Source organism: Triplophysa dalaica, chromosome 2 (assembly GCF_015846415.1).
Source record: "Triplophysa dalaica isolate WHDGS20190420 chromosome 2, ASM1584641v1, whole genome shotgun sequence".
Taxonomy (NCBI): domain Eukaryota; kingdom Metazoa; phylum Chordata; class Actinopteri; order Cypriniformes; family Nemacheilidae; genus Triplophysa; species Triplophysa dalaica.
This window is the reverse complement of record NC_079543.1, coordinates 26,280,311-26,559,515: the sequence shown is the minus strand read 5'-3', so window position 1 is coordinate 26,559,515 and position 279,205 is coordinate 26,280,311. Positions and strand designations below refer to the sequence as shown.

At 37.4% G+C, this 279,205-nt stretch overlaps 3 protein-coding genes across 8 annotated transcripts; all 3 read left to right on the top strand.

The window, feature by feature from the left end:
* Positions 1-63,928: 63,928 nt before the first annotated feature.
* si:ch211-93g23.2 (uncharacterized protein LOC100005086 homolog) lies at positions 63,929-66,372 on the top strand. Of its 3 annotated transcripts, none has more exons than XM_056735143.1 (6): positions 63,929-64,166; positions 64,861-64,912; positions 65,228-65,376; positions 65,534-65,637; positions 65,816-65,950; positions 66,181-66,372. In XM_056735143.1, exons 3-6 carry the CDS (start codon positions 65,317-65,319, stop codon positions 66,275-66,277), a joined length of 396 nt encoding a protein of 131 aa, XP_056591121.1. In that variant the 5' UTR covers positions 63,929-64,166; positions 64,861-64,912; positions 65,228-65,316; the 3' UTR covers positions 66,278-66,372. The 3 variants fall into 3 exon arrangements, with proteins under 3 accessions (XP_056591121.1, XP_056591103.1, XP_056591111.1); XM_056735125.1 differs by having other exon boundaries at positions 64,861-65,021; positions 65,163-65,376; XM_056735133.1 differs by lacking the exon at positions 63,929-64,166 and having other exon boundaries at positions 64,188-65,021; positions 65,163-65,376.
* Positions 66,373-66,602: 230 nt separating this feature from the next.
* ube2f (ubiquitin-conjugating enzyme E2F (putative)) lies at positions 66,603-74,198 on the top strand. The gene is made up of 10 exons (XM_056735111.1): positions 66,603-67,050; positions 68,600-68,751; positions 69,971-70,000; positions 70,146-70,211; positions 70,913-70,980; positions 71,393-71,463; positions 71,625-71,682; positions 72,325-72,357; positions 72,446-72,508; positions 72,803-74,198. Exons 2-10 carry the CDS (start codon positions 68,634-68,636, stop codon positions 72,851-72,853), a joined length of 558 nt encoding a protein of 185 aa, XP_056591089.1. The 5' UTR covers positions 66,603-67,050; positions 68,600-68,633; the 3' UTR covers positions 72,854-74,198.
* Positions 74,199-75,320: 1,122 nt separating this feature from the next.
* Positions 75,321-217,794, top strand: LOC130439543 (receptor tyrosine-protein kinase erbB-4-like). 4 transcript variants are annotated; one of them, XM_056772224.1, is made up of 27 exons: positions 75,321-75,611; positions 150,589-150,740; positions 162,689-162,875; positions 173,653-173,787; positions 174,048-174,113; positions 175,647-175,765; positions 176,423-176,564; positions 176,657-176,770; positions 177,721-177,847; positions 178,698-178,771; positions 179,315-179,405; positions 180,798-180,997; positions 183,077-183,209; positions 184,572-184,665; positions 185,581-185,735; positions 186,088-186,132; positions 186,679-186,811; positions 189,149-189,271; positions 189,359-189,457; positions 190,296-190,481; positions 207,258-207,413; positions 207,665-207,740; positions 208,794-208,940; positions 211,259-211,356; positions 211,476-211,646; positions 212,991-213,285; positions 215,115-217,794. In XM_056772224.1, exons 1-27 carry the CDS (start codon positions 75,512-75,514, stop codon positions 215,972-215,974), a joined length of 4,278 nt encoding a protein of 1,425 aa, XP_056628202.1. In that variant the 5' UTR covers positions 75,321-75,511; the 3' UTR covers positions 215,975-217,794. The 4 variants fall into 4 exon arrangements, with proteins under 4 accessions (XP_056628202.1, XP_056628201.1, XP_056628199.1 ...); XM_056772223.1 differs by having other exon boundaries at positions 190,293-190,481; XM_056772221.1 differs by having other exon boundaries at positions 189,146-189,271.
* The last annotated feature ends 61,411 nt before the right edge of the window (positions 217,795-279,205 follow it).

The following is a 279,205-nucleotide window of genomic DNA, read 5'->3' as shown; positions in this document are numbered from 1 at the left end:
TTATGCACAATATATTAATATAGAGCATTTTAATATAACAAAATTTGAAATATGTAATTGATAATTTAATTAATCACATTGAATGTGTGGTGTACGTGTATGTAAAATATGAACCTCAAAACATTTTTGTTCGCAGTAAAGTTTATAAAGACATTTGTCTCCCCGGGTATCAAATCCTCTGCTTCATTAGATGTTCATTTAAATGGCATGGTCCGGAAAGAGAGTTTTGAAGACATTTTGAACGACATAGACTTGAGTGATAATAAGCCTTTTAAAGTGACAGACCAGGCTAGAGAGAGTCGGAGAGTGTGAAAGAGAGGTAATTGTAATCTGCTTCAGTGTAAAGCTTACTTTTTCCTGTGAAATGTAGCTGATTTGCCGTCTTTGTGTAAGCCAGGTTTATGTGCGCCTCGCCGGCCCACCCCGATGCGTCCACAGTGGCAGCGAGTGCTGTAATCTCATTATTCTGCTCGGGGAGGCTGGCTGTCGGCCCTGGAACTACGATTTACACATGGCATTTCAACAGGGAGGGGAGGGCCTTCTGTCGATGAAGCGCCCACTGACATTTATCCATTTGACACATTCGCCTTCTCTCTCTCCTGTATCCAGCTTACACACACAAACACCAAATGTGTTTGCCATACCCTTAAATCTGTAGCATAATCATAGATGCCTATAAATTATATTTAGTGGCGCTTCCTATAAGGCAAGTACTATTATATACCTTGGGTTTAAGAAATTTCAAAACCTCTGTCTATTAAACTCAACATGACCTTTTTATTTTTATTATCACGTATATAAATGACTTTCTATTTCGGCTGACATCACAAGGATCTCATACTTTTCAATCTCTTTGTAAGTATATGGCTTTTTTAATAGTATATAACAGTTTTCGTGATGAAATCGATAGAGAAGTCCTGCCCATTTGTTTGATCAGACTTCCGAAAAAAAACCCGAAAAATATAAGCAAAGCAACTATGTCTTTGCATCACATCCTAGAAACTGCATCCATAGCAACCCTGACTTTTGCATGACCAAGCACCCCTCAGATTTTTTTTTAATCTTTATTCTTTTTACATCAAATCCGACTTGATTTGTGACTTATATACCAAGTAATAAAAAGCGAACTCAAACTGCCCTCACATAAATTCAGCTTTTAGCCTCAAAGGCACACAGCACATCAATGCATGCGTTTCCTTTTCTGATAGACCAAAACTGCAGTTGGTTTTGCATTAATATTAAAGTGGTGCTTTGACTTAAAAGGATATTTCAACCGAAGAGCCAATTACCGTCACCACGTTGCTTGGGAAAACCTGCCATCTGACTTATCTTTACAATAAGTACAGTCATTTTAGCCCGAGTTTATGGTAAAGGCCGTAATGTGTCCATAGCCACAGCGAGGTACAGTAGAATACATTAATCTCCACTCTCCTCCATTTCGTTTCACTGCTGACATAGCCATTTACTGACAGTTAGCGGTATTACGGCATTAATAATGGAGAAGATGCCAGCTACCACACCACCATGAAAAGGCTAATGGCAGCGCACTTCAAATTTGTGTGTCATGTGATGCCAAAGCACCAGGAATGAAAATCAAAACAATTTATGTAATTAAACTCATTGCTGTAGCTGCAAGCGACTTGGAGCTTGTTTCACTCCAGAATCCATCCATCCATCCATTTTCTTCCGCTTATCCGAACTACCTCGGGTCACGGGGAGCCTGCGCCTATCTCAGGAGTCATCGGGCATCAAGGCAGGATACACCCTGGATGGAGTGTCACTCCAGAATGTTTCATCCTTTTAAATACACTGTGATAAGCATTTATTACAGAATGTATATCATGTTTGTCGTCATTAAAGCTTATATAGAATTTAAAATAACAAACCAGAAAGGCTGTCTGAAAAATGATTGTTTATCATCTGTGACGAAGATATTTTGAAGAATGTTGGTAGCTCAACGAAGGCGGTATCCATTCAGTTCTACTGCATGGACACAAAACCAATGAAAGTCAATAGGTACCGCCGTTGTTCTGTTACCAACATTCTTTAAAATATATTTGTTTGTATTCTGCAAAAGATAGAAGGTTTAAAATGACAAGAGGGTGAGTAGATGATGACAGGGGTTTCAGTTTTGGGTGAACTGTCCCTTTAACCTAATTCGCATTGGTGAGCTTGTAATAATGATTTATAATTTAAGCTGTCGGGTACGTTTTTGCGGGACATGGCAGTTCGACACCATTTGACTTCAACCCACATAAAGATAAGTAAAGTAACCTGCAATTTTAGGTCTTAAATATGCACAGATTGCAGCTTTAAATATCGTAGAATGTTTTTTTTTATTCATGACACAATATTGTGTTATTTGTATATCATTTAAGAAATACGTTTATATTTTCCTTTGTGCTTTCTGGTTGAACTTATTTTTGACAGTGTGTTTTATGTAAATGTCAAGTTGAGGTTAAGAGCAGCATTTAATTTAGTCCATTACTGGCCTAACTGGAACTCAGATTTTGATCTCACAAATACAAACTTTATTTCTGCTCTCAAGGGAATTTATCTTCTTTTAAAAAAGTTCTCAATCAAAATAACATTTTTATAGTGAAGAGTAATCATAAGCAACATAAACCAACATTGGTCTTTCTTTGAGAATAAAACTCTTTACTTGAAAGAACAACTTTGTTGTTTCTTCTTATTATTTTCAATCGGTTACTCAATGTGAAGAGTGTAAATGTCATTACGGTCGACTCAAACCGTCCAGGTGCCCGTTGCTCGAGAGAAGCAAACAAGGGCTACAAAATGCACTCTCAGCTCGCTCTCTCTGCTAATGCTGCGCTGGTGCATCTCACGCCAAACGCGGGGAATAAACAGCAGAAAGCAAACAAGAGGAATTTCAGATACGGCCAGAAAGGGCAGAACCTCTCGAGCCAATTAAACAGGAGAGAATGGCAGGCAGGAAATTTGCTCCGACCTGCCTGCCGTCCTTTGAAAGGTTACGGGGATGCAAATCCAGCCTCTGTGGAGAATGTTGATAATCACGCTTGCCTTGTGTTGCTCTGCGTGGATTTTAGTAATGGGCCCAGGAGACGCTGGACTCTTAGATGTCGTTTCATGAATACAGGTCAGGTAATTAAAGCGATTCCGCAGGAGCGAATGAAGGTTTGATTGTTTGGGTTACACCTGAGGGACAGAAAGATCAGGATTGCTCCTTAGTTTATCAATTGTTTCTCCTAGAATGGACGCCAAAGTGAGAATTAAGTTAAAATAAATCCTTTTAAGTTATATTTGTCTCCCCTAAAGTGTCAGAACACACTGACTTTTGACTGCAGACGTTGATATGTTCAGATCTGAGCATGCTTTAAGATAAACTAATTTATTAGTCTCGATCGGGAACATTCACACAGAGCGTGTTTTTTCCATTCCAGCGCTCTACTTTTCCATTGTTTTTCTATGCAAACACTCGTTTGATGGACATGCATGATCGTTACGTTCGCATCTCATGTCTTTTGCAGCGCCTCGCACATGAGCGCCTGTGTGTCAAATGAAAAGATATTCAACTTTTAACTGCAGCACCGCTCATCAATGTCAGTTCCAAAGCAGTGGACCAATCAGAAGAATTTGGAGGTGGGGCAAGCGTTGCGAGCTTCCGTTTACAGTAGCGAGTTGGCATGACAGTTTATTACAAAAAAGGCGTCTTGAGACCCTGCGTTTTCTTTAAAGACCGTTCCTTTGCGTTTTTAGTCGCAAAGACGCATTCTGTGTGAATGGCCCCTAAGGCTATCCACAAAAATGTAATATTAAAAAATTCTGAAAAGTGTTAGGAGATAAATGATATTATATGTAAAAATTATATCTCCATTACGTCTCCTGAGCGAAAGGGGAGCAGCTCAGAGCAATAAAATGTTGTTTTGGAAGCAAATAAACATATTCACATGCGGTTTTATGATCACTTTGCCAGTGATTTCTGTGGTAATGTATGCAAATCAGCTGTTTGCATAAAGAAAAAAGACATTTTCACTAGCGAGCGTCATTTTCTTTGACGTAGTCCTGCTTTGGATCTTTGCGTTATCGCTTTTCGCTAAACGACTTTACAAAGAGTCTAAAAGAGTCTTTAGAGCTATAAAAGCGTAGCCTAGTGGAAATCCACATAAAGTTGAATCTCCATTGATCAGAACTCACTGTAATTCAGTCTTTTGTTAATGTTTTTTTAAAGAAAAGTAGGAAATTATGGCGCAGCTTCGTGCCGGATAATATTGACATAACGTAGAGATTAATTAAAAAGTGCGTATATGCTTGGGATGGAGAGCGAACAGTTCCTGTGTGTGTGGTGTTTGCATGGTGATGGAGTACAAAAGAGAAGTCAGAGGTCACAGATTTGAGCCATTCACCAGGAAACCATGGCAACGGTCACAGCATAGCAGCTGTCAGGTAATGACATTCACTGTGTGTGTGAAGGGGGAGGTGGTATCTTTACACAAATCATTTATCAACTGAAGAGTGACATATGCCATTTTAAGCGCTTTTATTGAGTACACAAAGCACATTCATCTCACCATCTGAAAAGCTACAAATAATAACCATAGTCTACTTAAATAATGTAATTTTAGTTCTCTTCACTAAAATGAAATTGCAGTTCGGTATAAGAAATACACTGATTTTTTAAATGTCAGCACTTTGTATTTGAAGATCTGTGAACACAGTTTTTTTCCTGTATTTACAATAATTTACGAAATGATAAATGCTGTCTCGCTTTGGATAGAAGTGTCTGCTGAATATATACATGTAAAATGTGAAATACTTAAAATGAATCTTATTTTGACTATACCTATGGACAATATTTTCACCACAAAAATACATTTCTTAAGCAATTCTGCCTTCTTTTATAGTGAGAATGTCTACAAATTCTTATATCAAGATACTTATGTTTTAAACAAGTGAATAAAACTGCCAATGGTGTAAAAATGATATGGAATTAGGAAATCAAGAAAAAACTAAAACCAAAATCTAGATTATTTTTGGCAGATTTTTTTCTTGGTTTAAACATAAATTTACTTAATTTTTACAATTATTTCCCTTCCCTTGTCAAGTAAATGTAACTCGATTTAAGATTTTTTTTAATAATTTTACTAAAGCAAGACACTAATGCTTTTTTATAGAAATTATGGAAATTAAAACGAAATAAATTAAATATAAATAAATTAAAATTAGGTATACAGTATGAGATGGGCCTATAAACCCAATTAGACATCTAATAGAAGTCAATTAGACTCCATACTTCGCCAAAAAAGGAAATTGTTTCATAATTTATGTACATTAATTTCATTCCAAACCCGAATGACTTTCTTGTTATATGCAGAACACAAAAGAAGAGTCTGGAGGAATGCTTGTGTCCAAAGAACACTGACTTTCAATGTATCGCCCCCTAAAATATTTTTTTCTTTTGGGTTAACTTTCATTTTAATTCGTCATTATTTAAACAACCAATAAAATTCGTAGACACAGATAAAAAACAAACGACAACATCGCTTGTGAAAAGTGCAGCTTTGCTACAATCCCTCGCATTTCTTTCCAGCAAATTAAATGTGCCATCTCGGTTGATTGAAGTCTACACTTCACCAAGAAGAGAAAATGGTCTGTTCATCCGTCTATCCAACAGCTCAAACCACGTCCACCCCTCTCGACTCCAGACAGGCTTTATCACGAGCCCTCAGATACCTCAGTTCAAGTGGGACTACTGATAACAGGTTTCTCTAATCGATACACAACATGCCCCAGCAGACCAATGCTATGAGCGAAATGATTTCGTGAAATAACTTCTTTTTTTAATTATGTCTGTAACCTCAAGCTTTGCTGAAAATCATGACTTTCCAAACCGAGGTCAACAAAGATGGAGAGTCTAGCTACTCTTTGGATTGAGCGATTCATTTTGTCTTCAGGTGTACCTTGCTATATCAGTTTTAATAAAATGCTTATTTTAGAAACATTTAATAATGATATGAGCAATTCAACGTTACATTATTTAAATTCAGATGGTGATTTTAGTGTTGGAGCTAGAATGGTTTTGTTCAGTTGTTGACCAACTCTGCGGAGAGTTGAGATCACATGTTTAGTGTGTGATCTCGGTCTCCTGACCTTCACATGTCTTCAGCTTAACATGGTTCCTAGAATTGTGTGAATGATACACCAACAGTACAATGCAAGATCTTTTTAAAGATGTTTTTATGATGCTGAGAATCTTAAAGCTACGTGTTCACATCAAAGTCATGATGTTTTTAAAGGAAAAACATTGTGCGTGTCATGTGACTTTGCTTTCCAGTGATGTATGACTTTTTGTATGAAACTGGCTTTATTTTAATATTGTCGATACTTATACAATATAGAAGCAAAGCATGAACCAAAGGGGTGTTTCACATCCGATCGCCTGTAAAATGCCAATTTTTTTTGCTTAATCTCTCAAGTATATCCTCCAGTTAACCAGATAACCTCTTGAAGCTGCTCAGTTCCAAGACTGTCTCAGCCATGGAATTCTATTAAGATTTCAGATTAGAGAGAATTGTGCCGGTGAACATGGATGTAATCCTTTTGGGACCCAGAAGAGCTTCAGAATCCATGACCTCTAGAAATGAGAGAGAGCGAGATGACTTTGTCATAGAACTCTTTTTTTTGATTGAAACCGCAATATAGCTGTGAACGTACAGAACTGTCTCCAGTTAAATTTTACCAGACAGAAAATCACGGCAGTAGATGACAGTGCAAGAATACAGAGGAAGTGTTTCTCTCCAGCCATCAATCGGAGCTGTAATTTCCCCCCTCGTATAAACTTTATGCTTGCGCTGTTAAAAACAAAGGCTACTTGTATTGATTCCTTTAAAAGCATAAAATTAGTCTGGGAATATTTTTATAGGGTACCTGTGGTTTTAAAGTTCTGCTGATACAAAGGGTTTTTTCTGAACCAGTCATCAAGGTACAGCTTTTTAGTGCATATATTTCCGGCACAGTGCATTGTTTGTTTTTCATCTTCTATCTTAAGTGACATGTTTTTATGGCTTATCACACAAGAATATGTAAAGAAACGGTCTTAATTGAGTTCCTCAGAGATGACGTATTTTTGTATGCGAACCCTGGAAGTGAGTTAGCATTTTAGCACTTCCGGTTCAATCTCCCCAAAGTCTTGAATGGGTCTTTGGTAAATTGCCTGAAATACGATCTGGGGTAAACAAAACCTTTAAATATTTTCACGTTTTATTCCAAGATATTAAAACACACGTTTTAACCCACTCGTTATTTTTTAAAGCTTTATTGTGTCTTAAAAATAGCGGTTGCTAACAAGTTGCTAAAAGCGACCACATCCTTGGTAGACATCAGCGTGCATATAAATCTCTCAAAACTCATAAAACGTTCATTTACTGAGAAATACTTACCAGGGAACATGCTTTTGATAAAGTTTGAAAGAGTTGACGGAGGTTTGGTGTTGGTGACGTTGATATTGCGCGACCGTAGTATAGTCTGTTTGATGGCTTTTCACTCTTGCGATTGTATTAAGGCTTCAAAAGTAACAAATGTTGTGTTCATTTGTAAAGATTATATTGTTGGAAAAAACTTGTAAACCTTTGTTAATCACAAAACGTACTTTTTGCGATCTTCCAAACGTCTTTGGGGTAAAAGCATTGGCTTTTAGTCGACGGAACCAGTGCGGCGCTAACATCGTGTCTACACCGGAAGAGACCGGCGTGACACAACAAAAGACATTAGAAACGCATTAGAACCCATTAAAATTTTTACTTTTGTCCACACTGGATAAAGCCAGGCCCGGGTTGGCATACAAAATTTCGTCATCTCTCCCTGAGATGACATGTCTTGTTTTAAGATTCACACTCTTCATACACACCCAGCTTGATTTTACAGGAATACGTAACTATATTACGAGGTGGCATTTTAATGAATTTGTACTGAATTGATCTGAGTAACACGAAAATTTAGTTATAAGAAAAGAACAGTAAAAACCTAACCATTACTGGTGACAAAGCAGATAAGCAGATACTCAAACGTTTGACTGAGATCGCACAAACTAATACACTTTTCAAATTAGTTATAAATTGCAGTGACATTGTGTTGACTTTACACTGAATTATAGATTATTCAGGTTTCTGGGATTTACACTGTACATTTGTAAACGACACTATAACAGTGAATATAATATTAGCATATCTTTTCTTATTGAGTCGGTTATTATATTTAATTTAACTGCAAACATGCGCACCAGATTTCTGCTTTCAACCCACCCAGAATGCCTTGCCCCACAGACTCCATTATAAGCCCATTACTGTAAATGCATATTTTGTTTGTTTGCTTCCTTTGCACGCCGAGGAACTATTCGAAATCATTCTCCGCGGTAAATGATATCATACAACAGATGTTGTAAATAGAGCGTGATCTGTATTTAACTCATAACACTCCTTTAAAATTAAAAGAGTTTATTTTTCTGTTTAAGTTTACAGTCGTTCTGCAGGAAGCCTCCTACCGGGGTAGCCAAATCTAAGTGCGAAGGGCGAAATGGTGATTAGGAAGGAAATGGTTCATGGCAGAACTTCAGCGTTCTTCATCTGGCCTGCAGCTATCGTGTTAGATTCCAAACTATAAGACTTCCATCATGACAGACGATTTAATGCAGACGGGGTGGGAATGAGCAAAATCATATAGCTCGACCAGCCGGCTCACCAGGAATCTTTATTCACGCTAGGAAGACATTGTTCTGCTCATTTGCAGTAATTAGACCCATCCTGAGAGTTCATCAGGGATCGTCTCGCATCCAATCAGCCGATAGAAACGGCACAGCTGGAACCCAGCATCCGCTTCCATATGTCCTGTCTACATGGATTTTTGAAAATGAATATTAGGTAAGTGCGTTAAACATACTTTAAACCTATGGTAGTTTGAGATGGTAGGAACCCAAGTCCTACCAAGACCAATTTACTGGTCTAGAGCGTATTTTTTTCAGAAGGGCAGTGAATCATCTTTACCCATCCGTGGTCTACCGGAATCTCCAGATAGCTGTCAAAAGCACCATACGAGCTTTTCACACCGTGTACTTTCTCACCCTCGTTTGGTATCGTTCCTTTTTCACTGATGGGAGCGCCATAGTTCTCGCTGCCCCGGGGCCCATATCATCTCTGTCACGGGGGCCGTACCTTCCCCCACGAGCTCATGTAGTATTGATAGAGCAGTAGTGCTTTACGGGGACGCTGTAATTACGTGCCTTCATAAGGCCAATTTTGGCTGGGTGGGCTCATAACCTTTCTTGGCTGTATGTGCATCAGGGGGCCCATGAGACAGAGTTCATTAGGGCCTGACACTGCACTAGACAGGGAGTAATGGGCCGAGGCGAAGCGTGCTGTTTATCTTAGGCCATAGAGGCTAATGACGGGGCGGACCGTGTGTGTGTGCGTGCTATTGAGCTGGCCTCGGAGGTGGAGATATTCCATTAATAGGCAAAAAGAGTGGGACACCACTTTCCTTATTGGAGCTTTTGAAGCTGGCTGACTGCTCACAGCTTCGCTCACAGCTGGGCAGAGGGAGGGGGGGTGTTCATTTATTTATGCCCCATCCGGAGAGGCTAGTGTTTTGCGGGCATGAAACAAATATGTCATATGTGATGGGTGATGACAATGGTAATGAAACTTTACATGGCTGTTATTGTTGGTAGATAGATTATATTGAACTGGAAGAATGCTAGAATAAGAAAAGTTAAAGGTTCACCAAAAATGCTTGCAGAATACAAAAGAAGATAATTTGAGTAAAGTTTGAAACCGAACAACGGTGGTACACATTGACTTTCATCGGTTGTGACAACCATAGAAGTCAATGGGATCCGCCGCTATTCTTCAAAATATCTTCTTTTGTGCTGTGCAAAAGAAAGAAAGTCATACAGATTTCAAACGGCAATAGGATGAGTAAATGATGAAAGAATATATTTTGGGCGGGGCGAGCATTCCCTTTAACAAGATCTCATATAGATGCTTTTTCCTTAGTGGACTGTAATAAATCATATCTACAGCCATGGAACCTGTTAAATAGCACTTAATGACAATAATGTATTCGCAAAGGAACACAAAAAAGGCTGTGAGAGCAAAACAATGACCCCACTAAGTCAATAAAATCACATGATCAAAGTATCAATAGTCTTGACAGACGCACCGCAGCTGTTGTCCAGGACACAGCCTGACCGAGTGCAGAGGCACCCGTGCAAATGCGCCGATCTCATGCGTGGAGGCGAACGTAACGGAAGAAAGCTCGGGACAATTAATAAACCTGGTGCTCAAATGGACTCGGATATTGCCAAGGGACCAGCTGAGACCCAGTAGTGCAAGCCGCTCGTTTAGTGGATGCAAATTTTTCATGCCACGCTCTCTGTTGCACTCCACGGGTGCGTGCGATTTGCCGGAGAGGTTGTCAAAACCTTGCTTTGATCAAACAGCAATGGGCCCCAATGGTAACACAGAGAGCCAGCAAACCAGGCGGTTAGGGGAGTGGGTGATATTATGCTTTGCCGGGGAGCGCTGTGTATGTGTTGCTGTGCTGTCCTGGCTGTCAGAGTTTACGCCAGATTGCCTGACCGGCGAAGAAACATCTTAAAGTAGATTAGATCAAAGATGGACATGTTCCCCCTGGAAAATCCCTTCAGTAAATGCGTTATGAAAGGCTGCTAATCTCAGCCAGGACCTTTGACTGATGTCTGATGCCCTCAGCAAACCCTGGACAAACAACACCAGCGGCCTTTGACCTCCACAAAAGCGAACAGATGCAGTTTAAGGTCACATCTTAGTGTATTGTTGGATTTGACATTAAATCTTTTTTGGTAAACAATGAAGTTATTGTGCAACTACATAAAATAAATCAGTGCTCGGAAATTGACTCCTTACTATGATCCGCAACAGTGAGCTTAAAATAATCATTTAGAATGTGAGTCGGAATGTGTTTGATGACAGTTTCATGTCATTGAAAGATAAGCATGTGCTGTAAGTAACCTGCAATTTCATGTTTCAGACAGAGGTGGCGATAGAGAGGCAAACGTTTTGGATGACAGCTTCAAGATGGTCGGTACAGTTTATTTGAAGGCTCGAGAAATGTCAGCACAAAATTAAAGTCCATAACTATGATACGAAAAAATCATCAAAGGAAAAATGTGATACGAAAGTGTCATAAACATCACTGTTGTCTCGCTATAGGTATGCGAGAATGCAAACAATTTCAAGGTTTTCTGGAATCTTTCACAGCGTTTGAACAACACATCGTTTTAAAAAAGACAGAAAAAAAGAGTTTCACGCTGCAGGGTCGGACTAGGTCAGACTGAACACAACATCTTATGAAAGAGGATGAAAGATAATGAGTGAAAGCAATGAAACAACCATCCACATCATTAAGAAATGTAAAGCACATGACTCACAATGTCTACACTGCATGAAAATAAATTAAGCTGTTCACACTGCTGAACAACAACAACCACAACGAAAGGTGTTTTCCAGGTCCAATAAGTGCTCTTAAATACGTGTAAATACTTAAATGTACTTAATGCACTTTAATGTATTGAAGTGCTCTATTTTCACACACTAAATGTGTAATTCACATAAAAAATTGAACTTTATAAGATAAAATAGCACTGTTGAGTACACTTACATCTTTTAGAAGATCAAGTTCACCTCAAAATCAAAATTGTTTTATTTTTTACCCACATTATGTTCAACATATTTGAAGACCTCATGGGGTAATCGGAACACAAATAAAGATATTTTACGTGACATCCGAGAGATTTTAAAACCTCCTCATTGACATCATGGTTATAGCTGTAGACAAGGTCCAGAAAAGTACTTAAGACATTGTTAAATTGCTCCGTCCGCTCATAGTGGCTCAATTGAATTATTTTTCAGCGACGACAATACTTTATGTGCAAAAAACAAACCAAGATAACCAGTTTAATCTCTAATCTCGTCTGTCATGTACCACACGGCGTTCAGCGCACAAACCGAATGAGCAAGCCTCAAAGTACTCGCGTGAACGTGTACTAGAATGACAAGACAGAGGAGAATATCGATTCCTATGCCACAAAGTGCCTTTCGCCAAACTGCCACGACTGATTTTGCAGGTACAATGCCAATTTGACGTCATTTAACTTCAACCCACTTCAAGAAAAGTACATGAAGTTGTCATGATCCTGTCCTCCTAGTAGCTGTTTCTCTTGTTCTGACGGTATCATGACAGTCCCATGTCTTGTGTCTGTGTTGGAAGCACATGGCCATTGTTTGTGTCCTTGTGCCATGTGCTCTCTATGTCTTTGCCCGCCCATTTGTTTCCATATTCATTATCCCGTCAATGGTTTACGCCCTACACCTGTCTCCCTCATTACCTCTTATTAGTTGCTCCGTATTTAAAGCCGTTGTGTTTGCTTTTTAAAGTTTGGTCTTGTCTGCCCCGTGAGTTTATTTCGTTAAAGTTGAGTTTTGCATTTGACCTTGATATGTTTCCGGTTCTGTTTCTCCCTCGAGGGACTTTCAGTTTTCAAGTTGTTTTAAAAAATACTTAATGGATAAGAGCTGTTTGCATCTGGGCTCTGTCCATGTGAATCATGACATGAAGTAACCTTAATTTTATGTTTTAGATTGAGATGGCGGAGCAGTTACAGATTAGCTTTAATCGCAATATAACATATTTGTATGATATAAAGCGTATTATTGTAAATCAGAGGGATGTATTCTTTTAAAATAGTCCTCAGAGTAATGTGGCATGCATCTGTGCTGCTCTAAAAGACATTATCATGTCTCATTTGTCATCATGATCCAATGTTATGAGCACACAGCAGGTCCTGCCATTTGTTTTGCATTAACCAGAACTGTTTTGTTTAAGTGCTCGAATCTGATTTTAGTAAACGATGAAGTGCCTTCAAGCTACCATTTTTCTCAATTGCCCCAGATTTGGCTGATTCATTTAACATTTCATCAGACGCTGATTTTCAAACAATTACCTCCATGATACTGCCATGACAATACACAGATGCTATTACAAAACCGCTTGTTTGTTTTGTAGAAAGCTTCAATCAGATGGAAACCATAAGACGGCGTGACATGAAGTTGGCGGAAGTTGTTACGAATGTCAAAAGTCAATACGATAGTCTTTTTAATCAGCCTGGAGAGTTTGTGTTGCTCATTGTCAGGATGTAATTGTATAGCATTTGCTTCTGTCGTAGACCTATCAAGTTTGACAAAATTAAAGAAAAAAACGCAATTCATTTCCTATCTCACGGCTATCGTTGTTGAACACGGTAAATTGAAAAACTCGAATGTATCAATGGTTGTCATGTGTGTCTATTCCCTCTAGCAGAGATGGAGCGGGCCCTCGTGATGGTCTTATGATTGCATCGCCTACTGACGGCTGCTGGGAAAGTGGTCGGCAATAGTGGTGATTATTTCTACTCGGACCAATGGGGAGCGGGTTTAAAGCTGAAGTAATTAATATCTGTCTTTTTTCAACTCCGTATTGCTGCTCTCGGGACCTCTGCTGTGAGAAATCGAGAGCGTGAGGGTTTTTCTTCGCCTGCGGGAACTCTCTACACTAACCCAAGTTGAGGACGCACACGTGCAAAAAAACACACGCAGCTATCGCCCCGTACGCCCGACTGTCAATTTCTGCTGTGGGCTGAGAGCGCGTACCTTGCTAATCCCTTTAGTCTCCTTTAGCTCAGCAATTGTTGTTGTGTGTTTGCATTTTCAGTGATACACAACTTGCTTTCTTCAGCCAGTGAGAGAATGGTAGGGAATGGGCTTCAACTGTTTCACAATGTGCTCGACTGAACTGGAGTTCACACCGGCAATCATTGTGCGGCGACAGATAGAGACTGGGAGTCATTTGTTTTTCAATCAGAGTTGGCAAATTGATGTGATATAAGCAGCAATGGGGCAATTCCGTCAAAATGTCAACCTTACCACGAAAAGTTTTAACCAGCGGTTAACAGTACAGATTTTTACAATTGGTGGATATAAAAACCCATGTGACCTCTCTCTTCAAATTTTAAAGCGTTTATTTTATTTTTATGTAATTTGAGAATTGTCACATCCATAACGCTACATATTCCTCATAAATGAACACATGAAAATTAAAACAAAATAACTATTTTATGTTCTATAAAGAGGCAACCCTTCTCCATTCTTTTGGGTATTATTGCTTCAGGATTGTGCATATTATTTTACAGAAATCCTACAAAGTTTGTCATCTCCCAAAAACCGCAACCTTTTTTTGTCACATCCATAACGCATGTTTATTTCCCTTTTTTTATGTTTAGACTCTATCAAAAAGGGTTCAGTAAAATATAAACAGATGGTTCAATATAATCGTAACATGCATTCTCTGAGTTTTTTATTGTCACGTCCATAACGCAGAATGTCACGTCTATAACGCTGGAATTGCCCAATGATTATAGATAAAAATGTTAGTAAGAGATAAGTCTGTAAAGAACCTTTGACTGAATGGTTCTTTGTGGAACCAAAAAAGGTTCTTCATCGCTGTGAAGAACCTTTTAAGCCCCTTTATTTAGAGTGTGGTTACCAGCAGCAAAATCAAAATATCTTCTTTTGTGTCCTGCAGAATATGAACGCCATACAGGTTTGAAATAACATGAGGTTGAGTAAATGAACTGTACCTTTAATTTTGAGTTATGCATTTTAAAGTGATAATCCAACCAAAAATGAAAATTGTGGCGAACTTCCCAAATTGTTCTGAATCTGTTTAAATGTCCTTGTTCTTGCGAACACAAAGAAAGATATTTGCAAATAATGTAAGCAACTGACATTCCTGGGACTGCATTGACAACCATAGGACAAAATGCAATGGTTAAAAGTGCCCCAAAACGGTTTGTTTCCTACATTTTTCAAAATATCGTGTGTTCAACTGAACAAAAAATGATACAATAATTTCCTACAAGGGTAGTAAAAGTAGTCCCAGAAATGTGAGTTGCTTACATTGTTTCAAATATCTTTCTTAGTGTTTATTATAACAAACTAATCTATACATTTTCATATCAACTTGAGGGAGGATAAATTATGCCAGAATTTACATTTTCAGGTGCAGTATCCCTTTAAAATATTGTGGCAGTGTTCAACATGCATTGTACAAGTAAAAAACTTTCTATTTCCACGGATTAGCCTAAAAACTATTCACACTTCCAGTCCACCAGAAATAGTACACCATCTGGACACCTTCGGGATAGTATTTTCAACAAATTTTGATTTGAGATGTACTAATCTTTCACAATATTTAAGTGGATGTTATGCAAATTGGGCTAAAGCCTTGGCCGGAGGAATACTGACAAACTTTCAGTCAGTTCGTCCAGTCCGACCCCATCGCGGCATGTGTTTACTTAATTGGAAGGCAGTGGAGGATGAAAGCGCACTTCTGGTGGTGAACCAGACACAGCGTGTCTGGGAGACATACAAGCTACTATTTGATGCTGAAGAAAAGATGATGGTGATGAAATCGTTCATGAGAAGACAGAAGATTTGTAACGCTGCAAGGACTCATTTAGCAAAACTATAATCTTACAATATTTAACATCATAGAGGCTGATGTCATTATGGGAATATCAAAAGTTTGTGGCAAAGAAGAGTTCAACCAAAAATGAAAACTCATTTTCATCTACTCATCCGCATAACTTCTCTTCAGTGGGATACTGAATGTGAATTTTAAAAGAATGTTCTGGCTATTCTTTCTTATATCTTACGACGAGGAAATGGGACATGTTACAGTAATTTATTATTTGGATTAACTGTTTCTTTAAAACGTAGGTATTTAATAATATTATCGAAATGGTGTCGTTGCAATAGCAAAATTGTGTCAATATTATCGTAGTCACATGACTGTATGAAACGATAGGTCTTCCGGGCCTAACATAAAGAGTGTTTGAAAAAATTATAGATGTTACCTTTGGCAAGGTCCATCTGGTGCAATTATTTTATTTTATTAAAGGGATTTTTAGGTAATCTCATACTATAACTCGTACCTCTAAGCAACAGATTATGATTAGAGGATAAAGAAAAGAGGATGCTTACGGCATGTTTCAAAGTCCTCATTTGTCATTTTAAATACTGCAATAAATACCTTACAATGGACTTTATACCAAGGTATTAGTGCACACCAAAAATCCCTATTTTATATCCCTATTAGTTCACATAAAAATGAAAGATTTAGTCATTATTTCCACACTTACTGTCCTGATAGCACACATACATCTCAGAGATGTCTATTTTGATGTCATGTCTTCGAAACATCTCTTGTCAGACATTTAAAAGATGTCTGTAAGATGTTTATGATTTAGGATGTATTTAAAAATGCCCCTTCTAAGACGTTTATCAGACGTTTTCATACAGGAGATGTTTTCCAGATCTTTAGTAGACATCTTACAGACGTACCTGCTATCTGGGTAATGGGAGTGGATTGCGACGCCCTATTTCAAGCTTCATACGGAGACAAAAGCATAATTTCAGGCACATTTACTTGTAAATAATGTGGGTTTCTTAAGACATTCTTAAAAGAACTGAGTAATTTTTTTTTACCAAAACCATTTATATGCCTTTAAGACATGTGGAGAGGTTTTATAACACTTTCGATTCTTTTTTATGCTTAAGAAGAGGCGTTCACAATCTCCTACCATTGAAAACAGAAAATCCAATACAACTTTTTAAGAAAAAAAATCTATTTAAAATGTCTCTATTTTGGTTCTAAAGAAAGCAATAAGTAGTCTAAACAACATGGGTGAGTAAAAAATGACTTGACTTTTATTTTGATGAACTGAGTGTTTTCAAAATGCCACAACGTTGTTGTTCTTTTTAATTTATTTTTTCTAAATGAATAGACTCATCACCTGTCACTATATTTACGGCTGTTGCTCATCGTGATGCTGCGGAGATTTAGTGATGTTTTTCCACCCAGACAATAAGAGCAATATGACCGGCCGGCCTAACTGCGCTGATCTAATCAGCATCACGATCTGTTTGCTTCCGGTACTCTTGTTCACCAGCGGCATCGGTTTACTCAAATAAGCTCCAAACACCTCGGCTAAGATATTAATCCATCCACATGTTCAAACAGAAGGAGGACGAAAATAAAGGAGGGAGAGACGGTGATTTAGATGAAGGTAAACAGAGAAGGAAAAGAGGAAGAGCGAGAAAATGAGAGGGCGATACACATCAGATGAGAGAGAGATGGGGTGATTATATGCTTACTGTTAAATCAAACAAAAATGTCTACAGCAGTGGTTCTCAAATATTTTTGTTGTTAGGGCCCCTTTGTGTAGAGTGCATTGCTTTGTGGGTCCCCAAATCAAGACTTAACTTAAATTTTTTATTTTATTTCAACCAAAAACATATTCAGTTATACAATGCTGATACATCAATTCTTTTGGATGTTGGTCTTATTTTTTATGTTTGATTGCACAAGATGAATAATACATTTCTACATTTCTACATTTCATAAAATGCCAAAAAATCTATAGCCCCCAGAACCATCTTGGGGCCCCCAGTTTGAGAACCACCGGTCTACAGAATCCCTAGAGTTTACATTTAAAGGGATAGTTCTCTTCATAATTTCTCTCATTATAAGCTCATCCTCATTTCCAAACGTGTTTTTTTATAAATTAATAAAAAATATTGGCAAAGAAAAGGCTGAATATTAGCTGACGACACCATCAGTCACCATTCACTTCCATTGCATCTTCTTCATACAATGAAAGTGAATGGTGACTAAGGCGTAGGTTCTTACCACTCTGCATTTAGGGTTTCACGGAAGAAATATATGAAATATGAAAACGAGTCATACAAGTTATATATATATATATATATATATATATATATACAGTATATATATATATATATAGAGAGAGAGAGAGAGAGAGAGATAACAGGTGTACGGTTGCTTGTCACTCAAGCCACGTGATGATGTTCGTCTCAACCCCAGCAGTTCTAATTGATGATGCGGTTCTTCAGTCATGCTCCATAGCCAATCTGCTGCCTCACAGATGGCTCTGTTTGGACCACATGTGAGCAGTGCTCGCTCAATATTTGCTTCTTAAGAAGGTTCTGGTTTATTGTAACAACACTGTGTTTGGTCTGCATGAATTAGATATGCATAAGATGTACATAGTGTACAGATGCTTGCTTTGCCCGAGTGCTTTTTCATCACCCCGTCACATCAGTTTTATTGAGAAATGTCCAGAATCTGATATTATACAGCATGTGGGAGTCTTTGGTGGTTTAAGTTATCAGCCTGTGGATTGTAAAGCTTCAGGTACGAAAGTGAATATTGCATGGATGGATGGATTGATATGCTGTGGTTTAATTGTATAATGTTATTTGCATGAGCCATGTTTGAAGGATTTGGGGCATAAGCAATATACGAACATCAGTATCTACAAAACGCTGTGAAAATTACTTGCTCCTTTTATGGCCAATATAGATCATATATTTCTGTTGGTTATTAGATTTTATTGTGCTATGAAAATACCATAGTATTAGCAATATACTGTGGTAGACTCTCACAGATTTGTTTCATGTATCAACTTTGATAGTTCATAAACAATCTGTTTTTAGATACATTTTTACTGTTGTCTTAATAAATTCTTTAATATTCAGTATTGACTTTTGATTGCAAACTTGGCAAATCCGAGCTTTGTGACGCTGTTGAGATCTCTTCTGAAATTTAATGGAGACTGTGTTGCGATATGTGAGAGATTTTTTGTTTCAGAAAAACATCTGAGATGCAGAAGACTTAAAGGACTAGTCATCAGTTGCTCACCTTCATGTTAATGCAATCCTGTATGACTTTTTATTCATCTGCAGAACACAAAAGCAGATATTTTAAAGAACGCTGGTAATCAAACAATATCGTACCCCATTGACTTCCATTATATGGACACAAAACCACTGAGCCATTTCTCAAAATATCTACTTTTGTGTTCCACAGAAGAAAGAGTCTTACAGGTTTTAAATGACCTGAGGATGAGTAAATGATGACATCTTTTTTGTGTGAACTATTTTGAAAGCAGATGTTTCCATTCGCTCTCTTGTCTAGAAACAACAGAGATATTAAACCGATCTAATCTGTGATATTTCTTCTTAAAGGTCCAACCCACAATGTGGTGGTCAGAGCAGAAAAAAGACTAAGCAAGCCACATTATATAAAACACAGGTAAATGATAATGGAACATGATTTGACTAACCGGATGTAGCAAACAGATTCACATTCAAGTCACCGTTCTGTCTTACCCTTCTCTACTCATCTCCTATCTCTCTCTCTCTCATTGAGCAGAGCAGCGGTCTGATTGTATCTGATGTGTCTTTAATAGAGAATGATCTGAGCACAGTCAGACAGCAATCTCCGCTTATCTGAGAGTAAACAGCATGTGAAAGGTATTACTTTGTGTCTGTGGAGCCGCTGAACCTGCGTTCACCTTGTGTTCACCTGCTTGTCGTAATCAGAAGAAGGTTTGTATGTTTTGTTTACCTTGTAAACACTGTGGGATTATTTTGAGATGCTGTAGACCAACCTCAACTGAACCACAGACCTTTTAAGATGGCAAGAATGTTGTTTAATCTTTCTTTTGTGTTTGGTACAGGGTTTACATTGCCCTTAATTTTCTCAGAGGTTTTTTCTGGGCGTATTACAGCTGACAAAGTTTTTTAATCATAGAGCAGAATGTTAAGGAGCGAGTGAAACCAACAAGCATTTGGACTTTTTAACCTTGAAGATGATAAAACACACTAAAAAAATCGGAATGTAGAATATCATTGATACAAGACTTTTTTTGTATAATAGTTATTAAAAGTTTGCCCACTACACTTGCACTTTTAGGGCCCAATCGTACCCCCGGCGTAGCACATGTGTGTTTGCCAGTTTCAGCCAGACGAAGTTCTCATTTTCCCATCCTGCGCCGCGTTTTTTTAATAGCGAATCCATTTGTGCGCCCATGGGCGTTCTAGTCTAAACAATAGGTGTGTTCAGGCACATTGTTGGCGCATTACTATTTTGAGCAACTGCACTGTGCTTTTGGTTATTTAAAGAGCACGTCAGTAAACGCGACTGTAGGCCGGTGCACAACGTGCGTACATTCTGTTTATTACGCAAAGAAGGATGCACAGCAGCAACAAACATGGCCAAATATTCAAAATAAATGGATTACAGGTGCATCGCACAAAACTAAAAAACTGTAATTCGTCAATATTTTTTATAAGGTGTTTATTTCGTACACTGCATCGTACAAAAACATTCAAAAAATGAAACCGGTAATTCGTAGCTTTTTTATGAGTTGGCTATTTCTTACGGATTCGAAGGATGTGGATCATAAAAACATACAAAAACAACCAATTTTTTACAAGGTGGCTATTTCGTATGAATTAATACGAAATGGATCGTACAAAAACATACAAAAAAATTATAATTCATAACTGTTTTTTATTAGGGGGCTATTTTGTATGAATTCGTAAGAAGTATGATTTCAAAGCATTTGATTAATAGAAAAAGCAATAACGAAGCCACACCCCTAACCCCGCCCCTAAACCTAACCATTTCTGGTGCAAAAGCAGATCGTACAAAAATGTACAGTATGTATGAGAATGTAGCCAGGTTGCCAAGTTATAAAATAGCTACGAATTGCCATGAGTTTGTTTTTGAATTCATATTCATATTTCATATTTAGCATCCCAACTGTGACTTTTCAATGATCAGGAATCACATTTTCCCCACAAATACATAATCAATCTTCAAGGTCTTTACAAGAAAATTGTAAGGCTATTTTAGTGCCATCATTCTGCAGGCTCTTTTATCCAAAGTGACAAATAAGAACCATCACAAGAAATTTATCAAACGAGAGCCAAGAATAATAAAATGACGTAACAAAATTAATGATGGAGCATAGAACAATTAAAGGGCTTTATATACAGACAGTACACGCTGGCTGCTTCTGTTTTCCGGTAGCTTCAGGACATGTAAAATGTCATTTTAATCAAGTTTGTGAGCATCTACAGTGTTTATTTCTCATACCGGATTTCACAGAATATTTAATCAGAGCGGCGAGGCAATTTGGCGAGACTCGAGTCTGTCGTCCGTGTAAAAGACAAGTCTGCTGATTTTTGCTTTAGGGGACATTTTACACCAAAAACAGCTCAGTCTCTCCGGTGGGTGAAGATCACTGGAGACAGACAGCAGGGGGGGGGGATTTGGGTGGGGCGTGGAGATGGAGAGAAATAAAGAAAGGTAGGAAGAAATGACAACCATCTGTCTAAATAAGAGTAAAAACAAGAAAAATGAATTTCCTGAAGGCATCTTTAAACAAGTTCACGTGTAAGAGTACAAGAGAAAACATTTTATGGTTACATTTTGCATAAAAAATCGCAAACTAGGTGGTTGCTAGGGTGTTGCTATGCATATGCAAGTTGTCTTAAGGGCTTTTTAGTGGGTTGCTATGTGTGTAGTATGTTTTTTTATGATTTTGGTTGTTGCTAGGTTGTTTCTACAGTATGGTATTCTGGATGGAGGAGTCCGAGTGTACAGTTGTTCCATTAAAGCATAGCTTTCCTGTAGCTCAGTGGTAAGAGCATTGTGTTAACAACGCAAGGTTGTGGGTTTGATCCCAGGGGATTGCAAATACCTATGTAAAATGTATAGGTTAAGCCAATGTAAGTCGCTTTGGATAAAAGCGTCTGCTAAATGTAAATGTAAATGTAGTTTACCCAAATAGAAACATCATTTTATGCACCATCATGTCATTTCATACCTGTATATGACTCTTTCTTCTATGGAAAACAGATATTTTGAGAAACATGTCAGTGGTTTTGTCTCCACACAATTGAAGTCAATGGGCGGGAATGTAGTTTGATTGCCAACATTCTTCAAAATCTCTTCTTTTATGTTCCGCAGAAAAAAGAAAGTCATGCAGGTTTGGAATGAAGTTATTTTTGATGGCGCAAACTAATGTTTTCGAATTAATTCAATCATAATAAATAATGTTTTAAATATATAGGTAAAATAAAAAAAATGTGTACATATTGAATCTATATTTTGATTACCTGATAAAATCTTTCTAGGTGGCATGCATGAGGTTCCCTGTCTCTCCAGGATTTGTGAATTATTTATTAGCCTACATATAGCCTAGCTATTTGCACTTCTGGTTATAGGTGCAAACTGCATTTTACTTGCTATTAATTTCTACTCTGAAAAACGATTCAAACGTATTTAATAGTTTGTCCAAGTCAAATTAGCAGACCCCAAGGGTGTATATAATGATTTTTGATCTCTGATATTCTGGAATATGGCTTTATCTCTACTTTAATAAAAGTCTATAGAAATGTTGAATTATTGACTTAAACAGAAGTATCATTTACAGCAGGTTTACAATGTATCTTAGTACAAACACACAGATTGAGTAACATGCCAAAGTGTAATATTTAGGGTTGTAGTTTGCTGTAGTCTATTATCTTAAAGGTAATAAAGCGGTGAGGTGTATGAATTTTTAGCGGCATCTAGCGGTGAGGTTGTGAATTGCAACCAACGGCTCACTCCACCCCTCCCTTTTCGAAGCACTACGGTGGATGAAACAGGCCAAAGAAGTCATCACGTTTTCACTTGTTTACCGAAGGAGATAACGGATATCAACTACTTGGCACAAGCAGGAGAGCCACCGCAGAAACAACATGGTGAATTCCATGTAAGGGGACCTGCGATGTATGTATATAGAAATAGCTCATTCTAAGATAATAAAAACATAACGCTTCATTATGTAAGATCTTTATACACCTCTGAAGACATAGTTGGGTATAGTATATTACATTTCTGTCATTAGATCCTCCAAAAAAAAGGCTTGCCGTAGAATGCACACTGATATTGAAGCTGCTTGGTCTCTCACTCAGACACAGGAAATACTGTAGACATGGGGGCAGGGGTGATAAGGGATCGTGGGATAGCTGGAGGACTGGAGAAATCTTGTGTCTGGCTCCCATCTCCTACACACCAGAGAGAGGGCCTAACCTCCCGCTGTGCCATACCGCCTCACATAATACACACCAAACTTCCACCCACATACACTGACAAACATCATCTGTAACCTCAACACACGCTCAAACCCCCCTCCCACTCGTTCCTTCCTAAACGCTGCACGCTAACACGCGAACACGCTCGCCGTCCCACCAGGAAGAGTGGAGACGCTTGAATTATTTATTTCCTCTCCCCTAGTTATTCAGAGTAGATCGTGACAGAAGGTGCCCTGAACCAGGCAGACCTTTAAACCCGCACCGCTGAGACAGGTGGATTAAACCAGCTGTGAGTCAAAACTGACAGCTGCCAGTCACTGCTTACACCAACACGCGGCACGCTCATTTAAATGTGCTACACTTCAAAACAGATCCATATGCACGGGCTTTACGCTCGGCCTTTGAGATGAACAGCGGTGCCAAAGGCCAAGAGGCTAGCCATGATCCACACCTTCATTATTTCAGTTTTTTAATTTAATTACCATTTTTATTCTTGTTTGGCGCTATTGATAGCATTCATACAGTGCAGATATATGGAGCATTTAGAATTTCATATTTGTCATCTGTCACTGTATGTGTTTTGAACGCAGAAAGAAAGAAAGAAAGAAAGAAAGAAAGAATGAAAGGAATATTCAACTCACTCTATCATGTTGACATGTAATGCTGTGTAGCATATGCAAATTTCAACTTTAATGATAGACAAATGCAAGTGGAATTTCAAAGGAACTTTAAAATACCGTAAATCATTGCATGTAAATATAGGCAATTGTTAATTGAATAAGTCTCTAGAATACATTGGTAGTAAAGGTGTCTGCATGATGATTGTGAAAGTGTAAATGTCCTGTTCAGGTTTTCTGTCTTAACAGTTTTCTTTGATCAGATTTAAGAAGGAAGATTGCATGATCATTCACTTTTTAGGGTTATTAACGGGGTCATGTGACACATTATCGTTTGTTTTAGATGTATTGCGGTGTGTCTACACGATTTAAGGTTAAAAAACGCTGTATTTTCCACATACTGTGCAAGTTTGTATCTCCTCTTTACCACCCCTCTCTGAAACTTGAAAAGCTCGTCGCTCTGTAAAACGAGGTGTGCTATGATTGGCCAATTAAACAGTGCGTGATGATTGGTCGAATACTGCAAGCGTGTGATGGAAATGTAACGCCTCTTTTCATATTTGGAACATCAGGTTCCAAGCCAATTGTACTGACATGTACGCCCACCTTACTTGCGTATACATTTGGGCGGTCTTAGTCAAATCATTCCATGAACTGAAGTAGATTGATGGGGGTTTAGATAGAATGCATATTATGTTCCGACACATTAATATTAGCAATTTTACGTCTAATATGTGCATTGGCAACTTATAACACACGAAAGACATAGGACAACACGTATTCGCACCATATTACTCCTTTAAGAGATGTAAGCTGTTCCTTGTAAACACTTGATAATCACATCACAGCTGATGTTTTCATCATTAACAATCTTTTTCACTTACAGTAATAGAATATCAAATGTTAGTAATGATGTGATGGTAGCTGATATCAGTGTGTAGAGCAGAAAAACTGCAATTTTGATGCGTGGGAGTGCGGCGTCCCTCTCTCACTTTCTTCAACTGATTGCCCCTGCTCACCAAGCCCCCGATACATCTATCTAAAGTCTTCTGCGCTGTCACAAAGCACGCAGACACACACTGCACACAGCAAACCAATACACACACAAGCTTTGTTCCAAAACCTTTGAGCTGCCTAATGCTTACATAGACGACTGCCTTCTGTTCTGAAGCAGCATCCAAACTAAATGGTCGATTTGGATCATGGGTAGCTAACGTAGATGACATTTTAACCATGCCGGCACCATCCATAGTGCATACAAATATTGGGAAACATAGCCGATTAAATTATTCTATTATGCTATTTATTATCTTTTTGTGTATATTTTTGAAATGTGTATTTAAAAGGAGCAATGTTGAGATCTTAGTGGCAGCTAGTGGTGAGGTTGTGAATTGCAACCAATGGCTCACTCCACCACTCCCTTTCGAAGCACAACGGCGGCTTCACAGGATAAAGATGTTGTCGCGTTTTCACTTCTTTGCCGAAGGAATATTCTTTACGAAACATGTACTATAGAGCAGATTGTCCGTTTAGGGCTACTGAAGAAATACCATGGTGAATTCCATGCAAGGGGATCCGCGGTGTATGTAGATAGAAATAGCTCATTATAAGGTAATAAAAACATAATGCTCTGTTATGTTAGGTCTATACAACTCTGAACACATAGTTATGTATATTATATTGCATTTCTGTCCATAGATCGTCCTCAATATTACACACAGCACTTTTAAATATTAATATTAACTGATGAAGGTCATGAGACCGAAACGTCGTTAGACTAATACAATTTATCTCTCTTGCAAGCACTGAGAGTGTGCAGGATTTCTTTTCGTTTTGCTTATATTTGGACCTGTTAATCTTTATTCCAACCTATCTGTTAACTACAAGTGTACGAGGTTGATTCTTAATTGAATATCAATATTTAAAATGTTAGATATTATAAAAATATTGTTATGAAGGAATAGTTCAATCAAAAAAGGAAAATTCTTTCATCCTTTACTCACACTACCTTCGACCTTTTTTCTTGTGCTGAACACTAAAGAAGACATTTTGAAGAATGTATCAAGACAACATGGACCGCATTAACAACAATTGTGTCAATGCAAAACAACTGAGTCAAAATATCATCGTATACATACACACAAATGGGTAAACTACTGAACGACATTAAGGTGAATAAATGAAAGAAGTTGTACTTTGGGTTTCATTAAATGTTGTTTATTGTTTTATAATACATTTTCAATCATCTGTACGCTTTCTGACGTGAATTTTTGTTCATGTCGCACTCTGGTATTGATGTTTCTTCATAGAAAACATATGATGCCACATGAGAATTGGGATACAATTGTTGCTGCTTGCCTTCTAAAACAGGTATTTTGGGGGCACGGCCATAATGCTTTAAAATTCTACCTAGGTAGGCAGATCAATAGGTTTGGAAAGATGCTACAAAAGGATGAAAATGCAGAAAAGCAGCAGTGCACAAATCCACAAACGGCTCTCCTAACGCTGGATAAAGAAAAGAATAAAGCTTATATGCTCAAATAGAGACTCAGACAGTTAGTATGCCACATTGCACACTGCATGTACTGTGACAGTGAAGCTGTGCTCTTTAACACCAGCTGCTTTTAAAGAGAGGAGAGAGAGGGAGTTTCCAGCAGAGACGGGTAGACGGGGTGAGAGCCGGTGTCTGTGCAAAGCTGCCGGGTCGAGACGATACCGGACTTTACCAGCCAGATCCGTAAGACACAACACACTTTGTGCTGAACTTTCAACTGTAATAAACGATCCTAACACTCCTTATCAACATAAAGGGTCACCCAACCAGTCATCTTTGACCAAAGAGCAAGACATCTTGAGCGCGAGTTCACAATGGTGTGTATGAATTTACAGGCTTTGTGCCGCCTTTCCAAGTTGGAGTCACAATCACCTCAAAAGTTTCTCCTGAAAAAGACCAAGATCTCACAAATAGAATTTCAAAAGAGAACGCGACAGTGTCATAAACTGAGCTCATGGCCCAAATATGCAATCAAATGTCAATATTATTGATAATTTTAATATGAAATTTTTCCAAACCAAATGGTTTTAGTTAGACAATCATTAATTGTATAATTGTATAACCCTCGATTGATTTTTAAACCTTTACAATTTTAGGAGAATCATCTGAGCTGAAGTTGAAACAACTGAAAACAGACCTTTTGAGCTGTAAGACTGACATTTAAACCATAACATTTTTATCTAGCGACATGCAAAATATCTGCTTCCCTGCATCCAAAGCCCAAAAACCGACATTTCCGAAAGCTTTCCGCCGAACAGAAAGTATTTACATTCGCTCGCAGCTTATCAAACCTGCTTACGTGCACGTTTATTTTTACACAGCCCCGTTTAACCTGCAACGTGTAGTGTCTGAAATGCTTCCCATTTGGGTATCGATTGTGCCTGCATTAGATGCCTGGTTCTGCCTCGTAGCAAACGACACCGTCCACAGGGCTTATCGCCGTGTCTAAGCAGGCGCAGAGGTCAGCACCCATCGACAACACCGTTACTGTGTAGCTCCGTTTCTGCTGGGATTTCTGGGATCGATAAAACCTAAACAACTGTGGTATGCAAGTGTAAGAACGTAGACATAACACAACAAACGTGACATAATATTGGAGGGTTTTTTGATGCACATGTGGGGCTCAGATGGGAAGCCAAATTAAGAGTGCCTTTTTTGTCTTCGTGGCTGAAATAAAAAGGATATGACATCCATGATCTATTTTGGGGCTGGCATGTGTCTGTTTAACCTTAAAGGACATTCTCAAAATATTTTTGTATTGCTCTTTCAGGGTGCAGGACTTAATGGTGTTTAATTTGTGTCATTCATTTTCATTTAACTAATGTCATGTATCGCTGCTGTCCTTGTAAAACCTTTTATCTCTGTATTTTTTGGTTGCTGCCGTAAATCATTATTTATTATTCACTCTTTATGTAAATCTCAGCAAATATCTAACCAATTAAATGTATTAAGAAAGTGCTTGTTAACTTTGACAACACAGTATGTATCATTTGAAAAGAACAAGTTTTTTTGACATTTCCTGAAAAACAGCGAATTTGGACATGCAAGGTTGCAAAAGGACAGTGATGATATTACTCTTTAAAGGGATAGTTCACACAGAAATAAATGGGATGACTTTATTCTGTGGATCACAAAAGAAGATATTTTGAGAAAAGGTTTTGTGTCCATATAATGGAAGTCAATGAGGGCCAACTTTTTCCGTCAAAATGTCTTCTTTTGTGTTCTGCAGAAGAAAGAATGTCATGCATTTTTGCAATGACACGAGGGCAAGTATATGAATGACAATTTTCATTTTTGCTGAACTATCCCTTCACCATTCTTGAGAGAAAAAAAAACCAAAGGTGCAAACCGCAGTTCTGTCTCCATCCCACTCAGTCAGGTGAAGGTCTGGCGGAAAGATAGCCAAACAGAGATGTATAAACACACTGAGAGAGATATACAGCACGAGCAGGTCTATTTCAGAGGCGAGCAGCGAGATTACTCTATCCGACACGAACCCGGCGCTTTTGCAATGCCACAACCCTTCAAGAAAGCCATAACTCCACAGTCTGTAAAGAAATTACTTGCTTCACGGCTCGGAGAATGAGACCTCCATTCCAGGCCTGTGTACCAGACATGCTTTCATGCACCTATGTAATTGCATTTATAAATGAACGGCTCGTATTAGCAAGCGCGATAACCGCCAAGACGTTTGACCAAATGCATTGTGGATAAGAATTTGCATACGCTACCCACAGAGAGCAATATTGTGTTATATATGATAATTTCAGCATGGGGGGATTCATGCTGGGTTTTCTCTACTCGAGCAACCAGAAGACGTGTGACTTTGACATTTCAAAGGTGAGTTAGAGAGGTAGCGTTACAAATGACTCAGCTGTGCGACACGTCACAAGTTATTTCTTTGATAGACAACTGTCATCTTGCATCGCTTGGGTATCAGGTATTTTCACTTATCTCGGATGGAAGAAAAACAAGGCAGACTATGACAGGCACTAGCCTGTAAATGTGCGATATGAGGAGAAAAAGACGTATGGGTTTTGATGTCGTAAATTGATCGCAATTCACAAACGCATGTCTCAATGCACAGTTCATTAAAAGAGCCATTCGTGGAAGCTAAAAGACAGGGCAGTGTGCGACTCAATGCATGAAAGATTTCTCTGTCAGCTGATGCACAGGCCACTACAGAAAACTGACGGTAGACAGACCAGAATGGGTTTTTACTGAAGAATTTTTTTACAGATACCAAAAATTGTTTAACTCCATAAATTTTACTTGACTTTCTGCTTTTGAAATCCGTATTATGTTTGGAAAGCGCAACTTTTCAATAGAAAACATTTAAATGTAATCTTATGACAATTCTTAAGAACTTTAGGAGGTGGCTAATTCGTAAAAATTCTTACAATCGCACTTTTAGTTTTTGCATACAATCTCTTCCCAGTGACAATGTTTTCACTCTCAGATTTTTTGATAACACAGTGTAACAATTGTTTTATTGCGCCACCTTTTTATAGTCCTTGTAAAATTCGGCAGTGCTAATTATTATGGTAATATATATTTTTATGTAGCAATGTTTAGAAATGTTTTAGTGTACATTTATCTTAAAGGTGCAGTTTGTAACAGTTTTGCAGTAAAATATTCAAAAACCACAATAGGCCAGAATTATATATTTTGCTCAGCTGAGTACTCACAATATCTCAAATGTATTCCAACTACTTGTAAATCCGGAGAAAATCGTAGCAAATGTATCAAAACAATTTTACAGCTTTCCTGTAGCTCAGTGGTAAGAGCATTGCGTTTACAACAAAAGGTTGTGGTTTCGATCCCAGAGGATTGCACATACAAATGTATAGGATATTGCTTTGGATAAGAGCGTCTGTCAAATGCATAAATGTAAATGTAGCACAAGGAAGGTGGGATGAAGCGATGATGGGTGACTCCGTCTGGAACTTGGTTTTTGAGGACAGTATTCAAACGATCAAATGTACACTTCTGAAGTTTTGCACGACTCATATTTAGTAACTGTTATTTAAAACTGTTTTTTTGAGCTCAGTGTTATGCCAGTACCTTGGAATTTCTGTTTATGGGTGATAATAACCAAATGTATGAATGTGTTAAAATGTACCGTCAATGGTAAAAAAAAAATGATTTTCGTATTCAGCGTGTTACAATTCATAAAGACAACTTCAAAATTCATTTTGTAATCATACGTTTTCACATCGTACGAATTCATACAAAATTCGTAAGTCGAAAAATAGTTACGTTTTCCTGTCAAATCAGGTAGGCCATGTACGATAATTTATAATGGCGATTGATGCATTTCCTCTCAAATTGTCAACCCACCATGTTTTAGTGCAAAAGCGAGCGGATCAAGGAAGCAACGTAAGTGCGTTATCCCATTAGTGTAAACACACTGCACACACACACACATTTTTATCTCCATCACTAAAGCCAGCTAAGTGGCATCCGCATGTTAAGTGTCAATTTAAATGCATTTCCTTCCGCGGTGCGCTAAGTTCCGCCGCGCTCATCAGTAGAAATCATCCTCGATTAGGGCTGACAGGGATTTGATCCTTTTAGCCAGTAATCCCAATTTACATTCATGGATCTGGCTATTGCGATGGCATTAGCATCTTCAGTGTGGATAATGCCAGCCGGTGCTTAACCCCACAAACTCTTTGATGGCTTCACTGACTACTGTGCCCCAGGCTCAGACATCATACAATCTAACAAAGATGCGAGACGGTGCGGATATTAGATTCAATGCAGAAAACAAGAGCAGTGGGTTTCATAGATTTTCATAGTTCAGGATATAAAGAATAAAACTGTAAGATAAGCACAATTGAGATCTCCCTTTTTCTCCTATGCATTAAATGGAGAGCAAAATTGAAACTTTTATTGACGTCTTTGTGCTGCTCAAATCATTATTCTCACACATTTGTTGGTGTCCTTGTTCTATTTTACACTTTCACGATGTGAGATTTCCCTGTTTGTCAACCCAGGGGCCTCAAGATAACTCGGAATTATTATGTAAAATTAAACAAAATGAGCTTCAAATAAGCTAAAACAATTAAAAATCAAGACATTTGCAAGATATAACCAATGTACTTTCTAGTAATGCCAGCCTCTGGAATATTTTTGTGCAAAAAGTTTGGACGGGAGAGCCTTAAAGTACTGTTGAGTGCAATGAGGGAGGCTTGAGCTCAGAAAGGTTAGGATCCACTAGTTTTAACCTATGCTTGAATTATTATTTTTCCTATTTCTCTAAAAACTTCTGGTTAATTTTCAAACCATGGTTGGGTCCAACGATTGGATTGGTCTCTTTTTGACCCAACCACCCTACTTACTGTGATATATTGTGTATCTAATATGAAATCACGCCGTTCTTTAGGGTATATATTGATAAACAATTGTGGAAATCTGGGCAAACGTTTCAAAGATCACCAATCTAAACATTTCTCTAGGTTTGTCTTTGTCAGTTCTGATCCTAAATGTCTTTTCTCAACATTTTTCTAAACGTCTTATTTTTCTCCTAAGAAACTTTGAAAAGAAACAAATGTTTGTCTTTAATCCTCAGACAAAGTTGATACTTAAATGAAACATAATTGGCTCTTTGCGTCTCCTGAGGTCTGAAAGAGAAGTAAAAGTTTCCTCAGGGAAATTTATCTCTGAATGTCTGCCGCTGTCTGGCTCAATCAATCCGTGACTCAGACAAATTTTTTCATGAAGTGTCTCCGAAGCATCACTCCATCAAATATTTATTTGTTTCACTGAACCTTGTGCACAGGATTGTGGGATATCATAAGGGTTGAACAATGCTTCTGCTATCAAACCTACTAGAACATTGTGTCTCTATAGTAGAGATCATGTTAACCAAACGTATTATTTTCTGTACGTGTTGATATCCACCTCCAGCCACAATTTTTTGGGACACAGCAGTGTAAAGCAACAAATTAAAATATGTTTTACCGGCGCCGCAGATGTATCAATCTCGGTTCATCTTGCCCTAGCAAGTGAATCCAATTGTTTCTGAGTGTTGCGCTCATTCCAGCCCACTCAGAGTCCAGGTTGACAAGCCAATATCCTCCTCCTCACTCGGCCCTCGTCCCTGACCTACATTTCTCACAAGCCTTGGGAAAGCCCACATACATGTTCACACGTTACTTCTATTTTCCTTCCCTATATGCCGCTCTATATTCTTGCAACGTCCACGCACCGATGCATGCAAAAACTCTTCCTTACATTGTCAAAAAAATTCTCCTGAGATTTATATAAGCTCGGATGTCTCCACATGTAGTTTTAAATTTAGTCTCAGTACTGTGAAAAAAAGTCGCCTTGAATGATTATATTTCCATTTGAGAAGAGATTGTCTGCTGTTGTTGGTGGTGGGGGTGACATATATGGAGCTTGTGTAGACGGTGGTCTGTTAAATATTCATGATTGTGCACTTGCAGCTTGACATGTGTGCAGCAGATGCTCGGTGCGTGTGGGTATGTGTGCGCATGTGGGCGGGTTTTTGCGTTTGTGTGCGTCGTATGATGAGAAAGGCTACGGTTGTGCATCTGTGCAGATGCCGGATAGATTTTGTCTGGTACACGTGTGTGTCTCGATGGTACACATTAGGGGAAAATTAAGGGGTTGGAAGGTACAAAATGGCTTGTGGTGATGCAGACGCGTTTAAACTTAATGGAAAAGCATATTTATCACAGTACGGCTCCAAACTAAAGTTTGGAAACAAGACTAAATTTATGCAATAGGAACAGAACGTATTGTTTTCATGTTTGTAGTTTGTGTTATAATGAATTAAGTTAGAAAAACAAAGCTCTTGTTAGGTTTAGAATTGTTTATACTGGATCTTTTCGAGCAGTGTTTTGGTATGTTTCAAATAACCAGACGTAAATTGTTTAGAATATAGTCATTGAAGTGAATATTAAATATACAGTTTTCAGCCATTGCTGTTGTTCCACCTTAATAAGTCATCAGAGTTTTAAATCAAACCTGATGAATGTTATCGATTCACATCAAACGTGACTTCATGGTACATTTACACAGCGCTCCACCATGTCATCACACCGTTATTCCAGAGAATCACAATATTAATAATCAATTGTTTTCTGTCCATTACTTATAAGTTGATATTTTATCTCTCAACTGCAGAATTACTCAATTGTCCTTTACAGACTCAAGGAGTTTGAAGACTAGCACGTGCGTCCTTCCACATTCCCAAAGTCACCACTATGTAATGCATGTGGAGTCCCCGTAATGCATGAAATCCACAGTGGCCTGTTGCTGCAGGAGATCCTGAAGGTATCTGGACAAGTTCAGCCACCTTGAAATATTTTATACATTTCTTAAGATGTCTGGATCATTGATGGTATGACTTTATTGAAAACCATTGTATTAAGTCCAGGATACTTATTTGAGACCAGTTTAATCGCGCCTATGCTTTTTGTTGTCCTTATGTCGTTCCAATTGCTTCCATTGTTTAGCTCTTTTGTAAGTCGCTTTGGATAAAAGCGTCTGTTAATTTACTAAATGTAAAAAAACTGTTATCGTCATATCATTGACAATATAATTATATATTGGAAAATAAATTCAATTGTGTTGTAACGTTATGCCTTATTCGGCCTTCTGAGGCGAATTGAAATGATCGCTTTTCATTAGATATAAAATTGTTGACATTAATCTTGAGTATTTCAACATAATTTAATGGCAATTAAGGAAATTCGTGAATTTGTATGATTTCATTCGGACATCTTTGTCGATCTGCTTTCGCCTCAGTGATGGTTAGGTTTAAGGGTATAGGATAGGGGTGCATGCTTGCTTTTTATCATATGTTTATCATATGGTTTTGTGCATTTTACAACAAACGACATGAATTCAAACTGACACCAGTTATGTTTTCCCATGAGTAATTTCAATCTGATCTCACAGGAATTCGTAACTATTTTACAAGGTTCCTAATTCATGTATACGTGCATGGTACAAAAACTAAGTTATGAGGAAAAGCAAATTGTACTGTTTTGTACTATTGTTTTGTTAAAATGTACAAACAGTAAAGTTTTGCATTAGCATGTTGTGGTGATTCATCTCAGGCAATTCATCGGTTGTCGGTTAACGCAATGCAATCCAAGATGGACCGTCTTTATGAAGGGAAACTTCTACGATCCCTGGAAATTGTCTAAAAATACATGGCCCAAATTGTACAGCGTGCACCTAGTTCAGTAGGTTTTGAAACAAAGCTATAGCGTTACCTGTACATTATACCCTTGTGTAAATAAAAGCAAGTTTATATTAGCCTGCTAATGCACACAGGCAATTACAGTCTCATTAGAAGACGTCTTATGCTCAGCTGTTTGAAAGGTATGTGATGAGTTCATATCAGCGGGGCATTTCCCCACCAACAGAGAGCAATATCACACACATGCAGTCGCTTGGGGTCAATATGAGCCGTGTCTCATCAGAATGTGAAGAATAGCAGCCTGAGGTGATATGGTAGGGAAACAAGGGCCAGAGATGTGGCCAAGTTTCTAGTTATAAAGTCTGAACCAGCAGGGTGTTTGTTGAGGTGCCAGCTCAAAATCAAGTATTGCGACTGGATGATATTTGCCCGGAAGGTCGTTTTAGGACGAGAAACCAAGGGAGTCACAGTTAATATTCATTCGGACTAAACAGCCCCTGCTTGAGAGAAAAATACATCGTTTATATGCCCCAAACTGGTCATTCACAGTCATTTGCTGGCTCGCCGATTTTCCAAAAACTCTTTAAGGAAGCATTTTATTTGGAGGCCGTCTTGGTTACACCATGGGCAACTGTGTTCAATGTTAAGAATTAGGATAATACAGTAAGATAATCTATTTGAAGAATGGGAAAAACATTGATAATGTTTTGTTTAAAGAACAAATTGAAAAAACATATGACAACGGTAATTCAAGAAATGTATTGTAGGATAATTATGTTTGTTTTTAGGCTTTATAGTTTATGGTTTACATTACAAATAACATTGTAAACCATTGTAGCTGTTAACCATAAACCTATTGCAAAATGCATTTATCTATTTATGTTCATTTATGGTGTCGTATAATCATTTATAACTATACCATTTATATTATCTTACAACAATCTTATACTTTCTAATATCAAATCTTTTCTGCATTTTTATTGACTCAGCCCTTATAGTTCTTTTTTTTGTAAAAGTAAAGTAAACATATTTTTGGTGTACTGATTACTATTGGCATTTCTATTTATTATAGTAATGATTGTATTTTGGTTTTAACAACCATGATTCATTTTAGTAAGAGACATACCACCATCAAATATATTAGAATTTCTGTGATAGTTTTTGATGTTTTAACACAAAATAATTATAAATAATCAATATTAGTTAGTCTGACACATCTGAAGTTATAGATCTTTGAAATCATGTAGGCCTAGTTTAGATCAGGCATCATAACTCAAGCCCAGCGTCTCTGCTTGCCCCAGTGACCAAGTGGCACGTGTGTTTGCAGCCGAATGAGGTATATGCACGCGACACGGATTAAAAGCATCACGTGGAGAGAATACGGCGCTCACAGAAGGGTCGCCACTTCATGGACACGCAAGATTCACGTTACTTCAAAAAAAGAGCCATTACTTTCATCATACGAGCCATTGTTGGGCAAGTTACTCTTAAAAAGTAATTATTTACTAGTTACTTATTATGTATACAATAGTGTAATTAGATTACTGTACAAATGACTCTCTCTAAAAAGTATTGAATTAATTATTACTAATTGTTTTCTATATCCTACATCAACCTTGATTAGTTAAGTGATTCTAGGATAGACATGAAACGGCTCTTTTAGTTTATTCAAATAAATAATATAAAAATACATAAAGTAGTACTATCAACAGACCAAAGTATTACAAATGTGAGAATTGTACATTGTGACAAGGAGAGCGGGACGAGTGCCATAAGGGAACGGCGCGAGGCCGGTGTAGCAAGTGATAACGAGCGCTAGCTGCGTGTTGCACCGGTCTTGCATCTCTCACGAAGGAGCTACGGAAGCATAAAAGGAGGAGCGACAGTGGTGAAGGACGAGACCGCAGTGTTTATTTCGTTGACGAAAACTACGACGAAAAGTATACGTTAATGACATGTTTTCACTGACGAAAACTAGACGATAACTAAATAAAAATGAATGCATGATAACGAAAACTGTAATAAAAATATATTGACATTTTCGTCAACTTATAAAAATGAGACGAAAATATTCTTCTCCCACCTGGCGGACATCAGTTTGCCTGCATGTGATGCTTATCTCATATAAACGGTAGAGAGAAGTCTCTGGGAGAGGGGTAACCACAGACATATATTCTTTGTCTCCACGTGGTTTACAAAAAGTCTTATTTTCCTTCACGATCGCCGGTAAAACGCTGCAAACTTAAAGCCCAACTGCAGGCGAGTCACCACAAAACACATTACAAGGGCAAGCTCAAATGTTTTTATATGCCTATGTTAGCTTATCCGCTAACATGAGTTGCTGCATAACTTGAAATGCAACATAAAGTCAGCCAACAGGAAACCAGCGCTGTACTCTACCGATTATAGAAGTGATGAAGTGAGTCAAACTGTCGATCGATCCAAATTTGTAACATGTTTGCATGACTAAAGAAATGTAATACAATTTATATAATATGTACACCCTCGACCCACCTCCTTGTCACATACATCAAAGCACAGATTTTAAAAGTTTTAAAGTATTTACATTTACATCAGAAGTAACTGTAATTATATTACAGAAGAAATAAGAGTAATCCATTACGTTACTTTTTCAAGGTGATTAGATTACAGTAACTACTTACACCTAATACAAATACGAACACAGGGAATGGCTGAAATCCTGGCAGAAAGTTCAGGAGAGGAAAACGTGATGCACGGACGTCCGTCGTCACCTGTTCGGTGCCACCGCACCAGAGAGAAAGACGGGCAGGACAGAGAGAGACGTTCTGGAGTCTAAAAGCAAATGATACAGTCGGCAGCCCTCTGTTCTTTTGAAGAATCTCTGCGCGTTAGTAAAGTCGACAAACACTCCATCACTGTCAGGTCTCAAATTCACTGGGAAAGCCTGTTTCCTCCCTTCAACACAAACCTCAAAAGCGCTTTTGTGTCTGCCACTCTCAGCGTTTCATTTTGACAGGTAAACAAAAGAAAGGTAATCGACTGGCGTGCACCCCACGTGAGACAAAGAGAAAATTGGTTTGTCTGGCCTGAAAGCATGCTCGGGATGTTGTTTTCCACGTTATTAGGATTTTGTTTTATTCAGGAAGCCCCCTTCATCTTGTTGTGCCTTTGAGGGACTTACTGTAACTTAAAAAGAGTAACAGGACAGCACAGGGGCGGATGACGTAAGACAAAGTCTTGTGTTGCGAGTATTAGTTCATATGAGTAATTGTATGCCATGTTAATGTTATATATCATGGCACACCGCAGAACGGGTACACTACCTTTCGCCTCGCTTATTAAAATAAGCTAAAGCAAGATCCATTTGCCTCAGAAGGAAAATTCTGTAGTTTATTAAAGCTTGTTTTTAGAAAATCTGTCTTCATTATTTCCTTTCTTATTTTTCTAAATTGAGATGCATATATGGAGAAAAGAATAGACAAACTTTATAAGGCACACTATTCAAATCTCGTATAATTTCTAGTTATTGTTATTATTCTTCATCTTCCGTATTACTTATTGCTTTACACAAATTTGATTCACAATGCCATTAAATGTATCTCAAAATATTAAGATATTGTACATTTTGCTTAAAAAAGCAATATATCTTATTTGAGATAGTTGTCCTTTAAATGGTATGCAAATCAAGAGAATTAAATACTTTAAAGGTACTTTAAATGATTTGTTTATTTGTCCTCTTTATTAAAACAAAATGCTAAATTGTTCATAAAATGAATGATGAATCTGGCATCACTGCTGTACCGCTAAACATTATGTAACTTTTGAATTAAAAACACTTTAAACAGTCCAAATAATGTGAAAATGGAGAGTTAAAATACTAAGATCTGATTGGATGAGCCACAGATGTGTAAAATAGTTGACTAGATTAGTAAAATGCTCGTACAGTTCCTATGAAACACATCAAATGATTGCACCATTGCCCAGAAAATCAACATGAAAGAAAATTATAACAACATCCCTTACAAACTCTTGTTTAGTACACATCACGCTTCCTTGTCTCCTTTTCACTTTTTCGTGTAAATAATTGGATGATACACTATAGGAATATTTGATAAGACGTCTCACCTCCAGCCTATAGCCCGGCGTGAATTACCAACATCAGTATTATTCTCAACAAATCCTACCTGTGTCATGCAGGTCACGTTGTATTTAGAGTTCATTTTATTGCACAGTAACCCGCCATTATATTAGATGTTCCACAATGTGTTTAGACTCTCAAACATGTAATTGCATTCAGGCTAGTCCCACTGGCCGAAACCAAGTGTTCTGTTATTTGACTGGATGTAATAGAAACGTATAAAACATCAACCCAATGCAGGCGGTCTGTGTGCACGCAACAGAAACCAGCTTTGCTGTAAACTTCTCTCACCTCAGATGCGGTTTTGTCTTGAGGGAGGCCTGCAGACGAAAATCTGATTAGTGCATTTGTGCAAATGGTTTATGGGAAATGATCGCCGCAAACGTTTGCTTTGTGGAAAAATGTTGTTTAGGTATTCAGAGCGCATAGAGCTACACACAAACCTTTCCATATAAAAATGTGCTTTCGCAGAACATTTTATTGCTCTGAGATTGCTCTTTCAAAGCTCGGGAGAATTAATGGAGATTTGGAAGAAATCTTAGGAGAAATAAAAATGGTGACAGTGTTTGACATTCAGTGTAAGGCTATACAATGAATGAGGATGGCATTGCTCAGATATCGTCTTGGATGATTCTGATGAAAAATGTTGACTTTTAATTGCAGACTTTTTTTGGCAAAATGTCCACAGACGTGTTGTGTAAGATCAATGTTTTGTAGGCATCTATATCTATGGAGCCAATGATTTAATTACTACTACAGCTATTGTATTCTATATAGATTGAGTCACATATGTTTGCTCTTAAAATGCAACAGATTGCAGCATTTACCTAAAAATTTTGCACCATTTTTTTACCCCCCTAGAGGAAATTGGGTTGAGTCCCCGTAGTCTCCCTAAATTCTGTGAGAAACACTGGAAGTAGACAACTTTCCAGTTGAAATATCAAACATGTGTGGAGTAGTTGATTTATCAGACATGTTTTACGAAAAATGCAAGTTTTGCCCATCTATTGTGAGCACATTGCTGTATATTCCTGTTAGAGCGATCAATTTATTAATCACATCCAGAATAAAAGTCTATGTTTACGTAGTATATGTCTGTGCACAGTGCATATTAATTTGGTATTTATAAACACATACACACAGATGCATATATTCAAAAATATATTATATATAAACATGTTTATTCATTTTATATCATTTCAAATATTGGAAAATATATAAATACATCTAAATATTTTAAATATTCATGTATGTGGATGTTTTTGTGTTTATAAGTACAAAATGAACACGCACAATACATAGACATATGTGACCCTGGATCACAAAACCAATCTTGAGCCCCCGATTTACAACTTCAAAGGTAATTTTCTCAATATTTGGATTATTTTGCACTTTTATTTAGTTTTAAACGGTCGTATCTCAGCCAGATATTGGCCTATTGTAAAAAGTCATAGAAATCTTATTTATTCAGCTGTCAGATTATGCAAAAATCTAAATTTCGAAAAGTTTAACCATCAGAGTTCGGTTTTGTTGTCCAGGGTCACATTTAAACACAAACTTTTATTCTGGATGCTAGTCACGATTAATCACAGACTTTTATAAAAATAACAAATATTCATAATGTTGTTGTTGACACCACTGACAGATTTTTCAGAATTCTTATTTTCAAATGTGTCTTGTTGCTTTAAGCAGAAGTATTTGTTTGCAACCGATTTTGATGTGCCAAGTTGAATATGCATAAAAGTCAGCAAAAGATCCTCCAGGTTTGGATTTGGAATATTATAATTTTTAATGAATTATAATTTTATTTCATTTGTAAATGGCAAAAAAACAGTCAGCACCAGAGCACTCCATGCGGCATTCTTCACCTTCTAACCTTATTTTCTTTTACATCTCTCTCTCTCTTTCTCTCTCTCTCTCTCTCTCTCTCTCTCTCTCTCTCTCTCTCCTTCCTATCTCCAAGCTTAAGGGCCAACAGCTCTCCTCCTCTATGCTTCTGTTAATCAGCATAACCTTTTTCCCAGCTTTGTCGACGATACAGTGTCTGCGTAAAAAAGACGGTTCTCAGCATCCGCTATTTCTTCCTTTTTGCCTTTCGATTTTCATCGAGGAAATGTTCAGCTCTGTAGATAGAGTCCGCTTTCCGTTTGAAGTCTATCATTTGGAGAGAGTGGGGAAAGGGATCTGTGTACATGGAAGCCTACCTTTCATTCCTCGATGCCTTGCCTTGAGGGGGGTTATCCTAATTAAAGTACAGGCATGCTGCTTCAGCATGGCACAGAGCGACCGAGGCACATGTAACTGTGGGTATTTCGCCCCTGTAGAAATTGGCACCAGCAGAGAAAAGAGTCTCGAGCTTGTGGACTTCAAATATTGTACTTTTTTTGTCTAGGATAGGGTTTTGATCTGTTAGGATCGTATGGTATCGCTAGGCTCATGGCCGGCTATACGCTGCGGGGACGATATCCCAGATTTTAGGTTTAATTGCCCGACTTCTGCCGAGAAGCTGGAGGGGACCGTTCATCCTGCATCTCAAAGCCGTCGCTTCACATTGCCGTCTCAAAGCAGATCTCTAATTGCGTGAGGATCTCCCTTGTGTAAACTTTGAGGGAGAACTTGTGAAAACTCGTGAAAAGTGTGGGAGGTTTTAAAAAGGATCTCTTGGAAACTTCATTACTTGATAAAAATGGTTATTTTTGGATATCCCACAAAAAAGTTATATTTAAAGTTCGTGGAAAGTAAAGCACCATCTTCTTTGTGGACAAAATCCAGCAGGGTAATGATTATGAGTGCTAACTATTGGTCATATTTGGGGTTTTAAATAAGTTTAATAATAGACTTTGATGTGTTTAGTGCTGTTCATGTAATGTGTGTGTGTGAAGTGTATGTTTTAATGTAAGCTTATATATAAATACACAAACATATATACATTTATTTGTGACCCTGGACCACAAAAACAGTCTTAAGTAGCATGGGAACATTTGTGGCAAAAGCCAAGAAAACATTGTATGGGTAAAAAATCATCGGGATATTAAGTAAAGATTTTGGTCAATTTCCTACAGTAAATAAATAAAAACGTTTTCTCTTTTTTGTGCACGGATGCATCAATATCGCTAACAAAAATGGTCAGAAACACGCCTACAAACTTCACTCAGTGCTGCCCGGCTCTTTGGGAATAACCCACTCAAGTTTGGTGTAAGATTACAATTTCATCTTTTGGGTTCATCTACAACGTCATTATATTGGTAAGCACTTACCTATTAAATGAACGGGATTTCACAGAAAACATATTTTTTGAGGTGGTGATTTTGGCTGATTTTAACATGATTATATGAAAACAATAAGAGAATATAAATAGACAATATGATTTCTTTGAAAACATGATCCTTGGGAAAAGACTAAAGCTCCGCCCCTAAACCCAACCATCACTTTGGCGAAAGCAGATCATATTGAAATATAATGAGATTATATGAATTTACGCAAAAGAGCTACATTGTAAAGTAGTTAAGAATTGTCATTAGATTGTCTTGGCCACATAGGAAAACCCCATTCTTTTGAAGACAGACTCAAACCCTCTAGACCCCAAGGCGTTGCATCATAAAGCCTTTGGCCACCGCATTGTAACATAGTGGCAACCCATGGAAATGTGCATGGGTAGCCGTCACTCCATTTATGAAATTTCAATCTAACAACCTCTCAAGTTTTTACAGAAGGCATGAATCTTTAAAACAGCTGCCACATTCCACAAAAACAGCCGAGAGAAGGAAATCAAACCTAAAGCGTCTTAAAAGGATAGTGTCCCCAAGGCACCGGTGCCATTTGCGCCACAATCGTCAACAATATATTTCCCGAGCTGCTGTTTCTCATTCTGTTTTTATGCCTCCTCCCGTGATAAACTTGTCCAGTTTCGATCCCGCGTGACAGTGTAATTGAGCGAGCCACACTTCTCTGTGTGCTCTGACCGTTAGAAGGCGTCTTGGTCATTCTGTTCCTCTGTTGTAAATCGCCGCTTGGCCTTGACTCGCTAAAGCTGTCTTACAGCCTATTTTTGCCTCTCAATAGTGTTTATTTTGCTCATACTGCGTTCACGGTGGCTTGGCAGATTTATATGAGTTCTTCTCTGTGTTTTAAGCGGAGGACGGCTTATGTCATAACCCGCACGAAGGGCCGTACCCTCAGTGTCCTTAGGAATTGTAACAATTTTCTGTTTATGTCTCTCTTCCAGTTCACTTTATTTCCCGGCGCCGTCTTTTAATGTTGAATTGTGGGGTCGGGGAATGAAACGCACAACCTTGGCTTTGCCGGGAGTGGTCAGCATGACAATGAGGTGAGAAAGAGATAGGGAGAGGTGGACATTTCTAGGATGTACTGCAGGTTAGACCGGGGTAAGTCGTCACACTTTACTTCTAGTGAATATTTCTCAGTTTATTTCTTTAAAGTTTTTGAAAATGTTTTATTTATTAATCCTAAAATGATGGCTGCAAAAATGTTATTGACATTTTCCTGCGGTAAAACATAATAGATGCTACTAGAGAAAACAAGTATTAATGTAATTGGACATGGATTTTTTTTACCTGAGCAACATTCATTTTAAACTTCCACACTTTTCATGCTTTTCATTGTTTATGTTTTTATTTTTCCTAAGCAACTTAAAAGAAACAAATGATGCTACCAACACAAATGGGGAACCACCTCAAACCTATAGACATTTTTAAAGCAGCAACAAAAACAAACGTTATTGTGCATGAGCGCTTTTGTGGCCCGCACTTCACTGCCGCTACACATTCGCAATGAATATAGTCATTTTCTGTAAACAAGCAAAAGTCAATTGCATTAGTAAGTATGTTAAAAGTATGTCTAGACAGTATAACTTTGGGTCACCAGTAAAAGAATTGTTACCTGGCTAAACTTAAATGCGACAAAGTTACAGGAACCATTCAACAAATTGTTTATTCAATACAATTATTATACAATACAATAATAATACAATTAAATAAAATAGAATTAGTTATATTATTAGCCACTAGCTAGCCATACCGATCAACAAACACAGACCAGAAGTTAACTTCGGGCCAGATGTGTGTGGCCGATGAAACCGTCTACACTGGGTATTTGACAAATGTACCGTACATATGTACTATGGTGTGACAATTAAAATTTAAATAAAAGAATCTCAATGATAATAATATATTATTCATATTTCTGCTTATAATACTGTATATAGCATAAGAGAGAATCATCTTCAATTGCTGTCACACAATAGGACATTTATATAGTAGAGCTTGAAGTCTTTGTGTAAAAGACACTGAAAATGGGACGACATACAGACACAACAAACAGAAGTTTAATAGTCTCTTTAAGAGCCCAAACTGCACAAATAAAGCTGTTCAGTGTAAAGGTGTTAGAAATTAATAGAACTGTATAATTAATAAACCGATGAAGTTCACACCAACTTTGGGTGCACGCAGGCAAACTTCCTCCGTTTTTGCTCATGTGTGAATCCGCTTTTGATTTAGTGGTTGTTTTGATGCTCGTTTTCTCTTTGTCTTTCTCGATAACAGAAGGATCTGTGTTTTAATGTGAGCCACCCACTCGTTCAGCGAGTGTCATCAGTATGTGTGGTATGCTAAAGGCCTGTGGGAGCTCATTAAAGTGACAGACGCATGGCACACACAGGTCGAGCCCCCTCTCTGGGTTCGCCATGTTTGTGTCATGATGGCTTCAGAATATGCGTGAGGGCAGAGGTGTTTGCTGGAGCTCTGAGCTGAGCGGGTGAGGTTTTCTCTCTGGGTTTGGGTATTTTTGGGAGTGGCAGGACTGTTTTTCTTCGGTTTCATTTAACAATTATTTTGTTTTAGCATGACTGTTATCAGTGTTGGGTGTAACTAGTTACTAAATAATAAGTTACTGTAATTGAATGACTTTTCACTTGAAAAAGTAAAGTAAGGGATTACTCTTATTTTTTTCTGTAATTTAATTACAGTTTCTTTTGATGTAATTGAACTAAATACTTTGTGTAATATATGAGTGTGCAATAGTGGAATTAACATCAAAATTCAAAGTCTAACTTTAAAATTAATGCTTTTATATATAATTCTCACATTTGTAATAATTTGGTCAGTAAATAAGAGTACGTTATGTAGTTTACATTATTTATTTGAATTAATTAAAAGTGTTTCATGTCTATCCTTGAATCACTTAACTAATAAAGGTTGATGTAGGACATAAAGTAATTAGTAAGTAACTTAATACTTTTTTGGAGATAGTAATTACATAGTAATAGATACAGTATCTAATTACACTATTGATAGTATTAGTAACTAGTAATTCATTACTTTTTCAGAGTAACTTTCCCTGTTATTGGCATCTTGCCTGTTTATTAGTTCATATAAAGAACATCTTCTGCATGACCATACTCTACATCCTGTGATCTACCCAATCCCTAAACTTTCTACCTTACTATATAACCTTACTAAATCTACCATATAAAATAACTACCTTACTTACTATTAACAAGCCACAAATTAAGAGTTGATTGGGGAAAAGTCATGGTTAATGGTTTGTTAATAGCGAGAATTGTCTATACTGAAGTGTGAGCGTTGTATTTGTTTAAGGGATAGTTCGCCCCAAAATGAAAATCCTGTCATCATTTACTCACCCTCAAGTAATAAAAAACCTTTAAGTCAAGGGGTACCGTCTTAAAATCTTGACTTGTGTTCTGCAAAAGAGGGAAAGTCATACAGGTTTAAAATGTCAAGACGGTGAAAAAACATTATTTTTGGGTGAACTATCCCGTAATGAATTCTACCCGATACAATTCTGAATATTTTCAATCACACTATAGTAGGCAGAGAGTATGCGTCCTACGAATACTTGCATACATTATTTCCAAATATTTTTCTCTGTGTTCGTCAGAATAAGTAATTAATACAGATTTGGAACAACTCGAAGGTTAATTAAATGACGACAGAATTTAGATTTTTGGGTGAAGATTCACTTTAAACACATTTAACAGGAAGTTCTTGGACCTGCATTGTTTATATTTTCCGAAGTGGTCTATACTGTATGTTGTGTTCTTGATGTAAACATGTTGCTATAACTCAATTGATCCAATTAAACGCAATAAGAAATACTGTATATTGAAATACTATTACAAACCTGTATACTGAATTTACACACATTTCAAAATCATCTTGATTTGAAAGTTTCACGACCTTATTCACTAATCCGTTTCATTCTGTGAACAACAAACAATATTTCTCCAAATTTCAAAGACAATTTTTGTTTCTATTTGCATTTATTTGCAGAAAATGAAAACTTGAGAAACAGGTCAAAATTCGAGAAAACATGCTCTGTTTTTTTTTTTAGATCTGAAATACTCCAAAGAAAAACACTCTTTCAAGCAACACAACAGTAATATTTGTACATGTATTTAAGAAACGTTCAAAAACAGTTTTTTATGTAATCACGTGAAGTTTTCATGTGTCATGTGTTTTCATTGTTTTTGGATGAATTTGTCACTGCTGAGGTTTGATTTTATTGAAATTCAACAGACACTTTACTGAAATGTCCACGATACATCTAGAATTGATGATTTTAAATTAAAATTTGCAGTGGTCTCGTAATATTTTTCCATGGCTCTGTAATGTATACAGTATATGTGTGTGTGTGCGTTTATATGTACATTATTTGGGAACTTTCTATTGTTATTCTTGTCTTTCTATTGTTATTCTTGTCTTTCTATTGTTATTCTTGTCTTTCTATTGTTATTCTTGTCTCTTGTCGTGACAAACCTCCCCTGTTGTGTATGGGTGACTTTGTGAGTGTGTGTTTGTAAGCGTGTGCTGTGTTTAAGGGACTTTCCCTTTTCCCCGGGGATCAGGTGACTCATAAGTTTAACAGATATCATAATCGCTCTCCCGCGCCCCCTCTCTCTCTCTCTCCCCCACACACACTCGGGGAATCCATTGTTTTTACACCAGCCTACCAATATACACCATTGTTGACTTTTTTTGGTTTAGTACATTTCTTTATGTTTTACAATATTTGTAAAGCTGTTTTACAATTGCAGTTCATCCAGTTTTGAGTATTGACACATACAGCCTAACATACACACACACTTGTTTTGTATCACTTAACTGAATACACACAGAGCCCGTCATGTGCTCTTCGGTCAAATTGGTTGCCAGGAGGTTTAGGCAGTTGCTTGGGTGATGTGCACACATGAAGCCCCCAGAGCCAGTGTGCTCTGGTTGTTTGTGTGAGACGAATATGCGAATAATGAAGACACGGCTGATAATATCATCATCATTTCACTGACTGTCAACAAACAGTCCAGTTTGAGCAAAACGCTCATTGAGCCATGACACAATCTGTTTGCCTTTCATACCTTGTTGACGGCGATGTTCTTGTTATGCCAGTCCTGAGGTCAGAAGCTTTTACACACGACAAAACATTTCTTGAAAATGGCATAGTTTGGTGAAAAGGTTAAGTGTTTCCACACAAGTAGCCTTTACCATAGAAATAAAATGCAAAATGTTGTTTTCAATACAAAACAGGATTTCTGTTAAGTTTTCTTATCTGGATTAACTCTTGTTATGATGGAGCAATTGCTTGATGGGGACATCTGGTTTATGGCACAAGAACTCTAGCACCCCCTTGAAATGAGGTTTGTAACATTGTGGATTGCCATTTTTTAACCGTGTATGCATTTGTCTTTGCAGTATATTTCTAAGTGTTTTAAACATTAAATTATTTACATAACGTGTAGAACTGTGAGCATAACTGCCAATATATTTACTTTCGTGTTTAAATGATGTTTTCTTTGCCTTTTTAACAGGTTTATGTTCCTGCACATTATTGGCATGGAAACAGCAAACCAGAGAAATTTCTGCATTCTCCTCCGAGACGACATTTCAAACTCATTCATAACCAATTTAAAAACCATTATAATTCCAGCCTACATGCAAATTAGAGGAGTTAAAGTTGGCGATAATACCTTTAGAATGTAATGTAGAAAATAATGCAAAGGTTTTATACAAACCACAATGCCCGCGGAATTTAATTAGCTGACGTGTAAACAACTACTGTAGCACGTTTGGGTATGAATTAAACATGGCCTGTTTTTACCACACACGCAACATTTGCTAAAACACTTTGTGTTTTTTCATATGTAAATCCCTAAAACGACAACACATCATTTTTGCTTGATTTGTTGTCTTGTGGTATTAAAGAAATACACTCTTACAAAAAGCTACTTCACAAAGTTCTTTGATGTCGCAGAAGAAACTTTTGGTTCCATAAAGAACCTTTAACCTTTAAAAAAAAGGTCAAATAAGGTTCTTCAGATTATAAAAAAGTAAGAAAGAGACGATTCTTTAAAGAACCTTTGACTTAATGGTTCTTTGTGGAACCAAAACTGGTTCTTCTATGACATCGCTTTGAAGAACCTTTTAAGCACATTTATCTTGTAGTTCGGCCAAAAAATGAACATTTTCCATCTTAGATGTATAGACGTTCTTTTTTCAGCCGAACACAAACAGATGAAGTGCTGAAGAACACAAATAACAACGTTTTTTTAATAGCTGTCATATATCTGTAGGTCCTTAAATGTTGAAGTTGTGGACATTATTGACCAAGTCATTGAATGCTTCATTTTTTATGTACCTACTGTATATATGTACATGAATGATTGATAGTATTGTCAATAGCCTAAATCTGTGATGGCACGATGGTGACCACATTTCATTTTTGGGTGAACTGTTTCTTTTAACATCACGAATTACTGCTACAATTCTCATATGAAATCCACATTTTCATCATTAATGCATAAATAGGAGGTATATTTGGAGAGCAATTTGTTTCCTACTAGTGGGGAAATTTCCATTCCCTGTTTTTCCATAAACAGCCCCCAAATGACGTCCTGAAACGAGCTATGACGATTCAACCTGCCGCGGTAATCAGCTTCAATAGACGCACGAATTCCCCGCATATCAAGGCATTTGGCATTCACATCTGCCGAGGTCTCATTACCCAGACGCCGTCGTCTTGCCTGTATCCATCTCTTCCGATACATTTTGGCTTTTACAGCCTTCTCACTTCCCGCTTCATTATCTATTTTAGCTCTCGCTCTCCCTCTCTGTCGCTGTGAGGTAAATGCGTAATGTCACACTCAATATTCCGGACGTGTCGTGATTAATTCCCCGGAGTTTCTCGTGGCCGGTTTACTGTGGTCATCGGCCGCCGCTTTGTCTCCTTCAATTCCCATTACGCTTTGCTGGCACTGACCTAATTTCCCCGCCACCCGCTCGGCTTCCAGCTCGGAGCCCACCGCTGTCACAGTTTGAACCGCACCACAGGGACCCATTCGCAAACTGATGGGCAGTTTTATAGCCCAGCGTTTTATGGGTATTTTTTATTCAGGATTGTTTCAGTCAGCTAGACCAGCTCATCTTTCGCAGCTAACCCCCAGGGTGAGACAGTGCTGGGAGTTTGAAAATCAAGCGAATCCCACCATATTTACGCCCCCATAAAAAATACGCCGCAACAATTTGTCAACTTTGCACCCGTGGAGGCATTCGCAACGCAATGACTGCCGCCATAATCTTCTAAAGATGTGAGGTGATTAGTTTGAAAATAACAGCGCGGCTTCGGGGACCTTACTTTTATGGGCCAGAGCTTGAACAGACGTATGGAAATACAACTTTTGAGACGATTTTCTTGAGCTAGTCTCTCTGCTACCATTTCCAGTCTGATGAATGTCTGCTCTTGCCAAGTTGATTCTAGTCGCAACTCACTTGGGTGTCGTCGGGCGGCTGGCGTTAACATCTACATCCGGCATAATTTTCCGAAAAATTGTACTCAATATGGATTTTTTTGGCATCGAGCAGGGGTCAAGGTTTTGTTTGGCATTGCCCAATTGCTTGGCATTGTCCAGTGACCCCCTGCTGGTAGATGCTGTAACTAATCCATTGACAGAAAACTTTATTGGACATTTCAACACAAACTCATGGAAACTATTTTACAAATGTGGCTAATTTTGGCTAATTCGTATGAATTTGTACTATCATCTTCATTCGTACCTTTTAGTAGGAATTGCTCTCGCGCCAGTGACGTAAGGGTTGGGGCGGGGCTTCAGTTTTGATTTATTACCCGTGCATTCGTAAGGTATCGTTTTAAGGTATAATCTTTTTGAAGCTGCAATTTTTTTTAAGTAAACAAAAGCATTGAGCACACGTTTGTTTTAAAAAATATAGCGAGACAACAGACAGCTTGTATGCTTTGTTTTCACGCAAGAGTAAAAACAATAAGATATTTAATAATATAATAATAATATAATTATTAATAATATTTACTAATAAAAATGTATTATATTTTTTGTTTATTTATGTATATATTTATGTTTGTCATACAATAGTGTGCAATAGAAATGGACAAACATCTGCTGCCTTTGGACATCACACAATATATCCACTTCTTTAACAAATGTTGTCTGTGAAAGCGTATATTCACCCAAGAAAAGCTTCTTTCAGTTTTGTTTCAATAGATCAGCCACTCCTCTGCATGGGCCCACATTACCTCCATTCGCATTTGACTTTTTCATCCTGACTTGACATATTCAGGGATTATCAGCAACGCGCTGTTTCCTTTCACTCTCCATCACCTATCTCTGGACTTAATGGAAATCCTGTCCATTCTAGCACCCTCCATTAGCATAAAACATGCCCATTCAGCTTTTGCTTTTGACCAGAATGGACCACAATGCTAATGCTAAAAGATCCATGGGAGTGGACCGGAAATCTCGTGGCAGGCGTACGGGGATCCCTTGGGTACGCCTCTATCAGCCCGTCGTATCTTAACACGCAACTTCCAGAACAAATTGGCCTGTTTACTTAAGAATTGGCAGTCGCCATGAATATTTGATAGTGAGGGGAGCGTACAATGACTCCCTTATCTTATTTAGCCAGGCTGCCAGGCTCACGCCTTCCAACGTTTCCCTCGAGAGATGGACACCGTTGAAAGGGTCCGCAATCCAACACGGCAGCTGTCGACCAAAGCCAGCGGTTATCGCCGAGAGACCGGCGATGTCTAAGCTTCCCCCTTTTTTCCAACAGTTAGGGTATACAGGATATTAGCTAGAACTTCTCATATCACCTTTGCCGCAATGGCTAATAATACAACAGCCTCAAAATCAATGAATCTGCCCTAGATTTCAGGCCAGCCCTCTCCATAAAGAGATCTGTAGTGCGGCGAGGTTTACTTTTTTGAGCTGTTTTTTCCTTTAATACGAAGGAGAAAAATGGGTGACCGGGACTTGGAGATCATTTCTCCTGCTGTGAAGGCACTAGCTGCTTTCTCCAGGGAGGTGAATGTTTCACTGGGGTTTACGGTACGCTGTGACAGCGGCTGTCTCTCTTCATTAGAGAACAGGCCTTCGGTCCCTGCGACGGTAATTCTGCGGAGAGGAATTGTGCTGAGTGCGCAGCAAGGATTGTGGGTGGCCTGATAGAATGGAGAGAGAAGTGGGAAAGATAAAGATCACTGTTTAGTTTTTAGGCTCCAGGTCAGCGGTGGGCAAGCTCATCCACAAAAGACCCCCAAGGCGCCATGTTTAAGTGTCCAAATGCACCTGGTTTAACTCTTATAAAGGTCAGGTAATGACAGCAGTTATCCATGAGCTATATCTGGGCTTTTCCACATATTTGATTAAGAGAAAAAATATGAAAGATAATGATTATCTTTTTAGTCACTGATGATTTAAGACATCATTTATTTTCCAGGTTCCCGAAAACTGAACAAGAAAAACAGTGGTGTTGAAACACACTTGTGATTTTCCATGCACTGTGTGTTAAGTTTGCCCAAAAACGAAAATTTTAATGTACCCACACTGTAAATAAAAACATAATTTTGCTGCATTTTATTGTTATTTTTTTTAAGATTTTTCATGTAAAATTAAAAAACAAATTTGTACAGGTTTTTATGTATTTTTGAAATACGGTCAAAAACATAATTTGCAGAAAAAGACCGCAAATTTACAACAATTTTTTTTACAGTTTATGTTTTTTTAACAAGATTTATTTTTTTACAGTATAAGACCGCAAATGTACAAGAAAAACAGGTATATTTAAATTTTACATGGGGAAAAACTTTATTTTACAGTTTGTGTTTTTTTTAACAAGATTTCTTTTTTTACGGTTTATTTTTGAAATACGGTTAATAACTGTAAAAATACAGAAAAATACAACAACTTCACAAGAAAAACAGGAAAAACTACTTAATATATATCCTTATATCCTGTTATTTAATAGGGGGGGGGGGTTGTTTTTCGGTATATTTATGTTTTTCTAACCCAAGTTTACAGAAAATGTTGATTTTTTTAAGACTTTTTTTACAGTGCACCCTCACCCAAACTCTAAAAAGCACATGCATCCGTCATAAATGTAATGCAGTACATATTAAAACATGTATTATTGTGAGAAAACGAATAATATTTTGTCAAATAATCAAAAAAATAAAACTAAGAGAACGCTAATCTCAAATATCCTGACAAAGGCGAAAACTTTTCTTTCTTACATGTCGCGTAGTTGTCATGCTATTTTGTCACGTATTTGGGTATCTCATGATATTTCACTCTGCAAAATCAGTAAACGGACATATCATTTGTAAAAAGGTGCTTCCTTTAAATTCGCCAAATGTCTAAAATGTTGGGAATATTGAGAATTAACATAACATTAAAAAGATCTTCTGTCAATCTGTCCTCTCTTTCATCTGCTCATCTTCTCTTAGGATTTAAAGTCACTAATATTGGCTCGCAATGTAGAGAAGCAAAGGCCAAAAGCGGAAAATTAGGGATGTCATTAAAGTGGAATCCAAATTTTCCTTTATAACTATTTTTTCATGCACTTCAAATAGACTCGAAGACGAGCAGATGTTAAATATTTAGACGTGTGCTCTTTGGATCTCACTGTTCTACTCGTTCAATAGAAACTCATTTGATGTCAAAATCGATCTACATAACCTCCTGACACGGTTGTTTGCTTTTCAAAGGGAACCTTCTTTCTTCAAACCTTTTATTTTATGTTATTGAATTATTTCATCTACTTGTTGTGCAAACATTTTTTTCTGATGTAGAATTGGACCACTTGACCGTATAATTAGAAGAGAAATTCACGTTTGTTAATCCCTGATCGCACTGACTGATGTTCTATTGCCGGACGTTGACCGGTCGCTGTACTGTTGGTCACTTATAAGCATTCATGACCCTTGCTGGCCAAACATTGTTGATGGGCTGTCTAACTTTTTTAAGAAAATCAAGTATTGCTTTTAAAATGACATGTCTCTGGATTTTGACTTCTAAAGATGATCATTCTGCAGGGAAATGCAGTCTCAATATATAAATTGCAACCCGGCATGGTACATCATAGCAGAACATGATTCTCTATGAACGATTTATGAATGATTATCAATGTATGAATCGCTCACCCAGAATGCAGATCATTCTTTGACAAGGCTTTCCATCATTTTTTACTCTGTGAGCAAAGACAAGTCAAACATTACAGTGAAATCACTTACAGTAACATTGATTTCTCCTCCATCTTGCTGACATTTAACTATACAGTCTCTCAAAGACGTATCACCAGTTGGTGGTCTAAGCATCTTTTTTTATTTAAAACCTGACTCTTTTTTTTCTCAGTGGAACACAAAAGAAGATATTTTGAGAAATGTCTCAGTGGTTTTGTGTCCATGAATAAAAGTCAATGGGGGCCTATGTTGTTAGGTAAATAGCATTCTTTAAATATCTTCTTTTGCGTTCTGCAGAAGAAAGAAAGTCATACAGGTTAGGAATGACAAGAGGATAAGTAAATTATTCAATAATTATCCATTTAAAGTAAAAGTTCACCAAAAATGACAAGCGGATTACTGTGTGCACTTTTATGCTTGCAAGTCCAGTGAATGAAATTTAGCGGCATCTAGTGGAGAGGTTGCAAATTGCAACCAATGGCTCTCTCCACCGCTCCCCCCTCCCTTTCAAGCACTACTGTGGCTGACACAGGACAGAGATGTCATCACGTTTTGTGTTTATTTCCGAAGGAAATAACAACATATTTACGAAACGCAATCTGTAGAGCCGTTTGACGGTTTATGACTACTGTAGAAACAACATGACGAATGGGGACCCGCTGTCTATGTAGATAGAAGTAGCTCATTCTAAGATCATAAAAACATAACGCTTCATAATGTTAGGTCTTTATACATCTCTCAAGACATACTTATGTACATTATAATGTATTTGTGTCAATAGATCTTCCAAAAAACTATTAACCTTAAATTCAATAAGAGAGTTTTTGTCCGCAAGTAAACCTACATTATTCGGCTTGTGTTATGTGTAAAGCATCGATTAAAGAGAGTTTTCTGCATGGTCTTGTCATGCAGCGTCTGTAAAGCATGCAGCACAGGAGTTAAACAGAGAGAACACGTGTCTCAGGAACCCCGTGGCCTTCATCGGAAGCTAATTAAATCCCGGCCTATTCATTCTGTTTAATGTGGTTTTAATTCAATTACAGGCCGGGTCAGGTAAGGGTTTTCTGTAGCAGAGAGAGATAAAGATGTTGTTGACATTGGTCATAGATGAGGTGAGCAATAACTGAATTAGGCTCTCCAGACAAGCAGAAACCGCTCTGTCGTTTATTTTATTCAATGTATCTATATTGAAATCTATTTTTTGGACATGGCATCATCTGACACTACTGTGAACGTACGGCAAAAGCATGTTATGAATTTAATTGAAAAAGAAGGAATCTTTTTCAGTATTCAATGTCACAACTAAGAGCTTCATTAGATTTCCCGAGCTTTAGAACAAAATCCTGAGCAATTATTTTTAAATGTGAAAAAAATGCAGTTGTTTCTTTCACTGTTCTAGTTTACATGCAGGCGTTTTATTTTTTGTCAGCGCTGTTGATGTTGGTATCTGGTCATCTCTCGTGAATTTGTTTGATGGAGATCATAAAATCTCTTTAGCGAGGGTCCGCTTTGTGTTTGTTTGCTTTAAAGTCTGATGCGTCCGTGAAAAAAAGCTCTTATTACTTCCCACAAATCCTGGCGAGAGCGAAATACCGAACGAATAATGAAAAGAGAAGCAACAGACCATTAACTTTTTTGCCTTGTTGTGACATAGTGCACAGAAATATTGGGCAATAAGAAAGCAAACAAGGATATAAAGGTATTACTGGACGAGATTAATTGATCTCAAATCCTATAATGGTTTAATTGAGTGGAAAATAGCAGATGGTTTGATAGCGGCGTCGTAAAAGAAGCTTGTCAGCAGACTCTTAATAGCCTCTCCGTCCAATTTCAAATATTTCGCCACCCTGTCTCGCTCTGCCATTCCCTTCCCTTCACAAAGGAAGAGAAAATAGGGCTGTACTCTTCTTTCACTACACGTAACTGTAGCCCATTTCTTCTTATCTGTCATTTAATTTGTCATTCTTTGGGTTTTATGTCTGTCATTTCATGGAAAATGTTTCTCTTTGGCTGAATTTGGAGGTGAAAATATTACCATTGTAAATTCCAATGTGGCTTTTATACTTTCTGAAGTCTGTCACTGTTATGTAGGTGTTCTCATGGGTTTTTGGTTTAATAAGGTGCTATGAGAGAGTACTTGAGGGGTTTTTTAACCACTCATTTGTTTTGGGTGGTTGCTATAGAGCTTTGCTAGGTTGCTTGATGGTTATGGTGGTTGCTAAGGTTGTTTGTAGGGGGTTACTGGGGGGGGGGTTACTTGTGCTGTGGGATAGATGCTTTTGGTTGCTAGGAGTTATAGTCAGCTCTTAGGGCATTTTAAGGGCTTATTAAGGGGATCTTGGTTGCGTGCTGGTGACTCTGGTTAAGGGGGGATTGTTAAGGCGTGGTGATGGTTTATAGAGGCTTCTGGGTAGTTGCTAATAGCTTGGTAGAGTTTACGGGTGGTTGGTAAGATATTGATGGGGTGCTATAATTTATGGGTGGTTAGTAAAGCATTGTTAGTGGAATGCTGGGGGTTTTGTGGTTGCTAGTTGGTTGCTATAGGGTTTTTGCAATAGGTAGTATTTTGGTACTGTTTTGGTTGTCAGGGGGTTATAGGTTTTTTACTGTAGTTGGTTGCTACGGTTTTATGAGTGGCTCTAAATGCTTTGTTAGGGTTGCTACGAGATTTCAGGTTGTTGTTAGTCATTTGCTATGGTTTATGGGTGGTTGTTAAGTCATTGTTAGGGTGTTGCTATGGGCTTCTGGGTAGTTGCTAGTCGGTTGCTACAGTTTGTGAGTGGTTGTGCAGGCATTGATGGGGGAATGCTGGGGCTTCTGGGTGGTTGCTTATTGGTTGCTTTAGGGTTTTATGGGTTGTTTTTAGGTATTGTTGGGGTTGCTAGTGGGTAATGGATGGTTTCTATTGTAGGGTTTTAAGAGTGGCTCTAAATGCATTGGTAGGGGTTGCTAGTTAGTTTCTAGGGTGTTAAGATTGGTTGTAAAGACATTGCTAGACCGTGGTTTAACAATGGGTGGTCACTAGGGTTTTATAAATGATGGTAAGTTTTTGAGGGGTTGGTAGAGTGTGCTGGGCAGTTGCTAGGTGCTTATGTAAGTGGTTCAATTCAGAATGCCCCACCCCTTAAGACTAATACTTTTTTTAAAACAGACTACAATAAAATGTCTCTCTTCAACACTCAGCGCTGCTTGGGGTTTCATTTATGCTTGTAGTACAAACCAGTGTGGGCCAAATTACACGGGAGACTTAAACAAACCCTAATTTTTTCTAATTCAAAACACTTTAAGAATAAGAAATACTATGAAGCTTGACCCCAACCTTAACAAACTTCAACAAATATGGGTTCTCCATCAGAGAGTGTACACATTTGTTCAATTACTCTTTGGATGTCAGTGGTTGCTGTGGTATATTTATGGTACTATGTCAAAATCTTCATGCCTCTGTTTGGATGAAAGCAAACATAATTAATCCACAATAAATCTTGGACTGCTCTTGTTGGAACGTGAGTTTATACAACACTGTGGAATCAAACAAAGAGAAACCAAATGTGCCCTAACAAATAACCGAACACCCACACATCAACACGTGCCGAGCCCCTGCAGTGCCTTGGCCTCTCCGCACAAAAAATGCGCTGAGCCATCGTTTTTTTTTTTAAAGTGGTGGTGGGCGTGTGCAAAAGAGGAAGGAAGGTGGATGCAATGTGGCAGCCATTAAAAATTAATTCAGGCCTCTGAGGTCCCGGACCACCCATCAATCTTTTGATGACCATGGCCGCATCTTACTCCGTGACAGATGCCCTGGAAATGGACAGGTTGCTTGTGACTTGAATAATCTCCCGGAAATTTGGAGCTAGGTCAGAATGCAGAAGAGAAGGGAGGTGGCCGACGGGGCCCGTCTTTTTACTACAGAAAAATGGACGATGAAAGCATTGAATGAACGTGTGTCGAGTGAGTCTAGACTGGATTGCAGCAAATGCTGACCGGGCAGGGATTTCTAATCGATGAGTGTGCATCTGTCACAGTTTCTTTTGAAGGCTTTTGTGTTTCTAATGCAAATAAAGTTTGTAAGCAGATCTCAAGGCAACAGTTGCTTGAACAGAATGCTCTTAACAAGTGCAAGAGATGGGGGTGGGTCACTATGCACATTCACAACACAATTGTATTTTATTATTATTCTTTTATTGTATTTTTTCATTTAATTTCATTATTTCAAATTTAAAACCCTACTATTGAACATATATGTGTGTATGTTTAGCTTATCTTTTTCTATAAAACAGTTTTATGAATGAAAGTGTTCACCAAATAGTAATACTTTTGACTTCTGCAATGTATATCCTTTCATGCACACCAAAAAATTCACAGATTCTCTTCTAGCCTCTTTTCTACATAGCAGCAGCTATCTAACATTTCACCGCACGGCAATAACACCCCGAGGCAAACTCTAAGCACACCATAAGCCCGAAACCTTGATTCTTTCCGGGCATCCATTTTCCTCCACTCGCAGGTTATGCAACGGAGGAGTGGTCGTCATGGCAACCACACCACTCCGGTGCTTCGGTGGATGGTTTGATGAGCTGCCAGCAGTAGGGTCACAACTAATGGCATTCCAGCTGTCTGCCATCAGCTATCTGCGCTCCGCGTGTTCCATCACCGCTGATCCAGGACCGGGCGAAAATTTTAAAACCCTTAACAAGATCATACTGCAAGATCTGCTCTCAGATCAACATTCACTCCAGATCTGATCCAAAAGCGGCCAGTAGAGATTCAACTAAAGAAAGCTTGTCTCTGGGTCTGCCATATATGTCAAAAAGCTTGGAGAAGGCAGTGGAAGAGAACGCCTGCAGAAGAGACTAATGCAAAAGAGATCTCAATTGGTTCTCTTTAACTAGACTGAGATGAAATGGGTCGCAATTGAAAACTTCGCTTTTTTGTCTCTTGTTCTTCAGGTTTCAGATCTTCAGAAAAAAAAAAAAATTATTACAATTTTAAGATATTTGCTGAAGTCTATATAAGATATAGGCATTTGGAAGATGCTCTTGTACAGTGTGACTTATAAGTATACCAAAAAAAAATTATGAGCTGACCCATGACAAACCCTTTAATGCTGGTATAAATTAACCAAGAATATGTCCATATTTTACCCAACAATGAGTTAAAATCAATCCATGTTTGGATATAACAATAAAGAGTGTATACAACATATAAATATGAAAAAGTCTCATGAATTTCTTAAACAATCAAATGATCTTGCTGTACTCATTTTATGGCTCTTAGCTCTTACTGAATGTCAGCGATTGTCTAATTTGTCTTTTATTTTTATTTTCCCCCGAACAGGAAGAGACACACCTGAGACAATGTTGATACTTTAACGAAACTAAGCTTTAAGTGCTATATAGCAATAAAATTTCTCCCTGTGTAAGACTGCATGAAATATTGATGATCACCTCAGACTTTAACGTGTACGTCAATGGGAGTGACACAATATAGCAAAAGATCATCAATGTCCATTTACACGGCACAGTGTCCTTAAAGGATGTCAAGGGTAAAAAATCAATGTGACTTGGAGTGACAGATGGAATTAGGATTGCGTTTTAAAAGATAGAACTGGGCATTTAAAGAAGAATGTTAAAATAGTTCTATTTTGTGGCACAACAAATAAAATGGCCAATGTAATGCTTAAAGGGATAGCTCACCCCAAAATGGAAATTCTGTCAACATTTACACCCTCAAATTGTTCTAAACCTTTATATATATATCTTTGTTTGGTTAAACACATAGAAAGATATTTGGAAAAATGTTAATAACTGAGTTTTCTCGGGCACCATCGACTTCCATTAAAATATCTTATCAACATTGTACAATAATTATTTGGTGCTACAGAAAAATATCTTTCTTTGTGTTCAATCAAACAAATACATTTATTAAGCTTTGGAAAAACTTGAAGGTAGTAAGTAATTCATAACGGAATAAAAATTTTGGGTGAACTGTCCCTTTATTAAGTACATACAGTAAGTTATAACAAATGTACTGAGAAAACTCATTAACATCAATTAATGAGGATCCGGGATAGAAATGTTGCTCAATTGTAAAACCCAACATTTTTCTGTTGCTCAACAAATCCATTTGGTTTTATCTTAGCAGGACAACAACAGCCGTGATCAAAGTTTTCCTTAAGACAGATATGACAAAGGAGCAAAGGCGCAGGTCAGTGCTTTTGAAAAATATATGTTTAACCTCCTTACCATCACTGGCTGTGAATGCATTATACATTAGGCCTGATTTATTAGGCACCTGCTTCTGCTGAAGGCAAAGATCCGCCCCCTCCACACACGCACGGAATGAACTGAAAAGAATGAGTGCGAATCAATGCAAAATCAATTTATCTTATTTCACACAAGGCTGCCTCTTAGGGATTAAACGCGAGAAACTGAATAGATCAACATTAGTGAAAGAAAACACTTTTTATGATATGAAACTTGTAAATTATTCTTTCTGAATGATTAAAAATGTTTCAAAGTGTAGCTGGTCTATGTTTTGGGATACTACTGATTTTGGTGTTATTTCTTCCAGTTGATGGTAAATGATGGGTTGTACAAAATGTTTTAAATTTCTCAATTCCGGTGAATTGGATTATTTCGCGACAAAGAGGAATTTAATGAATTTCAGTTTGAAAATATGAGAGGCATTTTTTCAATTTTGATCCAACATTTTCTGTTACTATTTTTTTTTAAGATGTAAAAATTTTTTTTTTTACCATTTTTAAAAGTTTTTTTTAATGTATTTTTTATTTAATACTTTTAAATATTTACGGGGAAAAAAATTAATTTTACAGTTAATGTGTGGCGCCCCAGGAACTTTTTGTTTACAAAATATTTTTGAAATTCGGTAAAAAAACTGTAAAATTACGGAAAAAGACGAAAAGTAAATTCACAAGAAAAAAAGGTAAAACAATCCTTGTATCCTGGAATTTTACTGTATAATTCTGTTGCTCCAGCTAACGGAAAATTCCTGGAGGGTTTTCCAGATCTTTTTTCCAGTGCCTTATGACATGTGACAGTATTTCTTCAATGAGCGAAAATGAAGAGCAAATGGAAACTTCTGCTTAATTCTCCTGGTTCTCAGATGTTTCTTCTGAGCAACAGAGCCAGAAATCTCATAAAATGTCTCAATTAGAGTTTCAGAGGAGATCTCAATATGTCACAAACTGAGCTCAGAGTTGTCAAGTCTACAATCAAAAGTAAATATTATTGGAGATCTCAATATTAATATCTCATCAAATTTGCCCAAATCCAAATTATTTTACCTGTGCAATCTACATTTATTTTACACCACCATACTCCTCCGGAATTTGAACAATTGTCCAATTTGTTTCTATTACTCCATCTTTAGGAGAAACATCTTAAACACAAATGAGAACTCCCTCACATCCCCTGAGCTTTAAAATAGTAAAAAATAAAATTGTGTGTTATGTATAGTTGAAGTAATTTTAATGATATTTCGAATTCTTAATAATGCGGAACTCATGTCAATAAGCATCAATAGTATGACCAAATTTGCATAAATTTTCTTCATAAGGTCACCATCCTTAATAGTGCCCATCAGTTTCAAAGTGTTCAGAATTTATTTGGATTTTGTCAATCAACATCTCAATATGATTGAATAAACACTGGGCTTCCAATCAAGGAATGATGCAGATGTCTCGTTCTCCCGTCCCTAAATGACATTGATCGAATGCCTCAGCATCTCATCTCATCGTCATTATGGGGTGTTGGGTGGTAATTAAAAGAGGGCTTAAATGTTACGGCATACTATTTTCTTCTCCCAAAGACACACGCACGTGCATCTCTTGAGTCAGCCGTACTAACAAGGTCAGATTCAGGGGTCGGTCAGGCACGCTTTAAGGTGACGGTAAATGAGAATCGGTAGGAATTTGCAGAATGGCTTAAATCAGACTATAATGGTTGGGATGACAGTGGGGAGACAAGCATTGACAAAGCCACATTAATCAAAGCAACCACAAGCGCACTTTAATCGTTATCCTCATTTACCTGCAAATGGCTGATTCAGGATTTATACTCGAACCCGAACCGGCCTTAATAGCGTTTTGTTTTAATCAATTGCATTTAAAGAGATGATGAGTAATTTGTTTAATAATCTAGCAGATGTAATTATGGCGGGTTGACTCAAAGTTAAAACGCCCAACAAACACAGAATTCTTCGCGCTCATTTATATCCCTCGTGGGTGCCGTGGATGGATGCCATTATGAATAAAAGCAATGTTCGCATCTCGCTTGCACCAATTATTTTCATGTTTTACGGTGCAATTAGATGAGATCGTTTTCATTAATGTAATGGCGGTGGACTCTGGCTTATTTGTGCTTAGGTTCAAGATATCTTGAGATTAAGTTCTCCTTCAGTGTCATAATTTTTGCGTGTTTAGATAGTAGTGTACGTGTTGCAGCAACAAAAATTGTATAAATAACCAAGACTTTTATAATTTGTACAGGAATATTAATCATTTAATTTATAGTTTATTAAAGATATATGAATTTAGATTTATTAATTTTTAATTCTGGTGGAAAAAGATAAATTATTGCATATTTATATATTTTGTTTCGTGATATACTTACTTTTTTTCTAAGTTCAAGCAGTCAAGCAGGTGAGCTGAATTATTGTGATTATTTCAAAATAAATTATTCTGCAAAAAAGCGGAAAAGGTTTCGTGACAGTCTCTTACATTCTCTTCCCAGCATGCACTGGGGTATACATAATTAACATGGTTTGCTTTGTTTGACATTTGCTAGTTTTATGTCATTGTAAATTAAGGATTGTCTTGTGATGTCAGGATTCGTTTTCTCGGCTGAAAATAATCTGTACATTTATTTTTGTTTTATGTTTGAAGTATTGAGATCTGTGTGTGTGCGTGTAAATCTGAGCAAAACCTCCTTTGGGAACGTCCTCATTTGTAAAAATACTTTAAAATATAATAAATTAAGCTTTTTTAAATTGGTAAAAATGCAGTTAGACTGCAGGTTAAGGTCAGGTTAATGTGTTTATAACTAGCTGTGTATAAAAACAATAGAAGTAATTTGAAAGATAAGTAAACTTGTGCGTGTGTGTCTGGTGTTTTACTTTATCAAAGTCGATATGATGAGAAAATCCAATGAGTGTTTCTGTGATATGTGAAACTTTGCTATCATACACTTGAAAAAACATGAGAAAGAAATGCATCAGGTTGTAAAATTCCAAATAAATCAATCAAACTGGTTCAACAAATTGCAATTAACACCTTTTAAATGTATGAAATCTTTAGATTTGCTTAATACACTTTATATATATATATGTATATTTGGAGAATTTCTAAGAGGTTTTGTTTTCATAAAATTAAAGTCAAAGGGGTCTAGTAGTGGTAGTATAAATTATCTGCAGATGTGCTTTTCTTATTCGGGTCAACCACTATGATGGCCAAGCAACAGTTTGAAAAGGCCCTGGGTCCCCAACAGTGCTGAGGTGTGTAGCAGCCCCTTGTCACTTTTTCCGATTCTATACTTGAGTCTTCTTCTGTCAGATTTAGCATTAGACGCAAAGAGCGATGTGATAAGCGGTGATTGATTTTATCTGCAGGTCCACGCAGTGCTGAGGTACACAGGTCCTGTGCATCTGCCCTGACACCTTTAAACCCATCTAAACACATGCCGGCTTGATTGATTTGTGTACGGACCAGACGTGTGACCGATGAATAATTAAAACCCTTAAACCCGTGTGGCTCGGGGAATTGGCTGCCCGATGACCAGCTTCTTGACTTATTGACGGTCGGGCAGCTGTCACGTCAAGAGTACCGATGATTTGACAGCCAAACACAAGTCATCGGAGACATCTGAGTAAGTGGGAGGGGCTGATAATGTTATTCAGCCAATAAACGCGCATGAAATTTAATCTAGTTTAACCATTGTCGCCTTGAACAGATTGTTTGTGACAGATATGATGGCAGTCTGTCTGTAGATGAAGGTTTTAATGTCAATCTGCAGTGTAAGTCAAAAGACAATAATTACAAATAAGGGTTAAGGTTTTATGTATCAATTATAATCAATACATTTAAAAATAGATATAAAATTCAACATAAGTGTTTTGTTGTGATACTTAAAGAATGTAAAAGAAATCCAATCCAAACCCAATCCAGAGCAGGCTGCATGTTCCCCATTCGGCGTGTAGGGTTTCATCAATAACAATTTATTATAAAATATTTATTGTAATATTACTCTGAGTAGACTATGTGTAAGAACTTATGTGAATATGTGTGAGACACAATATTGAAACGAAAATGGCACGATTACACTACAGCCAGCAGTTGTGTTTGTCTAATAGCGCCGCCTGCTGCTCACTTTTCAGGAGATGCATTTTAATGCAGGAAAAGCATAAAAATAGTCACAATTTTTACGTAGACACATGACTTGAGGTCTTGACTACAAAGAAACCATTATAACTCAGAAATAACACACTTCTGTGTAATAGCTTATTTGAAACAATACCCCTTTTGACATATGAAATACTGTATCTAAATCAGGATTATGTTATTAAATTAGGATTTCATTTGTATTTAAATTAGGTGCAATTTTCTAACATAAAATACACATGTGACAACTTGCAACAACCTGATATTTTAGGGGAAAATTGAAGTTAAAGATTATCCTTTTGTAATCTGGCAATAAATTTAATTTAAAGGTGTGTCACAAAGGTTGAGCGCTTCTGAGGGGTTGCTATGGTTTTGTGGTTGGTTGCTAGGGCTTTGCTAAGTGGTTGCTTTATAGACCATTTCTCAAGACGTAAAACTTCCTGTTTCTGTTGTTTAACACTACACACAAGTGTAAGACAAATTCAGCCAACTGAACATGTATAACTGAATAAAAATGTTAAACAACACAAGATGTAATTATACATGTAAAATACAAAAAAATAAAACAGGTAATATGCTACTTTTTCTGGACAAATTTAGTAGCCTATCTATAAATGCAGATTTCGAGAAAACAAACCGCAATTTCTCTTTTTAAAGGCTGAAATCCTACAACACCTAAATTCAATACAATATTTGACAAATAAGAAAGCTGTTTAAATTATTTCTATATGCCAACATGTGTTTATTTAACCTTTTAAAATATGTATAGATTATTCTTTTGATACTACAGTGATATTGTGTTATTTCATATTATTTATGTATTTGCATACCCCCTTGACTGTAACATTTATATTTGAATAAAAGCCCTTAAGAACAGTAACGTTATTAAAAAAAAAAAAAAAAAAAAAAACAGGAAGTGCTTCTAAACCACTGTTGTAAAATGTTGCAAAATGGATTTGTCAATAGGAAGCTATTGACTTAAGCAAACACGCAATAAAAGATTGTACTGAAAGTACAAGGCAAACGTCACACGGCTGTATTGTTAAATAACTTTAAGGGCAAACTGCTGACAGGTTCCTCTGTGAGGTTTGACCCTCCCAACACTTCAAGAGGAAAATGGCATAGAGGCATTTTGAAGAGAAACATCATGCTAAATCTTACCATTGCTACCGGGTCTGTCCTCCACAGGAGCTCATAGATGAAGTGTTGAACTTCCTGCGAAAAAGAGTATGATATTTCTGTGTGATTTTATATAAGTGTTTGGAAAGGGTTCAGTCAGAATGACTGAGCATTCAATGTGAATGCAGACTTGAAAACAAGGTCTTACTTTCAATTTGCTTGTTTTAAATTATTGAAAATAGTGTTAGGGTTGATTCACACTCCGCGTCTGGACCGCGCGGAAAACGCGAGCCTCCAAAAAGTTGAATATTTCCGAAATATTAGCGCCGCATCGCTGCCTGTTTGCGCGCGCATTCAGCGTGTCTGCATTTAAAAAAGACGCGAAAAGTGTTGCTTTTAGCTGGATTTTGTGAAACTGTTGGCCTATGTCACTGTACTTTTATTACTACACACTTTTTGCACATACCTTGGATGTGTTTCAAAGTTTTTCTGCGTTTATGTTTTGAATGTAGACAAGTTTTCTAAACAGCTTTTACATTAGGCTATAACAGTTTTCATGTAGTCTACTACTGTAGTATACAGTATTAAAATCGTGTTGCTGTAGTTTACTTAGGGTTGGGTGCAAGGTTCACGTGTTTGAATCCTTGGAAAACACATGTACCTTGAACCAAGTTGCTTTGGATAAAAGAGTCTGTAAAGTGTATAAAGCAATCTAAATTTCTTTCAACATTTGCTTACCCTGTAATTTCATAACATATGTAGACGATTGACACAAAGAGCCTGTTTTTCTTCATGTGAAAAGATACCGGATCAGCTGGATCTAGCCGTGGATGTGGGATGTGGATCTGGCCAGGGTACGTAGCTGTTGGCACCTTATTTTCTCACAGTGGTCGGGATAGATATCAGTCGAGCTCAACTTGAGATAGCTGATAGTGAAGAACATGCTCCAAATGTGTGTTACAGGTATAAAACTCATTACTTTTCCAATAATATATATATAAATTATACATTGGCATGTGTGATATCTTCCAAAACTTCCTTGATTTAAAAGAAAAGTGTGTGAGGCTCACTAACAGTGGAGATCTTTATCTGTTTTTCTATTAGAGAGAGTACTGCAGAGGATCTTCCCTTTGAGGACGAATCAGCTGACTTGGTTACATCTTTTTCAGCCGCTCACTGGTTTGACCATCCACGTTTTCTCCGAGAGGCAGACAGAATTTTGAGGCCAGGGGGCTGTCTAGCTCTGCTTAGCTATACTATGGATTTTGAGCTGGAATATGGAGACAAAACCCCTAAACTGAATGAAATCTGTCAAGAGGTTAAAACACCCTAATCTAAATGATTCAGATGTGATACATTTACATTTATGCATTTGGCAGACGCTTTTATCAAAAGCGAATTACATTACAGTATCCTATACATTGATTCATCTTCTTATCAAGGTTATTTCAGTTCATTTGTAAATTGTTGTTCAGCTCTATGCAGCCCTGCAGCCTTATCGGAAAGCTTACATTGGATCCAGTTCTTTGCAAGTCTACAAGAATATTTATGACTGTGTTTCATACAGAGATAAAGAGTGGTAAGTGTGCACATTATTACACTGAGCCTAAGCAAGGGATCAAGTAGCCTAACATTATAGTATTTTCTCATCACGTCAGCATGTCGTAGACGGTGTGTTGTTAAATGTATGTGCCTATAAAATGCATTTTAATGAAAACTTTCTAAAGCTTTTTAATGACTATTTGATTTTTTAACAGGCATGAATGTCTAAGGAGTCCAGTACTTATGCCACTGTCCAGGTTCATTGGTTTGGTTGAATCGTTCTCAACCTATCAAGGTTTTTTGGAAAAGGATCCTGAAGCCAAGAACCTGTCCAAGCACATAACAGAACGGCAAGTCTTTAAACATTATATAATGTGAATAATACTTTAAATGCAGTCTATCTGAAATGGAATCCTGTATACGTACTTTTTTATATATATACACATTCTCTTAATTGAATTGTTCTTTTACATCTGATGACAATGAAATTATGTAAGATACAGTATATTGTGCGATCAATATGTTGCACTATGCACAATAACAGCTACAACTAAACCAGTATATGTTTGTGTTTATTTAGATTGTTGAACGAAATGGGGGCTTCGTCCACCGACACAGAAGTGACGGTTGTGGTGAAATACTTCTATTTATTAGCCTCTAAACCAGAGACTTCCTAGAATTTCATTTGAACTGAAAACAGTTTTGGCTTGGACATTTTGACTTAAATGCAGATTGAAATGTACTTTTCAATAAAAGTCATGTCTTGTTTTTATTTACAGAGTTAAGTAAGTAATGTACAAAAACAGCAGTGTCATGTGTTTTGTAAACCTGAATCCTGATTTTGTCACTGTAAAATATTTGTCAAATATAACCACCTAAAATAAGTCACATCACCATACACAGGAAATCTAATCTGAATGCACCAGTTTGTTGCTTTTGATAAAATTGTTTACCAAATGCATAAATGTTAAATAGTAAAAAAATTGACTTGTTTATGTTATTTTAAACGTATGCAATTTTTCAATGACACAAACAAAACCTGCGCTGCAGTTTTGAATATTTTGAAATCTTAACTTTATTTGTTTTATTTGTTTAAACCAGCCATAAAATAATTCGACGTGCACTAAAATCATATTTTCGAATTAAAAGTCACAAATTCTCCTTAGGTTATGTACTCAAGTGCATGACTAGCGGAACCTTTTACGGTGACATTTGATTCCGACCGTGACACTGATTTGTTGAACGCGACTACTTCCGGTTACTAAATCGCTCCGCGGAAATGATTGAAGTCACAGCAAAGTAATCTGCGCAGCATTCCACTCATTTATATTTCTGCTTAAAACATTAAACTTTATTACGTCGTTTGTTGGGTGTAAGTGTGAAACTCATTTATGGAGGAGGAACCGACTATCATGTGAGCTGGGCAGTTTATTTACTCTGACAGCGGCAGGTAAGTGCTGTGTCGACCCCTGTCGACTTATTTGACATATTTTGAGTTTTATTACGAACGTAAAGATCGTACAACTTCTGTATTTCAATATTAACAAGACAGTCGTATGAATCTTGTCATAAATAAAGCGCGGTGTATTCTGAGTCAACATAAAGATGCTAAAATTCATGTTAGCACAATAGCAGCTCAAATCAAACCGGTAACTCAAAACTATTAAAGTTGGGATTGTTTTGTTCTCTAATGTTACGTAGGTTTTAATATAATCGTAATATACTCTTGCAGTAAATTGTACCTGAAACATGTTAGTGTGATGGTAACAAATATGTGCATGAAACTTTAAGCTGCCTTCAAGAATATTTCATGCCTTACATAGACATGATGATATCCAAAAACATGGTATTATCATTGTAAAAAGGATACTGTCATAGTTGAAGTCTAAGAAATACAGTAATACTAGTTAAATGTACTAAGCAACCATAGGATTCATGCCAACCTATCCACAAAAACATTGTCATGGTAAACGTAATGTTAAACATATTGGCCGTGATTCTTTTTTAGTCCTTAAGGTCAAACAGATTACTGTAAATAAAGACTAACATGACTGTATTTGAATCCCTTTATAACTTTATTTTGGTGTATTGGTTATGGCAGCTTTTCAAAATATGACTGCTTATGTTGTATTTGGAGTCAAACAAAACACAATTGTCTTTTCGTACATTATAAAACAACATTTTAAAGGAACTTGTCGGATAAAACTAAAAGATAAAGAATGAATATACTTATTTAAAATGTACCATGTTTTTCTAAATATTTCTTCAAATGTAATAAAATGTGACATTACTCATTTCAATTAAACTGCTTTCCTATTAAAGGAAAAGTATAAGAATAGTAGGTTCACTCTAATGTTACTTCCTTGATATATATTTAATTCATTTCAGTCTTCTTCAATATAAGCATTTTGGATGTGACATTTCATTTATACATAAAAATGCAAACTCTCAGAAAGTTATTGAAGCATCTGTCTATATTTTCCTAAACCCATGTTGATAAAACCAGAAAAATATCAGTCTTTGCCCCAGGTTTCCATTTTAAAATGGGAAATAAAGATCATTGTTGTGACAAAAAGCATTTTTTTTGAGAGAAAATTGCTTTGTAGCAATATTACCCATAAAATGGAGAAGGGAGGGCTTATATAGAACATAAAATAGTTATTTATTTTATTTTTTCTGCCCATTTATTTGAGATATGGGCTGCAAAGTAGCATTTACCTGCCTATTTAAAATCACTTGGTTTCTTTGGGAAATTATTTTAAAAAACTTCCTCAAAAGGGGAATTTAAACCACAAAATATCGCTAGGAAAATTCTGAAACTGAAATATTAATGATCATATTCATTTATTGTGATTTTAAAATAGTAACTTTTACCATTTCTACATTTGGCTTCTTTTGTAGGCTACATTTGTAAAAAAGCGATTTTTTTACACGTATAGTCTGGTTACTTGTATTGCATAATAAGTGTGTATGTTCACTGTCTTTGTGTTTTCTCACAGGTGTGTGTGTGAGTGTGTATGTTTGTCTGCTGGTATGCTGACGTTAGCCAGTAAGCTGAAGAGGGAGGAGGGGGTCAGGGCCGGCCGGAACCATGCAGGATCCAACGATGCCTCTCACAGAGTGTCCATCAGGGACCGACTGCTTATCAAAGGTACAAATGCAAAGATGGAAACTCCTTTAATATTTCTGTTATTGTAGCTCACTATAGAGACCAATGCATTAGCTGGAAATTAGAATGAACAGGAAATAAAAAGCCGAGTTAGAGATATTTACAAACAAACTCTTTATTATATTGTCATTTTATTCTTAAGAATTGTTTTGCTTCCATATACGAAGCCTTTTTAATAATATCCCAATTAATTACTAATGGATCAAATCCAGGCTTTCTGTGTCGCTTGTTGAATATATCATGTTGCACAAATAAATCTGTTTGCAGATGCCATTTGATGTTTTGAGGTTGAAATTTGTACCGTTCCAAATAAAGCTATTACAGTTTGCTGTTTCTGGTCAGTTCCATTGTTTGGATATTGTGATTATTTGAACATTTCTGCAAATCAGTTTTAGCGATCATTAATGAGGATGTCAAAATGCATCAATGAGGTCTGTTACACGTGGGTCTTCAGCATATTTTGCATAAATAATAAACTCCATATTCAGCTATGAGGCATATAACACATTGTTTTCCAAAGAATTGCAAAAAAAATCCATCTGCGTGTCTGGGCTGAGGATCACCAATAACATGGTAGCATTGCTTAGAGCAGCTGAAAGGTCATGGGTTTGAACACGCATACAAATAAAAATGAATGAATATATGAATGGTTCAATGCAATGTGATGCATCAGTCTGATAGACTGTGCTGTGTGTCTGTGTTTTTCTGATGGTTTGTGCTTGAATATGTGTAAATCCCGATGAAAGTAGAGTTGTGTGTATGGCGACTGTGCTCTGCTTGCTGTTGTTGTGTCAGTAATGCTGGTGTAGGCATGTGGTGCAGGCCAGATCAGCAGAGCTCTATTTATAACCGACTGAGAGGAGGAGTCTGCGTGCCGTTACCAACAGTTCCTATCCACAGTCAAAAACTCAGTCTGGTTCTTGTATCAGTGAGGTTATTGGATCCAGCCCAGCTGAACATTTACAGATGGTATTGTAGGAATGCAGGTGGCCGTATATCTGCATATAGCTGTCACTCATATCTGTGTTTCAAAGATCAAGATTACGTTGGCAACACATTCCAAGTACTAAGTACTTCAGAAAATAAAGTATGCATGTGTCTTATACGCATTGGTAAAGAGCAAAGAACTGTTCATGTACTGGTTTGTTGGTTTAAATGGTTTTACATTGTGACCTGGTCTCAACTTGATTTGTGTTTGCAGAGGTCGCTGAACTGGAGTCCCACCTTCCAAGTAAGTAGACCCAGGTCATTTCTTTCATAAATGTTAATAAAGATGTTTAATTGATGTTTCTTTCTTACATTGTACGTAAAATGATAGACAAAGCTGTACTTTGGTGAAAACCAGTTCTCCTAAACCATTCTCATCCTTTTCGCAGGCACCTGTAAAGTGACTTTTCCAGATGAGAATAAGCTCCATCACTTCCAGTTGGCCATTTCCCCAGGTGATTCTATCCTCTGGTAAAAAGATTCACTTGTAGACCTGGGTGGGCTGTACAATGGTAAAAATTGTGCAGCGATGAGAATATTTCAGCTGAAGATTATGCTATATATAATGTACATACAATGATCTGTGTTGTAATTTAAAAAATGTTCGAATTTTGCTGTGACTTACCGCTAACTTCAACCTTTATGCCCTGTTCACTAAATAAAGCTATTTAGCAAATTTAAGACAGTTCACAACGATACTTTAATAATAACGAAACAGAGAAAATATTTTTTGGGCAGATGATGAACGATAACACATTGACAGTGTAATGTATGTAAATGTATGTAATGAAAATGGGCCATTACACGCACATTTTCCAAAAACGCACTTTTCTCATAAAATATGATCCTATATATTTAATTTTCCTTAACATTTCTCTTATTAATAGTTTTCCACTTTTCATCCTGTACGTTATAGTAGTAATTTGAATTAGACGAAAACATTCGTTTTAGTTTGTGTTCTCATCATTTTTATGACTAAGTAGTATAATTTTTTTTTGCCTCATGCATAAATGTAAACGTCCTCATAACACATTTATTGTTTTTTTACTTAACATGAAAATAATTATTGGTGTTGGCCAGAATTGTAATAGCATTCTTTTTTATTACCCATGAGATGCAAAACGTAACCTTTTATTTATTTAAAACCTCTCAACAGATGAAGGCTATTACCTTGGCGGAAAGTTCCAGTTCGAGATCGAAGTCCCTGAAGCTTATAATATGGTGGTAAGAGCCCGTGACACATCGTGAAGTAATGAGGAAATGCCACACTAGCTCACTCGCAGTGCAACGATGATTTTAGTAGTCCATTTGCAAGCGAGGCTGTTAAATAGATGTTTACGGCATTACTCACTCTTTACCGCGTCTGAATTTAATGAAATGGCGTCCACACGAATGCACGCACACACATGTAATGGGGCGGAGCCGTGACCTCAGAAGACCCACGAGGACCCCAAGGCTGTGCAGAAATTCAGACATATACTTTTAGAGAAAAATCACGTATTGCAAACACGGAAGGCATTGCTGCAATCCACAGTGATGATATACAAACGTATGCAATTCCTCATTGTAAATTCTAAAGACTTTTCTAGAAGACAAGAGCTGAGATGTGAAACAGACTATTTATTGTTTTTCACAGCCTCCCAAAGTCAAGTGCTTGACTAGAATATGGCACCCAAACATCGCAGAGACCGGCGAGATCTGTCTAAGGTACGTGCTGCGTAGTTTCCTTCATGCTTTATTCTGACGGGGAGCAGAGTTGTACAGTTGTTCAAAACCGTTCTGCTGTTTTTTAGATTTAGGTATACAGGTGTAACGCTTGGCTACAAAATAAACGTGCAGAAATCACACACATTTCTCTCTCTCTGCAGTTTATTGCGAGAACACTCAATTGATGGCACTGGATGGGCGCCGACGCGTACATTAAAGGTAATTCCTTTTGGTGCAGCGAAAAATAATACCAGGGCTTGCGAGCGAGGATTGTATTGAAATGATTCATCTTCTGTTTTTCTCTGCGCAGTGCTAAGGTTTAAAATCTTCTGCTGAGAATTTCAGCCTTAAGTGATGTGATAGACTGATGTATATTGACCAGGCTGAGATGTTTCCTGTAATCCGATTAACAGTTGTGTTGAGGGATACGAGGAACAGAAAATGTTGCGATTATTACGTTGGGTTGTTTTTGCTGTATCACAACAATGTGTTACAAAAACCTTATCTTTATTGATAACATTTACAAGATTTTTTAAAGGGACAGGTCACCCAACAATAAAAATTCATCATTTACTCATCCTCGAGTTGTTCCAAATCTGTATACATTTATTCGTTCTGTTCAGCAGAGAGAACGATATTTGGAAGAATGCTAGTAACCAAACAGGTTTTGGCCACCTTTGGTTGCTACAATGGTAGTCAAAAGTGCCCCAGAATATGAGGATCTCTGGGTTGATTATGTATTACATGAAGTTACTGGAAAATCCAATCTTTAATAGCAAAAATAAATCCAGTATTGTTTAATTTAGTATGACGTGTTTCTGTATTAATCGAGTCATCTTTATTTTACTCTTTTTGCATTAGGATGTTGTATGGGGATTGAATTCCCTGTTCACTGTAAGTACATGCTTGATTTTTATGTAGAGTTTATTTTGAATACTCATCAACTTTGAATCCTGTGAGACATCAGTTGTTTCTTTCACAGGATCTTCTTAACTTCGATGATCCACTGAATATAGATGCAGCAGAGCATCATCTGCGAGATAAGGTATATATTTGGAGCACATTACTCGGTGGCACTTTATTTTACAATCCTGTTTCCCATCTATAAACTGTGTACTTATTATATTAAATATTATAAGTGGGTAATAACTAGGTACTAAACCCAAACCAACCCCTAAAGCTAACCCATGTAGTTCATTTTATTTACCCAGTACTTGGGTGATTACACAGTAAGTACACTATAGGTTCACAAACTGTAAAATAAAGTGCAACCTGTTTCACTCTCATTTGTAGATAAATTGTTAGTTCAAACCAAATGGGTTGTTCTTTGCCGTTTTAGGATGACTTCAGGAACAAAGTTCAGGACTTCATCAAAAACTATGCAAGATAATGTCTCTGTTTGCCATGCAGACCCCTCTCAAGTGCATGCGACTCTGCAGATGTGCACAGACCCCGTGCATCCTCACTGCAGAAGAGACTAAATCTCAAACTTTTAATGTATCTTGGGGTAAGAAGAAAACTATTACGTGTACGAAATGACAGATCAGGATTCTGGGGGACGGAGGGAGGTTGTGGGATACTCCTGCAGGATCTTTTCAATCAAGGTTGCTTTTACATCCCCCCCACAAAGAGAAAAGAAAGTTGAAAAGACTGGAAATGAGGATGTTGAACCTCTCTGATGTCGCCTCCAATGCTAGTGCCTCTGTGTTCTTGCCACATAAAACTGGACGTTTGATTTAAGCCAATTTCTGCCGTCTGCTTCGTCCAACTTGACAAACACTGAAATGTATTCGTTTGCAAGTGATGTCATAGAGATCCCAAAGTTCATTGGCTCATTCATGCCGGGGGAGGAGCTCATAGCACTGATGTCCCGCAGAATTCGGGCCTCGCCGGTGGATTTCCGAGCGGATTCTGTAAAGCCTTTTCTCGTAACTCTGCACCCCCCTCGTGTAAAAACACAGCAGTTATCAGACTTCTCCGTATCACAAGTGCGCACGAACAAAATCGGATTATCTGTGGGTGCCTGTGAATGACTAATGCATCTGTTTTAGTTCGGGTCTGTGAGTCGTTTGTGGGTGAATCGCATGAAAATGTGTTCAGGGCATTTGTTTTAAACTGAATCAAAAAAGAATAATTTGGTATATAGAAAATGAAACTAGTGTGTCTTTTGCATTGGTGGTATTTTAATGACAGTTAAGCGCTCAGCAACTCGGATGGTCTTTACCGTTGCTTTATTAGAGTGACAAAATGCTATACATTTAATTTTTTACCATCTGTATACTTTTAAAAGCAGAACTTTTTCCTTATGTCACAGTGACCTAAAACATTTTCCCCATTATGGTAACAGACGGTGTAATGTAGCTTAATTGTCGTGGAAATAGCACCATAATGCAAAAGACCTTCTTTATGCAAAATACAATTTCTGTCCTTTTGATTTTAGAGTTTACCTGGACGTGTTCTCGACCGGTTTCGTGAGATTCACCTTTGCTCTTGTATGCAGTTTCATCGGTGTATAAACATTTAGCTTTATCCATGTGTGCATGTATACATGTCGCAGTGTGCTTGTATTGTGTTTGTGTGAGAGCGAGTGTGTGTGGTATGAATATGTAACTGATTTGGTAGCATGCACTGGGCCACTCAACCGCTCAGCCAGAAGCAGGATTTACTTTATTTTATTTTTTCTCTTTAGAGCTGTATATCCATCTGTAAAGTATATTAAAAACAAATTCTACCTATATGGAGGTTTTGGACTAATTGTATTTGTGAATATCTGGAAGCGTTGGCTGTCTTAAAACCTAGTGAGCTGCCTACCTTAACATGTATTTTAATGAAAATTTTATTATTACATCAAATATGCAAACAGTTTACATTTTTGTATAGAAACCAGAGGGGGATTATCAAATTCATTGAAACGTAGGCACTAGTTTATTGACAAAGACAGCTAAGAAAATTGCTCAGAAAAGTTTTTTTCCAGATGACTCCTGCTTTGATATTTTGTTTTGTACTGCAATAGTTTCGTTACACTAGTTTGATTTGACTAAAGGCATCCCAGCAGTGCTACTGTCATGGTCAAAATGCTGTCCAAGTAGGCAACTTGCCAAGTTGTAAGACTTGCCTTCATCTTAACACTAGATGGTGCTATTGTTCAAGCAATGGTTCTGCATTTTCGTCTCTTCCATGTTTATAGTGCACTTTATTGTATAGATTATACATTTAAATACTTACAAGACATCAGATGGAATTGTTGGGATTGTCACAATACACATTGCTCCACAGCAGTTTTATCAGTTATGCATTGCAACACTGGAAAGGACGCTACCAAAGATGGAGTTTAGGGGACTATGTATTAATAGTACAAGATCTAAGCCTTACAAGTATCTGACAATATCAAGATATGATGACCTCATGAACTGCCAATATTTTGGTACTGCATGACATTCTACTTTAAAGCATTTAAAGAAATACCACTTTAATTATATATATATAAACACCCATCTATTTATATATATATTTTAGTATGTCCAACAAAATAAGGTTTTACCATGTTGCCAGGTGCAAAAGGCGTGGTAGGTTCAATTTTATAAAAAGATATGTTTATGATTGTGTAATTATAGTAAATTTAAAGTTGTTCAAATGATTTGATGTTATTGACGTTGACTTATAAAAGTATATAAGAAACACAAAGGCACGAAATTCCTCAAAAGAATATATAAAACATCCTATCTGTGTTTGGGGGCGCGGTTTCCCTCAATTAATTCACGTTTCTGCCCAATCACCACTAAAGTGGGAGGTGTTTAACTTATCAAGGCGCGTGCCCGGGCACGGAGACCGTAACTCGGTCTGGAATTCAGCGTAGAGTAATGACTGTCCCAACACAGTCACATCTAGACCAGGAATAACTCTTCTTCACCTTTTATCAACAGAACCAATTTTGCTTGCAGAAATAAACCGAGGTTCAACTTCAGACCATGCGCCCAACGTGAACAGTTGCGCAAAGGCGGACGTTTGACAGCTCGCCAAGGGGACAATCGCTTGGAAATGTGAAGAAATGGATATTCAGCCTCTTCATCTGACCAAGATGCGATCTCTCCTACTCATCTTCATTATCATCACCGCTGTCCTTATTCCCCAGTGCGCTTCGCAGTCAGGTGAGCGTGCAACTCCCGTGCGTAAAAGTGCTTTTCCCTCCTTCTTATCGCATTAACTGGATCAATCTGTTTTCTGGCAATGCTTGTAATTGAATAAATAAATGTATCTGAATGCGTTCAACATTACCCAGCGTGTAAAGTCACAGGGAACGTCAGGTCACACCTGCAGGTAAAGCAAGTTCTGACTATAACAAACTCAAGTGTCCAAATGGCATCCATTCTTTCCTGTAGCTGGGACCTGCGCTATTTGTGGTGTTGCTGTATCTTTTTATGATGTATGAGTATGGGTCCTCTTTCGTCTACATCTGTCAGTGTCATAACGTGTGAATCAAGCAAGATTGACATTCGAAAAACCGGAATAAGTGTTTGCAACAGCATTGCGCATTTACGCACGCCTATATCTACAATGTCTACAAAGCAGACATTTAAGTCTTTTCTCGGTTGAAATGAGCTTGTTACTTGACTGAATTGTTGCTTGAAGTGCGGGTACGCAGAGTAAGTTGCATCTCGCCCTCTCCACACGATGGTGGCAGTCAACCGAAAAACGGCGTAAAAGCTGAAGCGCGGAGCCGTGCGTTTTTACGCATCCCTTTTTATGATGCATAATGACTGCGGAAGCGTTCTGAACTTTAATGAATTAAAGCATTATTTATTAATCTCATTATTTTTCATTATGTGAGCAAGGCTGGCTGGCTAATTCAAAGTAATTATCCCAAAAAACACATACTAACACCCTTTAAAATATATTTCAAAAATACTACTTTTTAATGTTACTTTCTAAAATACAAATCATCGTTGAATGTTCTAATATTATACGGTATATGAAATGATCCATATGTTATAAACACACAAAGACATTATTTCAGAAATCATTTATAATTCATTCTTAAAAGTGCCTTGGGGGAGTTCACTAGTGGGGAAAGGATGTACAGTATCTTGGAACTTTGCTGGCATAGATGCACATAGACCCAAGGGCGTTCTCACACTTTTGAGAAAGATCTACTTAACACCTAGAACTAATGATGCTGGATGGTCTATTGCCATTCTCTCCTCAAGGTTACTGCACCTGCGAAATTCCACCCATGGACTGTTTATATGCTTGTTCAAAATGATCTGAGGTTTACAGATTGAAGTTCCAAAAGGTGAATTTGCTTTTAAATCGTTTTTAAGTTATTTTTACCTTGTTTTGTTTCCTGTGTCATAGGGAATTGGATTTGATAACTTGTCCTTTAAATGCTTCTCATTTATGCATAGGCTCATACATCTTCTGAGAACCATATGGCAGCGCTTTTGACCCGAGCTTCTATCTGACATTTAAGTTTGATAGAAAATTACTGCGGTCGACCTGAGAATATGATCAAATTATGAATCATCTTCAACCCAAATTAAGTCTGGTTGGAGAGTTCTGGTGAGCTGAGGGACTGAGAGTTCATGTTAATTAATCTCATCACTGCTCTTACAACCGTATATGTCTGGATGTGATCTTTTTTGTATCCGTAAAACTGTAGGGTATGAGACATGATTGTATTCACAATATCCACTAATGAAGCCCTCATGGATTCAATTTTTTAAAACAATAATTTGTGCTAAACTTCGTAACACGTTTCTATGTCTATGAAGTCACAAAAGTTTTATGAGTTGAGAAATAACACTCTTATTTTTGTAGATTTCAAATGCAGTGGGGTCTCAAAGCCAAATGCAATTGTGACCAAATGTAACAACAAAGAAAGGTTCGATGCAAAATGCTGAGAGGATATTAAAAATTCTGCCCTATTTCTAGGTCACTAAACAAACAAATAAATTAGTGACATGCACCTTCATAAAAAATGCGTAGTTTTTGCTTCCATTAAAGCAAATGCACAAGATCCTCTTCGGTACATTCTGGAGCATTCAGAATCATTCAGGAAAAACATGGATCATCAGGTTTTACACAAACTTGCACACTCGTAAAAGCAAGAAAAGGACACACCAAATGCTGGAATTCATAAAAAAGATGTTCTCTTAAGGTTCTTTAGTGTCTCTCAAAAAGATCATACACAGACAATTATAATGGAGAGATGTCACAGTAGACTCTCTTGCATTGACAGTCTAAGTTCTGTACATTTATGCATTTAGTAGACGCTTTTATCCAAAACAGCTTACTTGTTCCTTGGGAATCGAACCCATGACCTCACAGAAAAATATGAAAAGTATTTGCTGTGTGCATCATTATAGATAACATCACATCTCTTTCATCAGTTATTGACCGGGGTGCCACGTTGGCTCCCGGCCCGTGTGTGCAAAACAGCGAGAAAAGTTTCAATAGGGCTCCCGCTGAGCTCCGACACTCAGTCAATGCAATTGGTTGACTTCTATTTGAACATCCTATTTTTCCTCCCTGCTGCTTGAGAAAACGTCTTCAACTTCCCAATTCTCAGGCAAGAGGTAAACCAATAAATCTTGTTGTAATCCACCGATTCACCCTTTTCTTAAAAGCAGCAAAAGGCAACGGAAAGCTGAGAGGATTTTCTTTTCAGGGGCTGTAGGGTTTGTTTCTCTTCCACTTGTAATTCCTCTCAGAAAACAAATGCCCCACGGCGCTTTCTGTAGGACAGGGTTGCCAAATACCCATCCCCCCGCCCTCAAGTCTTTTAGGCTCCTTTTCACCCGCCTTCACGGTTTCTCTACTGCCTGCCTCTGTTCCCTCACAGTCAGCTGTAATTCTAGTTTGCTCCTCATCCTGTGTGAGGGTATCCTTGCATTTCTTATTGCGGTTTAAGCTGAACTTGCAGGATTGTTGGTTTGTACAGGTGTTAACATGTATTGTCCTAACAGGTGTCAAACATCAGATGAGTCAGTTGAAACACCTAACCAGATTTCAAGTTGCAGTAATGTCAAAACTCACTACCGTGAAGCTCTAGGATGCTGCGGATGGTTGCCAGGGCATTCCTAAAGTATGCTGTTGCTAATATATGTTGAATGGTTGTTAAGGTGTTGCTTGGCATGTTTTGCAAGTTTTGGGTGACATTATGTTATTTTATGGAAGAATATAATGTGCACATGTGTGTTGTTCTGAATGGTTGCTAAGGTGTTGCTAGGCAGTTTGTATAGCCATCAGTCAAAGGGTCTATACGTTTTCAGTGACCATATAGAATTTTTTTGAAATAAGGGTGTTGTAAGTGGTTGCCTAGGGGTTGTTAGGGTGTTGCTATGGTGCTCTGAATGTTTACAAGGCAGTTTTTACTGCCATCAGGAAAAAAAATGAGCTTTGTGTACCCATATAGAATCTTATGTTAAAAGGTGTTGTAAGTGGTTGCTTAAGGTGTGCTTAATGGTTTTTACAATGTTCTTCCCATATATAATTTTATGTTAGGGTGGTTACCTAGAGGTTGCTAGGCTGCTAAGATGTTGTGGATGGTTGTTGGGATGTTTCTGAGGGGTTGCTACGGTGTTGCTAGGCAGTACCCTCAGTTAAAAGAACTATTATGTGTGACCATATATAATTTATATAAATATATGTTGGGGGTTTGTTCCCTCATTCGTGGGGCTTTCTTTGAAAAATATGTGGAAATCACGACACCCATAGTAAGTTAGGAGAAAAAGACTAAATGTAAGAAAGGAAAGCCAAAATACTGCTTATCCCATCAGCCCTTGTTAGTTTGGCCTTGGTCTGCTGTGTGGGTGAGGTGCTTTCACCCCACAACCCAGAAAAACATCTCTAACATTACTCTGACCTCGGCTTGCTGTTTCTTAAGAACAAGAGACCTTCAACAACCAACCTTCATGTTTTTAGCTGAGAGCTGACGCACACCTATACAAGCGGTAAATATCACTAATTCCAGATAAGCGTGACTGTAATTTTAAGCGACAGCCTCTTAGCCAAGAACAATATCGAAAGACAAGCGTAGATGTTGGTAATTTGAATTTGATAAACAGGCAATCGTGATGAGAGATAACTGGTTCTGCTTGCATGGTGTAGATAATTAATAGGCTCAAGATGTCAATTAAAAATTTGTCTGACTTTGTTTGTACAGTTGTTAATAGCTAATATACATAATTTAGAATACAGATGGTTTTAGCGGAAGCAACATAAAAAACAATAATTTAATTTAATTTAATTTAATTTAATTTAATTTAATTTAATTTAATTTAATTTAATTTAATTTAATTTAATTTAATTTAATTTAATTTAATTTAATTTAATTTAATTTAATTTAATTTAATTTAATTTAATTTAATTTAATTTACAAAATATTAATATAAATGAAATCTAAAATCAATTATTATACTTGGAGAGCTGTAATCTTAACTTTAGGTCACTGACGCATTGTTTCACATGTTTAGGTACAGATGTGCCATGCATTATGTATGTTAGCTCGTAAATCCCAGTGTGCCGAGCAAACATCAATCGCACAAAATAATAGAATTCATACAGCGCTCATTAAAAATATATGACCGAATTGTCCTTCTAGCTACTCTTCCAATTATTCTGCATCCTTCAAACACAAGACCGCATCTGAAGGTAACCGAGGTATTTTATGAAATCCTTTGAGGTTAAACAAGGTTAAAAACAGCCACGAGAGAGGTTTGGTTCTGCTTTGGAAAAACATCGCTAACGTGACAATTCCATTGCGAGAAAGGGCTGGAAAATATTCCAAACATGGAATCAAAATTTTGTCGCTGCTGCGCCGTAAGTGGTTTCCCCCGGATCCTAAATAAAGTCCTCCTGCTGTTCGTCTCAAACTTTTGTCAGAATGGCAAAAGAAAAGCTTTTTATTATAGCGCGTGTCCATAGTTGCGTTCAGACTGTTGGCTGAAACCCATCATCACGTCACAGTTGGGTTACAGCCATTCCAACATCTCACCTAGAGAATGATAATTGTTCCTTCGCTTCTGTCTAAAGCCATTTTCAGGGTACGAGACACTTCCAGTTCTTTTTCTCTACTGGAAATGTCAGGAACTCTATTAGGTACTGAATCAGTTTTGCATTTAACAAAAGCTTCTGTAACAAATGGCATTAGACTCCTTTTAATGCGGAAGAAATCATTTTACAAACCAATGTAATGCATGTGAGACATCAGTATATGATTTTTTTCCATAGTGTTTAAAGGTTTTTATTAGTATGCGTGGATCCTGGGATTCGAACCCATGACCTTACTTTACTGCTCTCAACCAAAGGAACAAATGTAGCCTATAGTGGATGAAAATATTTCCTTTGTAAGAAGGGATGTTTATACGTTTGCTAAATATAACCTTAAAACATAAAATATACAAGCTAGGTTCTTGTATGAGTATTGTAGTTTCCAAATTATGCATTCAGAGAACTCCAAGTTCTCCAAATCCATCAATGCATCCATCTATCGCCATAGCAACACCCTTACCTAACATATCACAACACCCTTGGTAACTTGCACAGACTAGCACCACACGTTCTACTGAAACCTACAAAATTTAGTTATGAGTTTTACTGTTGAACAGATTTGGTGTCTGTTTCTCTCTCTCTCACACACACACACACACACACACACACGCACACACACACGGGCCATGTCCTCTGAGACAAAGTGATTAATTGGTCCGACCAGGCTTTGTGAAAGTTGCAATGGTGCCACTGGACTCCGGGGAAAAGTGACCAGTACACTGTCAACTCGACCACACAGACACCGTAGTCCCCGTCTCCTCAAGTCGACAGCTAAAATTAGTCTTTTTCGCCTTCTCTTCATCGGTTTCTCCTCTACCGAACCGCCATTGTTTCACCTCACCCTGAGGGATCGTTTTTCATCCCTGCATGAGTTATTAAAGTACGAACAGGGGGATTGAATTTAACGTGTGCCGGTATGAGACGCTGTGTTTGACTGTTTGTTTAGAGAATTGTAAAGAGCGATCAAACAAACGCTTGCGAGTAGTATTTTAGGATATTTCATTTTTAACCTGCTTCCATATTCGCTATGGAAAAACTTTTTTGGGTTAAAAATAAATGTAAATTTGTTATTAAACATGTGCATAGAAAATCAGTGTCGAAAACTACCTCCTTTCCTTAACCCAATTCATGGCTTTCAGGTATGATTTCATGGAAAACGAAAATGTTTGACTTTATTTGACTTGAATACATAAAGATGAGTGCATAAAGTTACCTGCGATGTTATGTTTTATGTTTGGCGATAGAGAGGATTTTTCGGATTGCAGCTTTAAACAGTGTTTGAAGGTCTTGAGCTTTATCAAACTTTACAAGTTATATTTACTATGGTGGTTGTGGTTTGTACTAGTATGGGTTAAGGACCCTAGATTTAAAACTGGACTAAAAACCAGACTTTGACCAGAACAAGAAAATATGGTGATTTTCCTTCTCTTTTAAATGTTGATAAATCCTTTACTATAGTTATACTCACTATGCACAGTTACTTGTTTAGTAGCATTTATAATTTTTTTGTAATCATAACAGACCAATTTTTGGGTTCCAACCTACTGTTTGACAACAACAGATTGAAATTTTCCTACAGTAATAGTCTAAAGTTCAGGAATATTCTACCTGTTCTTTTCCTTAAATTTACATGAGTGTACAGTATTTACGTGTGCCTGCTGCGCATAACAGAATGCCGATTGCTTGAGGCGATAACTTGAAAAACACAATAACAAGCAGCTTCGGAGGAATTTGCCTAATTAGTCAGGTGAATTAGCCGCAGAACAAAACCGTACAATAAGGCGAGAGAGTCTTATGTGGCGTGACAGTTCCCGCTCGTGGCAAAGAGCTGGCTCATTATAGGTGGTATTAACAATATGCTGTTTATCTGGCGGATTGCTCATTTCCACCAGCTGGATTTTTGCTGTTTTTTTAAAGTGCCGCGCACCGTATCTCTCTATCGCAGATGTATGAAAACTGCAATGATAAGTAAACACAAATAGTTGCAAGCACATCATAGGTGCTCTCTATTGCTGACTTTCAAATACACAAACACACATAGGAGGTTGCTGAATTATAGCTTAATTAAGGATGTCATTAAATTCTCTGTTGGATGGAAGATGCAGCGGTGACGGAGATGATATGCTTGGTTTCCATAACACACACACACACACAAATACTTATATTTACGTAGCTATCTAATTGGGGGCATACCAAACACTTCTATTGTTTTTATAAAAACAAATATAAAACATTACCTGCTTTTTTATTGATGATGTGCGAAGGCATTTTTATTTTTTATTTTGTTCATACGTTTGTTTAATGCAATAGGAAGTTCTTCAGGACCAGCGTTAAACCAGCGTTGTTTACGTCATCCAGGTTAATCCAGGTAACCTGTCTGGGTCATATAGTTGAATTCAAGTCACATTTTTATAGCACTTTTCACAATACATATTGTTAAAAAGCAGCTATACTGTACCAAAACATTCCATTCCATTTTCTACCGCTTATCCGAACTACCTCGGTCACGGGGAGCCTGCGCCTATCTTAGGAGTCATCGGGCATCAAGGCAGGATACACCCTGGATGGAGTGCCAACCCATCGCAGGGCACACTCACTCATCCACTAACTCACGCACTCACACCCTACGGACAATTTTTTCCAGATATGCCAATCAACCTACCATGCATGTCTTTGGACCAGGGGAGGAAACCGGAGTACCCGGAGGAAACCCCCGAGGCACGGGGAGAACATGCAAACTCCACACACACAAGTCGGGAGCGGGAATCGAACCCCCAACCCTGGAGGTGTGAGGCGAACGTGCTAACCACTAAGCCACCGTGCCCCCCCGTACCAAAACATGTAAAAAGTTATTATATTAAACATTTTTGAGAACTAATTTGTATTAACTATGGTGCTACAACAATGCAAAATTGTCAGAGCGCTATACAGAATAAATGTCAATTTAATGTCTTAAATAAAATTACTGTATATATTCGAAGAATCTGGCATATTTTTAACCCAGCGTTGGGTCAAATATAAAAATGCTATTGGTTAATTTAACCCACCGGCTGGCTTTGTCCCTTTCTGACCCAACACTGGGTTGAAAATATATTAGATAAATTGCAATGGCAAGAATTTGTAAGGAAAATCAAGTTGACTGTAGATGTGGTAATTGGAAATAATATGGTTATTATAAAGAATGGTTTCTTTATGTAAAAACATCATTTCTGTGACCTGTATATGTTTTCGCTCATTTCCTCCACAAATGCAACACTTAGAACGGGTGGTATAATTAAAATCTGATCAAACAATAAATATTAATGTGATTAATGAAGCTGAACGTTGTATTTCGTGATGGGGCATTTAACTGTTTAGCGACCTGTCTCCGTCAAGCTCGGCTGCTCGGTGTGTCCTATACAGCACATGTTCCTCTGTGAAAGTGTCTGGGGTGATTGTGTAGAAATCATTTCTGCCCAGCCAGGCCTGATAAATGACTCGGAGGAGATCTTGTTCAGAACCATTACTGTGAATCCCCGATTCAATGTCATTTTTAGCTCCGGGTTTAAATCCAGGCCGCTTTATATAAAGCAGGCTTAGTATCGAGGGTGAACTATTGAAAGTATTTATTCTGCCTGCTGAATTTTAATAAAAGTACACGTTCTTCGGAAGTAAAAATGGCAATGCACTATATTTAGACCAAAGCACCTGTTTAATCTATTTTGCCACATAGAACGCATATTTGCAATAACCTTTTAAGAGGAAACATTCATTTTTGGTTCAAGTTCAGGGAAGTCAATGGTTTCGTTTTTTCCACTGTTTGTAATTTTATTAAAAATATGAATTTTCAAACACATCACAAGTGCTTTTAGAGTCATGGTCAAAACATACATTTTTAAAAATTAAGGTGCTTTACGATGCCATAGAAGAACCTTTTTTTGTTTAAATGGTTCTTTTAAGAACTTTTAACATCTGAAGAACCTTTGTGTTTCACAAAAGGTTCTTTGCGGTTCTAATACATTGCCCATGGATGTATTAGACACGTAAAATTGCAAATACTAAAGTGTCAAAACAAAAGATGAATTCTATCTAAAAGCGACTGCTCACCAGACCTGCCTGAAATGCCTGATGTTTCAAAAATAAGAGGCATTACATTTCCGCCACACGCTTGCAGTATTCGACCAATCACAACGCACTGGTTAACCGGCCAATCACAGCACACCCTGCTTTTCAAAGCGATGAGCTTTGTAAAAAATCAGCGCTTTTCAGAGAGGCGGTGCAAAGAGGAGATACAAACATGCACGGTATATGGAAAATACAGCGTTTTTGAACCTTAAATCATGTTTGCATTACATCTTAAACAAGCCATAATATTCGTTTTAGCCTTGTCATGACCCCTTTAAGAGTGTACTTGCAGCAACCAAGTAATAACTAATACAACAAACTTGATGTTTTAGGATAAGTTTTTCTTTGAGCTGTACCAAAACGCATATATGGCGGCATATCTCAAAGATTAATGAATGAATTTTCAACGCGCATGTAAATAATTCCTACCACTGCTGCCGAACATCTTAAAACTAAAGCTACCTTGATCTTTACTTTTAATCTGGCGCCCGGCGTGAAGAAGTAAGTCCATCAAAGATGCACTGATTTAACACAGCATGAGACAAACAAGTTGATAGCAGTCCCCTTGAACCTTTTTATTAATGCGTGCCAGTTGCGATTCCATTTCCGAAAGCGCAGCATGTATTTTGGGGACTTTAATGATTATGGACGCTGAATTTGTGCTTTTGCATAAACACATTTTGCAAACACTTTCATTCAAAGTGACTTACAGTGCATTTGAGGTATACTTTATAACAACCGACCACGCATTCCATGTAAATCATACAGACTTGACCATGACATTGCTGGCGCTGTGCTTAACCAACTGCTTAAGTGATCTGAAATGGTTTTGTATTGTCGACGAATCTATGGCCGCTGCTTGTGTGATTTCTTATTTTTAAAAATGTAGGTAGCATTTTAAAGCGCTGTAGAAATAGACATGCATACACACACCTTTGAGTCCTATCAGTTTCACATCAAAGGTCAGAAAAGCGTTTGGCTCAGTGGCGCTTTTTAAAGACAAGCGTGACCTTTGCTTTTACGCATTGTGTTGGGAAAGCATTCACCCACATTTTATAGAAGCATGCGTGTGGGAACGTGGGTATAGATAACATCTCTGTGCTGAGGTTATACATCCTTTTCATTTTATTAGGTTAAAAGAGTCAATATCAGAGTCTATTTCGGAGATTAATTCTTATATTTTGTTCTGTGTTTTCGGTTTTATTAATTCATAACGAATGAAACTAAGTAGGATCAGCTAACACTTTTTGTTGCCAGAGTAGTAAGATGTAGTCTTGAAATTTTTGGATAGGTGAGTGTACAGTTAACGAAATCTTTTAGTTGACCCAAAAATGAAAATTATGTCATCATTCACCCTCAAATTGTTCCAAATCTGTAAACATTTCTTTGTTCTGATGAACACAGAGAAAGATATTTGGAAGAGTGATTGTAACAATACAGTTCTTGGCCACCATTGTGTGTATTTCTCAAAAGTAAAAAAACTTATTGTGCACCCCCTAGTATACAAACAGCGTCCTCAAGATCGTCATCAATCCCACAATCCACCTCAAGAACATGATGCGTGACTTCTTTAGAAATGAAATGCTCGCTCGCCTTCTCTCAAAACATGCAGGTTAATCGTCCCTGTAAAGACATTAATACTATTCATGACTATGTGACTTTCTTAAGTGTAAATACAGACAGATCACGTGTAGAAAATGACTCAAACTATTTCCAATAACCACATGGCAATATTATGCAAGATGCTTAATTCGCCCAGGAGAAAAAATGTTTGGATCTATATAAGTCTTAATAGGTTAAAATATTGAGACGCTGATCCCCAATTATCCAGTAATAGTGAAGCCTCCGTAAACTTTTCATCCATTCTGCTTAATTGGAAGTTTTGTATGTCCGGCAGGGAATTATTGATTATGTACAGACCTGGAGGGAGAAGACTTTCTCATTACTGCCTCACCAGAGGGATCTTTATTTCCTTTAAAAAAATTAGGCCTTGTTCTACAGTAGCAATGCAGCATTGGAATAATCTCAATTGTAAACAAAAGAACATCGCAATATTGTAATATTGTAATGATAAATGGCTATAAGGGTTCATCATTTGCTTTCCATTTTCTACAACATGCTAGGATGCAGTTTTTTCCAATGGGTCTTGTCAACATTTTGGCTCAACCAATGGTGCGAGTTTGTAATAAGGGGGCGGAGTTTAAGATGCATTTTGGACTCTTTAGATATGTGTTTTTCCATTCCATTTGTGTCTTGTGACTTGTAAACCACACACCTCACTTCTAATCAAACTGCACATCTACTGTTTTAAGTTGCCTGCTATGATGCTTTTATTCAACAGTTCAAAGGGAAAATGAGATTAATGGATTTAATGTTTGAGTATTTCTTTTTTACTAATTATATTTGAGCCTTGCTGGATTAGAAATGATTATACTCATAGCTGGCACATATTATCACAGTGTAAACAACGATAACTCGATTAAGCCTTATTTTGTGTGCAAATCTTAATGCTTAACTGTTTTTCATGCCTTTAATGTTGCTTGCACTGCCGTTTGTCTTCATTTTAAACGCTTTTATTAAATTGTTTGTTCCTAAACACAGTTCTGCAAATCACACACACTGCCATTATCTCGAATTTGTCGTTTGTCAAACTCAAACGTCAACAGCATCAATGTTTTTCAGTTTCTGTGCTGCACTCGCACGTCAGTACCTTTGCCAAATATAATGCTTTATGAAACAAAAAATATATGGAACTGCAGAATGAATTACTGAAAAGTAATATATTAGTAATATTTCATTCTATCTACTTTCAGAAATGTATTGTATGATTTAATATATGGACTGTTCATATACGGTATTAACAGTTGTGATTAATAAGTGCAATAGTTGTGTTTACATTGCGAATATCTACAAAATAAAAAGTATTAAAAGTGCTTCTCAACTTTGAAAACAGTATGTTATCATTTAAAAATGACAGTGTTTTTTCCTCTTCCTGAAAAACAGTGAATTTGGACATCCGAGGTTTTAGGACAGAGACGATATAATTTACAAAAAATATAAAATATTTTCAATGCGTGGACTATATATGAAGAGTTCTTTTGCAATAAGAGATAACTTTAAATACATTTTCAAAAGTCAAGTTTTTTATAATGTCATCACGTTTTTATTGTTATTAATTTGTTGGTTTTCATTCGGTTTTTTTTGAGTTTTAAATACTAATAATCAAAACAACCCAACTGAAGTTTGATAGATAGGCCTATATATATTTTTTAAACTGAGTTATCTGCTGCTTCCATATGAACTTCATATAGCCTACTTATTTGAGCAAAAAGTATGTTAACCTGGTTGCTTTAGCATATTCCGTCCACATTATCATCATGTGGCATGAAGTTGAAGCTAGCCTAACAGAGAAGCTAAATGCTAGCATTATACTGACCCTGTGGTGTTGTCTGTGACACGCGATCCCATGGGATGACAGGCTACTCATTTGAAAAGGTGTAAACCATCACTAGGTCTTTAGTCACGGCCATGTAATAATAAGAGGCAGGACCAACGAATGTGCTGAGAGTGCTGTTGAGAGGGACGGGAAATCAACATTCTTAGCATGCTATCTGTTTAGCCAAGCGGTCACAAGAGCCATCCTTTTTTCCTTTATGGTGTCATTTTGCAGTCTTTGACACGTCTTTGAGCGAAACGCTGCCATTTCCTTTTGGCTCGTTCTGTTTGTGTAGGGTCCTCATGGGGCTGCGGTGCACTTTTAAAAGGGCAGCTGAACCGAACATGCGCTCTATCATTGTGATACATTGCTAACAGGAGACGAAACATTTTATGATCTACTATTCTCAGTAGGACACTGTATAGCGAAAAAATGTCTTTGTCTTCATTGAGGTAGATTAAGTTTGAACACACTTTTTTCTCTATTTTCCAGTGTTCAATCACCGAAATTATGAGCACATGGATTTATGGAAATTACTGTATGTTGGGTCAAAGCTGATGTTAAACAAATAACTTTTTTATATTTTAGATTTCTTAGTTGACATTTTATTAGCCAACTTCATTAAAGGGAGAGTTCACCCCAAAAAATGAAAATTCTGTCATTGTTGAGAAATGTCACAGTGGTTTTGTGTCCATATGGAAGTCAATGAGAGCCGATGTTGTTTGTTTACCAACCTTTTTCAAAATATCAACTTTTTTTGTTTTGGGAAAGAATGATAGTCATGCAGGTTTGGAATGTTACAAGGGTGATTAAATGATGAAGGAAGTTTCATTTTTTTGGGTGAACGATCCCTTTAACCCTTTAAAGAACAAAAAATAAGAGGACAATCCTGGTCTGTCTATGTCTAACCGGAGCAGACCAAACATTTCAAGAGCGTCAGTCAAACATTCTTTCTCTGGACATCATCCTGAATGAAGTATGAAACTTTTATGGTTTCCTAAGAGACATCATTAGCAGTAGAAAATCTGAATAATTGACTCAAGTTCTCTTTTTCTCTTGGGCAGTTGGACGGCAAGTACAATGATCAATCAAGGGATCGGTTTTGGAGTGTTCAACAGCAAAAGCACAAAAGCACTATGCTAATTATACTAACATCACGAATATATCATTCTATACTTTCATTTCTAATCAGCATTCCTAGATGTATTGTGGTTATTCCATTCCGGTGTCAAATCTCAACCAAATCAAACCTCAGGAGTAGCATCATCCAACAGCAATGTGAAAGACTGAAAGCATGAAAAGACAAGACACATGAAAACTTTGATAAAAGTCCAGGTCATCACGTAAAAAAGTATTTTTGAACTTTTCTTAAATAAATTTACTGTTGTATTGCTTAAAAGTGAATATGAACTTGTTTTTATTTGCAGTATTTGAGGTCTGAAAAAATACAGATCATCTTTTCTTTTGTTTTGACCTGTTTCTCAAGTTTTCATTTTCTGCAAATAAATGCAAACAGAAACAATATTTATATTTGAAATTTGGGAGAAACATTGTTAGCAGTTCACAGAATGAAACAAAATTATAATTTTACCTAAACACATAACAATAAATAGTAAATTCAGAAAAGCTAAATATAATTTTGGTCTCTTAAACTTCTAATAAAATTGTAAAAGTCTATAAAAAACTACGCATCACAAATCTCAACAATGAGGAGAACAAACGGAGAATAATTTACATGACTAAACATCGACAGCCAATCAAAATCCATTCTAATTTAAAGGAAATAGTTCACCCTAAAAATTCACCCTCATGTCATTTCAAACCTGTATGACTATCATTCTTCTACAGAACACAAAAGAAGTTGTTTTGAAGAATGTTGGTAATAAAAACAAAATTGAACCCCATTGAGTTCCATTGTATGAACACAATATAGAGTTTACTCCAAAAATCCTCTTATGTTTTCCACAGAAGGAGTATACAGGTTTTTAACCATATGTAGGTGAATAAATGATGACAGAATTTTACATTTCTGTCTCTGAACTATCTATTCAAAATGCTTGTGTTTTCAAAATGTGAAAATGCAATGTGTGAATTTAGAATAAACAGTGTTATTGCCGTACATGGAAACTAATATACTGTAGGCTTCATTATAGTTACCTAGTTATCGTTCTGGGTGTGAACTGGTCTTTTTTACCTTGGAGAATCATAGTTAGATTTTTCATCAGTCGTTCCTTTACTAGAATCTCATTGGGCGTAAACTCTTCTTATCATGCGTATCGAACATAGACGAGATGAGCTTGACTATAATCGAATCAAATGTCGGATATTCAAACTGAGAGATCTCATCCACACTCTCTTCTGATTGGTTGTGATTGGCAATTGATAACGTCACATCGCACTTCATTTTCACATCCAGCACGGACAGACAAATTGCTTGTGGCTGGGTTAGGACGCTGTGTCAGCTGCGATACAGTGTACCAGATGTGAAAAAAACAAACCATAGAGAAGGTTATGGTGATGGATGGATAAAGTGACAGAACACAGTTGGTGTAGACACAAACACATTGTCTCTCCCTGCGTCGCTCTCTGGCTTTGACACATAAAGTATGTAGGATGACGGAGAGAGCGTGTCGACGTGTTGCAATGAACCCACTGAGCCTTCATTATTACGCTCATAAATCTTAAGCCGGATCCTCGCACACAAACACACACGGGGGTGTAGTCGCACGCTCATACGCACACTTACTGTGGTGTTTTTCTTTTCTTGTGGAGCTCAGGTGTTTAATACAGTCTCAAATATCGGGAAAACACCCAACAATGTTTCTATGAACATATGAGATCGTTATCTGATAGCGGCAGAAATATGCACGCTACGCTAGCATTTGTACAAATATTCGACCACAAATGACACAATGCAATTTCTTATAAAACGGCCACTAACGTAGAGGAAACCTATAATTTATCTCGAAAGAGAGAAAAGAAGCTCAGCTCTCCTCGAGAAACATTGAGAGAAGAGATTTATGAGTCTCCGCGTGGCCGATGCTGTGGTTAATGGCCAATTCGGCGTCTAGCGATCAGAACATCAGCCTAGCGCAATTATACGAAAAAGGGCCGCTCTCCACTTTTAATTAAATGACAGTGGGCGCTGGATTAGAACCCTGAGATTTAACCTCCCCGGCCGAAGTGTGAAAACATCTCTGCGTAATGGGGGGTGAGAGAGAGAGAGAAGGGTGTAAAGCAGTAATAATGAGAGCTAATACTAAAGCAGTTGAGATTAGATTGGGTTCTAAACCTCTAGGTGACCCAACATCAATTGATCCCACAATCACATTATGTCAAGTCCTAACTGCAAATATGTGAATCTCACAAAGAAACGAGCAGGTCCTTTTTCCACCCTATAATTCAATAGAATTAAAAAAATATGTCGCTTCAAAAAATAAGGCTAATATTTTTTCATATCTTTTCCAAGATAATATATAACAAATGCCCCTTCAACCTTATAAATTAATTTAATTAAAAAAAAACAATTCAAAAGTTTGAACACTCCAACTTTCATGTTAAAGTAAAAAAAAACTTGTGATCTATTATTTTTGTAGACAAAACAAAAAAATTTTTTTATCCCGGGGCAATCCTTCAACATGCGACAAACCTGCTACTAAAAATGTAAAACCTAGTAAGTAAATGTAAGTAGACTTAAAACAGCAAAAGAAAAAACATAAGATGTAAGATACTGGTTCATATTAACATAGCTGTACACCACAAAAAGAAAAGAAAACACGGAATATAAATAAAAACAGAAAAAATGGAATTTGGAAAAAGATCTAACGGATTTCATATGTCCCTGGTTTATTAATTAACTGCTTGGTGGTAATGATTAGGATATCTTAATATCCTATTTTTCTTATTTTTCTGAGTAAAATAATTACTGTAAATAGTAATAGCACAGATTTTAATCAAGAAATTATCGAGTTTAAGTCAAATTTGAGTTAATGTTGTTAATAAAAGAAATATTGGTTAGCAAACATAACCTTTGAACATTGTCATGTTGTCTTATTGTATTTTTATCTTTACTTACATTTAGGCACATTTACAGTTGTGCCTCTCTTAAAATGTTAAATGGACCCAATTCATGTTCAGTTAAATTAATTGAATGCAGAAAATCTAGCTAGTATTGTCGGTATCGGAATTGACCCATATTGCCCATATCGGTATCGGCCAATAGTTGATTGGTAAAATCGGTATCAGTCCAAAAAAATCCTATCGGTGCATCCCTAATGAATATTAATGTCTCATTCAACTTATTTAGAAACTTAGTCTAGAAAGCTGGGTTGCTATGAAATAGTTATGCTAGCTATGATCTCACCACTTATTTGTTGTTTGTCATCCTGTTTTCAATCATGGTCTGTAAATTTGTTACGATAGCAAAGCCAAACCGACATTAAGGATCTACAACGACCGAATGAAGCGGAAATGAACGATTCACCGTCTCCAACAAGAGTCTCTGAGACATAACCAACGATATTGTTCGAGTATTAAAGATGTCGACGTCTTTCATTCGCAGATCTCAAAAATACCGAATAACGTTTTATTATCCCTTCAAAGTCAACTTTAAAACACAAGAGGAGCGTCATTGTCTGTTCCCGTTTCCTCTGAGTGTTGAAAGAATTTTGGAAGCTTTGCCTTTTTAATAAAGGAGGATTAATTTAATTAGGTAGAGCTGCGGTCCAGCGTGCAAGGCTTGTTTCCAGTACACACAGGGAAGCTGTTGAATTAACATTAATACTTGCAGTTTATTGGGGAAAGTTGGTAAATCTTTATGTTGGCTTCTTATTAAATTCTGCTTCTTTGTAGGGATTTATTGCTGTGATGTTGTGGCCAGTAATTATAAAGTGAATTATTTGCACAGCAGTAAGGGATATCGGAGATAACAAAACACTAGCTTTGATCAAAAAATCTAGTGAGATGTCTTGCTGCCTAAGTACAGTCTGTAAATAAATACAGAAATATAGTAAAAAACAAACTTTTGCTCATAGGGGCTTGAGGTGTTGGCCTTATATATTGATCGTTTAGTGACCTTTGAGCCTTTGTCTTTTAAATAACAGAATTACCTCCCATACGGTGCTGGGTCATGATTGAGGAAATGTCCTGTGCCACCTAAAAATCGATCCCAAGGGGTCCTTCACTATAGAAATACAAAACTCTGGTTATAAAATATAACACAGATTTGCTCCAGGTGAACAAATGTTATCCGATTTCCAAAAGTAATGTTGTTAAAATAGATTAGCCTTGATTCCTTTTTCGGTTCACATGTAGCAACATTTTTCCCAGGATTCAGAAAGTATCCCGGAAGATGACTTAAATGCTCAAAGACACAAAATAAATAGACACAAATGGAACATGCGCTGATATAAGGACTGCCAAACAATCACTCATGATTAACCGCATCCAGAAATAAAATTTTGTGTTCACATAATATATGTCTCTGTACTCTGCATATATACTTTATACATTTTTACAAGTATTATTACCAATAATAGAAATTATGTATAAATAGTTATTATTTTTTCCCCATTAAATACATATGTTTATATGCACAGTACACAGACATATATTATGTAAACACAAACTTTTATTCTAGATGTGATTAATCGTTTGACAGCCCGACCTGAATAGGTGAAAATGGGAATGTTTTGTAAAAAATTGAAATCTTTAATATGATAAACTTTAAGATGGATTTGAGCTCAGTTTGTAACATTGTTGAGATCTCTTCTAAAACTCTGATGGACACATTTGTGAGATATCTGACTGTTTTTCTCAGGATAAACTTCTGACATGGAGACGTTTCCATTAGCTTTCCATCTCATCTCATTGCTGTCTAGTAGAAACAACAGAGAAATTAAAACGATCTAACCTGCAATTTTTCATTCTTTTACAAAGATTTGAGTCAGTTTTTCTTCTTCAGATCCGCTCACTCCATCACGTGTTTCCTGTTGAGCTCTGAATGCCACATTCCCTCTCAGTCACAACACCCGTGACTGATACCAGTGTCCTTACGCAAAAGGTATCTGATTGTGCCATGCACCTGTTACATATTCAGCGTGGCTTTTGATGGCATTCCCATTTCTCGAGAGTAAATCATATTCATAATGTCATATTAGTCATGCTACATGCTCGCACACGGGTACCTATGTAAAAACAGATGAGTAAAAACCTTAAAGAATAAACCCTCACTAAGTTGTAAAATAAATGTTTAAGGTAAGAAAGGGGTGAATATAAGTTTGTAATCTGTTTATGTCTGGACTTTTTTGGAATGCGAAGATATGTACATTGATGTCAAACCTTAAACTTGTGTCATGTTGATGGTTTTGTTGGTTTGTTTGGGGTCATGAAAGGACATTTCTTGTCAGAATTTACTCAGCATCACAAAGTTTCAAACCTATTTGGTTTTCGGTCTTCTGTCAAACACAAACTGGGTGAGAGGACGGTAACATTGTGCAGACTTTATTGTAGAGAAGGGGCATCAATATTTCTTATGTCAGATGAGTTTGGAGTAACTTGAGAATGAGTGAAGGACAGATTTGTTAACCATCGCTTGACACTGTAAGAAGCATTTTATTTTCCTACATGTTTCTTTGGAAATAAAAGAGGACACTATAATGCTAGGATAATTTTTTTGTATCTAAATAAGGTATTTTTGGAGCTATATTTTTTTAAAGGGATAGTGAGGCATCACATTTCCATTTTGTTTTATTGCATTGTTGTTTGTACATGTGCACTCGGCAGATGTTTTCTTACCATAGCATCTCATAAATTTTCAAATATGGTATGAATACGTGCCAGAAGGGAAATAAAATATAGATGTCTTCTTTGCAGGGTTATGAAAAGCTTTGTGGTGAACTGAGATGGTTCTTTTACAGATGACAAAGATTGTGTGTACGAGATGATATAAATGTGATGTTATAGGGTCAGACAGGGCTTTGTGAAATATTCAATTATTGGAGGTTTTCTGGTTGTTAAAACAATGGCAAACTCTCACTGTAAAGTTATCTTTTTACTCAAACTGTTCATTTAAGATCAAAATTTTGTTTATTTGATTCCCAGAGAATGCACAAACATGATATAAATGCGAGCCTTAAAGGAACAGTTCACCCAAACATGAAAATTCTGTTATCAGTTATTTACCCTCTTGTCATTTCAAAACTGAAGGCATTCCAATAGAAGATATCTTGGAAAAACTTTTGTAAACGTACCAATTGACATCTATTGTATGGAAACAAAACCAAAGCAATTCAATGGGTGCAGCCATTGTTCATTCCTTAAAATATATTATTTTGTGTTCGGCAGAAGAAAAAAGTCATACAGGTTTGAAATAGCAAGATGGTGAGTAAGTGCAATTTGAGTCTGCCATATACCTATGTAAAATGCAAAAAAAATGATCTGGCGATTGTACATGTAGAGACTTTTGAGTGTCAAAAATGACTTAAAAGCCACTTAAAATGACGATAAAAGACCTTATGACTCGTGCACTATTTTCAACGTTTTCTGAAGCCTCGGAAACACTTTATGTGAGGAAAATACTGAAGTTTAAAGCATTGTTTGCTCCTGCACTTGTGCATACTGAAGCATTGTGTCCTACCAGGTTTGACGTCAATGATTACAAAACCTGTATTTGACCCCTTTTGATAGTTCGAGAAATTTCTCAGTCGTTTTGGTCCATACAATGGAAGTAATTGGGGTCCAATGCTGTTTAGTTACCAATATTCTCAAAAATATTTCCTTTGTGATCTGTTGTTAGGCATACAGGTTTGGAATGACATTAGAATAAATAAATGATGAAGAATTACACATTTTGGGGGATCTGTTTCTTAAATTCTAAATGGTCATTTGTGGCAATTTACCGCCATGCTATTGGTTAATAAATACACTCTTTATTTGACTATAAACACATACAAATATTGCCTAGTGAATTTTTGATTCGTTTGCACTTTAAAAAAATACTTCTAGGTTTTTTGGAATTAATAGAGGTTGTAATTATAATGAAGATTCTCTCAGCACTATATTTTCTGTCTTGTTAATGTGCATTTTGGGATTCTCTAACTCTAACAGAGCCAATTAATGTTCGTTTACATATTTGTCTTGTTTAGAGTCGTTTTATATTTTGTTGACGATGCATTAATGCTCTATACTGTTGGCCAATTAAAGATCTAGATATACAGTATCCTTTGTGTGGAACCTAACAAAAAGTGTTTGGGATATGGACTAGCTTAACCCCCCGCTGAGCGTTAATGAACCAAAAACCAGTACTTGCCGATACGTGTGAAGTACACGATTTAAAACACCGAGTCTTGTGTTATTCGTATTTGAGTAATGAACGCAAATCCTGCACCAAACAAAAGTCTTCTGATGTCTTTACATGTTTGACTGCTTTTCTGAAATAGCGTTGTTAATCGTCGAAGTTTTAGCGCAGGTAAGCAGCATTCATTGCTAACGCGGCTACCCAACAAGAACGGTTTATTGTTCCATGACAATCGCAACCGCAACAACAGCTCAGGACAAACAAGATACTTGATATGCCATTGAGTGGAGATATTTACATTCAGCACAATAGTGCACAATAAATAGCCCGTGTTGGAGATGCAAGGGTGCGAGTCAAGGAGTCAAAGGATTGAGGCGACAAGGAATTTTACAGCGAGCCATACAACAATACCTTATTTTCATAAATTCTGTATAATACTACCAACAAACTGATATTGATATTATGGCACAAAATGAGTAAATAACTATGGCGGATGAAGAAGCTGTGATATAAATCTTATAAAGTGATGAAATCTTTTGACTTTGAGCTAGCCGCAGTATGGGTTTGTGGGAACACTAGAGGCTTTGAACACTTATGTCGACCTCATACTGTAATGAGCCACTTTTTATGGACACGGTTAAACATAGACTTCTATAAAATGCGAGTTGATTGCATATTGTTTCTGAGCACCTAAACCTCATTAAGTGTCCTTTGAAAGTATTGAAACAGACAAGACGTCTTCAAACCCTCCATTTCATCATATGAAAGTATAATGCTAACATGTCGTCCTGCTCTTTTTAATAAATATGTGTCAACTGTCTTGTTGGGTGCTCTTTGTGATGAGTTAAATATATTGAGGGCTTGAGTTACTGTGGTTTATTCTTGATGAGGTGCCACTTTTATCTTACGATGATGCCCTTCCCCAACCATCATGTCACATGTTTACAACTCCTGGCAACCGTAGTTGTGTTTATAAACACAACAGCACTACGGTCATTTAAAAAGGGCCATGTTAATCTGGAACGCCGTCTAAAGTTTCAAACAAAATGCAGAAACATTGTTAAAGCTCATTGTACCTTTAAAAATGCTTTTAGGAGGCGCTTTATTTCATGAAATGTTGCAAAAATTGTGCCCTTTGTATTGTAGAGAGATGTGCATTGTGCACCTTATCATTACTGTGACATTTCTTCTTATTTTCTCCTACTATTGATATTAACTTTCTTGTTTAAAGTATTACACATTTCAAAGTTCCAAATGCCCTTTTATATAGAAAATTGTATATATTTTTTCTTTTTCTAGTTGTAAACTCATTAGAATATTATATTTGAGTAATGAATGCAAAAACTGCACAAAACAAATGTTATTTTTGTCTGCTTTTCTGAAATGGCGATGCTATGTGCCGATGTTTAAGCGCAGGAAAACAGCATTTACAATTTATTTCATTTAATATATTTTTATTTTGCACATTTTATATTTTATCTTTCTTGTTGTATATGCCTTATCTTAAATTATATTGTGTTTTTATTTTAGTTTTATGGATTCTTTCCTTTGGATTATATTATGCATTTATATTTAATTTCATGCTTTATTTTATATATATATATATATTTTAATCTTGATTACTGTGCACAGTCTACGAGTTGACCAGGTTTACATTTCACTACCAGTTGTATACCTTTATTAAAATTTAAATAAAATCTTGAATCTAGAAACAACACAATACAATACATCGTTTTCCCATTGCAGAGATATTTGTATTTAACTTAAATATCGGTATTATTGGTGGGATGCATGATAAATTATTTTTGCATCTGTTTTGCTTCAGAACAGAAAAATTACAATCACATGTGATGGGGCAATTCTTGACCAAAAACTAATAACCTAAAATTTTCCCCTGTTTCGTATATGATCCCATGGGTTTCACATGGGACTTTACAAGAGATCCATGTGAAATTCATTTGACTTCTGTTAGGGATGTCCAAAAAGTGTTACAGTAGGTTATTGAGATATTCACAGCGTGCTGAAATTAATGTAAAAAACACATTTTCTTAAACAATTAGTATTTTTTGTTTAATCCTCTCCTGTAACAGTCTTTATTTCCACATCTTGTGCGTAAATAGATGAATTATCCTTTAGTTCAGGCTCAGGAGGTGAAGCTATAATAGGGGTTAAGTGTCTCCGTCGCCAGCAGCCATCCAGTAATGAAGGCAAATAGCTGCAGACAGACACATCCAGACATCACAGGGGTTGAATTGCTTTGCTAATGAAAGACCTCAATGTGGCCACTTTGACAAGGAAATGGACTCCATTATTGTCCTGCTGTTGTGGGATGGCTGGATGCTGTTTATTCGTATGGAGGGAAATAGAGAATGTTTTAGAGAGACCCCTGGTAAACTTGCAGACTTCCTTTTCATATCAACAACATAAACAAACTTTTACTTTTGCACACTTTTGTGACTCCAGATTAATTTACGGTACACATTCACAAACAATAGATTGCCTGTAGAGTATTTTCGATAATTAAAAAACGAGAAGGAGCGTTAGGCTACTTGGCTAAACTTGCCTCTCCAATATTTTGAGTTTAGACTGCGATACCAAGCTCAACCGCTAGATGTCAATGTACCATAAAGTTTGTTCAAATGCGACCAAACTACAGGAGCTATTCAACAAATTGAGTTCGTAATAAAATGAACATACAACAAAATTCAACAATTACTATACTGTAAAATAATAATTTAAATAATATTAACATAAATAAAATAAAATATATACAGTAACATTTTTTTAGACATTAGCCAAACACAAACCGGTAGTTAACTGGGGGTCAGGCGCAGGTGCGTCGGATGAAACTGTCTATTGATATGAGATGCTTTATATTTAATTCTTCCTTTAATATAATATTTTGTATAATAATTTATCAGTATTACTTTAGATGTTGTTGTTTTTCATTACAAATTGTATTTAATTTTTGTTGACAATAACTAGCTTCACAAGGCTGGTGTCATTTATCATGGTGTACCAAATACACCCGGAAATATATCTGAATATCATAACGCAACTTAAATATGCAGTGAATTGTTGTATAGCATTGTGATATTCTACAGCAGGCTTCACATAACTTTAACTGTCAATTCCACGGTGCATTCTCAGCCTCATCTTAAGCATCAGGCTACATTTATAGTAATGTGGGGATAATTAGTTTTTGGACATTTTACATCCCTTTAGATACAGTATGTCACATGTTAAAATTTTCGGAGGAGATCATCCAGCATCTGAAGTCAAATAGATTAGATTTTAGATTCAACTTTATTGTCATTACACATATACAGGTACAGTGTAACGAAATGTAGTTTAGGTCTAACCAGAAGTGCAATTAGCAAGTGCAGATATACAGTGTGAAGTGCAGATATACAGTGTGAGGTAGTTATGGTATTCTGGGTGTTTATTGATCTGCGTGGGTTAAGAACTGCTCATTAAACTTAAAAGTAATTTTAAAACTATCCACATTTTCTTTTGAGGGAAGCTCACTGGTTGCTCTTGCATACTGTAGCTCGGAAGATTTGGGGTTCTGGGATTGTTTTATTTATGTAAATATAAGTTTATACAGAAGAGAAACAAAGAGACAGTTGTTTGTGTATAGAGCTATTCAATGAATATGGGAGGCGTAGTTCCGATAATTGGGTCTGGAGAGATTTTAATGGGAAATAATTTAACTTAGACATTTAAATGCAGACTTTAGTGTTTGAGCACAGATTGAGATGTGCTTACAGTATGATACTCAATATTAGATAAATACTGTATGATCTGTCACAACCTCAAAATGTTTTTACATTGTGATGTAGTATCTTTTTAAAGGTAAGTATGTATATTTATTTTATTTACTTTTTTATCACATAAAATTAAAATCATATTTATTTTTTGTTGACAATAAAGCCTAGAGCATATTTGTTCCAAGTCAACACATTTACACATTTAGCTACACAAGGCTGGTGTCGTTTATCATGGGTACCAAATGCACCCAGATACGTATCTGAATATAATAAATTACTTTGAGGTTTAATTGGCCCCTCCATTGGTAGAATCGTTTGGTAAAGATATATTGAATGTAAGACCTTGAATTTTCTCTTTAAACAGACCATGTTTACAGTAATTTAGTGTTGTCTGTTATATAACAGCTCTTTTCAGGTGTCATTTGGTAAATCCCCACACACCCACCTCCTGGTTCACCTCTGTGCCCTGTACTATACTCTCAGGGATTTTTAGATGTACTCTGACTCAATCCAGTGCACAGGTCAACTGACATGACCTTTAATTTGGCCTCACTGTACTTGAAGAATTGAATTTCACTCTCTCGTTTTCAGAATGCAGGTGTTGGGTTGGAACTCAGTAAAGACAGCTGTGAGATACAATTTTTTCGTTTGTTTTCCTAAAATCTCATTGCCAACCTCCTGCAGCATTTACACAGACAGTTTAGGTTGGTTCGAACCCCAAGACAGCCGTCTTCCATCTTCCCGTCCCTGCATGATCCCTTTTTTTGGATAGCAGTGCTGTGGTCCATCAGAAGAGCCAAAAGTCTCGTTCAGCTTGTGACTGCACAAATTATCAAATGACTGGAACACTTTTCCATTACCTGACAATGCCAAAGAGTGCACACAAAGGGGTCAATACCCAAGGCTGGGCTTTGTATGCCAGTTGCCATAGTTTTAGAAAGGTCAGTACAATATAGTCACAGAGTGAGTCTGTCAGTGGGGTAAAAAGATAATGATGTGGGACTCTCTTGCCTTCTTTATTTGCACTTTTGACCTTTTTCTGTGGCTTTTAGGGAAGGGAAAGTTAAACCACAGTGACCAAACTCGTACAGGGTTGGGTTTACGGATTAAATCTTTGAAGATCTGAGGATCATATTTCACAGTGATTATCTGATGGACGTATTTGTTGGATGAGCCAACCTGAAAATCTCCTGGGAATTCAGAACTATTTTACGATATTGCTAATTCGTATGAATTCATACGATGTGTACCGTACAAAAATGTACGAGAGAAAAGCCACACTGAAGCACCTCCTCTAACCCCACTTATAAACCTCATGTCACTGTCACAAATGCAAATTGCACTAAATAGTTTGAATAAGATTGTACGAATTTATTTTAATTTGCCTCGTAAAATAGTTACAAATTCCCATGAGATTGTGTTGGATGAGTTTTATAAGGGTGGTTCAGCTATATCTCACAAAAATTTGTCAATTTTAAAACGTGGCTTATTCGTATTATTTGCTTATTTGCATCTATCATGCTTAAACATACTAATGAGAACGTACAAATACATATGACATAGCTACCGCGTAAAATAGTTACGAATTGCCATGACTTTGTTTTGGGTGGTCTGATTAAGCAAAAACATAACATAAACTGTGAGATGTGGAGATATATTAGATCATTAGATCATATGATGGATGAGAAGATGGAGGAAACAGAAGGTTGCAAAGACAGAGTAAATAAAAACTCTTGACTCACTGAAATTCCCTAAATACACCGAGCTTCAGAATTCAAAAAGGCTTTAAATGATGCTTTAAGAGTTGTGTAGTGTTTGTATGTGTATTTATGTGTCTTGAAGGAGGTGAAGTGCATCCCTCTGGCCGGTCAAATGGCAACACCCTCCTCCATTTGTTCGGTTCGCGTGTGTTTGATCTTGTTTTCCCAGGCCTCTTTTCTGCTGGTTCTTTTGAATCAGCCCTTTCAGAGGATCCTTTGAGACTCAGCAAAGATTTTTATGTTTGATCTCAACCTGAATCACGGGCCACGCAAACTGATATGGTTTCTAAGATGAGAAATCCAAACCACAAGCTTTACCTAAAAGTGCATTTAAACTTGATATATATAGACATAGCTTGATATTTAACTTGCTTCTGTTTAGTTCTGTTTTTTCTTACATCCTCACATCTTTTGTGTTCCCACTTGTTTGCTTGTCTTGGCTTCTCATTCTTTCATCTTACCTTTTTGTTTTCTCTTTTACATGGTATTCAAACTTTATACAGTATTTTGTAAGGTAGGTACTGTACACGGTGCCAAAACAAGCCCGGTGCCAAAGTTATACATTCACCATACACTCTTAAAAAATGAAGGTGCTTAAAAGGTTCTTCACACCTGAAGAAGTACCATTTTTGGTTCCACAAGGAACCACTCAGTCAAAGGTTATTTAAAGAACCATCTCTTTCTTGCCTTTTTTATAATCTGAAGGACCTTGTTTCACCTCAAAGAACCTTTTATGAAACAGAAATTTGATATTTTTTCGAAAACTTTCATACATTTTGGTTTCCATCCATTTAAGTTCCAAATTAAAAAATGAAACCGTCAAATGAGTTGCAGTAACTTTCATTTGTAAAGTATTTAATTGGTAAATTATTCACTGGATTTGACCACAAAGCCATTTTTCTGCAATTCCAGCATAAATTTTTATGCACATTTTAAAGATAAAAATGTTGCGTTATTCAACCAGTGGTTGGCTAAAACATGGAAAAACCCAAGACTAGGTTTAAACAAGTAGGAAAAAGACAATTACCAGAATTGTTTACATAGATGAATACACTGAATGTTTCCATTAACTAAGCCAAAACCCTTTTTACCATTTATACTTTTTAATATGCAAATTACGTTAAATGATTTGCATGTTATAAAAGTTTATAAAATGAACTATTTTTGTCCTTTTTGGAATAAAAATGACCAATAACAACATTTAAGTAACCGTAGCAGTTTAGTTTGAGTGTCCGTTTTCTCTCTCCACTCTGAAAGTGTTGGAACCCAAGCATCGGTGACCTGAGACATAAGTTTACGAAAATCTTCTCTAGTTTACGAGGAATTGAAAACCAAACAGTAAAACCGGCCATTGAAGGTCATGTGCTGTGACTATTGTGTGTGCTGGTAATCTATAGAAAGATTAGCAGAGACGCTTTATTTAGTTACTAAAAGTCTATAGAGGCTTTTTTCTCAGTTCAAAAGAACAGCTGTGAAAACTCAGTCATGAGATATTGCGTACAACAAATTTTATTTATAGAAGAAAATAAATGGATGCGGTGATATAATTTTCAGGTATTTTTAAATCTGACCCTTTGGCATTGTGGGTAGTGCCATTTCTTTTCTAAGACTTGCTAAAAGCAGAATGAAACAGATATACACAGACAGGCATTTTATCTACATCGTAACGTCAGGGTTGTTAAGCTGGTTGTACTTATGTGTCTATGTCATTGTCTAGAGATCATTATGAAGTAGATTCTATGTTTTATATTGCCTCCATCCTTCCCATGGTACGTCAAAGGTCAGTGAGTGCATACTCTCATAGCCAGCTGTGCTGTCATGACAGGCATCTGCATATAAATTCTCATGTGCGTTGCACTCAGGGCATAATGTTTCAGTCTGGAGTTATAGAGGATTTTTCACTCATCAGTTGTTAATATTTATTCAACTTCAACATTCAGATTTTGCGACAGTCACGTGGCAATATGTAATTATTTAAAAGATGTATGTATGATTGTATGATCTGATTTGTACAATACAGTTTGGTACATGTTTGCCTTCGTCCAAATGCCTGTTTGGTTTAGGGGTGGACCTTTACGGTGTTTTTTGTCAAAAAAAAATGTTTTATGAAATACACAATTTTTAATTTTTATGATGTATTTATTCATTGCTGGCTTAAATTTTCGAGTACAAATAAATTTACATTACACATTTACATTTATTCATTTGGCAGATGCTTTTATTCAAAGCGAATTTTATCCAAAGGGAAAATTGGCTTTACAAGAAGAACGCTGGCTTCTTTTGTTTACAAACAGCAGCCGAACACCATGACTTCATTTTCACTGCACGAAGGCAGCCCAAAGAAACAGATAGGCAGTGTAACGGAAGTCTTTTTGAATTATAAACAGAGATGCTCCAACCAGTGTTTCGGCCGCCGTTTAATTTTTTCGAGCTTGATCCTGTTCGACCAATAACCTCCCTCGCATATTCTTAGGGAAACAACACACTACTCACTTGTCATTGGTCAGCTGTGAAAAGAGCTTGACTTAGGTTTTTTTTTTCAATTTACAAAGACGTTTTTGAAAACACGGTTTAGTCCATACACTGTTAGAAATATATTGTGAAAATTACAGTAATTTACTGGCAGCCATTGACAAGTAATACACTGTATTTAAAAATACAGTAAGTAACTTGTCAATGGCTCCCAGTAAGTAACTGTGATTGTTTATTACAGTAAGTAACTTGTCAATGGCTCCCAGTAAGTAACTGTGATTGTTTATTACAGTAAGTAACTTGTCAATGGCTCCCAGTAAGTAACTGTGATTGTTTATTACAATAAGTTACTTGTCATGGGTGCCAGTTAGTAACTGTGATTGTTTATTACAGTAAGTAACTTGTCAATGGCTCCCAGTAAGTAACTGTGATTGTTTATTACAATAAGTTACTTGTCAATGGCTGCTAGTAAGTAACTGTGATTGTTTATTACAATAAGTTACTTGTCAATGGCTGCCAGTTAGTAACTGTGATTGTTTTTTACAGTAAGTTACTTGTCAATGGCTGCCAGTAAGTAACTGTGTTTTTTACAGATAATGTAGATGATTTGGAAACAGCCCCTGACTTAAAAATTTAATTATTAATGTGCTTTTAGTTTACTTAATTTCTTAGGATGATTGCTTAAAAGTGAACCTAGAGCCAAAACCGAAATGAATCACAGATTACTTATTCTGGTTTGGTATCTTTACGACTTCTAGTTTCTGACTGTAAGAATAATATCATTAAGAAAAAAAAAACACGGTACAAATTCAATGGAGTTCCAGCACTTTATTAGGAAGTGGATCACACTGTTTGACAAATACTTTGTCTCTATTTTAACGTAAAACACAATTTGAAGACATTTCCTAAACAAACAACAAAATGCTAAAATATAATTAGGAAAAATAATAATAATTCACAGCTGAATGGGTTGTTCCACATGAAGATTTCTGAAAAACAAATAATAAATAGTAATATATACTGTACATTTACAATTTACAAACATTGACCTCAATCTAGTTATTTTGCCAGTCAAACTCTGTGAAGTCCCTGATGAAGGAAATGACACGTGGGTTCATGTATGACCTCTTTCGGTGTACTGACTTTCCAGTTTTCTGGCTTCTCTGAACCTTGGCACTAGACTTACTGGACTCAGGAATAATCCTGACAAGGAACCTGTCAGAATAGCAGCAGGACATTCTGCATGCCCACACTGAAATCTGAGGTTTGAAAGATTTCTGTCAATTTTAATATGCCAAATAAATGCAAAAATCGAAGCTGCTTTGAACTCAGAAACTTTACACGTATAAACCACGATGACATCCTAACGTTAAAACTTCCACCAGCACTTTCAACGACTAACTACTGTTTTGTTACTGTTATGAAGTGACAAAGTCTAGTCCAAAGAAAACATAAGAAATTTACCGCTACTATGCAATCTGTGCAGCTACACTCCAATCACAATGAAGGCTGATGCAGGTCCGAATACTTGGTCCCATCAAAAGGTGCTGCGGCGCCAAAGAGGCAAAACTCTGGTGTTTTTGGGAAACAGTGTGGCCGCCATTTTGGGGTGAAAATGCTTTTTAACTTAAATGGTTTCTAGCGAACTAATGTTTTGTCATCATGTGTTATCATCATACTGGTTGGATTTCAGCTTCAATGTTTTACGAAGCAGCTCATATTGCTATCGAGAAAGAAAAAAAGACGAGTCACTTTCAGTGCATGAACACAGTGGATTCCTGTATATTTCACATGTATTTTTTACAGTGTAGGATTATAATGTAAAACAGACGCTTGCAGCTTCGAAAAAGAAGTCAAGCCTGAACACAGCCTTAAGTTATCAATTGGATCAATATGCAAAATTGTCAATTATCACTTTTGGCAACAGAACTTTAATTGAACCAATTGAAAAGCGTAGATGCAATAAGTTACTAGAAAATATCGAGTTGATGAGTCCTGAACATTTTTACAGTGTTTTAATTCTAATTAGATTGTAATATTTAGAATATAATATTTGTACAATGTACAGGATTGGTGATTTGTAAAAGAACGGTTAGTAGTGACTAACTGGGAATTAAACCCATCTCTGAATTCTAGCTTTAGACCACTATAGAAGAGACCTAGGTTACATGCTTTAATTACAATTTTACTTAAATTAACATTTTGCAGACACTTATCTAAAGCGTCTAACATTGCATTACACAATACATTTGCATCTGGGTTTGTTCAATTCCTAGGATCGAACCCAAAGCTTTTGCATTGCTAGCGCCATGCTAACCACTGAACTACAGCTACCCAACGCAACTTGCAAATCTAGAGATATATGTCCGTATGAATTCCCTGGGAATCAAACCAACAACCTTTGCACTGTTTACACCATGCTCTACCAATTTAGCTACAGGAAATACAGGCTACTGGTTTTTGGAACATGTACAGTAGTTTGCCGATTGTAGTGGTGTATCTTTCGCTACTGAAAGAAAGGTTGTTGAAGCGAGTTGGCACATCTTTTGACGGCTTTACTGTGCTCAGTTTGCATCTATACCGCTTCCAAAATAGACCCTAAGGAGTGGAGTAAATAAATGAGGCGAGTGTAGCGTTCCAGCGTAGCCGCGGCACTCTTTGCCTGTAGCTTAATGGAGCGCAGAAGGGAATCTCAGGCCGAGTCACACGCTAGCACAGATACAAATGGCATATTGCCACACACTCAAGCACAAACAAACTGACCTCTGAGCCTTAAAAACACGAGCACTTGAAATGGCCGTGAAATATCACACGGGCAACATTTGTACTGCCTGAATGCGCAGTTGTCCCTCACTGGCTGGTGAACTGAGATCTGACACTGATGTAGTTCGCAGGGGAGCGCGTTTGAGAGGACCACGCTTTTGTTATCCCTCGTGGAGATGCTATCTTTAAATAGCCACTGTCTTCCTGCGCCGTATTGATCGGGAACTCTGTCAGCGAGGAACGATGACGAAGGGTTTCACCCGTGTGGTTACTCAACTTGCATACAGGGGAAACCTTCAGAGAGCTACGGCGTCCTTTGTTCATCCGGTGACAGGTTTAGTCTGTAGAACAAAAGGAGTCTGTTACTCGCCTTCGGTGCCGCAATACATGTGAAAGAAGGTTGATAAAGATCTTAATGGCATGGGCTATCGTACACAACCTTGCCTGTTGATCATTTGTCACATCGATAGTTTTTCATTAATGATGTCCAGGGATTATTCGTTTTGTAAATTAAACTAATTAGACATTTCATTTGTTGGACTATTTTACCTTGATAGCACACATTTGATATCTACCTTTATATCGGCAAGACATATTTTGTTGATTGTTTGCTCATCTGTGATACATCTCTGAGACATCCGTTTTTAGATATCATATACAGTAGACATCTAGAAGATGTCTGTAAGATGTTTATGATTTAGAATGTACGTAAAACTGACATATTTAAGATGTTTATCAGATGTTTTTAAACTGCAGATGTTTTCCAGATCTTAAGCAGACATCTCCATGACGTACCTTCCCTGATATCAAGCAACCATTGTAGCAATGTTAAAAATGTTGAATTCCCTGAAAGGGAGATGTCTATTTAATGTCTATATTTATATCTGGAAGTATATATATGTATTTTTTGATTGTTTGCTCATCTGCAATACGCCTCTGAGACGTCTGCTGTCAGATCTCGTATAGACATCATGTTTTTACACAACAGATGTTTTTCTAGTTCTTTAGCAGACAGTTTACAGACATACCGGTCCTGATAGCACGCAATCATTGAAACAATATTACAAATATGGATCTGTCAGTATTAATAACATTGAATTGATATAACTTTTGCAACCTCAATTAATCTTGAAAAAATGTGGAAATGTCAAGAAACCACCATTATGTGATCAGGGTTTAATTAATTGGGCTATTTACTATAATATTTGTGTTAATCAGTTCATATCCAATAGTCTAGTTTAAAGCAGTGTTACATTTTGGTAACACTTTACATTAAGGTTCCCTTCATAAAGCATTTACAAATGTGGTCATTAATGATTAATAACTCATTTACAAATGCATAATAAATAATAAACAGGAAAATACCGGCCAAATAGTGAGCCATTTTTAACTTGCATGTTATAAATGTTTAATATATGTATTTATTAATTATTTATTTGACTCGAAAGCAGATTCATATTTATCTTGATATTGTTTGCAAAAAAGGCTGTCAATGGGAGACTGTAGGGTGTTATGTTGCCTTTTCATATTATTTTATATTTCATATATTATGTCATTTTTCAAACCATGTTGCTTTGGATAAGCATCATGATCTGAAGACATTCTGATGGGCACCGTAAGACATTCAGAATCGTATCATGTAAGCAACATGGTTTGAAAAGTGACATAATAAAATATACAACTATAAGAAAAACCAACATAACACCCTACAGTCTCCAAAAAATAATGAATAAATACATTTATTAAGCATTTATAACATGCAAGTAAAAAATGGCTCACTGTTTGGCAGGTATTTCGTTAGAATCCCTTTTTATTACCGCAGTTATAACTGCTTTATGATGCATTTGTAAATGACTTATTAATCATTAATGAACACATTTACAAATGCTTTATAAAGGGAAGCTTAATGTAAAGTTTTACCACCATTTTTATACATACTAGAAAAAGTAAAACTTTGAGTCTACGATATAAAAAAGCAATCTTGAGTCTTGACACAGCAGCGTGAAAAGCAAGCAACATATCATGCCCCTTTACAGACAAGGGTCTTCATTTTCCCACTTGCTCAAAACAAGGGTTATCTTTTCTACAATGCTAATATTTCTTTTGTCACCGTCACACGGCGGGTCTGCTGTCATGGTTTCTACAGCTCTGAAAACAGGCTTTGACTCAGTCAATTTCATCTTTTTCTTCTGCTTATCAGTTTAATGAAAAATGGCACCTTTTCTTTTTCAGAGACAAGAAACACACTCGCTAGCTTTTGAATAGCTGCATAGTTTTCCCTGGGTTCTCAACACAAGGAGTTTTGGAGGGCCATTGACATTAATTTCCAGCAATAAAGAGTCAGGGCCAACGAAATAATCGTTAACGGACGTGCCGGTTCTTTGTCGTTTAGAATACTTGGATGCGTTCAGCTTTATTGACTTGACCTAACGTTATTGAGCGATCGGTTTTCTGTAATGAACTGCTAGAAGCAGTGTAAGTATCGAGAAGGGCTGAAAGCCCCGACAGAGTAATGTTCCCTTCCCGGTCCATTCCAAAAGATTTATTTCCACACCGGGTGCCTGGCAGGATCTTGTACTCTGCAGTAAATACTTTTATAGGTGGGCGTTCAACTAAAGCCTCTCGTAACGCAGCCTCAGTCCATCACATGAATGGGAAGCGTGTTGAAATGTGATGAAATGTGATTAGAGCACTAATTAGACATGCTAATTGTTTTCATCCCTGAGGCGTTGCTGATGGGTCTCTCCGGAGTTCTTGGAGGAGGTTGCTATGTTGGCTAGGATGTAACGTCGGGGTGGGTTTTCAATACGAAATTCATACTTTTTTCGGTAGTGTGGATGCCCGGCTGACCTACTGACTTTCATTGCAGCCAGCAATAGTATATAGCATGGATTGAGCATTCGGTTTATGCTGAATTTGAACACGTTTTTGTGCAGTGATACTAGAAATGGGCAGTAGGGTTCGTTTCATGATTTGGTCCAAATAAAAGTGATTGCATTGTGTTTCTTCTCACACTGTGTCCTACCCAGGTGTGACGTTCGATCTCATTCGTACATTTAAGTACGTTTTGCTTTTGCGCCATTGACGATAGGTTTAGGGGCAGGGTTAGGGCTTCAGTATTGATTTTTTTCTAGCAATCGTACGTTTTTGTAGGATTCACAACGTACAAATTCATACAAACTAGCCACCTCATAAAATAGTTACGAATTCCTTTGAGATCAGGCTGGAGGGTCTGGTTTATTTTGTTCAGCTTGTTCTTTTTAGCCTTCTTTAGACAGACACTGGTAAGATCAGCCAATCAGAGTCGTTATGACATTTTACTCCTGTGTCTTGAAAATAATTAGTCATGACACATGACATTTCTCATATTCCTTTTCTAGTACTGATGATTAAAAATAATGGCTTTTTTGCACATTCTGTGTATGCATGATCCATTTCCAGAATGCTCAGCAGGGGTGGCTACTGGTGAGACTGGGATCTATAAGACATCACAGGAAAATCAAGCCAATTTGCTGAAAGGCATGAGACTTCATTAGCAATTCCTTGTAATGAACAACAAACAAAGTCGTATGAACACACAGTATGCAGACTTCGAATGCATCAATGCTTTAAAGATAAACCCCTACGGACTATTTCATTAAGCCATATCGCTTATCAAAATTCCAGTAAAGGCCATTCCTGAAAACTTTGGGTTTGGATTGAATTAAATTCAATATAATTGTTCTTAATACATAAAGATTGCGGCGGCGTGGGTGATTGATGAGGGCTAAATTAATAATTCACAAATGTGGGAGTCATGGAGACGGTATTGCCGATCGGACTACAGTTAAAAGAGACTGAAAAGAAAGAAATGTAAGTTTTGGCAGGAAATGTGGTGTACTTTTTTCAGTTGGATGAGGATGACCTCAACGGCAATAAATATGCCTTGATTGTTTTCAATTAAAACAAGCAAATTAACAATTTGTTGTATATTAAGTCTCAAGATGAAGTGCTTCTCCATTCATCTTTGGAAAGTAAATGTCATCATCATAAAGCAGATGAAATCTGCACTCATTGCAATCCATCAAGATCTCAGAACATTAATTCCGAATCAAGTGTTTAAGTCTAGAAAGGAAATCTATGTCACACTCTATATAATTAGCTAGTTAAAGGCTTAATGAGTCTCTGTGGATAATTAATTTTTCTTTCCCTTTATAACAATTATCCGCAATGACATAAGATATATGCTTCTCCCTGCTGCTCAAAGGTAAAAAAACTGAGAATAACAAGTAGTCATTTAATAATAACTCATCTGACACCTCGCAATATTTCATCTTAAATGCTTTCTATTTGCTGATCTCTTAATCGATTCATTGATTATTTTTACAAATACCTTAAAGGAACGGTTTACCTAAGCATAACTTTCTTTCACAATTAACAAAGCCTCCAATGCCATCACACATGTATGAATTACTTTCTTCATTTTCTATATAAAAATATGAAATATATATATATGTATATATAATGAAGAGCAGATCTTCCATTCAATGACTTTGAGATAATAAATGCCTTCAAGTAAAATATTAACCTTGATAATTTAATTAGTTTTAATAATGATAAGTTTTGATAAGTATATTTTGTGCTTATTTAGCAAAACAATCTGCTAAAATATAACGATGAAATATCAATTGTAATATCAAATATCAACTTAAAATATTAATAGTTCTTGTGTTTCTTGACTATTTGTCATTCATATTTCATCCCAAGACATGTGGTGTTGATCTCACAGAAATCTGAAAATCATTTGACCGAGCACAAGTTATGCTATATTTATCATTTAATGAAGGCACATGACAAAATCTGCATGCTATTGTTTTGCATGCTAGAGAGAAATCTCTTAAAATGTGACCCCAATGCCACAATTCGCAGTGTACACAAACTGGTTTATAGGCCCATGAACACCTGTATTTACTCATAGATTTGTGTGTGGGTGCGTGTTTGAAGTATAATCGCTGCGCTTCACCGATACGGAAACCCTGACTGTGTTAATCGTAGCGGCTCTGAGCCGACATCAAACATTTTCATCAGTTCACCTGCGGGGCCCCTGCAGACCGAAGCCCATTGTGAGGGCTTGTGGACACACACAAACACAAATACATACACATTTCCCAGCACCCTTGTTCAAAACTCCCACACTGGTTTAAACTAAGACACCATAGACTCAATACACACTGCAGTCTTAAAGTGCAGTTTCCACTACAAAGAACCTTTTGTGAAACACAAAGTTTACGCAGATGTTCCCATCTGTCTGTCTGTCTGTCTGTCCGTCCGTCCATCCCTACCTACCTATAATCATTCTTATTTATATACATTAATAATATAAATTTGTATATACAATTTATTTCTATTTATTTTATTTTTTACTATAAATTATTTATTTATAAATAAAAATGGTAAATTATTAATGAATGAAATAAAATAATATTAAATATATAAAATAAAATAATGACAGTTTTAAATATATATATATATTGACACAAAATTAACTCACACAAATATATATAAATATACGTGCATACATATACATTTAAATTAAAACTACCTTTACAGTGGTGTTCAAAATTATTCAACCCCCACTGAAATTGATTGTTTTGGTCGGTTTGACATTGATTATGATCATTCAGTCATCCTGCTTACAATTAAATCAAAGAGGCACGTGTAGGTCAGACAAATATAACATAACATTTATAATGAAATAACCACAAATGTCTTTTCTGAGCTCACATCATTATCAGTTTTATTCAACCCCCAAGTGACATTCAATCTTAGTACTTTTAAACAGCTTTTAAACGTGAAGCATAGCTTGACATAAGTGTCTTGCAGCGATCTACGGGTATCTTCGCCAATTCATCATGGGCAAAAGCCTCCAGTTCAGTCACATTCTTAGGCTTGCGCACTGCAACTGCTTTCTTTAAGTCCCACCAGAGGTTCTCAATCGGATTTTAGTCTGGTGACTGCGATGGCCACTTCAAAATGTTCCAGCCTTTAATCTGCAACCATGCTCTAGTGGACTTGGAGGAATGCTTGGGATCATTGTCCTGTTGAAAGGTCCAACGTCTTCCAAGCCTCAGGTTTGTGACGGACTGCATCACATTGTCATCCAATATCTCCTGGTACTGAAGAGAATTCATGGTACCTTGCACACGCTGAAGCTTCCCAGTACCTGCAGAAGCAAAACAGCCCCAAAGCATGATTGACCCCCCGCCATGCTTCACAGTAGGCAAGGTGTTCTTTTCTTCATAGGCCTTGTTGTTCCTCCTCCAAACATATTGTTGATCCATGGGCCCAAACAGTTCTAATTTTTTTTCATCAGTCCACAGAACACTATCCCAAAACTTCTGTGGTTTGTCCACATGACTTTTGGCATACTGCAGTCAACTCTTCTTATTCTTTGGGGACAGCAAGGGGGTGCGCCTGGGAGTTCTGGCATGGAGGCCTTCATTACGCAGGGTGCGCCGTATTGTCTGAGCAGAAACTTCAGTACCCACATCTGACAAATCTTTTCTCAGTTCCTCAGCAGTCACACGGGGACTTTTCTCCACTCTACGCTTCAGGTAGCGCACAGCAGTCGAAGTCAGCATCTTCTTTCTGCCACGACCAGGTAGCGTTTCAACAGTGCCCTTTGCCTTGAATTTGCGAATGATGCTTCCTATGGTGTCTCTTGGTATGTTTAACATCTTTGCAATCTTCTTATAGCCATTGCCCTTCCTGTGAAGAGTAATCACCTGTTCTCTTGTCTTCCTGGACCATTCTCTTGACCTCACCATGTTTGGAACCACACCAGTAAATGTCTAGAAGGAGCTGAGTATCACAGTCATTTTAAAGCTGCCTAATTGGTGCTTATTAGGCTTTATTGCTGCTCCCTGATATCCACAGGTGTTTTCAATACCTGATTCATTGAACCTCTGTTCTTCAGAGTGGTAGTCTTTAAGGGGTTGAATAATTATGTCAATGAAGAATTCACAAAAGAAACATTTACTACTGTATTACAAAACTAATTGATGTCATTTTAGTTGCATATGGTTCTTTAAGAAGTCCTTGTAGGATTTCATTCTGAATACAATTACAAATGTAAACTAAATTCCCTAAGACCATTTACAGCGTTGGGGGTTGAATTATTTTTGAAAACAACTGTATATTTTACAGTTTTACAGGGGTATACAGGGGTCCTTTATTTCACCCAAAAATAGACATTCAGTCATCATTAATTCACCCTTATGTAATTCAAAACCTTTATTTGACTTTCTTTTTCTGTGGAATACAAAAGAAAATATTTTAAGGAATGTATGAGGGTTTTGAGTTTATACAATGGAAATTAGTGTTGTTTGGTTACCAAACATTCTTCTAAATACCTTCTTTTGAGTTCTGCAGAAGAAAGGAAGTCATACAGGTTTGGAACGACATGAGGGTGGAAATAAATTATCAAAAGAAATAAAAAAGAAATTCATTTTTGGGTAAACTGTCCTTTAAGAAAAAAAACGTGACTGTATCTTTTTCTCCCTTATCCCTGAGCTTCAAGCTCTGGAAACCGTCACCCCATAATAAAGATATCCAGCCGTGACCTCTTAAAACACCCATACTGCACTTCTTTCTCAGCTTAATGTGTCCATTATGCTAATAACAGCCGTTAGCTATGCACACAAAGAACTCTGCTCACATTTCCATTCTTCGCCTTCCTCGCAGTTTTGGCTTATCACAGTTCTCACAATTACAACTAATTCAAAGATAAGCCTATCGAGTGAGACCCACAGTAATTATGCTTGGAGGGCACTTCTCCGCTCTTCCGAGCTATTCTGATAGTCGAGCGCACGCCACTGGGAGTGGGGAAAAGGTTGGGGAGCGTTTGGGGGGTTCCTAAGGGAACGTTTTGGAGGACAGAACGTGCTCCCGCTGGTGCAGCTGACTGGATGATGATGTCTCTGGGGTTCCCTGCTAACCAAGGTTAAACCGAGATGCTAAAATCCTAAAAGTTTCACACTAGACATGTAAACCTAGAATTATTGAGTGCCGGCAACCCACAATATGTTTTGTGCTGTTTTGATCTCCACACACGTTGTAATTTGGTACATGTCCATTGTCCGAGCCCGCGTACAGAGTATTGCGACAAGATTAGAGTCTAGATGGAAATCTGTGTTTTTTATAATGTCGCCACGCTCTCTGTTTATTCATTACGAACTGACATTTTCTCTGGGTTTTCGAAAAAACGTAATCTCTCGGAGCGCGCGGGCTCATCTCCATCTGCTCAGCAGCATTATGCATGCGCAGTCACTATTGTGTTTTAAGATGCAAATGCGCGTGGTTTCTCGCTCTCATATCCTCCGTCTTAATGCACACTCACACTGAGCCGAAATGCACTGAAGGTCCCTGTTGAGGCAAGGTCTAATCTACTTATTGTCCCTGTTTTTTTGGGGGGAAGGGGTTCTGTCTTAAGTGATGGTTGGCCTTTTGCTACATGTAGTATTCTGTGTTTCCTTTAGTTTATTTAGTGTAGATGTGCGTCCTCAAAACATTTGTACATACGTGAATGTGTACTTAAAAGTCTGGTGTATGAAATTTAGTGGCATCTAGAGGTGAGGTTGTAAACTGCAATCAACGGCTCACTCCACCCCTCCCATTTAAAGCACTATGAAGGCTGACACAGCACTAAGATGTCATCATGTTTTCGCTTCTTCGCCAAAGGAGATGACGTATTTTGAAACGTGCTCAGAGTAGTTTGTCCATTTAGGGCTACTGTAGAAAAAACATTCTATGCCAATAGAATTCTATGTATGGGGACACGTGGTGTATGTAGATCAAAATACTGTAGCTCATTCTAAGGTCATAAAGACATAACGCTTCATCATGGAGGGTCTTTATACACCTCTTCACACATAGTTATCTTTATTATATTGCATTTCTGTCTATGAAGAATGTGAAGCTGACTTCAGGCCTTATGTTGCATGTTGCAGTGGCGCCGCCATCTTGGCAGGATAATACTCCACTGCTATTATTGTTTTTTTTTGTAGCGTTACTTGTTTTGTTTAATGTATGGTGAAATCGAAAGTGAAAGATCCATGGGATTTTCCTGAACGACTCTCCGTAATGCTATTGGAGTTTTTAACACACAAGACCGACCTACCATAGTTATATTTCCTAATGAAACAAGAAAAACAAAACGCATTGAACGCAACCAAGATGGCGAAACAATCAATGCAGCTTGACGTTGATTAACAAGTTCTATAGATCATCCAAAAATGATCCATTGGACTTTTAAATAAAGAAGTTAAATGGGTAATGTCGACTATAAAACCAGTCCAGATTATTCACAATTTTCCATAGGTGTGCTAAGTGGGAAGCCACAATAAATGCTTTATAAAGGGCATGAGCATCAGCGTTTTCACCAAATGCCGCTGCCTCGTTCACACAATGAATTTGGCTCACGGATGCCACGTCTATTTCTGTATGTTGCTTTGGCAGCTGCGCGTCACTCCCATTTGCATCCATAATTCCCTGGCAGGCTGTCGCATCACTCTTTGCCGCGGTCGTCCCCTCTTTGCTTTCCAGCCAGATCCCAGATGTAGCAATTCCTAAACAGTAATTTGTTTGGAAAAGGGAGTTAATTAGTCTTGGTCCGTAAGTCATGTTGCCCTTGAGTGTTATTTGTTTATCGGTGTGTGTGTGATGTTTGCGATGTTACTCGCATCTTTTGGGGGAAAAGAAAGTAAAATACGTACAAACTTGGAATGATTTGTTGTATTTTTGCTTCAAGCTTGCCTCTTGAGATGCTTTAGTGATCGTCTGTTTAGTTTCCAGTTGGAAATTGATACACAGCTAAACATCGCCCTTGGCGTATTTGTACGTGTTGCATACACCTGTGATGGAATCCTTTATGTTCCTGGGAGAGTACAGAACAGCGTTTAAATATATGTGCACATTATATAGCACAGCAATCACAAGGGAAAACATCAATTTAGTTGTTTTGCATAAATTGGTGAAAAACAAGATAACTATCAAAATTACCCAGTAAAAATACTTTCAGGGTTTTATCTGTAGTAAAGCATAGTAACCCCAATTTAATCTTGGTTTTACAGTGATTTCCACAGTTTACTATGATATTTGCTATTTGGTAACAACAAATATTAATATGCCCAAAAAAATCTGTCATCATTTAATCACTTTTATGTCATGAAAACATGTATATAATTCTTCTGTGAAACACAAAAGATGATATTTTGAGAAATGTCTTACTGGTTTTGTGTCGAGAGAATGGATGTCAATGCGGTCCAGTGTTGTTTGACTATCGCCATTCTTCCAAATATCTTCTCTTGTGTTCTGCAGAAGAAGAAAGTCATACAGGTTTGGAATGAAAGTTGAGTAAATGATGACCGAATTTTAAACACTAACCTCTCTCTTGAAAAGAATTACTGTGAGAAATGCTGTAACAAGCTCCCACCTCTCTCTGGATTAATCGACTTATTATGAAATCATCCAAATTGCCTTGAAAATGAGGAAGGGCGCAGAGGGTTACTCTAAATTAATCAATTTTTTGCTCATATCGGCACTCCTCCCGTGCTCTAAGCTAGGAACAAGGTAGACCTGAGGTGAAACCATTGAGGATAACTGTCAGAGCGAGGTGACCCGGGTCATTATAGATCATTGCGAAACCTCCGAAGACACATAAAAACACATCAAAAATGAAAGGAAAAAGCATTGAGGCCAAATTGTATGTTGGACAAAAATAAAAATGTCTCATATAACGGTCTCAGCTCAGATGGCTCTTGAGCGGCCACCCACTGACTGTCTGATGCGTAGTGCATGCAAAACCAAAACTGGCTAGCGCTCTGTCGATCTGGCAAGCTCTGCTCTTATTGGCTGGCATATGCGTAATGTTTTTTTGTCTTGCTGCCTGGAAACAAACTCTTGTTCGCAAAGTACAAGGTGAAAGAGGTCATAGCGAACACGTGTTTTTCTGTGTCTTTGGTGTGTTATAAGTTGCCCATGTATGTATTAGACATGTAAAATCAAAAAAATGTAAGTGTCGAAACAAAAGATGCATTCTAACTAAAAGCGAATGCTCACCCAGTCTTGCCTGAAACGCCTCGTGTAACCACACCCCCACAAATCTGACTAAGACCTCCCAAATGTATACACAAGTAAGGTGGGCGTACCTGTCAGCTCAATTGCTTTGGAATCTGATGTTCCAAATATGGCAAGAGGCATTACATTTCTGTCACACGCTTGCAGTACTTGACCAATCACTACGCACTGGTTAACTGGCCAATCATAGCACACGTAAATATCAGCACGTTTCAGAGAAGCGGGGCAAAGAGGATATACAAACATGCATGGTATGTGGAAAGTACAGCGTTTTTTAACCTTATATTATGTATGCACATTGCATTACATCTAAAACAAACAATAATATTAATTTTAGTCATGTCATATGACCCCTTTAATACAATGAGCGCTCATAGCAGGAACTATTGACTAAATTAGCCAGAGTTTACCTGCCATTAAATCTTTGAATGACACTTGTTCTTGGCAATTTTCACATTTATTTGTTTATTTTTCACAATTATATATAATATCAGCTGGAATTAGACATTATAATATATATGAACCATTTGTTAGAAAATTGTACAAGTGAGACATTTTGATAATAGTCTATATCTGGAAAATATATATATATATATATATATTACATAAATGTAATGTTGGTATAATCTAATGGTATACTGCCATCAAAGTTAAATATTAGCATCATTTTATCTTCCTTTTTAGGATTTAGAATATCAAAACTCCAAAATAGCTTAATAGAAGTCATAAAAGCGGGTTAGAAAATGTCTTCTAAGACACAACAACAGGTTTGTGTGAAAAAAGTAATGTTTTTAACTTTGTGAAACCAAAAACAAAATAATTATATATTAGTGCAAAATTCAAATGTCATTGAAATATCATAACAATTTGTCACAAGACAGATAGGGTAAAGAAGACAGAATGTTTAAGGTTAGCACTAGCATTTTATTAAGATTGATCCTCCTGGTTAACTTAAAGGTCTGATGAACTGTGCTTGTTTATTGTTTATACTGTTATATGAGGTCTACTTTAGACGTTCTGTGAATGTGGTTCGAGACGTAACGTTAGGTTACACATTTTTTTACACAGTTTTCGCAGGGCATAAGTATTATCTGGAGACCTCCTGTGATTTATAAATGACCTCCCCACATCAGTATTTCATGTGACGCATTCACACGGGATGATTTTACTCAAATTTACTGATTTATTTCCCGGATGTGATGGCAAGTTTTTGAGCATAGTTTGTATAGCCAGTACTTGTATTGCGTTTAATGATATATGACGGTACACACGCTTTTCCTTTGACGGAATTAGAAGGAAGGATATGCAGCGACTGTATTCTTCCACATCGAGGGATAGCACAATATTTAGACATCTTCAACGACATGTTTGTTTATGGCTTGCTCGCTCTATCTGGTTCTGCGCCACTGTCATGCGCGAACCAGTGGGCGGGGCTAGAGAAGGAGTCGTTAATATTTTTCTATGCAGGTGGTGTTCAAGCTATCAATGTCATCATAGATAGGTGCATTCCAGAACCTGGCGTTCACTGGTACTGGTGTCAAGAACAAATGTAATCTCAGTAACAAGGCCGTTTGCATTTCTGAACCTTACATGATGTCCGCGTGAATACACTTCCCTTTTATATAACAAAAGCTCAGCTTAAAATTGTGATTTTAATTCATGCCTCCTTTAAATTTGGCATATGTTTGAGTTTTGATACCCAAATGAAACAGAATTGTAAACTTGCTGATTCAAACAGCTCCCCATCCTCACATGTTGGAAAAATCCACAGTGATATTATGTGTAAATGTCAACTGGATATCATGAAGTTTTAGGCCCTAAGGGGGTAAGATGAGGGGTTTTGGGGGGGGGTGTATCCTCTCTGTAATGACAGGCCTTACAGAGCTCTTGTGATGTGGAATTAGACTGCTGCTTTTGAATAGATGTGTATTAAATACCTCATATTTTCCCGTCTACACTTTTGTAAGGAATGTTTCACTGGAATGCTAGAATTTAATAGCTGTGCAAATGAGCTCTCAGCCTCAGTCATTTCTGACTGAGGCATTGAAATGACATTGAAATGCTCCTGAAATGCACAAAGGCTGATAAAAATAGTAAGATACCTTGTTCTGGATAAATTCAATGGATAAGACAGTCCCAGAATGCATTGCAGTTCATTCAAAATTTTACATTGCCTGAATTTTGTAAAGCTTCAAAATAATTATTATTTAGTTAATCCATAACAAAAACTCTATGTACAATTCCAAAAACAATGTGACACAAACCTCAAGTAGCGATTTTTGCGTGCGTAATGAAAATTGTGTTACATTATGCAGTACAAGTGTTACCGAGTTTAATTTCTTTGGAGTGGGTGTTTATATATTTATTTCCCTCCTGTGTTAACGCCCGTGGGGAAGTTAGCTGGCTAATGAAAAAGAAATGGTCTTTTTGTCACCCGCAGGCAGAACTGTATCAGGGCCACCTCGACTGCTGATGTCTTAAAACTAATGCTGTAGAGACCCTCTCTTCCTTTAGTCAGCAAACTTGAATAATATGACTTCATTTAACAGCACTGGGAAAGTCTCTGTGGATTCACCGTCAAATGTATTCATATGTAAATCACAAGCCATAGTCAGAGCAGTTTAGAAAAAGCTACTTCACGGATTTCTTTGATGCAGCCTTATATAAACTGACTAGACGTTTGAGAACCTTGAATGGCGGAATTAAGACAACTTAATTAAAACTGCACTTCTGTATCTGTGTCGCCATTCCTGTTTGAAACAAAAAACTGCAGATTAAATTACATACTTAACGCGAGTTGAAGTCAAATGACATTACCTGCAAAATGTACTTGGTCAAAAACTGTTTTTACTTTTTTTGTACCAAATAAAGTTATAGATTGCCTGTTTAAGTAAAAAAAAAAAACATTTTTAAGAATAATTTTAAGTAAAAAATATATATATTATCTTATAATAATTATTTAGATTATTGGTGCTCAAACATAAATCATTAAAGAAATCTGAATATATTGATAAAAATCTGAATGCACAAGATGTCAGAATAGCAAATCTTAAAATATAATAATCAATGTGTTAACACTTTACATTAAGTTGCTATGTGTTATCAAATAGTTTATGCATTAGCTAAGATAAACTAACAATGAACAACATGTCTTAAGCATTTATTAAGATTAATTCATGTTATTTAAGCATTAACTAATTCATTACTAAAATCAAAAGTTGTCACTGTTAACATTAGTAAATGCACTATGAACTAAAATGAATTACTGTTTTAACATGAACTTACATTAACAAGGATTAATAAATGCTGAAAAACTAAATTATTCGTTATTAGCTAACGCCAACTTATGCATTTACTAATGCACCTTATTGTAAAGTGTTACCATAAACATAATAATAATATTCATATAAATTATTTTTTACAGTGAACATTATTAACAATCCTAATTAAAGAAATAAAAACATATATATTCCATCAGCTGGTGCGCAATTTTTTTTCTCATATTTATAATTTTACATCCAACTAAATTTTTGCTGCATTTCAAAAATACTTTAATAAATAAATTAATTTTTTAACAAAAATTCTGTAAAATAAAGCATATGTTAATAAATGTTCATTATGTATAGTTTAACTATGCATATAAGTATGTTTTTATGCTCAGACATTGAAATACATTCTGTCTAGTTTTTCATGTAACAATAGCCTATAATAGATTATATATGAATATTTTATTTTTATTTCTATTTTGTAACACCATAGGAGACGTGTGGTTTATTTGTCAAAATGGTGTGTTATTTTGATGATAACAATAAACCTATTAATAAACTTATTTTCAACCCAGTGTTGGGTCAAAAAGGGACGAACCCAAAGAATTTTTATATTTGATCCAAAATGGGTTGAAACAACCCATCATTCTGAGTTGAAACAACCCAGCATTGGTTAATGTATAACCCAACAGATGGGTTCTTCCCTTTTTGACCCTTTTTTATGAAAACAACGCAGCATTTTTTGGACTATATATTCTGTTTCAAATGTAGTTTGTCCTTGATTTTGCCTTTAAAATATTTACCTAATTGTTGTGCCATCCATCTTGTTTTCATGTATGCGAAGATCCTTTAAAATGAGCCCCAGCTGCAGTGGGATCCTGTTTGTTTTGCCACTCAATGTCATCACTCCCCATTGAGTTAGTGTCTAATTAACACAATTTCAGTTGCAAACTCATTCATTCACAGTTATACCCCATGTACACCCGTGCTGTTATTTTCCCAATGCCTTTGGCACTGTACACATGCGCCCTCATAGATTATACTTATGTCCAATTCAATATGTTGTGAAAGAGACTGAAAGACATCAATCCTCACACATAACAGATTCATGTCCTATAATTTATGAGTGATATAAAGAGTGAGGGTCTAAGATAAAAACTGAGATCTCACGTCTGTGGCTTTCCATTATGAAGCATGTTCTCTGAGCAGTTTTTGGATTTCACACAATGGAGTTTGCTTACTCCTTTGGATCATCTGTTGCATGTCAGCGGGCTTATGTGCTGTTGAGGGGAACGAAAAGGCTTTATTCTACATCATTTGTACTGCATGGCAGCCCAGGGAGCAATAGAAGTGAGCCATGTCTCTCATCTCTCTCAGTTTAGAAATAGCATGAGATTGCAGAATGGTGTGTAATACTTATTCAAATTTAACTGTTCACTCACTCCTTAATATTGAAAAAATATTGCAAATAAATGGCTTTCTACACAAATTATTAGGTTATATGTTTGCCGTATTTGCAACTGGGTTCAAAATATAACATTTCAGGAGTTACTTCTTTTGTGGGTTGAAGCCAAACTGACAGTAAAACAAAATCAGCTTGAAGTAAACGCGTTAAACTAAGAGGACTCCATAGCTAATTTGTATTTATTTTTAACCAAAATTGAATCTACGGTATAAAAAAACCCAAAGTGTAGCAAAATGTAAAATGCAACTAATAAAATTCTGAGGATTTTCCCAAACTCCTACCTGATCTAAAGGAATTCGTAACAATTTCACAAGGTGGCTTATTTGTACTGTATGACTTTTTATTTTGTGAAATTTTGTGTATATTTTACAGAAAAACAATACTGAAGCTTCGCCCCTAACGCTATTGGCGCAAAAGAAAATCATACTTTAATGTACGAATTAGCCAAAATTGGCCACATTGTAAAATAGTTATGTTTTTGCTGTGAGATTGTGTTGCGAACTATCCACTGTTGTAATTATATGAGATAAATAATATGAGACAGAGACGAATGAATAATGGTCAAGAAGTTATATTTTGACCGATACAAGAAATGTTTTAAAACACCTTTATGGACCAGAGCTAAATCTCGACACACAGCTGTTAACTAGAAGAGATCTGAATGATTGACAGGTTCAGCGGTGACACAGTAAGAGCTCAGAGTCAGACTGTCCTCTGCTCATGGACGTGTCACTTCCTTCAATAGCTTGTTCCTCTGAGAGAGACCACCAGCATGATTTCTCTTTAATTAGCACATGGCTATCGCAACTCTGATTGACGGAATAATGACTGACCGTTCTCACATGCTTTAGTCATTAGCATCTATGGTAACTCCCGAGGAGCTATTATTTCACCGAAGACTATGGCTTTGTTCCAAACTCAAGTGAGCTGTCTTGACGGCTACTCAACTACTTAAGGTCCCAGTGAAATAAAATATTTATGCAATTGGCAGACGCTTTTATCTAAATATGGGGACACGATATTACAATGTCACCTCAAATAATGCAGCGTTTATTGTAAATAGTTTATCAATTGTGGTCATTCTCATTTTAAAATTTGTGTCCCCTCATTATCTTCTGTTATAATCTGAATATGCACTTCTGTCCTGAAGCGACCATCCATCTTAAATGAAGTATGTTAGACGGCTTGGGCGGAGCATCCATTAACTCCTCCCATTCAACTGTCAGTCTGAGATTCCATTTCAAAATGCAACGGCTGCTTTTATACATCCAATCAAATCGCAGAGAAAGACAATAGCCACACCCACTATTTTTCCCATTCGAAATTGAATTTCAGCGGAAATATCGCGACTTGTGGTACACAAGGACTTTAAAAACCCACTCAACTTTGCTCAATATGTTGACCATAATGTTAACAAAACAGAAAGTTGCAGTGTGTCATACTCATTCTCTCCATACTACTTTAAAATAATCAATGGAGTTCACCTGACGGCCTAGATTTTGATGAGAAGTTAAAGTGCGGAATGATGTCATAATGCGATGATGCGTATTAATGGAAGAAAGAGGTTTTGAATGCTTTTAAATGCATTCAGATTGGATGTGAGGTATATAATATAACAAATATTTACTTAAATTTGCAATTTATGTGCAAAACGATAGCTTTAGCTGTATTTCAATTCTAAATTAAATTGTATTCTAATTCTATTATAAATACCAAGGTGTCACATAATGTATAGAAGATAACGCAAATGTATTTATATTATAATGATATTTATTTTAATATGAAGGTTACATTTTAGGATGAAGCTATCAATTATTAAATGTCAGACATTTTCGAAACAGATAGGAAACAAATGTTCATTTTCTTTTGTAATGAGCAAAATGTATCAAAGGCGGTATATTATGGTTGTATGCACTAGATTTTTTGAAGTCCAAATAGTAAACCATGGCATAGCATCAGCAATGTAATTGATTTCCAGAGAACACACATACAGAACTGATGAATCTCTTGTACTGCACGTTTTGAAAGCATCTGCAAAATAAATAAATGTATTTGCTATTTCTAATCTAATTATGTTCCTGAAATGTTTGTAAGTATGATCCCCAGTGTTTGTCATAATGTCAGCGTTGTTGATGAGCAATCTAGCCGTGCGCTGTTTTGTAATAGACATGTGATTAATCGGGTTGCATCAGTGATTCAGTAATGCACTGGGCAGGGATTTCCTAGACTCTGCCCACATTCATAGAGAGATGACAGCATGGCGCTGGGTAACAGGGTCTGGCAGGGCTGGATACAATTTGGGCATGTAGTGCACCCACAGATGGTTGGACAGCACAAGCCCTACCGAGCTGGCACGGATGAGATCTCCATGTTTTTGAGGCTTGACAGAAGAAATAACGATCCAGGCTTCTCTGATTGTATGGTCTTCTTTATCCGAGCCCAAAATATGTTGGTGTACAATGATCGTATCAGAGGGTAATGGGATGGCACTTTGAAATATATCACTGTATACGTGGTATTTTCATGCAATTTTATGGTTTTTCTTTATTATAATTCCAGGGCTTGAATTACAGGGGGAATTGGTATCATATAGTACACATAAAATGTTAATTTGGAATGACATATTTTATTTAAGAATACATCAAGACAGAAGGCGATTGTCTCACAAGGTCAAACTCAACCAATTTTTCCAAGAAATTAAAGAAGAAATTTTAAATGCAATTTTGCAATTCTTTGCAATTATGTGTAATTCATTGGTGCCTATTACATAAAATAAAAAAATGAAATGAAACGTATCAAAACAATAAATAAAACAATAAATTAAATTAAATAATAAATTCAATTATTGTATATTTAGTTAAACTGTATAAAAATGTATAAATGTATATTAACTTCTGTCTTAAAGTCATAGTTCACCCAAAAATGACAATTATGTCATCATTTACTCACCCTCTTGTCATTTGAAACCTTTATGGCTTTCTTTCTTAAGGAGAACAGAAAATAAGATAATTTGAAGAATGTTGTTTACCGTCACCCATTAACATGCAATGGTTTGTGTCCATTGAAGTGAATAGGTGCTGTCGCTGTTTGGTTACCAACATTTTTCAAGATTAAATCTCTGACACTGGCCTTCAGAACGATAAAGGCAAATTGTCTCATTTACATTTACCCATTGCTCCAGGTCTACATCACCTCCCGTCATCTTCGGCCTGAAAATGAGCGATGCCTGGTTGTTGCATGAGAGGCACCAAATCACTTAAAAAAACCTTTACTCATTCGGTTCCCCTGTGGTGGAATGAACTGCCAGCCTCCCTACGAACTGCAGCATCATTCACAACATTCAAAAAACAGCTCAAAACATACCTATTCCAAATCTATTTGACTAAGCAGCAACTATCTGTTTGTCCTTTGCTAACTCCTTTAATCCTCCTAGAAGCATGGCCTTGTAAACTACCAGTACTGTTTAGCGTATTGACAAAATGTTTTATATGCTCTCCTACTTGTAAGTCCCTTTAAAAGCGTCTGCCAAACGAATAAATGTAAATGTAAATGTTTTCTTTTATGTTGTACGGAAGAAAGAAAGTCATACAGGTTTGAAATGACAACAGAGCGAATAAACGTGGACATCATTTTAATTTTAAGTGAACAATTTAATTTTTCCAAAATATGCATCTCCACGTACTCTTCCATGTCAACTGCGTGTGTTTAGGGACTTCATCACTGTGGCTGGCACAATCGTCATACCAGCCGGTTGTGCTCACTAATGCGTCACTATCAGTTGTATTTTGGCATCGTGGCAAGTGATCGGTCCTGGCTTTGCCGGGCCGCGCAGGCTGCGTATAGCAGAGCCTCCATGTGGCCGTCTTACTCCCAGAGAAGAGAAATGAATGGCAGGTGGACGCGTTTACTCCCAGCATGTCTGTTGTTGGCAACGGATGAACGCAGCGTCCCTACTGCCGTCCAAGCTGCTCTTGTTTCTCAGACACGGACAGAGGCTGTTTGTTACTCTGAACCTTTTCGCCCGTAAGTAAATCAGAAATGACGACAACCAGAGATGGAAATAAACAAAAACATCTGAAATTAATGTAGGCTTTTTTGTTGCCTTAACCGTGGGGAAACCCTTGTAATTATTTGCAAACAAACAATATCTAATATCATATCTTTCTCAGTGTTCATCGGAACATAGAAATGTATACAGATTTGCAACAACTCGAGTGTCAAATGACAGAATTTTTATTAATGTGTGAACTGTCCCTTTAAGTTGGGTAGTTTCCGGTTTTTGGACCACGTGGCTCTCATCACCAACTCCAAACATTGAAGGTGTCTTCATTACCAAGTACCACACTTGATGCACAGTATTAGACATTTATACTCGGGTGTAAAAATTCTCAGATTTCCCACTATGGATTTCCTAGAGTTGTCTAAGATAAAGAGCTTTGAAACGCCAAGCCACGAGGTGGTGATGTCATCCACCAGTCCACTAGATTTTGGCACCTGTTTATCCTTTAGTAAAAACTGAGGGGGGACTCATAATCTCACAGAGATCTTATGACTTCTTACAACAGTCTGTTGTGCTTTTTTGCTTCGTTGGTCAACACAACCCAGCACGCCACTGGAAAGCGCAGACTTCCCTGTGTCTAAGTCTTCACGCGGGATCATGGCGTGAGGCAGCTAAGCATTTATTTTGCCTCGGAGGTAAAGCTGACAGACCCACATTGAGATAGTAAAGTGGTTCACAGTCAGAGACCAGAGACATATGAGGTGTAAGCTTTAAAGCAGAGCGTGTTTCCTCTGCTCTCAGGTTTAGTGAGCATCTCGGTGCTTTACCCTCTTGCCATCTTCATTTTCGTTCATTCTCCAAGGCTGTTTTCGCACTAGGTGCGCTTGCCACGTTTGAACCCAAGTTCCATTACTCCCACACTTCGTCTGCCCACGCAGGTCTCTTTCTCATTGTGTTGTTTGGTTCGTACGGCAGTACGCTTGCGTTATCAACATAAGTACCACTCTGAGTATCACAGTAATGACACCCAGGTAAATAAGAAGAGAACATGTCAGGTACGCTATTTTATTATATTTCGTCTCTTTCATATGTTGGCTATACAACTCAAATGTAACAAAGACTCTGGAGGATTTGTGTATCAAATGCAGGTCATGTATGCAAACTAAATGTTGACTATAATACTGTTTAGATTTATGGATGTTTTTCAGATGCGGACTACGGTGAATTTATTTTATCAGTATGTTTGTTTCATAGGGATCAAATCCATGATTTTTCGTGGTTCCCCGACAAAAAATAAGGGCATATTTATTGAATACTTTTAGTCTACTTGGTATGTACTTCTCATAAATATCTCGGAAATGTCTAAGTATATTGTAGTTGGCATATTCTGTACTTGAAGCTTCCCAAAAAATGGTTCTCTAAAATGCACTTTATTGAAAGGGACAATGCACCTAAATTTAAAAACTCTGTTATAATTTACAAAAGATTTTCAACATCTGTATACATTTATTGGTTCTGTTTAACACAGAGAAATATATTTGGAAGATTTCTTGTAACCAAACTGTTTACTTTCATACATTTAAAAAGAAAAAATTACAGTACAAAGAAATGTACAAAAATATTTGTTCTACTTTGATAGTCAGTTGGAGCCAAGAACTGTTTGATTAAAAGCCCATTCTTCCAAATATCTTTCTCTGTGTTCATCAGAACAAAGAAATTTATATAGATTTGGAACAATTCGAGGGTGAGTAAATGATGAAGGATTTTTCATTTTTGGTTGAACTCTTCCTTTAACTAAACTTTGTACAATTGCATTGCAATTGAAGAACTTAAACATTTTAAAAGTTGTAAACTTTGTACTCAAAGTTAAATACTGTTAAACTAAAATGTACTTGAATGTTACTTACTGTAAGTATACCTAATGACATGAATTATACTTATTTCTTATAAGGGAGCTAACGCAGTGCTGTACCAATAGAGGTTATATAAAGGCTGCTACATTAAAGAGACATCAACGACTCCATCATAAAGGATGGATAATACAAATAGAAATGTACTCTTATTGAACAGTTACACCCAGTCATGCCTTCACAGACAGCAGATGCAGATGAATGTTCAATAGACACTCGTCAGATTCTCTGAACTAAGGGGGTCACCTGGGAGCCCACTTCAAGAGCCGAGCGATGTGTTACTGTGGCCCGACATAATAAATGGTTATGTGATTAGAGAAACGACTGCAATAATAACGCTAAAGAAAAGCTTTTATTTATACCATGTGTGTGAAATGGGTGGTTGTTGTCAGCTGACAAGACTTTGCCGGCAAATTAAGAAAATGGAGAGATCAACTGAACACCATTCAATCTGAATTAATGCTTTACAAATAAAAGGCTGATGAAATTGGCCAGCATCGTGTACCCCCGCTGTGCCAATGCCACCGAGAGCTATCAGAGTTTCATGAACTCATTAGGCTGGTGAGAGGCCTTCGGTGGCACTTTTTCTCAGGTCAAACTATATCTTGTGTATCTTAAGTGTAAGAAAAAACACCTACACTACTGTGAACAAATATCAATGTGCTAACATTTCATTCATAACAAAAATTTGTTACAACTTTAATTGAATAATAAAAAGAGAAGCCGATAAGAGTCGAGGATAAAAGGGAACACCATTTCACGGTGAGAGTTCAAGTAGTTGTATATAAATAGGCAAAATATCATTTTATTCATTTAATATGAAATGTGGGATGAAATTAAATTAAATGTGTGATGCATATGGTTGTGCAGTAGTATATAGTATCTTTATCAGTATCAGTGAAAGGTGTGACGGGCGGTCAGATTATCTGTTTGACACTACAGATGGCCTGTTTACTACATACTCTGCCTGTTCACACTTTTCCTCGGCTGTTAATTAGTTGTTTAATTACAGGAGATGTGAACCACCGTATAAATAAAATGATAATATATTCAGTGTCGTTATATATTCGTCGGGCTAATAAAAATAAAAACACAAACAGGAGGACATTCATTCTAATGACCTATATTATCATCAGTAAGTATGCCCACACCAAATAAACAATTGTACACAGAAAATGATTTGAATATATGCTTACCCGCATGCAAATGATATTCCCCTTGATCTTTTCAGCACAAATACATTACAGCTGTAAACTGAAGATATGCATTGAACGGTGTTGAGGTTAACATAGACTGCTATGAGGAGACAAATAGAGACTTTGGTGGGTCGATTCAGAAAAATTGGGCCACTTTCATTTAGTAATTGCAAGTTTTTCTTTTATTGTAATTATAGTAATATATATATATATATATATATATATATATTGTTTGTTTATTATATATATGAATAAATGCATTTGTATATGTATATTTTTAACAATTTTAACATATTTTATCGTATTTAATTATATATATATATATATATATGCTGTATATATATTTTTTTTTTATTTTTTTTTTATTTAAATTCATTATATATAAATTAATATACAGTATATAATTTATGTAATCTAATTATATTAAATAATTAATTTGTATATTATATATTTGTTTATATCTGCTGTATATAATCCAATTTTAAATAAATACAAAAGGTATTCTTAAAAAATGTACTTCTGGAAATATTTTTATAAATATATTACATACTGATATATTCAAATGATTATAATTAATTTTTATTGCATTTACTATTTAAAAGTGGCCTTAATTATTTGAGTTCTTCGTAGTAATATGCTTATATAATTATAACGTAACAATGTGTGTATCTTCAAAACTTGAGTATGCGTAAGAGTTTAAGCGCAGTATGTTATTGTTTTACATAAACATTATCTTGTTTTCCATTTATATAATCTCACACCAACCCAATATATCTACACTTAAAGTCACTCAGCTGTTTTTGCTTGAATGCATTCGTTCGACGCAGATCTCGAGCCAACACGCTTCAATGTCACTTTATTACTCTCAGTTTTGGCCCGACGTCCAAACCGCTATTAGTTGAGTTAATAATGGGATCAGTAGAGGAAAGAAAAGTGACGCATACTGGCATTAGAGCAATGACAGTCCCGTAATCTTAATCATTAATGCACAGATGCATCTGGAGGCAGATGGGAGAGGGATGTGAGAAAACCTTTCGACGGGTTTTGGCAGCAAAACGACGGGTTCACCTTATCAAACTCAAGGCATTGTCTTGAACATTCTTAATTGTCCTTTAAGTGATGATTTCAAAAGGAAGCAATGCATCTTGGAGAACTCCACATTTGCTTTTAATTGTTTAAAAATTGAGAGAGTCGTTCCCATAATTTTAACTTTTTCATACTATTTTTTTGCCGTGCACTTGTGATCAAGCCTTTAGTTCATATAGCACCAAGGTTCCAGTATATAAAGGTTTGATTTCTACTTACCATCATAAAACTTCCCTCGTCTTTCCTCTTTTAAATGGTTAAACATTTTCAACTGTACATCCGAGATCCAGCAAATCACTAGAGATGACATAGAGTGTGACAAACTATATACTGTTATTATAACGACACCAGGTGGACTCAATCCAGATGTCTGCTTTAAATTTCTAAATCTTATTATCTGCTCCACTGTGGTTGATGTGCACAGCGTGTTTCTGTCAGCTGCTGTAAATTTTGCATTTCTTCCATTAGCAGATGTCCGCACGGCATTTCATGCACTTTACACTTAAGAGAAACTAAGTTTGAGATCGTGATGCAATATACGCATTTGACTATAGCCAGACAGCATCTTTTCATGGGTTGAAGTCCATGTACCGATCCTGGACCACAATGCTAGGTCCATTCATTCACACTGGCTGTTCAGAAGCCTGGTTGGTGAATCCAAGATGAATCTGTCTGTTAATCCTAATCTGTGTTGACAGGTGTGCTCAGTCGGGCTGGCCTGGCGTCAGTGCCAGCGGTTATGTGCCAGCCTTTCAACCGTGGCTGCCACAGGGTGCATATGGGGCCCTGACTGAGCCAAATTTGTCACTGAACCCAATGTAAGTCAGAAACAAAACTGAAACTAAAGGTCAGGTCACATTCAGTTCAGAATTCAGTATAGGTTTCTGGTTGTTTGTTACTCTACATAGTCACAAAATAGCATGTACAGGCTGTTTTACTTTTGTAATGTATGGATTTAAAGGAGTAGTTCACTATAAAATAAAAATGTCATGATAATTCACTCACCTACATGTCATACGTCTGAGTCTTTATTTCTCCTGTCGAAAAGAAATTGAGGCTTGGATATAATGTATAAAAGATATGAACCTTTATTAGGCCATTCATTTTATATTTGTAATTAAGAAAAACAACTGACAACACAAAAACAAAATTGCTAACTAAATTAGACTTTCCATTCCTTTCATACCAGAACTACTTCTATCTTTAAATCATTTCCTAATTAAAATATTTTTCATTACAAATGTGATTCTAGCAAAAGTCCTTCATAAAATCATCCTACAGAATATTCTGTGAAAATATAACAATATCTTCAATATTGACTGAATAATGTCAAAATCTAAGTGAAATTTATGCTTGAAATTAATGTTTGACGCTTGTTATCTCATCAACAATAAGATTATGTGACCTTAGCCTGGGTTTTCACAGGGTCACAAATGTTTACATAATGATCAATAATGATAATGCTAAATGTAGATAAAACGTTATGGTTAATAAAATATCACAAATCTGGTTGATAGGTTGAAGACATTTAGCAAACAGTACAGACTGACGAATACAAATGATTTAATATTTCCTGCATTTTGTTTACTGCTAGTTTCCATTTACCTGCTCTGCGTGTCTGCACTACTTTTAAAATATCCACATGTCTGCTGATCTTCATGCGATGAATTTTTGGCTGAAGAGAAGCTCAAAAGGGTTAAATAAAGCACTTTTGGTGCTATAGATATAAATAGAGCGCATGCGATGTGATTCTCCATTTTGTAGAAACGAGAATCAATTTAAACAACCAAAATAGCAGAGGTGGGGGACTCGAGTCACATGACTTGACTTGAGTGTGACTCGAGTCACAATTTTCAGGACTTGCTTGATTGAAGTAAGAAAATGACTTGACTTGACTTTGACTTGAGAGCAAGTGACTTGAGACTTGACTTTAAATGGAAGACTCGACAATGACTTGAACTTTTAATAAACTAAAGTAAAGTAATGAAATTAGTTAAAATAATCATTGTGACTCAGCAGCACTACAGCGCCTATGCCTTTAACGTTCAATGTCTATATTAAATGGGCGCATGTTCTTAAAAAACTTTAGAAAATCTTTTCGGTCATACTGACGAGAATAAATTCATAAATTCATTTTTATACTCACAATAACAACAAAACGTTTTGTGCTGTAAAATAATGAAACCAGTTCAAATAAAAAACAAATATACTTAGATTATATATTACGTATGAAATGTGCATATTGCGCGTCCACCGCAGAGATGACGATAAAGCATCATAACTTCATCACTGGGCTATATTAACACACATTTTATTTATATTCTGCCTAAATGAAAAAGATCCGTTCATTTTGATAAACAAGATTCAAGATCGAAGTCAATAAAATGATCCGGGATTCCCATCACTAGATGCAAATTCCCTATAGGCCTACTGTGCACTTTAATGGACAGCACAAGTATTACAGCATCATATATTTAAAACATACAATAGGCAGATTTTCAGTCACAATTCTTAGTTTATAAGCTTCATAGACTGTATAAATGCTTAAGTCTTAAGTCATTCTGTCAGATACAAATATTTCCATTTCTGTGTAGACCGTTTCAATTAAATTGAATTTGATTGTATGATACATTTCAGACTGGATTTATTTTGTGTAAGCAACACTTTTATTTTCAGATATTAATGTTGCACAGATATGCATATAATTCATATATAGCAATGTGAATAAGATACATAATGTTTATAAGTTCATCTTTTCTGTGCAAAAATAAACATGTATCAATAAAATTAACCTCTGTTTATTTTAGTACTGCGACTTGACTTGACTTGAAACTTATCAGGACTCGACTTGATTTACTTAGGTGGTTAAGACTAACTTTACTTGATGGTTAAGACTTGAGACTTGCTTGGACTCGACCATATGTGACTTGTTCCCATCTCTGCAAAATAGTCAAACGTTTTAAATGGTTTATTAGGCTATGTATCGGGGGATGTTTAAATCTTTTGAAATCTACGTCACGCGTAACCTTTCCAACGCAATTATGTAGTATGGAAGTTGTCGACGAGAGTTGTGGATGAGAATATTTTTAGGGCAGGGATTGTTTTTTTAACCATTAGGAATAGATTGGTTAAGATATGGTCTCTGTGTAACAGATGCTGGGAGCTGAGGGGTTTTAAATACATGAGGGATTTCTGATCTGTGTTTCAGGGGCGCGAGTCACTTCATTTTGCAAGTTGCAAGTAGCAGGTTAGTTTATTTTGATAAAAAATGACAAAGACAAAACAAGACCCAATGAATTGTTCAAAATAAGACTATATTTTGTTTCAAACAGAGATGGCGATATAGAGGCAAAATTTGAGGGTCATTTTGATTTATTTTAAATTTAAGATCCAGAAACGAAAGGAATCACCAAAACGGCATAAAGCAACTTTGTTAATAAAGACAGAGGGCTGATTTGTATTGAGTGCTGTTTTGCTGTATTTAAGCTACAGGGAATATACAAAACTATATTAACGCACAACCAAATCTACAGAACCTCAAGCTAATTAATAGTTACGTTTAAAAAAATAGTTATCAAACAAATCTGTTATTCAGTCTTCACCAGAATCAGTCCTTTGATTGACGCTGGCCAACATTTTCGCACCCTTAACCACTGACAAGTTCTAAACAAGAGCCATGAAACCCTTTACCACCTCAGCGAACATATACCGTGCCAATGGCTCGGAAAATTGGACCGCAATGACTATTTTCGTAGTTGTAGCAAACTGTCGAAGGAAGCTGTTGAATACGCTGGGCTGTTTACCCCGAGCGGTAGACTCAATTCACTTCATTACATGAGTCAGAGTACAAGCCAACAGTAACTCAATGCACTCGATTATGTTATCGTGACATGATTAATGAAGAGGAAACATTATGTATGGCCATACATGACATCGTACACAGGAAGTAGAAAACGCTAAAAGGGACTCTCTGGACTGATCTGTTTCAAATTTTCCGGAAAACATTATCACGGACCCCCTACATTAAACAGTCTGAGGTGGGAAATGAGTGATGTTGAGTAGATAATTATCCATTTTATTCCATTAAACAAATTACTTTCTTTGAAGGTTCTGTTAGGGTAATGTCTCACATTAGCAGACCTCACAGCTTCTCTTTGATGTCTATTCCTTCTCTGTAGAAAAAAGACGGCATCGGATGGGGCCGTGTGTGACGGGATCCCGCCTTGATCTTGTTTGAGTGTTCTGCCTGGGATTTTTGCACAGATAAGGGGGAGGACTGCTATGTCAATAACCGATAACTGATCCTAGCTGTTACAAAACGTTTTTACAACAGCTTTTGAAATTATTTTTCTTCTTAACTCAATGTTTGAAGATTGACAGCAATCTAAATTATTAATAAAGTTTGTAAGCTTGTGCCTAAACATAAAGGGATCACTGAGAAATTACAATTGTGCGTTAATTTTCTCTCCCACTTGTCATTTCAAACATGTATGACCTTTGTTCTTCTGCAGAATACAAAATAAGATATTTTGAAGAATGTTGGTAACCGAACACTGGCTGTACCCCATTGACTTCCATTGTTTGGACACAAAACCAATGCAGGTTAATGGGTACCCACATTGTTTAATTACCAACATTCTTCAAAATATCTGCTTTCATGTTCTGCAGATAAAAGAACGGATGAGTAAATGTTGACAGAATTTTCATTTTGGGTGAACTATCCCTTTAACATTGAAGGATTTTAATAACTTTTGCCGCGCTGTCACTATCTCTGTTTGAACCATAACATTTCAGATTACATTATGAACATGTCTTTACGGGACTTGAAGTCAATTACGTCAGACTGATACTTCCATCAAAATTGTATCCAACTGTTCAAATTATAAATTATTATAAAACTTTTGACTTTCTATCGCCATCTCTGTTCAAAACATAAAATTGCAGGTTAGTTTACAACTCAACTTGACATGGGTTGAACGTCGAACTAAAATAACCTGTGAAATCATATCCGTAAACTTAAATTATAAATACATCATTTTATGATAAAGGTTAAGGTTAAGCAACGATTTGAACACAGATTTATTATGTACATGCTCAGTAACCAATTTAAGCCAAATTGCAGATTTAATGTTATGAATTTATGATTAAAGTCAACACTATTATTTAAAAAATATATATTTTAGTTTATAGTAAGTCAGTCTTTTGCTTATAAACAGCTTTATTTTACATAGTTATTCACTAGTCACCCTGTGTGGTTTAACACCGACTGTTTCATGAACTCATCTTGCCTGTTCATTAATATTAACAATATTTGGAAGTTTTCGTTTTCAGTAGGGATTCAGCACCCTCTCTTCTTTCTGAGAAAGACCAAAACAAAAGCAACTCGAACAACTTTCAATTTCCCCTTTTGCCAAACCCACACACATCCCAGGTGTCCCCGGAGGGACTGCCTTACCGCTTTGGCGTGAGATATGGATTCAAGGTCAGAGTCATTGTGTGATTATCCTCAGGGAGTCATTACTGCAGTGTGTCTGCTGTAGGCAGAAGATGAATGAAGCTCTGTTTACTCAGGCTTCATCAGAGCAACATCAGGACCATCAGCGCTCATCTCTGTCTCTCCACACATATCTCTCCATGGCATTCTTTTGTTTATCCGGCCTGTTTAGGAATTTCCAGTGGGATTTTCTATGCTTGTGTGGAGCAGTTCCCTACCGTATGTACAATCCGACTTTTTTTATATCACTTTCAGTGAATGTGTACAGAAAGTGTGAAGATACAGCTATGATTGATGGGCTCAACTTGGTTGCAAGTTCCATGAATGGAAAACCCTGCTTGACATTAGAAGTTTAACGTTTGTAAACTTTAAGTGCAGTACATAGCGCAAAGTATATTTCTGATATGTAAATAAAAAAATGACTGAAAGTGACTAATAAACCTATTTTGTGGTGTTGTTAATGCTCTAAACTGATAACCAGATGTTTGTAAACAACAGGCAACATGTTTTGTGTTAGGGATGTGTTCAGCACACGCACAAGAGTGCACTAAGTACACTTTATTTGGGTACTCTTCCATACTTAAAGTCCTCCATTGTCACACATTCATTTTGTCCCTAATATACTAAAAATTGTTTAAGTACACTTAGATCTTCTTAAGTCTGTGTTTGGTGTATTAATAATATTTTTTATATTAAGTACGACATTAGTGTGTGGAAATTGAGCACTTTAAGTACACTTAGGTGCATTAAAAGGCACTTTTTTCACCTCAGAGACCTTTGCCTTTGCATCAGAAAAGTTATGGGTTTGATTCCCAGAGAACACAAGTACTGAAAAAATATATACCTTGACTAAAATATGTTTAAGTAGAACTGCACCAGTGTCTCTTTAAGAAATGTTTGACGGCTCGTTGAGCCTCAGAACAAAATGAAAGAAAAGGAGAAAGATGAGCTGCCATAGATGTTCCTGTTGAGAGGGTCTTCGGGTGGCAAAGACCGGTCACTATGCAGTTATCTCTTATAAATTATTATGTTTCTATTTTCATCTTTACTGCCATTTATCTGAGAGCTTTATGCCGGATGACTGAACCTCTCTTTCGCCTCTACTCCTATTTCTTACAGAACGATCTACATTTAGAATGACAAATAGTAAAACACAGGGAGAAGTGGTGACTTGAACACTTTCTTGAAGAACATTTCGATTATTTATTATGGAGATGCGGTCATCCAACACAATCTCATGGCAAAAACTATTTTACTTAATTTTGGCTAATTCGTATGAATTCGTACGATCTCATTCGTAAAAAAAATTGTTTACTTTTGCGCAACTGACCTTAGAATAGAGGCGGGGCTTCAGTATTGCTTTTTTCCAGTAATTAGAGGTTTTTATGATTCACAGCGTACAATTTCATACGAATTAGACGTAAAATCGTAAAATAGTTACGAATGTCCATGAGATCAGCTTGTGTCCAAAGATCTTATATTTGTTGTAAACCATCAAGTTTGTCTTAATCCTAAAGATTTTCATAGCATAAACATAGAAACAAATGAGATGTTGGGATGTCACGATAGACCGTGATTCATGCACAGCTTTTGAGTGAAGTACGGGAAAATGCTGCTGCATCCGAAAGCCAGAGGGCGCTCTTGTGCGGAAACTCCAAATACGGATTGCAGAAGAAGACCAAAACACTTTCTAAGGTAGCATTTCCTGCTGATCCCAAGGACAAGCTACGCATAATTTTTTTTGAAGCCAGCTCGATTACAATAGGATTTAGTGGTATCGCGATAAATAATCGTGCAGCCCTAATAAGACATGCATTTACAATAGAAGAAGTCTTCAATTGAATTCAAGTTTATAATTAAATAAAAATGATAATTTCTGAAGTGAAGTGTATGAACTAAAAATAAACTATATCGACTCATTTATAATAAAAATGTAGTCTGATTAAGTAAACGTGTCATTTTTGTTTTTCCCTTGAATATGTCCCGCCCCTTCCTCTTTCATCATTCCCATGCCCTCTTGTCATTTCAAACCTCTATAACTTTCTTTCTTATGCAGAAGACAAAAGAAAGTATTTTGAAAAATGTCAGTTACAAAACAGCACAGCACACCATTCATTTCTATTGTAACCAATGCAATTGAATGGAGGCCTGTTAACAACACTCTTCAAAATATCTTCTTTTGTGTTTTTCGGAAGGAAGAAAGTCATACAGGTTTGAAATTACAAGAGGGTGAGTAAATGATGACAGAATTTTCAATATGACTTTGTACTCCTTCAATAGAAATGTGTAACATGAATTGTGCAAAAAAGTTGTCTAGGTTTTTCCGTGTGATGAAAAGTTGTCCGTATGTACAGACAAGACAACGCAATCACGAGTGACATTCAAATGATGTCCTTCGATTATATTGTATATGCTGTCATGAGTATCCTCAGGACAGAACCTTCTACACTCGCCATCACTATTGAAATAGTTGCGTTTAGAGAGAGCGACTCTGCGTTTGAGTACTTACTGACAGGTGTCACGGTCCTTGATTCGGTTACATCGCCCGGACAGCTGTCAAGACTTTAATCAGTAGAAACCAACCCCGTACCTCCCATAGTACCACACCACCACACATAAACAAACACACACCCGCTCGCCCAGAGACACCCGCCTACTGGCCGAATCCCCCATGGAGCTCCTGACAGCTCTACCTTGAGTTTATAATTCATCTCTGGGAGCCACAACACCCAGCGCAATTATTCCTTCTAGCTGACTTTACCTGGAAAACATAATTGAAAGAGGCTGTTTTTATTCAGACCACTTAAAGTAAATCCTTAAAGAGGAAAAAGTTGAGGCTTAAACAAGCCCGTTTCAATTTTTTATGTTATAATGACATGAGAAATTAATAGACTGTTGAAAGAAAGCAGTCAAGTGTTGCTTAATCTTGACAAACTTTTTCAAGATTAGCAACTTTTGTGATAAAACGATTTCGGAAATGAATGTATTTTATTAAGAAAAATGGTTTTGGTGGGCCACGGCTTAACCTTTGACTACACTGTTTTCTTATTTTTATATAGCGGTTTATGAACGATGTACAGTACCACCAAAAAACAAAAGCATATCGTTGCTGTCCCTCAGAAACCTTGGATGTCCAAACTCATTGTTTTTCAAGAAATGTCAAAAACACTGTACTGTATTCTCAAAGATGACAAGCAGTTTTAATACTTTTTATTTGGACGATATTTGCAAAACCCATTGACAAACATAAAGAGTGACTAATAATAATGATTTATGGCCAAAAAAATATGTATATATTGGAGATGCAAGGTTTCAGAAGAACGTCAGCAATATGGATAAATAGTTTAAATTGAGAATTCAAGTAGTATATTTACAAATCTTTGCCTTTATCTGGATGTCTGCCGATCAGATTTACTTTTCTGCGTTTACTGGATTGAAAAAGTCTTTTCAGGTTTTGTTATCTCAAAGTGCAAGTATTCGTGAAATATCACTATCAGCGGTTAGGCCCCCAGCTTCAAAAAACCTTTCCAGGCCATGCGGTCAGGTCTTTTTCGCTAGTTTTTCATCAGTTTTTTCTTTATTCTCACGCTTGCCCTTTTCTGTCACAACCTCTCTTTCTCCAGGTCTCTGTTCATCCACAGAGGTTTGAAGCCCTTTAAAGGGCTGGTCAGATTTAGAGACGCTCATCATTGAACATCTCTCTCTCTCTTTCTCTCCCTCTCTGCTAGCGTGTGATGCTGTTCTGTGATGTGCCTCTACTGTGTGCCTCCTTGACAAAGTTGCTGTCAGTCAGTCAGTCAGTCGGATTCCTATATGAAAGGAGAGACCTAAGATAAATGAGTACCAAAAGCAAAATAAATAGTCTGCAGTATATGGATCTTTAATTGTATGTGTGAAAGGTTGTGAAGGTGAATGGTTTCTTGGTGATGTTATGTCTCATTACACTTTAAAAACCTACCTTGAGTGTAATCTAAAATAACTTTTATCATCTAAATATTTTTTAAGTCACAGTTTAAGTGGTGGTTGTTAAGTCAATTTGACTATTGCATGAACTATAAAAAGAATCTGACAGTTGGGGTGCCAGAAATATTCTTTAAAAACATTTTTTGCCTGAATTGACATCGTTTTTCAGTATTCTTGTAAATGTGGACTCTTTTTCTCTAAATTAACAGATCGTATTTCAAAAATATATTTATATGAAAATATAAATCATTTCATAAAATTAATTTTTTTGGACATTATACGCCAAAATCTGTAGATATATATTTTTAGTCAGGTAGTTATACTAAGCATGTGAGTTTTTTTTCCCAAATTTAAAGAAAAATCTATTTTAATCTATATTTTCTTTTTTATCTATTATTATTATCTATTATTCTATGTTAATAGATTTTAATTTTTTAATATTTTTTAGCTTTTTAACATTTTTGTTTTGGTTAAGACAACCAACAAGTTCATTTTATAGCTTTTAAGTAATACAACAGTAATATTTACATTTACATTTACATTTAGTCATTAAGCAGACGCTATTATCCAAATTAAATATCGATTTAATATCGATTACTATCTATTTAATAAATGTTAAACATTTTTTTATTCATATTGCTGTTGAATGACTTTATGTCACTCCTCTGGATTGCTTTTTGCTGAAATTCAACAGACAGTGGACTTAAAATGAAAATTTGGTATAGTCTCTTATTTCTCACATCAGCTGTATAAGTACGTGTAGTAATCTGCAACTTTATGTTTCAAACAGAGATGGCGATAGGGAGGCAAATGTAAAAAGCAGCTTAACATTTACCGTCACAATGCGTCATGTAACATAAAATACTGTCACAGCCATAGATCTACTTCACAGACATTCAAATGTGAAAGTAATTTGTGATGCGTAATCCACCGTCGCACACAAGTCAAGCAGGAACGTTGTATATTTCAAGAAGAATGCACTTGTGAATTGCTTGCACATTTAGATGTATCAAATCCTTTCAGCAGAAGTGATCATTTAGAATTTATGGTGCGGTCCCTGGTGCAAGCTTTCTATGCAAAGTCAAGCAGCGGTAGACAGGCACTTGCATGCGGCTGTTAGTGAAACAGACGGAACAGTGGAGCAGGGTGATGAATGGCCCGGCTCTGACTCCCAATCTGTTCTGACAGCGACTCCCGCCAGCTGTGTGTGCGAGAGACGCAGCATGTGTATGCACGTATGAAGGAGATATTAAATATAAGTGAATAATAGAGAAATTCTCACACACCTGTCTTAGGTCTTGGTTAATGAGAAACCAGTCGTAACTTTCGACGGCACGCCAGCTGACCACCCACAATATGTCTGCTTACAGTCTGATGCTCAGTGCACATTTAATTGGGAAAGACTTGATTGATATAATAAGCGCAGCTGTGATTGGCTGATGCAACTTTCATTTATTCTTTTGTTGAAACTTTTTGAATGTTTTAATGTGAGTCTCTATTTTGCACTCAGAATTACTTTTCTTTCTGTTTAATACTTCACAAGTCGTACCCATTCAAAAGTTAACAGGAAACTTGAGTGAAATGTGACTCTTGACCGTAAAAACTGTATTATGTAAGCTAAAATATCTAAGAATTTGCAGACAAATGTGTATTTGTGCAAACATATAGTGTCTTTAATTGCAAAACTAAAATCTTTTATAAAATGTTTTCGAAATAGATGACTTAGACTGAACAATCATAAAGAAAAACAGACAAATCTCAGGGTGAGACATTGATAAAATACCAAAAGAACATTTTTAAGCATTCAGAGTGAAGGGTGACTATACTGAAGATGCTAGAATATAGCATAGTTCTGATACATTTAGTATATATATTTTGCGACATAATTCCCAAATTTACATTTTTGTTGAGGTGAGTTCACTGGAAAAAAATATTTTTTGTTTTGTTTTCTTGTACAAATTTACTTGACAAGGAAAGTGACCTTTTTAGTTGCATTTTTTGACAGAAAATATAAGTATAACTTACATATATATAACTATGGCCAATAGGGTAAGAATAAGAAAAATGTGCCAATGAGTTAATAAAAATTTACTTTTTAAGTAAAAGTATCTTGGTTGAAGACCCTTTAGATAGTTTAATCTAAAAAAAACAAGAAAAATGTGCTTTTGCAGTGTTAACTATTATTGTAAAATGTGAAAAAATATTAATAACTAGTTAGCCTAAAATTTTGAACAGTATAAATTGTGGTATATTACAGATGTTTTTCATAAATTCTTTAAAAAATAAACTAAAACTGTTGTCGTGTTAGCATATTCTCTTTTAAGAACGGCATACGCGCTCGCTCCGTGTCTCATGTGTCACCCGCTTCAGGTTCTTAGATAAAGAATCCCGCCCACTTTTACAGCTGTCACTTCCAGCTCTCAGTGTGTGACACCTAGTGCTTAGTACATATGACAAACTGCCACAGCACACAATTCATCTTCAGAATCTCCAGCCCACTGATTGTTAAAATACACTGTCCTTCTAAAAGCACTGGAACGGTATGAGAAGCGGGGCGGACATATTGAAAACCTCACAGTGTCTTATCCCACAAGTATGATATGCTTTTGAGTACCAAGGTTATATTCATGTCACTTAAAAACAAGTATTCAGAGTTTCAAAAATAGCATTTTATTATTAAAACATTTAGTTCACCCAAAATGCAAATTGTCACATCATTTAGTCGCCCTTATGTCTTTACAAACCTGTATGACTTTCCTTCTTCTACAGAACTGAAAAAAGTACGCTGGTAACCAAACAAACAACGGAACCCCATTGACTTCCGTTATACGAAGACAAAACCGCTGAGACATTTTTCAAAATATCTTCTTTTGTGTTGCACAGAAGAAAGAATCATATAAGTTTTGAACCATGGGTGAGAATAAATGATGACACTTTTTTCCTTTTTTGTTTGAACTGTCCCTTTAAATGCTATCAAGTTATCAGACTCATTTTAAATGGGTTTCTAGAGGTTATATTCAGTCGGGACCACAATTCACAGATTGGTAAGTGATCAACGTACCAGCAACCTCATTGCAACCTTTAAGGGACCACTAGAAACCAAACACCGATGTGCTAACAAATTTTAGATAACCTTGGCAACACCATAGCAACCATCCCACATCTGCATATTCCTAATAAAATGTAATAATTCATAATTTCCCTGTTAACACTTTACAATAAGGTGCTATTTGTAAACAATGAGTTAATGCATTAGCTAAAATGTGAACAACAATGAACAATACTAATACAGAATTTATTTTATTTTAGTTTACGTTAATTTCAGCATATTAACAAAATCTTTGAATCAAACGTTGTAACATTAACAGGGATTAATTAATAAATTCTGATAAACAAAATTGTTCATTGTTAGCTAATGTTAGATAATGCATTTAACAAAAAACACCCCATACTGTACAGTAATACCAATTTCCTTATGAAAATTTAGCATGGTGTTACTATAGTAAAAATGTAATGTTTTTGTTGTTTTCATTGCTATTTGCATGATCATAGTTTTACTACAAATATCACGGTTAAACTATTGTTACTATAATCAAACCATAGTACATTTTTGTAAGGTTGATTATTTTTTTGTTATTATTTCACTTATATTATTTTGTTTATTCCTGGCACTTAATGTCAAATATTTGTCTGTTTGTGTTTATGTGTTTATGCAGAACAAAGAGTGATGTAATTGCTGGCCTCTAAAGCAATTACATCACTATCCCCCCTCCTCGGCCCCCCTCATCACACACACTATCATAGAGGAGCCGTGAAAAGTCATGTGAAAAACAACCATTGGGTTCCAAAGGCGTGCTGTGGGTGTAAAGAACAGTATGATATGGTTGTTGTTGCACGTGATGTTTGTGGCTTTATCGCCACTGTCACACGCTCGTGCGTTGGATCTCGGAGAGAGCAGCCTGCTTATAGCTAGACTTTCTGATGTCTATCTCACTTACATCATCCGCCTCAGCAGAAAAGCACCAGAAACACGCATTTGCATGCGATTCATTCAAGCAAGCGCATTATTGCAATTGCAATAATGGCCTCTTAAACAGATTCCGCCTTAGCCCATGTTTAAATGTCATTACGCCTCTTATTGCAAAACCCAGTACAACAATTTCCTTTAAGTTACCCCGTAGCCCGAGTCCAGGATGAAATATTAGATTAATAAATGCTGGAATCCACACAACAACAGAATAAGATGTAGAGAGATGCGAGATGTAAAAGAAGACCGAATTACAAACAAAGGCGAAGGAAGCCACCCAGCCAGCATGCTGATACAAAATCTGGACGTGACCAGATGGTCTCATCCACAAAACCAGACCGGTCGGCAGAAGAGAAGTGACTTTAACGCACATTACCAGCGACGAATACGCCAACTATGATGTAACCCCTGTTCTGTCTCTTAGATTCTCTTTCTCTCTTAAAAGAGTTCAACATGAACCTCAAGGGGCTACATACATTTTTTATGAGACGTTTTATGTGTTTGATTCATTTTCAACGGCACTGTTACGAGAACGTGGGGTTTTACTGTCTAAATATAGTTAAAAAGGCTGAATAATTAGATTTTTTAACTATAATCATTAGATGAACGTTAACATTTGAATCCTTAAAACAATGTGTTGTTTAAACCAGGGGTTCTCAACCTTTTAGGCTCCAAGCCAATACTATTCAGCAATATTCAAAGCCCCCCCATCCCCCCCACTCACAAATGCCCCAAATTTCTACCCAATAAAATATTTAAGAGCTTGATATTAACTGGAAAAGTGTTTATATTTATATAAAATGGACAAGTAACAAGAAATATCTTAATTGTTTCAAAATGTATTTCAATGCATGTTTCGTCTAATAAAAATAATTGTATTCATCCTGAGAACCCCTTATGGGCCTCGGCACCTCTGTTGAAACTCATGCTGGGGTACAAACTCAACTGTTGCTTTACAGTAATCCATAAAAAGTGCATTTTTACTCCAACCATTGCTTAAAACAACCCGGAATAGTTAAAAAAAATCTGCCTGAGTGAATTGTATTGTGGATAATACACTGTATTATATTCTGAGGATTGACCTCTCATAGTACTAAATAACTCGCACCTTTGAAAGAATTATTCTTATTTAATAGCGCCATATGGTCATAATTACATTTCGCAGTCGTAGAACAAGGTGAAGAAAGTCATAGTGACGGAAGTTTTTCTAATGTAGATGGTTCGTTGATAGTGGCCATATTCATAATTGCTTTTCTCTGTAATAACTGTTCTTTTGTTGCTCGGTGTTCTGATGTTCATGGCTTTTATTCTGTAATTATCCCGTGCGAGTTTGACTCCGGGTGACGCGGTCAAAGCTCACCAGCGCGTATCTGAACTCTATTCTCAAACGCCTGCGAGTCGCCCGATCGCACACGCTGGCGTTATTAAAATTCATGTTTCTAAATTACACTTCCGGAAAATTACACTCGGCGAGCAGCTGCGAACCCGAAGTCGTGTGAACGTGCGAGTCGTGCATTTAAAGGAAACGTTATCACTGTGAAGCTCTCAGTGAAAGAGATATTTTTGTTCTCTCGCAATGCATCACACAACTCACTCTTTGCTTTGGAGAAACTGAAATAGAAATCTCACCGTCTTTTTTTAAATAGCATCCTTCAAATCTCTTTCAGCATTAACAGAATAAAAAATGTAATGCGTTGATAAAAATATTGAAAAAAGGTTGAAATTAGATGTTTAAAAATCCAGGACTGTGATTGTATCTATTTTCCGTAGGAAAGCAAATGGTGACCTGTCTTGTTTCTGCATCTCACACATCGATGCCTTCTATTGCACTTGACAGAGTTCATTTCCAAGAGGAAACATCAAACTGTCTGCTCATCGCTGGGGATATTACAGTCAATATTTATACGAACAGCCCGGCAGCAACGGGAACACATCACGTTCAGAATGGTCTAATAGGGAAGCCCGGAACGAACATGCATGATTATATCCATTACAAACATCCATTTCTATTTCATTACTCAACCCAATGTTTCCCGTCAAACACAAAACGCTGCCATGTCTTTAATGATGGACAGCATTCAAACTTCGAATATTTGTAGCATCACACCTTTAGAAGCAAAATGCCATCGATATTTCCCAAGTTTGATGGATTGTGGACATAATTTCACTCGTAACATGCTTTGCATGCTTCAGTGACCACATACAATATTCACCCGACTGACGTGAGCTATAACTTTTACTGTGTTACATTCTACAAGGGTGAGGCTGTTAATAAGATTATAGATTACTGCATGAATCTGATTTATAGTCACCTTGTTTATACATCGGCTGACCGTGTTGTGTAACGTCAGCTTCGTGTCACATTCCTGCTGTTTATGCCCCTCTTTTTGCCATTTAGGCAAATTATTATTGATTTGGGATATGTGCTTCATCTCATTAAAAACGTGGCAAATACAGTTCAGCTCTCTGCCTTTGTTCTATAATGGCTCTCCATAACAGATAACAGGTTATAAATCAGTGTTTCGTTGTTTTCTGTTGGTTGGGAGACCAAACGCTTGGATCAAATTTTAATGCAATTTTAAAGTCCAGATTTTTATAGTGCTGGCTTTTAAAAATCACATTGAACAGTCTGGTGTACGGTTTGTGTTGCCAAAATTAACATGGGATGGAATCTCTCTTACTTCTGATGAGAGGAACATTGTTCACTAAAAAAAGATTTCGTAAAGCTGAAATTCAAATCTTTAATATTTTTTTATATTTTTATATGATTTAGCTAAAACAGTAAAGGAAGGGCAATGTATTTACATGATTAAAAATTAAAAAAAATCGGCTATTGATGAGGTACATGAAAAATAACTGTTCAAAAGTGTCTCCAATTCTATTTATATGATATACATTTATATTAATTATATAATCTATATTACACTGTAATGAAAAAAGTATTTGTCAAAACCTAAATTTATATTGACAAAATCAGCTATTAATACTGTAATTGTAAAATGTGTGTTCAAAATGTCCTCCTTTATGTATATGATATATGTTTAAATTATTGCATTAATTATGTAATTTATAATATGCTGTAATGCAAAAACAAAGTATTTGTAAAAAAAAATCATGATCAAAAATAAACGAAAATCAGCTATTGAAGAGTTACATGAAAACTAACTGCTATTTAAATTATATAAGTTATAATAAACTTTGATGCAAAAACAGAATTTGTCAAAAAAATGTGTCTCCTTTGTAAAACAAAATTTTGTGGGAACGAATATATTTAATTGTCTTTGCATGTTTAACTTATAATATAATACATTTACAGACTAATCGAGAAGGGTTGGCGCAGTTTCTTTTGCTGATACTGGTGTAATGAATGGCATATATTAAAGTATGTGAAATAGAGTGATGATGTAGGGCACACGGGGGTTTAACATGATGGGTGGGCGGTTTACTTGACCCACTCTGCTGATGTTGGATGTCCTGAGCCATTTACCGACCAATCCAACTTCAGTCTGCTGCATTTGAACTATTAATTACTGTAAATGTTTTTAGCATTTGGTGATATTTTTGGTCCCCCTAATGCACTAAACGTACTTTCATGTTAGTAGTCATTTTTCATATTAATTTTGTTGCTTGGTAACAAAAATTGACTAAAAGCTCCAAGAACTCACACAATATTGTGGGTTATACTTTGATTACAAAATACTATTTTGTGAATAATAATAATATAATAAAATATTTAAAAATATATTTTACATTATTATATTCGTTATATAATAATAAAATATACTGAAATGCATAAACAGTGTATTTGTAAATACTATACAAAAGTAACAAAAAAAATCCTGTTTGGACACAATTTTTTATTATTAATTAATTAAATTGATTTAAAATCATTAAAAAAATACGCATAAGAACCAAATGTGTTTTTTCTATATTACACAAGAATCCGAGTAGTTTGGAAAATGAGAATGTCATCATAAAAATTCACCTTGTTGCATGTGAACTTCTGAACCATCAAAAAAAAGCAGACGGAAAGTGATGAGAAGGTTTGTTGTGCATCAGCGACACAGCGTTTTTTAGATAGTTTTATTGTTGTTAATATGATAGTCTGTCACAACACTGATCCCGTCTAGATCCCAAGTTCTAAAATTCTGATGTGATGTAAGCTAAAGCTTTTTTCTGCTGACAAACCGCGTCTAAGTATGGAAAGAAATCCCAGTCAAACTGGATCATGGATTATTGGATCAATGTGGACAGAAGCATCAGGAAACATTCTCATTTTGTACTTTAATGTAGATCACTCACCTCTATATTTAGGTTTAGACTTTGACCTTCATGATAAAGTAAGTACACACAGCACCAAGACTAGAAGGCCGAAGAATGAGTGAATGTAAAAAAATGTATGTGTAAATGTGATGGCAAACAGTTTTCTTTGGTGTGCAAAGAAAACATGCTGTAATGTCAGAGAATGAGATCTGATTCTTAGTCATGTTCCCTAAAGGAATAATTTATTACACCTTCTTACAAATGAACCATCATAAGTATTCTTGTGTGAACACTTATGGCTGGTAAGTTTTCTGTATGGGCAAAAAGTTTCATTTTAGACCCTGTCGATACAAATTTGCCCAAACATTTTTCAAAGATGGCCAACTCATCTTTTCATATCCTTCCCATCTCGGATATTAGTTCCTGACAACATGGCTTTCGTGAATCCTGCAAAACTCAAAATGCCATAAACTGGCAAAAACAAACGCCTGCATGCACTACAATGGATTCCTTAAAACATCTCATTCCATCCAAAGCCAAAGTCTGCAGAATGAACAGGACCCATCTTTCTCTTTAACAGTGGATGAAAGATGGCAGGTGTTTTTTTTTTTATCTCGCGACGTGCCATTTGTATTCCGTGTGTCAACCCCTCGAAAAAAGTAAAAATGGACCTTTTCGGGAATTAGGTTCTTTATTGTTATGTTATTTTGGTCTTTCTCAAAATCAAATGAACTCCAACATGATATTCGCAAGCAGCGGATGACGTTCTCTTCAGTGGCTCATTTTGTCATATGCAGACGTGTGGGGTTTTCAATACAAGTATCCGTTCTTCAGTTGTCCAGCAGAGGTCTGAATCTTTAGCTGTGTAGCCACCGTGATGTCCTTCGGGACCATCGAACTGCGGCGCTGAATAGATTTAGTTGGGAAGGGTGTAATTTGTCCGCAGCTATAATACGGATTGGCCCACTCTGCAAGCGGTGGGCCGTAATATAGCTGGCTGTAATGTAGAGAAACAGTCGCCCTCTGGGGTTCAATAACTGCTGATTACTAGTGCCTCCACTTCAAAACCATCAACATCAGCCCGGCAGCCAGCAGCATTAGAACTCAAGCACAAATGCCTCTGCTCTGCTGTTGTCTGGAGTTTCTGTTTGCCCTGAGCGTGTTGAGAAAATACTTGAGCTCATAGAAAAGATTATATTAGGGGATTGTTCTGGTCAGGTCTCCTTTGTCTTCATTCAAAGGGGAAGGCGAAGCTGAGCGGTGGAGTTATTAGCAATAGGTTTGAATCTTTAGGCAACCAGTTAGGTTAGAATGCACAGGTTAGTTTGCACATATATTTACCGCAAAGTTATTTGGATTATGAAAGAGTTTATGACAGACAACATTGTTTAATGAATAATGCTCAATAATACCTTTAATGTGCAATAGAAACATCAAGTTTGTTTTGACTTCAAACATAGGACCCTCGAGTAAAACCATTGAGTCAAACCATTGAGTAAATGGAGACCGGGAGGCCAAAAAGTTGAATCTTGTTTGTATAGCTGCTTTAACATGATGTGAATATTTGTTATTTGTATATGCCCCGGTAATTGCTTTTCATACACCTAATTGATTCTTTTTTAGGCTTCATAAAATGGTGAATGTCTTCATTTAACTATGTAATCTATCTAATGGCTCTTTCTTTTCAACAGTGTGCCCCGGGACAGATAACAAGCTCAGCACACTGTCCGATGTGGACCAGCAGTACAGAACCCTTCGTAAGTTCTATGAGAACTGTGAGGTGGTCATGGGGAATCTGGAGATCACCAGTATCGAACGCAACCGCAACCTGTCTTTCCTCAAGGTGAGAATCCACACCTAAAACAGACAAACCTATAGTAAACAGATGAATAGATAGAAACACACTTTGTTTAGAGAGATAGACAGGCATATACATGATGTATCAGGACAGACAGATGCATGCTCTATATTAGACATACAGACAGATAAATGCTCTTTTTAGATAGACAAATAGAATCTCTAGAAAGTGTCTCTGTTTTAGACAGACAGACAGCGAAAGACACACACAATATTTTAGACAGACAGATCTATTCTCTAGACCAGTGGTCACCAGGTAGACCGCATGAACTCTGTAAGGTGCCCGCCAAACACAGGGCTCAACAATAATGCTCAGGACATTTGACGAATCTATACCGATCAGCCAGGTGCTACGTCATCATGAAATGTAATTATTAGCACATGCTGTAAGCTTTACTATATTGAAGTGCAAGTGCACAAATATGTGAAAGAAAACTGAATTTGGTCCTGTGAGCCTAAAAATAAGGCAAGATACATGCTTATCAACAAGTAGCCCTCTACAGTAGATGATTTAAGATTTTCAGGTAGCCCTCATTTACAAAACAGTTGTAGACCCCTGCTCTAGACTGTTTCTCTATATTAGACAGACAAACAAACAAACAAACAGATAAACGCTCTATTTAGGCAGAAAGACAGTCAGGCAGGCAGACAGACATACAAACAAACAAACAGATACAGACTCTATTTAGACAGACAGACAGACACACATACACTCTATTTAGACAGAAAGCCAGATAGTCTAAATATATTCTCTATATTAGTCAGACAGACAGAAAAATAGATTCACAACAGATAAACAGACAGACAGACAGAGACATGTTCTATTAAGACAGACAATCAGATTGTCTAAATAGATTCTATATATTAGTCAGACAGACAGACAAATAGATTCACAACAGATAAACAGACAGACAGACAAATACATGCTCTATTTAGACAGACAGATAGATAGATTGTCTAAAGTAATTCTCTATAGTAGTCTGTTAACTGTCCCACGTTCCGTATACGGGACACCTATATTTTCATCAATATTTTGCATGTAACTTCTAATCGAATCATGACAAACTATATATCATTGGAAAAGTCTAAGACTCTAGAATACAAATAATTTATTAAGGGAGAGTAATTGATTATTTTTATTAACTCTTTCACCGCAGTTATCTCGTCATTTACAAAAATCGCTTCCCCACCAAAGACAAGTTTTAACGGCAATCAGTGTTTGTACTGTTTTACAGCCGGTGGCGCTATTACACACCTTTGGGAAAAAGTACAGAATCCCAGAACCTAGAACGTATATGTTTTAGCGGTATTTAATGATTGTTCTGAGTGTAATCTGGGCGGAATCTTTGACAAAAACGTTAATTATCTGTTTAATCAAAGTGATGCATTTTTGAAGAAACCTTCCCACATCTACGGAGTGATAAAAAACGAACAAATGAAGGTAGAAGAATATGGTTTGTTTTCATTTTAAAAGCTGAGACTCTGTTCTTTCATTTTACAAATTGTTTGTCCATTTACAGAAAATTTACAGTGAGCCAATAAATTTTGGGTGAAAATGTTAAAAAACGCTGGCGTAGGCTGGCAACTTTTTTTTAAAGAGGATGGCAGCGAATGACAAAGACAGACAGACAAGTATATTCTACAGATTCTCTATTTGGACAGACAGACAGACAGTCACGGATACATGCTTGTTCTATTCAGGCAGGCGGGTACACACACACACACACACCCAAACAAACACATAGATTTTAAAGATTCTCTAGACAGATTCTCTATTTAAACCGACAGACAGTCACGGAAACATGGTTGCTCTATTCAGGCAGGCAGATAAACACTCGCACGCATGCACACACACACACACACACAGTCGGATGGACAGACAGACAGACAGATTCTTTAGACGGATCATCTATGTTGGACAGACAGACAGATTCTCAATTTAGGCGGATAGATTTGACTAATTCAACTCATGGTTATGTTCAGTACAGTTTCAATTTAGCTTTGAAACTGATGCAGCTTTTAATAAAATATAAATATTAAAACAAAATATAATGCATTAATACCTGACATACTACACAGAAGACTCTATACATAACAGAAGACTATGTAAATATATAAATAACCGAAGACTATTTGCTCTCAGGATGAACAGTGACATGACATTAGAGAGAAAAGCCGTTCTGTATTTGCGGATTTCAAAGGCGGATGGGGCTTTTAGCAGTCTTTTGTACCGTACCTGCAATTACTGCTAACACTGATGGCTAAATAGCTCTTTTAAATTTGCATTAATGGATGTTACGGTTCGCTCTGGTTTCAAAGTTTACCGCAGTTTGGTTATCGCTGCAGAAATAGAGGGAAAAGCTTGCACACACCTGGTCTGCATGGTGAAATGGCATTATTTATTCACAGAGAACTTTGCTTCTGAGTTTCCAAATGTCTTTTTTTTGGTCAGGAAAGCTGTACCATAATGGTCCTGATGTATCAGGGTAAAAACATGGTCACTGCTCTTTTAGTAAAGTAAATGTAGTGCCAAAATTGTACTGCAATATTTGTGTGCATACGTTACATACAACCATCAGCCCCACAACCCCCGTGGACACTCCGCATCATTCCCCCCGACAACATTTGTGGAGGGCCTATGTGGGCCCAAAAATCTAGGGACGAATTTGCTTCCCACTCCACCATGTCCATATGCAATACATATGCCCATGACTGATCTCAATTCAACGTTTTGGCTGACCTGTTTCAGAGGTCTGATATTTCCCCATCAATCGAAGCAGCATACGCGGAGCGGCATTTGAATCGGCATGCAGTGTCTCTTTGGCCTGTCAAGCACACCCGCTGTCAGGTTATATCCTGATCATGGCCCGAGCGCTCCCGCGTCAGCTAATGATGTTACGGGATTTGATTGACTCTTCATTAAAGTCTGATCAATCAAGCTGTTGGCGTCCTCCATGGTCGCCTAGCAGGAATACCAGAGCGCTTTAATGTTAGAGCTGCCGGCTCGAGTTAATGTCAGGATGTGACACAGACGATCGGCTCATTGCATTTGCCGCTCTGTCACTGCGGTACTTATATACACCGTTCTGTACATGGCGAGCGAGAGATGCGTAGGGCGGTATAACATCTCTCAGGACATTTTCTCTCCCTTCCATGTCCTTTTTGCATTTCAATCTTCTAGTTGACAACACTTCTGAGCTCTCTACCTCTCCCTCTCCACCCAGCGGAGACCCTTAGGCGAGAAAACACTTTTAGGTGGGAGTGTTTAAGATGGAGACCTGGTGTGACCCTCTGTGTATCTGAGACTGGCTGTGGCTCTCGCTCTCATGAATTTTTGATGGAGAAAAATATCAGTCCATTTACGTTCGACAAACAGAGTTATATGCTGCATTGCAATTCTTGGACGTCTTGCGGATGACTGTCAGGGACCAACAATATTGTCTAGGGTTTCAATACTGCTGTTTGAGAAAAGACAAGGACTGAATGTTATTTTTTTGATTTTTTATTCAAAAATATTGGAGTAGTTTTAGTCATTTTCCTTTTCTGCAGTTGATTTAAATATGAAATATTAATTCAAATTCAGTTGGTGCAGATATTCCAGTAGTCAAAATTTATAAAGAAAATTTCGTGTATAATACTTTTAATGTTTAGTTATTTGCATTTTTGTACAGCTGCAGGTTTACCGCCATGAATTCAACAATGCATTATCTACGATAACTCAGACACGCAAGACACAATGCAGCAGCGAGCTCACAACCACCAACCGACAGAATCACCACAGACAGAAAATGACACAGATTGGAGAAGTAGGCTGTTCGGACCGTGCAGACAGACACTGCACACAAACAAACCGATCTCTGTTACAACACTCTCTCCGTCTACAACTTTCTCACTAGTTGCTCTTTCGCTGGAAGCCTACAACTCAAGAAAACTTCTCACAAACACTCCATTAAAAAAAGGCTAGAAAAGAAAACCCACTTGCTTTAGTGATGAAGACCTAGACTTAGAGTTTTATGTTGGCACGAATAAGCCATCAAAGAAGAGACAATTAAATATTGCTAAACATCTGAGGGGAAAAAACGGAATCTCTATACACATGAACATGAATCATTTCCTTTTTAAATGTTTATGTTGTGTATATGCCTAAATCTGGTATTCACGTACAGTGAAATCGAGAAAAGGTTTTTGGTACTTTGAAAATTCAGTATTTTGACTGGCAAATCGCGCTGTATGACATTAATTTATGACTATGCAACTTTGTGAAAGTGGGCGCTCTGCGTTTATGAGTGTGAAATGCAAATAATTCTTTCGCCAATTCTATGAATTGCATCTTTATATACAGTATGTGAAATTTACATAAATTCACATACACATAAACTGCACACTATAAAACTAAAACTAGATTATTTAATGTCCTCATTCTCGCAAAGAACAATAGTTCAAACAGTCTGATGGTAACAGTGTTTAAGAAATAAATTGTAAATGTAAGCAGTGCAATAAAATGCAATGTTCATTGTAGTAGAGTAGGCGGGGCGAGAGCGTGGTTCGAGTCCGGTGAGTAATTGTGAATGAGCGCCAGCTGTGTGCACACCGGGCTCGAATCACGTAGGAGATTGGGAGCATATAAAAGGAACGACCGACCTGACCGTCGAAGAGAGAGGACCGGGCCTGAACATGTTTTACGGTTGTATTTATGTTCTTGTGTTTTGTATTTATGTTTTGTTCGCTGGCGGTCGGCCGTGAGGGGCCGCCGGCTGTTATTATTTGTATTAAATCTTTATTTAAATGTCTGCCGGTTCCCGCCTCCTTCCTTCCATGTCTGAATCGTATTACATTCATAATAAGTAAGTATCTTTATCAAAATATTCAATACATTGTATAAGAATTGGGTACAGTATACTATATATATACATTGCATTTCATTGCTTTGCATTTTAGCATCAACTGATATGTGACCCTGGACAACAAAACCAGTCTTATGGGTCAATTTTTCGAAATTATCCTTTCTGATTCTTTAAAAAGCTGAATAATTAAGCTTTCTATTGATGTATGGGTTGTCATGATATCATAATATTTTGCGGAGAAATAACCGTTTAAAACTCAGGAATCTGATAATGCAATATAATCAAAATATTGCAAAAATTGGCTTTGAAGTTGTTAATAAGAGGCACTGTTGCTGGTCATCCACTCCCAAAATATCCTTATGATTTTGGGCATAAAAGAAAAATCGATAATTTCTACCAATACAATGTATTTTTGGCTTTAACTAAAAATGTTCCCGTGCTACTTAAGACTGGTTTTGTGATCCAGGGTCAAATGTGTTCACAAAACAGATAATGTACTGGCAGACAATATTTTTTATTATACCTAAACATCCATGTTAAAACGACATTGTTTAAAGTGATCTGTTTGCGTCTAGTGTTTCCTCTAAGGGAGGGAATACCCATCCCCATCCATTTGCTTCTGTGTCCCATGCAATCCACTGCTTTCCGTTTTAATTAGGATGTAATCAGAAACTGGGCCTGTCATTAATCAAAACCACTCAAATGAGAGGGGATTGTCCAGAACGCTACCCTCATTACAGCTTTCTGTGTGTGTGATCTAATATTTCAAGGATGAAGCACTGTGAAAACCCAAACACTAGAAAGTCAGTTCTTTATGTTTGGCTGAAAGATCAGCAGTCAAACCGGTTCAGTTCAAATGAATAAGAGAGGAACCCTATCCAGCATGTTCACTAAATGATTAAATATGCAAATAAATACTACAATTAGAAGATCATTACTCTCAGAATAATTGATTTTATATGTGTTAAAGATATGTTTAAAAGACGCAAAAATGTTTTTCTTGCACAATGGAACATGAAATTAAGAAGGGATGTTTCAAGACATACTGCAAAAACAAATCTTTAAAAGTAGGGTCAGATGTACAACGTACATTAATATGAAGGAATTTACGATATTGGTTTATTTTTACAGCTGTTTCACCAGTATTCAGCAGTTTGTACTGCATTGAGTTGTGTTTTAGGGTTCATGGAAATTTTGTGAAATTGGATAACTTCCATTTGTCATTGTTTTTCTCCTTTTTTTACTTTGCATGTGTCTTATCCTACCTGATGTCACGGGAATTCGTTACTATTTTACAAGGTGGCTTATTTGTTTGAATTCGTACGTTGGGAATCATTCAAAATCACATCGTAAAATAGGTACGTTTTTGCCGTGAGATTGTGTTGGTTACATCACTGAGTCATATTTTCCTATTTTTAAAAGGCAAGGGTATGTCTGAAAAGTTGTGCACATTACTGTAGAGTATATTACTAAGCATAGTGTGCTTACTGTGTACTCCATACTGTTTGTTTGGAGTATACTCTGTGGTTTAGAGAACATTTAGGATGCAACATTGTTGTCACATGACCATACAATACATATGACATAACAAAAGATAATAAAAACAAATTTACTGGCTGTCCACAGATTGCATTATACCACGTATACTATATTGTATAAGTATGGTGCTGGATCATCATATACCTTATACAGTAGTTGTTATATTCATGCCTTTCTCTTTGCATACACGACACATTTCGAGGGAGTGCGTGATTATTTTCTCCCACTTCCACAGCGATGTATGGACATGTCCTTTCCCAAGAGGTAAATGAACCAGGCTGTAATTTTACTGGAGTTGATGCTACTTGACTCCTGCACCTCTCATTTACAGATGTAGATTCTCACTACCTCCTAGCTAACACTTCACCCTCTAAAATCACTTCAGCCTGACATAATGTGCCCAGTGAGAAAGAACACGGTTCAAGAGGGCTTATGGGCGAAAATGGTAATTGTGTCGGTGAGTTAATAGCAGCGTCTCATTATGCCACTGCCCTGTCGCTGTACGACTGTCAGAGAGGAGCGCTTCAAAGCCGCCACCGGCTCTCTAACGTTCAATTAATTACGGTGTTTTTATATAAAATTAACATGTTGTTAGATTGCTAGAATGCTCCCGTCACCTCCCACACATTATAGCTCTATAAGTATAATAGTATTTACTAATTACACATTTTAGCTTGCTTTATGCTCAAAATGGCGTGAAATAATAGTAATTTTCTGTGGTCATGTGTTAAGTAACTTTCTTGTCATAACTTTTAACTGAGGTCTAGAAGTTTCACAAACATGAGGAGATCATTGCCATGGCGATATATTACTTTCACTAGTAGGTCAATTGCTTTTTCAGGCGTTTTTTAAGCATCCCACATGAAAATACTGTAATAAAATGTATAGATTCTAGAGTCACACAGTTGCATATTAAAGTGCGCAACAGTATTTATAGGATATCAATTCTATATAATTAATACTCTAAAATGATGTGAACATTATTTTTAAATGTACTAGCATCTGTATAGTACATACTAAAGTATAGTATTTTTTTCATACGGGATTAAACAATGTATCTGTTATTATTTTCATTGTGATTTGAGTTATTTTATTTTTGATTATAATTTTTTCGAGGACGAACAAGAGGCAAATTAGCAGCGCTCACCTTTTTGTGTCAGTCTGACAATTTTTGAGTTAACTGCCAAACTATCAAGTTTAAAAAAAAGGTAAAATATTCTCATTTTTATTACAAAATTGTCATGAAACTTTCAAAATTTAATCAGTTTCATCGGAAGTCTTTTGGTCATTTGGCAATTTTGTTGCTGGTAAAAGTTGTAAAATTAACTCATCAGTTTATCAATCGGTCCACCGAAGTTGTCGCAAATATACACATTTTGGACAAAGAAAGTACCTGTTGGCCTTTAGAAAGCGACTTATGCGCCCATTTAGCTTCAAGGCCCATTGCAATGCCTTGAAACGCTCAGCATCATTGAATGTGTTGACGTAATTTCAACTGAAAAATGCAAAGAGCGCCAGACATATCGAATGAACCCGCCCCTTTTTAAAATAACCAATAGCAAAGCTGCATTTTACAGCATAATAGCCACAGTGGTGTAAAAGAAGATGACGATCAGTGTTACCAGCGATGTGTCATTTGAAGCTTGTTATTTACGTTAGAGAGTAACACCCGCGTTTGTCTTCTCCTTTACTCATCAAGGCTGCGATGTCCGAACTCATTAATACAGCCTTCACATCCAACATTATTTGTAGACTTAAAATGGGACAAATACCATTTGTTTTCTCAGCGGATTTGTGCGTGTGATCGCAAAATGATCAGCTCTGCTATCATGTCTTTGAACAGGAGGACAGTCACGTGCAACCGCTCACGTAACACCCAAAATTAAGACTTTAATGTAAATGGTTACACTGTCTGGTCCATAATGCATCATTCACCATGTAGGACGTAATAAATAAGCGAACAAGTGGCTCCATTAAGGATTCCGCAGCTCTAATAGTAAAGGGGGCGGGACTACCGATTCTAAAGCGGATTTGATTGGACGAGAACTTTGAAGCGTGGCTGAAGTGTAGCGTGATTCGGAAAAAAAAATTGGAATTTTGTCAGCATGTAGGGGCATATCAGTTTATTAATGTCCTTAAGGTTCACTTTTTTTTAATAAAGGGAAAAAAACGTTCATTTTGATTTCACTGGGGCTTTAACCACCGCTGGGAGTCATTCAGTGTTGAGGTCTCTGAGGTGAAATGAATTTCTCACAGACCCAATTACAGACCTCAAAATGATTACAGCTACAAGAAAATGTCTGACAAAAAAACTGGCTGTAATAAAATGCATGGCATTAATAGGAACAGTTCGATTGCGTGTCTTAATCTGTCACATTAGACAATATTGACCGTGACAGAAATAAAGCCAAAGGGCAATTAGTGTACGAAATCAATTACACAAAATCTTTATCTGAAAAGCTTTTTGCCTGGACATTGATTGTAGCATACAGAGGATATAATAAAACAATTTAGGTAGAAGATTCAATCTTCATGAATCACATTTAATACATTTCATTTAATGTATTTAGACTTGATTTTCAACTGCAATTCTTTTCTCCAAAGGGTGGGTGATTGTTGTTTCTGAAGATACTCACAAAGATCATAATTGCCTTTCAAATAAACATAATAGTTGTTATTGAGACGCCAACCACCAAGTCCCATTTATTTTTTAATGTTTTTGACGTATGAAAATCAAACGTATACTATATAACTTATAACATGCATTGTTATTCCTAATTTAGCCCTCCCAATTGTTTTCCCATTATGGACTTTTATATTTGCCATCGAAATGTAGTTTCAGGGCAAATATGCGCAGTGTCATGGTGCGTGGCACACGGAGTGGAACAAACAGATTTCGTTTAACAATAGCGATGACATTTATATTGTGTTCCTCTTCGGGTTGAAAACATAACAGGCCGTGCCGGCTCGCCGAAGTCTGTCATCTAAAAATGGATGATGAGGACCCTGAAAGTCTCCTCGCTTCTCACCGTGCTGTTGACTACGGCCCTCGTTCGCTGTCAAATGTTTCTGTGAAATGATTTCCTGACACTTCCGCACGTAACTGGAGATGCTCTGTTCATTCATTTAAAATATTCTTGCGTTTGCTCTGTTATGTTTGTCAACTCAGTAAAGATGTCAGCAGGCTTATGGAATGGCAACGTTTATGAGGTATGACACCGCAGAGAAAGATGTTAACTATTTGATGTCTTCCTGAACATTTCTTTAATGAAAATAAAGTTTTTAATGCCCATCGTTGATATCTCAGTTTTCTTAAATGAGATGAATTGTAATGAAGTCATTTAAAATGATGGAAAAATCCATATTCTGTTATTCATTGTTCATGTATGTGTATTTCATAGATCACTGAATGAACATTTACTACTCTTTGCATTGTTCTACTTTGATGGGAAGTGAATAAAAGGGGTGCTGACTGTATTGTGTGAATGGAACAGTGAGTTACTGAAAGCAAAGGACATTCTGTGGCCATCCAAGCTCATGTCCAAAACCCTCCAAGGCTGGAGAATTTCACGATTTTCGCACCAGACGGGACATGATGTCTGGTATTTGTTGTTTTGTTTTCTTTTTAAGTAGAAACAAGGTTTCAGTGACTGTACAAAGCTTGAATCTTAATACAGAAATATCATTAGTACTGCAATTTATTGTATATATTTATAAAACCCTTAAAGTAACAGTCCCGCCTCACGGCTCCCGACCCGCCTTCCTCATCACTGATATAAAAAAAATATTGTTTCAAATATTTAAAATGTCTACTAATAATGCAGGCACTTAAGTCAAAGAACTATATTGATTTCCATCAAATCATTTAAGTCACCGTTACCAAAGAAGGAAATTTTAAAAGATTTATTTTTGATAATTAACGGCATGTTAAATGTATAATTTTTAGCATTACATTTCTTGGGTTACTAGTTACTATATTAACAGAAAACATTAAAGTTTTAAGCATTTTGTTTTTTAACAAGGTATTGTTAATATAAAGAGTGAATTAACATATTTGGATGTATTAAAAACGCTTGTAAAAAGGTGCTTGTTAACATACTGTACATCAGCATGCCTTTAAAAGTGCAAAACTTTTACCGGCATATAAACCGGTTTAAGCCTCATTTAGATATATATGGGTGATTGTTTACTTCTTAAATCAATTATAAATCGTGATGCAGAACAGCAATCGCCAAAAAAAAGGATTCATAAATGCATTAGGGCCTATTTGAATAAGTGTGTGTTCTTGAGAAAGTCTATTAAAAAATCTAAAGCAGGATTTTTTTATTCTCCGCAGCTGTAAGGCAATGGTTCAGTAGATTCTCTAATACCAAAAAGGGCAGGAAAACAAATTAGTGTCAAAGTAAACAGTGTTATTTGAGATGGTTGCAAAAAGCAAAGTAATCCTTTAATTAAATAAGGTAAATTAGAACTGAATTAGAAATTCTGCCCGTGGCCTGAGGGCCTGTCGTAGTTTTTAGGGGTTGTTGGTTTGTTGCTTGGTAACGGAAACTGATGCCGACATTAATAGTGGATGCTAATTCATTATTTAATAATAACTCTTAACTTTCAGTGAATCAGTATCTGGTGTGTGAAATGAAGTTGGCAGTCCTGTCATTCACTAATATGCCTTTCTCACCAAACTCACCAAAATGCAGATCGTAATGTGAGTCATTATTGGGTCATTAGGTCAATGGCTTTCAACATACAAATTCAGAACCCAAACATGTCAAATAAATGGATGGATAAACTAGGAGGTCAGATATGGTTTTACAAATGTGACTCTAGCAGTTCAGATGACTGTGTGACCTGTGACAGCTGTCAGGTGTTTCTGTCTCTGTGTGCTCGGTCATCTCCTTAAATGGATCTTCATGCCAAACATCAGCGATGCGCGATCACTTCAGTACAGTTCTATCTCATTCACAGCTTTATCACGATACAAATCCATCCTCCGGTGCTAATGACACGCAGTACCAAACGGTGATTGGATGTCAATGTGATTGATGTGGGTGTGGAGTGGGAGGGTCCACGAGTCTCCTGTTTCATTATCTTTTCAAATCATATTAAAGCTGTTTGATGAGTCGACTAATAAAGGATGAAGTTTTGCTTAAAATCTAATAAGAAGGGAAACTATAAGCACAGCATTAAGAAGGTACAAGACAAAGGAGAGGGTCTCTACTCCGAAAAAGGAACATTAGTAACATATTTTTACACAAATGAATACATTTTTAACATATTAACTGCCAATATATTAAAGAATTTCATATATATTTTGAAAATATAAGTATTATTAAGAATAATACACATTCATGTTTCTAATGTGAAACTGTGCAGACATTACACTTGACATAGAACGGAAGTTATGATGGTGTTTTCTTCCAAAGCGCGATGTGCATTATATATCTAAAGGTAATGGCTTGTGGATTAAAAAGATGCGGGGAATTCCAATTTCTGGGATTTGATTTTAAACAATTTTTGATTTTAAACAATACATTTCTTTGTTTCTTCGCAGTCCATCCGAGAGGTGACGGGTTACGTGTTGGTGGCACTGAACCAGTTTGACTATCTTCCCCTGGAGAACCTGCGCATCATCCGCGGAACAAAACTCTACGAGGGACGTTACGCGCTGGCCATCTTCCTCAACTACAGGCGAGACGGTCACTTCGGCCTCAGACAGCTCGGTCTCAAGAACTTGACGGGTATATTTAATCAGACAGAGTCCATGTTTTGCTTTTAAAATGATGTTGTAAAATTTTAGGAAAAGTTGTTTAAAAATATAAATAGATAAACGGTTAAAGGGTAAATTGTAGCTTGTTGTCACTTGAAACTCATGGGAACGTCTTCGAGAAAGTTGACATAGCAATCGCTCGCTGTGTGTAAACACACGTCTGGTAAGATTGCGGCTAATAAAGTCCCTCATGCCGTGCATTATGCTAATCGTGTAGATCCGAAAACATCTCTCATAAATGAGCTTCTCTTCATTATGTGACTGTAATTCTTGTTTTCTTATCAGCTGATTACATCCGACGTGTCTTACAGCCGGCATATGGCCGGCTTCTTTTTTTCTACCTCGCTAAGTCGCCTCACAGTGACACTTTCATTAAGCTCCATAATATGAAAACCCGTCTTAGAACAATATGTCCAAATCCCTGCTGGGATGTATAAAAGATATGGAGGGAAGCGAAAACAGATAAAGGAGTAAAAAATACCAGGAAGTCTGCGGTGCCTCAGAGGAAAACAGCCAGAGGCGTGTTAATGGCTGGTGATGACTCATGGAGGCCCAGAGGAGTCCGGCACGTGGTACAGGGGACAGCAGGTGATGAACAGGAAGTTGAGACAGCCACCAGCAGGCATCTCGCATAACCAAGTTAGATGAATCATAAATAAAGTTTTGCCACTTCAATGGTTGATTGAATTGAAACCAAGGATTGCGTTTCCTAGTATTAGAAGCGCTTGTAGCTTCTCGATTGCGGTCTGTGCACATGTTGTTTGGATACTTACAGTACTTTTAACAACCAAATTTACTGAATTAACATCAATTTGTTAAACATAAAGTGTCAATCTATTTGTCATCACACTTTTATAATATGACTTCATCACACATAAAGATACGTATTCAAAGTTACCTGCAATTGCATGTTTCAAACAGAGGTGGCGATAGAGAGGCTTTATGTAGCTTTAGGACAAACATTTGTCTTTGGAATAATTTACGGATGTGATGAGGTTGTTAATTGCAACCAACGGCTCACTCCAACCCTCCCTTTCGAAGCATTACGATGGCTGACATGGGAGTAAGATGTTGTGACGTTTTTTTTGCGCTTCTTTGCTGAAAGAAATAATGTATTTACGAAACACACTCTGTAGAGCGGTTTGTCCGTTTCAGGCTACTGTAGAAACAACATGGCGTATTCCACACAAAGGGGATGCGCAGAGTAATGTTGCTTTCTTCGATTGCGATGCGGCATCTTCTGAGCGGGTGCAAGGTTAGGGGTGCTCGGTGGTTTTAGAGTATGCACGCCAATTTCACTGTCACAAGAAAGATTATTTTACTGTGACAAAAGAAATATAAGGACAACAGAAGTAAGAGACCATTGGCCTTGAGTTATAGTTGACATGTCACAAAAATCTCACTTAAGCTTTTCAATTTTGTAACACAATAACAAACTTAAAGTGTTTTTCTAATATTTCCTCATGTAGTTTTGAAGGTAAGGCTGTAGGTTTTCCCGACATTATTTTTGCCGTTCCGTAAAGTGATGCCATAGTGGTGAAGAATTCTGAAGTTTCTTGCTTGTTTTGTGGGGTTTGTTATAAAAACTGTTTAACACCAGTATATCAGTGAGAAATCTGAAACAGAACCATTAGTCAAACTTTTGTTATACTTGAGAGCATGCACAGCATCAGAAAATCCACAAGGATTTGTACTTTGTTAAACATCTAAATGGCCCTTGACATCATCTAACCCGGCGTTGCAGAAAGTTGCATACTTTTAATGGTCCCGCAACCCCTCATAAAACACAAGTATATACTTCATAACTCCTATTCCAGTAAGACAATAAAACAGAAGAGTCTAAGACTTACTTGGAAAACAGCAAATTCTCGCTTTGAGGTATCTTGAATTTTTGCCACTGTTTTTGAATCGCATACTTTATTTCATTTTTCCATCCCCTCGGCTTTGTTGGTTGTGATTCTTAAGGCAACGTTAGCCACGATTGTGCAATTTTGGATATGAGTCGTAAGAGATTAAAGTTTCATCTCAGACCCTTGAGATATTCTGCACTGGTGATGAATGGATGCTTTGATTACAGCATCACTGTTTCCATGTTCTGGCTCTCATGGATCCTCCTCACATCTCTGCAGAATGATCAATAGCTTTCATAAGCAACTTACCAGACAATATTGAGCTTAATCTTATTTTCTGTGGTCCTCCTATCCCTTGTTGATTTTTTGGGGGGTATGTCCTTGCAGACGACCTCTGTAATGTCTCACATATTAATAGCTTTTTATTAACACTTGCAGTCCTAAATATTATAATTATATTAATATTGTCATGCCGGATAGCTAAATAATCAATGTGTTTGTGATATTCTCATAAAAGAAAAGTGTTGACAGTAGATAATATACCTATATTGCAATACAATTAATATCTGTAGTTAATATATAGTTTCTATAAGGGCTGTCAAACGATTAAGACGCATTCAGAATAAAAGTGTGTGTTCACATAATGTATGTATGCGTACTGTTTACGTCTGCATATTAATTTTGTATTTATGAAAACATACACATACTGTACATTCATATATGGAAAAAAAATAATGAAAAAACGTGTTTATAGTTTAAATTATTGGTTAATATAAATAAATACATGTTAATATATTCTTAATTTGTTTACATGTATGTGTATGCATGTTTGTATAAATACAATATTAATATGCACAGCACACACAGACATATATTATGTAAAGGTATATACATATATAATATTTAGAATATGTATATATACACAATAAATATAAATAAATGTATGAAGAGTAAATTTGCAAAAACAGATTTTTTCAAATTGTGCATTCAAACTAGTGTCTAGTTAGGTTGTTTTGATTAAGTAATAACAAAAAATTAAGCTAACTTACACTATAAAACACAATACACACTAAAAACAATAAATACATAATAAAACATAATACTTTATTATTTATTGAACAATCTTATTTATACAATAAAACCAAAAATGTTTGTGCAAATAAACTCTTCATGTATATGTTTATTATATGTACCTATATTGAATAAACATGTTTGAAATATTATATGTTTAATTTAAACAAAAATTCTCAAACAGAACTTTTTTTGACGTCATACAATCATACAATTGCCACCCTTAAACAAAAAAAATCCTCATCAACAATCCATCCGGACATATTGTCTTCAATCATCTTTGAAAAAAAGGTATGCAAACATTTTATATTATTTTCACGAAACATGAATTCAGTTACTGTGGTGCCGTGTTATTTTTTACATTTTGTTTGAATCCTGTACAGTTTGTTCCCCAAAGCCCTCTGTCAAGTTCTGCGCCACGTTTGCTGAATCCACAACTTTGCGGCAACTAATTTATTCATTATGCTACACAAACATCCTTCTAACCTCGCCGTTTGCATCCTCATATGTATGGCTGTTCAGACTCCCAGCAGTTGTGTATTAATTCGATAGCCTTGATGTGAAGCGTACTTTCGCTCACCCCCGCAGAGGCTCCCGGGCTGGTCTGTCCTGTTCTGCGTTCTCCGGCACATAGCCTTGGCCGCTACTTAATGATCATTTTCTTGCTTCTGATCTGCTGTCCGTACTGTCCGTGAACCCAAGGTTGTATCTGATTGGATGACCAGGTTTGATCCAGCCGGGTCCATGTTATTGTTCATATCTTTACAAAACCGTCTCGCAGACATGTTTTGAAGCTTTTCAGATTTGAGGACACACTGTTTGTACTTATACACTCGAGAGCCTCTCAGGTTTGTTGAGTTTCTCATGTTTTCAAGGCACATGAATGCAGTGCCACTGTCGTGTGTTATGCTGTCTAGATGAAGTGATGAAAAATATCGCTTAATTTTCAACACTGGTCACCAAGAAGTTGCAACCGTATTCATTTAAATTAGCAGACTTAAACAGTTACGATTGATCGTCATTATTTTTTTATTTGTTTCATCTCACAATTATTCTTTAACCTTGACTGATGTTTTGTGTAGAGTCGCATCTCTTGAATAAAATGTAGACATTTTCCCTGGTTGTGGAAAATACATACTGTATTTCAGAATTGATGAATTATTGACCTGCATCTGACAAAGAAAACAAAAACTAAGACGATGTGAATTGACCCCCAGAGTCCTGACCTCAACCCAACTGATGTGCTGAAGAATACCGAAGTCAACTTCGAGTGACTTTCCCATCATCAATACAAGATCACGGCTTGAAATGATGCAACTGGACAGAAATAAATGTTGTGATGTTGTATGATGATGTTTAAGCACAATTATTTAAAATCAATGCACAAAAAAACCTTTTCATCATTTTGGCGCTTTGCGAGTTTCAGATATAAATAAAATGATTTCCTGCCACAATTTTGCTCAAAAAGATTTGGTATTAACATAACAAAAAATTAATATAGATGAGAAAGGAAATAAAAACTTGTAGGGATGAAAAACTAACAGTTAATAGTAAATAATTTACTAAACAGATGAATTTGATAGCTGTGCTTTATATAAGACTTCCTTTACAACTATTCTATCACTCAACAAGCAAATACGCAAATAGGGAAAAACAAGAAAGTACATTAAAGATGTTAAAATCTGAACATGACAATAAACTGTTTCCATTTGTGTCTTTAGTAGCTGTCTTGGCATAGCTATACAGTGCATGGCTGAAAAAAGGCACGCACATATATTATCTATCCGAAGCTGTCACTACTCAACATAAAACAATATATTTATAAGTTCTTTGATTTTATTTCCAAAGCTATTGTTATAATATTACTTCCTGAATATGAAATTATGTCTGCAAATTCTGTTATTTCAACCATCAGTCAAGAACAAAGGGGGACAGGAGGAGTGCATTGTGGGTAATAATTGGTTTGCGTCGGAATCCGGAAAAAACAATGGCTGTTCATTGCAGCAGAATGTGATTAAGACAATCCTCTGAGGACTTCCTGCGGTGGGGATATAAAGAGATCTCCCGACTCAATACTGGTGGCAAATTGCATTCTGGGTGTTTTTCTCTCTGTGGTCTCCGTTGTTCTTTTAAAGCTTATGCATGACACAAAGGTCTGCTTTTACAGGAGATATTTAACTTCTTGCCCCTGTACACTACAGTACAAAATAGTCATTTTTTCACCAGTCAAATGTACAGTATTATCAAGGGAATAATTGACGGATTGCAGTTGTGTTGACTCCATTAATGAATTTTTGGCCGTACTTGAGTCATGTTAAGGTCACTTTTGTTTGGTTTAGTAATGAATGGTTGTAAATTATTCCTCTTATAATGAATGTAAATCTGATGGTCTCAGACTCCCTCATGGCTGGCCCTCAATGTGTTTATTGTCCATTTCATAGAAAGCATTGGAATAAAGACATTCTTAATTAGAATGAGAAATATAATTTATTATGTTAATATATATGAATAACAGTAGGGTTAGGGTTAGTAGAAAAGCAAGAACTACTGGGGTTGAAATCACTTGATGTCATGAGGAACGGTGCAAGGATGGGGCTTCAATGACTGACTGACTGAAAACTGACATTCAAATCTGCATCGATTTTGTTAGCGACAGCCAACTTCCGACGATCAAGCTAGTTCTCGATGGATGAAATAAAGCCCCGCCCTACATCTCAGAAGGCATTTCACTCAGATGTTTGTCAGGATATGCTGAAGACGACAAATGCTCTTCTGTATCATAATAACTTTAAGGAAATAAATACTGTAAGCTAGACACCCACAATCACCAGGAATTCCTTGAATCATTAGTATTATTGTATTATGTTTTTAATAATCTCAATATCTCTTTATATTTTTTTTCCACAAGCATCGACAAGTATAAGTTATTCTGCAAATCCTGTAAAAATCTGTAAATTTTGTACTGAACTAACTAGCTGAATTATTTATAATTGTTTATACAGTTGTTTTATAATGTTAATATATGTATATTTTTAATATCTCAATGTCATAAAATATTTTGGCTATCAGTTATGCCAGACTTATTTCTATGTAAAGACCCGATTTCACCGACAAGGCTACATTTATGCAAAAATGGCAAATAAACCTCTGAACACCATTTACAAATAAGCCAACCCTTTCTATCTGAATGGGTAAGATTTTTTCTCTAAAATTAATGCTGACTTAATGCTAACAGTCAAAAGACAACTTTCAACTTTTTTGACAACCCAAAAGTTTGATGATGTCATCATTTACTCACCCTTTTGTCAATTCAAACCTGTATGACTTTATTTCTTCGGCAGAACCAAAAGAAGATTTTGAAGTGAAAGTTTTTTTTGGTTGAACTATTCCTTCTAACATCACTGGAGAGCAACAGTGTCAATATTTCATATTCTACGGTAAAAGGCAAACATAATTGTCTTGTATTCTGTGTATTCTCCATGACACTTCCATGAATTTTAAGAGAGTGATTTCAAACACACCACCTCCTGCGATAAAATCTTTAATCTTTAAATCTACCTTTACCCAAGAACAGGAAAGAAATGCAAGATGCACCTGCTATTTGTATCTCGCAGGGTTCTGTTAGCATAGACTGTGTGTGGTGACGGCCATATCGCCGCTCGACCAACCGTACCAGCCCGTCCTCATGAGACCCTGCTGTTGTTGTGCTGCTGGGTGTGATTTCTGGGCTCTGTGCTATCACCACAAGCCAAGCTCCCCTCCCCGTGCGGCTTTATAATGAGACGAGTCGGGAATGCGGACGGCCGGCTGAATGATGGAGCTCGGCAGCCATCGAGGGCTGTGGAACGTGATGCTACTCTGAAGAGGATATTAGTGGAAATGGCACTAAGCGAGCGCGAGACGGAGGGGGAAATTACATTAGCATTTATTTTATATAAATAGAGTGACTCCAAACATCTCTCATTTTTCAGAGATTGGTCTCTTTCAGCGGCCATTTTGGACTCTGTTGATAGTCTGAAAATATGATAAGGAACTGCAAAGTAACTCCACCAGCAACAATTATAATCGGAACGTTGCTGGTTCGAGCCCCACAAGGAATGAGTTACTTAAAGAAGTACAAATTCAAGTTCAAAATTTAAAATCTGTCATCATTTCCCAGCCCTTTTGTCATTTTGACCATGTATGACTTACTTTCTTCCACAGGAAACAAAAGAAGATATTTCGAAGAATGTTGTTAACAGCCCCCATTCATTTGCATTGGTTGAAATATAAGTGAACGGAGGACTGTGCTGTTCTGTTACCGACATTTTTCAAAATACTTTCTTTAGTGTTCTGCAGAGGAAAGAAAGTCATACAGGTTTGAAATGACAAGACGGGGTAAACATGATGATTTCATTTCCTTTAACCGGTTGTACAGACTAGACTGTTCTTGCAGGAACAATCTTGGACAAAAATCATAATAGCATAACTAAATAATTTTGACACCCTTTCTAGAGTGCACTCTGGAATAAACATTTTAGTTTGAACTAATTTCAGTTATTGGATACATTTAAATAGTTGTAATACGGAAAAAAAATACCACGATACATTAAAAAAATATATAAATATTTGTATTTAATTATTTGATTTATTTAATGAATTTCGTTGTATAAAAAAATATATGTATGTATTACATACTATTATTACATAATTCTACATAATATTATAAAATATAATAATATAGTATTGCCATAATACATTTCCAAACATTGTTTATGTAAGGGTAGTACCAACATTTCCATTTCATGTACTGTTGCCCAAAAAGGCACAAAAATTACGGATTTAATATCCTGCTCATCAAACTTTCCCCTAAACTTTTTTGAGCCCTGGCCACATAAGATCTACTTGACTGTCTTCCTCTAAAGAGCAGATGCGCATGTTTTGATGCCAACAAGAGCTCACAAATTTGAGATCCAGAACCAAACAAAGCAATAATCTTTCACAAAGTTTTAACAGCTGTTATTTATTTATTTTTCCGCTGCCTTGCATATTATTTCTGTTATGGGGACAATGCATCATATTTGTCACAGCGATTCACTGTAAAATAATAACATTTAAGACGGCTGAAATTGAATCAGATGCCTTCAACACAATTACGGTTATCCATGAGGAGGTCTTCCCCCACGCAGTCTGCGCGCTCGCATTTGTCATGCAAAACAATCTCTTCACCGCTGTCAAACAAACTAATGGAAAACACTGGCATTTCTTTCACAGTTTCATGTAGTGATAAATTTCCATCTTTTAGCTAAAGGAGGATATTTTCAGCTGCATTAATCGGAAAAAGGGAGTGCTCCTTTTGGGTATGAATATATGTTTGTTTCGGGCACTTTTCATATAAACATGTATGATAGTTTTGAGACATTTAATGCACTTAAAATCTGTTTAAAAGTTTGAATCTATGCTGACTAACACTGTGTTATTCGTGTATATTTTAGACCTGATATTTAATACAGAATTTCAGATTGATGTAGCATTCATAAGCTCGGGCCACCTTCTGTTGACACTCCACTGGAGATGCGAGTGTCCTTTAATTCAGTTTTTATTGTCAGGGGAACGGTCTGCTTTTGCTCTTTTTATGTTGCTTTTAGCCGAGCTTTTGTTTGGGTTTCCAAGAATTGAAGATTCAGACTGTGAATTCACTCTGAGCCGTTTGAATTTCTACGAAAAATATTTTCAGGTTTTCGAGAAGTAACTAAAGATGCATTTCTCTTGTATTACGGACATTTGCAATAAACAAGGTCAAAGTTTGAATACTGAATAGCAAACATTCATTCTTATAGACTGCCTATTAATAATATTTTTTTAATAATATATCAGTTTTACTGTATCTCATAGTTAGTGAACATCATAGCTTTCCTGTAGCTTAGTGGAAAGAGCAATGCGTTAACAACGTAAGGTCATGGGTTCGATCCCAGGGGATTGCAAAAACCTATGTAAAATGTATAGGTTAAAGCAATGTATGTCGCTTTGGATAAAAGCGTCTGCCAAATGTCTAAATGTAGTGATGGGGATTTTAAAATATACTATATTAAGTCTAAATATTAAACTAAGGTTGGGGACTGGCAAGCTATTTTTAATTAGTCTTAATTTTCTCCTAGCAGACTCAAAAGTCAAAAACACTTTGAAGGAGGAAATCAAGTCTTCTAAAGAGCACAATATCTCTTTTGACTTCGGGCAATAGAAATTGTAGATGCACCGATATATCGGCAAATAATCGGAATTGTTCGATAAAAGCACATTTTCACACTATCCGCAACGGAATGCAAGAATTTGTGCTCTCGATATCGAAAATGTTAAAAAACATCACCAGTTTGATGTTCAATCTCAATATTCATTTTATGAATTAATAACATTTTTGAAGGAAATATTACTTTAATCTTCAGAATCGGCATTGGCAGATATCATTCTGAAAAATCGGCTATCGGTGGAGAAATTTAGTAAGGTTGCATCTCTATTAGAAATGCATCTTAGGGCTGATTTAAAAACATCAAGGCTGGACAGTATTCAGTTTATCATACTTAATTATATTAGTATATACTGTAAGTTGTAAGTATTTAGGAGGCATTAGACATGGCCGATTATCTGTTGAAATACACCCAAGGAACTGGTTAAACCAAGAGTATAAAGACGAAAATCATTATAGAGCTTGTTTGCGTGTGTGTGTTTGGATATGTATCTAGTCGTATTTTCTTCCAGACTCATTCATTGTGTTTGGGAATCGTGGCACAATACAACCAGCCAACCATGCCAGGTGTCTGATACTGGCTTTCACACTCTCAGACAGGAGTTTGGCACTGGAGAGAGACAGACAGGCTGATCTTGATAAAACCTTGTCATTTACAAATGCCAATCAGGGATGCAAAAATCTATTCTTAATCATAAACCACACAGAGGATTGAACTGTCTGGCCCGTGTAACTGGCAAATGTTCATTAAAGACAAAGTGATGGTTTAACCATATAAAAGATGGAGAAGGCTTTTGGAGTGATACTTTTGATACATACTTCAGTACATCAATATAAACATGTTCTGATGTAATAGCTCTGCTCGACTGTATTTACTACTGTAACTTTCGTATTTGTAATCACACACAGTTTCTCCGCAATGTTTCTCTCTTAATTTGATATCGTGTTGGTATTTTTGAAATCTGGATATTGTTCCATTAAAGTGTCCTGCTATGTAAAAACAAGCCTTAAAACCATTAACAAAACTGTTCAACCTACATTAAATAAGAAGATACAAATCTGAAAAAGTACAGTCCTCATTCCTTAAATTGCATCTGGGAGTCATGCATTCGTTATTATGTCATTTTTCAAGTCGGAAAATACACGGATGTAGAGAGAATTTAGCAAAAAAGGTTTTCCTGTTGCCTTTATAAATAATTCATTTATATGGCTATAAAATGCCCAATCACAAAAGAATGGGATTTTTTATTTTTTTCCCAGCAAGTACACATTGGTGTCAAATTAAAACGTTGAGTTGAGTCAAATTTAGTTGTTAAAGCCAGCATGTAAAAATTCACACAGCCCATACCATCACAACTCTAAAATCGTGTATTATCTAGAATTTCTAATTCAGCAGTCCAACTTTGCTTTGCTGATCAAGTGCTCAAGACTCAAAATCATGATATTTCTAACTCCACCTGAAGGCAACAAAAGAGAACAAGAGGTGGAACAGGAAATGAGGAGAAAACAGGAAGTGACTATATTTTAAAATAAGAGCCCTGAGACAAAGACAAGCAGAAATGCCGTATGATCGTTGACCTAACAAACTGATTGTTTTCTGACAGAAATCTTGAATGGGGGCGTGTATGTGGATCAGAACAGGTTCTTGTGCCACGCTGACACCATCCACTGGCATGACATCATCAAGAACCCACGTTCTGAACTCCTGGTGGTTCCTTCCAACAACAGTGGAAACACATGTTAGTACCTGTTCACACAAAATACCTTGATGGATGTAGTTGCTTTATTTTACTCCTGATGAATTATATTACAAATAATTGAATTTATTTTTTGAATCTATGTTTATGAATCTAGAGAGATGAGGTGCATGGAATAATACTGCTGTACAATGGTTACATCATCGGTTACTGTTAAATGATCGTAGCGGATACATTTAAAATAAATGTTTTGATTGCATTGTTATTTTATAAAGCACTAAAATTCTGCGTTCCTTCCACAGGTAGAAGGTGTCATAGATCTTGTAATGGACGTTGTTGGGGTCACCAGGAGGACCAATGCCAAAGCTGTGAGGCTTGAATGCTAAACTAATTCTTGTAGTTATTCCACTGCTTTATATTATCTATAGATGTGTATTGCTATATAACTCAACTATATTAATATAGAGAGTACCTATAAGAGATCGGTTTTAAAATGAGATAACTTTTATTTTCAATAAAATCATGTTTTTATTGGGTTTTATTGTGTTAGTTAGCTGTATTTTTTATTTTGAGTTTTTATAAATCAAAACAAACCAACTGCAATTTGATTGATATTAATTGGAATGCACAATAAACAACATGATTTTTGAAAAAAGGATTTATCTCATTTCAAACTATATACTTTTAGGACCTTTTAGGGTAGAAAATCCAAGTGGCTTTTGCCCTTTAAAAAACACTTTTAATATTAAAAAGTGTTGGGTTGTGTATGTGTTGTGTTTATGTATGTTTTGTGAATGTGTTGTGTGAATGTGTTGTGTTTATGTGTTGTGTATATGTATTTGTTGTGTATATGTATGTGTCATGTATACGTATGTGTCGTGTTGTGTTGTGTACAGTACTTGTTGTGTATACATACGTGTTGTGTTTTGTATACGTACAGTATGTGTTGTGTTGTGTATACCTACAGTATGTGTTGTGTTGTGTATACGTATGTGTTGTGTTTACGTATGTGTTGTGTTGTGTATACATATATGTTGTGTATATGTATGTATGTGTTGTGTATATGCCTGTGCTGTGTTGATATTTATGTGTTGTGTATACAGTATGTATGTGTTGTGTTGACAAAAATATTATTATATATTTAAAAAACGTTCAAACCAGAAACAAGCCAGATTGTTAACATGCAGTAGCATAACTGGGATTGTTGTGTCTTGGAAGAATGTGGTGTTTAGCTCATATTAAAATCTCTTACTGAGCACAATTTGAGACATTATTGAAATGTGATTTAAACTCCAGAAGAGTCAAATGTTTGATGCAGGCTCTTTTAGTTTCATCATAGCCATGCAGTTCTGAATGTTCAGTTTTGACAGTCTTTCTAATAAAAGGGAAAAGTCTGCAGTCTGGTTTTGTCAGTAGCCTGTGGGCTGGTTCTGTAGGTTTGCTCATTAGCTGATGGGAGGGATGTCTGTATCAGGATATCTTTCTTTCTCTGACCTGCTGGTGATGCGGCTCATAGCGAGGGTGGTTATTATAGAAAAAATGCAAAAACAGGAGAGAACGAGAGCGAGAGAGAATGATGTCCTCTCGAGTATTGTAGTGATGGACTTTAACTGCACAAGACATCTTGTACTGTGTAAAGGACTTCAAAGTAATAGACTACCATCTCGTGCAGTGTGTAGATAGGATCGATGTACCTGATAGTGTCTGTTTTTAATCACAGAACCTAACTTGACACATTTTTCGGGTATAAAAATGCTATTTTTACCCTAATATCAATCTGTAGTATTTAAAAGAGCATGCGTTGATCATGCATACTGTTTACAAAATGTTAATACACATGTATCTTAGTGTCTTATCTATACGTTTTCTCTTTCTTGTATTCTGTATTTATTAAATTACAGTAACAAAGACGGTATGTGCAGAACAGTGTGACGGGCGATGTTTCGGGCCGTACGTCAGTAACTGTTGTCATCGCGAGTGTGCTGGCGGCTGCTACGGACCCAAAGACACAGACTGCTTTGTACGTCAATTCTTCTTTCGTGTTTCATTTTAAGCACATTGTGTTCAGGGTGGTTCATGACCCAGAAATAGTCCGCTGGTCTGGACAAAATAATGCTAAATGCAAACAATAAAATGCAACTAACCATGTAATTATGGACTGTGAAGGAAGTAAAATAAATGGCCTTATTTGTTTTAACAAGAGAGGAGAGAACGCTTGCCGTATATTTCCAGTGTGCATTCTTGATGATATTTTGGCACTCATTCAGTTTAACTTGAATAAAGAAGCAGCCTGAATGAAAACAATGGCAACATCTGCCATCGTTCTTCTACGATAGCAAAAGAGATGCACCAAGACTACCTTAAATACAACAACAATAATATTAAAGGGATAGTTGATCCAAAAATGAAAATTCTATCATCATTTACTCAATTTTGTGTAATTTCATACATGTATAAATTTGACAGACATTTGGATGAATGTTAGTAATTTTCCGTTACGAGATATCATTGACAACCATAGTGGGAAGAATTAAATGGAAGGTGCCCAAGAACCCTTGTTTTCCTAAATACGTCAAATATCTCAAAATGTGTTCAACAGAACAAAAAATACAATATTTTTTTCTATGGCAGTGGATGAGGTCTCAGGACTGAAAATTTCTAACATTCTTGTTGTCAGGCTTGTACGAACTTCAATGACAGCGGGGCCTGTGTGACGCAATGTCCCCAACCGTTCGTCTACAATCCAACAACCTTCCAGCTTGAGCTCAATCCCAAAGCCAAATACACGTACGGAGCTTTCTGCGTCAAGAAATGTCCACGTAAGTGACGCCGGTCATTTCGTGAGATGTTAACTTTGCTTTTATATTATTTTTTAATGAACTAATATACACTCTGTTGTCTGATAACACAGATAACTTTGTGGTGGATCACAGCTCGTGCGTTCGAGCCTGTCCGAGCAACAAAATGGAAGTTGAGGAGAATCACGTCAAGATGTGCATCCCATGCACAGACATCTGTCCGAAAGGTTAGCAATGTTACGAAAATTGTTAGATACACGCTTTGCCTTGAAGGCATCAATGAGTCATATTCAAGTTTCTATTGATGTCCATGGAACACAGCTGGTCACTACCATACAGTATGCGGATGCTGGTATGGTGCAAAGGAAATAGAGAAAATTTGATATTAAAACTTATTTTTTAAAGAACAAAGTCTTTTCATTATTAAAGTGCAGCTTCAATATCAGACTGTGGACATCTGTTTTATTTCTTCTGCGTGTGTTGTATTTTGTCCGCACCTGAACCCAACTTGGGACTGGATGGGGACGCTTGTGTGTTATTTTTGGACTCTGTTTTGCCTGTAGGGCGTAGTAACCAGGTTAAAGGATGCTGGTTTCACCATCTATATTGCTACACCAGCAATGCGCCTTCATGAAACCAGCATAAACCGCCCTGGGATTTACATTTATCCAAAAGTGCTTTAAATGCAATCATGCTGTACATTTCCTGGAATTCGAATCTATGACCTTGATGACCCGTTTGCAAAGCCATGGATTATGTACTTCATGTATAGCCTACTCGTAAAGCAGTAATGTTCATATGTATATAATAGCAGAATTCATAAATGTAATTATGCTTCTGTGACGATCATTATGGAAGTTTGTTGGTTTAAATAGAAGAAAGATTAATGAGGGATGCTCGCAAAACAAGCAGAAATGAGAATTGGCCCAGACACCAAACTGGGTCATATCAGTCGATCTTCATATGACTCACATTTGATGATAATTAGGCTGAAAATTGAAAGGGAAACTGACTCGGTTTTAAATCACTCTTCCTCTTTTGAGTGGAATGAGATCATAACAATGTTTCAGCTCATTTGTCAATTGACATATACACGTCAGACAGTCTTTCGGAATATTTGCAAACATATTCAAGCTGTAATTCTGTCTTTAATAACATGTGTGTTTGTGGTGTTCAGTGTGTGATGGGATAGGCACCGGCAGTCTTCAAACGGCTCAAACTGTGGATTCCAGCAACATCGAGAAGTTTGTCAACTGTACCAAGATCAACGGCAACCTCATCTTCCTCATCACAGGCATCAAAGGGTGAGTCCAACTCTCTTCACTTGATATATTGATATTATTATTCATATGTGATATGATCTCAGAAATGTTTTTAAGGAATAGTTTAATTTAGCAGTCATTAAATTCATCCCAAAATGAACATTTGAATGTAATATATTTATATTTTTACTGTAGATTTCTTTCTTTTGTTGAAGAGAAATTTTGTAAACTGAAATTATTTCCCTTAATCTTTTAAAGTAAAATCTTTTTTCATTTTTTCTCATGTAGTTGCAATGAAAAAAGTAAAAGCATCATGTAGTTATCACTGAAGTAGTTCTTATGTCTCTATATTATTCTGCATTCTATATATATTTTATTTCATTTTATTGTGTATAAATATCTTTATTTGCTTAGTTTTTGTTGGAATTATAGTGGTGAAACCAAATCTGAGTTTAACAACGAATTATAGTCGATATGGCATAAATAAATAAATAAAATATTTTGATATGTTTTACATCTTCTAAACACACATGGATGTTTTGTTAATGAAGGGTCAAAATGAATTCTGTTATTCTTTTAATGAACAATATGTTATTAAAATATAAAGAATACATTCATTTACTATCACATAAAAATAGGTCAGCTTACTATATCCGTCTGAGAGTCTGTGGATCGTATAGGGACTTTAAGTTCACGCCACGGTTAAATGTGGCCATTTCCCGCACATGTGAGAGATCTGTTTTCATTTAGCCAGACAGCGTGAACAGAGAAAAACCCATTGAATCTGACATTTTCAAATCCTATCTGTGCCGCATTCACATGCGGGAATAAACAAATAAATGTATTTGAATTTTGCAATCTGTGTATGACTTCTCGCTTTGTTTTATAACAGAGATATGTTTCACGGTATCGGAGCTCTGGACCCCGATCGGCTAAATGTATTCCGCACCGTTAGAGAAATCACAGGTGAGCGACAATCTCCATTCATCACACGACAACCCATTAAACTCGCCTAACCTTGTGCAAAACCATTAACTTGCTTTATTTCTTTACACAACAACGTTTATCCTTTTAGTAGAGGAATGTTCTTTGTACAGTATGCAGTACTTATTTGTTTATAAAGCCTCGAAGGAATGAGCTATGACTGCTTTAAAAGCCTTTTGTCACTTCAAACGTGGTCTTATGATTGTGCCAAATAGCTAATGGAGTGTAGCAGCAAAGTAACATATTCATAATAAAAACTCACGCAATAAAAAGCTTGATGGATGTTCTTTTGGTGAACCTTTAGAACACATATTTTCGCTGAGAAAACCAAATTGTTAATTAAAACAATGCGTCGCAAGAATCACGCTCAGTGGTAATGAAATTGGCTCTTTTAATTAGCGCAATTGTTTCCCGTTACATACTTTGATTTTAATGTAATGGATTCTCAGATTGGCTGTGAAATATTACAGTACTGACCTGGTGTCGGCTATTATAGCAACAAACTGTTATTGTTTATTTTATTAGGGTTCTTGAACATCCAGTCTTGGCCGGAAAACATGACGGATCTTGGTGTTTTCTCAAACCTTGCCACGATTGGAGGGCGGTCTCTTTATAGGTAAGATTCACAGACGTATTTTACATTAACACTGTAAAATAACGCTGAAGTGTTTCCACCGTTGGGTAAACAGTTGGTTTAAATTAACTAGGGCTGTCAAATGGTTAATCACGACTACTCACACAGTACACAAACATACTTTCTGTAAACACAAACATCGATTCTTGATGCATGTTAATTTTGTATTTATAAAAGTATACAAAACACACAGTTATACATTGGTCAAAGACGGGAAGATGTCCCCGGCAAAAAAAAATCCATTGAAAAGTCCATAGAATGCACATTACATGTAAGTTAAATGTCTACTCTATGGTTTCAACAAAATTTTTGGAGAATCAAATGTCAAAGTTTTGGTGAAATAATGTTACATTGTCATTAAGTGTAACACAATAGTTATGTACAAATTCAAACATGTTTATTCTGACTTGTACATATTCAAATATATAAAAGAATAAGGGAGCATGTAACATTTTATTGTGATTTTAATGAATACAAAATTCTTACCTAGGATGATGGCAATTTTTTTATTTAATATGTCATAAATAGATTTTTGTTGTAAATATGCCTGACAAGATTATTACACTGAATGATATTTTAGTGGGCGTCTTTTGTAAATCAGGGGAAAATGTAAATTGATTTTATGCTTTAAACCCTTTTTCATCTTTGACCAAAATGTATATTTTGGAAATATTGTGATTTATTTATATTTATTATTATATTATATATATTATATATTTATCATATATTTAATAATTGAATTTATATATGTGCAGTATAAACGTCTATTAAATGTTTTTCTTAAATATATGCATGCGTGTGTATGTTTTAAAATATACAAAATGAATATGGATAGTACACAGAAAAATATTATCTCATTTATATTCATAGATGGTGTATGTATTGTATGTGGATGAATTAGTCATAATATCTATAGCGAAAGTGTGAATTAGTGACAATATCTATATAGTTTTTCTATTCATAACATCCAGAACCCACAGCTGAACTATTGCATTAAAAGTATTAAACAGCTCATTTGTCCTTATAGAGGGCTTGGGACATTCGTATGGTATTCCCAAGCCTACTTTTCTAGTCCATTTTTGAGATGAATCTTTTCACAGATTCACTCAAACTCTAAATGATTGAAATATTCCTTTGCTAATGCATTCATAAATGTTCTCATTAACTACTTTTAATAATTCCCTCGTTTCATATTAGATCCGAGTAAAATGATGCTTGTTCCCTGAGGCTAACGGGCTTTAAATAGTGCCTGTAGCATTGTTATAATTTGACTAAACCGCAAACTATTTTATCATGCGTCATTTGTATTGTGGCGGAAACCAAACAGGAATTTCATCCTTTTGACTTATTGACTTACTCCACGTGTTTTCTCAGTGGTATTTCTCTACTGATCCTGAAACAGCGCTGGATCTCTTCACTCCAGTTTCAGTCTTTGAAAGAAATCAGCGCTGGTAATGTTTACATCACCAACAACAGTCAGCTGTGCTTCTACAACACGGTAAACTGGACCGGTCTGTTCCGCACCAGCACCCAGCGAGTCCTGATCAAAAACAACAGAGACCCCAGAGAGTGCAGTGAGTATCTTTCAATCAAACCTCTCGTCTGGGACTCCATCTGTTCACTGACTGTGATTTGCTCTGAATAAGATATCATGTTTGAAGCGAGCATAAAAATCCTGGCATCTTACGGCGATGAATTGGCTTGAAAAGATTCCATCTATTTTTCATAGCAAGTCTCTAAATAGACTAAACCGAGAATCAAGTATCATATTCATATATATTGGTTGCAATGAGAAATGCAACCAAGTTAATTGCGTCTGTGATATCTTGTCATTGATATGAAGGGATGGAGATGGGTTATATTTGGGGTTATATAGGTTATATTAGAAATGGCAATATTAACATTCGAATGACGGTTTCTTCTTAACAACATAAACAAACGTCACTGCGCATGCACACTTTCTTGACCACAAGTGAGCTTCCTGTAGACATTCACAAACAATAGTGCCTGCAGATTATTTCTGATAACAATCAAAAGAAACCCAGTAGAAGCGTAACTTGGCTAAACTTGTCTCTCCAATATTTCGAATTTAGACTGCAATACTAAGCTCGACCTCTAGATGTCAATGCACCATACTGTTTGTTTAAATGCGACCGAATTACATGACCCATTTAACAAATTGTTAATTTAATAAAATAAACATGCAACAAAATTCAATTGTTTATTCAATACAACTATTTATACAATAAAATAATAATACAAATTAATATGAACGTAAATTAGATAAAATATAAATAGTAATATTATAAGACACAATCCGGACCGGAAGTGAACTGGGGGTCAGGCACACGCGTGTCCGATGAAGCGATCTATGTTTGTGCGATACATGGGTTTGTGACAGTAAGAATTGTTTATTAAAATTTCATTTTGTATAAAACGATTGATTTTGTTGAAGAGCCCTCTTAAAGGGACAGTTCACCGAAAAAAAGTAAATTCTGTCTCCATTTACTTACCCTCTAGTTGTTCTAGAGCTCCCATAGTAGGGAAAATAAATACAATGGGAGTCAATGGTGGGATGAAATCTGTTTGGTTACTGGCATTCTTCAAAATATCTTTCTTTGTCAGAAGAAACAAAGCAATTTGTACCGGTTTGGAACTATCTGAGGGTAAGTATGAGCTTTGGGTGAACTGTCCCTTTAAGCAACTTAACAATAATATCATCGCTCTCGTGGGTGCATTTATCAGCTCTTGTGCGAGACCACAAGGCGATATGTGGACTAGCAAACATTGACAAAAATGTCATGTCTGGGTGAACTATGCCGATAATAAACACTTATTACTTATTTTCAAGCAGCAAGAAAGTTTTCAGTCACGTAAAACTCTAATAACAAAACTGTGTCTGCAACAGACAATTATCTGTCTCTTTTGTTGAAGTTACCCGAAAACAATAATGAGGCATTAAAATAAGATGTTTCCAGTGGAAGCTACACATATAAGGCTGATGAATACATTAACAGGACGTTTCCTGAGTTGTGCTCGTGTAATTAGTGCAATAATAAGTGGATCAATAAGGCTGTTTACTGGCTCATTCAATAGTCTCTTACACACCATTGATTGAACAGAGCGAGCCATTCGACTGACCAACAGCTCAGACAGATGTCATGAAGGACACAAAGCTTTACAAAAATGTGTTTTGTATTGCAACACTATTTATTTTGGATGATGATGATTGTACATAAAAAACCCCACTTTTTGACCAGTTCGAGATGCCTTGGATAGCGATAAAGAATGATTGGCGGATGCGTAAAACTCCTTGTAACATTATCAATAGCTCAAGTTGTAGTGAATTTCGAGTATTCTTTGAAGCTGCAGTCTGGTTCTATACATTATGTGTTTAAAACATAATTGAAGTTTCGTCCTCCTTTTCGGCAAAGAAGCGAAATGTTACAACATCTTAGTCGCTTAGCCGCTGTAGTGCTTCGAAAGGGAGGGGAGGGGGAGTGAGACGTTGTTTGCAATAAACAACCTCACCTCTAGATGGTGCTGAATTGTATACACTGGAAGTTTAAATTGTTTTTGTTATATCACGTGATTTAACTAACTAACAGGTCCCCTTCTGTTTGTGTTTTTTCATGTGCTGGTGTTTTTTGCAGTAAAAGAGCAGATGGTGTGCGATGCGCTGTGTTCAGAGGCAGGCTGCTGGGGTCCGGGTCCAGATCAGTGCCTCTCGTGTAAATACTTCAGCCGGGGAAAAACCTGTGTCAAGACCTGTAACCTGTATCACGGGTAAGCAGACCTGTGGTCTCGTTCACACAGCAGCAAAAAATGTGCTAGCAGTGCTAGAAACATATTTGTATATGAAATGTAACACATTACAAAACGGACTCCTCTAAAGCTCAGTCTTGAAGTTTGATAATCCTGTGTTTGCCACCTTTTTTTTGTATTTTAGTATCTGTAAATGATGGAGATACAGTAAGAGATCTTTCCCCAAACTGCTCTCTCTGAAAATTTGAAATCTATTTCACCATCATTATCAGACCATCAAGATCAAGATATCGGAGTGCTTTTAATAATTTTTCAGAAGCAACCCTCATGCATTTCTGGCCAGCTGGGAAGAAATAGGAAAGTAAACATGAAAACAAATTTAAAATCCAATGCGATGCAGTTATTTATCTTTCTTTCAATGATTTGGGAAAGAATTTGAGGTCATCTTCGGAGACAACTTTTCATTTTGCGTGTGTTATAACGCGACATTTATGGAGTGAAATTGTAACGCTCAAACCCTTCGTCTTGCCTGTATAGAAAATGTGATCATGCCCTCAATGGAGAAATCAATTGTTGTGGAAACAAACGAAGCAATCGAGTGGTTTCTTGTTAGTTCAGTGGATTTTTATGGATTTTCTTGTATGCTTGTATAGTTAATTGACCAAAATTTGGAGTTAAATGGAAATAACCTCTGGTCTCTGTGTACAAAGACCTTTAATGCTGTGTACAGTATTCAGTGTAAGAAAAAACGTTAAGATCTCAAATTAAACATTACTTGGGCCAATTATATAAACTAGTCAAAATGCTATTTATTTTGACTTATTATTGTATACTGCTATGTACTACCATGACATATAATATATTTATAATGATTCTGCCTCTTGTGGTCATGTTTTTTTAGTCTTGTGACAGGATCATGACAGACCCACATGTTTTGTGTGGAAGCGCATGATCATTGGTTGTCTATGCTGGTCATGCGTTCTCATGTCTCGTCTTTTGTCCCCGCCCCCTCGTGTCCTCGTTTACCTTCCCCTTGTAGTTATCCCTCATTGGCGTTCCCCTTTATTAAGCCCCAGTCCCCTCTGTCCTGTGCCTTATTACTTCGTGTCCTCATAAAATGTCAGAGTTCCCTAGTCCTGTCCTGCCTGCCATGTTATTTGGTTTGTTTATTTTATGTTATTGGTAATCTTTCTGTTTTGTCCCCTTGTGGGAAGTGTTTTGTTTTAAGTCTTGGTTTCAGTTAGTTTTTGCTACCCATTCTGGGTTTTTGTTTGTGTTTTGAAAAATATAAGTTTTCCGTTAACCCCTTGTTGTCTGCGCATGGGTTCTGGTTGTGATTCATGACAATATTTCTCAATAATAGTTGCTGTTCATTTATTCTAGTGATGTGCGAGAATATGCCAACGGCTCAGTTTGTGTTCCATGTGACAACCAGTGTGAGAAGGCCGGAGATAAAAGTTTGACCTGCCACGGCCCGGTAAGACCCTACAATCTCAATCTTACATCTATTGATGGATTTTATGTATTTCTAATCATAACTTGCTATGAAGTCATAACTAATCTCCCAAATAATGACAAAGTTAACATGATTAGAAATTAATTCAACTATCTAATTACAGTTTGATGTTTAAACTCTTTTCCTAAGTATGTGTTAACGTGTTCAATAAACACAAAGTTATAGGCACTACATACATGTACAGTAGCCTTCCTATACATCAATAGAGCATATGTCGAATGTCACGTGACTAAACCGGTAAATAGGTCTCGTTGCATCCGATTGTTGGAAAAAGTGTATTAACAGTATTTAGCTCTCAGCGATATCTATTGATTTTGAAGGTATTTTGCTAATCTGTCTAGCTATTTTCATTTTTTTGTTGGCGTTTTGTGCTATTTATATATTTGAACGTCTATGAAAAAAAAAATATATATTTAAACAGTATATCAATCTGTTTATGTAATGAAGCGCATAAAGAAGACTTATACCAGATGCGACCAGACTTGTCTTCCGGTTTCCACGTGTGATGTTAGGCATATAGCCTATTGGAAGGATGTCATACTTTCAAGGTCATAGGTTCGAAACCTAGGGAATGCACATACTCAGTAAAATGGCGAATTGGATAAAAGCGTCTGACAAATGAGATGTGAATCTAGAAAAGTTTAGGTGGTCGTTGGTCAGGTGCAAAAGTGAAACGTACAGTTTAGGAGTCCTTATACACCATCATTTGTTTCCCGAATGCAGTGCTTGACCAATCAGAATGGAGTATTCCATAATGGGAAGATAATACATGGCTGAATCTGTTTAATGAAATATTTCCTTTTCGTTGCACAGTCACAGTGCATTAGCGTATTGAGACACTTTTATGTTTTCCTTATATTATCTTCTCTATAATAGGGTCCAGACCACTGTGTGAAGTGTTTGCATCTGAAAGATGGGCCCAACTGTGTGGAGAAATGCCCTGATGGTCTTCAGGGAGCAAATAGCTTCATCTTCAAATATGCTGAGACCAACAATGAGTGTCACCCATGCCACCCGAACTGCACTCAGGGGTGAGGCTGTTTGCTTATGTTTGCACTTAAATTTATTTGGTAGCTTCTTTTCTTGCTTTAACTGTTTAACTCTATCAAGCACAATATGCCCAAAGCTCTAACCTAATTGCCCGTGTGGGTAAAGCTGTCTCGGTTCCTGCGTTCAGTCTTAGACACATGAGCCCGGGGGAATTGAGAGCCGAGAGAATGTGTTGTTGACTTCAGAGAGCTGTGTTATGTAATTGTATCTCTACGTTTTGGTCCTAAAATATGTATTAAGCAAATGTCAGTTCCTTTTTCGTTTGGATTCGGAATCAAATATGTGACAAGATAGTACAAAACTAGTTTTAAGAATGACCTCTTTGAGTTTTAGGTGCACTGGTCCAAGAGTTCAAGACTGCGTTGGGATGTTGGACAGGTAAGGGTCTCTAGAATCCTCTTTAGCTTTCAACTGTAACTCAATTGGCTTCTAGTTCATGTTCATTTCAGAGTTACTAACACATTTTTTAAATCAAAAGTTGTATCTGTTAACATTAGTTAAAGGAACAGTTCTCCCAAAAATGGGGCACCACTGCCCTAGGAAAAAATATTGTATACATTTCTTTGTTCTGTTAGATACAGATGAAGATATTTGAAGAATGTATGAAAGCAAACACTTCTGGGAAACTTTTAAGTTCCATTGTCATGTTTTACAATGGTAGTCAATGGTGTCCCACATTTTTTTTATCATAAGCATTCTTCAGATTGTCTTGCTTTGTGTTTAGCAGAACAAAGTTATTTGAACAGAGTTTGATTAAATGATAACAGAATTTTCTTTTTTAGGTGAACTATCCCTTTAGTACACCATGAACTTACAATTTTATTGACATTAATTTATTTACATAACATTATTAAAAACTAATACATAATCAACAACTATATTGCTCATTGCTTATAAAAAAACCCACTAATGTATGTCTTTCAGGACTCCTCTTATCGCTGCTGGATTAATCGGGAGTGTCTTTGTGATGGTCATCATTGCTCTTGGTGTGGCCGTATACGTCCGCAGAAAGAGCATTAAGAAAAAAAGGACTTTGCGACGCTTCTTAGAAACAGAGGTGAGAGGTTATTCTTGTATATGTCACCGGTTCTACTCACCCCGCTCGCATGGTCCTTGAACCGGCGTCAGTCTGGATGGGCGAAAAGCACTCTCACGAGGAGGCTAAAGACCGCGCCTCTAGCGTTTGTAGCTATAGAGCAACTCTATTGGTGGGGAGTGAGGTTTACTCGCACAGCACTCACTTGCTGGCCTCTATTACAAATTCCTGATCAGGTAAATGTTGACCAAACAGAAACCTTATATCTCCTTTTTCACATTGGTATCACTGTCTGTCCCTGCCCTTGACCCTGTTATTTTACTTCCTTGTTAGCTGTGTACTTTCAAATTCCCCAGCACATAAAGTATTCAGTGCAGTGCCTCCCTTAAATGCAAGGCAGGTTTGTTGGGTTAATGCATAGCCCTGTTCCCTGGAATAACTGTGCAGCCCATTAAAAAACATGGCCTGTCCATGCTGGTTTGGATAATTCAGAGCCCGAGCATCAGTGTTATAGACAGCTGTCAGACTGAGAAGATACCCAGCGCCCAAAAGCTGACAGAGGCAGTTGCACAACTAGAATCCTGAAATCAGTTTTAACAAACCTGAGGCAAAAGTGAGGCATTCGTCCAAACAAGCACAAGAGTAGAGATATACTGCTCAGTCTTGGGACAAAACATGCATCTGTCGCGTGCTATCGATTAATACCAAGATAATGATTAGTTTAAACTTGTGGTCTGTACTTGGCTTGGGGAGTGTTACAGGCGACCAAATTCGAGTCCTGGCCGAAGGTTGTGTCTTGATTCTCCATCTGCTCAGCTGTTTTTTTGTTTCCCTAGTTTCTACTGTAATGTCTGTAAATGCCCCTCAAAAAGGCGTCTATAGCAATGCAATGGAATTCTATGAGGTGTGGCATTGTGTTAAAACAAATGTAAAAATAAACCGTGATGTTATCTTATTTTACTTTTATTAATTATTTACATTTATTGAGTACAAAATAATCTTCCTTGAGTTGATTAGTAGTCCAACTAATATTTAAAATAACATTATAGATCAAATAACACTGTTTTCAAATGAACAATGAATATAAGCGGTTTAACTAAAAGACATTTTTTTACTTTTTAGCACTTTTATGTTATTCCCCATAGACTCCCATTGTGAGTGACTTTCTTTAAATATAGATTTTTACAAACTATGACAAAATCTCACTTGTTGACTTATAACTGGAAAGATATGCAGGGATGAAAGCTTTATAATAATATTAATATTCTCACGTACGGTGTTTTTTTGTGCAGAGAAGATGTGAAATCTATAATTTTTTGGATAGATGTTGATCTAATGTATTTCAGGACCGCACACATGGACAGCTCCCTTAAGTGCTCAATGTAAAGGGAAGTTTCAGCACCACAGAGGTGGACAGCTCCACGTCCGAGCTTCCATAAAATGAAGTGCTTGTTTTCCGATTTGTACTGTGATTGGTCACTTAATTAAACAGACAGCCATCAATAATGGATAACCGAATATACAAGTGTACAGATTGTTAAAATGTCACCATGAAACTGCCTTTTCCATTACCTAAGATTGAGCACACGGGGTGGACTGTCTGTCTGGGTTGGGCACGCTGAGCAATCTCTTTCCTTTTCTTTCTGATAACTAAAAATAAGTGCATTCAGGAACAACTGCTCATTGTTTTAGCTAAAAGGCTTACAGATAAACAAATATATTAAGTCATGTTTGTGAAGAATTTCCTATAGAATTGCATGAAAATACTATTGGTTTCTTTGGGTGTAGGTTATAATTTATTATTATAATTTAAGTTATTTTGGTATACCTATCATAATGTATGTTACCTTAGTGTATTCTCTTGTTGTAGATTTATGTCAGGGATGTAGCGAGGATCATATCTGAGTCGCAGATAATAGAGTGCTGGTTATTGGTTTTAACGTTATTTTGTGTGTCACCACTTATATAATATACTGATATCTTCCAGCATCCAATGGTGTTTGACCCCGGCCTGTAATTTCATGGGTTATTGTCAATACTCTATAAGAAAGATTTCATAACATAGTAGATGAGATTGCCCCTAACCTTGCACAGGTCCACAATGCCAAACTCAACCTTTTAACCTAACACACACAGACACAGTGTTTTCCCTGAAACTATTTAGCAATTACGTCTCTATACACTCTCAACCTTTCTCTCTTCTCCCTCTCTTATCTTCTCTAGCTTTGTTCCACCTGCAAATGTTTACTCTTCTAAACACCCAGTAATGTCTAACAATATTCTTCTAAATGGTTTTGATGCTCTGTTTAATCTGTGATAAAACGGTGTAATTGATTTTCAACTCGGTTGTTGAAGCAGTTGGTGGAGCCATTGACTCCCAGCGGTGCAGCACCCAACCAGGCTCAACTGCGTATACTGAAAGAAACAGAGCTCAAGAGGGTTAAGATTCTCGGAACTGGAGCCTTCGGCACGGTCTACAAGGTAACAGTCATGCTATAGTATTTTTGGTGTAAGGTAGTTCTTCTGTTTGTGTGGTAGGTTATTGATATCTTCTGATGTCTTTCTAAGGGAATCTGGGTTCCAGAAGGAGAAACTGTGAAGATACCAGTGGCCATTAAGATACTCAATGAAACCATGGGACCGAAAGCTAATGTGGAGTTTATGGACGTAAGTGATATTTTAATAATTTCAACAATGGACAAACCTATCCGTTGGGTTAATTTAACCCAGTGAGTGTTTCTATTTAACCCAGCATTTGGCTTGAAACAACCCAGCACAGGTTCATTTATTTCCAAACTGTATAACCCAACATTTTGTTTAGAGGGTAGCTTCATATTGATATAATGATCCCATTTACTATATTTATGATCTTAATGTGCGTGATTCACTTGGTCAAACAGAAGTGTTTTCTTCTCCTAGTGTCAGATTTGTTCTCTGCTTTCTGGAGACCTAGAGAGGTCAGGGTCCTTTTAAAAGCCATCAAAATGCGCTGCGACTGATTGTCCAGGAAATCTTATGTGTGTGTGTGTTTTATTATCTGTGTGCAAACATAACCTGTCAAGTTGATGCAGACCTCCATATTAAAGATTCGTATTCAAGCCCGTCTCCTTTATAGGGCATAAATATGTATGTCATATCCTATGCTTTTATGAAGGCACACTTTCTTCCTTTGAAACATGCAGCTAATTGAGTGAGACAGGCCAGCAGTCGATGGGGAGGTCAGACTCACTAATGGAGATTTTCTCTGCTATAGGAGATGAGGACCCAGCAAAGCTTTTCTTTTTTTACAGAATTGTATGCTGTTTTGTATAGAATTTGTTTTATAGTGTAGCTGTGTGGTTTGCTTTGAAAGTCTATTGTTTTGATTTCTGTTGGTTCGTTTCCATGAAGCAAAACATAATCTTTGATGTTAAAAGAGTCTTCATGAGACTCTTCCAAACAACACTAATGGAAGTCATAAAATGTTGGCATAAACACGTCGGACCATTCTATCTCTGGCCAGCAGGAGGCATTGATCATGGCCAGCATGGAGCATCCTCATCTGGTGCGTCTATTGGGGGTCTGCTTGAGTCCCACCATTCAGCTGGTCACTCAGCTCATGCCCCACGGCTGTCTGCTGGACTACGTACACGAGCACCAGGAGAACATCGGCTCACAGCTGCTGCTCAACTGGTGCGTCCAGATCGCTAAGGTAAGAGTCTTGTTTTAGTGGTCATCAAATATCTTTAAAATGACATTAGACATGAATTACTCTTCTTTTGCCCAAAATGTATGGTTTTATTAGCATTGAGTCTGTATGTTGTAAAGTCTATGCAATCCTACCATGAGTGATCGGATCTTTAAAGGTACACTACACATTTCTAACCTTGAGTAGATAGCTCAACGTTTTGCTTTTACCTCTAGGTGCAGTTAACTTATTCCAGATCGGTTACCAAAACACTAAACCTGTATGTTAGTTTGACAAAAAAAATCTGTTTATTGAGTTTCAATAATATTTTTATTTAGTAACCAATGAAAACAAAACCCTCCGTTTTTTAGTGATTGATATTAAGATAAAAGGCATGCAGGGTAAATGAAGCTGATGTGTGATTCAAAGGGTGGAATTGAAAAACTGACCATCTGTGACATTTTCCCCTGAACTTTTAAATACATTCGATTATTTTACATTCTCTCTTTTTACATCTACTTTTTACCTGAAATTGGATTTGAATTCAGAAATAATAAATTAACACCGTAGGTTACAGATGAGATGTTTTTGTTTATTTATTTTAATCATGGGAATTAAATCAAACTAGACTTATTAGCTCCGTTTTGTCCAAACAACCCATTCGTATAGTCTTGTAAAATCATGGAAATATCGTGCAGTATTATTTAAAAAGACTTAAATGCGAATTAATAATACATTACTTTTTTACAAGCTCTTAAATATTGCATTGTTTAGATATTGTTCTTTATGAGATCTAGTGTAGAACATCAGTGTGACTGTTGAGGGTAATAATAGTGAGGACTGAACACTTTTAAGTATAATTATTTCAATATCTTCTATTATAAAGCTGCCTAACTGGTCTTTGACTAAAAAATTGAAACCAACCCCAGAAATGTCTTTAAAATGATAACAATGTATAGTTTTTTTAAATGAAGAGACCATTTGCTTAGGTAAAATTAACATTTTTGTTTTATTCTGTGAACTACTAACAGTCTTTCTCCCAAATTTCAAATAAAAATATTGTAAATTTGCATTTATTTAGCAGAAAATTAAAACGGGTCAAAATAACTGAAAAGGTGCTCTGTATTTGTACCAGAAGTGTGCTGATGGTGTTTTCCATTGCACAGCGTTCCCCTTTAAGTTCACTTTGTTCCGATGCCCCAGAAACGGTCATTTATTCTGTCCGTTGAAAATGGATTGGCTGAGCTCTAGAGATGGTTCTGGTTTGTTGTTTCCGTGAGCTTTGGGCATTGGCTTAATGGTTCCTATTAATCAGGTTCTAGGCTAAGCAAACCGTTTGACAAGCAACCCGATTCCCGCCCTGGAATACTGCTGGTGACGCACACCTGCTGCTGGAGGTTTTCATGCTCACACTCTCAGTGAACTGCAATCAAATAAAAACCCATTCATTTTGAGATAATGTTTATCACATCCACTACATATAGCAATTGCAAACATGGGTTGAAATGTTGGCAAACAGTACCGGACAGTGTCCACTGTTATGGAGAACATGATCACAATGCCAGCTTGCCTACATCAAGACTGAGATTGTCTGATTCGATCACGTTCCAATCGCTTTTGAGTTTACACACGTTCTAATGAATACCATCTGGTTCGAGCAGAATGCTGGCAGCATGCAGACTTGGAAAAAATTAAATTTGAATGAGATTTTTTTAACTTTTAAGGGTTTTTTTGACTGTGTAATTATTTTTCCAAAGATTGTTCGTTTTTTTGTTCGTCAAAGTTTTGGGATGTTTTTGTGCATTTAAAGCAACAGTTCAACAAAAAAGGAAAATTCTGTCTTCAACAACTCACCCACAAATTGTTCCATATCTGTGTACATTTCATTGTTCTGATGAACATGGAGATAGATATTTGGAAAAATGCCTGTAACCAAAGAGTTCGTGGCCACCATTGATTACTATAATAAAAAAAGGTTTATAAATGTCTATGTTCTGTTGAAAATAAAATATAGTTTGAAGAATACAGGACAGCAAGCAGTTCTATACAGGCCTATATCGAATTTACCTTTTATATCTAAAGTTCTGGAAAAAGTAGTTTCAACTCAATTATGCTCCTTCCTCCAAAGGAATGACATTAATGATGAATTCCAGTCTGGATTTCGAGCATGTCACAGTACAGAGACTGCTTTGATCAGAGTTACAAATGATCTGCTTTTAGCGTCTGACCGTGGCTGTATTTCGTTATTGGTGCTGCTAGACCTCAGTGCTGCATTTGACACCATTGACCACAGCATACTTCTACATAGACTCGAAAATTACGTTGGCATTAACGGAATAGCATTGAAATGGTTTAAGTCTTATTTATCCGACCGTTTTCAATTTGTAGCAATAAACAATGAGGTGTCCCGCAAATCACAAGTCCAGTACGGTGTACCACAGGGCTCAGTCTTGGGACCCCTGCTCTTCGCATTATACATGCTACCTCTAGGAGATATAATAAAGCGACACGGAATTAGCTTTCACTGTTATGCTGATGATACTCAACTTTATATTTCCTCGATGCCTCATGAAACCCAGCAGTTTCATCGAATAAAGGATTGCATAGTTGACTTAAAAATGTGGATGAGTAACAATTTTTTACTACTAAACTCGGACAAAACAGAAGTGTTACTTACTGGACCGAAAACTGCTATGCGTAACAACCAAGAATACTGCTTAACGATTGACGGATGCTCCATAAAATCCTCGTCATCAGCTAAGAATCTTGGCGTTGTATTCGACAGTACTCTCTCATTTGAAAGCCATGTCGCAAACACCTGTAAAATTGCATTTTTCCATCTTAAGAATATATCTAAATTACGTCATATACTGTCACTTTCAGATGCAGAGAAATTAATTCATGCATTCATGACATCAAGACTAGATTACTGTAATGCACTTCTAGGTGGTTGCCCTGCGGGCCTATTACAAAAACTGCAACTGGTTCAAAACGCGGCAGCTCGAGTTCTTACACGTACAATAAAGTATGAGCATATAACCCCGGTTCTGTCAACCTTGCACTGGTTACCTATAAAGCATCGCATTAACTTTAAGATCTTGCTTATTACCTATAAAGCCCTACATGGTCTAGCGCCGCAGTATTTGAATGAACTTCTATTGTATTACAGACCTCCACGTACATTACGCTCTAAGGGGTCCTGTCAGTTGGTAATACCTAGAATTTCAAAATCAAGTGCAGGTGGTAGATCGTTTTCTTATCTAGCGCCTAAACTTTGGAATATTCTTCCCTGCACGGTCCGGGAGGCAGACACACTCTGTCAGTTTAAATCTAGACTAAAGACTCATCTTTTTAATCTTGCATACACTACACCTCCATAATATTAATCCTCAGAGGATTTAGGCTGCATTATCTAGATCAACCGGAACCAGGAACACATCCAACAACAAATGATGCACTTGTTGCATCAAAGAGTGCAGAACAGTACTCTACTCTCAGCCAGTCTTGTCTCTTTGTTCCAAGGTTACCGCAGGATGCAGTTCATGCCCAGACCTGATGGCAGAGCTGAGAATGGAAAGCGGTGACCTGACAAGTGCTAAGAGGATAGAGCTGGATAAAGGACGCGACAACTTTGTTTTTCCTACAACATTTCAAATGCTATTAGATTGTTAATGATAATCTTTAATCCTTAATTTTTATATTTTTACTAAGCCTTGTTGTGCAAGCACTGTTGAGCTTGTGCAGAGGCAGCAGCTTTTGCCAGAGGGGAACTGGAATCCCCTGGTTGGGCCTGGGTTCCCCTGAGGTTTTTTTTCTCGATGGGAGTTTTGGGTTCCTCACCACCGTTTGCATATTGTTTTGCACTATCTGCCTGGCCGGGGGGGCTGCTTTAGAATTCATACTTGTATTAAATGTGTCTCATGTACAGCTGCTTTGTAACAATGAAAATTGTAAAAAGCGCTATATAAATAAAGTTGAGTTGAGTTGAGTTGAGTTCTGGGGCACTTTTGACTACCATTGTCACTTTTCCTATTATGGTAGTCATTGGTGGCCAAGAACTGTTTGTCTACAAGCATTCTTCCAAATATATTTCTCTTTGTTTATCGGTACAAAGAAATGTACACAATTTGGCACAACTCGAGAGCAAGTAAATGATGACAGAATTCTTCAACAGACATCGTCCGTCTTCATCATGCTCACAATATTTTTGCATTGTTTTTTTTTTGTGTCTTGGAAAGACATTCATTGAGAGAGAATACACAGCTTGGTCCAAATGACTGTCAATGGAGAACAAAGCCTTTGCAGGCTGATAGTCTAGACACAACATCACCCAGCAGGCGCTTGACCATAGAATAATACAGAATATAAATCAAAAATTCAGAATGTTCATGGAAAGGAAATCGGAATTCTCCAAAGCATCATTTATCTTGACAAAATTAGACACGTCATATTTTTCTGGACTTTTTAGCTCATCTTTGTAAATCTTCCTCTGTTTCACCAGGTCATTTTCATCAAATTGTCATTCCGTTGGGAGTTGAGCTCATGGTGCACTAATCCTGTTCTTTTGCATACTGTGTAGTGTATGATCTCCTTTGGCCTCGTTAGAAGAACTCCAGGTCCCATTACATCTCTCGTTCGTCCATTATTTCAACATAAACAAGTACCTTCTCTAGGTTTCTATATTTTGAATATTTTGTGAAACCTCAGATTGTTTAATGTCCAGAATGCCAATTTTTCTGGAAAACCACCCACATTTTTTATTTTAGGATTAAAAATATAAATAAAATTATAGATTAGTGACATAATTAATCACGCTATAAAAAAACATGCAGATAGTATATTTCAGATCCTGTTTAGTGCTGAAAAACGTTTACGCTTATATTGAAATCTCAGACTGTGTTGAGATCTCCATTTACTCTCTATTTAACGCCACACTTACACAATGTAAATGTTTCCTTTGCGTTTTTGAAAAGTTTCATGTACACATGGCAGCGTTATCAAAACGGTCTGGATTCACACGGGTCCACGAAAACGGATAAGAACGCTGTAGTATGCACGCCAGGCCAGTGGGTAGCGATGTTGTTGTGTAAAGAAACAGGACGTGCCTTGGCACATACACATGCACAGTAATAAGCCTTATTAATACTGTTGCTCGACGTATATGTGTGTTTAAAGTCTGGCCAATGTAACTGTGTGTCTCCGCTGGTCTTATTGGTGCAGCAAATCCACATTTTGATGAAGAAACGTTAATACATAATCAAGCAGCGAGAGTTCACAGTACTGGAAGCCGCCATATTGTTTTGACTAAACTTGAGCAACTGAGCGTGTAATACGCATCATTTACAGAAAGTTCCCTCTAGCAGTTTACATGGAAACGAAAACGGCAGCGTTTTCAAAAAGTTGGACTGAGACCCGTTTTCAAAAGTTTGCGTTTTCAGTCCCCCAAAACGTTTCCTTCTAAACGAACAGCTAAAACTCATTAAAAGTGTTCTTCTTATGGTTGAAACCGGCATCGTATAAACGTCCTCTAATAGCATTGCTGTCTAGGAGATGTATTTGTTATATCATTCTTTTTGTGTTGTACGTAAAATAATTACCACAACTGAAAATCCACATTGTATACAGCACATAAACAACTAACAGCCGCATTTATCTTTAATGTTTCTGACTTTTAACTCATTTACATAGTATTGTTAGATTATGTAAAAAGAAAGCGTGTCAACATATTTTTTCTTGGTCTACTGGCACATTTATTTATTACAACACAACCTGTATAGAATATTGAAGTATTGAGAAAGTCTAGTTCTAGCAAACAGATGTTTTTTTACAACACAATAGTAAGAACAGAGAGTTCATTCATGTTTGTATGTCTCCAAACTTTGTACATACATGTGTAAATATCATTAAATACTTAAAACATTTTGTCGTTCAGCAGGTCACGGTCCAACAAATTCTGCTTAAGTATCATAACAGCAATTAGGTAACAAACTAGTTAATGGAACTGTGTAATGAGATTTTTCTTTTAATTTACTCTATAGTAAGCGTCTTAAACTCCCCATCTACATTTATGAGTATTTAAATGCCTGTTTGTCTATTGAACTATTGGGCTTTATGTGGGGTCTGCAAAGGGCTGTAAGCTGTTGACATCACCAGTGGTACGAGCTTTAATTTGTGGATAATTGCGGTTTGTAATGGGAACGCAGAGGCAAAGCCATGTCAACATGAATGTCAGTGAAATTGTAGCAATTAGCAGAAACGAAACATGGAAATGAATGGCATTCGGCTTTAATTTGCACCTTTATCTTTTCATGGCATTTAATCTCGCCTACCCTTCTCTCGGGACTCCACCAAATGTGAGAAAGGTTCCCAAAACCCTTCATTACATCCCAGAACTGATCTCCAACTGTCTCACTACTGAACCGTGTGATCATTTTGTTTCATTTTGAATTGAAGAGAAGGAATGATGTAGTAACCGTAAACAAAACAAATCTTACATGTGAGGTCTTTAAAAGTGGCCACACGTTGCCTACATTGCATGCATATTATTTAGGGACCTTAGTTTTTCTCATCCTTACGAAACAGATGTTATTCTCGTGCTCTGTTTCGTCCTTTGCAAAAAAATCGGGGTTAGTTGCTGATATTTACTCTGGTAAATATCAAGAAGATTTATTGTTTTATTGGCTGAGTGGTGACATTTCAACATATGTCATGAGAGGGTGTGACGGAACGCTGGAGGAATAGAAGAGCTCACCTCTTCCGCTCTTCAGATCTGAGCAATCTTCACTCTAAACCACCTAAAAGCTTTATAAGTAAATCCTGATGCAAAGCACTTCAATATGTTTAATGTTATGTGCCGTTGGATGTCTAAAACGGTGTAAAACAAAGCTCACACATTACATTTAAATGCACCGAACACATGAAATTGTTGTATTCTTGTTTTTTGCTTTTTTAATGCTAGCTAGAGGGTGCTTAGCTTTTAAGGTAACTGTGTGTTGTAATAAGCTGCTTGCAGAAACAAACTGTGGGCTCATTTTGAAGTGAGACGGGCTTGTAAAGCAATGTAAAAAGCGGAGAAAGCCATGCCCAGAGCCATGGAAAACGTCTTGGTTACGTATGTAACCTCAGTTCCCTGATGGAGGGAACGAGACGTTGTGTCGAGAACGACAGATGGGTTCGCCCTTGAGAACCAATCAACTCTGACTACTATAGAAAAGGCCAATGAAATTTGGCGAATGAAATTTGCATGCCGGGCTCCGCCCCCGGATATCCGGTATAAAAGGAAGCCGGCGTGCAGCATTCATTTACCTCTTGTTCTGAAGAGCCTGAGATCCTCTCACGACTGCAGCAGAATACGATACGTGTTTGTGGCATAAGGGACACAACGTCTCGTTCCCTCCATCAGGGAACTGAGGTTACATACGTAACCAAGACGTTCCCTTTCTGTCGGTCTCTCGACGTTGTGTCGAGAACGACAGATGGGGTTATCTATGGAAAACGCCACAAACGCTGTATCGCGTCACAATCTCAGCGAAGCGACGGTAACAAGCCTGGGCGTGTCAGCTCGACGCTTTCGTGAAACTTGTAACCTACCAGTGTGGTGGTCGGGGGGTTCCAGAGCTTTCTGGGAGAAAGATGGGTACAGCCCTGACCGGTAACCTTTCACGGACGGGGCCTTAGCTCTCTACAGGCGAGAGGCCGTCCGGCTCGGTTTTACACCGGGAAAAGCGCAACTCTTAATCAGAGAAGCGCTGCAGAGGCCACCTCCTACCCGTGGGGAGGAATATGGTGGAGATATGATATGGTCTCGTCCTTGGAGGAGAACGCATGGAAGGGGCGGCTGGGTAGTACCGCGAGGTGGAGGTCCACCTGGGGAAGCTCATGGGTTACCATGTGTGGGAACCATTGTCATGAGGGTATAACAGACGGAACAGCCCACGGTGGGGGTGTTACTGCGTCCGATAGCACAGGTCCGGTTAGAACTATCTGTGATAGGTCATAAGGTTTCCCGGCCTAAGGGGGAAGGCTGCTCTGCCCAGCCAACCCCCAGGAGGTGCTTGCTTAGTGATGGATGGAATGCCTGTTCTTAACCAGTGTCTGGGTAAGAAGGAAGGTTGGTGAGGTACCAATTTTCTTAGCCATGTGTTTGGGTAAGAAGAAAAGGGTAGATAGCACACTGACCCAACCTCTTGGAGGGTGGGAAGGTGCTTTCGCAGGCATACGCCCCCCCGGATGCCAGTCCTACATGTCGCCACGCAGGACGTGGGCTGACACCGGGTTTACGCGAAGGTTGTTAACCCTTGCGAAGGTGTTTGGGCGTAGCCCAACCCGTAGCTCTACAGATGTCTGCTAGAGAGGTGCTTCTGCCAGTGCCCAGGAGGTGGCTAAACTCCGGTGGAGTGAGCCCACACTGCCAATGGGCATGGGAGATTCTGAGATCAAAATGCCGTCGTAACGGCATTCACGACCCAGTGCGCCAGACTCTGCTTGGAGACAGCCTTCCCCTTCTGCTGTCCTCCAACACAAACTAGGAGCTGGTCAGAGCTACTGAAGCTCTGCGTGCGGTCCAGGACACAACACGGATGGGGTTGGGTCTTCCTCCCCAGTGGGGAGCGCCTGCAAGTCCACCACTTGGTCCTCGAAGGGAGAAGTGGGAACTTTGGGCACGTATCCGGGCCTGGGTCTCAAGATAACGTGAGAATACCAGGGCCGAATTTAAGGCAATCCGGTGACACAGAGAATGCTTGGAGGTCCCCTACCCTCTTGACGGAAGCGAGCACCAACAGGAGGGCTGTCTTACTCAGGTGAGGAAGATCGGAACCTCTGAGGGGCTCTCAAGAGGGTATGGAGCGGAGATGAGGCGGATTCCGCCCTCTCGCGCCCGTTAGGAACCTGGTGATCAGGTCGAGTTGCCCTAGAAACTTTCCATCAACTGAGTCGTGATGAGTGGCGATAGCGACTACATACACTTCAGTTTGGAGGGGAGATGTTAGTCTCCAGTCTCGTGAGAAGGGGAACACAATCCTGATCAAGCACCTCAGTGGGTCTTTTCTCGTTGAGAGAGAGAGACACCAGGACGAGAAGAGGCGCCGTCTAGAGGCGTGTGACCGCCTAGTAGATGGGGCCCTAACCTGGGTGATGGTCTCAGCCATAGAGGGGGAGTAGCCATCTCAGGATTTTCTCGTCCTGTCTAGAGACCAGACCTGGGTGTTCCAGAGGTCTGATCTGGGATGCCAGAACGTGTCCTTGCCCTGAGAGAGCAGGTCCTCTGTCAGGGGAATGGTTCAGGGGGAGTCGCTGTTCAGAGCATCAACTCTGAAGCCAAGTGCGGTTAGACAAGTGTGGTGTAACCAATACACTTGGTGCTCCTCTTCCCTGACCTTGCACAGTGTTTGTGCAAGGAGGCTCCTGGGGGGGGAAGGTGTGCTTCCGCCCGTCCCGTGGTCAGCTGTGCGCCAGGGCATCCGTGCCGAGGGGGGCCTCGGTCAGGGAGTACCAAAGCAGACAATGGGTGGTGTCATGGGAGGCAAAGAGGTCTATCTGTGCCTGTCCGAACAACACCCAAAATGAGCTGGACCGGGGGTGGAGTCGCCACTCTCCGCAAGGCGTATACTGACGAGAGAGCGTGTCGGCTGTCTGGTTCAGTCTGCCTGGGATGTGTGTGGCCCGCAGGGAGCGGATCACCTGCTAACTCCACAGGAGGAGGCGTCGGGCAAGTTGTGTTAGTTACCGTGAGCGTACACCACTCTAGGCAATTGCACAGCGCAGACGGGGGCCCGTCCAGCGCCCCGCGTCTGCGTGCCCGTTGCACACTGCACCCCACCCCTGCAGCGAGGCGTCCGTCGTCACCACGACGTGCCTCGTAACCTGCCCGAGGGGAATCCCCGCCCGGAGGAAGGTCATGGAAGACCAAGGGGTTAGGGTGCGTCGGCAGCAGGGCGTCATCACCGTGCGCCTGCTGCCGGTGTGCCACGCTGTCCTCGGAACTTGACTCTGTGGCCAGTGTTGAAGCCCGAGGGGTCTTACCCCCGCGGAGGATGCCATGTGTCCCAGGAGCCTCCAGTTCCAACACTGACTGGGCACGTGCTGCGGACAGCTGTGCCGTCATGGTGACAGAGTTTGGTTCCATACCGAGAAAGAGGATGCTCTGCACTGGGGAGAGTTTGCTCTTTTCTCGGTTGACCTGAAATCCCAATCGATCTAGATGCCGGAGCACCAGGTCCCTCTGTGTACAGAACAGATCTCACGAGTGTTTGCCAGTCGTCGAGATAGTTCAGGGACAGACCGAAAGGGAGGACTCTGTACTGATATGCCCACCCCTCGAACTCGAACCATGGGAACGGGGCAGTGTCGAGGGGATCGAGACATTAGAGTAAGCGTCCTTCAGGTCGATTGCCACAAACCAATCCTGACACCTGATAGATGTCAGGATGCGCCTCTGCGTGAGCATCTGAACGGCAACTCGTGAAGGTGCTTGTTCAGGGTACGCAGACCTATGGCAACCCGCCGTCTTTCTAGGGAATGATGAAGTGCAGGTTGTGACCCACTGAACGTCTTGATTTTGGACGAACTCGATGCCTGTTTTGCCAGAAGTCTCTGGGAAACTGGATCGAGTAACCAAGACGGACCACCCGCATTAGCCAGCGAGACAGTGTGGGCAGCTCTTGAGCTCCCAGGGACTGTACAGGGTGACCAAGGGGGCAGTCTGCTTCATCATTTCCACGGGGGGTGGTTCGTCGGCTGGCGGAGCTAACCATCTGTCGCGGGGGGTCCCCGGAGGGAAGGATGGCTCCGCCTTTTTACCTGCCTGGCGGGACAATGGCACGCACTGTCGGTTTGAGAGTGGTGACAACTGTCGTATGTGTACGACCTCACGCCTCGCCAGGGCGTGAGGTCGGTTCGCCGAGCACAGTCCAGTGGAGTGTGGGATTGGCTGCAAGTACACCCGGGGAGACCGAAAAACTCTGTGAGTAAGTGGGCGCCAGGCCCTGAAAAGGGCCCGGCTTTGGTGACGAGGCAGGAGTCGTCACGTGCCGACCGATCAGAGCCGTGGCTGTGATGGTTCGGGCCCGATGTTGTTCTCCCTGGAGTCTTCCCGTCAGTGTCCCTTCTCGTGAGAAGTTTGCTGACGGGGTGGAGGTTTCCCCCTCGACCTCTGCTTCTGGGGTGCCGCCTGTGGGGGCACAGGAACCGGAATCGATGTCGAAGGGGTCCTGGGTTGCAGGGAAGCAGACGTCACGCGGGATCTCGGAGGCCTTCAGGCGGCCGAGTCGCGGTGAGAAAAATGTGGTTAATTGCCACTGTCTGCTTCACCGTCAAAAACTGCTGAGCGCAGTCCTCGACGGTCTTTACCAACAACCCACCCTGCGAGATGAGTGTATCAAGAAAGCGGACTTCCTTGGTATCACTCTTCTGCACAAGGTATAGCCGGGGGTGTCTCTCCTGGACCACTACCGTGGACATCGTCCGACCCAGGGCCCGTGCCGCCGCCTTAGTCACCCTAGAGCGCTGTCAGCGGCGGCACGGAGATCCTGCATTATACCCAGGTCGGTCTTACCCTCGTGGGGCTCTCTCAACGCCTTGGCCTGGCGGACCTGCAGGATGGCCATGGCGAAGAGAGAGGAGGCAGCCTTGTCCGCGACATCGCAAGCCCTCGACACCAGTGATGCCGAAGTCTTACGTGCTTTGGACCGTAGGCGTGGCCGATTCCCCCCAGGTGGTAGCCGTCCGCGGCACAGGTGCACCGCGGGCGGACGTTCCACTCGGGGGATCTCGACGCAGTCCTTGGCTGCCCCACCATCGAGGGAAGTAAGGGAGGTGGAGCTGGTTTTCACTGGAGCGGTCCGAGAGTGGAGCGCTCCAAGTTTTACACAGCTCCTCATGCACCTCCGGAACCCCGGGTTAGCATGAATGACATTTCTGCTTCCTCCTAACTCGACCGCTGGGGGTGGAGCTCGGATTCGTCAGAGTCGGATGTCAGTCTCCCTCCGATGCTGCGAGCGACATCTCATCTACGTCACACATCGTTCCCGATGTGTGTGCGTGAGAATCCGGACGGAATGCCACCGCCGTTTGGGGAACGTTCAGAAGAGCGTATCGGGGTGCGATCGGCCCGTGAGCACTTAGCTGGCGGGTTTACGTTCGCAGAGTTCCCCATATCACTAACGCTGCTAACATGGGTGGTCATCAGGGCCGTAGCCACAGATGTCACAGCCCTGGTAGCAAACGAAATGGTGGCTGGTTCCCGTAGGAAGACAGCCACCCGTGACCGCAACTTCTGAATGACAATCTACCCGCAGTGCGGGCAGATGTGTCAACGAACGCTGCTTCAGTGTGCTGGACGCCCACACACCTAATGCAGCGATCGTATCCATTCCTTTCCGCACCAAAGAGAACAGCCGCGCTGGAGAATGCTCAGTCAGTCCTGAAAAGGACTTTTAGATAAATCTCACACCCTCGGAACTGCCGAGACGCCCAGGGGAAGGTCGCTGCAGGTAGGGACGATCCGCTGCTACACGTCGTAGATCCGGCAGTAGAAGAAGACGAAGAATTCATTGAATTCGTTCAGTTCGTAGTCATGAGCGAAGGCTCTGAAGAACAAAAGGTAAATGAATGCTGCACGCCGGCTTCGTTTTATACCGGATATCCGGGGGCGGAGCCCGGCATGCAAATTTCATTCGCCAAATTTCATTGGCCTTTTCTATAGTAGTCAGAGTTGATTGGTTCTCAAGGGCGAACCCATCTGTCGTTCTCGACACAACGTCGAGAGACCGACAGAAAGGGAAACAGGGTTACGACACACGCATAGACGTCTGTAGGAAGAATGGAATGTCGAAGTAAATCATGTCATGGAAGCTAATTCATCTCCCAAACACATTTGATGTACAGTTGGTGAAATAACAGCAACTTTAAACATTTAACAAGTTGGCAGATATATCTTATATTCATAGATCTTATATTTACATATCATCATATTACTCCCCTGACATAGTGCTGCTATAAATGTCGTCAATCACAATGTGCTAAAACATTAAGCAAAATTTATGCAAATACAGTTGCTGTTGTCTGTCCTGCCAAAACCCATTGAAATAGGTTGACAGTATGGATTTGTTTGGAGCTATTGAGCGCGGAGGCGAGATCAAAGTATGTCGCGACTCTGTTTTTAGATGGCTCTGGCCAAGCCCACTTCCTGTAAGCACCACCCAATAAATGTAGCCACATTTCAATTTTTCAAGCTTTTTAAAGGAATAGTTCTTTTTAAGATAAATTCTCACAATTTGCTCCGCTTCATGCCTTCCCAGAAATTTTGTATAGGATTTCCTTTCTTCAGTCAGACACAAAAAAGCATCTACCTCGTGACAAAAAACACAAGAACCAATGGGATGGGTTGTCAATGAACCGTTTTACACATTGTAACATTTTAAGCCGTATGCCATACATTTCTACATGTCAAGTGTTTCACAAACCCCCTCCACCCCTTTTTTGCTTTTGTGATGGAATCTGGCTTTTATGTGAAGCAGTTTTGAAACAATATGTATTGTGTAAATCACTTCACAAGTGAATTAAATTGAATCTTGTTCCAGTTCGCCGTCTATTTAACACTCGCACTATTGGACACAGATTTCCTCCTGTTTTTAGCACGTTGCCTTGTTTTTTTTGTCTAATTAGTTCCAAATAATCAAGAGGGGTCTAATTTCTGTTATTTGCCCATCCAGAGGCGAGGATGCTTTGTAATAGGGCTCAGAGGGACCGTCTTCCATTCCACACCAGCTTGAACCTTTATTAACACACATGAAAAGCTGGTGAATAAAGCAGCGAGATGAGGAGACGCTTCGTGAATGCACCTCACGCCGACATTAAGTCTCGCATCCCGGGTCGGCATGCGGATGGCTTGTTATGCTAAATGCAGGCAGGGTTTTGATTGGGTTACTCCGACTTTCATGTGGCTTCTTATAGACTGACAACACAAAAGACGGCTCTTTGTTGGCTGTTTTATCTTTGCAGTCTCAGTTTTTTTTTCAAGGAAAGCGAGTAAATGCTCTGGCCGCTGAGCAGCATACAAAGTATGAGATTTGCTTCTGTCTTTTAGAAATCTTGCATCCATCAAAATATCTTATTTTTATACTAATCTTGTTTATTTTCTTATCATAACGTTATCATAAAGTCAACATTAAAGCATAATTGACCATATTTATTTTATTAATATACATTTTTGATCTTGTTTTGCACGATTCATCAGTTTGTCTTTCTAAACTGATATTAAAATGCACAAACTTGATCTGCTTTTAAATAAACCTCAATGTGAGCTTTAACATAATGTCTAAAAATTGTGAAATCTTTAAAAACAAATTATTGTAGGATGATTTATTTTTAAATGGATCATAATTTACATTGTACCACATTGTTTGTTTTTCCAAGTCAAAGTTTCGAAAAATAATCAAAAACGTGTATGATTTCCATGTGATTTCAGGCCCTTAGAATTGAACAAACAATTTAAATATATATATAAGTCAATATATATATATATATATACTTTATGAAATGTTTCAGTGGTTTTGTGTCCGTATGGTAGGCTATAATGGAAGTCAGCGAGGTCCAATGTCATTTGTTCACCAACATTTTTCGAAATATCTTCTTTTGTGTCCTTCAACAGAAAGAAAGTCACACAGCATTGAAATGACATGAGGATGAATAAATGAAGAAAGAATTTTAGTTTTTGGGTGCACACTATCCCTTTAATGCTATGTTTTGTCACTCTTATACAGTTAGACAAACGTTAAAAATGGAGCACTTGGGTTTATATTTCTCTTCTTTTCTTTCTTACTGATTGTTCATTAAATCAGCAAGAATAATACAGTCAACATGCAGTTACTTAGCCCCAATAAAACACATGCAACTACATCAAAACTGTGTCAATACTAATGCAACCCCAGCGTCTCTCCCGGGATAAATTACACAACAGCATCCACAAGAAGCAGCACATTTCCATAGGCTTACAAACCAGTTATTTATTTTTATTAACCATTAATTTGAAGTTCATTCCCGGGGGCTCAAATGGTGCTTTCACGATCATTGCTTTATCACTAAAAGATTCCGCGTATGGCGTCCCGCACGCTCCATGGATTTCTAATTCTTTGAAAGCGGATGGGGGATGAGTAATACTTGGCTCAGGTTTGCTGAGGTTTGTGCTAATCAGCATTTCTATTGATTGACTTTCCAGTTCAAGAAGTCATCTGTTTTAAATACACTTCCATTCTACAGTGTTGTTATGGTGTTGGCTTTGCTCCATAGCTACTGTTTATGAGAAAAGACTTGGTGTTGTTGTAGTTTTGTAATTTTCATTTATATTTTGGGATATTTATGGTGTTATCAGTCGGTTTACAACATTAGGCATGAAACACTGTAAACAATTACAATGTAAATATTAATATTAATGTAAACCCATGTGAGAATAATATCTTTCACTACAGTTTGTAGTGAGTGCCTTGGGGTAATGACGTTTTTTATGAATTAGAAGATCCCGCATCCAAACAGCACAAATTTACAGATTTTATGCCCCAATAGAATTCTTTGCATTTTTTGATGTAAAAAATTACAATAATTACAACTTGAAATAATAAAGATTTTTTTAAAGCATATTTTAATTAAAATTTATTTTAAAATTTTAGCAAAACAAATGCATTAGAAATATGTATATACTGTATACAATATATTCTGTATATATTCAAAATCAAAATTTGCTTCAGTTAATATAAGCAATATTAGACATAAGACATTCATATTTAACTTTAAGAATAATAAATGCTATAAAAATATTTTTCATTGTTAGCTCACATTAGCAAATCTAATGCATTAAGTAAATGTTATTGTAATTGTTTTATTAAACATGAATTATTGCTACAGTTATTATGTTTAATTTATATGCATTAAATTAAAATGTGCAACTATTATCTGATAATACAAATTATACGTCAAGACAGGTTGGAAGTGTGTTAAACGGTTGTGTGTGCGTACGTTCGTGTGTGAAATAGTACAGGCATAGTAAAAGTCTGTGTAATGCATTGGTCTCTCTCTCTCTCTCTCTCTCTCTCTCTCGCTCTCAGACAGCTGTTCCAGTGATTAATTTTCACATTTGTCTTTAACACTGAAGAGGTTCAGGACAATCTGCTTGACTCAGCTTTTGTCTGCCTTGTTTTCACATATATTTCAGTCGCTGTCGACTATTTCAGTTGCTGTCGAACTAATTTCAAGCGCCACTTTGGCAGAAGAACAGATCGCCCGTCAAACCAAGAAGTCGTGTTTCATAAAGAAGAATGATTCCCCTTTCTCCTCGTTTTGAATTCAGTTTGATGCTCACTATTGACTTTTAGGGGGAAAAACATTGCGAATATTCAGACTAATTTAATCACTCTCCTTGTGGTATTCTCATTTAATATACTGCACAGTCAAAGCTTTTGTGTTTATCCTTCTGGTTCTTTTGTGGTCTTTTCTTTGTTGTAAGATATAACTGACTGTGAGTTTTTATCAATTTAATGTCAGAGTGCAATTCAGTTTTTTTCCCAGTCGAGTGGGAATTTAACTGTAGCGTTTAAATGCCGGAATACAGATGATAAAAGCTTGGTTTCTTGTTTAAAAAAACAACTGCTTGGTCTTTCAAAAGCTTCTCAGTTTGAAAACTGTCGGGTTGAGCTCTTATTTGGAAATCCAAACATGCAGCGTATTGAATATGAAGAGTTATAGTTGTGTGTACTGCATGTTAGATTTGTGTTGTGGAAAAGACATCTCAGATATTCTCTTTGGCAGGGTATGATGTACCTGGAGGAGAGGCGTCTGGTGCACAGAGACCTGGCGGCACGTAACGTCCTGGTGAAATCTCCAAACCACATTAAGATCACTGACTTCGGCCTCGCCAGACTGCTGGATACAGATGAGAAGGAATACAATTCAGATGGAGGCAAGGTTAGTCTTCAGAACCTGGGACAAAATGTTCGTTTTTACTCGAAGATGAATTGGACACGTTCTAAAATCTCCATCAATCAATGACTTGATTAGGTTTCTCATTTCCATATTTCCACGCCGAACAGTTTTTGTTCATTAAGAAGTTTTAATTTTTTCCAGAATTGTATTAATTTATGTTTTTCATTATACATGATTGCTCGAGTGTATATCTTAAGATGATGACATGCTGATTAGAATGGTCTTTTATGTAGATGCCCATCAAGTGGATGGCACTAGAGTGTATTCACTACAGGAAATTCACACATCAGAGTGATGTCTGGAGCTACGGTGAGTTCACTGTGCATTTCAACCAATACTATAGTTTACCATGAGTTTTCTATATAGTAAAACCAACTCTCTAATCCGTGAAAATACATATCACTTAGAAGTCTAACCAAAATAAATGACATAAATAGACAATATTACTGTGATGCTGTCTAATTAAAGATAGCTTTGAAAACTATTTCTAGTTACGTGTTTAACTAAAATGTTATTTTTTGTTATTTTTACACTATTTGTCAATTTTGAACATTTTCCACAAATCCCAAATGAAACAATTGTTTTTATTTGCAAGTTCATATTTATGTTTAAACAACACAATGCTAATATTTTTTGTAAGTATTTTAGGTAACACTTTACAATAAGGTGCCATTAGTTAACATCAGTAAATGCATCGGTTTTTCAGTATTTATTAATCCTTGTTACTGTAAGTTCATGTTAATACAGTTATTCATGATAGTTCTTGGTGCATTAACAAATGTTAACGATGACAACATTTGATTTTGACCATAAATTCATATTATTTAATGCTGTAGAAGTATTTTTCAATGTTGGTTTATGTTAGCTAATGCATAAACTAAATGTTAACAAATAGCACCTTATTGTAAAGTGTTACCGTATTTTAGGTAAAAACTAATATGTGGATACAGTAATTTTATATACAGATATTTTTATATTCAGTATTTATATCCAAAATGTATAAACGTTACAGTTACATTTGAGCATTTAACAGACACTTTAATTGAAAGTGACTATAAAAATAATGTATAAGGAAAAAAGGAATATTTAAATATGAATCCGTGTACATAGAATAGATCTGCACAGTAGAATATACTTCTATACTTTGTAAAAGTATGCTTTACAAATGAATTGAATTGACAAATGATTGTGAAATTTGGTTTTAATATATTCGATATGTATATTCATATAAACTGTAGAAATTGTTATTAATGAAGTAAAAATTGTGTCAAATTAATAATGACTTTGCATTGTTGTAAAAAAAATATGTAGAACATAACTCTATATATTGTGTGTAATGTGTTCATATTTACGTTTTATTAGGAGTGACTATTTGGGAGTTGATGACGTTTGGAGGTAAGCCCTACGATGGGATTCCCACCCGCGAGATTCCAGACATCCTTGAGAAGGGCGAGCGTTTACCCCAACCGCCCATCAGCACCATAGACGTCTACATGGTGATGGTGAAATGTGAGTCTAGTTGAGTGAGATTGAAGTGTGTAGCGATTGAGACCCAGCCTCTGGCCGAACGGTTTTGTTGACTGTGGAAGGCAGACGCTTGTTGTTTCTCTGCCGGCTCGAACACATAAAACAGAGAGAGATGAAATGAGTTGCGAAATGATCCCATCAATTGCGATTACATTTGAACTGTAAGCTGTTGTTTGTGACATGCATAACCCTGCGGACATTGAAATAGAAAATACTAATGGAGATCAAACGTTGTGTGATTGGGGGTGTAATCGCTGCTCATTTGTGTAATGTGTTTGAGAGCGAAAGGAAATAAATTGAGAGGAAATAAGGAGCATTCTGATGCGGGGTGAGGTCGTGTCACTTCCTGTCAGAAATGCAATCGTTCTTCATGTACAACTGAAACAAGTTCAGATAATATGTGCAAGAACTATCTATGCCTTTTCCATGAAGCTGTTTTGATTTTCTTAATTTCTGTTGTCACCTCTCATTTGTGATGTCTTTTGTTGATGTGCATTTAAAGTGGTGTTGTGGCATTTGTGGCAAATTTTTCTTTTTCTTTAGTCAAATAATAACTTTTGTGTAGTTACTTTACTTTATTACTATATATATACCCAGTGTGCTTATGGCACAGTGTAATAATGATCACTTAAAACAGACTGTAATTTTACAGAATGTTTCTGTTTTTTTTCTTTATAGATTTTCTACATAAAATGTTAGAGAACAGAATTTTACAGTAGTGAAAAGTATTTTAAAAGTATTTTTGGAAATACGGTCAAAAATCGCAAAATTACAGAAAAACAGGGGAACATTTAATTTTACCGTTTATACCTGGTGTCCCGCCAGCTGCCAGAAAATTTCTGTTTTTTTACACAAGATTTCTTTTTTTACAGTTTATTTTTGAAATACCGTAAAAAACTTTAAAATGACAGAACAAGACAACACATTAACAAGAAAAATGTTAACAACAATTTAATATATATCCTATAATTTTACAGAGTATTTTAAAAGTATTTTTGGAAATACGGTCAAAAATCGCAAAATTACAGAAAAACAGGGGAACATTTAATTTTACCGTTTATACCTGGTGTCCCGCCAGCTGCCAGAAAATTTCTGTTTTTTTACACAAGATTTCTTTTTTTACAGTTTATTTTTGAAATACCGTAAAAAACTTTAAAATGACAGAACAAGACAACACATTAACAAGAAAAATGTTAACAACAATTTAATATATATCCTATAATTTTACAGAAAAAACAATTATTTTAAGGAATATTTCAGTTTTTCCAGTTTACAGAAAATTGCATTTTTTATACTGATTTCTTTTCATTGATCAACTAACAACTCATACTACGATTTTTTTATTTTCTAATTGTTAAACGTATATCTAAACGGTAGAGTACATGCTTACAACACCAAGGCCATCGGTTTGATTCTTAAATAACCCTAATGCTCCTCCAAGTACCACCTTTGATCAAAGTAATTGTTCCAAGGACCACCTAATGATCGCTGCAGTTTGAGAACCACTGCTCTATATGATGCATACCTGTCTTGTCTATATGTCTGTCCTACAAAAAAAATTGTCTGGCCAGTCATGTCAATATGCCAATCTTTCTGTCTGTCGACCTTGTTTGTCAGTTTTTTTCTGTCTGTCTAATCTGTCTATGTTTCTCATCTGTCTTTCTTCTCTATCTATCTTTATTGCATTATATTTCGGTCTTGTCTGTCTATCTTTCTGATATGTCCTTCTTCTCTGTCTATCTGTATTACATTTTCTGTCTGTCTGACTATCAATCTTGTCTGTCTGTCCTGTCTGCTTTGTCTGTCGGTCTGTCCGTTTTTTCTGTCTTTATTTTCTGTCTGTCGTGCTGATCTAGTCTACCTCTCTGTCTGTCAGTCAATCTGTTGGTCTTGTCTAGCTGTCTTATCTGTCTTTCTTTTTTATTTGGGTGTCTTCCTTGTCTGTCTGTCTGCATGTCTGTCTTTCTTCTGTGTTAGTCTAGTCAGTCCTGTCTATCTGTCTTTCTTTATGGCAGAACTATCTGTTCCTTGGTCCTGTCCTTCTGTGTATCTGACTTGTCCGTCTGCTATCGTATTATCTGTTGCTTTAATGTAGTTATATTGTATAAATGCATTTTCTACAGACAATACGAACCGTTAAATCAAAAAATGCAGACAGATTATCATTAATATCTGATATTAGTTGTAAAAAATACTGTAGATGTGCACGCTAAGTAGTACTATACAATTTTTTTTAAATACAGCCTGTAATCCTGTTTATTCTAGCACACTGACATTTCTAACGTTGCCTTTGCCTCCAGGTTGGATGATTGATGCCGACAGTCGTCCTCGATTCAAAGAACTCGCTGCGGAGTTCAGCCGAATGGCACGAGACCCTCAGAGATACCTGGTCATACAGGTGAGAATCCAGTTATTTTTGTATCACATCCCACCCTTGAAAAATCAATATTTTTGTCCTACAGCAGCCATTAAACTCAAGGTGACTGCTGAGAATGATGGTGTCATTTTTTGTCTCAGGGGGACGATCGCATGAAGCTACCCAGTCCCAACCACAGTAAGTTCTTCCAAAGTCTTCTGGATGAGGAGGAACTTGATGACCTGATGGACGCCGATGAGTACTTAGTTCCTCAGACCTTCAATACCTCCAACTCCTCTTACACTTTAAGACCACATGTGGATTCTAACAGGGTAAGACCATTTTTTTCCAGAATTAAAGGGTAAGCGTGTCTTATTTTTCCACATTTACCCAGTTTATTCTGGAAAGACCTTTCTGAATGCAATGGCGCTTTCAAACATGACTCTGTTTGTTGACTTCTGTGTCTACTAATAGCATTTGCTTAGGGCGGGACTCTATACATTAAGCTCCTTAGCAGGGAATTGTCAAGTTTGTCTAATCAATGAAGCCGTAGAAGTGTTTGTAAACCCGTTAAGAACAAGTAGGTCTATAATACCTGGAGAAAGCTGTTTGTTTGCATTCCCATTCATCACAATGGCAGCTTCTCCTCTACTCTTGACTCCAGAACTACAGGAAATGATGTCATCACAATGCTGATTGGTTGATGGTACCGCACTGACGATTCCTGTTCCAAACCTTCATCTTCAAAATCTGTTCTAGATTTACTTCAGTTACCATAGTTTAACTATGAAATTTGCATTCTGCTTCATTGTATCAAGGATGCAATACATACGTAAATACAATCTAAGTCTTTTTAGATCTAATATATTTAGTTCTTCATTATTAATGCACAAGTTGTAAACTGTGTACTATTTCAAGTCCACTTTTTAATTTAAATAAATATACTTTTAATTTACTTTAAGTGTAAGAGTATTTGACTAAGCAACTAGTTGACAACTACTTTCTTAATTTGCTCTGCAACTATATGAACTTAACTATGTGAACTTAGGTTTACTGATATTTTACTAGTTCAATACTTTTATCACTTTTTTGAGGAGAGCATATGAACCTGAAAGGGGAATTGATACTATAGGTACCAAACTTGAGTGGGTTATTCCCAAAGAGCCGGGAGCAGCGAAAGAAGTTTGTAGGCGTGTTTCCGACCATTTTTGGTCACGATTTTGCTGCCTCCATTCACAAAAAGAAGTTTTGATATATTTACGGCAGGAAATTTACCAAATATGTTCATGAAACATGATTTTTATTTAATATTCTGATGATTTTTGGCATAAAAGAAAAATCTATAATTTTGTCCCATTCAATGTATTGTTGGTTATTGCTATGAATATACGCATGCTACTTGGGACTGGTTTTGTGTTCCAGGGACACAAATTTACTGTTGATTTTTCTGTCGTTATAAGTCAAGTATGCTCATTTTAAGTATAGAGAAGTACCTGAATTTGACTGAAAGAATATATATTTCTTTTGTTTCAAAGAATTGTATTAATAGCACACTTGGATAAACTTAAAAAAAGGTTACTGCACTTGACTATGATAACACCATGCAAACGTGTGACTTGCTGAAAGGCACTGACAAAAATGCATCTACATTAACTACGATTTGTACCCATATACAGACTCAACTGAGATTTCGTGATAGAGTGTTTTGTCCAAATGATGGGATGGGAGCTTGTCCCTCTGGTTCAGCCTGTGGCGTCTTCGTCCCAGTAAGCACACAGGGGGCGGGGCTGGAATCTCTAGAGGAGCAGCATTGTAATGGAAGTTTACAGAAACAGCCCACGCCCGGCTCAGGGGACGACTGTGATGGCCAGCGCTACAGTGCAGACCCCACTGTCTTTTTAGGAGAGAGGGGTCCGAAGACCAACGGAGAGGAGGATGATTACATGAATCCTATGAACAAGTCAGCCTCAGGTAAATGAAGAATAGATCACAGTACAGAATTGTGTGTGTGTGCGCATGATCATGACAATTCCCCTTCCAGGTGATGTTTGCTGTATTTGAAAGAATAGTTACCTTTTTAAGCTTTTTAAAAAGATATATTTATAGGCTACAAATATAAATTTAATTAAAACACAATCATTTGGCAACCCAAAAATGTTTATTCATAGTTCATTTTTTTCCATAGTCTGCATGGATTACAATTATTCTAATTTGTAAACATATTAATATTATATAATCAAATTACAAATATAAATAAGAAGGGGTGTGACGAGATCTCGTGGCACGAAATGTCGCAGGATCCGATGTGTTTCAGAACACAATTTTCTTGATGATGGAGATGATGGCACGATGGAGTGCAGGGCTCGAGACTGTAACCATTTTAGCCGCATATACTCCCAAAATATATTCAAAATATATTCAAAATATATTTGGGAGCATTTGTGTGAGTGCACAGTTTGTTGTGGTGCTGCTAGTTTTCATTGCTGTACGGAACACACTAATAATTGCACAAAATATGTGCTTGATGTGAGCTACAGTGACCGGCACGTCCATTCATAGACAAATATGATTTTCCATCCTGCCATAGCTACCTTTCCACCGTTTTTCTATATAAACACACGCTAGACTGACGGGTTTTAACATTCGCACATTCAGTCTTTAATAGTTTCAAATAAAAGTGTGTTTAGAGCCCACACGAATCCAGTGTGATGTGTTGAGCAGGAGATAAATCAATAGATTCTGAGTTATAGATCTTTATCAATCTTGACAGCAGTTCTGGGTCTCATCCTTCACTTTGGAGATCACAGACCCCAAAGAGTAGCAATGAATTATGGGTGATGAGCTGCATGTACTCAATGTTCTTTGATGATGCTTGTGTGTTCAAGTATTATATTTGAGATATTTTTAAAATGTAGCCTGCCAAGCTATAATCTACTGTATTCTATATCATACAATGTCAAGCTACCATTTGCAAACTGTACGAAGTGGCTTCATACATTGAAGGTGCTTATAGAGGATTTTTTACAATTATTTTACATATTTATTTAAATATCAGCAGCAATAATAATCACCTAAGATAATGAAGATCTCAAGTAAATTGACAACATTAAACCTAGACATCAAACCTGTAGGGAATAGTTATGACTACACAATGAAACAAATTTCATAAAAAGTTGTTTCTCTTTTAGTTTTACTGTTCCTCGTGAAGTTTAATATGCCGAATACGAAAATACTTTTTTTGCATCGATGGTAGCCTACTCAGAAAAAAAAAAAACATTTATACATTTCGGTATTGTTACTTGACATTACATGGTACTGGCATAACACTAAGTTCAAAACAACATTTTAACTTAACAGTTTCTAAAAATTAGTAATCCAAAACTTCACAAGTGTACATTTGATCGATTTTGTCTTGTACGACCAATACTATCCTCAGGAACCAAGTTCCAGGCATACAGTTGTCACCCATCATTGCTTCATCCCACCTTCTCTTTGCTTCGAAATTTCTAGAATTCTAGACAATTGGAAAATAATTGTTTTAATATGTGAAAATGTATACTGTTTATTTGTTATATAAAGATATATTGTAATGCATGATATAAGCTCAAAATTTACTACATTGATGCTACATGAAAATAAGGATTACCACAATAATAAGCACCCAGAATTTTACAAGAACTATAAAAAGGTTGTGCTAAACTAAAATTTGTTACACTGTGCTATCTACAGTATATGTAGCTGCTGACATGCTATTATGTTCTGTCAACCAATGTTATTTCCAATTTTGCCTGTCTCTGCAGACCACCTCAGTCCTATCGAGGAAAATCCTTTCGTATCCCAGCGGAAAAACGGGAATATTAATGCACTGGATAATCCAGGTTACCACAGCACGCCCGACCGAATGTCCAAATGTGAGGACGAGTACATCAACCAACCTCTTTACCTCAACACATACAACACCACCGGTGTGCCGGAGATTCTGAGGAAAAATGGAGCTTCCATCCTGCTGCAGATGACAACAGCAGCCAACACAACAAGCAGTCATGTTATCCCCACCACACTAACTGGGAAAGCCCATCACCACGGCCAGGGAACACATGTTCGTTTCGCCATTCCACCTGTTCAGCCTCCCCAAGCTAGATTAATGAGCCAAAATGGACAGCATTCCCAGACGCCGCTTGCTGTTGAATCCAATTCCTCCAGCAAGCCTGGCAATCCTTCCCTGTTATCACAAATCTCAGTCGTCAGCCAAAAGATCCAACCTTGTCTGGCGAATCCGTCCGGTTGTTTAACCCAACCCAACTCGACTCAAGTAACAAAGTCTACGATTGCAAACAAAAGCATCTCTGGTCTTCCCGGCCACCTTGTTTTTCCAAGTAACATGCTTCAGACGGGCCATACTGGGACAGTAATGGTCGACAGGAAATCCAAAAAGAATTTTGACAACCCTGATTATTGGCAGCACAGTCTACCCCCCAAGGTGACCCAACCGAACACTCAAGACCCTTCGCAGGGTTGCAAAAGCAAACAACTCTACAGGCACAGTGTCCGAAGTCGCATTGCCATCGCTGAGAATCCAGAGTTTCTGTCTGAGTTTAACAAGAGACCAGGACCGGTTATGCCACCTCCGCCATATCGGCACAGGAATACAGTAGTGTGACGCCACATTCTAGAGTCGGATTCTTTTACCAGCACGGATATCAACGTATTCTCGTCCCTCTGGTATACATTCATGGATTTATCAAACATATTATTGGACTTAAATTATGACCCGATATTGGTTTGAAGGGAAACTGATTTACCAAAGTGCCTCTGAACTATTCAAAAAACTATTCCACAATTTCTATTCGAACAATCAGAATGTAACTGCTCAACTCATCGATCCGCTAATCGCAACTCCACTGACTTGCCAGAAGCCTTGGAGTAATGCGTAATGGTATGGAAACTGGTGTCTATCTTGATGGACTAGTTTTGGTTTTAGGAGCTAACAACTGTTGACTGCATCTACTCTCCAGTAAATGACGTTTTGACCATGTTTTGTCCAACTTGTATTGTGGCTGTTGATGTACATTACTTTAAGAAGAAAATGACAGACGGTACGGGGATAGTAGCCACACTACTGCTGTACTACACTACTATCGGGGAAAGTTTTGGATGTAAATGGGACAATGGATTGACTTACTAAATAATACATTTGTTTCATTTACCGTGATCAACAATTTATTACTGGACTTTACAGTGGTTGGATGCTATTTATTTTTTCCTTGTTCTGTTCTTTTAACGACCTAACAGACTTTGCCCTGTTTTGAACTCGTACATGGGAATATTAATAATTCTGATACTTACACCCTAAACATGCTGTGGTGGTTTCAACTCATGGTTGAGTCAAATGAGAACAAAGCCAACCTTTGGGTTTAAATTAACATATGTTGGGTTGTTTGAACTCATGGTTGGATCAAATTAGGACACACCCAACGATTGGGTTTAAATGAACCTGTATTGAGTTATTTAAACTTTTAGTTGGGTCAAATATGGACAAAGCCGACCGTTGGGTTTACATTTACCCACATGGGTTGTTTCAACTCATGGTTGGGTCAAATATGGTCAAAAACAAGTGCTCGGTTTAAAGGAACTAGTGTTGGGTTGTTTCAGCTTATGGTTGGGACAAATATGGACCTGTTATTTTAAACGACCCAAATATGGAACTGTTATTTTAAACCAACGGTTGCGTTTGTTCATATTTTACCCAACAGACTGAATATTGTTTAGATACATAGCACACGGGGCAGCCGTACCACAGTGCTTATAGAGCAAACTGGATATAAGTGCCTTTCTCAATGGCACAAAAGCATTTGTGGTCCAGATACAGATTTGAACTGGAATCTTCAACTGCTGTATATATGTGCAACAAATATGAATAATTTACTACTGAGCCACTTATAGACTCACCCAGAGCTGGGAATCATATATTTAAAAAAAAATGTTGTATTTAAAAGTAATGATTTTGAATAAAAAAAGATTTTACTGGCACGACTATTATGAAAGGCAATATTATATTATCAAATAAACTGATAGCGGGCACAATAGAAACTCAAACTATTGCTCTCCAATGGAGATTTTTTTATTGTACTGTGACAGAAAATACTGTTGTCTAAAATATATCTTGCTCTCAATGAGAGTGTGACCGTAGTGTGGCCAGGGAAACATATTTCTGTTGAATGTAACTCTTAAGACTTTCATTACTCATGTCAAAGTGTCATAGCAAATAAGAGGTTGTGACTGTGCAGATTTGGTCCTTACTGTACCATGCTGATATTATAAAGGTTTGATTTGCTTTTGACTAAATAGCCATGGAAGATGTAGCTAGATTTGTTGAGTTTTCTGTTAATTTTTTCCTCTTCCAAAAGGTGCATCTCATCCCTGTTGTATTACTATTTGATGGAATGAGACAATAAAGGTCTTGTATGACATTTCTCCAAACTGGTCAGAATCTGACATGATTTGATCTATCTTTTGATATGTGTTTGGATGGGTCAAATGATTTAGTTTAAAAGCTTTATTATGTTATAATGATTTTTGCGGGGGCATTAAAAAATCCCTTTAATTATAAAATATGTCCCTCATATGCCATTAAAAAACGAAATATAACATATTGAGAGGATGATTTACTCTGGAGTAATTCTGAGGGTCCTTTTATGAATTGGCACCCACCACTTATGGACTCAATGACCCCTGATACAGACTTACAGTGAAACCAACATTAAAACACATGATGTGTGTTTATAGGATTGTGTCATCCATTGAAACAGTCTTTGGTACTATGATGATCTCCATGCACTGTGTGCCTGAACCTTTTTTTCCTTTTAAATGTCTCTGTTGTGTTCGTGACCCATAATGAATGAGCGTGTGATTAAAGGACAGCTGTGTGCCAAGTGATCAGTGCAAGAGAGAATTCCTTCGAAGAGTTGTTTTTTGCCACAAGGTATCACTGTACTCTTACCGTGGCTCTGTTCCAAATCATATTTAGCCGTCTAACTAGACAACATTAATTGGCATCACATGAAGAGCCCTAATCTGAATACTGTTTCCAAACAGTAAGCAACAAAATGATACAACTGCAACTTTCATTCAGTGGAGCTCAAAAATGTATTATGCTAAAAAAAGCAGCTGTTTATATAAGATCACTAGGGTATGAAGCCGAGCTTCAGTGTCTGTTTGAATGCGTGAAGAATGCAGATGTGGAAAAGCACAGCAGTCACTTTGTACTAGAAATATCTCAGCCCAAGCACATAAAAACTCCCCGTGAGGAGGCGGAGGGTGATGATGTGTGACCTTGGATTACTGGCTCTTCAAAAGTTGCTTCTGAGAAGCCATCATGTCTACGCTTTATGCCCCTGGTAGGGAGTTCGATGCACCGTTCACTGACAATGGTGAGAAATTGGATTAGATGGGAAAGCAGGCTTGAATGTGTTTTAGAGGAGTTTATTTAGGAACTGAAGATTGTAAAGGGTTATGTCGAGTGGAATAGCAGCATAGCAACTTCTATTGTGAGATAAAAAGCATTTCATTTTATATTTTGGTTTTGTCTTCAACAAAAGAAAGAATAATACACATCACTGAAAAGATCTTGTAACAAATGTAATTTTCCGGCAGCTGGGGCACCAGACATATATTTTAAAATATAGTTTTCAGGTAAATTACAGTTTCATGTTTTATTGTAAATCTGCAGTCTTTTTCTGTAATTTGACATTTTTACTGTATTTCAAAAAACGACTGAAAATAAATCAGCAATATAAACGAAATTTCTCGGCAGCTGGGGCACCAGAAATATACCATGAAATAACAGTTGTCTTCACGTAGAATTAGGTGATTTTCATGTTTTTCTTGTAAATTTGCTGTCTTTTTCAGTAATTTGATGGATTTGAAGATGGATCATATAACAAAAGAAGTGGTAAGATCCTTAAAGATCACATTACCCGTGATCCCATTTGTCAACCTTTAGTTAGTGTGTAATATTGCTGTTGCGTGCCAAAAAAAATGCTAAAGCTCAAAGTTCACTGCCAAGCGAGATATTGTCTTTAACAGAATTCGCTTTTCAAGGACTACAGTGAACGGCTGGAATCGGAACACAGCCCTCTACACTTCTATGAAATGTCCTGCTTGCAAATGTCTCCTGGTCAGTCTGCTTGTTTTATTATCCAACTCGGGTCCCATATAAAAAGGGAAAACTAATGCTTCTGTTATTTGTGTTAATTAATATAACCAGTCTGTAGGCATTTGGTCCGGTGTCATTTCCCTCGCCATAGTAGGAAAGAAATTGCGATCTCTAACAAAGATTGACATTTGCACATGCACTATCAGACCTCCGTTACACTTCGATCGATATGCATGTTTTTAACTGATAAAGTGAAGTTGACCCCATTGTCACTGTTTATTGCTAAAAGTTTATGAATACACGTGCACTGAGAGGGGCAACGAACTAATCACCACAGCCTGAGAAGCGGAAGCTTGCTGATATGGTATGGGTGGGACATCTTCACACACAATCTAAGCGGGGAACCAATCAAGACAGACCTGGTCAGCTTTACCAATCAGAGCGTTGCGGAAGGAGGAGAGTCGTTTTGTTAGAAGAGGGACAGCGGTGAACAATAGATATATAAATATATAAAATATAAAGCGTTTTTGTTGAAATTAGAAACATGAACATCCATTGCATAATCAAAGCCTCATAAAACAGCAAAAGAATGGCTCCTTTAAAAAAAACAGTAAAATTCTATAAAATGACAATTTTTAAACAACATGAGGCCGAATAAATATGACACAGTTTTTTATTTTTAGGTGAGATATTCCTTTAAGACATTGCATACTGGCAGTGTAGATATCCATATGATTTAGCAATCCAACACATAACAAAGTCAAATGGATTGGGACTTTCGTTCCTTTCCTTCACCGTAAATAGCTAATAACTGCGAATATCATACAGTAGATTTGCTTTGTCACAAAAATCCTATATGGGGAGTCTGCAGACCTGGAGCATGCAGTTTTGCGCTCCCAGGCAGTTTTACGCCCGGCAGTTTTACGCCCCAATGTTCCTTATTTCTCCAATAGGGGTAGTATGCAGTTTTACGCCCCTGCTGTTCCTTATTTCTCCAATAGGGGTAGTATGCAGTTTTACGCCCCTGCTGTTCCTTATTTCTCCAATAGGGGTAGTATGCAGTTTTACGCCCCTGTTGTATAATTAATACAAGTTCAGAGAGATTTATTTTTCTAAAACTTTTTGAAATAACAAGACAGTACAACTGCATGATCATTTCATATTTTTTTTAATTATTCCCAAGTATTATTACAAACGAGATCAATGATATCACAATATAATAGGCCTAAATAGCCAGCCAACAACTGCTATTAAGAAAACAAGATACCCGATTAATTGAGCACTAACAATCACAAACGTGATAAAACCCACGTAAGGTGCTCATACATTCCAGATCATAAAGTTAAAATATTTAATGGGAAATATCAAAGAGGTATATTGTATGTACAATAGATAATTGGATCATCTCTTTAACAACTCAAATCAAGATCCATATGTTTTCAATTTGAGTTTGAACATGTTTGTGGTTGTTGGTGCTCAATTATTGATTTTTTTTTATGAAAAACTTGAGTATGTGTGCAGCTAAACTGAAATAGTTTATATATAATATAGAATGCAATGCAAGTTAACAGGGCAATAAGAATATCTTACCAGGACAGGCCATCTCGCATTGACTACTGACACAAAATGAGAATAAATTATAAAGAAAATAAATATGAAAATGAAAATGAGTAAGAGATATCGAGTTGGCATACACGTGGTTAGCTAAGGTTGATCCAGACACAACATTGACCTGGTCGCCAATAAGTATTCATTGTATTGTCTTTGAGTTTAAATTACACTCACCAATATCTATATTATATATAAATATATGTTAAGATGTTTAGATTAATTCATAAAAATATCAATTAATCGTCAAAAAACGATGCATGTTGGACCATTTCTTAGTAAGAAAAACGATTATTTACCATACCTCTAACTCGCGATTGACGACGAAGTTATCTGTTAGGTCTGTTCTGGTGGTTTATAATGAACAGCGAACCCCTAGTGGAGAAATAAGGAACCACAGGGTCCTAAAACTGCATGGGGCGTAAAACTGCCTGGGCGCAAAACTGCATGCTCCAGGTCTGCAGACTCCCCCTTCTCCAAAAATCACTCATCATTAATACAATAACGTGCTGTATTTAATATTTCTGTATGTAGCACCACAGGAATGTACAATCGACTACATGAATATCTAGAAGAAAGAGAACTAAAACATGTCTAGTGTAACATTATAAGTGACATTGAAGTTATTCAAGTCGATGGTTTGGAGAGGTCCTCAAACACACAAACACAGTTACGCTCCCATTGGCTTCCTTTAGCACCACATACTGTGACAAAACACTTTCCTCCTGGCAAGGTGAAACTGTGCTGAAGTGTGTATTATTAATGAGAGTCAGTGAGAGAGATATATGTGTTCTCATGAACGGATGTGTGTGTGTGTGTGTGTGTGTGTGTGAGGCAGTTGACTGGTCAATGGTGTTTCTCCCTGGTTTGCGGTAGCCACAACAACTTTTTCCAAACCCAGTCAGACCAATTAATCAGATTCACTCTCAGCGGATCTCTCTCACAAATATAGTGGTGCATGCTGAAAACAAAAGAACAAGTTTTAGAGGTCCTTCCTAGTGAACAATAATGTCAATAATGACAATTTTTTGTCATTCTTGTTGTTATAAATAACATGAACCGCTGAAGGTATTCGTGTATAAATTGTATTTTCAGAGCTCTCACTATTTTTGGCAGAGAGAGGAACTGAATATCCACCATCAGGTGCGTCTCTCTGGAACAAAGCAGAGAAAGAGACGACGTGATTTTATTAAAAGTTAATGCCTCGGGTGACCTGATCTGTGGCAATGCGCCTCACCATCCAAATATAAATGGATATTATAATCCTGTCTGTTATTGTGCAACTAGATGTAAAGTTACCATAAGATAAATCGCCAGTAACTAAATGAAGAATATTGAAAAGAAGACTTAAGGTCTAGAGATTAGGTTTATAAAATAATTATTTCTGGCTAAATGAGATGAGCCACATTCAAAGACAATGTAAAATAGCTAATATATGTAAGTGGAATTAAATATGCATGCAAATGAACGTTTTGTTGTTTGGCAAACATAGACTTCAGAGAAAGTTTGTTCTGCTTGATCATAAAATATTATAATAAAAGGCAGCTATAACATTGTGGTGATGGAAAATTAATTAACTTTTATTTATTTACTTTTAGCAGGTATCATATATTACAATTTTTCATTGCGAGTCTATTTACACATTATAAACATAGATTGCGTTAATTTAAATAACTTTTAAATGCACTATTAAAAGACGTTGGGCGTATGTTACAAGTTGCTTACATTCAAATCAAACATAAGTGTAAAAGGCAGATTTAACGGATAAAAGATATAAATTCAAGATTGTTTTTGTCCCGTAGCCTACACAGTTATATATATATATATATATATATATATATAGTACACGTGCAGTTAAAATAAATCTGGACAACTCTATAGACTGCGTAATATATAGAAACATAGAGAAAATATAAGATATACAGAAAAATAGATAAATAAGAAAGTGTATATTAACAACTAACCTGAAAAAGAGAAATAAATGTAAGGACAAAATTTCAACTCAATGTCAACTCAACATACATAACATACTGTGATAGATCAGCATAAAAAAAGACCAATTATTTTTATATTACAACAATAATTATAACAAGAATATTAAATATAGAAAATTAAGATTTGTAAATATGATATTTTGGAACCTTTGAAAGCACTTTTAAATTGAGCTTTCATTTGATGTTTCGCTTTAAAGACTTCTGGGTTTCTATAAATTACTTTCACAGCATTTGAATTTGAGCTTGATGAAGGACATAATGAAGTTCCCTGTTGTGTTGTGGTTTCTGTGGATTCCAAACCCCAGTCCATTAACACAAATCCAGTTGAACAATAAATATTAAGCGATTAAAGCTTTGAAAGGCGGCATGGTGTCCTGCGTGCTGGTGCATGTCCAATATGGCTTGTGATGTTTCTCTTATGATCTCAGTTGTGTCTCAGTCTGACAGCTGGACTCAGTGTATTTGCTGATGCCAAGAGAGTTAATTAGACACAAATTATTATTGCTTTCTAAAGCCACGGGCATTAGTGTTCCTGTAGTTCAGTTGGTAAAGTATTACGCAAAGGTTGTGGGTTCACGATCATATGGATTATAATTGTATGATTTTAATGCACTAAAAGCCGCTTTGGATTAAGCATCTCCTGAATGCAACACAACGCATGATCCATGATCTTTTGCGTTTTAAATATGCCATCTCGTTACATTTTTATTTCTCAATGTTTAATTGTTCTTCAACTAGAAATTGATCCCAACAAAATTGTTCCCTTCTGTTGTTATCTTTATAGTAGTGTACGCTCCTCTCCCAAACTAACAACATTTCAAACTTAATCTTTAAAGTTAGTCTTTGTGTGAATGAGCCTTTATTCTGTACCGCACCTTAACATTTCATGTTTAACTTGCAATCAGTAGCACTCAAGGGTTTTAACTTTGACAGGACTTCTAAGGGCCGTAAAATCTGGGATGGAACCGGCTCATCCGAATGCAAAGCAGCAAGTTCTGTTTGAAACATCTTGATTGGGTTGCTCACTGTGCCAGAGTTACTTGATAGCTTTGGAAGTTAGTCTTGGTTCCAGAATGGACCTGCGGTGGATAATTTATGCTCCTGACAGGAAGTCCCAGGGAAGACTGGGGCAGCTAATTTCAATAAGGGTAAACAAGAGCTGGCACCTCTTTGACGGCCATGTTTTAATTAGAGGCAAATCCAACACATGCTCTGACATATCTTTGTAGGAGGACGAGAAAATGAAAAGCAGCCTGGGGTTATTTACGTCTGCCAGTTTGGAACAAACATGAAGACGAGCAGCCACGTCTAGAAATGTGGATTTGATGCATTATGTGGGAATATACAGCGTCAGTGACTTGCTATCTTAAAGGCTCAGACTAGTTTGCAATAGCATTTAGCAATGCTAGCGATTCATGTCATCACATAGCGTCATTTTACTGGACACATACAATTCTATAAAGGGGCAGTTCAACCCATAAAAACAATTCTGTCATCGTTTACTCATTCTCAAGTTGTTCAAAATCTGTATACATTTCTTTGTTCTGTTGACGAAATTTGGAAGAATGTTTGTAACCAAACAATTCTTGGCCTCCATTGACTTCCATATTAGGAAAAAAGTCAAAAGTGTCCCAGAACTGTTTGCTTTCCTACAGTCTTCAAAATATCTGCCTTTGTGTTGAAAAATAAAGACATTTTTTAAGCAATTTTCCTACTATGGTAGTCAATAGAGGCCAAGAACTGTGTGGTTACAAGCATTCTGCTAAATATCTTTCTCAGTCTTCATCAGAATAAAGAAATTCGTGCAGATTTGGGACAACTCGAGGGTAAGTATATGAAGACAGATTTTTTCATTTTTTGTCTAAACTGTTTCTTTAAATATACTCTGAATAGAATTGTGTATTGATTAATAAATGCTATTATTTAAATAGTATAAATACACTCTCTATCAAGCATTAAACTTAGTTACTATAAAATGTAAAATATGTTCCCAACATCTCAGTTTTGTGCACAAAACCATGTACATCCTCTGTATGTCTATACAATATGTATATATTTATATATATTCCTATACACATTCATTTGTGTTACATTTGGCATTTAAAGGGCTAGTCATGAGTTACTGAAGACATGAAGACCATTTTCATTTTTTGAACTGTCAACAAAAATGTCTTTGGGGATCCAAATCACCAAATAACAACTTTCAGCTCATTTCATTAAATTGATGATGATCAGACTATCTTATGCAATAGCAAATCAGAAAAGGTCAAAACTGTTTTCAATGCATTGAATAATCAAGACAGATGGCTGGGCTTTCAGAACATCAAGTGTTGCAACGCAATTGAAGTTCATTCTATGCATCGCTATATGTTCATGAAGTTAATTGTGAAAATGATGGTGGGAGAAAATGTAATTGAATTTACCTGAGCTCGGCCTGGTCTGCTGCACATTGAGCTGTTGAACTAGCATTCACCGGAGGTTTTTGGAAACGTTTAGCTGGTGTTGATGGTTAGGATGGATGATGCAGCAGAGGTCATTTGATGTTCAGGAACACCAGACAGGAATTAGTGTGATATATATCACGGTTCCAACAAGTTCCAATGGTTGCTTTGGATCTAGGCATTTGTGATTCTTGAACAACACTAAACATATTTCACTTATAAATATCACTATAAATATCACATTTTAAATTTACCTTGACATTTTATGCATTTAGCAGACTAATTTATCCAAAGCGACTTACATTGGATTGTACTGTACATTTGTTTATGTGCAATACCTAGGATCGAACCCATGCCCGTGGCGTTGCTAACACCATGCTCTAACCACTGAGCCACAGTTGACCATATCAACATTTTCCACACTTGTTTTTATTGTTATTAAGAAGAAACAAACAGTTTTCCTCATTCTTATTTATATGTATTTTAGATGTTTTATTGTTATCGTGTAACAATTAAGCTAAAATGAATAAATGTAACAAAGCCAAAAAAATGAAAAGGTTTTAGCAAAGTTAATTTTGTAAGATGTAATTGCTTTCCTGGCAGTAAAATCGTGCAACACCATTTGGCAAAGTAAACCAACAAAAGATTTTCAGTTGACTTTAAACAATCTAGATTTTCCATAAACAAATGTGTTTTTCTCTTTAAAGAGCAGGTACAAGAAATATCTGTACTGTATATATAAAATTAAAAGATCCTACATGTAGTCTAGTTTTAAGGTTTGGAGAAATTACAAAATTGTAAACCATAAGGATTATAAAACGGAATAAAATGCATCTATCCTGAACGAATTGATTTATTTAAAACTGTCTTGCATTGCGTATCTCTGTCAAATCATTGCTGTTTGCTTACAGTTCAGATACCTTGCGGATTCAACTATGTACTGTATGAGTACAGTTGTGTTTGTGTGTTAGCAGCATGTGAATAGGGTCACAATTCAGCCTGCAGACCCTCCAATGGTCATTTGGTGGAAAAGGTGATGAAATGATGGGTAATGTCTGGTTTGGTACAGTGGATGATGCATTTTGCAAGTAACACCGTGTCTTTCCTAAAATATTTTACTGGAGCACTGTTTCCCTTTTACTGTAGATGTATTAAAATATATTATGGTTTAACTCATGCCCGTTCATGGAGATATTACTATGTAACGGATGTACAATGTTAACCAGGTCTTCAGCTTTATAACTCTACTCTACCTACTTTCACAGACACATTTGTTTCTTCGGGTTATCAATGAGATCAAAACTCAGTTTCTCAGATTTGTCTCCTAAGACATCTCCTTGTTTCCTTTAGAATTACAGAATACCTCGAGACAATGTCTCAAGCTGTGCTCTTACTAAATTGTAATATATTTTTAATACGAACTCAAACATCAAAATAAAATTTCCTTAATACACAGATCTAAATGAAATATTCTGTATTTACTAAAAACTAGTGTACATACTAAAACATTTACTAAAAACTAGTGTACATACACAACAATATTTTGTAGTTTTAGCTGTATAGTAATTGGATAAATTGCAAATATTGTCATGTCATTCAACCAGTTCGTTCAAAACAACTAATTTCTTCAAGAACTAAGCAAGTGTCTTTATAAATGACTCACTGAATCATTTTCTCGCCCGAATCATTTGATATACAGATACATTTAAGAGAGTAACACACCAAAAAGGCACATGTAAGTGTTCAAATGAACGTTAATGCGCATATGCTACATTAATCACAATACTACGGTGTTACTGTTTCTAAAATAGAGCGCCATCATGGGTATTTTGAAGCTTTAGCATCGCAGTCGTATACCGTAGCAGCGGTACACCGTGCAACCCACTCAGAAGCAACATCAGAGAAGAAGAAAACTTTACGATCTTCTCGAATTTAATATCTATTTAAAAAAAACTTGGCTTCAGTGCGAACCATCTAATCACAATCCAAGGTGAACCATTGAAACATGTATGTACACAAATAAAGACATTCGTGGTCAGTGTGAAAGACAGTTCATATCTATCATTTTGAGTTATTGAATTCTTCTCAGAATAACATGTTAAGTCATAAGTACCATAATCAGATTTTTCTGCTAATTGAGAAGCTTTTAAGCAGTACCACATTATTATTGATTCTGAGGTCAAAGACTTGTTTGAATATACAGGACTGTGGTGTTGGCATTGGAGAAACAGATATCATTATGAAGCAGAGAATGGGAGCAATTCTGGCAATTAAACTATGGATAACAGCGCCTGCTAAATGGCCACTAAGCAAAATGAACTAAAAGCAGAGGTTGATACTTAAACAGCGATCAGGCAGTAATTTTTCTCTTTTGTGGAGAGTTAATTTCAGCATATGAGGCAGCAAAGCATTTCTTTTGCTGGATCAGACTTTCTCTTCATGGTCATAGAGAAACAAGTTAATTGTCAAGTTAATGAGAAAAAAATGCCCTTACAGAAAAACAAACATGAAATTCATATGAGCTCAAAAATTCATGTGGGGTCTTTGTAAGGATGGTTCTTTTAGAAAGGGTTGACTAAAGGGGTTCTTGGGGAACCATTTTTCCAAACCATTTTTCATCCATTGTTCAAAAATGCCTTTCAGTCCTTTTTTGAATTCCAAATTTCTACAAATCAAGAACATTTCGCCTCCTTGAAATGATATGGTTTAATCTGCAGTCTAAGCAGTTTTGAGATTTTGAGCTTTGAGGATTCCTTTTGACTTTGTTGATAGAACCTTTTAGTTTTCCAAAAAACATTGCAAAATGTACATGAAAGAAAAAAAAAAACATCTTACGATTAAAATTAGTTGGCACAGAATTAATTAATTTTGAATTAAATGTAAAACAGGACCTTGCGATTCCAAACTGACAATTTTTTTGAGAAGCAAAATGACCTACACTTTTAAAAGTAAAGGTGCCTCAAAGGTTCTTCACACCGATATCATAGAAGAACCATTTTGGATTCCACAAAGAACCTTTTAGTCGAATGTTCCTTAAAGAACCAACTCTTACTTACTTTTTTATAATCTAAGAAAACTTTTTTTGCCAGAAAGAACCTTTATTCACTTTATCACTTATTTGGGGATTTTTTTCCCTAAAACTAAGAATGTTGTAATAAACAAGACAAAAACAAAGAAGGTCTCAATATTTGAATCGTCTTTTGTTAAACTTGCACAATTTAACCTCAAAAATAGGTATTCAGTAATAGCTGTTGTGCTGGTGCCTATGGCCTTGTAAATCCAAGGTTCAAGGGTGTTTAAAGGAGCAGTATTTGGGGATCTTTTGACAGAATCAATTTAATATACAAAACAATATCTTCAAAGGTCTATAAAGACTTTACTTAATCATCAGTAATGTTTTAACTATCTACATACAGAGCGGGCCTACATACATTGAATTCACCACAATGTCGGACAAACAACTCTACAAAGGTAGACTTTGAGTCTTCTCCCTCTGCCCTGTGGTACGTAACATCAGTCCGGTTGTCCCTGAGTTTACAAAGGGTTAGATACTAAATTACTTTTGACTGCTATCTTACGGTCAGATCAAACGTGTTGTGCAATGCAAGAATGAAATGCTTGGCTTTAGCTTGGTCCATGCAAATAATAATGTAAGTAAATAAAATAAGCAAAGTCGACACAAGTATACAAGCAGCACACTGGTTCCAGACAAACAATGATGCTCAAAACCGCTCCGTTACACAACTAATATTACAATAACAAAAACATATCTTGGTTTTGGACAATCTTTCTCTCCAACGTCTCTTTGCTGGAAAGCATCTCCATAGATATCTATGAGTATCTCCGCTTAAAGCCTTAGTACCGTGGGTACTAATGCGTCTCTGCTGAAAAGACTTTGTAATATTACGGCAGGTCCTATCTGCTGACTGACTTTTATCCATCTTTTTATACTTAAAACCCACAGACCTTTAATATGATGTAATAAATAAGACATCGCATTCTAATGCCCGCATGATCTCTTCCCTGCGTTAACATGAGATGACACGCTGTCTCAGCCGACGACATCTTTTTGTACTGTGGTGGCCACTGTCGGGTTCGGACTGAGAGATTGGTTGCAATTCTCAAACTCACCGCTATTGGCCGCTATGAATCCCATTCAAGACCTTTAAATGAATGTGTTGTCAATTACAATCCACTCTAATGTTTGATGATATAGATTCTCTTCTCATGCATTACTCGCCCTTGTGCATGCATGCCCCCTCCCTTCTGTAAAAAATCATCAAGATACATATTTAGAGCTGTCTGTCAGGTTTCCCCTCTGTATTTCCTCTCCTGATCTCAGAACCCCTCGAGACCCCGTATGTACTCTGACACCAATCCAGTGGACAGGCTAACTGACAAGACCTTTTTTACAGCTGCTGCAGTGTCTGGGGAAATAGCCTTCACACTCCGGGTCTGTACCAGATAATGCAGTGTATATAAAGCACTGCTCGCTGAGAATTCAAACCGCTCTTTAACTCCAGCAACAGAATCATGTGAAAGATAAATTCTCTGTTAAAATAGTCATTCAAAACAGTTTTAAACAAATACCATTTTCATTCAAAGTCCCTTTGTTTTTGTGAAATTTTTTATAATATATGTTTCACACATTTACCAAATTTGTCATTAAAACTATTCATGTTCTTCCACATGCCTTTTCAGTAAATCAATTGCTGATCATCATGATCTGTAAATCATCCCTTAAGGGTCATATGCAGTTATTTTGTAAAACAATTACCTTTCAAGCTGAAATACGATTAAAAACGGAATAGAATGATGTTAATGGTGGACTCTGATATGTTTTACTATAAGATTACAAAGACTTTACAGATTACATGCACCCATGATCACTCAATAAATGAATATTATCACAAATAAATAATAAACAAATAGAACGTTTATAGAAATTTTTATATTATTTTTAGTTTAAAATTAGAAAGTAATTAAAATACATTGATAAGTGATCACATAAAGTTCAATATGATATGCATAACAATAATATATATATATATCATTTTTAACCTTCTGAATGTTATTAATTCATATAATGACTCATAATATTGAAAATCGAACTGGTGATGTTTTATATATACGGAGCACAAATTCATTACATTCTTCTGTCAGTTTATTTAGGACAGGATATATTGGCCTACTTTTTTATCTGCTAGGCGACATTGTGAAAATATGCTTTTATATAAGGATACAGATTATTGGCCGATATATCGTTGCATCTCTTAATACAATGTATTTAAAAATAAAGAGAGGTTTCTGCATATTGGGCTTCAATAAATATCCAACACAGTATCTTGGCAATTCATCACTATTTCCAAGATGGCTGAACATGTTTACTATCTTATTTGTACGTTTAAGCACAATTTTCTGTAATGATTGCACATTTTTGTGTGATTCATATTGTACAAATTCATTTGAAATCGACACCTTAGAAAATATTTGTTTTCCTGTCAGATCAGGTTTGAATTGATATGATTATTTTCATTCACTATACACCTTCAGGCCCCCAGACTCTCACTTTCAGTCCTGCACGAGCTGGCGGCGCTTTGGCTTTGGTACCAAGTGCAAACAAAAGAGCATGGGTGTCCCAACTGGTTGCCATGGGAACAGGAGCACGGGACAATAGTGCATCACAATGTATGCTCAGTCTGCTAGTGGACCAAAGAGATAATGGAATAATGATGAAGGGCCTGTGTGGATCTCTCTCTCTCTCTGCACTTTAACCGTGATGCGTTTCACGATTTCTATCTAATCTCTTTTAGGTCAAGTTAACTTGACTAAAAGTCAAGAAAAGACTGCATGTGTCATTTAAGGTAACAAGATGGTAAAAAGGTCAACAGTCTCCGAATGTTTTAGTGACAGAAAATGACCGATTCAAAGTAGTGTTAAAGACTAAAATACTGAGCATAAAATCTTAGTACTTCTCATGTTTCTGTTGACAGGATATCCACAAAATCCTTGAGAACCAGGATGGAGTTGAACCGAAAAAAAGACGGAAAGGAAAAACCTTTTCAATCAGAAAGTCCCTTGATGAGCTCACAGGCTTTGTGAAAGCATCACTTTTTCCTGACACTCACTTCAAACGATCGAGGGGAGATGTGTCACAGTGTTTGTACGAGCGTGCTGGAGCGAGTGTGTGTTATGAAGCAGGTGAATTGAGCCTTCCGGGCTGGTCAAATAGTGGCAGCCTCTTCCATAACGCTGAGAAGGGCGTTTGATTTTATTCCTCCAGTACTCTTCCCCGCAGGATCTTTTGATTCCGTCCTTTCAGACCTCTTCGGAGACCCTGCAGAGATTCCTGCAGATCCGCGTGTGATCTTTGTAGGCACCACGGGCAGAGCAGTCTGGTATAGTGTGCCATTTTTATATTTCTCAGGATTCAGCGTTTGTGGTGTTACAGGGATAGTTCACCCCAGAACAGTTTCATCATTTACTCACCCTTTGTCATTTTTCACTTGTATGACTTTCTTTGTTCTGTAGAACACAAAATTAGATATTTTAAAGAATGGCAACAACCAAACAACACCTACCCCCATTGACTTCCATTGTATGGACACCAAACCACAGAGACATTTCTCAAAATATCTTTTCACTGTAGAAATAGTCATATACAGATTGATATTCATGATACTAATCTCCAATCCTCTTTGTAGGCCACTATAATATTTATTGTACATATGCAGTATTGATTCATTTTCCCAATTCCCTCATCTTTCACTGTCCTTATCAGTGCTATAAGCCCTCATTGATGGCCATTAACAGATCAGACCGCTACTAAAAATCCTATTGGAGAGCGTTGATGTATCGCTAGATGGATATTCTCTGGGCCGGCATAGGACAAAACATGGCCGCGGTCCACGGATTCAGGAGATTTACTCACACCGCGTAGCTGCCTGTGCAGTAAACTATTTTATGGGCGCTTATGCAACCCGTTGTACTTCAAAACTCAGGCCAATGCATCAATGAAAGTCTCACTGTGTTGTGATTTAAAGCGGCGATTAGAGAAGTTCGTCCTGTATCATTTTGCAGTTTTTACTTTTATAAGCTGCTTTGAGACTGTTAGGAGAAAACGGACGGCCCCTCGCAGCCATAGACAATTTTCTAAAAGTTAGAAACACGAACCTCCTACTCTTGCAAGTCTCTCAGAAGAACATTCTTCATTAAGTTTCTGAATGTAGACAGACTTTTTGGGCAGTGGAGCAGGGTGATTTGTGTTTAGTGTCGGAGAAGGCAATGGGAAAAGTTCTAGCGTGCTTTATTTGAGACTTTTATCCATGAAACCCTGACAAACTTCGCTGATGGTTCCGGTGGTGGTTGAGGTTAGGAACTAATGTAGTTTATATACAGGATGCTATTGTTTTGCGTAATGCTCATTCTTTATGGAGGGGAATAGCTGGTGGCAATCACAATGAAATGCTCTGGTGGTCTGAGAGGGACAAATGAGGGTGACATTGAAGCCGACCGGTTTCAAAGCCTCATTATGCTGAATCGTGCATCCTGAATCCCAAAGCGCAGGACTAGACCTTGATTTCCTTCAACAATGCTTTTTTCCCCACATTTAACATTGACAATCACACGACGTGCCCCCTACCCAACCCATTTCATTCTTTGATCACACAAAGAATTGTACTATTATTGATTATACTCATTTTCATAAAATATGTACATTTTACAATTATGCGGGTGTCCAGCTCAATGCATGAAAATATAATTTCACCCAAAAATAATTTACTCAATGGCATGTCATTCAAAACCCTTGACTCAATATGACAATATGACTCTTTGTTCTGTAGAACACAAAAGAAGATATTGTGAGAAATGTGTCCATGCAATGTAAGTCAATGGGGACCAATGATGTTTGGTTATCAACGTTTTTCAAAATATCTTCTTTTTATTTCTGCTGAAGAAAGAAAGCCATACGTTCACATTTGCTCAACGTGTGTCTGATTTTTTGTGATGGAATTAGCAATGGTGTACCAAATAACCACATTTACAGAAACACAATTCTAAAGATATTCCTATTCTCCAATTCTCCAATTCTCCAATTCTCAAGATAAGAATGCAACTACAATGATTATACGTCTTAAGAGAAATAAATGTTCTTTTAATTTTAATGTGTTTTGTAAGGAAAATGTGAGGACCTCGATGACGTATGCATTGCACAAATGCACCTTGCACCAGATGCACACAAAATCCTGGCCAGGACGTGGCAGGGAAAAATGGCACATGTGGTCACCCCAGGTTATTCGAAAAACATCATATTGTTTGTTTTATTTACATCGTCTGGCTCAAGCTTTGGTGAAGGATCTTGGGTCTAATAATGGTGATGATACCCGTTGACCACCCATTTATGGACTGTAAATGAAGAGAGAAACTAATGCTATGGGGAACATTTACTGCACTTACATGTGTTAAATTAATTAACATCTCTTATTAAAGTCTCTCAGCTGCTATTATGGTCCTTAAGAAAATGATTGCATTGTTTTTTCAAATAACGTTTAGCTCATTCAATCTTTAATATTCACTCCTTATGTCATTTAGTTACCTAGTGTCTTTTTGGAGTTTCCAAGCGGCCATTTTGAAAGGACGCCGAGACATTTCTTGCTTACAGTAGCTACATTTTGGGGATTATCAGCCTCATATTTGAATCAAACCATAGTCTGACATTCAGTTTTGGTAAAACTAAAGACAATAAAATGAAACGCTCTTTTATGGCTGGTGAGGTGGATAAGCTTAAATCTTGTTACAGATCACGCAAACAACACCTGAGGACTTTGTCAATTACACGCTCAGGTTGAAAGTGTTATTTTTGAGAAGCGCATCCTGTTCAAAGTCAAGGCAGTACCTTTTGTTTTATCGCCATGGTTACGCTGACCAGCGGCCAATCAATTTACTTAACACAACAAAAACGTTTGCAATCAGTCAACGCCAGATTCGGCCTGTACTGGTTGTCGAACTGATAATTCTGAGAGGTAGAGAGAGCTTTGGGAGCGCGTTAATGTCCCTCGCCCGGCTTGCTTTCTTCTTTTCTGCATTTCATTCTCTCTGTTCTGCGTGTTTTCTTTCCCTCGGGCCACTTTCTCTTCCTCCCGTAAGCTACAGATGTCTTTAAAGTCAATTCGTGACAGGTTCACTCTTGGTTCATTTAGCAAGTCCTTGCAATCCAAGCTCTATTTAACTGAAGTGAACCGACTTCTAAAGTGAATCTATTTATATGCGGACTACATGTTTTACAAAACAAAGTTACATCACTTCATGTAAACTGCATTTTTTATTTTACAGTAAAAGTTACACATTATCTTACTGCTGTAGTTGAAGTTACTACTTTAGTTTACATGAAGTAACAAGGAATACATCTATAACTCAAAAGTTGCCTCTCGAGTCAACTCCTAAAAGTGTTGACGTGTTAACTACTTCACTAAATGGTGAGAAGCGCCATTCAAAACAGTGACACGGGACTGTGCAGTCGCCTGTCAATGGAACCAAAATTACAAAAATTAAAGTGTCTGAACAAAAAATGCACTCTAACTAAAAGTGAATGCTCACCCAGACCTTCTTGAAACGCCTCGTGTAACCACACCCCCACAAATCTACATCTGTTTGCGATATGAGTTGACTAAGACCACCCAAATGTATACACAAGTAGGGTGGGCGTACCTGTCAGCACAATTGCTTTTGAACCTGATGTTCCAAATATGGAAAGAGGCGTTACATTTCTGTCACACGCTTGCAGTATTCGACCAATCACTACGCACTGGTTAACTGGCCAATCATAGCACACCTTGCTTTTCAGAGCGATGAGCTTTGTAAATAATCTGCCTGTTTCAGAGAGGCGGGGCAAAGAGGAGATACAAACATGCACAGTATGTGGAAAATACAGCTTTTATTAACCTTAATCTTGTATACACATTGCATTACATCTAAAACAATCAATAATAACAATAATCAAAGGCATACCTATCAACATGAGCAATACATGAACAAACTGGTATTTGTCTAGTAGGCCAATCACCCATCAAAACTTCATGCCATCTGCAAAATATGTTTTATTTTAAAATTAAAACATAAATCAGTAAATTTACGGCAGTCAACTTATACAGTAAATAGGGCTAGATGATACTGAAGAGTTATGGCAGGACCTTAATTTAGTGCCAGAAGTCCAGATACATTATTTCCTGACGATAAATTGTTTGATTTATCCAACCATTCTTTTTGTGTTTATTCGCTCTTTGCCTCTGTCCACTCACCTTATTTAATAGTCGTGCTCTGTTTTACTGTGTTTGCTAAGTGCAAAAGACTAGCTTTTCCAATAAATAACAAAACTAATCTGCCACATCTAGGAAAAGTCAACAGGCAAGGGAAACTTATATGGTTAAATTTTTGAAAAAACAAGATTATTGTTTTTTGTCTCTTCATTCCCTTTATTTGGCAGTAAAGCAGACCATTTTTTCAGTGCAGAAAAATCACCAGCTCAGTCATAGAAGATGGCATTTGATCACTATGGTTACCGCTCCTGTAGGCACAATTGAGGCATCTAACAGCTCTTCGGACCTTCGGATAGGACCTCGGGGTCAGGAGTCATAGCAGGTTAGCAGCAGGCAGCACACAGAGAGCACAGAGAATGTAAACGTCGGTGGCCAACCCGATTCTGAAGCAGTGACGGCTAATAATTAAGAAGCGGAGGGCCTGTCGACCACTACTTAGGCTTTTGTACACAGCGGAAACCCTGATTAATCCTCACTTTTACCCATGTTTTTCGGACAGTGAGGGGGACTGATCGGGCCACTATGAATCTGAGGGGGTCAAGTCCCCCAGTCCCTAGTGCCATTTTTTTATTCTTTAAACAAACTGCAGCTGGAGGGGTTGTTTTGATATTTTAATAATTACTCAAAAAATACAACACAATAAAACACCGTAAAAAATGTGATACTATAGTAAAAGCACATATTTTTTGTTTTTTGCAAATAAACTGATCCAAAATTTTAAAAATAAAAATAAATGTTTTCAAGCGATTAATTACATCCAGAATAAAAGTTTGTGTTTACATAGTCTGTGTACTATGCTTGTTAATGTTGTATTTATAAACATCCATCATATAATAAACATTTATATATATAATATAATATATTAACATTTATATTTAATTTCAATCATTCCTTAATGTATATAAATACATCAAAATATTTCCAAAATAAAAATATACATGCATGTTTATGTTTTATGTTTATGAATGCAAAATTGATATCCAGCACACTGACAAATATGATGTAAACACAATCTTTTATTTATGATGTGATTGCTGACGATTCATCATTTGACAGCACTAAAATAAACAAAAGGGTAAAGTTACATGTGATTTTATGTTTCAAACAGAGATGCCAATTGAAGGCCAAAAGTTACAGATTGCAATTTGAATAAAACAATTATTTTACATAGTTTCATTTCGCATCCTCTGCAAAAATGCAGATCAAAATCGAGCTAGTATTTCCATCAAGCATGCGTTCTACCAAAAGCACACCAGCATGTGATCGGCCTTCCCTTCAGAGTTGAAATGAACTCCTCCCCTGCAGCAGGAGGCTTAAGTTTGATTGACAGCTGCTGGAGCTACACAGCCAGAGACGGGATCTCCACACTGCTGTGCTTGTTCCTGGCTAAATGGGCAATACAGCAGGAACCTTTTTCATTAGCCGACTCCTTTGAGAGAGACCCAAACACAAACCCTCGTTAATTAAAGCAAGTCTATCACCAGCATCGGCTACTGAATGACAACTAGCTCAGCTCAAACTACTTAAAAAAATCTTTCTTCATAAACATCTTCAAAAAAGTGAAGAATTTAAAATTGAGTCATTTGATATTTAACGCAGGGAGTTTGGCAGTCACACTGTATTTTTGTAGCACACGAGAAGTCAGCGTGTTTCTTAAACCACAAATCAAAAATGACAATTCACAATAATAAGATTTGGTGTTATTGAATTATGTCAGAAATGGTTTTCTCTGAGAACGCAGGGTAGAACTGAGCGTGTGTGTGTTTGATGATGTCTGTCAACCACTACAGTCTCACAACATCTATTCCAAAGGTTATTCAACACAAAGAAAAGAGTATGTCATTGTGCCATAATGTGTAGAAGATCAATATTTTCACATTTGATATTAATTTGAATATTTTTGGTAGAATTGCTGTACCTGACAAAACGTGCTTGATAAGTCAGTATTGTTTGTATACGTACATGCATGTGTACTATTTAAACATTCAAATGATCTAAGCTTACCATGCTTAGACGTTTTACTGTTTGTTAGTTATATGTAATATTTTACATGATAATGTTATGATATCATCAGTGATTTTATGAAACCTGTTGTCCTTTTTTTTAGGAAATAGAAATAACACTGTATTTTTAAATGATTAGATACTGTGTCATCCAAGTAGACAAGCACATTCTAATACTTTTTTTGGTTGAATATTTGCAAAACCCAGTGATAAACACAAAGATTGACTAATAATAATAATAAACTCGAAATATGGAGATACAAGGTTTCAGAAGGACAGCAAAGTGCAATACGATAAGGCTTTAAGCTTTTAAAATCAATTTGTATAAAACTGAAAAATGATACATCCAACAAACATGTTTCAGATTATTGAACATTCAGACTCATCTGCATCGACCCAAAACATTACCCAACTAGTTATTATAGCCTGCATAACCTTTTGAACTGTAAAATAAAATAGATACACATTTTCAGTATTGTAGCCGAAAATCTATTTTGGTTTTCATTAAGAATAGTGTGTGTTATCTTTTAGATTTTAATTGTGCTGCATTAAAATTTTATGTGTTTCCAGCCACAATTATATGTCACATAATAGTTTGATAAAATAAGGTAGAAGGCATATGCTGTTGCATTATATATAAGTATTGTTATTTTGGATGATTGTAGAATATTGTTTTTATACATGTAGATAAATTACACATATGTGGTAATAATGTACACACGTTGGACCTTGATCTACGTTTATTGTTTGCTAGTTATATGTACAAATATTATACTATATAATTTCATAAAATAGTCGAAATAAATCTCTGATTATTAAATATAACTGAAGTTTATCGGCAAAACAATTGCTTTATTCACAAACGTATATAATTAATCTTCTTGACTGAAGCCGAAAAACACATGGGATCTCAGTTTCACTTTCTGTAGGGTTCCACGGACACCAGCGGGGATGAGTTCATTGCCATGTTCTCATAGAGAAGGCAACATGTCTCTGTGCAAACAGGTCTGGCAAACTGAGGCACTCTGCATGTCCACAGATGGCTAGGAGGAGCATGCAGAGGATGAGCATGTGTATGACCCGTGGAGCTGGCACGGATCAGGACATACGTATTTTCATTGATGTTTGTGTAAGACTTCACACGAGCAACTACTGGCCTTCATGGACTCTTTTTTCTGTTATGTTTACACAGAATATTCTGTACCCCCAAGACACTTTCAAGACACGGGCTGTCACGCTCACAGCATCTTCCTTATTAGTGCCATAGGCTGTGTGACAATGTGCCTTGATCTGCACTGACTCGTCTCCGTTTGGTGGTCCAGATCCTGTGATTCTGTTTGCCTGTATTACAATAGAACAACAGAAATGAATGGCAGGTGGACACTTTTTTCCCAGCATGCCTGTCGATGGCAGTGGCGGATACCATCTCCCTACTGTCATCCAAGCTGTTCAGGGTTTCTCAGACATAGTCAAAGAGTGAAAGTTTTCGCTGCCTTTAACAAGACGCTAAGGTCACATTCGTAGTTTTGTAATTAAAAAAATCTCACTTACTCAAGAAATGAGGATTTAACTTAAACAATATGCAAAAAATAAGCTTTTATTGTATATATAACCCTTACTACTGCTTGGTGATTTTTTAACACCTAAAATATACCCTTAGGGAAGTTTGTGTTACATTTAAACCAAAAATGTTTATAAATTGTCACTGCTCATCTGAAACCTTGTATGTCCATTTTTTCAGGAAATTAAACGAAACTGATCACATACTGTGTTGTCAAAGTTGACAATCACCTTTAAATACTTTTTATGGGTTAATATTTGCAAAACCCATTGACAATATAAAGGGTGACTGATAATATAATTTATGACAAAATACGGAGATACCAGGTTTCGGAAGGATAGAAGCGAAATTAATGATGAAGTTACACACTTGATTAAAACTGTGTTGAAATGGTAAAAACTAATAAAGTCACATGTTGTATTTGATTTCGACTGACACAAATTCTGCAATACTTGTAATACAGTAATCTATGCATTCACTGATGTACAAGAAATGAATAAACATGTTTTTGCATCAAATCTTGCAGAATGGAAAAAAGGTTAATGGAAACTACTTTAGGGTTCATCGAATGGTGTAAACTCATAAAGCGACAACTTTATTGACATTTACGCAGTATTGCTAATCCACTGGATTCAGTTACATTCATTACAGGAAAACATATGTCTGAACGAGAGAAACTCGGTTTATTCATGCGGACTGCTCACATACCTCAGAGATCTGTTTTTATTTACATATTGAAATGATGAAAATCATTAATTTGCATATGGAAATGATAACTAATCAGTCGGCAAGTATACATACTGTTTATTCTGCACATGTACAGTCACGCCCTGAAAGCTCCTCAGCATAATTTAGCATATATTAGGCCTAATATTGCTAAAGTTAATGATGTCTCAGTGTTATTATGTCACGTACTAAAAATGCAGGTCTCTGGAAGACTTTAAAAAAACTGCATGTAGTTCATTGGGGTTTCCGCTGTATTAAAATGATGAGCACGCCATCCCGTCAGCCATACGATTTGAAAATATGTTTCATGATAAACATGTTTTTGTTTTTACAAACATACAAATGAATGTGTCAACCCCATGAACACAACATTTGTGGATATCAAGAAATGTTCAGGATCAGAAGGTCTATTGAGATCGGTGACGTCTGTCAATTACTGATTTAAATATTCTTATTTTGTCACAAAGTAACAAAGATCGCATGTCGATTTCACTTGGGGATGACGCCAATGCATGGGGAACTGTTTCCAGATGTGGTGAATGCTGTCTGTTGTAAATAAGATGAAAAAAACTCCACTCCAGCTTTTATAAACATGAGTTCATTGTATTTGACAACATATATTTACTTGCAAAAAACAAAGTAGATGCTATTTGGTAGTTAAAGTCCATTTAACCATAAAATTATGTCATCATTTACTCACCCTCATGCCATTCCAAACCTGTTTGACTTTCTTTCATCTGCAGAAGACAAATTTGAAGAATGTTGGTAACCGAAGAGCAATGACCCTCAATGACTTACATTGTATGGACACAAAACCACATTTCTCATAATATCTTCTTTATTGTTACACAGACGAAAGAGTCAGATAAAGGTTTTCAATGACATACGGGTGAATAAATGATTCAATCATTTTTAGTATAAACATTTATACAGTCCGGTGTACATAGTGAATGTTTTCAGCAAAATTTGATAGATGCTGTTTCAGAAGTATAGAGATACTAAATTGTGAACATAGTTAAATTTTAAATAAAAAAATAGTATAGTAATAGAAAATAATCTTTTAACAAGGTCAGACATGATTGTTATTTTACTTCAAGCTTTCAGATATCAGAATAGTTATAGAATATTGCTCATTTGATAATATAAACATGGACAAAAATTTGCCTTTTTACAAGAAAACTTGATATTCGTTCTATATATTTCTATGAGCATAAGTGCTGAGCTCATGGAAAAAATAAAAATGTCCTTCGGATACCTGATGACCTCATAATGGCCTTTACGAATCATATGCTGATGTCATCTTTTCTTTAGTATGCACTAATATTACCTGCTAAATAATAATCAATAATGTGACAGCCAGACGTTTGAATGACAGATGTATAAACCATATACACACGCACACGTGTGCTATGATCTACTGAAAGTGTTGACATGATGAATGTCATGTTTGCTCATGCATGTTTGCAAAGAGAGAGAGAGAGAGACCTAGGGGAAGTGTAAAAGTCTCTGATCGTACTGTCTCGGCTCACCTCTCAAGGGCGTTTTGATCGAGAGGTGCTTTACGATCAATTTTAAAAGACATGCCTCATATAATATCTCCATTATGAACATTCTTTCTCTCTAGATATCCTTGTACTTCGGACGAACTTTTGAGACGATAAGCGTAATATAATTAAAGTCTGGGTTTATTGTAGTGCTTTATGGAATCAGACGTTGTGGGGGTTGTGCTAAAAAAGAAATGCTGCAGCTCCTTGATCTTTAATTTATTGATTTTAATATTGCAGTCATATCTCCTCCTTCCCTTCCAACTAAACTACGTCTTGCCAGTGCATGGCAGTGTGGATCCAGAAAACGACTCTCTGTTAATCCACATCTGTGTTGACAGGTGTGCTCGTACACGAGCTCCTGACCTCGACGATGGCTTCTTGGATCTGCTTTCACATACTTGGCAGCCACGAGATGCACATGGGAAGATTTGGCCCGAACTGTGCCAGGTTTGCCACCGAAACCTTTTCGGTTTAATCTTCAAAGAAATCCAGTTTGAGCTCCGAGTGCACGAAACGCACCCCCTATTTGATGGAACAATGGTAATAACTGCTCGTAAGGTAGGTGTGGTGTGAAAAAAAAGTTTCCTTTGGCATGTCTATAAGTGCTTTGTCTCATTTAATTGAACATTATAAGCTTTTAATTATCCTAGAAAGTGATAAAAGGCAGGCGGTGCACTTTCCCCCCTTCCTTCAAAAGTGAATTTAGCTGCTAAAAGAGAAATAACTGGGACTAATTAGCACTTAAGTGATTGATTAATGCATCTGAGCACATAATTGGTTATTGAAGAGGAATTTCAAACCAATTAACAATATGACATTATGGGATTTGAGGGGATTATGTTGGAAAATTGAAAAGATGATGTATTTTTTCTCATTTATTGTCTGGCACTATAAGTGAGTTAGTATTTGTGGTGTTAGCTTTAGCAACATTTATAGTTTCTATGTTAGTTTTTTTTTTTTAATTTATAACTTTTTATAACTTATTTGATTTTTTCTTATATTGCAATATAAGCTTATAATACGTTTTTTTATTTATCATATTTTTTGGGCCTTAAACTTAGAACATATTTAGTACTAGTTTTTCACATATTTTTGGGCCAAATTTTTAGTAAACTACAATAGCCTTGTTTCCATTAAAGAACAATGAAGAATGAACACCACATCTCATGGCAATTCGTTAATATTTAAATATACGTTTTAGCGAACGGTGGCTAAATCATGTGAATTCATACATCTTATTCGATTTACGTTTGCTTATGTATGTCACCACCTTGTAAAATAGTTCAACCTGATCTCACGGGAATTCGTACCTTTTTAACTAGTTGGCTATTTCGCAGGAATTCATACACTTGATGTACGATTGCTAGAAAAAATCAATACTGGTTAGTATAGGGAAAATGTAAACATGAGATCGTACGAATTCAAACGAATTTGCCAAAATTAGCCGCCTCCTATATATGTACGTTTTTGTAGAGAGATTTTGTTAAATAGTTACGTTTTCCTGTGAGATCAGGTTGAAATGCATCCTGACATTCATAAAACAAATATAATATTTACAGTATTTAATAAATATTTAAGTTGCACTGAAATAAGAATGAACATATCTCAACCACATTACTAAAACTTCTAGATTTTCACACAGGAAGCTGAATTGAGATTTCGTGAGGTGCAACTGATCTGTGGGTCCCTTAAGTCCCTGAAAATCAGGAATTGATGTTGTTTATTGAGTATTCTGTCTGGGATTTTGGGGAAAAAAAGAAGAGGGCTGCTGTATCATCACGTCTCTAGTCTCTAAAGAACTTCTCCCACTGGTAACATTTCAAACAGTTTGTAATGGGCTTTGAACCTCCCATCAAATACATGGGAGTCTTTTTTGTTAGCTTGAATATTTTATGTGGATAGGGGATTCAAAGTCTTTTTGTTCCAGATGCTAGCTTTTTCTCTCAGACACAAAACACGTGGTCATTTGCTGTGACGACCAGATGTGTCAATTGTAACATACATGTAACATGTAACGAGATTACCAAACCCCCGACTGGGATAGAATAAAAAACAATAGAATGTGGATTTCACTCCAGTATTCACTTGGGAATTTGAATAGACTGGACATATTTTTTTAATAATAGGTACATCAGACACACTTAGAAAGCTGTTGCAAAAAAGGTCAAATGCCGGGCAATAGCCAAGCAGTTTTTGTTGTCCAAAACAGCTTGAGCACTTCACTGTGTGATTTTAACACCCGGCAGGATTATTTCTTTTTTAGCCCTGATATTCCTCAACTCAAGAGCAGATGGCATTGGAACAATTCCTTGTGTTTTTTCTTTGACATTGAACAAGCCATTTTAAAAGCTTTCTGGAAGCCGCTATTGTCATAGATGTCACAAACATGGCAGCTTACAGTAGCAGTACTGGAGAGTGGGGTAAGTTGTGCAACTCTTTTCTTGTGAAGTCCTCTGGACAAGAACCCTGCAAAACAAGTAAACTGTATTTTTGTCTTGTTCTTCGGTACAAATGACAAAAATCCTTTAAAAATCTATTTATTTGAGAAGAAAAATTACATAAATATTAAGTCTTGATTTTCTTTTAGAAAAATTATGTAAATTTATGTTTAAAATAAGTAAAAATGTTTAAGCAAAATAACGTTTACATAATCAGGTTAAAACTTTTTTTTTTAATTAAGTAGATTTTTTGTTCCCCAATGGCTGATATTTTTAAGAATAAGCCGTTTTTTTAAACAATATTACAAATGTTTTATTTTTGTTCTCAAATAAATGTATATCGAAATAATAATTTGTATTAAAAAATAATAATTGATGCATTCTGGAAAAAAAGACAAAAGTAATAAAATCAATTATCGCAGTAATATGTCACCAGTCAGTTACTCTTTAGAAATAATTATGTGTATTTATTATTATTTGTTAGGTTAAGTGCATATTGTTTTATCAATCATTATTATGAGTGCATATGATCGTATATGAATATGATGAAAAAGTCTGGGAACATAAACAGAATGACAATGTTGAAGAACTTACATTTGTTTCTAAAACCTCTTTATCCTCCAATTCTCCCTAAAATCTACAGCGGGTGTAAATCCGAGATATTGCACAAATTCGTTTCATATTTTTTGAGGATAACATGACCTTAGTCTTTGCTTTACTGTTACACAATATAATCATTCATTTTTTAAGGTACAAACGCTGAGCTCTGTAAGGTCAAAGCGGACATTGCAGACCCTCAGAAAACAGCGTCCTATAAAGACGACTGAAAGCTTGGACATAGGGATGATTTCAGTCGCACTGTAAATTCTGGACTTTAGTACAGTGGAATCTGTCAGCGTCAGTCTCATAAATTGACCCTCACTACCCTGAACATATGCTGCAGAAAAGAGGAATCGCTCCATTAAATGAACAAATGTGAATGGACCAGTAAATCCTCAGGGAATGAATGATATATCGGTTAGAAAGGGAAGGATACGCCCTCCCCAACATACCTGTGAGCGCATTTAAAAGGAAAGGTTCAAACTGTAAGCAAAACTTAAAGGAACAGTTCACCCAAAAATTACAATTCTTTCATCATTTACTTACCCTCAGGTTGTTCTAAACCTGTATAAATGTCTTTGTTCTGCTAAACACAAAGGAAGATATTTGGAAGAATGTCAGTAGCCCAGCAGATCTCATCCTCCATTAACTCCCATAGTATTTATTTTTCCTACTATGGCATTTTAACTAATGCTCAGATTTGTCACACACAGACAGGGTCACTTGTACACTAAAGCATTGAATCTGTTCCTGCGTGATGTTCCTGGAAAGCGTGATTCCCACCAGTAATTCTCCTGATGGTGATTCAGCTTTAAATATAGGCCAGCTCATGAGCTCACTCAGCGATTTCTTTACCCAAGCAGCAAAATACTGTATGACATGATAGCTAATGATAAAAGCACACCAGCCCCTTTGGTGTCTGTTTGTCTCCAGTCTTCTTAGGGCTCGCTTCAGGCAAGGCATTTTTAATTGCAAACAGTTGACCAAAAGCAACCGTGTTCTGGTAGATATATCAAAATTTCCTCAGTTGTTCATCAGTGAAATATAAGCTAGAAAAGTGCCTTTATTCTTTAATAAAAAAACAAACAAGCAAGTAAACAACCAAATAAATAATGCAACCTATATTACAAAGTAAATAAGAAAAAGTTTGTGTATGCTTTGAGATACTTGCTTGGAGATTTAGTTAATAATTTTTCAAACCAACATTAGAGTACTGCTGTATTATTCTATTATTACCTGTTATTGCTTTACATGTCAAATGTGTAAAGCACCAGTCTGAGGTTTTAGTGTTTCATTCAATTTCAAAAACAAATAGATTGTTTTCGTGTGATCTCGCCAACCGAGAATAAACAACTTTTAAACATGGATAAAACAATTTTGTGTCTTCAAAATCATATTGTTTGTGTAGTAGTATACTGACTTAATTTTTTTTCACACGCATACACAATATATTTCTACAATTACTCATTCTATCAAATTAGTCCATAACTGGGAGATGTAGACAGACGGTGTTTGTGAATAGGCACAATAGACAACATTTCAAAAAGTTTATAATATCGAGCCAAATTTCAAGCGGTCTGCTTGCTCAAAGTTTGTCGATGACAAGGCCCGGTGAAATAAAAACAGTTTGTCTTCGTAATGGCTTTATTTCGCTACTACATTCTTTTTATGTCATCCCAAAGCTGCAGTAAGAAAGTTTTAAGAAAGTAATAATAACTTTAAGCAATATTGCCGTTGTAGATGAGTGTCTCACAATAAATAACGTCCGTTGTGACGACTAAACTCTTAGAAGATGCCTTGATGAAAAAATCTGATTTTTTAAGAAATATTGGTTAATCATGAAGTCACAATAAGCGCTTGTTCTCGTTACAGACTGTTTTGCAGTTGGCTGTGTTGTACTGAATTTGGGAAATGAAGATATCAATCAAAAGTATGGGTCACCTTAAATCCACTATGGATTAGTGAAGTTTTATAGTTATAGGAAAGGCCGATCACTTCATCAATTCAGATTTATATGACAAAAAGCTCTTTCAAATGGACAATTAATATCTAGAAACTAGAGATTTTTTTTTTAACTAGTCTAAAGTAGGAAATACCTTTAGGTTACCCTAAAACTAATGGAATTAATAACATTTGTTTAATATGACATCAAAGTGACATTTTGGCACTTGCAAAAATACCAAGAGTTAGTTTCGAGAGCAAAAAATGGTACTGAACGAATAAAACCCACTGCTTCCAAATGTGTGGATTACTCCTTTGGATGACTTCTTTACTCTGACATTAAAGGCGTTTTATTGCTAAGCGGGTTTTGTAATATGGTGTTGTCCACTCTGAGGGCAATAGCTGTACTCTGCTGGGTTGAATATGAAGACACAGTTCCCCTCAGGGTTTCAATAACATCTTATTACAACTGCCTACCCTTCAGTAGCATCAGCACCACATACATTATAACAAACAAATAAACAGACTCTGTTATAGATCAGCCCATGGACCAAATAAATGAAATTTTCCTTGTGAATTTCTGCCACATTCACGGCCGGCACAGACACGACTCACTAAAAGGTTCTCTGAAAGCAAATTCAGAATTTATCTTCATAATTATGAAAGATTTGTTGAGAGTCTATTCACTTCTTGCACCTTAGCACAGTTTAATATACAAACAGAAGACATTTCCTGCAGACACATAATTTCTTATATATATATATATATATATATATATATATATAAATATATGTGTAGCCTGATAACTGTCACCCGTTCCGTATACGGGACACCAAAGTTTGCGTCAATTTCTAACTGAATCATGACAAACTATAAATCATTGGAAAGGTCTAAGACTCTAGAATACAGATTTCTTTGATGTTTTTTAAAATAATTTATGTAGGGAGAGTAGTTGATTCTTTTTTATAAAAAGTACGCTTAGATTTTTTGTTATCCTTTTGCAACCCATATTTTTTTATATATTCTTTAATCAAAGAAAAACTTTTTTTATTTCTTTTTTACAATCAACCTAACAACATCAAATTTTTTTGTGTCTGTCTGATTTTTTTCAAACGAGACCAATGGTAAGTCTGTATTCCAAATAATTCAAGAGTTGCCGCCATTTTAGTTCAAACATGCGTTTTCATGTGTAGGCTCAAAAAGGGCTGTGAGAGCTAACATGATGTATACACTTTACTATGGACTATATTAGAAACTAAAGTTAACCTCCACAACACAAAAACTGAGACTCTGTAGGTCTGAAATGGGTGATAAGCATCTTTTTGTTAAAAATCCCCTGTTTAATTTTATCTGATCATGAAGTATCAGAATTAAAATGCACGGCTAATCTTGGCTGTCTACTGGTGTCCCTCAGGATGTAAGACTGATGTGAACCTGTCTGTCTGATGTGATCTCCACATACGGTCCCTGATGCCGGTTCATTGCAATGGGGCCATCACAGATCAAAGACCATGTGCCTTTATGAATGTCTGATTCACCAGCTGTGTCTACATTGTCAAATCTGTGTGACGTCTCCATCGAAAATCAAATAAAACCCATGGATTTAATTTAAAAAAATACATTCTTAATAAAAAGCATTTAACAACACATTTAAAGAATAAATGGATGTATGTGCAGTATGAGTCAATGTCCGATTGAAACCTTGTATTTCCAAAACTGCCACTTTAAATGAAATAATTTGCAGAACCCACAGACAAACATGAAGGGTGACCAATATTAATGATTTATGAGAAAAATATGAACCGTGAAAGATTGAGAAATGAGGTTTCCAGTCGACAGTGACATTTTAATTTATAGTTTTTATTTTCTAGATTTTGACGAGTAAAATGAGAATGACCCTCCCTAAAATAACATCTAGTTGATGAATAATATGGTTACACACGTTGCTTGAAAAGAATTGCATTTTCACTTCTCTTTCATCCACAACCCAATCTGAACAGACCTGTGACCAACTAAACACAAAAATTGCACAACTGATTTTAAATGTACATTAGGTTTGGGTTTGGGCCAAACCAGTGATGACCAGTTCCACCACTTCCTCTTTCTTTATTACAGTGTGGCTATTGAAGGACAGTAATCAGTCTGATCAGCACGTCCCACTTCTCTCTTAATACAATCATGATCATTTAGTGTCAAAAAAATAAAAAGAAGATGGAAATGTCATCAATTGAGGTGATAATGATGTGAGTTTTTGTGTCGGGTTCTATCAGCTCCTGGAGAATTCGATTTTATGCTCCGATGTAAGCTGTGGAATTTTAGCTGCTTCACAATCTTGACAGGTCGGCTCATTTGGGGTTCCTTTGGTCTCATATCAAAGCCACTTCTCTGGGAATTGATTTTTCATAATCTGAGAACGCGAGTTAAAAGGAAGAGGTTTTAAACACTGTGAAGATGAACAATCTGTTAACACATGAAAAGAAAATGTTGACAGAACTTTACGTGACCTCAGCCACCTTCGGGTGTTTTTCAGTAAAGACAATACTGAATGAAATGTGTAAAAATAAGAATGGACATGGCAACAGCTTTGGGAACCTTTGAAGAAAAATTCATCAACTCTGTCATCATTTACTCACGCTCTTGTCATTTCCAACCTGAGAACAAAAAGAAGATATTTTGAAGAATGTGTGTAGCCGAACAGCGCCGGACCCATTCACGGACCCATTGGAAACAAAACTAATGCAAGTCAATGAGTACCGGATAACAAAATAACAAAATATATATTTTATGTCCTTCCGAAGAAATAATATCATACAGGTTTAAAATGTCAAGAAAGGTGACAATAGATAATGACAGAATTTTCATTTTTGGGTGAACTACAACTTTAACACCAAATTCTATGAATGACACCAAATAATGAACACTGATGGACTAAAATGCACCTGTTTATATCAAGAGAAAAAAAACATTTGTGCATTATATAGCATTATAGCATAATCTAATTTTATTCTGCTATATCATAGCAGGCCAGGTCAAAACATTTTTTTACAAAAAGGCTCATGAAGCATTTATCCATTTTCCAAAGCCTTTACCAAACCCACACTTCCCCCACCTGCTTCTCTCTAAATTACGTTGTAGCTCCATAGGTCTCCATCCAACTTAAACTCAATACGGTAGCTTCTAAATGAAATACAAAAAGGCACAAAACAAAAAGGGTCATGGTGCTTCCATGGTGCTTCTCACACGCAGAAGACAATTCAGGATGTGATGAACCGAAAAACAATCAGGTGAGATTCTTTACACGCTGCATTAAGACTAAGCTACATGTGGGTTCTTTAGTGACCCGATTTGTTTTATAATGCATTCATTGCTTGCAAATCGAAACCAAATTATGTAATTAAAAGAGCAAGAGACACAAAATAAAGTCTGAGACTGTAAGTGGAAATGAAACAAAGATCCTCAGGAATATTTTGAAATCAAATAATTGATCTCTTATCACAAGCTGAGCTCATGAAATTACATAGTCTGTAATGAATAATATTATGATCCTGAAACCACATGAAAAGACTGGAAATAACTACTTAAAATCAAGTTTTTGGAGGAAATATATTTGGAGAAAGTGACCTAGAGATATAATCATTAATGGCCTCATTTAAACATTGACTCTCTTTATTTTCAGAGAAACCCAACGTCTAGAGGGATATCATTTTAAGCCCCATACAGATGCAATTACAGATATACGTCACCATAACACTGTCTTCTTTGTTGTTTGGTGTATTACTTTTACAAATGAACATGAGGTGTCTTAGTAAAGTATGTGATTTCTGCACCACTTTACTGGCAACAAAGTTTTGCTTCACCCAAAACATTTAAACATTATGTCATAATTTACACTTCAAGTTCTTCCAAATCTGCGTATATTTCTTTGTTCTGATGAACACAGAGAAAGATATTTGGGAGAATGCCTATAACCAGAATGATTTTGCCCCCCATTGACTACCGTATTATGTATGCAATGGTAGTAGAAAGTGTCCAAAACTATTTTTCTGTCCTACATCCTTTAAAATGTTTTCTTTTATTTTCAACAGAACAAAGAAAAGACAACCCTAACAAACTGGGACAATGACATTTACATCACGTAAACATTTCTGTAGTTAAGAATAACATACAGTCAGTTGGCATTATTGCAAAATAATCCCCGGCAGGGTGTATTGATAAAGATTGTGAGTCAAAGACCGATTTAAAAACCTCACAAGGGCTAACTATCATTGTGTCTTTGGGAAAGGCACTTGACCGAGTCACTTTGGTTGTCTAAGCATAAGCCAAATGACAAATTGGAATGTGGTGTCTTGCTTCTCTAGAGATTTTCATGATGCTTACAAAATATTTTCCAAGTCCTCTGGGGATGTGTCATCGTTTCCCAAGATTAGATCTGTTCAAACCCCATTTGGAGAGAACCATAACCATTTGTTGTCTTGAGACTTTTTAAGCAAGGCTTCTCCAGGGGGAATGGCCTTGTTAAAAGGGGCTGGCAAAACATCTCCGAAGTTCATGCAAGCTTGACAGAAACAGATTTCGTAGACACTAAAGCTTATTAAGAAAAGAAGCTGAAGGAATTCAGTTCAGTAAAAATTGTGTCAATGTTTAAAGCAGAAATGTTCGGTAATCCTTTCCACTTTCCCATTTGATCAAAGTCAAAGAAACCAAGGTGTTGAGCTTTAAAGAACATCATTGACAGAATAAAAATAGTCCAAGAAAATATTTCTTGACATTTCACCATTCGCTGTCCACATCAATTCAAATATAGCTCTTATAAATAGAATGCCTGAGGTCAGAAAGTGAGACACGGGTTCAAAACAACATGAAAGTGAGTCAATAACAACATTTAGAGGAATGTTGCTAACATAAATCATCTCTCAGACCCGAAAAGTACTTTTGTAACAGTTAAAAATTTAAATTTAAGGATGTTAATGTACAAAAGCACAAATGCAATGCATTTTGTCTAGGAAATGTCGCAGAAAACCACTTGCATGACGTAAACTCCCATTATTGATTTATTTTGTTAAAACTGAGATGCAATTTGGAATGGAAAATCTACATTTTGCCATCTTTTCGTATTGCAAACTATCTCACTGGCCACTTAAATGAACAAGAAACAAGAGCAGTCTAAATAATATACTGTTTGATTGATATCAGAATATTTATCTTCAATTATCTAGCAGAAACATGTATAATTAGAATGTCTTGAGAGGCACAGATGGGCTAGTCTTTGAAGAGACATGCTTCCCTGTATGACATTACCAATGTTGCAATGATTTCATTTTGGAACCAGATGCTTTATTCACCGCAAAAAAACAAATGTCTGATTTGGCCCAGCAGCGAGAAGAGCGCATCTGTTCTTATCCAGCAGCAGCACTTTATTCTCTAGCCATGTGGGGTACTTCTGTTTCAGAATGTCGGCCATTTTAAAGGGCTCTTTTGAGTTACACATCCATCCATCCATCCATTTTCTACTGCTTATCCGAACTACCTCGGGTCACGGGGAGCCTGCGCCTATCTCAGGAGTCATCGGGCATCAAGGCAGGATACACCCTGGATGGAGTGCCAACCCATCGCAGGGCACACACACTCAATCATTCACTCACACACTCACACCCTATGGACAATTTTTCCAGAGATGCCAATCAACCTACCATGCATGTCTTTGGACCAGGGGAGGAAACCGGAGTACCCGGAGGAAACCCCCGAGGCACGGGGAGAACATGCAAACTCCTGACACACAAGTCGGAGTTACACATATGTTATAGAAATCATATTCTTTGGGGAAAATTAGGGGATCTTGCACCTGATTTTATTATTATTTATTATTAACAATTTAAAGATTGAATCCGGAAATGAGCTCTAATGTTATTTCAAACCAATTCATCTTTAATTTAGAAATACAACATTTAGACTACAAATGGCAAATATGCACCTTTTAACGAAGCTTTATGCCCAACAGAAGAAGGCTGTACACAGTCAACAGAAACTACCCAGATTCTTTTTTTCTTTTCTCTTTTCTTGGAGATTTAGATCTTTGTCAGTCTAATCAGGTTGACTTAACATTGTTAACAATATGTTAAATATCAAGTGGATTCAGAGAAAAGAAAAAGAGCCTTACAAAGTTACATATGCAAACATACATCTGACACGCCGCACATTTGCCCACGATGGCTGACAGCTGTCACGTGTACTTCATACACGTTTTCCTATTTGACCCGATGGGTGATCAACAGCAAAAGAGCTTCAGCTCGTCCAAAGAGACACTTAATTACACAGGCAGTGAGACAGGATGTGGTGTCTGTGTGATTGATAAGGGCGCTGGGTGCAGGAGTTCAGCAGTCTCTGTGGCTATTATCTGCTGAAATGAAACTCAAGCTGACTGATTAGCTCTCTTTTTAGTGTCATTAAGTCTCTATGGCGATCTCGGACGGAGATCATTTTTTGATGGCGTAAATAGAGGGCAAATTCATTTTGAGAGAGCTTAAGTTCATGAACTTTAAAGAAAAGAAAAGTCTCTTAAAGCGGCCGTAACTCACAGGGTTTCTGCCAATCTCATATTAATCTTGAGTACCTATAGAGTAGTATTGCATACGTCGTATCATTGAAGAGAATTTAGTTTGATCACATTTATGAAAGATAGATACAGCTGTACGATTACTTTCAAAATCATACAACACATGCGGGGGGGAGGGGTAGGCTGAACTGAAGCACATTGTCAACAAAACACAGACGTCAGTTTCACTCACGGCATGCGGTTCATGTCCGGCATCTTTTAGCGCTGGGACGACTCCATATATCAGTTTCAAACGATCTCCAAATCCAGCGTTATATCCACAGTTGATATAACATTGATCATTCAAATGCAGTGAACAAACAAACACCTGAACTTTGCGAACATATGCTCTCTCTCTCACCTCCACACAGGTGAAAGTGATGTCTTCGCATGCTCCTTCTACTGCTCTCCTTCTTCTGCTCTGGGCGTGCCGCATGCTATACCGGGAGAATCGTCCAATGCGGGACTAAGAAAAGTTAATACAAAACAGTTTTATAAGTTCGAAAAAAACTTTCCGAAATCTGAACAATCGCTGCGGGAGTGTATTAAACACAGATTTACTAAGTAATTCTACGTAATACGCCCGACCATACCATCAATCAAGATCTAAACAGAACATTATTTTAAATATCTCATGCTTTATCATAATGTATCAATTAAAATATAGTTGTTTAAAATTGTTATCAAAATGTATTGAAAGTGTTGCATCATTACCTTTGGAAAATGTATTAAATGTCAGGCTCTTTCAGAATCAACCATGAAAACTAGGCCAAGACCCAAGTGACGACTTTAGAACTTGGTCATCCTTTGGCTCTACACGTTGGTGATATGAGTAATAGCTATCCTCCAGTGTAGGTTTACTAAAGAGGGGTCTTTTAGACACTTTGTTCGAATCGTAAAATAGAAAAGTAACTAATAAGTGAGCTGCATGTGGACATCAGACAGCGAAACTTTTGAGCTCACAAAGGTTTTAAAGACTTTGTCTCTGTTTAGTCTAAAAGATATCTAATAGAATGACTTTCCTCCACACAAAAGTAGATATTTTGTAGAATATCAGTGGTTCCCTTTCTGTCGGTCTCTCGACGTTGTGTCGAGAACGACAGATGGGGTTCGCCCTTGAGAACCAATCAACTCTGACTACTATAGAAAAGGCCAATGAAATTTGGCGAATGAAATTTGCATGCCGGGCTCCGCCCCCGGATATCCGGTATAAAAGGAAGCCGGCGTGCAGCATTCATTTACCTTTTGTTCTTCAGAGCCTTCGCTCATGACTACGAACTGAACGAATTCAATGAATTCTTCGTCTTCTTCTACTGCCGGATCTACGACGTGTAGCAGCGGATCGTCCCTACCTGCAGCGACCTTCCCCTGGGCGTCTCGGCAGTTCCGAGGGTGTGAGATTTATCTAAAAGTCCTTTTCAGGACTGACTGAGCATTCTCCAGCGCGGCTGTTCTCTTTGGTGCGGAAAGGAATGAATACGATCGCTGCATTAGGTGTGTGGGCGTCCAGCACACTGAAGCAGCGTTCGTTGACACATCTGCCCGCACTGCGGGTAGATTGTCATTCAGAAGTTGCGGTCACGGGTGGCTGTCTTCCTACGGGAACCAGCCACCATTTCGTTTGCTACCAGGGCTGTGACATCTGTGGCTACGGCCCTGATGACCACCCATGTTAGCAGCGTTAGTGATATGGGGAACTCTGCGAACGTAAACCCGCCAGCTAAGTGCTCACGGGCCGATCGCACCCCGATTCGCTTTTCTGAACGTTCCCCAACCGGCGGTGGCATACCGTCCGGATTCTCACGCACACACATCGAGAACGACATGTCCCGCTGTTCTCTTGGGTGCGGCAGGGGACTGACACGATCGCTGCATTAGGTGTGTGGGCGTCCAGCACACTGAAGCAGCGTTCGTTGACACATCTGCGCGCACTGCGGGCAGATTGTCATTCAGAAGTTGCGGTCACGGGTGGCTGTCTTCCTACGGGAACCAGCCACCATTTCGTCTGCTACCCGAGCGGTGACATCTGTGGCTACGGCCCCGATGACCACCCACGTTAGCAGCGTTAGTGATATGGGGAACTCTGCGAACGTAAACCCGCCAGCTAAGTGCTCACGGGCCGATCGCACCCCGATACGCTCTTCTGAACGTTCCCCAAACGGCGGTGGCATACCGTCCGGATTCTCACGCACACACATCGGGAACGATGTGTGACGTAGATGAGATGTCGCTCGCAGCATCGGAGGGAGACTGACATCCGACTCTGACGAATCCGAGCTCCACCCCCAGCGGTCGAGTTAGGAGGAAGCAGAAATGTCATTCATGCTAACCCGGGGTTCCGGAGGTGCATGAGGAGCTGTGTAAAACTTGGAGCGCTCCACTCTCGGACCGCTCCAGTGAAAACCAGCTCCACCTCCCTTACTTCCCTCGATGGTGGGGCAGCCAAGGACTGCGTCGAGATCCCCCGAGTGGAACGTCCGCCCGCGGTGCACCTGTGCCGCGGACGGCTACCACCTGGGGGGAATCGGCCACGCCTACGGTCCAAAGCACGTAAGACTTCGGCATCACTGGTGTCGAGGGCTTGCGATGTCGCGGACAAGGCTGCCTCCTCTCTCTTCGCCATGGCCATCCTGCAGGTCCGCCAGGCCAAGGCGTTGAGAGAGCCCCACGAGGGTAAGACCGACCTGGGTATAATGCAGGATCTCCGTGCCGCCGCTGACAGCGCTCTACGGGTGACTAAGGCGGCGGCACGGGCCCTGGGTCGGACGATGTCCACGGTAGTGGTCCAGGAGAGACACCCCCGGCTATACCTTGTGCAGTAGAGTGATACCAAGGAAGTCCGCTTTCTTGATACACTCATCTCGCAGGGTGGGTTGTTGGTAAAGACCGTCGAGGACTGCGCTCAGCAGTTTTTGACGGTGAAGCAGACAGTGGCAATTAACCACATTTTTCTCACCGCGACTCGGCCGCCTGAAGGCCTCCGAGATCCCGCGTGACGTCTGCTTCCCTGCCATCCAGGACCCCTTCGACATCGATTCCGGTTCCTGTGCCCCCACAGGCGGCACCCCGGAAGCAGAGGTCGAGGGGGAAACCTCCACCCCGTCAGCAAACTTCTCACGAGAAGGGACACTGACGGGAAGACTCCAGGGAGAACAACATCGGGCCCGAACCATCACAGCCACGGCTCTGATCGGTCGGCACGTGACGACTCCTGCCTCGTCACCAAAGCCGGGCCCTTTTCAGGGCCTGGCGCCCACTTACTCACAGAGTTTTTCGGTCTCCCCGGGTGTACTTGCAGCCGATCCCACACTCCACTGGACTGTGCTCGGCGAACCGACCTCACGCCCTGGCGAGGCGTGAGGTCGTACACATACGACAGTTGTCACCACTCTCAAACCGACAGTGCGTGCCATTGTCCCGCCAGGCAGGTAAAAAGGCGGAGCCATCCTTCCCTCCGGGGACCCCCCGCGACAGATGGTTAGCTCCGCCAGCCGACGAACCACCCCCCGTGGAAATGATGAAGCAGACTGCCCCCTTGGTCACCCTGTACAGCCCCTGGGAGCTCAAGAGCTGCCCACACTGTCTCGCTGGCTAATGCGGGTGGTCCGTCTTGGTTACTCGATCCAGTTTCCCAGAGACTTCTGGCAAAACAGGCATCGAGTTCGTCCAAAATCAAGACGTTCAGTGGGTCACAACCTGCACTTCATCATTCCCTAGAAAGACGGCGGGTTGCCATAGGTCTGCGTACCCTGAACAAGCACCTTCACGAGTTGCCGTTCAGATGCTCACGCAGAGGCGCATCCTGACATCTATCAGGTGTCAGGATTGGTTTGTGGCAATCGACCTGAAGGACGCTTACTCTAATGTCTCGATCCCCTCGACACTGCCCCGTTCCCATGGTTCGAGTTCGAGGGGTGGGCATATCAGTACAGAGTCCTCCCTTTCGGTCTGTCCCTGAACTATCTCGACGACTGGCAAACACTCGTGAGATCTGTTCTGTACACAGAGGGACCTGGTGCTCCGGCATCTAGATCGATTGGGATTTCAGGTCAACCGAGAAAAGAGCAAACTCTCCCCAGTGCAGAGCATCCTCTTTCTCGGTATGGAACCAAACTCTGTCACCATGACGGCACAGCTGTCCGCAGCACGTGCCCAGTCAGTGTTGGAACTGGAGGCTCCTGGGACACATGGCATCCTCCGCGGGGGTAAGACCCCTCGGGCTGATGCACATGAGACCGCTTCAACACTGGCCACAGAGTCAAGTTCCGAGGACAGCGTGGCACACCGGCAGCAGGCGCACGGTGATGACGCCCTGCTGCCGACGCACCCTAACCCCTTGGTCTTCCATGACCTTCCTCCGGGCGGGGATTCCCCTCGGGCAGGTTACGAGGCACGTCGTGGTGACGACGGACGCCTCGCTGCAGGGGTGGGGTGCAGTGTGCAACGGGCACGCAGACGCGGGGCGCTGGACGGGCCCCCGTCTGCGCTGTGCAATTGCCTAGAGTGGTGTACGCTCACGGTAACTAACACAACTTGCCCGACGCCTCCTCCTGTGGAGTTAGCAGGTGATCCGCTCCCTGCGGGCCACACACATCCCAGGCAGACTGAACCAGACAGCCGACACGCTCTCTCGTCAGTATACGCCTTGCGGAGAGTGGCGACTCCACCCCCGGTCCAGCTCATTTTGGGTGTTGTTCGGACAGGCACAGATAGACCTCTTTGCCTCCCATGACACCACCCATTGTCTGCTTTGGTACTCCCTGACCGAGGCCCCCCTCGGCACGGATGCCCTGGCGCACAGCTGACCACGGGACGGGCGGAAGCACACCTTCCCCCCCCAGGAGCCTCCTTGCACAAACACTGTGCAAGGTCAGGGAAGAGGAGCACCAAGTGTATTGGTTACACCACACTTGTCTAACCGCACTTGGCTTCAGAGTTGATGCTCTGAACAGCGACTCCCCCTGAACCATTCCCCTGACAGAGGACCTGCTCTCTCAGGGCAAGGACACGTTCTGGCATCCCAGATCAGACCTCTGGAACACCCAGGTCTGGTCTCTAGACAGGACGAGAAAATCCTGAGATGGCTACTCCCCCTCTATGGCTGAGACCATCACCCAGGTTAGGGCCCCATCTACTAGGCGGTCACACGCCTCTAGACGGCGCCTCTTCTCGTCCTGGTGTCTCTCTCTCTCAACGAGAAAAGACCCACTGAGGTGCTTGATCAGGATTGTGTTCCCCTTCTCACGAGACTGGAGACTAACATCTCCCCTCCAAACTGAAGTGTATGTAGTCGCTATCGCCACTCATCACGACTCAGTTGATGGAAAGTTTCTAGGGCAACTCGACCTGATCACCAGGTTCCTAACGGGCGCGAGAGGGCGGAATCCGCCTCATCTCCGCTCCATACCCTCTTGAGAGCCCCTCAGAGGTTCCGATCTTCCTCACCTGAGTAAGACAGCCCTCCTGTTGGTGCTCGCTTCCGTCAAGAGGGTAGGGGACCTCCAAGCATTCTCTGTGTCACCGGATTGCCTTAAATTCGGCCCTGGTATTCTCACGTTATCTTGAGACCCAGGCCCGGATACGTGCCCAAAGTTCCCACTTCTCCCTTCGAGGACCAAGTGGTGGACTTGCAGGCGCTCCCCACTGGGGAGGAAGACCCAACCCCATCAGTGTTGTGTCCTGGACCGCACGCAGAGCTTCAGTAGCTCTGACCAGCTCCTAGTTTGTGTTTGAGGACAGCAGAAGGGGAAGGCTGTCTCCAAGCAGAGTCTGGCGCACTGGGTCGTGAATGCCGTTACGACGGCATTTTGATCTCAGAATCTCCCATGCCCATTGGCAGTGTGGGCTCACTCCACCGGAGTTTAGCCACCTCCTGGGCACTGGCAGAAGCACCTCTCTAGCAGACATCTGTAGAGCTACGGGTTGGGCTACGCCCAAACACCTTCGCAAGGGTTAACAACCTTCGCGTAAACCCGGTGTCAGCCCACGTCCTGCGTGGCGACATGTAGGACTGGCATCCGGGGGGGCGTATGCCTGCGAAAGCACCTTCCCACCCTCCAAGAGGTTGGGTCAGTGTGCTATCTACCCTTTTCTTCTTACCCAAACACATGGCTAAGAAAATTGGTACCTCACCAACCTTCCTTCTTACCCAGACACTGGTTAAGAACAGGCATTCCATCCATCACTAAGCAAGCACCTCCTGGGGGTTGGCTGGGCAGAGCAGCCTTCCCCCTTAGGCCGGGAAACCTTATGACCTATCACAGATAGTTCTAACCGGACCTGTGCTATCGGACGCAGTAACACCCCCACCGTGGGCTGTTCCGTCTGTTATACCCTCATGACAATGGTTCCCACACATGGTAACCCATGAGCTTCCCCAGGTGGACCTCCACCTCGCGGTACTACCCAGCCGCCCCTTCCATGCGTTCTCCTCCAAGGACGAGACCATATCATATCTCCACCATATTCCTCCCCACGGGTAGGAGGTGGCCTCTGCAGCGCTTCTCTGATTAAGAGTTGCGCTTTTCCCGGTGTAAAACCGAGCCGGACGGCCTCTCGCCTGTAGAGAGCTAAGGCCCCGTCCGTGAAAGGTTACCGGTCAGGGCTGTACCCATCTTTCTCCCAGAAAGCTCTGTAACCCCCCGACCACCACACTGGTAGGTTACAAGTTTCACGAAAGCGTCGAGCTGACACGCCCAGGCTTGTTACCGTCGCTTCGCTGAGATTGTGACGCGATACAGCGTTTGTGGCGTTTTCCATAGATAACCCCATCTGTCGTTCTCGACACAACGTCGAGAGACCGACAGAAAGGGAACGTCTTGGTTACGTATGTAACCTCAGTTCCCTGATGGAGGGAACGAGACGTTGTGTCCCTTATGCCACAAACACGTATCGTATTCTGCTGCAGTCGTGAGAGGATCTCAGGCTCTTCAGAACAAGAGGTAAATGAATGCTGCACGCCGGCTTCCTTTTATACCGGATATCCGGGGGCGGAGCCCGGCATGCAAATTTCATTCGCCAAATTTCATTGGCCTTTTCTATAGTAGTCAGAGTTGATTGGTTCTCAAGGGCGAACCCCATCTGTCGTTCTCGACACAACGTCTCGTTCCCTCCATCAGGGAACTGAGGTTACATACGTAACCAAGACGTTTTGTGTCCATAAAATTGAAATCAATGTTTCAAAGTTTTTCCAAAGTATCTTCTTTGTGTTCCACAGATCACAGTTGGGTGAATTTTTGGTTAAACTATCCATTAAAATGGGACTACTTGACTTCATATTGAGGAAAATGAGAAGTGAGTGCCTAAATCCCCTGCCAAATACATTGCAAAAAGAAAATTCAAGCAGATCCAGGCTTCCAGGTGACATTACCTTATATTCACACATACTGTAGGCCTATTTGAAATCCATGGGATCACTTGTGACATAACATCACTTCTGATAACAAAAACCATAACATTCTTGCTGTTTTTCTGTAAGGGTGTTTACAACAGGGAAACAATCAATATGTAAAAATGATATGCACGGTTCAAGGTCACAACCTGGAGAATGATTATTGCCTCTTCTTGTGGTTTGCTTCGCTAGCTTTATCACATAAACAACAATTTCTCTTTTCCACCATTTGCCCAATAATCTCAACAAGTATTCTATAACTCCCAAAACCTTCTCTGCTGACAGAATTGTGCCTCACCCCTGAAACAGTATCGATGCTTGCAACACAAAGACACTTGAATGAGAGCCATTAACCTTACTAGCCATTACAGCTAAGACAAGATCTCTCATTGACACCATCAAACTCAAAGTTTTAAATCCGATTCTTGAGATAAGTTATCAAATGTGCCATATCAACCGGTTTCAACAGTAATCAGTAGTTTTCTCACCACCACACTTTAAAAAGATACATTCTAAAACCAACTGTGTGGTGGTTTAAGAAATAAGGGTTATCAATGCTTAGTTATGATAGGTTTTGAGTCATAATTAGCATCTGTGTATATACCATGCTGCCTTCTAGCAGTCATTATGAAGACTTTTGTTCTGCCCAGAGGTTTTTGTTTCTTGGTGGTGATGAAAGGTTTGAAGGTTTTTGATTGGCATGTCCTAAGACTATGAGTCGTCTGTATTAGTGGTGAAACACCATTGGTAGCTTTTATGTCCTCTAACATAGTCCTGATTAGACTCAAGGGCTTCGGCATTTCTTTGCCAAACACTGGTGGTTTAGAAAGAGAAAGTCTTTCTTTTACTAGAACTTGGACTTTAAAGTTCCACAAAGCTGATGGTTTTGTTCATGTACTGTAACACTGTGTCTACACCGGATGTGACCGGCGTGACACGACACGACCACCAAATCTGATCTCACAGGAATTTGTTACTATTTTATGAGGTATTTTACTCACGTCAGTTGTTCTGAAACCAAAAACTCAAAGTTTCTCATCTTAGAGTAAATCAACACAAAGTTCAGGGTAACTCAATTTTAATTATATAAAAGTATCAAACAATCTTAACTGTGACCAAGTATTCAGTTGCACACTTTACGGAACAGTTTGATTTGAGTACTTTATAATAGAGCTTGTTAATCGACGTCACGCCATGTTAAATGTTGCGCCATCTTGGGAGGATGGCTGATAGTGCGTTCAATGTTTTGATTTTCATGTTTGATTAGGAAATACAACTATGGTAGGTCGGTCTTGCTGTCTTAAAAAACTGCAACAGCATTACGCAGAGTCGTTCAGGAAAAGCCCATGGTAATTTCACTTTTGATTTCTCCATATATCAAACAAAACAAGTAACGGTACATATCAAAGCAGTTGAGTATTATCCTCCCAAGATGGCCGCGGCACCGCAACATGCAAGATAGTGCGTGACTTCAGCTTCACATTCTCTATAGCTATACTTTTATTTATTCTAAATTTGATATTATTAAATGTTATTAAATGTTATTCTAAAATGTGCAAAGTATTAACGATTCTTATGAATTTAAGGAATGAGTAGGTGTGTCCAACGTTTGACTGGTTGACACGTGAGCTATTCGTACCACTTTTCTTTTCGGTTTCTACAATGCAAGGAAAAGTGTTAGAAATAACTTTTAACAAAGAAATCAATCAAACAATCTAAAGTACATACTTCCCCTTCACGCTACTGGCATCTCTTCTAAAACCAATGATCATCAAAAACATCCTCCAGCCTAATGGAAATTGTACCCACGTGCATTTTCGGTTCCAAATTCAATTATTTATTTGTACCTCTTTACGCATTTTAACATCATTATAATTTCCCTATGGCAAACCACCACATACCAGAGCAAGACTTCTGTGCTTTGTGGTCCGAAAACTCATTTGTCCTAGAATATAAAAAGCACAGTTGATATGGCAGTCGACACATGGACCTACACTTTATATTGCTTAGCTTGTACTTTGCAGAACACGGTAAGACATCGCACACGGTTACCACAATTGACACATTGAGCTGGTATGCAGAAAGATTGTCAGAACTCATTTCATTTGTGACTTTCCCGTCTTGTTTCGGGAGGAACACAATTCAACCTTCATTTCACAAGCTTGGCACATAATACTCTAGAGAATACAACTCTATAAAGGCTCAGCTTGTACGCAGACAAACAGTGAATTAAAAAAAACTTTGGCCTCAGAGAAACAAAATGTGTGTTGCACTGGCCAAAAGATTCAGTCAAGTTTATTGAAAAAAAGTTGTGACTGTTATTATTACTGTTATAATCTCTAAGCAAAATGTCTAAGCATTTTCTGTACGCTCAGCATACATTACATAGCAAAATGCAATTCTATCTATCACATTAATTTGTATAACAAACATTCATTCATTGAGTCAACAAACACCCCCTCATTTGTTTCCTCTTTGTAGACAAGATTAATTTGTCTGATAAAGATGAACATCATGCATCGGAATGAACCATGTCTCGTTGTTAAAAGCTTTTTGTCACAGCAAACACAGGCTCAGGATTGTGCCAAATGGCTAATGGGGTGAAGCGGCATTTTCATAATGAAAACCCAAAGCAATAAGGAAGAGAAATGACTTCATTCATGAGAACTGCGTCCACATCCTCCATTTAAAGACACATTTGCCACACTCGAAAACAAAATGTATTACTCATTACAATCTGTGCAGCAGGGGAAATCCTACTTGTTGATATTGAAACTCATTTATTAAACTGACTTTGTCCCTTTTTACATATTAAGTTATGAAGAGATTTTTGTGTACATTAAAGGCTTGAACTATCCAAGCACCAAAAATATTAAGTTGTAAATTATGGGCTTTATATTCTCTATTCTTTATGTACATATGTTTTTGTATTTATAAATGTCATTATTTAAATTTAAGGGTAGTAATGGGAGTTGTTTTTTTTGTTTTAATGGAAACTATAAAAGGGCTGGTATTTGGATTCTATTGGTGTGATGTAAGCTGGCAATTGGGAACCAATAAACAACAGTAAGTCCCATTTGAAAAATGCCCAAAACGTAATTAGACAACAATGAGTGTTCAGGACAAAAAGACTTTTATTTTGACGGGTCGTGGCGAAAACACTTGAGTTAGTGTGTGTTTGATGAAAGCTTCACCCGAAAATAAATTTTGTGGTTTCAAATTGTGATTAAATGGTTTTAATGGAAACAATAAGATGTTCTGTAATGGTTTTGATTGTTTTCTTTCAGCAGGGTAACTATACCCATACTGTGCTGCACACAATTTACAATATTGAGCTGATGCTTGACTTAGAAAATCGGAGATCATATCGCAATGTCTGTCAAAAACAATTGCAATTACATATTTTCCTCTAATCACAAAGCCCTAGGCTACGCTTTCATTTAGAAAGCTGATTCTGCTTATTCATTGAACGGGGAGATTAAGCAAATGTGTTCTTTATTCTTGTAGTGTAATTTTGCATGTTTAACATCAAGTCAAGGTTTTTCCCCAAGTTCAAGAAACTTGCATTTTGTTGATCTCAGCACGAGCATTACTCAAATGAAATTTTAATGACCGTTCAGTTTGTTACGTGAGCAAGTAATCTTTTCTTCTTTACATCCCAGAAAAAAGTAGTTTAGCATATTTCTCACATACTTTCTGATTTCTTCGTGGCTTGGAATTTAAAAGTTTACCGTGACTGTTCCAGAGATTCATATTTTGATATTAATTACAATAAAACCATAACATTGATCCTGAAAATCAACAACGTATTTCACGATGAGTAATGTCAGAAAAACCTCCATCACAACACATCATCCAACACGTCACTTTCCAGTAATGAAAAGTAATTTCTATCAAAAAAGTGCATTTGATAAATTTGAAAAAGACCAAACTTAGTCAAACATTGAATTAAAGTCCATTATGTGCTGAAACTTGATCTGTTTAATTTATTAAAAATATTGTTTCATCAACAACATATTGCATTTACTCTTAGAGATGCACCGATATATCGGCCAATAATCGGTATCGGTTGATAAAAGCACTTCTTCCGCACAGTTTAAAACCAGCCAATGATCCAGGCCGAAATATCCTGTCAATCGAAAGTAGACAAGAAAATGCAGTGAATTTGTGCAACATATATAGAAAATGTTAAGAAACTTCACCAGTTTGATGTTCCATATTAATCGTCATTATATGAATTACTAACATTCAGAAAGTCAAGAAATACTCATTTATTCTTCAGAATCTGTATCGGCTGATTTCACTCTACATAATCGGCTCTCTGTATTTGTGGAGAAATTTAGTATCGGTAAATCTCTATTTACTATTCTATTTCTATCTATATATGTTATACATTCATGTGAGTATTTTCATTCCAATGAGCAGCTAGTTTTGAATGCAAACGAGTGTGAACTTCAAAGACTTCATTGAGCAAGCATGCAAGAGCCTGCATGTTAAACACATGAACAGAGAAGGAGAGCGACATCATTTTGAATTATTAATTTCCACAAAACGTGTAAATGATGCTAAATTTAGATGCAAAATTAATTAAATGCCTACAATAAAGTTTGGTTTTATAAAAGCAATACCTGTAACAGAATTATAAAAAGTACCTAGAAACATTATAGTAACTCAATTGAATGTTTGTACTATACAGAACTATGCAGGCCCAACTAAAAACTTCTAACTTTATCACAAGCAAGAGGCCTTTGTTCTACAACAACAACACCTGTGCGAAGCTGATGAAGATGTCAACAGGGTGAGAGCCGTTTGCCTCCCGCAGTGCTGAAGTGCCAAGCTGTGCTTAATGTTATTAATGTGAGAAGAAGTTGGTGGTGTGTGGGTTCAATGTCTCCCTCAGCCAACTCATTTATTTGCTTCTTTTCCACACAGCCGATCACAGTAGACCTAGTATATCAACTTAAAGCCCAGATATTTTCATACCATGGTAACAGGAATGCCACAAATAAACAACAATTTGGTGAAATTCATGGATCAACATCAGCAAATGATAATCTAAGGATAAATGCAATGTGTTAATTTTAATATTTTACGGTAGAAGAAGCAATGTTTCTTAAGGATAAATATCAGGCCCTCCAGGATTGCAGTTGAATAGCACTGTAGTAAATTATGATTTGCAATAAATACAATGTTGTATACAAATAAAACTCATGCCGTATTGCTAATGTGTATTTTACCATCCTGACATATTCTTTAAGGTGCAGTGTGTAATTTGGAGGATACATTAACGGAAATGCAACATAATGTAAATAACTATGTCTTCAGAGGTGTACAAAGATCTTACATAATGAAGAGTTATGTTTTTATTATCTTAGAATGAGCTTTTTCGATCTAAATAAACCACAGGTTCCTTGCATGGAATTGGACATGTTGTTTCTACAGTAGCCCTGAACGGACAAACGGCTGTACAGGGCGAGTTTTGTAAATACGCCAACTCCTTCCGTAAAAGAAGCGAAAACGTGTTGACATCTTGCCCCTGTCACAGTAGACTTTGAGCATGCAAAAAATGTGTTTGATCGGTGCTTCATCCCTCCATTTCTGTACCGAGAGGACAAGTTGTGGCGTTTTGATCTTCTATTGGTCTTACAAATTCCCAGGTCAGAGTACACCAAACTTGAACTTTGCTACGCAATAAAATGCGAAGTATCTTTGGACAGATAATCTTGTGTGACCGTAGAATAACTCCTGTGTCAGCCGCCGTAAGGCTTTGAAACGGAGGGGTGGTTGGTTGCAATTCATAACCTCACTCCTAGATGCCGATAAATTTCAAACACTGACCTTTAAAATGTTCAAAATGTTTCATGTTTACAGTGGAAATATAGTGTATGGTACTTTCAAAAATATGGTATTTTTGAAATTTCATTTCTTTAGAATTTATTAGTTAGTAGTTATCACATATTAATGATAAAATAGTAGCTTACCAGTCAACGTTTTTATATCTAAAGTCTCCCAGTGCATTCTTACAACCCAAATGTCTTGAGCATGTAAATGGTTAATTATTTAAAGTTGGGAATTTTCACGTTTTAGATATAGAGTGAGTTCATTTTCATTACAGACTAACGAGACACCTCAACATACGAAAACCTAGCTTATTCTGAAATCTAAAGGCTATATAAGTCATGAAGCTTTATTTCTAAACATTTATACATGTGCCATTAAAAAAGTGTTCAATATACACTCACCTTCTATACATTGATTTCTATATGTCGCAGTTCTGCCCAAAACATCCTAAACATTGGAAAAAACATCAGAAGCCTGCTAAAGGACTAAATGTAAAAGTAACAATTCAATTAAACACACATGTGAATTGAAAACTTTTTGCGTGCCTAATAAGCAAAAAAATTGGTTATTTTAGATCCTCTTTATGACTGTCAGTTGGGCATGCCAAGATGGCGGCACGATCGCTTCCGGTGGCTTTACCTTCTGCCGTTGGTTTAGTGTTCAAGGCGCAATCCAATCATTTACATAAACCAGTGGCGTGTGCTAAGAATAAATTTGCCAGTGTAGCACGCGTGTGAGGATACAGTTTGGCAGGTGCATCAACACAGAGCTACGTGTTTGTGTTAAGTGTGTTTGTCATTGCGCTTGTTTATGTGTGACATTAATCACATCTCTATTTGACTTAGTTTTAATCCATTTTGCGAGTTTTTCATATATATTGTTTCATATAATTAGATGCAGACTCCAAAACGGGGAATCCAGTCATTTAAATACATCATCTGGCTGTTCTGTGTGTCTGCGTGAATATATATATATATATATATATCCAAAAATGTTGCTATAGTCATCGATAATGGTCACTCCTGTATCCATACAAACAATCATTTAAGACATTTCCAACTGCATTTTAATAAGATTCTCTGTCCCAAAGCTGCCAATAAATGATTCTGGTGAAAAGGTAAATGAATAATTAAAAGAGCAGAAAATTAAAAAAGGTCATTAAATTCCTGCTTTGCTACTACTGTAAATGCGGTGTATAGATGAGCTCAGCGAATAGGAACCACTTGCCTCTGGCAACAATTGCCTACGGCAGGAGAAAAATTAGGAGGAAGAGCCTCAAAAAGAAAAAAAGTGAGAGAAAACGAAATGCTCAAAATGCTTGAAAGTACATTAAATTTGAAATTGACCATGTGCTAAGTCAGATACAGGCTATGAAATATCTATAATGTTTTTACAGTGCTTGAAAGGCTTGTTCTAAACCACTAATCCCAAGTACTGAACTTCTTAAAAAAAAAAACTTTACACATTGCACTTAAAGTGATAGTTCACCCAAAAATTAAAATTCTATCATCGTTTAATCCATTTTCTTTCCTCTGTAGAACTCATAAGAAGATATTTTGAAGAATGTTGGTAACCTAGGCAACAGCATTTGCTGTGTATGGGTATTAACGTTGTTCGATTTTCAACATACTTCAAAATATCTTCTTTTGTGTTCTGCAGAAGAAAGTCATACAGGTATCAAATGAAAAGAGGATGAAAAAATGATGACACAATTTTCAATTTGGGGCTAACCATCCCTTAAAATAACTCTAAAATGTTTAAAAACTCATTTTGAATGTATCTTACATATACTGTACTACTATCACATTTTAGGTTTTGTGTATTTAACTCTCTGTAAGTGTGTTTAGATTTACAACTTTTACAACTAAAACTTTCTTCTTTTGCGGCTTTGCAAGAATTCAGATATCCTTCAGGAAATGCAAGCATGGTAGTTCCTTCAGAAAAAAACACCATCTAGTTGAAAATGTTATTTTCAGAATGTGGTGTTTCAGCATTTTTAACTTTACTGTTGAAATATATCACTTTATATCTGATGCAGTCCACATTCACGTTAGACCTACAGACCAAACACGCAACTGTTATATTTGCTAAACAGTCAGTGGAACAGTGGAAAACAGCATTTATAAAGTCGTGAGAGAGAATGTTAAGATCTTTCTTTTTCATAGCCTTATAAAAAAGTTTCATATTCATGACTGGCCTATATAAGACATAGTCAAAAAAAAATATCACAGACCTCAAAGCGTCTATGCCGATTTAAAATGTAATCTAAGTTATTCGTTAAGGTTCACACTGGCTTAATGCCCAACGTGAAGACTTACAAAATGTTGACTTGGGGAATTGCAGGACCTAAGGAGCCAAGCTTACTGCAGCATTTTAAAGTCCTGTAGAAAAACAGTCATTCATTTTTAAACACTTCCTTTTAATCAAAAAGTAATGTTGCTGAAAGATTTTCCCCAACATACCCAAGGCTTGGTCTTTTTTTAATAATCATATGAGATCATAATATTATAACATCTTAAACAGATTTTTGCTTACAAACTAAAGTAGTTCTGTTTTTTTATGAAACATTTTTAGAAATTAGCTTCCAATAAAGGTCACCCAAGAATTACAATGGAAGCATCACTCAAAAGACATATCATTGACCATGGTTAAAAACTTAGATTTAATTACTCAAAAATGTATTTTTGAATTTTAAGTAATCTCATTCCAAAAGGGCAAGAAATATAGATGTAGCTTAAACCAGGGGTTTTCAAACCTAATGATGCCAAGGACCCCCAAATAAGATGAACCTGTTGTTAATGACGCCCTTTCTTAAAGGCATGTCCATCTATAATTTATTATGTGTAAACAAACATCTAACTTTGTTGTCTTATATCACATTAGCCATTTATCTAACAAAGATAAGGGGACCTACCTTCTATAGGCTCGCTGAGGGTTGCCAGACCCCAGTTTGAAAACCCCTGGATCAAACAACAACAATTTGATTATCAGCACTGATGTCGTTTTTTCCAAGTTAATCCTGAATTGAACATGCTAAATAATGAAATGTCATACAAGCTAAAACGCGTTATACAAAGCAACAAAGTCAAAATCAGAAGAAAACAAGCCAATTGACAGTAATGGAAACGTGCAATATTTAAAGCTGAGGTTTTCTTTCTGCACATGGGAAAGTGGGCCACCAACACCTTATTTCTACACATTGTGAAATCAAGCAGAAGCCCTGGACTAAGTCGATTTCACCTTCTGAACTGCCCAAAGGGGTGGTTCTTATTATCTGTGCTTGGATCTACTTCTCAGGCTTGTAGTGACCCCAGAATCAAAGCTCTTGTGAAACCTCAGGCTTTCAGAACACAAGAGACCCCATCCCTTTATCTCCTGGGTGAGTGACTTCGCCGCTGGTAACGGTCACGTGATGACTGATCCTCACCATGTGCTTTGTGATTATCGTCAAAGCGACAACTTCAACACAATCAATTACTTTTTTCAAAACTCTAGAGATAACGGTTGGTGCATCCATCAAGTCAAGTCAACGGGGAAGGTCTGGTCGATGTCCTTCTGGATACCAAAATATTTTTTGTATCTTGAAGGTCCCAAAATATTGTTTCTTTATCAACCAAATTCCACCCTATGCAGACTTGAATTATTTGACTGGTTCTGAACCGAGATAAAAAAACATCTTGTTTCACGTCTGACTCATAAACACAGCATTTGATTGTTGGCACAAACCGCAGGTTTAACTATAATTGTTTTATATTAAATTGTACGACAGTTGATTTTAATAAACATCATTTAATTAAAACATGGAGAAAATTTACAGTCAGGTGATGTTTTTTTATTGTTTTTTCGCTGTTAATTTCCAATTTTATTTGGGATTTTATTGAATTTTATATAGCCTTCTCTGAAGGACAGACCCTTAAAAAGTGTGGAAGTTTGAAAAGTTAGACTAATGAAGGAGAAGTGGAAAATAAAACTCTTTACCTGAACTTCCAATACCAAGTACAAAGATTTGCTTAATCAGACTAGGTGTTATAATCACACTATTTCAGGACAGTTTAACTGCCCCAGAGGTCATTTCTAACGCCTTATGCATGACAGGGGGAGCAGTCAAGATTATGAATAGAGAAAAGGAGGTTTCACTGGGTTTTGTCGGGCAGACATCCTCTGTGTTTGGGGGATGTATGATTATAGAAATACATAGCATATTTATACCTCCCTTTTCTTTGCTCTTATCAGAGAGACATCTCATGAGTTGTGTGTCCGATGCCACTTTCATCACATCCATTATCCTGGGGGAAAGATGCCTTTTGGTGAGGTGCTGTTGATAATGCCCTTTGAATGACCAACAATGCAACACTTCCTCAGTTGTGCACCTCAGGCTTATCATGTGTTTCGGCCCTATTTCACAAGACACCCCCAGCCAAGGGAGGCCCATCGTAGGTTGATCAGACCTGGCTGTGTGTTGCATTGTTACATGGTCATTTGGTAGCCCATGCTGTGTCCATCCGCCTCAACCACAGCCAGGGAATTCTTCTTTCCGCACCACTGGCCAGTTCTTGATTATCCTCCACTGGACTTGTCCTCTAAACCCCACTTCCTGTGTCAATTAGCTCATGCAGATTCGTGGCTGCAGCCTCAACAACACTTTCTTTGCTTTTTAAGTTGCACCGTTATGCGTTTATGACGTGATTACGTGAAGACGTAAAATAACCCATGATTTTAAACTATTTAACTAACGCTTCATATACAGTCTCACGAGTGGTCCCTGGTAGCACACTTGCAACTGGCAGACATCTATATGATCTGCAATTTCATCTGTAAGTCATCTGGCAGATGCTGTTTGCTCATCTGCCCTACATCTCTGAGACGTCTTCCGTAAGATGTCATGTAGACCTCTAGAAGATGTCTGTAAGATTTCGAATGGATGTAAAACAGCTCTGAGATACTGTAGTTAGCAGAGGTTTTTACACAGCAGATGTTTTCCAGATCTCCAGATCTTTAGCAGACATCTTATAGATGTACCTGTGCTCCTCAGGATCCTTAAAGCTTTTCAGCTAAATTCGTTTGTTTTGAATCCAAATATGCCATTCTTCTGAATCTTATAGATCCGAAGAGTTTTTGCCCAGAGTGGGGGGGTTCTTTGTGATTTCCTCTTCCATCATATTTTTCACATTCAATACACAGATATTGGCAACATCATAGCATCAGGCACGGATAAGGCAGAAAAAGCAGGTTCTGAATGTCATTTTTGCATCCATTTTACATTTATTCATTTGGCGGACAAGGAAAGGCAAGTAAGTGAGCAAATAACATTTAGTCAACATGCTAAAACAGTACCGTTAATTTACAAGGCCATGCTACTAGGAGGATTAAAGCTGGAGTGACCAAGGGAGAGAATGAACAACAAGAATCAGACACAAGAGATAGACATGTAGTGGCCCGTGAAAAGGATTGCTGAAATGGACGAACGCAAAGTGTGGTCTCATAGAAAGAAAAAACGGCGTTGATATTTATTACTCAGTTTGCCCATGTGATTGAAACAGCTATGTTCTCTCTGCCCTTCGAAGTGAGTAAGGCCCTATGGGTAAGAGTGATATTTGTCCAGAGTTTAAGTTGCAAAAGCTGTAGTTTACAGATGATATTTAATACACATTTCAGAGACTGATCAATTGGCTTCATAAACATGAGGTCAGGTTACTTTTGAATTGCATGTCTCTGCTTTTTGAAGTTTCTTTTTTATGAAAGCTCTTAATAACTATTATTTTCTTTTTGACCTCTTATAACTCCTATCAAGTCCTGCACTTTATCTCTTTTAATAACTCTTTTAACATTAGTCCCGCAGTTTATTTTTTTCAATCCTGCATGTGTTAAAAGGATAGTTCAACCAAACAATTCTGTCATCCTTTACTCACCACTTTCGTTCTTCTTCAAGAGGGTGAGTAAATGATGACAGAATTCAAATTTTTGGGTGAACTTTAAAAACCGAAACCAAAGCTTCAGACGCAAAGTTTCAGATGTGCAAATGCTTATTTACTTCCCATGGACACGCATCCTTTGTATTAGGAAAGACATAGAAAATGTAGACAGATAAAGATCATTTTAGATGATCGCGAGAAGAGGGCAATGTACTTATTTTTTTATGAAAACCAAAATTTCAACCACTATCCATGTTAGACGGTGCACATTCGGACTCATTATGCGGCAATACGAGTCTAGTTTGTGTATAAGCTTCACCTAGGTCAGACGTCATGTGACTAGCTGCTGCTCCAAAGGTGTATTGTGGTGCACTTGAAGAACTTGTCCAGACCAAAAGACTGAAGATATAAATTTTGACTTGCAAATTGTGGCTGGTGTGACAGTCTTTTTAATTGAAGTGTGCCAGAATGCATAATTTACATATTGTTCATATCATATTGTTCCCTGGCTGTTACTTAACACACTATTAGCCATTCTCTAGAACATTTCTTACTTATTTTTTATCGCATTTATTGGCTTGCTTTAGGCCTATCTGTCTCAGCTGACCTGTATTACTGGAATCTCTTATTACTGGAATGTTGTTTGAGATTTTAAAGTCTTTCTCTTGTGATTTTGGCAAAAATGTAGAATTTCTGACATTTTTTCATCTCTGGACAATTGAGTTGCCCATTAAAATGGCTTGTCCGTGCTGGTTTGGATAATTTGTAGGAGGAACATCAGTGTTGTTGACAGCTGTCAAGCTGAAATGATGGCCTGTTCCCAACAAACTGACACAGAGCGGCAACTGAATCCTGACATCCATTTCAACAAACCTGAGGTCTTTGTTTGAAGTAGTCAAAAGAGGGTTAGTGTGTGTGCGTGTGTGTCTGTTGAGCTATTTTTCTGCAAAATCATTTTCATATTTGTTTCAAAAGGGTTTCACAAGGTGTGATTTAAGCAGTGAATTCAAGACATTTTTGTTTGTGATACAATGAGTTGGTAGAAAATGTCTTTGTAAAGTCTTTTGTAAAAAACTTTGTAAAGGATAGTTTAGCCATGAATGAAAATGAAACAAAAATGAATGTTTACTCTGTGTATACATAGAGACTGCTGTGGTCAGTATTTCTTTACACTGGCATGTATGGTATCAGAAGGAATGTATGCTAGTTAGGCCATCTGCTCTGGAGATGACAGAGAGAGAGTTGTTACAGCAATATTTAATGCACAAATGTGACCCTGTTTCACAAAACCATTCTTAAGTAGCATGGGAAGATTTTTAGTTAAAGTCAAAATTACATTGTATGTGTCAAAAGTTTCGATTTTTCTTTTATGCTCAAAATCATAAGGATATTAAGAAAAGATCATGTTCCATGAAGATATTACATACCTTAAATATATCAAAACTTTATTTTCGTAAGTGGGTGGCCAGTAACAGTGCCTCTTATTAACAACTTCAAAGGCAATTTTCTCAACATTTGATTATTTTGCACCCTCAGATTCCAGAGTTTTAAACGGTATATCTCTGCCAGATATGATCATAACCTAACAACCTATACATCATTAGAAAGCTTAATTATTCAGCTTTCAAATTATGTAAAAATCTCAATTTCGAAAAATGTATCCATTAGACTGCTTTTGTTGCCCAGGGTCACAAATAGAGATACAAATCATACAGTAATTATTTTCAACAAAATGGGCTCAATATAGTAATATAAAAATAAATAAATAAATGTAAACAATCTTATAAAGAAACCAGTTTATATTTTCTTTATGTTCTTCTTCTTTGGCTGTACAGCCATTGGCTCTCCAATGGCATCAACTTCAGAATGAGGGAAGGAACCATCTTTTCACACAAAATTCATTTAAGGTCTCTCTGATGCTGTATTGACCATCAAGCTGCATGTTTGTGATGATGATGATGGCTGGACAGTCCAGTGTATCCCATAATCACTGCTTTATCTTACAATTTATACTATTTTTATTCAAATTGTATGTTAAGATCAGCATTTATAAATCAAGCTGTTTATTACAGTAATGCCAATTGTTCTCTCTCAGTGTGATGTAATTTAGATGAAACTAAATAATAAATCTACACTATTAATGAATTAAAATGTACCAATTATCATCAAATTACATTATCTCTATTACATTAATTAAATATTTGTCACCTGCCCATCTAAAGTTTATGTTTTGGCCAGAGGATGGTTAGTAATGACTACTTTGTGTACCAAAAAAATGTGTTCTCTGTTGAGAGCAAATGTGTTCTTTATTCTCAATCTCCCTTGTTTGCCAACCATGAGTGCCATCGTATGGTTATGTGCTTTAAAAAAGCCCAGGTGGTCAAAGCTGTCACCACCAACAGCTCCTGGGCTAAACACTGTAAGACTGGAGGTTTTGTTGGGGGGATTTCTGGGAGTATGTTCCTTAAAAATGTCCCCATATTGTATTATTTACCATTTAATTAAGCAGTTAGGACTTGTACTTTGGAGACTTGGAGAATCTTGGGAAATAAAATAATTCTTGGGTTTTCAGTCACCTTCTGTTGGCTCAAACACAGCAACTAAAGGAAGGAGCTATGCAACAAAAGTCAGGTATAACAGTTCTTTGCATCGAGAAGAGTCTGCTAAAGAGCTCTCAATTGGTAGGAAAAGTTGAATGGTGGGTTATCACATTGATTAAATGCTACTCATCTATAAGGATTGTATAAAGATATTGGGTCTGTACTTATGCTACTCGAATTTTCTTTGTTTTATTATTTTCAGGGGTTGCACAGGATGAGATTGAGTCAGACACGAGATGTGAAAGATTGACACCAGACAGCTTCAAGGACATGTAGCACCTTCAGGCCTTCTACAACTCAAATCACACATTTAGAAAAACATCCCATTTCTGTGTTTGACCAAGGGAACCCATCCGCTGGACCTGGACTTCTAGAGGTTTTTTGGAGCCTGGTCTATTCTCATTTGAACAAAATGCTGCATGTTAGCCGATAATTAAAGTATTTAGGGCCAATTTAGAAACCATATAATTTGATTTTTTTTATCATACATTTTGTATTATATTTTTAAGTTGTAGGTCCTTAATGTTATTTTAATGTTATTTTTGAACAATAGCAAATCATAGCTAGTGTTTGACAGTAAATTATTTAAATGTTGTTGAAAGCTGGTTCCATAAAAAATAAAAATCTGAAATCACTTTACTATCTCCTTTTTCTCTGAGATCGCACTGATCGCACTTAACAGAAAGCAGATGCAGACTTTGATGATGTCCTCTGCAAAGTTTCACCTGTTTTGCATCATTTTTAACATCCTCTAGCTGTGATTATATTAACAATTTGCCACTTTCTCATGTAAACACTTTATATTTGTGTATATGTGTGTGGGGGCTTTATTGAATTTTAGAGGTTAACGAACATGTGAGTTGAGTTTTAAAGATTCTGACAGTACAGGTACTCCTATAAAATTGATTGGTAATTCACACAAACTTGATTTTTAGTGTAGTGTTTTGCTTTTCTTTCAGACCGCTGACATTTGGCGTACAAAACAGAGATTATAAGATGCGAGGAATTGGAAAGGGTCTGTCTAATTCCCACTTGTGAGATAGTTTGACGCCTGGGTCAGAAGTTGGTCAGCCTTAAAACCTGAATTTTAAATAAATGTCAGGTTGCACAATATAACTTTGAGCTGTGATATAAACTCTGAAACTTTAGGATAATCTTTTTTAGAATTTACAATTATTCATACTTTTGTGATGTGAGATAAAAATTTGCAGATGCTGATGAAAAAAAATGTAAGTGTAGAGAACCAGGACTGGATGAATCATAAAAAATGGAAATGTATGGGAGAAAGAGAAGCGTTACTTAAAAGGAAACACGTCTAGACAAGCAAACTTCGGTTTCAGGTAACGTTTATGATCTACTTTTTCATGTGATTTGGTTTGTCTACCATCATGATGTGGTGGCTTAAGCTCAAGGCTGGTTACCGAAGGTTGTTGGTTGAAGTCCTATATGGAGAAAACCATCAAAAACCCATCAGAATCAGAATCCTCTTAATCAGATATCTCACAAAGCAGTCTAAAAGCACTTCTAATATTGATCGTATTGAAAACAGATTATCCATCATGCATGTACATCACGGTCAACTGAAAAATTCTCACTCATGTTTATATTCAAGTGAACTTGGCAGGTGGTCATGATTATGACATAGCATGTAGTCTTCGGAAATTCACTTATCAAAAGCTCATTCAGGATTTGCCCTTCTATGTTGCTGTTTCTTCACAAAAGGGATAAAATGCATTAATGGGCCGTATGCAATAGATTTCTAATCCTTTTTAAGCAGACACAGAGGATAAATAATGTGCGGTCTGAGTATCTGGGGGCTTATTGTAATCAACATGCCTATTGATCGGCTGCCCAGGCTCCCAAAGTAATCTGTTTTAAGTACACTCTCAGTAGCGCCCACATGAGGTCTTCCGTTATTCCATTGTAATTGTGTTGGCTGTACTCCATAGTGGGCTGAAAGCTGAGCGCCATACCGGGTTGAAGGAAAGATGGGGCACGGCTGCAAAATTGGGTTTTTACTCAATTCTCAAATTAGAAGATTTGAAAGGGCGGGCTTCTGTTTAGTTCCTTTGCTTTGCTAAAAACCACGCATTATGCTTTAGCGCACAGTAGCTCACTTTGTGGTTACAAGCAGATATCAGCAGTGATATTAAATAGAAACCAAATGGAGATACTTTTTATATTTCATTACTGTAATTGAGAAGTGATCTGCTTTAAAGTTTTACTATTGTAAATGGCAGCTTGTTTTTTTTGTGTGTGTACATGTGAAATAACCTTTTAGATAAAATGCTTACAATTTTCTTGAGCAAAACTAAAAAAAATTGTCTTCTGTTTTATTCTAGCTCATGTTCCTGAGACATTATTTTGTTCCGTGCTGAGCGCTGAATTTCAGCGGTGTGATCACTGGTCTCTATCTCTATTCTCCATGGCCCTTCATTTGTGTCTTTGTTCACTGATGTGTATAATTAACATTATCACGCTGGCTGGACATCAATTTTGTTGCTGCCTAATTATCTTGAAAATCGACAAAATTATACACTAGAAATCAAATCATTTTGTTACTGGCTTCGGAACAAGACGTTCACACAATCGCACAGCAGCCTTTGTAAAAAATGAAGAGTAACAGTATATATTTGTCGCTCGATAACAATGATATCGTAATACTTTAAATCTGCCAGCACTGGACTGAGGAAAATGCTTAATCTAAACATGACATGTTGGGTGAGGAGTTTAAAGCAGGACTATAAAACTTTTGCTCACGGGTTCCCCCGTGTGGTTGATAAGCGCAATTGTCTGTTACCGGTGTTGTCAACAATGTCGCTGTATATACTTTCCCATGGGAATTCGCAATACACGTGAATTTGGTAGCAGCAGCAGTAGAATTTGCCCTGTTAGTAGCAGTTCTACCACTGAAATCATTTAAGAGACGTTATTTTAAGGTCGAAAAACTACAAAGTGTTGCTTTAACTTACAAAAAAAGGCTTGAGGAGAGACAGATCATGCGATCACACGTTGAAAACGTTCATTTATCGTCTATGGAGGAGGCAGAACAATATAAAAGACATTTATAGGTAATGACTCCCATTGGTAGTTCAAGATGAGTGATACAGAACACATGTTGGAAAAACTCCATTAAGAGTACATACATGGCAAGTGAAGAGCAAGGTGATAGAGAAAACCCTTTCATTAAAAAAATGCAATTTTTCTCTTATATCTTAACAGCGTCTGCCAAATAATGGCCAATGCCGAGTTCAAGTTCAGTTGGGTTTGATTCCCAGTAAACATACTGAGAAATATAATGCACTGTAAGTTGCTTTGAAGGGCTCGCAAATTGAAACGAATTGAGGCCTGGCATGTGTTTGCAAGGTCAATGAAAAAGCCACATATCTTTAACGGCGTCAATCTCATCATGAGAGAGACGTGAACGAACAGATGGGTCAACTATTGTGTCGCATCATTAACAAATGTATCTCAGTCAAAGAGTAAATGAGAGAAGATTGCGATCGGGCACATTAGTTCTAATTACACGTGCACTGCGAGCTGTTTGGGGCCTTTGAAATATTAACATCCTATAAATAGTGAAATATCAGTCGAGATGAAATGCACTTTGATTGCCTGTGTAATTACGACTGGTTTGAATGATGTATTGTAGAGTGAACAATGGGTGAAAATTTGTTATGTGGAAATGAGAGGCAAGTCGGAGTGGTGGCAAGCCAATGAAATGACTATCAGGGTTAAAATGGCACTTCCAGCATTGCTGTCATAAGGACAGAAATGCAACTGTCTAAACATTCTGGTGTTCTTTTTGTTACTCTGCTAGCTTTAAATTGGTTCTGGTTTGGCCGGGGCCGGTATCCAAGAAAGGACATTATATTGATTAGGAAACGGAAGAATTTTGTATAATGTGTACTTGATATACAGACTAGCAGAATGACAAGTCATATGAAAACTGTGATACAGTTATCACTTAAATCTTTTTTTTTTTGACGTTTCCTGAATACATGAGAAATATGACTGTTGTATGGCTTAAATGTGAATATGAACTTGTTTTATTTGCTGTATTTGAGGTCTGAAAAAATACAGAGCATCGTTTCTGTTGTTTCTCCAGTTTTCTGCTAATGAATGCAAATAGAAACAATATTTTTATTTGAAATTATACATGTAAATAGTAAATTCAGAAAAACTGTGAAATTTAATTGTATATATTTTTATTTATATATTTTTGC

Excerpts from the sequence above, each read along its gene's own strand:
- si:ch211-93g23.2 (XM_056735143.1), top strand. The coding sequence starts at position 65,317 with ATGGATTTTGAGCTGGAATATGGAGACAAAACCCCTAAACTGAATGAA. Across the intron at positions 65,377-65,533 it reads TGAATGAAATCTGTCAAGAG|CTCTATGCAGCCCTGCAGCC; the intron begins GTTAAAACACCC and ends ATTGTTGTTCAG. Across the intron at positions 65,638-65,815 it reads TCATACAGAGATAAAGAGTG|GCATGAATGTCTAAGGAGTC; the intron begins GTAAGTGTGCAC and ends ATTTTTTAACAG.
- ube2f (XM_056735111.1), top strand. The coding sequence starts at position 68,634 with ATGCTGACGTTAGCCAGTAAGCTGAAGAGGGAGGAGGGGGTCAGGGCC. Across the intron at positions 68,752-69,970 it reads GGACCGACTGCTTATCAAAG|AGGTCGCTGAACTGGAGTCC; the intron begins GTACAAATGCAA and ends TTGTGTTTGCAG. Across the intron at positions 71,464-71,624 it reads ACCGGCGAGATCTGTCTAAG|TTTATTGCGAGAACACTCAA; the intron begins GTACGTGCTGCG and ends CTCTCTCTGCAG.
- LOC130439543 (XM_056772212.1), top strand. The coding sequence starts at position 75,512 with ATGGATATTCAGCCTCTTCATCTGACCAAGATGCGATCTCTCCTACTC. Across the intron at positions 176,771-177,720 it reads CACAGACATCTGTCCGAAAG|TGTGTGATGGGATAGGCACC; the intron begins GTTAGCAATGTT and ends TGTGGTGTTCAG. Across the intron at positions 189,458-190,292 it reads CTAATGTGGAGTTTATGGAC|CAGGAGGCATTGATCATGGC; the intron begins GTAAGTGATATT and ends ATCTCTGGCCAG.